At 45.8% G+C, this 272,842-nt stretch overlaps 4 protein-coding genes and 1 long non-coding RNA gene across 5 annotated transcripts; all 5 read left to right on the top strand.

Moving 5' to 3' along the window:
- Positions 1–5,112: 5,112 nt before the first annotated feature.
- LOC140218568 (beta-mannosidase-like) lies at positions 5,113–52,696 on the top strand. The gene is made up of 18 exons (XM_072288358.1): positions 5,113–5,221; positions 6,443–6,589; positions 8,093–8,241; positions 8,794–8,996; positions 14,799–14,869; positions 15,748–15,956; positions 18,597–18,744; positions 21,296–21,298; positions 24,684–24,820; positions 26,012–26,188; positions 30,407–30,489; positions 32,250–32,751; positions 35,289–35,605; positions 42,567–42,615; positions 46,229–46,376; positions 49,620–49,828; positions 50,116–50,307; positions 52,360–52,696. Exons 1-18 carry the CDS (start codon positions 5,113–5,115, stop codon positions 52,663–52,665), a joined length of 3,159 nt encoding a protein of 1,052 aa, XP_072144459.1. The 3' UTR covers positions 52,666–52,696.
- A 4,166-nt stretch (positions 52,697–56,862) lies between these two features.
- LOC140218567 (beta-mannosidase-like) lies at positions 56,863–72,529 on the top strand. Its single transcript, XM_072288357.1, has 8 exons — positions 56,863–56,983; positions 61,987–62,133; positions 64,628–64,776; positions 65,438–65,643; positions 66,761–66,831; positions 69,465–69,661; positions 70,378–70,537; positions 71,621–72,529. Exons 1-8 carry the CDS (start codon positions 56,863–56,865, stop codon positions 72,028–72,030), a joined length of 1,461 nt encoding a protein of 486 aa, XP_072144458.1. The 3' UTR covers positions 72,031–72,529.
- A 9,396-nt stretch (positions 72,530–81,925) lies between these two features.
- Positions 81,926–126,154, top strand: LOC126532082 (beta-mannosidase-like). The gene is made up of 9 exons (XM_050179773.3): positions 81,926–82,003; positions 92,230–92,408; positions 93,591–93,767; positions 103,448–103,545; positions 107,486–107,630; positions 108,408–108,465; positions 114,322–114,550; positions 119,694–119,885; positions 125,464–126,154. Exons 2-9 carry the CDS (start codon positions 92,309–92,311, stop codon positions 125,965–125,967), a joined length of 1,503 nt encoding a protein of 500 aa, XP_050035730.3. The 5' UTR covers positions 81,926–82,003; positions 92,230–92,308; the 3' UTR covers positions 125,968–126,154.
- Positions 126,155–139,208: 13,054 nt separating this feature from the next.
- On the top strand, positions 139,209–267,014 carry LOC126531163 (uncharacterized). The gene is made up of 7 exons (XM_050178585.3): positions 139,209–139,363; positions 237,030–237,151; positions 242,647–242,869; positions 246,877–247,203; positions 253,197–253,341; positions 255,479–255,624; positions 261,055–267,014. The coding sequence occupies exons 1-7, from the start codon at positions 139,309–139,311 to the stop codon at positions 261,276–261,278; spliced, it is 1,242 nt and encodes a 413-aa protein (XP_050034542.1). The 5' UTR covers positions 139,209–139,308; the 3' UTR covers positions 261,279–267,014.
- On the top strand, positions 174,728–181,245 carry LOC129385070 (uncharacterized). Its single transcript, XR_008612614.2, has 3 exons — positions 174,728–175,628; positions 176,684–176,764; positions 179,093–181,245. It is a non-coding gene; the product is annotated as an uncharacterized lncRNA (long non-coding RNA).
- Positions 267,015–272,842: the final 5,828 nt, after the last annotated feature.

Below are 272,842 nucleotides of genomic sequence, written 5' to 3'. Positions count from 1 at the left end.
ACGCAGCATTCTCGACAGGAAAGTAGCGAGCGCCGAGTTTTCAAGAAAGGAAACGCAAGCAAGGCAGATGACGATTATCGTTGTGGGACAAATATACACCCCAAAGGGTGCAACCGTTTGAAGAGATTAAGTTAAGTTCAAGTTTTAAGTTGCAACCGTTTTAAGAATTTTAATTCTACTTCTCTCTCGTAAGCTCATGCAGTTCTTTTGCCGACCTACCGCAAAACTACACGTGTGTTGTTACGCATAGATCAATGACTACATATCGGTACTTTAGTGAGTGAGTGAGTGAGTGAATAAACTTTATTGTAGGTCCGGCGAGGACGCGAACTCGTCGCGCACCCGGCTAGTCCCACGTCGGGACCGGCAGGTCTAGCCCACCGGCAGGTCTAGCGGGGCTACGCAAAAGCGAGTTCCACTCCTCCTTGATGAACTTGGGGTATGCCGACCCGCACTCCCAGAGCATGTGAGGTAGAGTGGAGGTCTGGCCGCAGGACGGGCAGGCGTCGTCGCGATACACGTCGGGGTAAGCCTCGTGGAGAGCGGACAGACGCGGATATGTGCTGGTCTGTAGGGGCCTAAGCGAAACGGCTTGCGCCCTATTCAACTTGGGGTGAGGAGGTGGAAAGACCCTTCTGGACATGTAGAAATATTTAATAATCTCGTTGTGAGTAGCGGGAGCGTCCCTGTGGCCGTAGAGAGGAGGGGAGTCGGTGCTCCTTATAGAGGAAGCGCGGTCGGTGAGGTCACGCGCAGCCTCGTGGGCAGACTCATTGAGGTTCGGGGGAGCACCCTCGACCGATCCTACGTGAGCGGGAAACCAGTGAATTGAATGGTTTGTGAGAGCATGTGGACTCGAGCCGCTAAGAAGACGAACAGCTTCCTTGGCGATGCAACCCTTCTGAAAAGCCCTAACTGCCATTTTGGAATCACTATAGATTTCGGACCCATGACCGTCTACCAGGGCGAGGGCGATGGCGACTTGCTCGGCGACTCCGGGGTCTGAAGTGCGAATCGAGGCGCTATTGGCAATGTTTCCGCTCGAGTCGACCACAACGACGGCAAAGGTCTTCCCGTCACTGTACTCCGCGGCGTCGACGAAGCTTGCGCTAATGTCGTGTCGCTTGATCTGTTTGAGGATGGCTGCTGCTCTGGCCTTGCGTCTGCCCTCGTTGTGGACGGGATGGACGTTTCGAGGCACAGGGGCCACTACGAACTTGTCTCGAATGCACCTAGGGATCGGGGTACTGACCATCGAGAATTCCGCAGGGTGGTAACCCAGCTCTTCGAGGATGCGTTTACCTGCCGCTGTGGTGGCCAGGCGACTGAGTTGCGCGCGTTCTTGGGCTTCGGCAATCTCCTCGGCGGTGTTATGTACCCCCAGCTTCAAGAGATCCTCGGTATGGGTCCTGATGGGTAGCCCGAGAGCCCTCTTGACTATTTTGCGGATAAGAACGTTGAGCTTGTCTCGCTACGCTCTGAGCCAGTTGTGCACAGAAATCGTGTACGTGAGGTGGCAGAGTACGAAGGCATTGATCAGCCTGAGAAGATTGTTTCCTTCATGCCTCGATGCCGGTTTGCGATTCTGCGAACGAGGCGGAAAGCGTTGTCTCACGCCGCCCGAGCAACGTCCACAAACACTACTGCAGTACGGAAAACTTCGCGCAACTGCAGCAGCGTCATTAATTGCAACACCGTTGGAGATCGTGCGTTTTACTTGCACCTATCGCATTTTTGTAAACATCTCCTTAATCTTTTTTTTTCGTACCTCAAAACTTCTCTATCTACTTTGCCATGTTTTGATGCAACAACAACAAAAACAACCTTGTACCGCTGCCTATGTCTGTAACATATCTGGTGGCATTCATCTATTTCCTTACATTCTTTTTCGGCCAATACTCTAAACGTCTCTTCTTTATCTCGACTGCTGACTGGTTAATGTTTCCGTCCACTTTAAATACAAGCGGTTCTGGAAGGTGTACGTTACCTACGGGTCTCACTGGGTGAATCCTTTCGCATTCCATTAGGATATGCCAAGTAATCTCCGGATTTTTGCTGCAGCCTACAGATACCTCATATTTTGGCGTATATTTGCTCCAGTATGTTTTTGTCCTTAGGAAACCAGCTGGAGCCTCAAATAGCAAGGCAATGCCATTTGTATTGTCGTAGTACTTATTTTTCCTTCTAATATCTTTCTTCCTATTCTTGTAAATCTCCATGATCGTTTTTGTTTCCATTCTTTGCATACAATCCACTGTTTATGTCTCTCTCTCTTTATAATGACTCTTGGTTGCGTATTTGCACTTTGAATTACCGTGTACTTGGTTGCCAGCCTTCTTCACCTCTTCCTCCATTCTGTGGCCACGCTTTTCAGGTACAGATACTTGTCGTCAGCCCTTTGCCTCCCCGTCCCTTTTCCCCATTGTAGAGTAGCGTGCCAGAGCAATAGCTCAGGCCGACTTCTCTGCCTTTCTGTAAATAAATTTCTCTCTCTCTCTTAGATACTTGTGCACTTTAGCCGCCCATTATTTTGATCCATGTTCCCGAGTCTTTCTTCAAAACTAATTTTGCTCAGCGCTTCTCTCAAAAGAGGCTTCTTCAAAAGAGGCCCAACCCATGCCTCCCTGCACTGTCTCATTTGTGGTTTTACCGTGGACTACCAAAGCCAACCGGCCTACCGATCTTTGTTCAACTTCCAACCCCGACAAGATATCCGATTTGAAGCACAGCGCGACATTTGCGAACGTTCGGGCTGGCACCATTACTCCTTTCCGGATTCCATGCACCACCTCATACTTATTGCGACCTCAAAGTACCTCTATATTTCACTATTGCTGCATTCCGCTTCCCCTTTATTTTCAGATTATCTTGGTGGGTGCTTGAGTTAGTCTTTTCTTCATTTATGTACACGTCGAAGTATTTGTATTGCTTGGCTATGGATATGACTTATTGCTCAAGTGACGCCACGTAATAACGTTACAAATAATAATTCCCGATCTCTGTGTGCTAAATTTAAGGCATAACTTTGTCGGTACGTTGCCCCAGATATACCCAAGTGCCTGTCAATCTCTTGCGTTGTCCGCTAGCAGCACTGTGGCGTCCGCATACAACAGTCCATCGACCTTCTGTTGCACCATTTGTCCATTATGCGTGCAGGAGAAATAAAACCCTAATTAATTGTTTTCCAGAAGTCTTTCTACGCCCTTAACATAAATCGTGAACAACAATGGAGACAGAGAAAATCCTTACTTCCATCCTTAGTGAATTTCTACCGCTTCATTACATATTCGGCCTTCCCATACAATGTGTACTCGGTTGTCTGTATAGATGCGGAAAGCGCAACGCTGTCATCGAAAATGCGCCGCGTAGCAAGAAGAAAGGAAGAGAAGGGAAATATCATGCAGACACCACGTGCTGCGGTAATGGAAGTTATGCGAAGCTTTCTTAATTAATTAAATTAAATTATGGGGTTTTACCTGGCAAAACCACTTTCTGATTATGAGGCACGCCGTAGTATGGGACTCCAAAAATTTCGAGCACCTGGAGTTCTTTAACGTGCACTTAATCTAAGTACACGGGTGCTTTCGCATTTCGCCCCACACTAATGCCCGGTTATTACGCGCGTCACTCGCTGCCGCAGGAGGATGGATGGATGAATGAATGGAATGGAATCGATGGATGGATGGATGGATGGATGGATGGATGGATGGATGGATGGATGGATGGATGGATGGATGGATGGATGGATGGATGGACACCATGTGCTGTGTTGAAACATTCCTTGGTGAACCGAACGTTTAATTTAACCATGGATAATAATGTATCTATCAGCCTTCGGCGGAAAACAGGATACCTGATCACTGAAGACGAATGGCCACTTCAAAGCTACTTCTCTCTTAAGATGTTCGAAAAACCGGAGTGATTATAACTTTGTTGCTTCTTCTTTCAAACGCATATTATCAAAAGCAATAAAAGAAGATTATTATATTAAACATTTCAATTACCTTTTCGAATCTAGAAGCAAAAAGGCACTTCTAAATTTTGTTAGCCATCGTCACTGTTGTCGTTTTGCTCTCGACATGCATACGCTGGCCTCAGACACATAATAGTTTGCCCTACAGACGCATAATAATCCGTCCGGTAACGCGCTTTTCAAAACCACAGACGCTGGCGGGCATCGAGCTATCTGCAAAATGGTTCGCATAACATCGGTTCCCACAGTGCGTGAGATCTGCATGATCTCTTTATTATGTGTCTAGTGCATCAGGGGGTTTCGCAGGAGAAGTATAAAACCCTATAAAACAATTAATTCTAGGGCTAGTTGGTCTTGCGTTGCTGATCTGGAAATTAGCGTAACAAAACGACAACGCACGCAGGACGGGAAGACTGCTTAACAACTGTTTAATAGCGGGGCAGGAATCGCATATACTAGATAGGATAGAACAATAGCGGGAATGGTTTCACATATATATCACCTTTGTCACGCATGCGCACAAATAAAAATACAGAATCGTCGCAGGAAGAACACGTGTAGATAAAAGAAGTAAAAAAAAAAAACTTGCAATTTGCAGGCGTTACCGCCTGCTCAGAATAGTACATGTATGCGCAAAAAAGTGAGCAAGGAAGATAACAAGGGCGTTGTATATGGTGGTCCACGTTAGTGCGTATGGTTGTGAGGCTTGTTTCTCAGAGACTACCATTCTGGACAGGAACGGCAAAGCTTCTTCTAGACTTGCATTGGAAGCCTTCTTTATCAAAAAGAACAGAGATCGTTGTTTGAGTGAGCCGTCCAACGCACTTGTTAACTCCGAGTTTGACTTCTTGCGCAACCGCCTTTGATCTACGCCCGTTCTTCCTGCGATATTTCTGTATTTTAGTGCGCGCACGCGTGACAAGGTCATATGCACGTGGAACCTTTCCAGCTATTAGAAAGTTGTGAGTATAGCGCTTGTCTTTGTCTTTTCTTCCTATGTGCGGTGGCCTTTCCTTTGTTTCTTTTTTTGTTGCGCAAATTTTTCTGATCAGCAAAGTATAAAACAAGTGTAAACCTGATTAAAAGAGGGCAATGGAAGCAGCTAATTCGAGCACGAACGAAGACGACAAAGAAGAGGAATGGCGTGCCTTGTTAAGATTGCCTGCCTCCTTATCACTGCTAATAACGCGCTGGGATTCGAACGATTTTCGCTGAATGGGCGGTGGACCGTCAGCAGCAGCAATGGATGTAAGTGTGTCAATATTTTTTATGCGTTCGAATTTAGCTTGCTCTGCGTGTGAATGTAACAGACCACCCTACCCGTCCGTCCTTCCGGCTGCAGAACTTTCATTGCCCATATAAAGAAGGCAGAGTTGTCGTTCTTATTAAATTCTGGGATTTCCGTGCTAAAACCGTCGTATATAGTGGGGGACCCTTGATTCATTTCGACCACCTGGGTCTCTTTAACGTGCACCCATTGGACGGTGCACTGGCGTTTCTGCACTTCTTCCCGTTCGAAATGCGACCGCCGTGGCCGAGGTTTAATCCCGCGCCCCATCGCAACGCCAAGGTCACTGAACCACCATGGTGGGTGGAGTTGCCTTTCTTTGTTGTTTGTGGAGAAGTCCTCGAGAAGAAGGGACGACAGCTTTACTGTTCGAGGCGAAAATAGAGCTCTGTGGTAGAACTAGTAATCGGTATTCATTCATTCATTCATTCATTCATTCATTCATTCATTCATTCATTCATTCATTCATTCATTCATTCATTCATTCATTCATTCATTAAATTTGCCATACAGGTCCCAAACAAGCATTGGGTAAGGGTGGGAGGTTAGAAAGATAGCAACAATGAAGGCATAAAAAGGAACGACCAACATAAAATTACAGGAAGTGCAAAATCATTCACATAAACAAAGAAACAAATCATATTATAAGAATTTCTAGCGAAAATAGAAAAGAAACACTGGAAAAGGAAGCAAGTGGACAGAAAGACGCTGGTGTCTCTGTCCACTTTCTTCTTTCCTGTGTAAGAGCGTTACACCAGTCCAGTGTAAGTGAGTTTAACCGAGTTTTGTGGACGGAAGCGGAACATCCACCCACCATGGCTCTTAGTGGCGCTGTTTAACACTCCTAGAGCTATATCTACTAAACATAAATACCAAAATTAGTGCAAGAATTGATAGCCGTCTCCGTATTACAATTGGTAGGTCAATGCACGCGTAATGCGGAGGTTGTGGGTTTGGCTCCCACCGTCGACATGTAATCTTTATTTCCACTTTCATTTCCCTTTTCTTCGTTATTTTCTACATTCCGATTTCAACCACAGCTAACTTCGCCGACGCTTTCCTTGGCTTCATTGTCTGTTGACTCTATTTGGTGATGATTAACAAATCAGAGCCCCTCGGTTCCTCTTCTGCTGTCAGGTATGAAATATTATTTGAAGCCGCACGTCTGTTTCAATGTGCAGCAATCACCGTACCGAGCACCGTGCCTGGCGGGATATACACGGATCTCATGATGGCGGGCATAATAAGCGAACCGTATTACGGCGACAACGATCTCGAGTACGAATGGGTTGGTCAAGAGAACTGGACATTCTACAGAAACTTTGAAAGTATGGTTCTCCAAACCTTCTCCCGCTTTCACTACGTTTTCACACACACACACACACACACGCACACACACACACGCACACACACACACACACACGCACACACACACACACACACACACACACACACACACACACACACACACACACACACACACACACACACACACACACACACACACACACGCACACGCACACGCACACGCACGCACACGCCTGAAACAAATGACATCCACTTATCGTGGTCGTGTTTGATTTTCTTATTCTGAAAGTTCAATGCTGATACTTTAATAAATCGTGAAATAGGAATAATATATAAATTTAACTGTACAAGTAAATTATATGCTTCTGCCTTAGCAAAGACTAGCACTCCTACACCTGCGTGGGAGAAGGCTTGATAAACCAAGAGAGGCACAAGAACAAAAGACTGGTTGGGACACTGTTTTGAAGTCATCGAACTTTCCCGCCTTGATGTCACAGACGTAATATATATATATATATATATATATATATATATATATATATATATATATATATATATATCTAGCAGCAATATCTATCTAGCAAGGGAGAGAGAGAGACAGATTGGAATACGCGACGCCATCTCGATGTGTTGGAGCAAAACAGAAAAAAAAGGAACTTTGGTCTTATTAATTTTCTCTAAAGATAGACAATTTTTTTCTGCCGAACGAATTAATGTGTAATTTTGAGACACTACTTTGCGCATATGACATGATATTGTGTTATGCTCTTCAATCTCCTTCTAACACACGTGTAATTGCGGCAGATGTGTTAATAAACTGAAGTACAGTAGTTAGCTGGTCAAGTCGGTACATCTGCATCATTACTTACAGCGCCAACAAATCAAACCCGGAAAAAGAAGAGAGCCGTAACACGAGCGTAACACGAAACTGAGCCTCCGTACGAGAAAAACGCGCTGCGTTGGAACAAAGTGCCGCCTCTAGTCTGGCGCAAATAACCATTCGGAGAAAAAGAAAATGACGGAAAATGAGGCAGACCGTGCTTGTCGAAACTTCGAAGTAGTTTCCAGTAAAGCTATAGACCAGTGAACTTCTGTTTTCATTTTATTTTCTGAAATTGCATACTGAGGCGAATTGTGTCACTTCCGCTGTGAGATAAAATGACGAACAAATTCTCGTTGAGTGCTCAATCTGTAGGTTTAATATTTCAGCACCTTGGAGTGCAAATAAATTACTCTCCATAATTTTGCAACATGTTAAAAAAATTTTACAGAACAAAAACTCTATAGAGCATTCTAGAATCATGACTGAACGCAAGTAAACTCTAACTTAAATCATTGGAAATGATTGACGTTAGTAGAATATTCACTGAAGAATCACCGCAGAATGATCACCGGAAAGGATCACTGATATTTAGAATTGTACACTTAAAGCTACTTCATAGTTGCACCTTCTCGCTAAACCACTTGTAAGATGCGCCGTTAACTCTTTTCTATTTTCTTGTTTTACGTTGCTGTGTTCACAGTTCCCATGCACCTTTTCGGTTACCACGCTATCACACTCGTCGCTCACGGCATCGACACTGCCTGCGAGGTGACACTGAACGGCATTGACGTACTCAGAACGAGCAACATGTTCGTCCGCTACGAAGTCGGCGTGAAAATCGCGCTTAGGGTAAGCCTGTGCGATATCTTCATTAGTAGAGCGAGGAAAAGCGTGTTTGTCTTGCTCATACGGAGCAGCGCACTCCTAACGCGCTCTTGTACAAAGTTTCAATCTTGAATGGTTCCAAGGCTTTCACCAACGCGCTGTTCATGGTATTCACGATTCTATAGGCGAATACCACTGGCTCGTATTATATGTCGGGCATCTTGGAATATAATGATGTTTACCTTACATGAAGACGATACTTTATTTGTTTCCCGAATAATTTATTGCGTGTATTAATCGATGACGGCAGATTTGACTGAAGCGAAGGTTACATATTTCCCTGTTGCATCGAAGTTTCTTGAATATTATAACGCCAGATTGGCCGCCGATGACGGATCAAATGCAGACCGTGTTCCTTCGTGTACTCAAGCTGAGCTAAAAACACACTTGCATCCATCGGTCCTTTTCGTGCGCGACCCGTTGAGCACCGTGAGACTGAATATCGTGCAGAACTGACCCACACAAAATCACGTGCGCCATCAAAGCATCCCGCTTTTGTCATGCCCACCAATGCAGAGAAACAACACCATCGTGGTGAGCTGCGAGTCGCCGGTGCTGTACGCCCTTCGCAAGCACATGGAGCGAAATACGTCACGCCCCGTGTGGCCGACGTGTCCCCCACCGGAGCAGAGGGGGCAGTGTCACGTGAACATGATCCGCAAGATGCCGTGCTCGTTCGGCTGGGACTGGGGGCCTTCGTTCCCCTCCACCGGAATCTGGTCAGTGTGCGCAGCATAGTATATAGTGATGCAGGATTGATCAATGATACACTCATTTAGCAAGAGAATAAGTCGAATCTTGAACAGTGTCGCCCTATTTTCGGTTTATCGCATTCGAGGCGAACTAAAGTTGCCATATAACGACGTCGCAAAATGCAACGGTGCTCGAAACAAATTGAAGCGCTCATTTCCGGTGTAGTGTTGCCGCAGGAAGTACACGACGACGAAAGAATACGGGGTGTACGCAGTGTTGTGTCATACTGCGTGCCTGCATCGAAGCAATGGGTACTCCCCCCCCCCTTGTTTTAAGTGGTTGCCCTTGGTGACAACCTTCAAAGTTCCAGGAAACTGCCGAACCCTTTCAGTTGGTCGAACCCTTTCGGTTTCGGGGTCACAGAGCATTACGACAAATCCCCTGGCAGCCTTCAGAATTCCACAGGACTGCTGACCATTGCCGGGGAGACCGGTTTTATGCAGCTTGGACTTCGAGAAAAGCGACGAGGTTGACGTCAGCACCGGTCCTCCTCGTCCTGCCGACGATGGGACGCCCAAAGGGATTTAAGGTGGAGCCGGTCCATTGTTAGAGAAAGAGTCACCACCAGTCGCCCCGCCGGTCTGGTGCGCTGCTCTTCGTCTCCGCTATTGTAGGCTACCTGCTGTATGTAAATATTGTATAAAGCTTTTCGTCTCCTCTTTGTCGGCTTCAAGAGTCCGTCTCTCGTCGTCGACCCCGAGTCACAATAACAGGCACCGTGCACACCGGCTCTTCTTCCGTCGTCGTTTATTTTCTGCGGCAACGTTACGTCGGAAGTGAACCCAGGCCAACGAGCTCAGCGTTAAGTCTTTCTGAAGTTTAAGTCTTCCAGAGCAGCAGACCGACATCTCAATAACTGAGTCTTTGTTTTTTTGTGAGGGCAAAGCCCTCACGCCAGACTTAATGGAAAAGTGGCACACTTACGCAAAACGTCGGGCCGAGACAAGCGAACAATTAAGATGTGTGCGTAGACGACGACGCACATAGCGCCTCTGACAGCGGTGGCACCAACCCTGTGTACAGCGAACAACGCGTACGACCAGGCGTCAAACAACTGATGCGGAAATGCAGCGCGCGAAGCCACTGCTACTACACAGTAGGAACAGCGCCCTGACAGAGACGCCTGCCGTGTCAGTATATACGCTGTATCGCGACGAACGTTGGCAATGGAGTTACTGGCGTCGCACCTCGGTGGTGTGGCGCACGAGATGAAACAGACAGAAAGCCTGTAAACATTTTGGCAGCGCTAGATTTGGCTTCACATTTACTGTTCTTTCCACCCGGACCAGTGAGCGCACCACGGTGCGGTAAGCAGACGACGTCTCAGCAGGAATGTTAATGTGTGAGCGCAGGACGCCAATGGCAGCTGTATAGGAACCAGAGCACCGCTCTGACTATACGGCAGGGCTGATTAAGAGGATCGCGAGGGTGATTAATTTTGTTGCACAGCGGGAAACAGGATGGAGCACTAGCTAGCCCAGTGTCATATCTTGCGTGCGGGTGACTTGGCTTCGACGTTCTTTGCAGCTAAAAACGCAACCCTTCATGTGCGGGCTACCTGCATGCGCGTCCATACCGTATAGTAGCACGAAGGTGGCGGCGCGAGCGCCCCTTCGGTGTCCTATAATTGCTATCGCAACAAAATGGCTCTTGTAAATAGTTCTCACAGAAAGAAAAAAACTATTAGGTGCAAAAGCAGCAGAATCTTAAAACGCGCACGCTCGAACTCGTGCACGAAAAATTCAAGGTGGAAAATGCACTGGCATACCCAACCCATCTAGGCCCACTACGAAACAATTATCGTGCATAAATTTAAGGCTCGTGAAGAACACTGCGAATGCTGTTCAGGCGTAAGCCTTCTATGCGTGCTGCGGGGGCCATAAAGAAATTGTCAATGTGGTGCAATGAATATAAAAGCGGCAAAATGACGCAATTAGAATAATATAACCGTATCGAGAGCGATGAAATACTGCAATCGCAGAAAGGCGGTAACAGCCGAACCGTGTCAAGAGCGTTTTGTAGAACAATTTTATTCTTTGGCGAGTACAAAGCTTGTTTTTAAACAACAATTGAAGCAACAAAAAGTAAGAAAGCTTTTACAGAAAGAAACCACGCAAAAAAAAAACTAATTCGGAATATTTTTTATTTTGTTTGCTAAATAATCAACAGCCAGCTTTTATTTTTCCTTTAATTTTTTTTCTTCGACTTGTCACTTGAGCTTTGCTCAGACTGTAGAGCGCCCGTATGTGTTCGAACGACCGACCTATGGGCGTGACGGGCTGCTCAGGTGGCGTTGTGGAAACGCCGGCCAACAGAGCCCTCCATGCATGTCGCGCTTGTAAATATATATAGGTTTCAGGTGGACTACGTACAAAACGCGACGGCCATTAACGCAACGCGCCGCGGTATATCTGCTCGCCTGAGCTGCGCTGCGGTGGAGATTTCGTACGAGTCTCGTGCATGGGAGACCTTGCAGCACGCCTTCTGTCGAGAAGGACGCACAGTGCTGCGCCGAGTGCGTGCACTGAGCACGAGAAGTCGTATCGGCGCAGTTTCGCTGCGCAGCCACTTTCGAGTATCATCATCATCATCATCATCATCATCATCATCATCATCATCATCATCCTGGTTACGCCCACTGCAGGACAAAGGCCTCTCCCATACTTCTCCAACCACCCCGCTCATGTACTAATTGTGGCCATGTCGTCCCTGCAAACTTCTTAATCTCATCTGCCCACCTAACTTTCTGCCGCCTCCTGCTACGCTTCCCTTCCCTTGGAATCCAGTCCGTAACCCTTAAAGACCATCGGTTATCTTCCCTCCTCACTACATGTCCTGCCCATGCCCATTTCTTTTTCTTGATTTCAACTAAGATGTCATTAACTCGCGTTTGTTCCCTCACCCAATCTGCTCTTTTCTTATCCCTTAACGCTACACCAATCATTCTTCTTTCCATAGCTCGTTGCGTCGTCCTCAATCTAAGTAGAACCCTTTTCGTAAGCCTCCAGGTTTCTGCCCCGTAGGTGAGTACTGGTAAGACACAGCTATTATACACTTTTCTTTTGATGGATAATGGCAATCTGCTGTTCATGATCTGAGAATGCCTGTCAAATGCACCCCAGCCCATTCTTATTCTTCTGATTATTTCCGTCTCATGATCCGGATCCGCCGTCCGTACCTGCCCTAAGTAGATGTATTCCCTTACCACTTCCACTCCCTCGCTACCTATTGTAAATTGCTGTTCTCTTCCGCAATTTACAATAGGTAGCGAGGGATTGGAAGTGGTAAGAGTATGTTAAGCTTTGTAAATTCCTGTGCGTGGCAGTTACTTAGAAAACACACGCCATCACTCGTGATTTCAGAGAATAGACAGCATTTCACAGCGAAGCTGTATACCTCTACCGTCCAAAGAAATTTTCGTGTCGTTGGCATGGTATAAGCAAAAACGTGGGCCGATCCCGGGGATAGTGCAATGCCGGGCCGACCTGCGGCGGAGGTGCAGTTCGCCATTAAGGGGCCCACAAACACAGCTTCGCTGGTCATCCTTCTTCACAGAGTGGAAGGGCACTGAGTTTTTTTTTTATCCAGCTTGCTGCATGGTTAAGCGAAGCCCAGGGCATACTCTCTACGAGGTGAGAACAGCTAGCGCATATTTTAAGCAAACGACGGTGCCTCTTCCGGTAGTAAGCACCAAAATAAGGTAACAAGTGTAGCCTGGACACACAAAAGAATCGAGCGAGACCGGCTTTACAGCCAGATGACGGCGGAACTCAATGCGGAGAGCGCCCGTTAGAGCCACCATATATAGCGCCCATGCTGGCCATATATAGTCGCCGGGTCCGTCCGCCTTCGGCACTGCTTGGTGGAGCGATGTGGACGCGTTTTCCGCGAGCTGTGTTACAGCTGGTAGCGCATGAAGTCGTGTGTGCGTTTCAAGCACTCTTTGAGCACGAAAAATTATGCACCTAACTCAGTACAACGCACAAAACGCGCGAGACGCGTGCTAATTCTGTGGCGCGGCGTCCTACCCGTAATTTACCCAGCCAACTTATGTGTTTGCCACCAGGTTGCGCCGCAGTGCGCGCAAAACTAGATAAGCCAGACACGTTTAGAGAATTGGCGAAAAAAAAACAAAACAGGGGGGAAATTCATGCGACCTGATCCGTTAGATGCATTGGTAGCGATACAAGGTAGATAGAGAAGTTTTGAAGAAAAAGAAAAAAAAAAGGTTGACGAGGGGTATACAAAAATGATAGAAATAAAACATGTACAGTACACGTGATTAACTCAAGCAGGCTAGGTGACCTTGTGTCACCGTCCCGTGTCAAAGGGGATGTCAATAAGTCATCATCATCATCATCATCATCATCATCAATTCCAGACCGCTAGCCCCATAGAGTAATCAGTGAACGGGCCCTTGCCCTGCCCGGGCTCGCTAAATATTGCTTTACCCGGCCGGCTGGCCCGTGCTTCCGGGCCCAACCAGGGCCCTTGCAGTGCTATAATCTGGGTTGTCACACCTGTTGTAGACCTTGCTTCTCGCATCGCGCCTTCCCCTACCGACTAGCTTTTCCCATTTGCCATTCCTTGTATTAGGCCAAAGAGCAATAACATAAATGAAAAATTCATTTAAGAAGTAAATTTTTTGAGGCGACTTGACCAAAGGCGTTGGATGTATCCCTGAGAAAGCTGGAATGAGCGGTCACTTACCCACGATGCAGAGGTGGTAACTGGTCGGTTATCACCAAAAGCAGTCATACTTGTCTTCATTCTACCACTCACCCGCGTCCCATGCCACTGGGCCTTGCTCTCCTTCGTCTGGTCCTGAGTGGTAGCATTGTTGCCTGCACATATTTAAGAGGAGGTAACAACTTGCCTCTCTTTTTTTCTTCTTTCTTTTTTTTTACTGTGCGCGCCACCGCCGCAGAGCTACGGTACGTCACTCTACCAAGTGCAAAACGCTAGCAAGCCGAGAACGATCAGCCTCGTTCGAAACTTATGACCTTACTTATAGCTAAGGTTCTAATCTGGACCTTGTCAATTTCCGCCATATTGTCGAATTTGCCATCTTGCCAGTTCTGATTGGCTCGAAGGGCTGCTACGGCCTCTCTGATTGGCACAGATGGCGGGATTCGGTAGCGTAAAGAAAAACATCTTCAGGCTTGCTTGATAAAGCTTGCGTGGAATAAGAAGGCTTGTTGCACGTTCCACTCTTTATCTCGTGAGCTGCTACATGCCATAAGCGAGTTTTGTTTTAAAAGCCTGTGAAACATTCTGGAAGCCTGCAGGCACAAATAAGTAACAGAGCACGTAACCATGGTGTTGTCGGTTAAGCTTTTTTCTAGCAAGCTAAGTGTCCGAAGTAGACGTCCTGCTCTGGCTGAGTTTTATTTCCTCCTTTACGCTCTCATTATAGCATGCGTACTGGGCTAGAAAAATAACGCCCAAAGTTAAGCTTAACTAGAAAAAAATCTGTGATGCATCTTTGACAAAAGCACATATGAATTAAACACTGAAAGTCGATTTCATATACATACTAATTTTAATGCTCTTCGACGAAATGTTTTCTATTCCTGCAATGAAAGTACCATGATAGCATTTGCTGAAGGACTGGCCTTGTCCTTTTGCAATGCGAATTTCATCGTGTTTGTGAGGAGCACATAAGAGGTTATGCTTGTTCTTGATCGCGGGACATGCAAAAGTTTTAGGCATGTAGTCGATATTAACTTTTCATCTGGTTATTGAAGATTTATCCGTTGCTTTGGCAGGAAGCCGATTGAACTACAGGCCTACAACGGAGCTGCTATTCGAGATGTTACTGTGACGACGACACTACAATGTGAGTTTGAACCGTGGATCATGTCGGAATATAGAGTAACATGACAAAATTCACGCACCGCATGCAGGATAACGGGAATTCACACGTCACGTGATAACTACTGGCGGAAGCAAGAAGCATTATTCCTTAAACCCTGATGTCCGAATACAGACGTGCTTTTCAATGGCAGGAAGCAGATTAAGAAAGAGAACACGCTGTGGACATTTCTTATGTTTTATAATTTTCGCTGAGCTCATCACTCGTGAAAGTATTGCTAAAAATTTAAGGCTACTGTTGACCGCGACCAAAATTAACACGTGGCGCTCGCGTCATTGTCGTTACGCGATAATTATGAGGGGAGCTTAAGTACGCTTCCGAGTTAAAGAAGCGATAACGTTTTTCATACATTTGTCGGTAACACCTATACACGCGTCTTTTTACGACCTCAAGGAGCTTGCACACCGAGGTCCGTATTCACGAAAAGATCTTACGCTAGAGTATTGTTCGTAACGTAAAATGCGAGCCATAATATAATAATTATGGGGTTTTACGTGCCAAAACCACTTTCTGATTATGAGGCACGCCGTAGTGGAGGACTCCGGAAATTTCGACCACCTGGGGTTCTTTAACGTGCACCTAAATCTAAGTACACGGGTGTTTTTCGCATTTCGCCCCCATCGAAATGCGGCCGCCGTGGCCGGGATTCGATCCCGCGACCTCGTGCTCAGCAGCCCAACACCATAGCCACTGAGCAACCACGGCGGGTAAAATGCGAGCCAATCCTTATGCTGGACATATTATCATCCAATGGTAAACAGCACTTACGAACTAAAATGGTTGCGAATTGGGCCCCGATATTTTTACCGCTGTTAACCGCTGCTTATTGGTTGACTACGCAGGGACGAATGACGGAGTGGACAGATGGGCCATCGAAGTCGGCGTGTTCTTCACGCTGTTTCGACATGCACCAAAAAAGGGCACCATATTGATTAGCCTGGATGACATCTTGTTGCTCAGTTCAGAGGTGAACTTCATGAATCTGAAAAAGCGCAACATACTATTTGCAGATTACAGTGGAAGGGCGAAAATCGCCGTGGACATCCCAGACGTGAGTTCCTTTCGCACATTAACTGCTTTTACCATTAGTACAGCGTGCTAAATTGGAATGCATTAGCGTGAAGCAGCCATGTTTTTGCGGTGAAGTACGCAACAATATTCGGCGGCAGCATTTTGCTATAGTTTAGAATAAGCATTAAAAAAAATAGTGACGTTTCGTGAACGCGGGTTACGCGCGATCTTATGGGTGTCAATCCTATGTAATTGCAATGGCAATGATATAGACAGTCCAGGCGCATTTCCGCCGTCGTTGTCGCCGCGATGTTCCTTATAAAATCTAAGGGCGATAACATCGTCCTCGCGCGTCGCATGCTGTGTGTGCGAGTGAAAGTGCGCGACGGTGAGCCGAATCGCACACAAGGAAGGAAAGCGGGAAGGCAGCGCGGGAGGGAGGGGGGGGGGGGGGAGCTTGTACTCTGGCAGCAGCTGCGTAGTTTGCATGCGCAGCGGCGCGTGCCTTATCTTGAAAGCGATCTGCAGATGGCTCATACCTTTGTGCGTGCTGTGTTCTCACCGCTCGGTATGCGTTGAAGCGAGAGACCGCGCGAAGGTCGCTTCGCCCGCTGCTGCTGGCGCGCTCCTTCTAGCCAGCACTTGTTCAGCTCGAGCCCGGCGCTTGGCGACGACTTCGGGGTTCACCGACTCGCGGTCGCCCTGCCGCCGCTTGTGTTGCTGCTCCGTCCTTCTCGCACGGCGCTCGGCAACTCGATCACGAGACGAACCCGGTACCTCCATAGCGCGCGCACAACCTGTAGCAACTGCCATAAGAGGTCAACCCAGCGCACCTCGCCTACCCTCCTCCTCTGCAAAGCTTCGCCTCTTTTCTCAGCGTCATCGGCGAGGTGATTACCAACGATGCCACAATGTCCCGGCAGCCACTGAAATATGACGTGCCCAGGCTGGCTCACCGACACTCCTTATACCTTTATCCAGAGTCGACGCTGCAAGAGAGCTTCGCAGTCTCGCTCGTACAATCACGTTAGGTTGCTGGCATACACCTCAGAACTCTAAGTGTCGTTTACACAGCCTCGACCCATCACTGAAACTTACATTACCAGCGAACCTTCCACGACGTGACGCAACACTGCTGTGTCGGCTGTGGGTAGGAGTAGCATTCACCAACTCCTACAGCTATCGAATTGGAATGGCGGATTCACCAATGTGCGCGAAGTGCAAGTGTGAAGAGACCATCAGTCACCTTCTGTGCCACTGTTCTCGCTTCGATAATCAACGCGAGACTCTCCAGTGTGCCTTAAATAGACTGGATGACAGGCCATTTACGGAAGCGAAGATCTTGGGGGCCTGGCCTCATAGTTCATTGGCCCAGAAAGCAGTTCGAGCGCTTTTTCGCTACCTGAGGGAAACAGATTTGAGTGCCAGACTGTAGACATCCTATACCTAAGTTCTCTCTCTCCCTCTTTCACTCCCCATTCCCCTCCCCACGTGTAGGGTAGCAAACTGGACTCAGTCTAGTTAACCTCCCTGCCTTTCTGTCTTCCCTTCTCTCTCTCTCTCTCTCTTCGCCTCTTTTCTCCTTCCCTGCTTCGCTCAACGCCACCTAGACTTTCTTCTAGGGGGCGTTGGTTTGCCGCGCACTACCCCTCGATGGCCCTCGGTGCGCCTAGGCATTTATGCTTGCGCGTAAAACTGAAAAAAAAAATTCAGTTTGCGCAGAGCAGTTCGCTTTCATGGTCGCAATAGCAGCTTCTTCGGATGTTTGGGTTGTGATTATGCGAGGTTGCACACATCTCCCTTCTTTTTTGTTGTTGTTGTTTCACTGTCGTCGAGCTCAGACACTATATTAGGGACAACATAAAGACCAGTGTTTGGCGGGTGCCCGCGTACGACCACACGACAGAAGCGGCGTCACATATAGAAGTGTTTGCGGAAAAATTGGAGTGTCGCCATGATGGGTGTTTGCTGAATATCATCAGCCAACGCAGGGCAGCATAGGGTTGTTTTGGATGCATGAAAATGGTTGTATAGATTCGTTCAGTGCCGCACGTCCATGTTAACTTAGAGAAAATTGTACATATTTTGTAACAAGCCGATGAAACCGAATGTAATCAAATCCTCTGTTGACTTTTTTGTTTTCGGCGGAGGAAGGGTCAGGGGGAGCGAAAAAAAATAATAAGCCGAATACTGATAGCGTACAGAAAGGGGATCGATACTGGGAACCGGAGCGCAAAGTGGTATTTTGTGATCTGTTACTCTGCAAATGATCTAACGCACGATAACATCCAAAAAGGCTGAAGACATGGGCGCAGACGTTTATTGAAAAGGAAAAAACCTTGTACCATGAAATCAGTTTTGTTCAGTCACTTAGTAAATATAAGCTACATTTCTTGAAACAGATTTCTTTTGTCTCTTGAATTTCGTCCTCCTTAATGATGCTAATATACTTACGGGCAAGCTATACACACTACAGCTGCCGTGCTTGTCTCTTGTAGTCACTCCCATGAATAGTTGAAACGTATAAAATTGTGCGTTGAATCAGACCTGCTGTGTCCTGTTAACGTACATGCATGTGCGCATGATGTTAATGAAAGCACCTTTAAATCGACATAGTGGTTGCGATTCCTAACAACGTTTTTGATATACTGAGCAACTAAATTGTGATCTGCTTCTATAGACTATAGCAATAGAGCGCTGGTGGCCGACCGGCTACGGAAGTCAGAAGCTGTACCAGCTCAACGTGACCATGTCTGTCAGCGGCGAGCTGTGCGACAAGGTCATCAAATTTGGATTTCGCACCGTCGAACTCAAGGAAGATGCTATCGGTAAGTCACCTCTAAGATATTTCAAACATGTAATCAGAGCAAAGACGTGTTTTATTGCTTTCTGTGGCCCACTGTGACAAATGGGCGCTTTTCCCGCGTTTTCCTTGTGCCGAAAGATACGGCTTTGGCCCCGGTTCATTAATTGTCCTTTTGTTTTTCAAGTATTCAAGACATCGTCCATATAGTTTTGTCGTACTGCAATTTGTCGACAGTGCTAAAGAGGGCTAGATCTTCAGTAATGCACATATAAAGGAAATATAAGTCAATTTGTTCACATTTCTAATTCTATCTTAATTTCAATCGGGAATATAACGACCATGCGACGTGAGGACCGTGCTCGAACGTGCTGGATTGCCAGAATCAACACAAGTCTATTTGCTGAATGCTTCAACTAGGGCACTTTCTCAACCGCGAAGAAATGCGTAGACGACTAAAACATGAATCACCTTCCCGGCCCTACATTTTAATTTTCGTCCATTTGATATCCTTGAACTAGGTTTCTTAACCCTTTATTGGGAAGTGCTGTCTGCAGGCCACATCCCCAAAATTTATTATTTCTTGCCGAGTTTCGGTATAGAGTACAAAATATCTGGCTAAATGTATTCAGCCAACGCTGAAATACAGGCAGCAAGCGTCATTTGTTGGTTTAGAGCAGGAACGCAGGGCGGGGAAGAAGCTTCGCACGTGACCGGCTTTCTTTTGAAAGTATACGCTCAGAGGAAACATACCGGTGCGGTATCTCCGGCTACAGTGGTGTCAAGCACGTGGTGTAAAGCATATAAAATATGCGCCTATGGTCCACATAGGACGAAATCTGCCTGTACAAATTTCAAACGGATCCATGGATAGCTTGTGGTGAAGCGCACTTTCAGTTTCCTGCAGAGCATTATTTCTTTTCGTTGATCATGCTTATTGTCAATGTGTTTTGTACATATTTAGATAAAAAAATAAACATTTGTTTGGGGGGTAGTTGTATGTGCCGTTATTAATTGTGTAAGGGCGGTCTTAATAATACTACTACATCGTGTTATATCTCTTGTAGCATATATATATATATTATATATATATATATATATATATATATATATTGTCGCACCACTGCGCGACTGAGGGAGAGAAAGAAGTAGAGTGCGCGCGGTCTCGTTTCACCCTGCAAATAAATATCTTTCGTAACATCATTGGTGGGCGTGCGGGACAAATCTTGGACTATCCTGGACTACCAAGCTCTACCAACTGTCCCACGGAGTAGACGCTTGGACGGTTTACGACCACAAGCAGCGGACATGGCCGATTCCGGAGAAGGCAATGGCAACCTCATCTGCGGCGAACCAGACAGCAATCACGCAGGTCAGGCTGGCTACTGGACACCGCTGCGAAAGCCACCCACCTTTTCGGGGAAGGCGAACGAAGACGTCGACGACTGGCTTAAACATTACAACAGAGCGATTAATAAAGGGAAAAATCAGACATCCACCCGTTCGTAGCAATTGCTACAAAAAAAAAAAAAAAAAAACCATACGGGTTTTTCGAAAAAAAAAAAGGCCTCAGAGTTGAACAAAAATGCATCCTGGCCCGAGACTCGAACCTGCTCTACCGTCTGAGCCGCTCTACCGTCTGAGCTAACCTGACGGCTAGCAGATGGCAGGGCGAAGTCGAATTTGTCGACAACACGAAGCAAAGGCAAGTGTTCGACGTAGTAGTTCTGCGGCAGTCCGCAAGGTGGAGAGAAGTAACTAATAAAGGGAAAATCAGGGTGGATGTCTGATTTTCCGTTTATTAATTACTTCTCTCCACCTTGCGGGTTTCCGCAGAACTACTACGTACAAGAGAGTGAGTCGCCACAACCACTGGAGCACTACGAAGTAGCTCGATAACGTGTTTTTTTTTTTTTTTTCTCGCTGGAACCACGCTCCTCTGGTTTGAAAACCAAGAGAACGTTCTGACAAACTGGAATAATTTTGTAGAAGAATTCACCAAGTGGTTCGGGGACCCGATCTCTAAGAAAAAGAAAGCTGTGCAGACGCTTTCCCGACGAGCTCAATTACCTGGCAAAACTTGTACAACGTACATAGAGGCTGTTCTGAAATTATGCGGAATCGTGAACGCCACGAAGACAAAGTAGGACATCTGCTTAAAGGAATTCACGAAGATGTTTATAATTTTCTTATAACGAAGGAAGATCTTAATACTCCGTCTGATCTGAAGAAACACTGCCGGGCGTTTGAAGCGCTGAAAATGAGAAGGATTGGACCAAAGTCATCGCAGAGCAGGTCGAAGAAATGTTGCAGATAGGAGAGATCCAGGAATCATGTAGCCCCTGAGCTGTTCCTGTGATCCTAGTCAAGAAGAAAGACAACTCATAGAGATTCTGTGTGAACTATATATATATCGCCGCCTAAACACCGTCACAAAAAAACAAAAAAAACACGTGTACCACCTACCACGAATAGACGACGCCGTCGACTGCCTCCACTCCACGTCGTATTTATCTTCTGTGGATTTACGGTCAGGACATTGGCAAATTGCCATGCAGCTCTCAGACAAGGAGAAGACAGTCTTCGTGACACCTGATGGTCTCTTTGAGTTCAACGTTATGCCCTTTGGCTTATGCAACGCTCCAGAGACATTCGAGCGATTTATGGATACCGTGCTCCACGGACTCAAATGGGAAATTTGCATGTGCTATTTAGACGACTTCATTATCTACGGTCGGACATTTCACGAGCACAATCAGCGCCTGTCGGTCGTTCTTGACTGTATCCAGCAAGCTGGCCTTATTTTGAACTCGGAAGAAATGTCATTTCGGTGAGCGTCAAGCCCTCGTACTAGGCTTTCTGGTCGACCAAGACGGCATACGACTGGACCCTGAAAAGATAGCAGTGGTTTGCGACTCCCAACAGCCACACACGATGAAAGATCTGCGAAGCTTTTCGGACCTTTGCTCATATTTCCGGCGCTTTATCAAGAATTTCGCACAGCTTGTCTCTCCCCTCACGTCTCTGCTTCACAAAGACACCTCATACTTGTGGACTGCTGACTGCGAGTCGGCGTCCCAACAGCTGAAATTTTGTTGACTTCTGGACCTGTTCTGCGGCATTTTGACCCGGAGGCGTCAACTGAGCTGCATACTGACGCCTGCGGTGTAGGTGTTGGCGCTGTGCTTGTTCAGCTCCGCGGTGGCCGTCAGCATGTCATTGCCTACGCTAGTCGGACACTTACAAAAGCGGAGAACAACTAGACCATTACTGAACTCGAGTGTTTATCAGTCGTCTTCGCCATTCAGAAGTTCCGTCCGTATCTACACGGCCACCCATTCACGATGGTGACTGACCATCATTCACTCCGTTGGCTTGTTGGGCTGCGTGACCCGTCTGGCCGGTTGGCCCGCTGAGATTTGCGCCTTCAAGAGTACAGCTTTTCCGTTAACTACAAGAGCGGACGCTGTCACACGGATGCTGATTGCCTATCCCGTCTCCCTTCGCCGCACACTAAAGCTGACGATGATGACTTCGATCACTGCCTAGTTTCCATCTCTTCCGACTTTCCAGACCTGAGTACTTTCGAGAGTGAGCTACGTTGCGACCCTACCTTGAAATCCTTTCGGGCAACTGAACGTGAGCCAGCAGGAACAACACTGCTTACTTTTCGTAATGGTTTACTGTACAAAAAAAATTGATTCGGCTGATGGTCCTCTATTGCTTCTAGTTGTGCCCGAAAAAACTGCGCCCTGCTCTCCTTCGTTCCAAGCATGACGATATTACGTCCGAGCACCTTGTGGCTTTACACGCACACCACACCGACTTCGACAGGGATTTTTCTGGCCCAATCTCTGGAAAACAACGAAACAGTATGTCGCCAGCTGTACTGTTTGCCAGAGCCACAAGCAAACGACGACGCCTCCAGCAGGCTATTCGCAACCAGTTAGGCCACCGACGTTGTACCTTTGAAAAAAGTCGGCATCGACTTGCTCGGCCCGCTCCCAAAGACGTCAGATAGCTACCGCTGGATTTTAGTATGCGTATAGATTACCTTACTCGCTACATCTGCCCTTCCATCTGCCACTGCAGCAGATGTCTCTTCATTTTTGTTGTATCACGTCATACTCTGTCACGGCGCTCCCCGGGTTGTCATCAGTGGCTGTGGACGGCAATTCACCGCCGATGTCGTTGAAGAACTTTTACGGCTTTGTGGTTCTGCATATGGTCATTCCACTACTTACCACCCGCAAACCAATGGCCTCACGGAGCGGACGAATCGAACCCTTACCAACATGTTATAAATGTATGTCGCTGCTGACCATAAAAATTGGGACGGCGACTTACCTTTTGTAACGTACGCGTACAACCGTGCCAAGCACGAAGTTTTATGAAACATTGTTCCAGCGCACAATTGAACACGGATGAGAAGAGAAAGACAACACGAACGCCGGTTTCAACTGAATTTTATTCATGGAAAACAGGCCTTTATGTACACAGGGGGAGGGGAGGGGGGCTGCAAGTGCGCAGGACTACCCAAAAATATTTCCTGGGTCCAGGCAACAGTCATCAGAAGTGTCAAACCAAAAGAAGCAAGAAATAAAAGCAAGAAGTGAAAAAAAGGTGAAAAAACCTTTCCCTCTCTTTTCTGCCCCTCTTTTTTTACATCACTCAGTACAAACTAGCTCATCTCCCGCCCTACCTAGCTGATTGGACACACCCGTTTGCGCTGAGACAATCAAGTTCTTTTTTCCCGAGTACAACAGAACGAGCACTGACACATTAAGCGTTTTCATTCGAGATACAAAATGCTTCAAAAATTTCCCGGTTTTTCTGATTACTATATTTGCGCAACACACGTGTTCGTGCGAAAAACGCCTTGCATGCTGGCTTGTGCGAGCAACGGCGAATGTGGTCGGCTAAATGACCAGCGCCACTTGAACCTTGTGTGTGTGTGTATGTGTGTGTGTGTGTGTGCGTGTGCGTGTGCGTGTGCGTGTGTGTGTGCGTGTGCGTGTGCGTGTGCGTGTGCGTGTGCGTGTGCGTGTGCGTGTGCGTGTGCGTGTACGTGTGTGTGTGCGTGTGCGTGTGCGTGTGCGTGTGTGTGTGTGTGTGTGTGTGTGTGTGTGTGTGTGTGTGTGTGTGTGTGTGTGTGTGTGTGTGTGTGTGTGTGTGTGTGTGTGTGTGTGTGTGTGTGTGTGTGTGTGTGTGTGTGTGTGTGTGTGTGTGTGTGTGTGTGTGTGTGTGTGTGTGTGTGTGTGTGTGTGTGTGTGTGTGTGTGTGTGTGTGTGTGTGTGTGTGTGTGTGTGTGTGTGTGTGTGTGTGTGTGTGTGTGTGTGTGTGTGTGCGCGTGCGTGCGTGCGTGCGTGCGTGCGTGGCGATCACTTTTAAGTATTACAGAACTTTTACAAATCTACTTCACACATGGACTTATTTCTTTTTTCATTTTATACACCCTAATGTTAACGCGCTACAGGATGTCAACATTTCGAGTCAGATCATTGATTCATAACACCTAATCTATCTATCTATCACCCGCCGTGGTTGCTCAGTGGCTATGGTGTAGGGCTGCTGAGCACGAGGTCGCGGGATCGAATCCCGGCCACGGCGGCCGCATTTTGATGGGGGCGAAATGCGAAAACACCCGTGTACTTAGATTTAGGTGCACGTTAAAGAACCCCAGGTAGTCGAAATTACCGGAGTCCCCCGCTACGGCGTGCCTCATAATCAGAAAGTGGTTTTGGCACGTAAAACCCCATAATTTTTTTTTTATCTATCTATCTATCTATCTATCTATCTATCTATCTATCTATCTATCTATCTATCTATCTATCTATCTATCTATCTATCTATCTATCTATCTATCTATCTATCTATCTATCTATCTATCTATCTATCTATCTATCTATCTATCTATCTATCTATCTATCTAATCTTTTTCTAATGCATGCTTCCATGCTGAAGACGATAGCGGCGCGGAGTTCTACTTTATTATCAACGGTGTGCCAATATTCGCCAAAGGGAGCAACTGGATTCCAGCGGACATCTTTCTGGAAAGGGTTAGGGAAGAGTACGTCAGAGAGCTGCTGCAATCCGCCAAGGTGCGTTCATCCTGCACAGATGCTCACAGAACTCCTTACAGCATCCTCACTCCCGTGTCCATGTTGAATAAAAAAAACTTAGCAGTTCTTGAAAAGCTTGAGGAGTTTAATGGAAAAGTACCTCACACAGCGCAACAGAAAGGTGGAAAAAATGAAGAAATTATCTTGATTTGAAAATTACATTATGAGCAGTCTTCTGTGAAGTTAATAACCGGTATTTACATGCAATTTATCCACTTTTGAATTTTCTCAGATAAGAAAGAAAGAAGCCTGTTGTACATATGCTGTTTCAAAAAGAGCGCTTGAAAAGGCGGAATTTACTTGTTTGACCTACCTCTGTGTGAAATGTAAAAATTTCTAAATTTTAACCTAGTTACCAAAGTACGTCCAACGATTACGATATTCTCTAATGCAAAATTTGAGCGCATCTGCGTAAGTGTGTTCATTTCGCGATATATTGAGGCGAATAATTCGAGACCAAAATCCCCACACCGACTGGCAGTGGGCCAGTGCCGTCAGCGCCTTCGCAGAGGGAGGGGCTGTACGGGAACGCTGGCATGATGTGTGCCATCGGAGCCACCTACATGTGGAATACGACGACGACGTACGCGCGAGCAGTGGCACGAGAGCGTTCGCGCGGTTACGCCAAGGGACGACGACGCTCAATTTAGGAACGGGCGCCAAAGAGCTGTGCTCTACAATAGAGGTACCTACCACTGGCGATTGAATACTGTACACATTAGTTTAAGTAAAACGGGCGTATGGTACAAGCTACAGCATAAGTGCACAAGTGTTTTTGATGCGCAAAACTAGTAGAGGCACTTTTTGCTTTGGGCACAGTCAGCCGTCGCAGTTTAAGTAGGAAACGAGCGCTAAACTATTGTCCAATATGTTTGTCCACGTGTTCCTTTTTACGTCTTCGAACTTATATTGTTGTCTTTCTCATTCCTTGACTCACTGTTCTTCTGACAGTGCAACTAAATTTTTTTAATCTACGTAAGAGATATAAAAGAATTACAATCTTTTATCTAATGACATTTTCCGAGACTACTACAACGACAAAGCTCTTGTCACAACTTGAATATTCGGCTTTGTGTCGGTAATTGGCTTTGTGTGACATTCATGCATAGCTGTTCAGAGACGCAAGGAAATGACGTAGTAAAAGAAAAGGGCGTCTGTGCATGTGCGCAGGATGCCAACATGAACATGATTCGTGTGTGGGGCGGCGGCATTTACGAGAGAGACTACTTCTATTCCCTGGCGGATGAACTTGGGATTCTGGTCTGGCAGGACCTGATGTTCTCTGTCAGCCTCTATCCTGCAGATAAAGCCTTTCTTCGCAGTGTTGCCTTTGAAGTGAAGCAACAGGTAAGTGCGCCTTCAGAACGACTTTGAAGGGTTTGCTGCTTTAAAACCTGTTACGGATATTGTGGACTTTAGAAATTTGTCGGACTTCAGAAATTAGTCGCCTGCTACATCGCAAACAACATACGAAATCTCGAAAATTGCAAGTTCAGTAGACGCGCTTTGGTCAAGTGCCGCCTTAGTATTGAGAACACGGAAGACCATGAAAGCCAGTACTTCAGAGTGGTTCCTCGTAATGGTTGTATATTGTTGAAATAAGGTTTGAATGATCTCTTAGAAACACGAATTAAATGCGCCTCACGATAAAGCCAAGCGGACTTCGTTTCACGGTTAGGGGCGCCGCGCAGCTTGACTGAAGCGACCCACTTCTTTGTCACGTGCTTGTGCTACCTTCTAACGCTAGATGGCGCTCATAGCGGCGCACTAGCGGTCACTGTAAATAATATGAGAGGATTCAAGGACGCGTGTTCGAGAACGCCAGGATGTGAAAGAAACAAAGGAAGGGATAGGCTGCCGCTGGCAAGACTATGACATGCAGTGGCCGCGGTCACGTCTTGTAGAATATGAGGCGCCGGGTGAGCCCGATGTCATCAAGAAAAAGCGCCAAGCTTTCGCATGCAGTTGTATGGCATTTGGCTGTGTTGCTTGTGGAAAGAGAGCGGCCATTCGAATCACATCCGACTGAATAAATTGGTAATATTTTCATAGCCGTGGCTCCCTCCCAGGATAGCTAATATTTCACTGGCTTGGCCTTTGCGCCTTATCATCACCATCCTCACCATCATCATCACAGGCATGATCCTTCTGCACTCGTTGAAACGAGAATCGTAAAGGTAACATTGTCGACAGCTAGGCCTTCGACGCCATCAAAACAGGCTAAAATTATTTAAAGAGGAATCGGCATAGCTTGGCAACTCAATTGTCAAATTCTCGATTGATATAATGCTTATTGACGCCGCACAAAAATAAAAAATGACGAAAAATGTGCGATTGTAGCAGAAAACGGCATGTGTTTCGTTGCTTGAAACACTTTACCATTTATCTTTGCAAAACGTAACCACTCGTAAGTTTAAGAAAAATACGGCCGAAATTCCCTTCAGGGAAATTGTCGTGGTGCGCTAATTATAGTGGCGAAACATTATATGTGGCTCCTTATTTGTGCGTTTTCGAGCTAAACTTTCTTGCTTCTCTTATTCCGTTAGATTGTTGTAGCGCTGCCTATCCCTGTCTTTTGTGGCGCATGACGTAGTAGCAACGCTCTCCTTCTTTGGTCGAAGCATGTTTGCAGACCGAGAGAAGCTGCAGGAGAGTGGCAAGCGGCGCTCGGTGTCCGATAATTGCGCCAATGAGTGTATGCCTCCACGCCGAGTTGGGCGCGAATTGCGCGGTAGCTGCGCCTCTAGCGCGTGAAGGGGGCGAAGAGTCGGACTTCGTTGCGCGTGATGTGGCCTTCGTGCCCAGAGGACGCAGGACTCCCGAATTATTGTATGGTCACGTGACCCACCTTAAATAGACACTTACTGCGTAGATAATAGAGGTTGGCTATTTTCAAAGTCCCAAGTTTGCTTATCACTTCGCACTCGATCAGAAAAACCATGAAATTGAGCCTTCTCTAAAATTTCATTAGATAAGTGCTGAATATGTCCTCATAATTTTCGCATAACGGAGACAATAGTAGGTCTAGTCTAGATTGTAGCATTATTTAACGCAAGCAGGCAATTGATTTTTCAAGGTGAAACAAAAATCGAAAATGACCTTGCGTGATCTTGCTGAGAGCTGTCTGTATAATGCTTCGCATAAATAAGCAATTTTGTTTTAATCTAACCAAGTTCTTTACGTGCATTTCATTTACCAGGGCAATACCTTACATGGAACGATATGTCGTATATACTAAAGTATATACTATATATACTAAAGCGGACTTAAAACGAAAACAGTACATCTGGGTGAAATCAGATATTTCTTTTCTAACTCTCTTTGTTTGCTTGTCTTAAAGGCGGTTATACAACCTTCAGTTGGAGGTTGGCATTTGCTTTCTGATTTACTATCACCGCATGATCACGACATGCTGACATATGAGTGCCTGATGGCGCAGGATATATGACAGAGGGTACAGGTTTCAGCAGAAAAAAAGATATTGAGACGCAGAAGAGACGTTACAAAGCCTAATTTTACTTAATATTCTTGTTTTTTTAGAGCACAGCTCTTAGGCGCCCGTACCTGCGTTGAGCTTCGACGTGCCTAGTCCTCCCTCGGCGTAACCGAGTGAACAAGCACAGCGAACGATGAAAGAGCGAAGGGGGGAGTGCAGCGGGGGATAAAAGACCGCGAAGAAAGCGCGAGGAGGTAAGCGGAGGAGAAGAGTATGGCGAAAGGGTGAGGAGAAAAGCAGAGTGCCGCACGAGACCACCAGATGGCGCTGTAGTATTAGAGCACACCTCTAAGGCGCCCATTGGTTTGGGCGTCGCGGTGCCTCGGCGTCCCTCGGCCTCGGCGTAACCGAGCCAACGAGCACAACGAAGGATGAAAGAGTGACCTTGGAGTGCAGCGGGGGATATCGGGGTAAATACGGCGATAGCGAAGAGAGTGCGAGGAGGAAAGCGGGGGGGGGAAGCCACCTTGAAGCACCAACAGGTGGCCCTCACGTCCGCGCATCCGGGAAGCTCACAGTAAAATGTATTATGAAGAACGACAGGAATATGGAAGGAAGTAAATGGGCTGGGAGACTGTTGAGGCATTTTTACAGAAAAAAACATTGATTCACGGTGGAGGAAAAGAACTAGGAAGCTTACCAGCAAATATGCGGCCTGTAGGGTGGGCAACACCGCAACAAAGAACGTCAAGTGGAAAGTCAGAGAGGCTGAAATAATCTCCTGGGTGGCGGCAATGGAAAATAAACCTGCCATGAGGAACTGCTTAAGAGGAAGAAACGAAATCAGGAAAGAAACAATTTATGATAACTCAAAGGGGAGCTCATTAATTTTCGAAGCGAGATCAGGATGCCTTAAAACACACACCTATAAAGCGAGATACAAGAAGGAAGAAGAAGCATGTGCTCACTGCGGCAAAGCTAGGGAAACTATGGAGCATGTTTTATTAGAAAGGGAAGATATCTGCCCAGTGGTTGATTTAGGCACCACTGGTCTCCTCGAAGCCCTTGGGTTCAGCGAGAGCAGGGGGAAAGTGAACATGTCCGCAATAAAGATTAGTAAGAGGCGATCGGAAGATTGATGGAAGAAAAGTAGGGAAACAGCAAGAAACGGAGACGTACAAAAACAAAGTTCACAATAGGGGATAAAAAAATTTGGTTATGGGAATTCATCGTGGTTTCTTTTTCTTTTCCTTTTTAAACCTAGGTAGGGCATTAGGCAGTACAATAGCAAGAGCTTGGTGGCGCAACCCACCGCCCCGTTCCGAAGGGGACACTCATAACATCCATCCATCCGTAATGCATCCGCGGCAGCGGCGGCGCCAGCCGAGCGGGGGAAAAAAATAGAAGCACCAGAAGGCTCGCTTTCGCGCATAGCTTTCGCCGCATGCTTTTCTCGGTAAAGAATACGGTTGCATAAGCTGATGTTGCCGGGAAGCGGCAACTGTATGGCCGGTATATATAGCGCCGCTCGTCGCGGCAATGCCAGTCGGTGTGGTGATCAGTGCGACGCCTCAATATGTCGCAAACTGAAAACACGTATAGAGCTGCGCTCAGATTTCGAATTAGGGAGTATCGTAATCGTCAGTGCATTTTTTTTTTTTTTTTGCTAACGAGAAGTTGTCTAGCCGCAGTGATTATCTCCCACAACATGTGATACCGCAGGAAGCGTGCTTTAGGGGTTTAAAGACTTCGCTGCCAGGATTTAATTTTCAGCCGCTTTTCCTGCGTGTAGCAGGCCTGCGTTTGCGGTAAAAATGGCAGTTTATTCAGCTTGGATTTGCAACTTGCCAGTTGTGTTTTGGGAAACAGAAATATAGCTTGAAGGCACCGGGCTTTTCTTGGTTTGCGCCTGCCGCCTGACTAGGAATGAATAAAAAGTTGTTTTTGTGCTCTTGCGAGAGCCTGCAGAACAACACGGACAATAAACGTCAGGACGCGCTTTTTTTTTTTTTTTTGCTGTTGCAAAGACGTGCAACGCGTGTTTATCGACTTTATGTTTCTTTGTAGCATTTATTAGTAATATCGGGCGACGTATAATCGGCAATAAACAAAGTTGTCCATCTACGTAGGTTCGTCGTCTTCAGCACCATCCGTCTCTGATCGTATGGGCTGGCAGCAACGAGAGTGAAAATGATTTCGTCAGTGAGGTATGGTGAGTGATACCGAAACCACTTGACTCCGTCGCGTGTCGACTAAGCAGGGGTGCTATTCTGGACATTTACAAATACGGCCGTATTGTCCAATTTGCCATCTTGTCAGCTCTGATTGACTTAGAGAGCTGCTACGTTCCCTTTGAATGGCTCAAAATGCCGCCATTACAAAATTTGGCAATATGGAGGAAGTTTACAATGTCCAGAAATTCCAAGGTGCCGCTATGCGTGCATTTTTTTTTCATAAATTAGAAAGCTGCCGTTGTTGTAGCCTCTGATGATGTGGAGAGTGCATTAATTTTGAATTATAATACGAACGCAGCAAGGGAACAGTGCGAAACATTGCAAAAGGTTCATAATGTACAACCGGTATTATTCCAAAAAATGATGGCCTCGAGTACAAATGCCAACAGCGCCCCAGAGCTATACAAATGCTATGAACATGAATCATGAAAAAAAAATTAATGACTACAAACGATGGCGAAAATGTGGTTGAACGCCTGCCTCTCTGCCGTAATCGCATATGGCCGCTCATTACCGTGTTGTGCGTCGCACCACATACATTATGGAAAATCTCCGCAATGGCGGCTCAGCGCAACGTCAGGCAACGTCAAATTGGCGTTTACAAAACAGCCCTTCCTGTGACGTTACTCGTGTGATATCTCTTCAGCCAATGAACGAGCTGGCATGGTGACTATTTCGGAACATTACCACGCATTCGTAAAATTGCAAATACATTGGAGGGTTTCTGCTAAAATCACAAAGTAGCTGTCAAGGTCCAGAAAAAGAAAGTTTCTTTCAAGAAAGCCTACCGCTTCCTTCATGTTCCGTCATCTTGATGAAAGCGAAGAGACGCGTTTTGCAAAGCTTCTGCTTCCAGGCACAAACTAAAACAAAGGATGTGACCTTTCGACGGTTAATCAGATCGCCAACATGAAGTATAATGGAGGCCGTGCAGCCGCCATGTGTGCCGAGAATAGAGCCCCCGCCGTCGAACACGCAAGAGAATTTATCAAAGGGCTATGATCGACGTTGTGGCCGAAAACATCAAAATATTCACGTGTGGCACCACGCGACTGCAGCGCTCACGATGGCAGCATTTATTTTCGCTGATACATTTGTGAGTGCTGTTCATTCGAGCGTACAATGCTAAAATTCAGGCGGAACTCATCTACGATGACTATCCAAGTATGCGAATAGCCATTGCATGAAACGCACCATGGCACGAAGCGTGTACTGCAGCACGGTTCCTCTCTCACGTTTCTCTCTCTACACGCTGCGCCATCAAGCGGCGCGCCCGCAAAGTCCGGGCGTGGCCTCTGAAATGCGTGGCGCGTCGGTGTGCGTGAACACTGAGTATTAATCTCTTCCTCATAGCAAGTATTAGTGGCGTCGCGCGCTAGAGTGTCGGGCTGCTGTGCTTGAAGAACCAGTGTGACGCCCAGCACAGGAAAAATTTTAAAGGACATTAAACCACACAGCCTTCGGGATCGAACCTCATTTTTAGACACCATTATTTTCGGGAACGGCTCGCGAAAACGCTTACAGAGGTTAGATATGCTCAAAGAAAAGTGGTCTGACAATGTTATCAGCATTGAAAGGGGATAACTTGAGAGCAGATACGTTCTCTGCTTTTGAAATGACTTAAGGCGTTCCGATGCTGCGGAATCGGAATGAAGTCTGCGAATGTTTAGCAAACCAGACGTGTTGCCGTTCTGGGACTCGCCAAGATGATGACTCCTGCATTTAGGTACCGCTGAATTTCCAACGAGTGCTTTCTTATTTTTTTTTTACTTTTGCTTCTTTCCTTGTCCTTTAACAGGGGAGCTATGATCTCCTTATTGGACGACTATCGGAAACTGTTCGTGTACACCGTTAAGGCAGTTATCGACCGAGAGGAAAGGTCCCGTCCGTTCCTCTCTTCGTCTCCAAGCAACGGCAGGGACGGCACCCCTTTCTTGCTGAACATTTCAGACCCGGGACAGTTGCACCCGAACGTAAAAGACATTTGGGCGCAAGGCTCGCCGAACAGCGAAACACGTGGCGATGGTGAGCGGGGGATATTACGGTATTTGTTCTTCGCCCTTCTTCTGTCGTGGCCCTCCTTATTATCGCGTGTTGCATGTTGCGCCTGCAAGCACCGTACACACGCACTTCCTCGTTCATGTGTGTGTGTGTCCGCATGTGAGTGTATTTCCGCGTGTTTGCAATTTTATCTCGACCAAAAGTTTGTTATTATGCTACCCCGCCCTAAAAGGGGCCTCTGATCCGGCACTACCAACAGTTTTTTTGTTACACTGTGAACTCAGATATAACAAACCCGGACAAAGCGAATTATTCTCTATATCGAACACGTAAACTTGCTGACCGATGCTCAGTTAAAATAACCCCTTCATGCCGAACTTGGCCTCGGATATAAGGAACTCGGCGCGTCCACTGCCAGCGCCATAAAGCCGATTGCACGCCGGGAACGGGAGTTAATTTTATTGCCTTTATTATCATGCTTAGGAACATCAGTTTCGGTTTATTATTCGCTGACGCGTCAGAAATTACTGCATAATGCGCGTAGTTTTGTTTTCAATATATGGGTTCCTTCCTTTATTTCTTCGCTGATGATAACGGGCCCGCATGTAAATTAACGCGTCAGAAAAGATCGCTTTAGTTTGTTATAGGCGAGTTTAAGTGCATCGAGCTGTTTGATATATCAAAATATGTTTTGGCACATAAGTCTGTTCCTTATAACCGAGTTCGAGCGTTCACTCCAAGCTGTGAAACACCGTCCATGGAGTGTTATACCTTGTTAAAGAAAATAAAGGAAGAAAGGAAATGCATGCAAGGTCGACGCGATTATATTATGGGGAGAAGGTAAGCTTCAAAGGTGCGAGCTTTTTATTCGAGTGTGCACTTAAATAGTCTTGATTCGCAAACTGCTTTTCCTACAACACCATGTTCTCAGACACAGTTTTCGCTTAGAACAGCAGTGCACTCGCTTTTATTTATATTACATAGTTTATTGTTTTGGGTTCGTCCTTTCCTCTCCTAGCTTTCGCACTGATCTTTCAGATAACGACGACGACGATCATGGCAGTGATGATTTCTACTGGCGCCCCTTTCCGAATGGGGCGGCGACATATAGTCACCTAGCCTGTTTGAGCCAATCAAGTTTTACTACGTGTATTGAATCCTAGCGTACTGCCCATCTCTCCTTCATTTTGAGTCTTTTTTGCTTATGGTCTGTATGATCTGTGTTGCACTGTGTGTGAGGTTGCTGTGTTCGAATTTCATTTCGACATTTTCTTTGCTTGTACAGTACCCCTTCTTATTTTCTATGTACTACTCCTACTTTCACTGCCAAAAAGCTGCTGGCAGTATTTTCAAATAAAAATAAATAAAATAAATAAAATAAATAAAATAAATAAAATAAATAAATAAATAAATAAATAAATAAATAAATAAATAAATAAATAAATAAATGAAAGTCCGGCACCTCTAAACCCCAGAAGAAATACTGTCAAGCTTCAGGGCATCCTAAATATTTTAATTTGCTATCGCTTTTCCGTATCCAGTTTCTGCTTCGTTTGTACTGTGTTCTGACGTCACGACGCAGTACGTAGTCACGTGGGAGCAGTTTTTTGCGACGCTTTGGCGCTGCGACTCGCACGGTCGTGCGCTATGCTGCTACATAGATACAACGAGTAGCAGCACATTAGGCGAGCGAGCGAGCCGGATCGAGTCTCAAAACGTCGCAATGTCCTAGCTGCTTCCACGTTACCTCATAAGTCACGTCATACGTCATGACGCCATAACACATTATCCACTTTAGAGACGAATCCGATACCGGCTGTAGCGAAGTTCTTATATTAAGTTATTTTAGGCGCTCTGAGGCTTGTTACTCGTTCTAGGGCTTAATGACCTTCAATTAACGAAGAGAAAACAAAGAATAGTCGTAAATACATTAGAGTAACCCTCTAAAGCCTCAATCATTACATTTAACGACCCCAGATCTATCAATATCATCCCTACCATTTTTTTTTGCCAAGCGTAACCTGCGTCGCCTAATAAAATGCGCCTGATAACTAAAGCCTCCGTTTTGAGGCTTTCTGCAAAGAAATATTGGCTGATGCTAGCTTCTCTGCTCTAACCACAAAGATTGCAACTGACAGCGTGAGGTCGAAATTAACGATAAGCAACCGCTGTTCCACTTGACGTTTTCACAGGGTGCGGATAGACTGAATACACTAAGTGGCACGAGCGTTTCCTCACGGACGATTAGGTTCATGTGGCCCTTCTCCACTTTCTCCACGATGTGGATCTACCCGCTTGGAGTTACTTAACGTAGTGTGTTTCGGGGTAAATATTTGTGAAGAAAGAAGCTAAAAGTTATAACAGTGGTGTTTTAAATCCTGACAAGATACCCCTGCAGCATAACCATAAGCCAACATTCCACTCAAATGAAGGCATTGTGCTACTTATGTGGTATAATGTCTTGATTATAAACAGCATCAAGATACCGATATAGCTTTTATGCTTAAGTTACCATGCAGCATATGCGCTGCAAGCGCGGAATAAAATCAATTTTTCGTTTGACTGGAAAGAGCAGAGTAATATAGACAAATTGGTTGGAAAGGTATTACACTGTCCTTGCATTTCGCTCGCGCGTTTGGTCGCACAAGGATTTGCCGATGTGCTTAGTACATTGGTTCTTATACTTTGAAGTAGTGAGCAGAGTGAGAGAGAGAGAGAGAGAGAGAGTGAGTGAGTGAGTGAGTGAGTGAGTGAGTGAGTGAGTGAGTGCTAAAAGTTGCGTCCTGTACGTGCCCTTGCTGTTTCTTTTCATTACAAGTTCTCTTTCTCTCTCTCTCTTTCCGGTAAAGTGCACTTCTACGAATACTGGCAAAATGGCTGGGATCCGTCGGTGTACCCCATTCCCCGATTCGTGAGCGAGTTTGGTCTGCCGTCATACCCGTCTGCTGAGACCATGCAGAGAGTGTCGCCGGACTCGACGCTCGTATTCCCATTCTCGCCGTTCATCAACGCTAGACAGCGTCACAACGGAGGTACTACCGCCTTTTCTTACAGCAATGTTTCAAAGCGCTGCGGTCTACGAAACGAATTAATGCTATAGATAGGTTACAGGCGCCTTGCTAAAATGCTATCAAAAGAAAGCAGGCTTAGACAACGTAACGCCAATGTCGATTGTGTGCACTTAGTGCACGCAATGCTTGCCTAGGCTGAAAAAAAAAAAAAAGAATAGCCAACTGACCCTGAAAGTGGAAGTGGATTAATGTAGGCAATTATTTACTTCCCCAAGAGCGAAGCACTAAGCTGCACAGGAAGCACACAAGGGTTTCTAAGGAGAAAACGCAGATCACAAGCGCTTTGGGGATCAGTGTACGCGGAGCTTTTGTGAGGCTGTTAACTTGGTATGTACCACGAATGGCATAGTATGACAAGGTTGTATGACGAACATATATGATAGGTCTTGACATGAATATCATGACATGCGTGTCACGTAGGTCATGAAACAGCCGCCTAAGTCTTGGTGCTCTCACGGTCGTTTCGTTAACTATGTACCACAAATGGCATAGTATGACAAGGTTGTATGAGGAACATAAATGATGGGTCATGACATGAATATCATGACACGCGTATCATGTAGTTCATGGAACAGCCGCCTACGTCTTGGTGCTCTCATGGTCATTTCGTTAACTTGGTATGTACAACAAATGGCATAGTATGACAAGAGTGTATGACCATAAATAATAGGTCATGTTATGAATATCATGACATGCGTGTCATGTAGGTCATGGAACAGCCGCCTACGTCTTGGTGCTCTCATGGTCGTTTCGTTAACTTGGCAGGCTGTCCGCACACTGTTTCGCATAACATCGAGGCCCACAGGGCGTCGGATCTGCCAGCGTTTTTAATTGTTATGCGAAGCGCCTAACGCTATGCGACGCGCCTAAGGCGCCAAGCGGCGGGAAATTTGTAAGGGTGTTTTATTTTGCATTTTTAAGCATGTGTCCGTAATCAGGGCGTCGGATTTCTATATACATAATATATATATATATATATATATATATATATATATATATATATATTGTAGCGAAGAAGACTGGCGCGCCCTATGGACGCGCCAGTCGCCAAGAGGGGCTCGCGCTCTCGGTGTCTGACGCTCGACTGAAACGGTCTCGTTTCTGAGTGCTCAATAAACCGCGTGACCTAGTATTCTTCGCTACAATACGCTACAATAGTGGCACAATTTTGACGAGTTGTGTGAGCGCGGTGTGTTGACGTCAGTATGCATCTGCGCAGCCGACACTGGTTAGATAGGTAATTACAATATGTATGAATAGGTTCAGAAAGCTTCACCTAAATTTTTTTTAAAGATCCCACGCACTGTGGAAATCGATGTTATGCGAAGCACATTGCAGGTACCTGGCTATCCAGCCTTCTTTGGCGTTCCGCAAACCGTCACCAAGTGAACCAACGTGCTTATGTAATTCGAGTAGTTGTGCGTGTGGGTCGTCAGCGAGCGTGTGTGTGACGACAGGAGCATGACGACAACCACGTCGAAGACGTTCATATGGCGGCAAAGGCATGATAACTACACTGGCCATTCGACGCGAGCTTACGACATAACGATTATTCGGTTCTAAATGGGTAGTCGATGAGCGTAAGCGAGAGAAACATGGATTGGGACGTGATCAACAACTAGGTGTAGTGCAATCGTGCGTGCGTATATGACGGCGTCCTGTGGTGTTTGTTATAACGGTGATGACATTTGTATACTCTAGCTAAGAAATGTTAAAACATCTTTTATTTGGACGTTTATGAAGTTGGCAGTGCGTCACACAGTTTCTACGTAGCGTAAGCTGCTACAAAAAAAAAAAAAAAGAAAAAACGGTGGGAAAAGTAGGCCCGGTCCAGGAGATAGTGTAGTCTGACACGGCGCCGCAAAGCGCGATCTGTCGAGAGGACAGAAGGCGAGAAAGTGACACCTGGCTTACGCGCAGAGGGCTTCAAAGAGCTGGCTGGCTTTGGATCGCGAGGAGTACGCATACGATCGGGGCCTAATGGTTCGATAATTAAAAAGAAATGTCCTAATGATTAGAGCATCGGGCTGCCGTGATCGCCGGCAGAGGTTCAATTCCAGCATCGGTCACGCATTATTATTTATTTATTAGAGGGAGGCGAGACGGGGAACCTACTTATCGCAACGTGCCAACAATGAAGCAAAGAACGTTTTCCATTAAAAGGCGTCAGTTTTGAAAATGTCTGACCCGATCCGGGGATCGAACGCGGGAGCACCGCCTGGGCGAATATAGTCGCTTTGACTACCCGCCACAGTGTCTCATCTCGTTCTGCTGCTTAGCAGGATATTTCGTTTCGATTCCCGAATGCGGCGGCTGTATTCATATAAAAACAGAATAAAAAAATCACTCGTGTACCGTGCTTTAGGTGCACGTTAAGGCCGACCAAATATTGTTTTCGATTACTCGCCGTATAGCACGGTGACAACCTAAAAACTAGCCGGAAACACATACGACGCACAGCACCAAACCAGCCGTCACTTTGGAGGTATATGTCTAACTGCTATCCACTTCGCAGGTGCAGAATGACGACAAAATATCGCGCTCTCACAACTTATTGAAATCATGCCACAAGATATATGTATACATGTATACGTAGACATTACATGTCCGATGGGTGATTTCGCTGTCTCTGTGGTGTGTTTCCGTGCAGTTTCAAAGTTGTCTCTATGCGTAACAGCGCGTGATCAAAAACAATTAACAACCAAGTGGGCCCAATTGCAGCCCTATAAATGGCTTACCCTGACGTCATCTTAGGCGCCATGTTGGTGAACCAGGACGGTGAGAATCTGCGTCCGTTGACATTCCTCGCGGCTCTCAACAACGGCAGTTGGACAGGGACCTCTCCTATGAGCTTTCCTTTCTCCGTGCACGGAAGCAGGTTACTCGCGGCAGTGAATTTGATACATTGACGCCACCCTAAAAGCCATATTGGAGAGCCATCATGGCGAGAGGCTGCGTCCGAGGCGTCACGTGCGCACAATCTATACTAGCTATCTATTTTGAACATTATAGACCTTTTCATCGGGCGAGGAGGAAAGGCCGCGCGGCGAGCGTTTACCCCTCTCTGGCTTGCTCGATCCGGTATGGCGCTGCTCGGAAGTATTGCTGCCGCGCGCTGCGGAACGATTTCGAGTCGTTTTAGCTAGCACTTTGTGAAATTTACGCAATGCCCGTTCGTACAAGGTCGCAGGGAACCAATCTGTAGCCTTTCGGTGCATCGGTAACTACAGTACGCGGAAATATCTCTTGGGGGCGCAAGCTTGGGACGCGTATTATCAGCCGCAGTGTGTACATATGTTGTGAACTATTTTAGGTACTTCGGTTTTAATTAAAGAGAAACGGCATCTTTGTATTGCCAGCATGAAATGGTAGATCTGGTCACTATGTGATCGCTTTGCGTAGGGACTAAAATATAAGAGCGCACGCTCGTGTATACGGCCAACCTAAGGCAACCACGAAGCATCTAAGCGGCAGGCGCTATCAAATATTTGTGATACACCGATATCGTTCTCACGCATTTCAAGTCTAATAGTCTTGAAATCACTATATGTCTGCGCTAGCCTTCTGCATGAAGCCGATGGCGCTGCTCAATATAGCGATCACTGCGGTTGGGGAACCAGCATGGTACACTCTAAGAAGAGATTACACCCTTTGGCGTGCCCCTTCTGCCACACAACGATAATCGTCATCTGCCTTGATGCGTTTCCTTTCGTTATCGCTGCGAGCCCGGAACTTTCCGGTAACGAACGGCACGCGCGTTATCAGAAGGGGCACTCCAAAGGGTGTAAACTGTTCTATGCTGATAACGCGCGTGCCGTTCGTTACCGGAAAGTTCCGGGCTCGCAGCGATAACGAAAGGAAACGCATCAAGGCAGATGACGATTATCGTTGTGTGGCAGAAGGGACACGCCAAAGGGTGTAATCTCTTCTTAGAGTGTACATATATAAGCTATATATCTGCTTCGGCATTGCCTTTTTTTGCGCTGTAAAGCCGTAATATCCGAGAGGGATTGCATAAAAAGAATGCGATGGCTTTTTGAGGGCAAAATTTCCATAATACGGGTGAGTGCGTTGTAGAGAACGGGACGAACACAACCGAAAAAAAAAAAAAAACATCGGTTATCATATTCCTGAAAAGAGAGAGAGAGAGAGAGAGAGAGAGATATAGGGGGAGGGAGGGAGGGAGGGAGAAAAGGGACTATCGCCGCAATACGACCTCGCATAGGTCACGCCGCACATCGTTTATAGATCTATAAACGTTGATGCCACATGTTTGGACAATGCGCTATATAGAACAAAGATATCTGTAATCCAGCATTTACCACTGCTTAGGACGCTCGCGTAGTTCGTAAAAGGTCGCTTTCCTGGACAAGTATAATTCACACTGTAAGATATGCTGTTATTACTAACTAAAACTATTTCATTCCATTCATGGGTGGAAACTTCGTCTACCGAACCCGAATGAAGTAGTCACCCAATGTAATCTGGAGCTAACACTTTGAACGCTTGTCAGAGTATAACAGCACAATTTCTATCGTAGCAGAACGGTACCCACGCTGTTACAATCGTCGCGTATGTTTCATTGCTCCTAAATCGCAGCTTAGAACTAACGGAGAATACTGCAATGAGATCCCATTAGTGAATGGAATTTTCAGAAATACACCATCGATACCCTAGTGTGACTGTAGGCTCAAACACGTGCGCACACATCACGCTGCGTACTCCGTCCGTCTCAACGCCAGCAGAAACTCCCGCCATGACGACTTAAACCATTTCAGCACATCTCACAGAACCGTTTTCCACATAGAAGACGCCACGTTATGCTAAAGAGACCGCACGAGCACGAAAAATGACGGAGCGCAAGACGGTGCGCTCGGTGCGTCAGCATTCCGACTGCCCATAGATGGCGCCACTGCGTAGCAACATGGGCAGAGAATAATGGCGTTTTGGGAGAACTTCAGAATGGCTTCAGAATAGGTGGGCGTTTGGGTTATAACTCATTTGTTATTACTCAGTGTATTAAAAGATCAAGAGCAGAAAGGAGACCGTTATATGTGGCCTTTTTAGACATTACGGGAGCCTATGACAACTTATACCGCAACATTCTGTGGGGTATTCTTGAAAGGGAAGGCTTATAAGCGACGATTGTCTACAGCTTTTGAGAGAGATTTACCTAGGAAATACCGTTTGCGTTGAATGGAAAGGGATGAGGAGCGAGGAGAAAGTTGGTATGAACAAGGAACGGAGGCAGGGGTGCCCTTTATCCCCGCTGCTGTTTATGATGTACGTGGTGAGGATGGAGAGGGCGCTAGAGGAAAGTAATATCTTATTTAATCTCTAATACAAACTGGCGGATACAGTAGTAGAGCAGAAACTTTCAGGTTTATTTTATGCGGACGACATTATGTTACTAGCTAAAAAACCAAATTGATTTGCAACGTCTGGCTAATATCAGTGGACAGGAAAGCGAGAATTTAGGTTTGAAATTTATCGTTAGAAAATCAGGTGTTATGGTATTCAGTGAAAACAGTGAACAGAGAGCGGCAATACAGGGTCAAGAAATACCTTGCATAAAAGAATATAAATACCTTTGTATATGGGTAAACGAAGACAATAAATATATGGAAACACAAGAAAAACACAATAAGAGTAAAGGGGGAAGAGAAATGCGGCCATAATAAAACATAGAGCGCTATGGAGATACAATGGGTATGAGGTGCCCCGGGGTATGTGGAAAGGTGTAAGGGTTCCAGGACTTACATTTGGAAATGAGGTTGTTTGCTTGAAATCAGGGGTATAATCAGGACTCGATGGCGACCAAAGGTCAGCGGGACGCCGCGCATTGGGCGCTCACGGGAAGACTACAAGTGAAGCTGTGCAGGGTGATAAGGGCTGGCCTGGTTTTGAAGTGAGGGAAGCTCGAAGTAAAATTGAGTATGAAGAACGACTGAGGAATATGGAAGAAAGTATATGACCTGGGAGAGTGTTGAGGTATCTGTACAGGAAAAACATTGATTCACGGTGGAGGAAAAGAACTAGGAAGCTTACCAGCAAGTATGCGGCCTGTAGGGTGGGCAACACAGCAACAAAGAAGGTCAAGCGGAAGATCAGGGAGGCTGAGATAATCTCATGGGCGGCGGCAATGGAAAAGAAACCTGCCATGAGAAGCTTCTTAATAAGAAAATGCGAAATCAGGAAAGAAACCATTTATGATAGCTCAAAGGGAAGCTCATTACTTTTCGAAGCGAGATCAGGATGCCTTAGAACACGCATCTATAAAGCGAGATATAAGAAGGAAGATGAAGCATGTGCTTGCTGGCCGTAAAGCTAGAGAAATGATGGAGCATGTTTGATTAGAATGTGGAAATATCTGCCCAGCGGTCGATTTAGGAATCACTGGCCTCCTTGAAGCCCTTGGGTTCAGTGAGAGCAGGGGGAAAGTTAACATGTCCGCAATAGAGATTAGTAACAGGCGATCGAACGATTGGTGGAAGAAAAGTAGGGAAACGACAAACAATGGAGGCGTACAAAAACAAAGTTCGCAATAGGGGTTGAGAAACTTTTGTTACAAGAATTCATCGTGTTTTTTTCCTTTTCGTTTCTAACATAGGTAGGACATTAGCCAATAAAATAACAAGAGCTTGGTGGCGCAACCCACCACTCCGTTCCAAAGGAAACGCTCATAACATACATACATACATACATACATACATACATACATACATACATACATACATACATACATACATACATACATACATACATACATACATACATACATACATACATACATACATGCACCCATTCATTCATTCATTCATTCATTCATTCATTCATTCATTCATTCATTCATTCATTATTTCTAGGTGTGTGGAAAAGTAAAGCGTTTACAACGTCCTGTTGCGTTTCTGCTGTTCTACAGGTTATGAAGAATTAATTCTAGCGCTTCAGATCCATTTTGACATATTCATACGCGATTTAAGTATGAACGGCACAGAAGAGGGATACATCATGGTGTCATATTTGAGCCAAGTAAGTGTTTTCATGCATTCCTATATGGCTGAAATCACTAGAAGCTTGTGAAGCAGTTTACTAGACAGATATTGGTAATTTAAATACCGAGAAGCAACGAGCAGAAAAGCCCTCCTCAGCAGGAATGACTTTCTATTATTTGCGACAGCTAAAGTATAGTTATGAGATATTGCTTTGAAAAGAATAATTGTTTTACTTCCTGCAAGTTCCTGCTAGTTTAAGTGTTAGGAGACTTCTGCTGAGAACTGGTGATAGTTTTCAAGGGTACCTAGAAGTAGACTTAGAAAATGTCGATGTATAAATAAATACTTTAAGCATTCGCACTGGATGCCACCAGCAGTAGAATGTTCTAACACACGGCAAAAGCCTTCAATACCTTAATCCTGCTCATCAACTGCGATTGCAGTCCTCCATGTCTTCGTTCTCCTCTTTGTCATATTCTTTATCTGCTCATCGAGGATTACTACAAACAGTACCAACGGAAACAGGTGCAATTTGTCGCATGAGAACTTCGAAAAATAAATGAAATGTAACCAAGAACAAGCAAATCAGTGCATTCACGTGACAGTGTCTATGACCGTTAGGGTAAATTGTCATCCGGAGGCACATTGATATGTTGCCGTTTAGAGCGAGAATTAATCCAGGGACAAGTATTTTGCTTCAAAATAAGCAGTAGTGAACCTGATTTATTGTTTCAACTGCTAAACCAGTAGTCAAGCTTAAGCTATTGTTTCCAGCATGTTCCACAACACACGCACTTAAGGTAAGCATGTGCAACATTCGCTGTCACTTTTCTGTCAGACTTTCTCAACGATAACCTCCGTAAGCTTTCGTATCCACGTTCTATGAAAACGATTCGCAATGTCGTCTTCGTTGCTTACTGAATGTCATCCTTGACCTGTTCTCTTCTTATATATATATATATATATATATATATATATATATATATATATATATATATATATATATATAAGAACAGAAATATCAGAACAGAAATCGCATGTATGCTGTTAGCGTTTATCTAAACTTGCGGTACCATATTTTGCTCGTCTTTTTTTGAGTACTTAGCCGAGATAAATTAATTAACTTTTTAAATATAGCTTGAAACGTTCAGGCGGCAATAGGAAAGTTGTCGAGCTCCACAAACATTGCCCAACCCAGGTACTTCCAACGAGATAGACTCAGCGTGGCCGTTTTTATTCGGGAAAAACGAAAGCCCGCTGAGTTTAAAAAATATCACGTGACAACGCGCTCTGTCCGCCCGAATGCGCCGCGATTACAGCGCTCTCATGAGTGATTTGTAAAAACATCACCAGCGTCGCGCCTTCCCTTCGCTTACGAGAAAGGGCTTCAACCTTTGCTCGGCTCTGACATTACCGGCAGCGGCTGGCGACGGCGCTCCGAAAAAGCGCTTCGTCAGCAGCCGCCAGCGCCTGTCGCCGAAGAACGCGCCGTCATCAGCCGTTTATTCCAATATGACGAGGAGAGCTCCAGCGTTCAAATCGATGCGGAATAGAAAAAATACACACAAAACATGCATCGTACATCTGGAACCTGTGCGATAGAGAGCATCATTTGTTACAACGCCTCTTCCAAGCTGTGCCAGCGGCTAGATGTATGTGAGCGCGACTGTCTATTACTGTCATGCCACGCAACCGTTTCGAAGAATTTGTTTGCAGCGCCTAAAGCACGTCGTACTTAAGCGAGCAGAAGGCGAACATGGTTTTAGCCTTGGGAGCGGCACGGTGCGACGAGAGGAAAGCTGCCATGCATACCGAAATTGGCAATGTAGGGGAAGACATAGCGCGAACACAATTATGAGGAGTTGCTTGAAGCTGACAGAAACAGGTAGCTTCCAGAAGACGCGGCACAGAAAGGACACCCTCAGTGAAGAGGCTGAAGGAGACATTTTGGCTTTCATGACTGCAAACCCTCATTCCAGCGTGCGTGATGCGAGCGGGGAGGTCGGCATTTCAAAGCCTTCAGTGTCAAGAGTTCTTAGGAAGGCTGAAATGTATCCGTATCACCTCCAACTGCGTCAAAAGCTGCAAGAAAGAGACTCAATGGCGGCTTGATTTCTCAAATTGGATCCTTGTGAACAGTGACGAAATACCGGATTTTGTTGACAAAGTGCTCTGGACAGATGAGGCAACCTCCTACAGAAATTCTCAACATCCATAATGCGCATTATACTGGAGCGATACGAACCCGCATTGGGTGGCGCAGACCAGACACTAGTAACAATGGTCATTCAGTGTGTGGTGCGGTATATTTGACGGAAGGATAATTGGCCCCATATTTTGTGATCACATGCTCACTGCTCAGCGGTACGTGACCGACATCTTGGAAGGCCCAGTCGAAGATTTTCGCTGCGATCTTCCTCTTGCGTTTTTAAAGCGAACTTGGTACCAGCATGACGGTGCACCAGCTCACAGCAGCAGTCTTGCCCGAGCCTGGCTTGACGAAGCCTTCAAGCGTCAGTGTCAGTGGGTCGGGCGGCATGGACCAGTGGCATGGCCTGCAAGGTTACCGGACTTGACACCTCTTGACTTCTTCTTGTGGGGACACGTGAAAGACCCAGTGTACCGCAAACCTACAACTACACCAGAAGCGCTAAAGGCAGAGATTGCTGAGGCCTGCGGCGAGATACCACCTTGCGTCATCATAAAAGCTACATCGGACGTGCTGAAAAGGTGCCAAAACTGCATTATGGCAGAGGGCGACTTGTTTGAACACATTCTTTAGACAGACATCACAGCGAATAAATCTCTGCAACCGTTATCCACGAAAAGAGCTATCTGTGTGAAACTTTTGTACGACGTGGAAGAGGTACGTAAGTAATATGAAATTACAAATTCTCTGCCGACAAGAAATGGAGAGGAAGCTAAAGAGCAACCTTCCGTGTCAATTTACAATTTTTTTCTTTTGTGACAACCAGCGTAATTCACACGACGTTATCAAGCTTGTTATAATGCGTGTTTGCTGGTTGGGGTCTTGCTCCCAAATTTGAACTCATGAGCATATAATTTTTCCTCCGCATGCATTCTGCTGGCCTGAGAATGCAATTATCGCCGCAGAAACGGGAGCCACGCTGTATTTCAGCTGCCGCCCGAACCCACCGGCGTTTATCTCGGAACCAAACACAACGCGAAGCTCTGTCGTGGGAAGCACAAAAGGCGCGAAGCGAGCGATGTTTTTTTACAAATCACTCATGAGAGCGCTGTAATCGTGGCGCACTCAGGCGCACAGAGCGCGCTGTCACGTGGTACTTCTTAAACTCCGCGTGCTTTCGTTTTTCCTGAATAAAAAAATAAAAACGGCCACGCTTAGTCTATCTCGTTGGAAGTACCTGGGTTGGGCAACGTTTGTGGAGCTCGACAACTTTCCTATTGCCGCCTGAACGTTTCAAGCTATATTTCAAAAGTTAATTAACTTATCTCGGCTAAGTACTTAAAGAAGACGACCAAGAAGTGGGGCTGTAAATTTCGATAAACGCTAACGACATACACGCGATTTCTGTTCTGAAGAACGCATAGGTTTTTTTCAACATCCAGATCCAAGTTAGCTGGGACACGTGTATATAATATATATATACATATATGCACGTGTGCAGATTGTGCAAGCCGAAGGCGTCCGCACCGGTTGCGAGTCGTTCCGACGTTGGCGCAGCTACCTCGACAAGGACGGCCGCGGCCACACCATGGGCGTTCTCTTCTGGCAGCTCAACGATATCTGGCAGGCCCCGTCCTGGTCTTCCATCGGTCAGTAATGCCGCCAACCAGGCGTAGGCGCTCTTCCACAGGATATGAGAATCAGGCAGCGCCGAGGGTTATGCTAAACCTATAGAAAGAAATTCATGTGCCGCCTAACTCTCATATCCAGTAATCCCCAACGAAACATCTGGGATTCTATAATAAAACCAGTATGGTCCCATAACCAATGATCCCATATTAAACATATGAATCGTACGTAAAAGTCCGTATGTCCACATACCCAAATAAACCCATATGAAACATATGGGACAGAACATAAAATCGTGTGTGTTCAAATATTCAGTAATACTATTTGAAACATATCGAATCTTATACCAGGTGTTTCTGTTAGCTGCACCAAATTAAAAACAAAGGATGTCCGCTGCTTATAGCACAATTCTAACCATTGAGGTAACTTACACGATGTGGCGGCCATTACTTCTACGAGAAATCGAAGTGCTTATGAATAATTACTATAATTACATCAGTTACTTCTTTAGTTAATTACTTGATGGCAGATATCTGAAATATTAGAAAGCTTTCAATATTTGCACACCCATAGCTTTGAAACATGCGTTAGTCGAAGCCTGGGGAAGAAGCGCAAAAACAAAAGAAGTAGTAAGAGCGTTGACGGCGGAACACGTAAACTTCTTGCGAGGTTTTAGGTTCTTTACTGAGCGTACGCCACTAATTTTTTCATCACTGGTCTACATTATTTTTTTGCTTTGTAGATGAGACAAGATTGTGTTTGCGTGTTAAAGGGACGTTGGCTCGTCTACTTCAGCGCTTTCAGCCTTTAAACAGCCGACACATATCGAATGCTTCTTGCGTGGTGCTTCTTGCGTGGTCTTATCACCTTGGCAAATGAGCGAAGATATTGAAAATCCAAAATGAACGAAAGGAAGCATTAAAGGGGCCACGAAACACTTCCTTTTATCATAGTTAAGAAATGCACGTGAAGTTAAAATAGGTTCCTTCGTAAATACTTTTGCCCCAAAAGATACTTCAGTGCGTTCAGCGGACGTGGAATTATAGGCAATCAAACATCCAGTTCACGGTGCTTCGAATCCTTCATCGACGCCTTGCGCTGCGGAAGCTACGGCGGAGCGAGGCGTGCCCTCAACGCTCCGCATACTGAACGCCACCGGGGCGCCCAGTTCAAATTTGGCTTTGGATGTTCACGTAGACGCGACTGCTACCGACTTTGGCGCCTATCACGCGCCAAACGAAGTAGTCCTCAGCAAGCCGCAAGTGCGGCTAGTCGAAATTAGCTAATACTAGTCGACATTAGCGAGACCCGTCGGCTACGACACCAATAAGCAGGGTGGCCAAAGTTCAATTCCTACGCTGGCGGCTGCGTGCGGCCGAGCGCAATCAGACGATAATCGGCTTCTTCCACAAGCCCGTAATTATTATCGAAATTCTAAAGCAGATTTTCGCTTACTTCAGGCTGATTATTAAACTGCGTCAATAAGTATGCACGGTGGCCGGTAGGAAGAAGCGTATACTGATCCAAACACGCTTTTTTTTTTTATTGATGTGAATTATTGGCCAATAGCAGCCACGTATGGGAACCTGGTATATTAAGAAATAGAGCGTCCAGGAACGAGTGAAGAGCAGGCTTCCGTTGAGATGAGAGCGTTTGAGAGAAAGGGTGACTTCGCGCTCCGCGCGCGACTGCAAAACTTGGCTGAGATGTTCGCAGCGGCGTAGGCTACCCGCGCACTATGGTTTTTCACCGAGCCCGAAGGATGGCTCAGGACCCCTTTAAAGAGACGAGAAATACGCGTGGTTAGGATATTATGTTTCAATTTTGCTGACATAGTTGGTGAAACATTAATAGGCCAAAATTAAGCGCGGTGGCGACACTATAGAACAAATCGATAATGTTAGGACTAATGCGCAGTGTGGTCCATTGATAGAACGCGCATTTCGTATTGAGGGGCCAATTACAGCTTAATTATTGCATGAACACGTGCAGATGATTTTTATAGTGCGTACTTGTCGGCCTGATATGTCCAATAAGCCATTTTGTTCTTGCTCACTGTAAAAGAGAAGTTTTTAAGAGAAGTTATTTACACTGGCTCTATTAGCACCGAGGTGTCGCTTTTAAGAGTTAACTGTTCTATACAGGGCTTGAGTGTCCTTATGAAGCAAGGAATAAGCTAGCAGGGAGTGTCACGAGGTAAAATTGATGTCCCCCCAGAAGAGCCGGCGCAACGTACTCAACGCACGCTCTTGCAAAAAGACAACGCGGGAGCGGCAGCAGCATGCGGCGGCTGCAACTCGCACACTGCGACGAGGACAATAAGCCTGTGCGTTAGAAAATTTGCACAGGGTTGTTGCCAAACTACCTGAACAAGTGCGCATTGACTAAAAGCTGCCGTGTACTAAGGGCACTGGGTCGAGTCCACCCAGCGCAGGGTCACGTGCTGGGCCTACTTTTTGAGAAAAAAAAATGAAGGGGACGTCTTCAGGGAGAGTTGGCTTGCCGAGTTGGCCGCGGTACATAACACAGACGCTTAGTTTATCGAAGCCAAGCTTTCTTTGCTGCGAACACTCCCTGACTTTACTGACCGTAGCTGCTTTGTTGAATGCTGCTGCCGTGTTTTTTATTTTTATTTTTTGCCCAGTAGCTCGCACGCCGAACACACACTACCATCATTACTACTGTCATAGGTGTCCAGGCGGCTTGCGTTGCTTTCTGCGAAATTATTCAGTGACAAAACAAAAGGTACCTAAATGTACGCACAACAAATATAGGCATGCAATCAAGAACACGATTTTTGTTTTTATTAAAGCAAACATTTCTATGCTTTCTATGCCTGCTTTCCAATGTTTCGGTGTCTGGCACATCTGCTTGGTTGGTCTCTCGCCAAGTAACGTGTAGTTTACTGTTGCACCATCTCAAGGATCCGCCCCAGCTTAGTCGGCGCGCCAACCATGGATACAGAGTAACAGCAAAGGGGGGCCGATCCACGAGACGGTATAATGCGTGGTCACGTGGGTCACGTGGTGGAGGGTCTCCGCCACTGGCCGTCTTCACTGGCAGGCAGGTATAATCACTATGGTGCAAACCACTGTGCAGAATATAATCGGTTGCAAGGTATTTATTTAGCCACCTCACGAAAGCTTCGTTTCTCCGATTTCAACATGTGGGTTGTATCCGCATAATGTTGTTCTTTCGCTGTGGTCCCCCCCCCCCCCCCCCCCTTGTTGCCTAACTGCGCCATTTATTTCGCACGTTTTCAGAGTACGGTGGTCGCTGGAAAATGCTGCACTACTTCGCCAAGAAGTTCTTCAGTCCTGTGATCGTGTCCCCGTTTATAGATGGAAGTGATCTTCGCGTATTCGTCGTCAACGACAGACTTCTTCCGTTGCAAGATGTTTCGCTCAGAATTATTGTGCAACAGTGGACGTCGTTCATTCCTTCCCATTTGATGCGATTTAGGCTCACAGTGGTAAGCAAGGCTCTTAACGCACAAACGAAGTAATGTACGGTGTAGTTTACCGCTCGAGTGAATGCGCCGCTACGCCTTGCACTTTTTTGCTTAACGGATGCTGTGTTGGGTTAAGCTTTCATCATAAATGCGGGCTGCGGTGAATCGGCCTTATTAACACATTTTCTAGACGGTTGTATCGATTTAGCGGCATACGAGTTCCGAGCCTTTAAGTCGAGAGGGGACAACGCTCAAATGATGTATAGCGCAGAATAGAGCGCTAATCAATGTTACTGTCTACGTTGCAGCCCGCTGCCAGCTCTTTGGACGCAGTCGAGATAGAATTGGAGTACCTGTGGAATACTAGTTGGTGCTCAAACGTCGAATGCTTCTTGTGGTTCACGCTCGAAGACCCTTCAACCAAGTCTCCGCTCGCGCCAGAGGCCTACGTGCTGCCCGTCCAACCTGGCGACGCACTACTGAGACAGGCGACGATAACGGTAATGCTTCCTACAGCATTTAATTAGTAGGGGGCCGTTACAAGCGTATATGAAACTGATTTGCCTTCTGATTAGACGGTAGGATCACTTATAGTAATCGATGGAGCTTCTCTGTGATGGACTTAAATGTTTAATAGCAATCTGTGAGGGCGGCAAGTAGCGGTGGAAGGCGAATAAAAATGGACACGAGACCGGTTACTTCAAGAAACGTATCAGGCAGCAAGAGCAGAAGTCTGGATACGGTGTGTGACCTCTAGTGGTGTCGTAGGACGTACCGTAACCACATTTCACAAGGTTGGCTACAGAAGTGTGTTTGAAAAGCTTGCTGCAGAGGAGAGAGTAAGATCACGCTTACATCTGTAATCGCTGCACAGCCACACCATGACGGACATGTTTAAATAAAAATAACCGGACACATATGACAGCGCACGCTCGCGGCCTGCATCATTAAGCGTGAAACGCGCTGCGTTTTTATCGCATATTTATTGTGAATAAGAGTACCCATACGTAATCGAAAGCTTCACTAAATGTTCTGCTATGTTTGGACGGTTCTTGTTTTTGTGTTCTTCGGCAGCAGAGCGCCTCTTTCTGAAACAGGCCACGTGCCGGGAACTTGGTATCTTAACACCACGCTTAAGTGCTCCCCTGCGCCTCCATTCTGGCGCTGTTATTCGACTTGTTCCAAGCCCGCTCTGTCTCCCTCGCAAAGCAAATACCCAAGTATTGTTTAAGGGTACGTGTAACTGAAAACACCCAAAGCCTAAGAGTCCAGGGAGACAGGAGATGTATTTATTTAACAAGAATGCCAGCGAAACTACCGAAGAAATGCCAAGAAAGAATATCTCTTCCTGTCTATAATGCTACTTCACTAAACTAAAATTTCACGATATAGCTCTTGCTGTTTTTTACTGCGGCTACAGAAGAGGCAACCAGCACGCTTAAGCTTGTAATGAACGAATCTGCGATTATCAATGTTTTGTAAGATATTCGTGATATTAATCAAGGCATGTGTCTTTGTCTCCGCTGTGCAATAGCTAATTCCAAGATAAACGGTGTCACAGTGAATGTGCACGCACTAAGCAGAGCAGATTCGAGATTTGGTAATAGTAAATGGGTGTTGTTGCTTCTAGGCTTTTGTTTGTTTGATCGGTTTTCACGTCCAAGAGCAGCATCTGGATTGTCCGTAGAGGAGAGTTCCATTCCATTCATTGCATGTCGCTCTATTCAAAGTGTGGCTTTCTCAATCGGGACTTGCACCCTCCACCAAGTGCTCACCAGCGCAGTGACAAAGCCACTGAGCGATGGAATCCATCGATTCTGCATCTGGAGAGAGAGGAGCCATTGACACCAGAAAGCGATTAAAGAAGCGACGCTTTCCCGGCTGCTTCCCTCCGATTTGCTCCTGCTGGCCCCCGTCTTTCCAAGCAGATGGGAGCCCAGTACCCACTACCAACTATCGCATTAGCCCCCAGACTTCTACCTACTATGCCACCACCCACTAGTCTCGACTCTAGGTCACGCTACGGCTTCATAGATGATGTCACAATGCTGTCGAAACGTTCGGTTTATTGCGGTGGGGTGCAACCTCAGCCAGACTTCCTCGCCCTGCGCTCCGTTGAGTACGCAATCGGTGCAGTGATCCCTCGCTACGGTGGCAGCGCGAAATAACATACTGCCATACAGTAGAAGCGGAACATTTGTCATCTCCCTTCTTCTGCGTACCAGTGTGTTTATCTTGCGGGACCAAAAATGAACGCATACCAACTCGCTCAGTATTCTGCGTAGTCGAAGGGGACGCCGTGCAGAGTGCGCGTGTAAAAATTCCTAGTTGGTTGAAATTATTCCGGAGTCCCCTCTTGCGGCGTGCCTCATAATGATATCGTGATTTTGGCGCGTGAGATTCACTTTTCTTTGTCGGAGTGATAGACCAACAGTTGGTCTAACTGCTACAGCCAGTGTATAAATTATCTTCTTTCCATTATTTTACTTATTTTGTCGCAGCTCCTCATTTGCACAAGCACACCCTCTCTTCTGTATACGCTTCTTCTTCAGGTGTCGTCCGTAACGGGACCATTTTCTTCCTACCTGGAGCCAAGTGTCTACACTTATAACGTGGAGCTTCTTACGGACAACGTGGCGCTCTTCGTGTGGCTCGACTCGCAGGCTCTGAGCGGTCGCTTCTCCGACAACGGCTTTCTCCTCAAAGATCCCGCCAAGGTGGTCCAGTTTAGGACATCCGACAGCGTGACACCCGAGCAGCTTCAAGGAGCCATAGTTATCTACAGCGTCTCGGATTGCACGGTTAAGCCAGAATGCCCTCGGGGCGTCCCCAGAAACGGGACGCTCGCCGACCCGTGACATACTGCGTTCGGCAACGAGCGCGAAAGAATTGCGCGAAAGGCGGGAAGGAAAACGTGTATGCTTAGATGGTGCACATTTTAAAAAATAACCTTCTTTTGAAGTAATTTACGCGACTTCTATTACTTCGAGGCGCAAGTAGTGGTGATTTTCGTTCATGTTAGTTGAGAAAAAAAATCGATCGCGTGAATAACGAGTCCGTTTCTTTGCTCAGTTTGCTTGCCTCTGCGTAATTGGCAGATGTCGTCGTCGTCGGCGTCGTCGTCGTTGTTGTTGTTGCTGTTGTTGTTGTTGTTGTTGTTGTTGTTGTAGCCTGTCACACGTGTGGCTCCTACCCACGATGGGGGATTGGCCAAGAAACAGATGTCTCTCTCAAGTCGGTGGGGGGGGGGGGGGGTATTCCAAGTGTACAGTGTCGTCGTCGTTGTCGTCGTCGTCGTCTACTGTTAAGGCCAACGCAGTAGCTGTAAACGAAGCGCAAATTTCCCCCTTTGGCAATCGTGGAAGCGCCTGGCTTTGCAGCAGACGACTTCTGTTTGGCGGTGCCGGAATCTTTCTACCTCTTTGTAGAATGTTCACGTATAGTTTTAGCCGGCGCCCGTAGCTCGAGTACCAGCAAACTGAGAGACACACAAGGGTTGCCAACATTTCCCATTTCATCAAAATAAATCACTTAGTGTAGAGCCACACATTTTAACAGTAGACCAAACTAAGTGTACGTCTGAATTAAAAGCGCTGCACTGCTTTATTTCAGCTCGTTATTGCGTATACAACGGTCCCATAAGCACCACGTAGGACTTAATGACACGTGAATGTCTTGTAATTATGGAAACGGTGCAAACTTACTAGGAAATGGACTTCCCGTCACACGGGCATATATGGAGCAGATGTAATAAAACGTGAAGTCGAGAACGAAAACAACTAAAGAAATGGTACAAGATAGAGAGATAGAAGGCAGTGCGTATTTATTTATTGCCCCGTCTTCTTGCGTTGTTTTGGATCGTAACATTACGTATCAACTAGCCAAATGGCAAATTCTACCAAAGTAAAACAGGCTGTGTATGTATAATTTCAATTTTCAGCGGTATCGTATAGGTTGCGATTTCTTGCTTGCCAAGTTAATTTCTCATAATACAACGACATGCCATTCAGTGTCGTCATGAACCGCATGCTCGTTCACGTCAACCTGGACACACCCAGACTTCGAAGCTTCGAAGTCTAGCAATATGCTACCAGCATAATCTGGCGTACTCCCTCCAAAGGAAACTATCAGAGTGATGCCGGGCGAAGTCTGAGGGTTAGTAGCCCAACCCCCGCCACCTCTGGACCCCATCAAGGACCATAATAAAGTTTTATCTCTCTCTCTCTGCCAAGCGAATGAGATTGCGGCTTCATAAGGATGCTCGCGCCCTAGCCCACCCGAAGGAGAGGCGTAAACAGTCACGTCACTAATGGATTTCTGCTAAGGGCGTGACAGCTGCGCTTTTCGGCAGTTTGGTTCGGTTTATGGATGAAATTAATTGAAATTCATTGCGCTGCAGAAATCAGCAGGATCAGGCTACCTAACTCTGAGAAAGCATTCTTACAAGAGTAAAGGTTCCAAGCATGTCTATTCATTCGTCGTAGCTCGTGAAAATAGCACACAAATGATGGTGTCACATAATTTATTTATTTACTGAGTACCTCAAGTGCTATGTTGAAGGGGCATTACGTGAGAGGTGGGATTGAATTATACATAATTTTGGATGATGTTTTTTAAGTCAGCGGCATTAGCGAGTAGCGCGACGTCAGGTGCAGTTACAGTGATTTGCATTGTTGCAGTCATTTACATTAGCTGTTAGTGTTATAACACGAAACTGTTGGTAATTATAGCGCAATTTATTGGTCATTGCGGAATATCGCAGGAACTACTGAAAGGATGGATAAGTATCCATGCTGAGGTAATTGAAGTACATAGTTACCCTGTCCAAGTCCACAGGCTTTAATGCTAGTAGAATCATGTCACATGCCTGAGGAGTTTCAAACGATTCCTAAATATGCATGTTTCACAATTGATATAAATTGTTGTACCCCAGTACTTTTCGACGTTTAGCTGTTCCTGATGCTTTCTTCAAGTCTTAACTTCCCTTTCTCGCACTCCTAGTGATAACTTCGCGCTTGACCACTTTGTTCAGCGGCAGTTCTAATCGTGTTTTAAGAGACATAACAAAAGGTATCCTTGCGGTGTACCACTGTGGGACCTCTTCCTGTATATTTGTTACCCTTCGGCTGTACCATATTTGAAATCAAGAAACCGAAAGAAACTAAAATTGAAAGGTAAATGAACCTGCTATAGTGAAAGCCGGCTCGAGTCGTTATCTTGCACACAGACTCCCCGAGCGAAAGCGGGCTCCTCGTTCTCCTGCACGCCTTCGCAAGCTGCTGGCTATATTTATCACGCTAGCCACATCGTAATGTTGAAACGCCCGTGTACCGTGCGTTTGGCGCACGTTAAAGAACCCAAGGTGGTCAAAATTAATTAGGAACCCCCCACTACGGCGTGCCTCAAACCACATTGTGGTTTCGGCACGTAAAAACCCGCAATACATATATTTTTTGAAGCGGGGGGGGAGCGACTACTACATCCATTATTCTAAAGGTTGTCAGTTTGCAAATGTAGGCTAGCTTCGTTCAGTTTAATGCATTACTTATAGGAGTCCCTGGCAAATAGATTAATTAATCGACGTAATAAAAATATAAAAATCAATAATTTATTTTTAGAGTAACTTTCTTGCAGCTCTAACACGACGACCGAGCCTTTGTGGTATACGGAATAATAATTATTGGTTCCTGCCAGACGCACACAAATACTGGACAAAAGTAATAAGATACACTTTACCAAACAATTTCAAGACACTCCATGATTATAATAGCATCGTACACTAGGCAACCATGTTCTTTAATAATCCTTTTTTTTTGTTATTATGAGAAACACACGGAAAAAGCATCCCTTGATGTGTGTAATTTTCTTAAGCTCTAATTTTTACGCTAAACCTCATACAGAAATATTTTCAGGCAGTATATGACGTTTTCACGTACTATATGTTGTTCTTTTTAACTCAGAGATGTACGAAAAGTTGTATTTTTGTAAACAATTCTCGTTAAAAGGAAGCTTTAGCAGAAGGCCCATTGCAGTCTTCAAATACATGTAAAATTGAGAAATGCCTTTTTTTATACAACTGCTGTACCGATTTCAGTGAAGTTTATTGCACTCGAGGAGAGGAAGTCGACTTCTACCAATTGTAGCCAACAGAACCTTTATTTTGTAGCTGGAAATTTTTTTACCAGCATTGCCGAAAGCCGGCAAGATAAAAGAAAGAATATAAAAGACCAAAGTTTACAAACGCGTAACTCTGCACCAAAGACAGATGTCGCAGTTATGTAAACTGCATCTGTAAAAGCATCTCGATGCGATACAGTAGAATATTGGAGAAAATGTGAAATTTGAATGCCCATCCCTATTGCAGAATATCCCTATTGCAGAACGCCGGGCAAAAATATGTGCCTTTAATAAAGAGCTCCTTTCTCTTTCTCTCTGAAATAGTTACTACGCTTACGAGGGTTTTGCAAAATTTCTTGTCTGTTTTCACACAATGTAATTGTACTGTTAAAGTATGTATCTGCAGGTTGCGCAAGAAGGGAGAGGTCGAACTCGTTGCAGAGGTTTTACCCTGCAAGCAGCCAAACTGGGGCCCGCACGTGATGACTGGCGATGCGCCTGCCTGACGGGCGGTTCTCCTTCGTTACAAATGTATATATTTTTTTCACTTAACGCTTTCTAAATTCGCGGTATTCCACGCCAGTTATGATGCAAATGAACAATCTCAAACCCTACGTCAATATAGTAGCGTTGCTGAAGCGCATACGGACGAGTTGGGCCGAGCTATGTTCTACCCTTGGTTTCTGCTGATTGGAGAGAAGCAAATTATTTTATCTCAATTTTATTTTGTAGTATTCTCCTCATTTCTGCATTTATTTACTTTTCTACCACCCACGTTTCGATACGTTAGGTTTTATTTTGGTTTCGATCTTCATCGAAAGATTGTAAAACCGCCTTGCCTCCTGGGCAATTCCCCGTGGTGGGTATGAGTCATTGTTTGGAAACAAGAACAACAAGAAGAAGAACAAGAAGAAGAACAAGAAGAAGGCTGTCCGGTCATGGGACCCCGGCGTCCAGCGCTGATTCTGGGTCTCGCCGCGTTCCTGGCCGCGTGCGCCAGGGCCCTGGGCGTGGTGCTGCCGCTCAACGGGGACTGGAGGGTGTACAATCGAAATAAATGTACGTACACGTCGGTGAAGACAGTAAGCGGAGGCTTTTCTCGCCTACGCGGGTCACCCCTGCACGCGCACACCCTCGCTTTACTGTGCTCTCTGAGCAGCTGTTCAGGTCGAGCGAAACTCATTCACTGTTGCAACGCAACGAAGAGCACAAGCCATGAGTGGCACAAACATGCGCTACATCGATGCACAAACACATGCACATGGTAAAATATCGTGTCGGTAACTTCGAGTGATGATTGAACGCGCAGTGCTACGATGTTCAATTGAATGCTAAATCCATCTTGCAGTTCCGAAGGGAACTACTGAGCATTCTAACTTTTGCACTGTTGATTCGTTTTTTTTCACAGTAAACTACGGATGCTGAATAAATGCGAAGTTTTTTTATTGATCTTACCGGCGATATATAACGAACACAGAGAGCAGACGCAGACACGTCCTACGTTTAATGTGGCGGCCAACTAGCCCGTTTGACAGCGTTATATGCGAAGTGGGGAGACGCTTCGACAATGCAGCCAGCATCAACTCAGTGTCATAAGAACGCCCTTGTTCGTATTCTTCCCTATTTTTAGAGCGCAGCTCTTTCGCTTTCGTTGCGGCAAGCGTCGGCGGCGGTGCAACCCAGCGAAAGAGCTAAGCGAAAGGTGAAAGAGCGAACGCTGAGTGGGATATGAAAGACGCAAGCCGCGAACGGCAGAGACCAATAAGAGCGGTCCCTTCAGTGACGTGCGTGCTGGTAGCTGGTGTCACGCGGACCCGTCCAAGCGCCCGATGCGTACTCAGAACTGGTCTCAGCCGGACCGCTCGTTTCGTGCTATCGTCTGCTCGCGTTAGCTCTCGCTCGCGCTTGTTGGGTTTGCTTGGTTTGGCCTCGTTCGTGTTTGTTTCGATTGTCATGGTTTCCGATTGTTTCGTAATCTCATTGTATTCTGTAGTACTTTCTGGAAGCCTCGCGACGCCAGCGATTACATTGGAACCTTCGACGAGTCATGTATAAAAGGCGACGCGCTTGACCCGCAGATCAGATTTTTGACGATCGCCAACTCTGCTACCTGTCTCTATCAAATGCTGTGCCTCAATATATCGCGAAATGAAAACACGTGTAGAGCTGCGCTCAAATTTCCCATTAGGGAGTATCGTAATTGTCGGTGAATTTTTTTAAACTACTGCACAATATGTGTTCGCCCAGCAGCCTCAAAAGCGATTACGTGACTCTATACTGCGGCGTGCCTGCAGAAAGTGTTTATGTACTCAGTGCGGTAGCAGCTGCCGATAAGACCCCCATGGTAGCTCAGTGGCTATGGGGCTGCGCTGCTGAGCTTGAGATTCTGGGTTCATTTACGTCGGTGGCGGCCGCATTTCGAAGGATGTGAAGGCCAAACACGCTTGAGCACTTATATCAAATAAAAGATTTTGAACAATTCTCGGTATGCCGTCAAGAGAGAAAAGGAGGAGGTGTTATAATATACGTTAGAAACAATTGGCTATGCGAAAGACTGACCATAACTATCAAAGAAGCAGAGATGCTGCTGTTATCAGTCGAATGTGCACGTACATCATTCATAATCTGCGCTATCTACAGGCCACCAGACAGAAATATAGGCATATTTTGGGGGGAATTGCAGCATCTCTTAATGACACTAGAGAAAAAAGATAACATAATTCTAGTAGGTGATCTCAACATAGATACTTCTTCTACTACTAAAAATTATGTCAGCGACTATTTGACTCTCATTTCAAGTTACGGCTTGGAAAATAACATCACAGGAATTACACGAGAAGAATTCTTAGGGAACAAACTTACGACGTCATGTATTGACCACATACTAACGCGTGTTTCTAGCATGCAACCTGTAACAAGTATTGTAAAAGAAAAAGTTGCTGACCATTATTTCATTGCTCTCACAATATTTAGTGAAGATTTAACGAATTCACGTGCGGAAACTAAACAGGAATTTCACATCTTCGATAACCAGAAGATTGATAGAATAATTAAGGAATATCATTGGGACTCCTTATTAACACTAAATCACTTACAAGCTTACGAGAAGCTAACTGGCATATTTAAATCAATTTATGATAAAAGCCGAAAGATAATTACTACGAAAAAAAGGAAAATCGAGAAACCATGGATTACTAATGAAATTAAAGAGTTAAGTTACATCAAAGAAAAGCTGTGGCGCCGAAGTAGGGCTAATCAATCAGACGTGCAGTTAAGAGAAGAATTTAGGCAAACAAGAAATAAGCTAACAGCTTCACTAAGGCTAGCAAGGAATAAATACTATAGTAATAAGCTGAACGAGTGTAAATCTAATTTGAGAAAATCGTGGAACATAGCAAACTCCCTAACAGGCAGACAAACGAAACGCAACATAGACGAAACCATAAGAAACAATTTCCCCAGAAGACAAATGGATGAAATAGCAAATGAATTTAATAACTGCTTTGCTAATACTGTTCAGAAACTTAAGGAAAATTCCCCTAGGGGTACAGGTGACATACCAATCAAATCAAACGTCAACTCTGCATACTTGAGTGAGGTAACTGCTCTAGATATTTGGGGTGCAATAAGGTCATTTTCCATTACTAGAATGCCAGGATATGATGGGATTAGATTTCGTGAGATATTTTTTAACTTTGCTTGTTTGAAGAGTGTGCTGCTATATATTTACTCTGAAGTTTTTAGGACGGGTCAGATTCCCAACGCAATGAAAATAGCTATGATTAGGCCAATTTACAAAAACGGCAAAAGACAACAGTGCGAAAACTACAGACCTATAGCAATCTTGCCGACATTGTCGTGTGTTCTAGAAAAGCTTATGCACAAGAACATGGTTTCCTTTTGCGAAAAGTTTCATCTGTTGTCTAATTCACAGTATGGGTTTCGTTGCAAGAAAAGCACAATCGCACTACTAGAGGACTTTGCAGACGTAATTAACAGTGAAATAGATAAAAATAAGATAGTAATTGGTCTTTTTTTAGATCTGAAGAAAGCTTTCGACACGCTAGATCACGATATACTCCTTGATAAATTAGCTCAAATAGGATTCCGCGGGCCTTTCATAGAGGTTTTTAAAGACTACTTCAAAAATCGTTATCAGGTCGTTCGAATTCAAAATATAGACAGCGAGTTAATACACATAAAGCATGGAGTCCCACAAGGATCCGTACTAGGCCCGCTACTGTTTAATTTGTATGTGAACGATTTAGCCCATCTAGCGCTAAACTCAAAGATATACCAATTTGCGGATGATACTGCTTTAATATTACCCCATGACAATGTTAATGAATGCGTTACTTTGATACAGGACGATATATACAAGATAATGGCATGGTTTGAGAACAACTGCATATTTGTGAACAAAGCAAAAACGCAGTTAATCTGCTTTCACAGCCCGCACAAAAGAGTGCAGCTAACTGCACATCTATACCTGCATCGTGAATACTGCATTGGATGTTCTTGCCAAAGTATGCAGTATGCCACGAAAATAAAGTACCTTGGTGTTATTTTCGATGAATATTTCTCATTTGTCCATCACATACAATATGTAGCTAAAAGACTCCGAGCAGTATGTGCAGTCATGTACAAAATCAGATCAGTATGTGACGTTCGGTTAAGAAAACTCACATATAAAGCTCTAGGGGAAACCATATTACGATATGGCATTACGATCTACGGACTTGCTTCGCCATATAGGCTAAACGTGTTAAATAGAATAATACAAAAAATAACGAATAATATAGCATACGGAACAAACAGCAATTCCACCGGCCACAGTGAGCTGATGGCAGAGCATAGTATATTTGATGTTAAACAACTTTTTCTCTCCGTGATACTTACGAAGCATTATTTTGATGAATCATTTAAAATAAAAAAACGTCAAAACCCGCGATCTGCGCAAGACTGAAACATTCGTTCGGGCTAAAGCATTCACGAACTACGGCAAAAGAACCCGATCGTTTTATATACCGTTCTACTTCAATAAAACACAAGTCCCCAACGTATCATCATTCAGGAAAATAAAAGATTTTGTGCGTCACACGGTTCTGACAAGTGACTGGGAATAGCAGAAGTAAAATATGTCGCAGGAATTTTCTGATGAACTTTCGCTAGCAATTGTATAAGACAGACTAGAGTATTGTGTTCTTTCTATGTGTATTTTGTTCTTTTTTTTTACTTTCCAATAGTGTTTGACGATTGCTACTTTTCCAACACATTGACTTCTATATATGATGAAATATAGGGATGTGCTGTACATTTATTTTGCTGCTGTAATCCCGTAACAATATGTATTTGCTTAAACTATGGCTCGTGCAGTAACAAATACAAGAAATTAGACGAGCGATGAAGGAACAGGGTGAGGGCATGGAAGTGAGAAGGGTTCGAAAATGTGTCCTTGTGTTGTGCCTTGTTGAAGGCAAATACACGGTGGTCCGCATAAAAGCATCAGTGCTTTCGCGGACTACAGGTTACTATGTGTGGTGCATACAAGAAATTTAATTTGCTATTGTACATTTATTTTCTCCCTTCCTATTGTTCCTCTGTTCTTAGAGCACAAGACTGTGCGATTGGGCCAGAGCACTGCCCAGTCCCGCTCAAAAGCGTCATTGCTTTGGCGGGCTGAGAAAATATTTGACTGTATGTTTTATGTCCTAATAAAGAAAGAAAGAAAAAAAAAATTTACATGCGCGTTAAAGTAAGCCCCCCCCCCCCCCCCTCCCAGGTGTTCAAAATTATTCGAAGTCCCCCTCTACGGCGTGCCTCATAATCAGCTTGTGGGTCTTGCACGCAAAACTTCAGAAGTTATTACTAAACTATCGATAAGATAGGTATAGGTATATGGTGGCATAGGGTGGGCATGTCTTTGCGATAGACGAAGGCGTAGCACCAACCATGTGAAAAGTTCCGTAAGAAACGTCCTCAGGAATCACGGTCCAGTCACATATCTTTGTCGGAGTGGCGGACCTCACTCATGGTGACGTGTATCGTGCCCCATCTCGCAGCGTACCATTTCTCCGGCGTGGTTCCTGGCAACGTGTATACAGACCTGATGCGCGCCAAGCTCATCGACAACGCCTACTACCGCGACAACGACGAGCGCTTCGCCTGGGTCGGCCACGACAACTGGACCTACACGAGGGACTTCCAGTGTACGTATTACGATTCTCTTCTGCGGTTATGGTGATATGCAGCGTTCACGAGCATCAAAGAACCGAGTTACTGTTACTCTAATGCGGCGCAGCAAAGAAACAGAGCTCTATATAGTTATGTACCAGGATGAGGAGTGATCAACCTGAGAAATTACGCGTGTTTGCTTGTAGAAAATCAGTTCTACAAGCCACTTATTTCGTCGCTGAGCAAAGCAAGCATGCACAACTTATCTTACCGCACCAATATTTCACGTGGCGATCAGCGCGAAATAACTAAATGCTGTGTGTACATCGATAGCACACAATGGAAAAAGAAAGCAAAGTACAGGAGACAGGACCAATGGCCGAGATCATGAGCTTCTAGGTAACACGTGCCGTTATTGCTGACACCTTCGCTGCCTTCCTGCTGCTTGATCTTGAAGGCTATGCTATGAAACTTATAATTCGCGGCATTGTGGCTTGGTAGGTCCTGTCTTCTCATTCAGTTGGCAGTTTAAGCAGTTTAAGCCATGTATCTATTTTGCAACACGGCGAAGCGCAGTGCCTTTACATTACATACGCTTTTGTACAAGCTAAAGAAAAGATAATAGAACAGGCCGACTTATAGTAACCCCCTCTCTTCTTTCTTATTTAGTGGCGCAGCAAAATGTAACGCGGCCTAGGAGTGACATTTGGCAATTGCTGATTCTGAGCGAATTATTTAGAAAAAGTAGCTAAGCGAGATAAGTTGACAGACGTACATGATCTCTGTATAATCAATAGACCGCTTCCGAATAAAAAACGTCAGAAAGTACAGTAGGCACTCATTAAACGAACTTAAAGGGGAAAAACGTGTGTTTGTTTTAGTATAATCTAAAAAATTAAAATTCGCTATTCTAGGTCCACGAATTATTAATTCAAAGCGCACATGTAAAAAAATACGTTATTGCACTAGATGATTCAAAGCATTGGTGCTTGTACTTTCAGTCGAGCCACTCATTAACTTTTATTTGTTGCCGCGTTGCACACCTGTTGTCTGTCTCAAAACTGGCACTTGATCTAATTTGATAAAAAGTACCTCATTGTCCTTAGGTTGAAACAATGTGCCAAAGTATTCGAGGTATTATCAGGTGCACCGTGTGAGCCCCACTTGTCCTTGTTGCTCCCCGGCATTGCTCTCAATATTCTTATCAGACTGCAATAGCACGCTAGGACCTTTGGTGATTTGGCTTAACCTATTAGATGGCTCGTATTCAGCAGATTTTTGTTTCTCTTGCTTGTTATCTATGGGAAACCAACCAAACACCATTGGTTGGCATATCCGAAGATTCGACGTAACCGGATTTGTTTTGACGGGATGCAACTGCGTCTCATCGCCCGATCGACGATAGCTGCCTCATCACAGTAATGTATGCAAGCGTGTGGAAATGTTTCGGTTCCTTGGGTTAGTTTATTCTCCCTAGCTGTTCAACATAAACCATCTGATATTGCAAGTGGTGAAAGGGGCTATTACATAACGGGCCTTTTTATTTGGGGTCAGTAACCACAGGCTGATATCTGTCACCCCACAATGAAATAGGAAAAGATGGAAGTAAAATTTTTCTGTGGCACCCTCTTTCGAACGTGAGTACTTGGCGTAAGTTAGTTACATGATCCATTCGGTCACGGAGCTGCAGGGCTTTGCATAGCAAAGATTTTGTCCACTTACGTTTAATGTTCTGTAAACTGACGGTAATGGACGTCCCACACATTCTAAAGAATGTGCGATGGTGTTATCCCTGGAGAAACGAAGACCGCGTTGCATAGAACGATCACCGATACGCCTGCCACGAATAAATGTGGAAAGGTTATCAAATCGGACAACGGCCTTAGCGGCGGCAAGCAAGCATGACGCAAGCCTGTTGTACAAAAAGATTAGGCAAGAAAGAAAAACATTGTTCCATACATACTTTCCGTCACTGTGACGCTGGCGCCGAAAGCAGCACGCATGGGTATACAGTATGCACGACAATGAATACTTCTCCCACGCGCTTTGTATGGGCCACGGGGCCGGCGTAACTCGTTCCTAAATGGTTTTGCGTAATCGGAAAGCATTCTTGATGAGTTACAGTGGGGGACCTCAAAGCAAACGTGAACGAATGAAGAAGTAGAAACGGGAAAGGAAACCCGGGGTGGCTGGACATCACATTCGGACGCTGTGCGCAAAGCTATTGCGAAAACAGTATTCATCATGAATACAAGATCCTTAACAATGCATAGTGTGTTGGTATCATGTGAAATAGCAGCGACAGACTGATTGCTTAGCTGTGTCCTAGACGATTCGGCGTAATCGGAAAGGGAATGCCGCTTTGGAGATCGCACTACATCCCTGATGAAAGTTAATAGTCTCCTCCTCAGTCGACAAAACAGTATAAAGGCAGCCCCATGGCCTTTTTTTTGTTCCAAGAAGTTCAATGTCGCTGTTATCGGTGTCGCGATACCGCCAGTTATTCTGTCTACTGTTGCCACGTTTCAGTGAAAGAGGAGCACACGCAGCACCGCCGGATTTTGCTCGTTGCTCACGGCATTGACACCGTGGCCACTGTCTACGTGAACGATGTGCCCGTGGGTGATACAGACAACATGTTTGTGCGCTACGTGTTCGACATCAAACAGCATATCAAGGTATGAGGGTGCTCAAATAATTGAAACGCGCGTTGACAGCGACGCCATGACAGGGTAGAAGTGAGGGCAGGCGCCAACTCGCATATAACTTAATTCTACAATCACAGGAAAGTGAAGCTACACGAGCACTACGCGCAGTAGCAGCAGGAGCCGCGAAGGGAAGCTGAGAGAGGGAGAAAGAGGGGGAAAGAAGCGAAATTACCGACCAGTACATTTCTCATCGCTTGTGTGTCTTCATTTAATCGCAAGAAAAATGAGATGTTCTGGTCGACTTTTGTTTAGGTGAATCAATCCTTAACTGCTCACTTGCAAATCGCCTCAAGCTGTACTCCACCGTTAGAGCGGGAGGCTGACAAAAGGAGATGCCGAAGCGTATTTGTTCTAAAGAGAAAGCGGTGGAATGAGGAACGATAGATAGATAGATAGATAGATAGATAGATAGATAGATAGATAGATAGATAGATAGATAGATAGATAGATAGATAGATAGATAGATAGATAGATAGATAGATAGATAGATAGATAGATAGATAGATAGATAGATAGATAGATAGATAGATATTCTTCGAGCAAGCAGTGCTTCAGTGGGCTGGAGCAACAGCGATTTCATTAGCGGTTAAAAGTCACGCCGTGCGTCTTGCGGTGCGGTTTGCCTGCCCAGGTGGGTTACAACAACGTGAGCGTGGAGTTCACCTCAGCCGTGGCGCACGCGCGCGAACATGCGCGCATGTTCAGCAAGGGCCATCAAGTCCCACCCGAGTGCCCGCCCCTGCGCCAGCGCGGCGAATGCAGCGTAAACCAAGTGCGCAAGGCGCAGGCTTCCTTCAGCTGGGAGATGGCACCGGCGTTCCCCACGCAAGGGATCTGGTGAGCGTACCATCTGATTGTCGGCACCTGCGACTGGTTATACCGAATTTGCCGTGGAACAGTCATTGCTGCAAAACAAGCGCCAAGAACAATCAATCAATCAATCAATCAATCAATCAATCAATCAATCAATCAATCAATCAATCAATCAATCAATCAATCAATCAATCAATCAATCAATCAATCAATCAATCAATCAATCAATCAATCAATCAATCAATCAATCATATTGAGTTTAACGTTACAATTCACTTCTTCCTTCTTCACACAGGCCTAAGGTATACCGATATCAAGAAAGGGTCCCACATACGATATACATTAAAGCGAAATCGGCGTCCGCTTTGTAATGTAGGACTAAAAGGTCAGCGTCGTCTATAGCCATGCTGCGACGCTGTTACGATGACTGCCTGTTCTGCACTAATGTGAAGCTATACGGTGCACCTAAAAAAATTAAATTATGGAGTTTTACGTGCCAAAACCACTTTCTGATTATGAGGCACGCCGTAGTGGAGGACTCCGGAAAATTTCGACCATCTGGGGTTCGTTAACGTGCGCCTAAATCTAAGTACACGGGTGTTTTCGCATTTCGCCCCCATCGAAATGGGGCCGCCGTGGCCGGGATTCGATCCCGCGACGTCGTGCTCAGCAGCCCAACACCATAGCCACTGAGCAACCACGGCGGGTAACGGTGCACCTCGAACACCCGCAACAACTTCCATACCCGGCGCGTTTCGATAACCAATATGACCTTGTTTTGCTGAGTAAGAAGTCGTATGTTCGATCTCCGTCCGACGGCTTCATTTAGGTCGAGTACAAAAGCCCGTGTGCTCGAATTTTTGGGGCAGGTAAGAAATATATATATATATATATATATATATATATATATATATATATATACCTGCACTGCAATTTATTTTAAATCTGCCCAGCGCGGCGTGCCCGGTTAATGGCGTAGTTTGAGACGTTAAAATAACACGCCAGGCGTGTAAATAGCGCACAGTATGATAGAAGCTATGCTGACAGGACATCTCCAATGCTATCATAAACTAGGATTTAGTGCAACGTATACCTTAATGAACGGCTCCGCTTTCTTTTTGTGTCTGTGCGTTTTATTCAGGAAAGACATCGGCATCGAGATGTACGACGGTCTCGTCATACGTGACATGGTGGTCAGAACTCGACGGCTTGGTGAGTTTTTCAAGGTCACCAGCAAATTTTGTTATAGTAGGATACAACTTAAAAAAAATAAGAATAAACAGCAGTGGGCAACCAAGGCACACGGACCGCGCGAGGTTCTTACTCCGCCAACCAATCGCAGAAGCAAAAAAAAAAAAAACAAGAAAAAAAGAAAATCGTCGTCATGCGACCATTTCAAAATGGCGTCATGCTTGATACCTCCGGAGCGTCTGCTGTTCTTGAATAGTCTTTTCATTGGCGGAAGCGATGAGGTGTGCAACAGACATGAACAAAGTGTATCGAGTATGAGCATTTCACTCTTCAAAATTCCGCGATATAGTTCATTTCACTGCTGACTTCGTTTTACTCATGAAACTTCACTGCCAACTGAAGCGAAGCTTGACAATAACTAGCTGCAGCGAAGCAAGCGTTTTATTTCAGTTCAATAAAGAATTAGGCTTTCGCCATTTCACTATAATAGGCGAGGGAAAACGTATAAAATTACGCGCTAATAATTTTATTTTTGTGGTTACCGTCTTATTTGGGTAACAGGAAAAGCTTGAAGTACGATTTATTCGCAGCCTCGCGGAGGAACAGTGGCTGGCAGTTATGAGGGCGTGGGCGGGGCTTCACTGCCGACTTGACTTGTATCCGACTATAATCTGATTTGCCTGTGCTCTGCTAGAGTCATGCTCTTGCTTTACAGTCCTTTTTGTTTGAGTACATTCCGGTCTTATAGCGCCACTGTACACACGTATCTAGTCAACAAAGGGTACTTGGGCTAGTTTGATATGAGTACTCATGTTGTTTTAACAATTGATAACTATTTATGTAATAAAATCAGCATATTGCATGCCGTTTTAGTTAACACAAAATATTCATGAGGTGCAACGTTTGTCACCAGACGCGTCCTCAATATGCCCTACCTGTCTTAGAAAAGATTCTATCCGAAGACAATTTCTGCGGCATTCCTTGCATACTACAGCATGGAAACAACAGTCACTTTAGCATTGTAAGAAAACTTCACGATGATGTTGGCCAGTATATGGAATTACTTAAACAGCTTTCGATGGTGGTTGCGGTTTCTCCGTGTATTCTTGATGTGTAAGTGACAATTCTAATTTTCCGTATATAACGTAATGAATAATCGTCGGCTGTTATGAGAGCAATAAAGAATTATTGTTTGGACCATCAAAAATAATTTACCCATGGTCAGTCCTGCTGTCCAACTCAAACACAGAGAGCGCCATGCGTACTTTATATATGAAGTGGTGGTTTAATAAATTTCTGAGATGTAAGCGGAATAATGAGACATTTATGTAGTTAACTGCCATAAGTAAACGTAGCGAATTGTACAGCCAACTCAAATAGGCATCGGGACGTTATGGGAGCCCCATTGTGCATTTTCAACAAAACCGGGCCAAACCGCCCAAAAATACACTTTCTACACTTGATGCCTAAAGTGGTTAAGCGATTGCCGCGCTAGATATTAGGCGCGAAAGTGACATATTCATCACGAAACAACATTATTTTTAGTTTATTCCTCGGTGAGAAGGCTTAATCGTACAACTTGAAAACGTTTATAATGCTGTATTGTTGACTACAGAGTAACAAGGATGTAGTAACCAATGCTTTTCAGTGCTGTGTTTGACGTCTACGCTGCGCTAAAACTCATATTTATTGATGAAAACACTCACCCGCCTGTCTTTGCGTCGTCGCCGTTCATGGCCGTAGCGCAAGCTTTCATCGCCAAAGGAATGGTGCGGAGAAAAGAGGAGATAAGCGCTTTTACTTGAACTAAAGGAAAGTGTGCTGACATCGCGCTGGGGGATCAACGTTATGAGAAGCATGCATCTTGCAAGAAATTAGCTATCTCGCATTGTTTGGGGTATTACCAAAGTATTACCCAATGGCGCAACGTTTCCGTGTAAGACAAGCAACTGTACGTGTGATCTGATTATGTTGTGTGAAGACTAAGGCAGGTACGATTGTATTGGCGGCATTGACCGACGGTGGCATGGCGACTAACTTATTGTATGCTCCTGTAAAGAAACGTTACAACCCGTTCCATTACGACATGAGCGGATCCAGAAAGTGGCAGAATGTCCCATTGGGTCTCAATGTGCTGGCTGCCACAAGTTGAAGATTGGGGTAGGATCTTTTTGTGAGCGACTTGTTAATGCATGCGACGTTACGCAAGCGAAATACCGTTGGCAATCATTCGCGCAGTCAATCCCTGCGCCGGTGGCGTAATGGAAACTTGCTCGCGCGCGTGCTCTCGATTTTCCAAGCAAATTGGGTTGCTGTGTGACGTCTGAGAGCGCTGGTTGGCACGAGGGAAGTGTCCATGCATCTTTGGCCTAATGGGTAGCTCATCGGGCCATTGCGCAGGGCGTCTCTGGTTCGAATGCGCCGTCGGACACGTGTTTTTTTTTATTTTCCTTCCATCTTCTATGTAAGAGGCCCGAAATGAAGCGAGGCAGAGACCTACCTAAAAGTTTGAGGGAAGCGAAGGAATGTATTTTGCTGCAGGGTTCCCACAAAGCAGCAACGTTCTCGTTGATGGGCACCCGTTAGACAGAATGGTGGCTAAGCGGCACGGAATGAACGGCTTCCTTTACCGCGCTGACGCCGTGCATTCGCAGGCTCGCAAAACAAAGGCGAAAGGCCGGGCAGGTGGTCGCTGGACGTGGGCCTGTTCCTCGAAGTCGCGTTCAGCGGAAAGACGCGGCTGCTGCTCAGTTTGGTGCTCGACGAACGCCTGACCGTGAAGAAGAACATATCGGTGTCCGCGAACAACCAGCTGGGCGCGCACTACCGGTTCCGGCTACGGATACCCGAGGCAAGTCTCTCGTGCGCCCGCCGATGCGCCACGGTGTCTCATGGAGCTGAGAGAGGAGGTTAAGTGAGATAGAGATTCTTGATTTGGGAGGAAAAACATGGGGTAAAGTGCAGCGCAGTAACTGTCTCTCAGATGAGGACACCTCAACCGCGCTGCACAAGAGGGAGAGAGAACGTTGAAGCCGATTCGCATGCACCGCGCGGCGATTCAAGTGAAAGAAACGTACGAAATATGACAAATGCCTCCGTATTGTGACACAAACTTGAGGGAACGAAAGCTTTTAGCATGTTTTGTTTGTTGCTTGCGATGGAAAGTTCATATTTGCGTCATTTCTGCGATCGCCATTTTTTGTTAAAGGAAACGTACCCTCTTTTGTACGACACAACATTTTGTTAGAGTTTGCATCTGGGCGCCAGGAAGAATAAGCACGAAGTGTTTAGCTGCAACTCAAGCTTATACGGAACCACTAACGACTGGCGCCACCTGCATCGACTCATCATGAAGGAGGTTACGTGTGAACCAAACTTCAAGACCAACATTTACCACGCCAAATATTAGCCTTATATTTTGTTTTTCTGCGTATTTTTCTGCATTTCCCATAATTTCTCCAGTGGGTATGGGCCTTGAAAGTATGCACAATGAATGAATGAATGAATGAATGAATGAATGAATGAATGTCTGCCTTCACGTGCTCCTTGAACACTGAATGCTTGTAGAGCCTGGCCATCGAGCCCTGGTGGCCCAACGGATACGGAGAACACCGGTTGTACACCCTGTCCATCTCCCTGTCTCTGGGCAGTGACACAGCCCTCATCACCAGGAGCATCGGTTTTCGTACAGTGGACTTGATACAGGAGCCGCTCGTGAATAGCACGGGTGAGTGGTTGGCGATCCGCGACGGGTGAACCATGACGAGCCATTTCCGACGCATATCTCTGTGTGGCGTCATTTCATTAGGTGCTATAACGATGACTATGATGTTCGTTACCGGTAAGCCGGAGTCAGTTGCTGTGGCGAGTGGGCAAAGAGCGACAAAAACGAAAAAAAAAAAAAATAACGAGGCATGACGAAAAAGACGGGACGACGCGCTAAGCAATGTTTTATTCACCAACTGGCCCAAGTACTAGTCCACCCCAAGCAACGAGCGCAAGTGCACACCGTTCTGGAACTGCAGTGAGATTCACTCGGCAATGAGACGGAGCGGCGCCTGCAGGCGTTTCTGGTACAGTGGCTATTTCGGTGCTCCGCAAGCCTGGTTAAACGACAGGTGGCAGGAATCGCTGAGTGTGCAGTTTATGATAATAGACTCTGATGTATTCTTGTTTGGGAATAAGTGCAAAAATTTTCAATTATAATACTTGCTTTTGTTTCACATTTCTTCTTACGCTGCTCCCCCCCCCCCCCCCAAAGAAAAAAGAGAAAAAATATTGAGAGGAGGAATACGCACCCTATCTTCGAAGGAGTGTTGGCACTCGCTCAGCCACTAGTGAAGTACCAATCTAATTAACTGGGTGGGGCGAGTCAGAATAAATATAAAAGTACTTGGTGCAATTTGGGGGGTGGGGGGGGGGCGGTCGTATGCCCGGGATATTACTCTCGTATGCAGTGGCATTTGCCTCGTGCATTTTCAGTTTCGTCGAAGCCGTAGAAATCACACTAATATAAAGCATGCCCAGCTAATGTTCAATGAAGAAACACCCGACAGCTTGTTAGTCTGCTTCCGTTATACCGAGTTACGTCTGTGTATTTTGGTCCTTGGAATGAAAACAATGTTATCGTTTCCCGCACTTCTCTTTCGAACGTTTTCACGATTACTTCATGTTTATTTGGGCGAAAGAATGCACATATATATATATATATATATATATAAATATACGCACCAATTTTACGTTACCTGCCCGCTGAAAGGTTACGCAAAGAAGGCTCAAGTACCTATAGCATGTGCGCCCGCGCCCGCAGGCGCCACGTTCTTCCTTCGCGTCAACGGGCTGCCGCTGTTCGCCAAGGGCAGCGCGTGGCTGCCGGCCGACGCGTTCCCGGACCGCGTGACCAGCGAGCGGCTCGAGGCGCTGCTGGACTCCGCCGCCGCGGCGCACATGAACCTCCTGCGCGTCTGGGGCGGCGGCCTGTACGAGTCCGACATGTTCTACGACATGGCCGACCGCAAGGGGCTCATGATCTGGCAGGACTTCGCCTTCGCCAGCGCCCTCTACCCTGCCACGCCGGCGTTCCTCGACTCGGTGGCGCTGGAGGCGCGCCAGCAGGTGAGCGCTCGTCTGACACCTCGTGGAGCCGTGGGCTCCCAGACCACTTGCTCCGTGTCCCAGACTCAGCCGTGTCCCGCCCCAAGAAGGACGCCGAGACCGTAGGCAGCCGACGTTTAATCGTCCTCCTATACGAAGCCAGGCCAGCCAGGGCTGGATGATGCAACGATTCTATTTCAAACAACCTTATTCCTTTCCGAATTTTTGTCAATCGTCTGAGCCCTGCTCCGCTCCCGTTATTAGCGGGATTCGCCGGTTGTAGACTGTTTGTTATACAAAAGGAAAAGAATCGAGTGAAATGAACTTTTACATTATACCGACCCAGTGTTCCGACCACGGACATATTCCGCATGGTGGCGTTTTGACATGGTCAGAGACGAAGTAGCAGCCTTGTCATTTATGAAAAAGAAAGTTACAGAAACGAATGCGGTAAATTGAATGCAAAGGATAGAAAGAAAGCCGACCGAGTTTTACAACGACGGCAAGTAAAAAAACCAGGGCAGAAAATGTTTACGAAAACACAAAGGCCTTGCTTTTTGAGGCCCGAGTGTTCGGTCTAAGGACAAAAACACAAACTAGCTAGTGTTCGTAATCGAAACTGGCGTGTGTTTGTTGTAAAAAAAAAAAAAAAAAAAAACTGACTCGCCATCCCGACGTTGTGAAAGTGGATGGTCAGCGAAGCTGCTAGAAAGTCCCTCAAATGCCGTCGATGGGGATATGAAATGTTTTATTGTTCTGCCTAGTCTTAGCACGACGCCGTTGTTGAGCATTAGGATTTTGCACTCTTCGACGCTCATCGCATTCACGCTGCTCTTCGGGAATCTTAACTTTGCCTAGTCTACCCATAACGGTATTGCAATGAACTCAATGAGTTGCTGGGCATGTCTCCCTTTTATATATGAAGTTACATGACGTCGCTCACTGATTCGTATGCTACTGTTGCCCCTTTCCCACCGGAGCAGCTTATGCAACCGTAATCTTTACCGGGAAATACACACGGGAAGAAGGAACGTGCCTCGCATTGTTCACAGGTGCCTTATCATCCATCCTGCGCTTTTGACGGTTGTTTTGTGATTTTCTTTATTTAAATGGATACTGAGCTTTGTGTTGTATCCTGATTCCAAAGGAGATATGTACTTTTTTTGGGTTCAATTGTTTTTTTGTTGACGGACACGAAAAATTCCGACCAACTAGAGGCTCACAGCTTCCCTGTAAAAAAAAAAGGAGAAAAGAAAGGCAGCGATGACTGAGCACATTGTAGTGGAATACGCAGATATTCCCCCAGCCAAAACCCTAGCGAATGTCCGCCTTCCGGAAGCGCTCTCGTCCATATCTGGTGGAAACGTTAACTGGTCAGCGGTGGAGATAAACAAGAGACGTCAAAAAAGAAAGCAGCGAAGAGATGGGGCCGAGGTCATTGCAGGCATATATAGGTAAATTTACGAGATAAAGTAGATATAGGCAAAATGCTATACTCCAGTATAGCAAAACTTATTAGGTCACGCAGGCTATACTGCCTATTTGTCGCCAGCCCGTTTCGAAGAGGACGCCATTAGAAATGATCATCTATCTGATTACCTACCACTCTTATTCATCGACTGGGTGACCTTATATTTCCTGTAAGTATCTACCCAACTCCCTGTACATGAATTATGCGCCCCTTCATGACCAGCGCGTGCGCAGTTACCTGATGACTGTTCATATTTTTCGAGATTCAGTTACAAGTTCTATCGTCGTCACCTCAGTGTCACTTCCTTGTGTACCCTGCCAAGCTGCTACTTGGCTTAGTATTGTTGTAATCGTACCGCTGGTACGAGTTGTTGGGGTCTCGGTGCTGACGCCCGTTATTGCCAATGGGTCGCAAGCCCCAAGGGTAGCGTTGGCCTGGCGGCCTGGGGCACTGGAAGCATCCGAAGGTCCCGGCAACGCATGAGAAGACTGGTAACAGAACAACTTGTTTATTCTAACATAGCAAAAGAGCGGCCGGTCAGGTCGACCGAAGTGGAGAGACGGGAGAGCACGTAACTCAACAGTACAAATCGGAGCCTCTCTCCTGGCGTCCGGGGGCAGCTGCTCTTATACTCTCGGCGTCGCGGTCCAAAAGGGAAGGTCACGGGATGAAGGTCACGGGATGGCGCAGCAGGAGCCCACGACGGCGCGAGCGGTTGAGCCGAGAGACCTGCTGAACCGAGTGTAGTGACGCATCGCCAACCGCCCACACGACGGCGCGAACTGTTGAGCCGAGAGACCTCCAGGCTCCTCATTCGGGGAACTCCGCTCCCCGGCTGCCGCGCTTTGACAAGCGAGGGCACACACACACACACGCACACACGAAGACACGTGGCACTGAAACACGCCTGGACACGCTTGGCGGGTAGGCGTCGCGGCGGCGTCGGACGGGCCAAAATGTCCGCCGCTTTGAACAAAGCCCCGGCGTCCGTTGCATCCGCGCCGGCATTACCGCGCGTTGTAGGCGAAACGTAACAGACCGCCCCGCCGGGGGAAGGAGATCCCGATGGTCAGGGGACTGCATCCGCTGTCCGGAGGGATGTCGCTCGATGATGCTCATAACCGAAGTTGGGCGTCCTTGGGCGTTTCTTGAGCGCAGCGCACAGAGAAGGCCTCGTTCTCACGTTCAGGTGCACACAGGACACTGCAAAGTGACTTCGGGAGAGTTGACATTTTTGTTCTCGTTTCCGGCAAGCGTTAGAACCACGCCAAAAGTCAACCGCTCAGTCAGCAAGCACGGCACAACCCTCACTAAGCCCTGCCAGGCTCTTCCCCCTTTTACACTGCTGCCTAGTTCCTTACAGTAGTTTAGCAGCACTCAGAACGCGTCCACAAATCGGAAAAATTGCACTAAAAAGCACATCATCACTTTGAAACACTACACAAAAGCAATAGGTTAAAAATCCTGCCTCAGGAAGAAAAACATCAGTAACAAGTAATTTTGAGGCTGATTCCCACGTTAGGGGCTTCGACTTAAGCCATCGGCGTTACCGTTGAGACTCCCCTTTTTGTAACGCACCTCAAAGGAATATTGTTGCAAAGCGAGGCTCCAGCGCAGGAGGCGGCCATTTTTGGGAGAGATGGTCTGCAGCCATTGGAGAGGGCAGTGATCCGTCTCAATGATAAACCTCGAGCCAGCTAGGTAACATGACAATTTCTGAACGGCCCACACGATACACGCACACTCTTTCTCGGTGGCGCTATACGCCTGCTCACGACTGGTCAGCTTACGACTAGCATACAGGACGGGGTGTTCTACTTCTCCATTTTCCCGTTGGCACAGTACAACGCCCATGCCTCGCTCACTAGCATCACACTGAACAACGAACCCTTTTGTGTAGTCGGGTGATCGTAGCACAGGCTGGCTTGTTAGGGCGCTCTTTAGGGCGCTAAAAGCTCTTTCCTTCGTCTCATCCCAGACGACTGTTTGCGGCTCTGTCTTTCTTAGAGCATCCGTCAAGGGAGCCGCGATATCAGAGTACCTGGGGATGTACCTCTGATAGTAGCCGGCGACACCTAAGAACGACCGAATATCGGTCTTCGTACGCGGTTGCGGGAAGTCTCGCACAGCGGCTACCTTTATTTCAGAGGGGCGGCGACGACCCCGACCAATCACGTGTCCGAGGTAGACAACCTCGGCCTGTGCTAACTGGCACTTGGGAGCCTTGACTGTCAAGCCCGCATCGCGCAGGCGGGTTAGCACTGCCCGCAAGTGCGCCATATGCTCAGGCCAGGATGCGGAGAATATCGCTACGTCGTCTAGATACGGTAAAGCGAATTCTTGCTGTCCCCGCAACACTTTATCCATGAGGCTTGAAAAGCAGTATGGCGCGTTCTTCAAACCAAAACTCAAAACTTTAGGACGGAATGTCCCCATTGGTGAAATGAACGCCGCATACCTACTAGCCTCTTCTGTAAGTGGAACCTGCCAATAACCCCTGACAAGATCTAGGGTGGAAATAAACTGAGCGCTACTCACTCTCTCAAGGCGCTCCTCGATGTTAGGGATCGGATAACTTTGATCCTTAGTGATGGAATTAAGCCTGCGGTAGTCGACGCAAGGACGAGGTTCCTTGCCCGGTACCTCAACTAAAATCAAAGGGGAGGTATAATCACTCTCACCCGCTTCAATAACACCGAGCTGTAGCATTTTCTTTACCTCAGCCTCCATAATATCGCTCTGGCGGGGTGACACCCGGTACGCCTTGGATCGTACTGGCTCTGGGGAGGTAAGTTCTATGTCATGAGTAAGGACAGAAGTCCTACCAGGCCTCTCAGAGAACAGACCTTGAAACTCGTGTAAGAGCTGGTGTAGTTCGGTTTTCTGCTCAGGCGACAGCGATGCTTTACTTATTAAGTCACTAATGACTTGATCGGTGTCTTTCCTGTTCGTCACTGAGCCTAGTCCCGGAAGCTCGACCGGAAGCTCTTCTAACTTTCCCGCATCGGGAATTTCCTCTCCAGTATCTGGTGCCTTTAACGCTACAGGCTCAATTTTATCCCGTTCGGGCGTGCTCTGAATACCAGCTTGCTGCGCCTCTGACCCTTTCTCATCGTTCAACAACGTCGGTCCCGCAACTACCGCCTTTGCAGCGAGCTCCTGAACCTTCGATCTGGTTAAGGCCTGAACGCTAGCCTCACCAAACAAAAGCCCCTTCTCGCGCAGGAGGTGATCGGACCTGTTCGAAAATAGGTACGGGTACTGGGGGGGCAGCATAGATGACACTGCGGCCTCCGTCTCAAGTGCTCCGAAAGGTCCTTCAATAAGCACTTTTGCTACCGGCAGACACACGCTATGAGCTTCCACTGCTTGCTTGATCCATGCGCACTCGCCCGTGAACATATCGGGTTCTACGTAAGAGGGGTGAACTACATCCATTGTAGCTGCGGAATCGCGAAGCACTCGGCACTCTTTCCCGTTCACGAGGAGGTCTCGCATGTAAGGCTCGAGAAGCTTCATGTTCTCGTCAGTGCTGCATATAGACAAAAACACGACTTTTGTTTTTGTTTCTGGACACTGCGCCGAAAAGTGACCCGGCTTCTGGCACGTATAACAAACGCGCGCTTGCCTCGTCTCGAACCGCTTTCTGCGTTCGGCTTCGGTTGCCGCCGTCTCCGTACGTTCGGTCGGACTGCTTTCACTCGCATCCGCACTACGTGTATCCCCCTTTGCCCTCATGGGTGTGAACTTCGGCCTCTCAAACTTGGAGCCAAATTCACGCTTTTGACCGTCCTTAGCTCCGCGAGCCCGACGCGTCACAAACTCCTCGGCTAACTCAGCGGCTCTAGCCACCGTACTAACGTCTGGCCTATCCAAGACCCAGTACCGCACGTTCTCAGGTAACCGACTATAAAACTGTTCTAGCCCGAAACACTGCAGAACTTTCTCGTGGTCACCAAACGCTTTCTCTTCTTTGAGCCACTCCTGCATGTTTGACATAAGCCTGTACGCAAACTCTGTATATGACTCACTTTTGCCTTTCTCATTTTCCCGAAACTTCCGACGGAACGCCTCCGCTGTCAGCCGGTACTTTTTTAGCAGACTCGATTTCACTTTGTCGAAATCCTCTGCCTCCTCTCTCTCCAAGCGAGCGACTACGTCGGCCGCCTCGCCGGGTAGCAAAGTGAGCAAGCGCTGTGGCCACGTTTCCCGAGAGAACCCCTGCTTCTCGCACGTTCGCTCAAAGTTAACCAGGAACAAACCAATGTCCTCTCCAAGCTTAAACGGCCGCATCAGGTCAGTCATTTTGAACAATACTCGTTCTCCTGCACCGTGTGCCTGACTTCCATTACGAGCGCGTTCCATCTCTAACTCGAGACGCTTCATTTCCAAAGCGTGTTGACGGTCGCGCTCTTCTTTTTCTTTCTCTTTTTGTTCTTTAAGTTCGCGCTCATCTTTCTCTTTCTGTTCTTTACGTTCGCGCTCATCTTTCTCTTTCTGTTCTTTAAGTTCGCGCTCCTGTTTCTCTTTTTGCTCCTCCCTCTCCTCAATGGTCTCAAGGCATTCCGACAGCTCGTCATCCTCAGCTTCTAACTCAAGAATAGCCCTTAGCAGTTCTGGTTTTCTGAGTTTGTCTGAGACATCCAGACCCAACTCTCTCGCAAGCTCCAGCAATTTCGGTTTGCGCAACGACTTCAAATCCATGGCTGCTCTGAATGCTGCTTTCTCTACTGCCTACTATTGTCTTGCCGCAAACTAACCCGGCAGCAACGACAACCACAATTACCAGCTCTGTTTCTAACACTAACAAAAGCCTGGCAAAACTCAGAAGAAGAAAGTCCCGCACTCACCAAACCTCGCAGCCAAGACTTCAGCGCAGTCGTTCCGCTGCAGGCAACCAGTCATCACACAGGGCTCGTTGCGCTGCTCCCGGATGGTCGTTGTGCTGCTCAGCATACAGTCAACCGCATCTCTTCGCTGCTGGCCTCCGTTGTCGCGATCTCACCGCTGGCAACCAGATGTTGGAATCGTACCGCTGGTACGAGTTGTTGGGGTCTCGGTGCTGACGCCCGTTATTGCCAATGGGTCGCAAGCCCCAAGGGTAGCGTTGGCCTGGCGGCCTGGGGCACTGGAAGCATCCGAAGGTCCCGGCAACGCATGAGAAGACTGGTAACAGAACAACTTGTTTATTCTAACATAGCAAAAGAGCGGCCGGTCAGGTCGACCGAAGTGGAGAGACGGGAGAGCACGTAGCTCAACAGTACAAATCGGAGCCTCTCTCCTGGCGTCCGGGGGCAGCTGCTCTTATACTCTCGGCGTCGCGGTCCAAAAGGGAAGGTCACGGGATGAAGGTCACGGTATGGCGCAGCAGGAGCCCACGACGGCGCGAGCGGTTGAGCCGAGAGACCTGCTGAACCGAGTGTAGTGACGCATCGCCAACCGCCCACACGACGGCGCGAACTGTTGAGCCGAGAGACCTCCAGGCTCCTCATTCGGGGAACTCCGCTCCCCGGCTACCGCGCTTTGACAAGCGAGGGCACACACACACACACGCACACACGAAGACACGTGGCACTGAAACACGCCTGGACACGCTTGGCGGGTAGGCGTCGCGGCGGCGTCGGACGGGCCAAAATGTCCGCCGCTTTGAACAAAGCCCCGGCGTCCGTTGCATCCGCGCCGGCATTACCGCGCGTTGTAGGCGAAACGTAACAGTATTTGCAATAGAAGTCATCCAGATGTAGCGTGGGGACGGTGTCAGTCGACTCCATCTTCCCCGACTTCGTGGGAGAAATGCGCAACGCGATCAGCTGATTTACTTTATTTCTATGGCGTCGCCTCACTGTAGGCTGCAGTGACCTCCTCGCACACAACTACGCCGCGTTTTGAGTTGCTGAGAATAGCCGGCGCCAACAAGCCACGAGAGTAACGTCCTCAGTATAGCACTCTTGCGACGAACTTTTGAGGATAAGGAAGTTGATGCTCGCTGAGGTTACTACAACGTTTTTCTTTCTTACTACGAAGTCCAACTTCTTCGGGCATGAAAACACGCTCGCTGAGTTATAGGGAGTATTCACAAGGCGTCGCGTACGCCATTTCGCAGCCCTATTCGGAGCTTCCACTGTGCTGCTGGAGAGAAGCGGATGTAAATAACGCCTAGCTTTTCGGGGGCCGTGATGACTGTGCTACAAAATGGCGACGCTGATAACTTCAGTGCATACGTCACATAGAAAGGTATTTTAGGCATTATTTCCAAACTTACCGCTTGCCTTTTAGTGTTCAACCTCTGATAGGCGTACAATAAAAGCCAGAGTTGGGATCACTAAACTACCCGATTTCATTTTTATTTCTTGCTGTCGATGATGTTCATTCAAAGGACATGAACGGGACCAATCGGGTGACATAAAAGAAGGGCGGAAAAGCGATAAGCCCTCGCGGAAGCGGGCGGGATGATAAGCTGACGGTCGAAACGCGGCTGTGGCCTTCCCAGATTTCCGGAAGTAACCGTCGCCAAATTTGATGGACAGCTTCCGTTCTTTTAGTCGTCGCTGGCAAGGCGTGAAACGCTGACTAAGTAAACAACACTTGCGCCCGAAATGGAAGGACGACAGGTCCCGAGGGAAAAAAGAACAACAACTAAGTCACGAGTTTTATGGATGAGTGAATCTATAGTGCGTGAAAGGAGAACTGCTAAAAGTCCACGGCAGTCAACTCCGAAGGCTGGAGGCTGTACTAGCTATTTGGCTTGGAGGTCGTTTTTTTTTTTTCTTTTTCTTTTTTCTTTCGCGTCTAGTCTTGATGTGGTATTCCCAGCAAAAAATGTTTGCCAGAGTCTAGAAGTGGGAAGTAAGAATAAAACGTTTTTTCCCCCGCCACGCGGTACCCCTCCTGCCGCTGCCGATGCCGGCGTATCGACACAGAAAACTTTGAGGAAGAATTGATAGCCTACAAGCCGCCGACTGACATGGTTGAAACAAAAGGCACTTGTCGTGTGCAAACAGCGTGCTCTATGGTGACATGAACGGCACTGTAATCTTTGTGTTTTACCTATCGTGGTTCGTAGTAATCTGCATCGTAACCCGTGGCCTATGCCGCGTTCTCGGCAAAATTCACGTGAGCTTTAACACGGTTCCTCTAACGAGATTTGTCTCAGCTTACAGGATCCTAGGCTATTTCAAGCCACCTTTACGCATACCTTACACTAACGTTGCAAAATTTACGATAATACGTCATATTTACGATAGCTTAGTGATGACAGGATGGGCTCATGGCACTCGTTCATAGTTTTCTCAGCATAGGGCTCCTTTCTTTATGCTACTAAGTGCCACAGTTGTAGTGGCAGAGTACCCTTTACAGGAAAACAATGATAGCCACTTGTTCAAATCTTTGGCCACGTTCAGATGATACCGTATACTGACGTGATGCTTTGACGCGGAAAAAGAATTTTACAATTAAGGTGCTAATTTCAGTCGTAGGTGTAAAAAATACTATTGTAATGGAGCTTTTTTGCATGTTTCGTTGTATAAGGCAGCCCGTTTTCTTTTTTTTTTTTCGAGATGTGGCCAATGTAATATAGTGGTGAGAATGCCCTGACAGTGACTCCAATAATAATGAAGGCAGATTGGCTGTACGATTGCGTTATCAATTCGATCACTGCGTGTTTACTTTGTGCCAGTCTAACCGTTCAACAAGGATGGTATCATTTGACTTCATGCTTTCTCTCAATGTTTTGCAAATGACATCTCGAACATGCTAATTTTTGAAATAGGAAACCCGCTCATTCTCGGGCATTAGATTCTACTTAACGCACTAAAACCGGGAAGTAAAAAACCGCTGCTGGTCAGCGTGCGTGATTCTAGAGAAACCACTAGCACAACTGTTAACGGCGAAACCATATAGGCAGAAGGGAACACAGTCATGGACATAGTGTGACACGTTCAAGAAGTTCGCCGATTGGTGTGTTCTACATCGAAGGTACTCTCGTGTGGCATTACGACATTGAGCACAAAATATAATGGCTTTGTGCAATCAGCAATGATACAATCAGCATTGGAACTGCAAGTGGAATTGTTTTTGATGTACTTATTTTGGAATATTTTTGCGTAAATATGTGTACACTTGAAGTGTTCGAACATAACTTGTTACCTTGAAGCGTGATTTGCAAGCTGATACTAGACTAAATCATTTGGTCGAAAACGTTCTCTTTAGGATGAGAATAGTGAAATGATTGTTCCGTTTTTTATCACTCTAAAGCGTCCAGTAAAAAAGAAAGAAACAAGGAAATCTTCGAGGCTCAAGGAATAACCATATATTTATTCGCCCTTCATTTGTAACCTAAAATGTTGAGGTATCTGCTATACCTGGGCGTCGGTAAAGACGCTTAGTGAACTCATTTACATACTTATAATAGGCAACATATTTGACGCTGCATGTACAAAAGCATGCAGAGAGGTATCGTTCTTTCTTACGAGTGTTACTGGTCAAGCTTGCTTCCTACCTCCACTATCAGTGCAGCAAACTTAAAAGGCGGTGGCGTTTGCAGGTGCGGCGTCTGAGTCACCACGCCAGTCTAGTTCTCTGGTGCGGAAACAGCGAAAACGAACTCGGCTTGGCTTACAACTGGTGGAAGTGAGTGGCAGATTGTTATCCGCTTTGTCCGAAGCCGAGCTTCCCCGCGTACCAAAGGCGTCGCTTCCATGGACCGGAATATGATGATGCCATGTCTTGTGTTAACCCTCAAATAGGGCGAACTGCGAGGAATAAATTAGGGTATCCTGATGTTCCTAGAGTAGCAGGGATATCGTAAAGGGCTGTTCAGTACGTAAGATAAAGACATGCGCTCTGTGTACGAATAACACCGAAGTGGTACCGAAAAAAAAAAGGTAACAGCGTGTATCGCCTTATAGGAAAGAGGGACGAACATTTATATACGAAAAACTGTGCCCTGATTTGCACTATAAGGTGAGGGTTGACAATGAATATGATGTCGACTAGATGGTGTAGGAGAGTGGTTCCATGAAGAAGTATTGCGAAGGTTGGCAACCCAGACATCAAAATGCCAGGAACGTTGCGGCTTATTGGCTTTGGGTGTGACTAGGTGTGGGTAATTGTGAGTACGAAGCGGCACATCATGTGCATTTGGAGCTTGTTGCATTTCACGTGATGTAATGTCAATTGACAAATATTCAACTTTGTGCCTGCGCCACGAGAGCTAGAGTAATGTGAAATTCGTTCTATTTATGCTAGTTGAATGCACATAATCTTTTTTTTTTTTTTTGGGGGGGGGGGGGGGGGGTACTGCAAGGTTCTTTGAAGAATCGATGCGTACTCAGTCTTGAGCAAGCCGGCGACTGGATGGAAATGGTAGCGCCCGAGTAAAGTCGTTGTCTTGACGTCTACCAGGAACAGCTGACGCTTCTGGTTTGTATGAGTGCATAGATTATGGCTGGATACAACAACGACATAATTATCCGATAGCGGCAAGAAGACACATTCCAATGCGCAGTTTGCTTCAACTTTCAATAATACTATATTCCTAATTGTTCGGTACCCGTTATTCTGTGAGAAGGCCAGTGTTGCAAAGCTTTCCCAAACTATGAGCTAAGCTCAATGTATTTTTTATTACATTTCTATTATCTTTATATACTCAGATTTGTATTTTTCTCTTCGTGTTTTCAAATGGATGCAGCAAGACGGAAGTCCGAGTTTGATACTTAAACGATAAGAGGTGCATGGAGCTCTTCTCTGCTAAATTGTAACAGCGCTGACGTTAGATAACTTCATTTTATATGTTCTCCCCCCCTCCCTCACCCCCTCTTCATGTGTGATTGTTCGCTCAATCATGGCGCAGGCTATTACACATTGTGTTTTCAAAGCAACTTTCGCTGATTTCGTTACGTTATGATCGTGCTGGATTGCTCTAGTTTATTCTAGCGTATAGTTTGCTTCATGCTGTCCCATTACGAAACCACGACATTCCGTTTCACTTTTGTATGTTTATTCAAGGAAATACGGCAGGCTCAACGCACCTGTTGGAATCAACGTTAAACGAAACTTTGTTGGAAAGTATGAATTGAATGCTATGCAAGAAGACACGTGACACGCGTGCAACTTTATTTCCAACCACGAGTAAGGAACTGTTCACCTACGTGACCGCGGCATGCAGTCTCCTGAATGAGCCTAGTTTTGACTACACCATCTCCTTGGTCGGCCAAGTTTACTTTTACGCTGTCCACGTGATCGGCACACTTTACTTAGCGAGAAGTTGACCGAGCAGACGCACGAAATCCCGCCGAAGAGAACCACTTTAACCAAATAATTATAGGCTTGAAGGTAGATATTTGTTTCAATTCGAATATTTATGTACTGCTTGTTGTTTCATTGGAAACTAGACCGGGCACCGGCAAATCAGCAGGGACAGTATAGACGACTACATCGTCTGATTCGTCGACATCGATACCGTTGGGAGACTACCCTGTGAGAAAGGCTCACTCGCTCACATCCTTCGCACTCGCCACATGTCTCGGCGAAGCAGCCATGGCTTTAGGTTGGAGACGCCGTCCCCAACCAACGACTACGAAAAGTGGCTGAAGGCGCAACTGTGCTGTCGCTCGAAATCGCGCCTAGTGCTTCTTTTATTCTCAGGAAACGACTCACAAGTATGATCCCGACGCTGACGAGACCAGGATGCGCATGCACAAGGGGGCGGATCTCTCGAAAGCACGAACTTCCTGTGAACGCAGTCATCCGGTCGGTGTATTACCTTGCGCGCAGTTCGAGACCTGCGACCTTCGTCTCGAAATTTAGTTTGATCGCTCGCTTTCCACTGTGTAGTGGGAGTGAGAGGGACCGAAGTGGTTCGCGCACGTTTACTGCTTTCCTGTCAAATATCAGTGTCAAACAGTACCGCGCAAACTTGTTCGTTGCCAAGACGCCAAATACGATCCCGACAGTGTCTAGAACCCGTCGCCGTCGAGCCTCGCATCACGTAGCTTTAAATTTATTTATGATAGTAGAGAGGAGTTCAAAGTCTTTTTTTTGTCTTACTATGAACAGTATGTAAATAAATATGAGAAAGATAGATAGATAGATAGATAGAGAGAGAGAGAGAGAGAGAGAGAGAGAGAGGGAACGTCACCATCGGGTGGTAAGGTTGAGGGCCTCACTTTCGCAAGGCCGACTGCATGGCTCCCTAAAGAGCGCACATTTCGCCGTCCACTCCTTTTGACAGCTCGGCTAACTCGTCCAAAGCAGTTCGAGTCGCACTGCGTCGCGGCCGCTATTTCAGCGGCTATGGCAGACACTGGGGCTAATGCTGCGCCAACAACGCCCGGGAGGGTTTCGTTTTCGTTCCTTCTTTTTTTTTTTTTTAAAAAAAACGTAGACGCCTGCGAACTCCATTGGATGACGTGTGCAGTGCCCAACGCTCCCGCTTTCCCGTCTCTCCTTTCCCAGTGGCATCGCTTTCGCCGAACGACATATTTGCTCGTTCTCAACAAACCTACTTTATTTGCAACCGTCTTCGTATAGCGGTAAAATCTTCTCGGGGGAACTTAGTTTAGGTGTCATATTGCCTTTACTTAGTGCGGAGGCGGATAGTATTGTGGCGTAAGACTGCTTTAGTTGAAGGGTTTACAGCTAAGCTGTTAAGGGGAGTATCGCAGCCGTTTTCGAGCGACGGCAGACGCGTGCTGGTGCGCTCGATATCAGTCAGCAACAAATCCAACAAAATTTTTTTGTCTGAAACGTAATTATCGACGATTACAAAATAAAGGTTGCCTTGCGTACACCACACAAATAGACAACACCTTCGATGCTTGGTATATTTAGCAAAAAAATTTTTCTCACGTCCTGTTTTACCAGCGTCACGTTGGAGGTCTGGTAGGCATTTGTGCGGATGCCAATGGTAAAGAGCCGCCGGCAACGCAGCCTGTGTGGAAGCTTCGGAGCTCCCCGTGTGGGAGTTCATGGTCACACATGACCAGTTTATCGGTGTTGAATAATCACCAAGAAAAGAACTTATGCAGCTTCGCTGTATCTGATGTATCAGTTGCTCAGACTGGCATGCACCTCCGAAATAGTTTTTTTTTCTGTCCTTACCAATAGCAATCGGTATCAGTTCGGTTTGCTACACATCTGGTATTAAATCAGCATTCCGAATAAATAGCGCTAGCTACAGGGTAATAGGAACACGGGCACAGGCGCTGCAGCAACTTCGCATTTTTATTACAGGTCTGGCATACCTCCAATAGAGCACACGACTGGGAGAAAAGGATATGTTGGAAGCACCGAAAAAAAGTAATACAGGGAAAACTAACAATAGCGGGTCCTGTGAAGGGACCAATTAATTGTAAATTACACTTTTATTAAGTGAGCGTCAGTCAGCTGTGAAAAAAGTACACACCCTTATCGCGGGGTAATTTGGTCTACTAGTGCTGTAGTCTAGAGGAAGGAAATGGTGCTTTCGGCGGTCCACTCATTCTTACTTCAATCGAAAGCGCATGAATGCGAAACCATTACCGCTAGATCTACACTGTTACTGTGCCATCAGCTGTGGGATATGCAACTGGTTTAACGCTAAAGCACTCTATTCGGTTCATGCTGCAATACGTGGAACGGAGGAAGGGAAGATCGACCGGTGCAGTAGTTGGCTGCGAAATTAGTGAATGTCATATTGTGGAAATAAATATGTCTGTGTGACTAAGGTCACGGGCTGCTGGTGCAGAAGGACTGGCTGTGTTGCCGGCCTTTCACGATGCACTTCTTTCCTCGAGGATAAAAAAATATACACTCATCCTAATTAACAAAAACTTAGAGCGCTAAAAACGCGAAAGACGTAGAAAAAGAAACACCCGCGCTCACTCACAACTGATGTTTAATGCACGTATGGAAAAATACATATATAGAAAATGGACTCTTCGCGCATGTCAAGATGAGGTATATATACAGTACGCATATAAAAAACGTCTGAATATCGATTAATAAAAGTAAATTCTTTATCCTGTAGTAATAATAATGGTTGGCTTACACACAGCGTGTAAGCCAACCATCCTTATTCCTACATGATAAGGAATGCAGTTGTCTGTCTATCACTGTAAAAGATTTAGGACCTACTGGCATATTGTTTCATAATATAACTAGTAGAGGTAACTGTGACGCTAGTGTCTATGGGAGCTGCAGCCAGCGTGGGAATTATGGGAAGTAGGTGGATTAGCCTGAGCTTTGTCCTTTTGGCTTCAAATGGCTTCATGACTTTGTAAACTCGTCTTTTTCAACAACGTAAGGCGTAATAAATAATTAAAGAAACAGTATTATAATTGTCCGACAGCGGGATTCGAACGCACAACCTCTAACACAGAAGTCCGATATTGAAACCATTAGTCTCGACTTCTGATCACGAGTATCTTCGCAGAAACCAGTGCGCTCAGGCTGTCGCACGAGCGCGTGTAATTCGGGCGCCATGATCATGATCATGAGAAGAAAATAATTCTGGGGTTTTACGTGCCAAAACAACGATCAGGCACGCCGTAGTGGGGGACTCGAGATTAATTTCGACCACCTGCAGTTCTTTAATGTTCAGCCAATGCACGGTATGTGGGCGCTTTTGTAATTCGCCCCCATCGAAATGCGGCCACCCCGGCCGCGATTTGATTCTATGCCCTTGGGCTTAGCAGCGTAGATCATAAGAAGAAGAACATGATGTCGAGGATGGTTCTGTATCCCTATGGTACCATACACTCCAACTCTATCATCACTCCCGTCAGCAATACCCCTTTCACAAAACTCTATCAATAGGGTTGACGCTGTCTTCTGGCGGCAGCTTCAGGCCAACACCTATTGATATCTAAGTCTATCGTGCTACTCAGCCTACCCTCTACCACTACAAATGTGCCCGTTGCGGCAAATATGCGTCACTGCACCACTCCACATGGGAATTTTCTCACACATTCAACGTCTCCCTAACCCCGAAACCCCAACTCCACCTCTAAACACTGGGAGCCCGTGGTGCCCGGCTCAGACCCCGCGTGACCAGTAACAACTGGTGTGACGGGCCCGATAGGCAGCCATTTTGTAGGAGTCCTGGACTAGGGGTCCTGGACTATCGCCACCCCATGTGGTTTGTTGTTTAGACTGCGCTGCCTTCAGAATCGGCCCACACTTTTAGGCTGCACTAACTCCGGGATCGACCCATAATTTTTGTTCAGTAATGTCACGCTTCCGATTTCGCTTATACGGGGGCGCACAATCTGAACGAGCACACGTGTATTTCATTTCGCCATTTTTGTGCGAATTACGTATCGTTACTGCTTGTACATAGCTATACGCTAACATGGTGCGACTTCTTTTTTTTTCGCACCAAGCTTTATTATGACAACTGTTTCGTTGTTGTAGGTGTGGTAGAAGACCTCAAACGGTCTAATTTGATTTGGCGAAAGTGGCCAGGTGCCTGGATCTCACGAATCACAAATCAATCTGGAATCTTCGAGAAGACCGTGTCTTCAAAAGCTGTAATATAGGTTGCAAGTTTTCCATGCTGATGAGTATCCTGCCAGGTACATTATGAAAGAGCAGAAGCAGATAGCAATTGCGATCGTTATTGTTATCGCGTATTCCTCTCTCAAAACGGACGTATGTGTACATTTCAGCGCACACAAATATTTTGAAGACATCCTGGCCGCTCGGGAAGGAAGTGGGGTGGAGGGAGGGGGCGGGTTATTGGACTGTCGCAGAGCAACAACTTGTCAATTGGCGGGGTCGCCTTGAAGGCCCAGGAAATAATCAAGAGTTTAGGTGTGGATATTCCCACCAGATATATGCACGACCGGTAGCTCGATCCCTTTGCCAAGAGACATGGTTTGGTTTTACGATCCGTCGTTAAAGGTTGGGGGTGGGCGCAGCAACCATTTACTCTGAGTTACCCAGAACAAAAGAAATGCGGTTTTGGTATTTTAACTTTCTTCATCATCATCATCATCATAAGCCTGATTACGCCCACTGCAGGGCAAAGGTCTCTCCCATACTTCTCCAACTACCCCGGTGATGTACTAATTGTGGCCATGTTGACCCTCCAAACTTCCTAATCTCATCTGCCCACCTAACTTTCTGTCGCCCCCTGCTACGCTTCCCTTACCTCGGAATCCAGTCCGTAACCCTTAATGACCATCGGTTATCTTCCCTCCTCATTACATGTCCTGCCCATGCCCATTTCTTTTTCTTGATTTCAACTAAGATGTCATTAACGCGCGTTTGTTCCCTCACCCAATCTGCTCTTTTCTTATCCCTTAACGTTACACCTATCATTCTTCTTTCCATAGCTCGTTGTGTCGTCCTCAATTTAAGTAGAACCCTTTTCGTAAGCCTCCAGGTTTCTGCCCCGTACGTGAGTACTGGTAAGACACAGCTGTTATACACTTTTCTCTTGAGGGATAATGGCAACCTGCTGTTCATGATCTGCGAATGCCTGCCAAACGCACCCCAGCCCATTCTTATTCTTCTGATTATTTCACTCTCATGATCCGGATCAGCAGTCACTACCTGTCCTAAGTAGATGTATTCTCTTACCACTTCCAGTGCCTCGCTACCTATCGTAAACTGCTGTTCCCTTCCGAGACTGTTAAACATTACTTTAGTTTTCTGCAGATTAATTTTTAGTCCCACCCTTCTGCTCTGCCTCTCCAGATCAGTGAGCATGCATTGCAGTTGGTCCCCTGAGTTACTAAACAAGGCAATATCATCAGCGAAGCGCAAGTTACTAAGGTATTCTCCATTTACTCTTATCCCCAATTCTTCCCAATCCAGGTCTCTGAATACCTCCTGTAAACACGCTGTGAATAGCATTGGAGAGATCGTATCTCCCTGCCTGACGCCTTTCTTTATTGGGATTTTGTTGCTTTCTTTATGGAGGACTACAGTGGCTGTGGACCCGCTATAGATATCTTTCAGTATTTTTGAATACGGTTCGTCTACACCTTGATTCTGCAATGCCTCCATGACTGCTGAGGTTTCGACTGAATCAAACGCTTTCTCGTAATCAATGAAAGCTATATATAATGGTTGGTTATATTCCGCACATTTCTCTATCACCTGATTGATAGTGTGAATATGATCTATTGTTGAGTAGCCTTTACGGAATCCTGCCTGGTCCTTTGGTTGAAGGAAGTCTAAGGTGTTCCGCATTCTATTTGCAATTACCTTAGTAAATACTTTGTAGGCAACGGACAGTAAGCTGATCGGTCTATAATTTTTCAAGTCTTTGGCGTCGCCTTTCTTATGGATTAGGATTATGTTAGCGTTCTTCCAAGATTCCGGTACGCTTGAGGTCTTGAGGCATTGTGTATACAGGGTGGCCAGTTTTTCTAGAACAATCTGCCCACCATCCTTCAACAGATCTGCTGTTACCTGATCCTCCCCAGCTGCCTTCCCCCTTTGCATAGCTCCCAAGGCTTTCTTTACTTCTTCCGGCGTTACTTGTGGGATATCGAATTCCTCTAGACTATTCTCTCTTCCATTATCATCGTGGGTGCCACACGTATTGTATAAATCTCTATAGAACTCCTCAGCCACTTGAACTATCTCATCCATATTAGTAATGATATTGCCGGCTTTGTCTCTTAACGCATACATCTGATTCTTGCCAATTTCTAGTTTCTTCTTCACTGCTTTTAGGCTTCCTCCGTTCCTTAGAGCATGTTCAATTCTATCCATATTATACTTCCTTATGTCAGCTGTCTTACGCTTGTTGATTAACTTCGAAAGTTCTGCCAGTTCTATTCTAGCTGTAGGGTTAGAGGCTTTCTTACATTGGCGTTTCTTGATCAGATCTTTCGTCTCCTGCGATAGCTTACTGGTATCCTGTCTAACGGAGTTACCACCGACTTCTATTGCACACTCCTTAATGATGCCCACAAGATTGTCGTGCATTGCTTCAACACTAAGGTCCTCTTCGTGACTTAAAGCCGAATACCTGTTCTGTAGCTTGATCTGGAATTCCTCTATTTTCCCTCTTACCGCTAACTCATTGATCGGCTTGTTATGTACCAGTTTCTTCCGTTCCCTCCTCAGGTCTAGGCTAATTCGAGTTCTTACCATCCTGTGGTCACTGCAGTGCACCTTACCGAGCACGTCCACATCTTGTATGATGCCAGGGTTAGCGCAGAGTACGAGGTCTATTTCATTTCTAGTCTCGCCGTTCGGGCTCCTCCATGTCCACTTTCGGCTATTCCGCTTGCGGAAGAAGGTGTTCATTATCCGCATATTATTCTGTTCCGCAAACTCTACTAATAACTCTCCCCTGCTATTCCTAGTGCCTATGCCATATTCCCCCACTGCCTTGTCTCCAGCCTGCTTCTTGCCTACCTTGGCATTGAAATCGCCCATCAGTATAGCGTATTTTGTTTTCACTCTACCCATCGCCGATTCCACGTCTTCATAGAAGCTTTCGACTTCCTGGTCATCATGACTGGATGTAGGGGCGTAGACCTGTACAACCTTCATTTTGTACTTCTTATTAAGTTTCACAACAAGACTCGTTAATGCTATAGAGTTCCTGTATGTTACCAGCTATACTCTTATTAATCAGGAATCCGACTCCTAGTTCTCGTCTCTCCGCTAAGCCCCGGTAGCACAGGACGTGCCCGCTTCTTAACACTGTATATGCTTCTTTTGGCCTCCTAACTTCACTGAGCCCTATTATATCCCATTTACTGCCCTCTAATTCTTCCAATAGCACTGCTAGACTCGCCTCACTAGATAATGTTCTAGCGTTAAACGTTGCCAGGTTCATATTCCAATGGCGGCCTGTCCGGAGCCAGGGATTCTTAGCACCCTCTGCAGCGTCGCAGGTCTGACCGCCGCCGTGGTCAGTTGCTTCGCAGCTGCTGGGGACTGAGGGCCGGGGTTTGATTGTTGTGTTCATATAGGAGGTTGTGGCCAAGTACTGCACCAGGGTGGCCAATCCTGCTCTGTTGAGGGAGTGCGTTACCGGTTCTGGTCACCGGGATCAGGCCACACTCCAGGCCTGTTTATGCAATTTTATCAACACGCGGATTTTTTTTTTAATCCGATGGAAAATTGCGCGGTACCGGGATTCGAACCACGGACCTCTTGCACGCGAGGCGGGTGTTCTACCTCTACGCCACCGCTGCTCCTTATTATAAAACAATTTCAGCCAGTTCTTCGCAGTAGCAGTAATGTATATATTAGGATGCGGCATGCGTTGTCGGAATTATACTGTCAAACGAAGCTTAAAATAAGCGAAACGAATTTGGTGTCGTCCCTTCGGGTTCGGCTTTACTGGAGTCTGTTGCATTAACATTCTAGCAACTGTTCGGTGTATGTCAAATTTCCTGACGATGTATATTAAACACGAGAGCTGCGCAATACATGACCGAATGTAGGGAGCAGGCTAGGAAAGGGCCAGTAATTTTTTCGTTAGGCTATGGCAGCGTCGTGACTACATCTGTAAACATTTTGTCACACAACGCTCCGTTTTCATCAAGACCACACGTTTCCACCACTGAAATGTTTCTCTCAAACCACGGCTTTCTTACCTAATATTTCTCTCATCGCCGCAACGATGTCATATCTTTTGTGTTAACAAATACACGTCCACATTCGACAGATGAGTATTTCTCGTTGGATTAGGTGGGGACACATAGCCATGAAAAGAGGGAAGCTCGCCTTGTCTGTCCATTCAGCGTGTGTATATTTTCGCGCCCCTCTTCCTAATAGTTATTCGACACATGCTAATGTAGATACACTTAGGCTGTTATCACGAAGAGAGGTAGGTGCTAGTTGCAAGCTCCTTATGCTTTCTCTCTCTCTCTCTCCCCTCCCCTATTGGCTGTATGATACAGGCTTCTCACGACGGAACACCGTGAGGACTACGTCAAGTTGTACGTGGAAACCCTGCAAAAGATTGTGTACGAGGAGGACATGTCACGGCCCTTCGTGGGCTCGACCCCTTCCAACGGTTTGCTCTCGGAACTCAGCGGTGGCATTCACGACAACCCGAACGACGTGCTCTATGGCGACGGTACAAACACTTGGTTTACAGGGACACCAAATACAAAAATTAAATCTGCTTAAATTGATAAGCTAGTGTTTCAAGAGCTAATTTGTGGTAATGAAGGCCAAGCTCTCACTTTTTTTTTTAATTTCGGGCCGGATGCCCTGTACCGGCACGTCAGCGTGGCGACAAGGACGTCAATGCATTTCTTCGCGCTTGGGGCGTTGTCGAACACAAAATGTTACTAAAATTTACCAAGTTCAGTCGTTGGTTCGTTAGCGTTGGCAATGTAGTTCATTTTTACCGATAAAAAAATTTATTGGGAATTAGCACTTTCAGAATCAATGACGTCACGGCAAGTCGGGGCGGGAACGTCGAGGCGGCGTACCTTTTAGCAGCCGAGTTCTTGAGGTTGAGCAATATATTTTTTGACTATCTGATGCAGTGGTGTAGCCAGAAATGTTTTTTTTTCTTGGGGGGTGAGGGGGGGAGCGCACGCACTTTGCTGGGGATACGGAGGGTGAAGAGGGGGAGCGAGTATGAGCAGGCAGCATACTAACACCTTTTTTTCTTTTATTGGGTGGGGGGACATGCCCGCTGCGCCACCTCCCTGGCTACGCCACTGACTTGCTGGTGCCAACGCGGATCGGGCCAAACTAACAATGCCCTTCCGATATTTGTGTATGTTGCATTCGTTATCGAAAAAAGAAATAGACAAGAACAACTAAAACTGCTGGTTTACTTATATTTTGAAACTATCTCGAGTTATTTGCAACGTTATGTCGCGCTTAGAAGAACTAAAGCGCACTAAAGCGGTTGTAAGGCTGGCATGATGCTGGGATGAGAATTGCAGCGAAAAACAACAATATGGCGTATTGCTAACGTTTCTACTTTCAAAAAGCCTTGGCTGTTAGACACCTCGTATAGCTATGGCATCTTATTTCCACTCGTCGCTAAAAAAGCCCCGCTTAATTAACTGCCCAAAGGAAGATAACCAGCGCCTTTCAGTCACGACCACTGCACACTGTGCAGTTCAATCTTTTTGAAATTTATGTCCCTACCCTTTCTCTCTTTCTTTTTGTTCAATAACGTTTATCTGGTTTTTAACGAGTTGTGTATTATATGTATCGGCTCACTTGATACCTATGTTCCTTTCTCTCTCTCTCTCTCTCTCTCTCTCTCTCTCATTTGCGCATGGTTGATTGACAGTGCACTACTTCGACTACTACTCGCCGCCCTGGAGCCTGGATTCCGTGCCGACGCCACGATTCTGTTCAAGCTTCGGGCTTGTCTCGTTCCCATCGATGGAGACGCTGGCCACCGCCCTTGAACCCGGAGACCTGGTGCTGCCTTTCCCGCAAACGCTAGAGAACAGGATGCACTTAGGTTAGTAGTGACAAGTAGTAGTGACAAGTGCTTTGGACAGACGGCATTCGTTTGCTATAGCATTCAGATTCTGGCAGTGCATTCTGAACGTCGAGGGAATCGATGTCTCAGTGATAAACGTGGACTATTAGAGACACCGCATAGCATAGAAGGCTCCGAATTATTTTGAACACTCGAGGCTCTTCAACGTAAACAAATGTGGTTTGAGTACACAAGCAAGAAAAATAACGGAAAGCGAGCAGCTCAACGTTCAGTCAAGTAATAGTCACATATAAGACCAATGAATGATGTGACTTGTGATGCCGCCTCTGCTCCGGACCCACACCTGCTGGCAACAGCTCACGTGGACCTGACAGTGCGCATAGGGCGCCACCTGCAATTCCGCCAGTGCGCAGCTGCGACGTCAACGTCATTACGTCTGGAAAGGATAAGACCATGCATCGAACAGTATCTCTCCAGTGGGCATGGAGGCACGATGAGCGAAAGAACCAAAGGCTTACACACCTCTTTTTTCGTCCTGCAGGTTAGTTGCCTTTCTAAATTACCTTGTCGTAGCTTCAGATCAGATGATCCATTCGCTATCGTGCTTCCGTGCCCTGAAGCCGTCCTATTGCCTTTTTGCTCCTTGCTGCTTCTTCTTTGTGGGGATGTTGAAAGCAACCCCGGCCCCGATAATCTTGCAGAAGTTCTGAAAACGATGAAGGACTTGAATGAGCGTACAAAGAGAATTGAATCAGCGCAAAAAACAATATTGGAAACAGTAGCTGAAGTAAAGCAACAGCAGCAGTCTGTTTCAGAAGCGATGTCCGAAATAAAGGACAGACTAGCGAAAGTTGAAACCCAAACTTCTGTTTTCGAGCAGTGCCAAAAAGATATGAAAGAGTTGCATGCCACGGTAGAGAGCCTCAAGAAAAACACGAGTGCGTTTCACTCACGTCTTGATGACGCAGAAGATCGATCTCGAAGAAATAATCTGATCTTTTATGGAATCCCGGACACCGCAGACGAAACTTCATCAGAATCAGAAAATAAGATACTAAACCTGCTGACTAATACATTGAAGGTTAACATAACGGGTTCTGACATATGCCGGGCGCACAGAATTGGTCGCTTTGATTCAGCGAAAACTCGACCATTAATAACTAAATTTGAAATCTATAACACCAGGGAGCTCGTCTCTTCAAAGCGAGGTTTGTTAAAGAACACGGACACAGCAATGAGTGAAGATTTCTGCCAAGCAACTCGTAACATAAGGAAAAAATTATTAGAATATGGCAAATCGAAAAGCACGTTTTTCAAACTACGATATAAGAAACTAATGTTGGATGGGAAATGCTACGCATATGACGAAGCCAGTGAAAGTATTTATGAAATGCGCAGAACGCATACACCTGGCACAACTCTTCGTTCTGGCCGTAAGTTACAGCCAAGTTAGGGCCATCCGAGGGGAGGTGCCTTAAAAGATTGCGGGTGTTCAGTTCTTTTTACTAACATTCGTAGTTTTTTTCCTAAGAAAGACGAATTATGTGCTGTTATTAACGACTGTAATGCTGACATCATTGTACTCACAGAAACATGGTTAAATAGCAAAATAAAAAACCCCGAACTGTTTGAGTGCGAGAACCAATACGTTGTTTACCGAAGTGACCGAACAGGTAGAATTGGTGGTGGCGTTCTGCTCGCCGTTAAAGAATGTATTAATTGATTTTTTGTGACCATTGATAGCGATTTAGAGCTAATTTGGCGCTGTATAACTATTAGTTTTAAAAAACTTATACTAGGTGTTTGCTACCGATCCCCATCAAGCGACTCATCCTTTTGCGATGACTTATATGATTGTTTAAATAAGATTACCATGCGTTTCCCCGGAACTGAAATTATACTCTTAGGCGATTTTAATTTTCCTAACATTGTCTGGTCACATGTCAATCCCTTTTCTAATCCTTCGTCGGCCGAGGCCAATCGGTTCATCTCCATTTGCTCTGACTTCGGCTTATCGCAGATCGTCAGTCTTCCAACACGTGTAGCACAAAACACATCTTCACTCCTGGACCTCATTCTAACGTCATCGCTCGATAACTTTTTGCGGTGACACACATGCCCGGACTGAGCGATCGTGACATCTTGCATTTTACACTTGCAACAACACAACAAAAAACATACCGACAGAGGAAAAAATTCCGAGGTTATAAAAAAGCTAACTATCAAGCCATCAACAGAGAACTATGCATATTTCTAGACACTTTCCTACCACTTCATCTGCAACGCTCCGTGGAAACTAACTGGTCTATATTCAAAAATAAAATAAGTGAGCTTATCACCAAACACGTACCCCTTCGATCCGTCTCATCATCATCAGCCTGGTTACGCCCACTGCAGGGCAAAGGCCTCTCCCATACTTCTCCAACAACCCCGGTCATGTACTAATTGTGGCCATGCCTTCCCTGCAAACTTCTTAATCTCATCCGCCCACCTAACTTTCTGCCGCCCCCTGCTACGCTTCCCTTCCCTTGGGATCCAGTCCGTAACCCTTAATGACCATCGGTTATCTTCCCTCCTCATTACATGTCCTGCCCATGCCCATTTCTTTTTCTTGATTTCAACTAAGATGTCATTAACTCGCGTTTGTTCCCTCACCCAATCTGCTCTTTTCTTATCCCTTAACGTTACACCTATCATTCTTCTTTCCATAGCTCGTTGCGTAGTCCTAAATTTAAGTAGAACCCTTTTCGTAAGCCTCCAGGTTTCTGCCCCGTAGGTGAGTATTGGTAAGACACAGCTATTATATACTTTCCTCTTGAGGGATAATGGCAACCTGCTGTTCATGATCTGAGAATGCCTGCCAAACGCACCCCAGCCCATTCTTATTCTTCTGATTATTTCCGTCTCATGATCCGGATCCGCCGTCACTACCTGCCCTAAGTCGATGTTTTCCCTTACGACTTCCAGTGCCTCACTGCCTATCGTAAATTGCTGTTCTCTTCCGAGACTGTTAAACATTACTTTAGTTTTCTGCAGATTAATTTTTAGACCCACTCTTCTGCTTTGCCTCTCCAGGTCAGTGAGCATGCATTGCAATTGGTCCCCTGAGTTACTAAGCAAGGCAATATCATCAGCGAATCGCAAGTTACTAAGGTATTCTCCATTAACTTTTATCCCCAATTCTTCCCAATCCAGGTCTCTGAATACCTCCTGTAAACACGCTGTGAATAACATTGAAGAGATCGTATCTCCCTGCCTGACGCCTTTCTTTATTGGGATTTTGTTGCTTGCTTTATGGAGGACTACGGTGGCTGCGGAGCCGCTATAGATATCTTGCAGTATTTTTACATACGGCTCGTCTACACCCTGATTCCGTAATGCCTCCATGACTGCCGAGGTTTCGACAGAATCAAACGCTTTCTCGTAATCAATGAAAGCTATATAGAAGGGTTGGTTATATTCCGCACATTTCTCTATCACCTGATTGATAGTGTGAATATGATCTATTGTTGAGTAGCCTTTACGAAATCCTGCCTTGTCCTTTGCTTGATAGAAGTCTAAGGTGTTCCTGATTCTATTTGCGATTACCTTAGTAAATAGTTTGTAGGCAACGGACAGTAAGCTGATCGGTCTATAATTTTTCAAGTCTTTGGCGTCCCCTTTCTTATGGATTAGGATTATGTTAGCGTTCTTCCAAGATTCCGGTATGCTCGAGGTCATGAGGCATTGCGTATACAGGGTGGCCAGTTTTTCTAGAACAATCTGTCCACCATCCTTCAACAAATCTGCTGTTACCTGATCCTCCCCAGCTGCCTTCCCCCTTTGCATATCTCCCAAGGCTTTCTTTACTTCTTCCGGCGTTACCTTTGGGATTTCGAATTCCTCTAGACTATTTTCTCTTCCATTATCATCGTGGGTGCCACTAGTACTGTATAAATCTCTATAGAACTCCTCAGCCACTTGAACTATCTCATCCATATTAGTAATGATATTGCCGGCTTTGTCTCTTAACGCATACATCTGATTCTTGCCAATTTCTAGTTTCTTCTTCACTGTTTTTAGGCTTCCTCCGTTCCTGAGAGCATGTTCAATTCTATCCATATTATACTTCCTTATGTCAGCTGTCTTACGCTTGTTGATTAACTTCGAAAGTTCTGCCAGTTCTATTCTAGCTGTAGGTTTAGAAGCTTTCATACATTGCCGTTTCTTGATCAGATCTTTCGTCTCCTGCGATAGTTTGCTGGTATCCTGCCTAACGGAGTTACCACCGACTTTCATTGCACACTCCTTAATGATGCCCACAAGATTGTCGTTCATTGCTTCAACACTAAGGGCCTCTTCCTGAGTTGAAGCCGAATACCTGTTCTGTAGCTTGATCTGGAATTCCTCTATTTTCCCTCTTACCGCTAACTCATTAATCGGCTTCTTATGTACCAGTTTCTTCCGTTCACTCCTCAGGTCTAGGCTAATTCGAGGCACGATGAAGGTGTTCCGTCTATGCTAACAATAAAGCACCATGGTACAGCACATATCTGAATCGGTTATCGAACAGGAAAAAACGTTTATTCCGTACAGCGAAACATTCCTCAAAACAGACACATTGGCTAGCATATAAACACGCAGCAATTTCATATATTAAAGCCTTAAGGTCAGCCAAATTCTCATTCCTTAATTGTACACTTCCAAATTTATTGAAGACTAATCCAAAGCGCTTCTGGGAAGCCATACGAGGAAATAACTATAAAACTGGAATATCATTGCTAACAACTTCTGGGGACCCAGTACCTGACCTACTGTGTTCTACTGTGCTTAACAATACCTTCACTCAGTCATTCTCATCACCTCAGACCCCTGATCTGATGCCCGAGATAAAATCAACTAACTACCATTTCATGGATCCCATCGTTTTCGACTCAACTGGTAACAAAGCCATAGTACAAAAATTAAAACCTAAAGCATCATGTGGGGTAGATGAAATTAACACTATATTCTTACAAAACACAGCGGAATACTGTTCAATCCTACTAGAATGCATTTACTCACAATCTTACAACTCTGGCACCTTACCGTATGATTGAAAAATTGGCAAAGTAATCCCCATTCACAAAACTGGACCAACCCATGATCCACAGAACTATAGACCTATTTCACTTACATCTGTACCATGCAAAGTTATGGAGCACATAACATACACACATCTGGTTAATTTTCTTGAAGATAGCAACTTCTTCACAGTTATGCAGCATGGATTCCGTAAAAACTTCTCCTGTGACACTCAGCTTATCCTCTTCACTAATGCCCTACATGCCAATTTAGATTCTGGTTTTTTAACAGACTGTATATTTCTCGACTTCTCTAAAGCGTTTGACAAAGGGAACCATGCATTGCTTCTTCATAAATTAGGCGTTCTAAACATAGACCCCTCCGTAATTAATTGGATTCGCGCGTTTCTGACATCACGTGTTCAATTTGTAATCACTAATGACGCTAACTCACCTTTAGCCCCAGTTGACTCCGGCGTCCCGCAAGGGTCTGTGCTCGGTCCTTTATTATTCCTAATTTATATTAATGACTTGCCCACTCACGTTTCCTCGAACATTTGTCTATTTGCGGATGACTGCGTCTTGTATCGTAAAATAACTAATTCTTCAGATATTCTACTAATTCAGGAGGATCTCAATAACATAAATGAGTGGTGTCGTACGTGGCGCATGGAATTAAACATTAGAAAGTGTAAGACTATGAGGATTTCTTGTACTAACGTGATCTGCCCCACCTATACGCTAAATAATATCCCACTAGAATGTGTAACGTCATATCGATACTTGGGGGTTCACATTGCCAGCAATCTATCCTGGAAAACTCATATTGATCACATAACATCTAAGGCCACTCGTACACTGGGATACTTTCGTCGGAATATTTCTCAAGCACCATCATCGCTAAAACTCTTATTGCACACAACTTACATTCGTCCACAACTAGAGTACGCATCATCAGTATGGGACCCTAGTCATGACACCCTCATACAGTCTCTAGAGGCAATACAGAATCGATCAGCCCGTTTCATTCTCACCAACTACCAAAGAACTGCGAGTGTCACTAACATGAAAGCTCTCCTTCACCTCCCGCTGTTATCAACCCGTAGAAAACTATCTCGCATATGTCTTTTCCATAAAATCTACTACCACAACACATATTTACGTTCTATCTTTGTTCAACCACCGCCATACATTTCATCTCGCATAGACCACCGCCAAAAGGTAAACATTCCGCACTGCAACACCGTCGGCTTTTCATATTCATTTCTTCCCCAAACGAGCAAAGATTGGAATAACTTACCCGCATTACTTACAAGCATAACTGACACCAATATCTTTAAAACCACACTTCAAAGCTTTATGTTATAAATTAATGTTGCGTTTGCTTGTTCTGTATAATAACTGCTTTTATGCCATAATTTTACATTATGGCTTGTATTTTTAAATCGTAGGTTCCTTCCTTTCTTTTTTTTGTTACGCCATGTATTTTTGCCACGCTTACAAGTTTCTATTTACCATTCTTATTTTGTATACGATGTATTTTGCCATGTTGTTTGCCTTCCTTCCTTATTTTGTAATTTGCCTCTGTATTTACTTTGCCCCTCCCCTCTGCAATCTACAACCGTACCTTGAGGGTATGATAAATAAATAAATAAAAAATAAATAATAAATAAATAAATAAATAAATAAATAAATAAATAAATAAATAAATAAATAAATAAATAATGTCTAAGCACACGAGAGGATTTGTTTTACGGTTCTGTACGAAGTCGGGTCCCGCTGCTGGTAATTAATCTTGCGACCTACAAGGACGTGATAGATGATCAACTCTGCGCCAGGTAACTAAACACGGTAATTTTATCGCTAGACTTACCTCTACCAGTAATGTAAGCCGTTCTTTTGTGGTAATGTATACACGGCGGGCAGCTGATATAAAGGCAATGCATTTTCACGAGTTAATTTAGATATAAGCTGTATAGGGAGAAAAGAACGTAGCGATAACAATAAGGTGGGTTGACAGTAGAATGTTGTTCGGTTATATTTAGAATATGTGGCTTAGGAAGTAAAACCAAGTAGCTATAGCAAGATTAAGACAATTTACAAACAGTGCACCGATGTCGATGGAAAATAGCTCTTGAGAAGGGCTAGATGAGGGTTGCATGGGTTGACAAGGGCTAAATTGCGCAATGAACTGAGAGGAGAGAGGGCCTTTCCACTCTTCTCGCATCTTTATGAATTCATTCTTCTACCATAATTTATTTCAAGAAGGAAATTACCCATGAAAGGCAGTCTTGGTGCTCTATACTTAAAGGAAACCTGACTGCACTCTTACGGTTTACGCTGTTTACTTAATAAGTATGCATAAGCAGGCACAATGGTGCGCCCACCCTGAACTGGTTAATGAAGCTTTTTACCGTTTGTTCAAGAAATGTGGAGGAAAATCTAGCCAGATCTTAAGAATATCAATGTTCAAGTTACAACACTAATGAGGACTTTATATAAAGATATAAATGTGAAACAGACGAAACATAACACAGCCAGCTTTCAGGCTCCTGTTTGGGGGAGTATGCAGTGTCACTCCACATGTCTTGCGTTTCAGTTAACCTCACTTGTGTTGTATTTTCTATCGTTGTCAACGAACCTGCTGTTTCGGACACTTCCAGAATTTGTAGGCGTAGTTTCGCCGGCCTATTGCTAGAGTACACGCCGCTTTCCTGGTCCCAGGAAAAAAGCGAAACACAAATGTAGAAGCTCGAGCGCAAATGCCTCGAATCTCGAATACTGAGAGAAATCTTCCAGAAAAATAGCCCCCCTCGCCCGCGTTCTCCGGCGTCCCCTTACCGACGCTTTATAGAGCCGGTCCCCCTTGGTTCGATAGCACTCAACGTGTTTGGTGTCACCCACGCGCCTCGAGTGTTTGCGTAGCACTTTGGAAGGCGAGCTTCGCGTGCACATTGATGGCCGGCGTTGAATGGCCTTGCCTCGGGAGTTTCACTCGTTTCAGTAGGGGCGTGTGTATTTGTAATGAATCTGGATGCCGTGGAAAGAAGTATGCGCGCATTCTGTGAGTGTCTCTCCACAGTTCTACTCGTCGATCGCTAAACTTAGTTATGAGGCGGCGCAGTCCTTAAACCGAGGACACTACATGGAATGAACGTCGCGGGAATGCACGCGCACGTTCACTGTTATTGCACCATGTACGGCGCACCACTAGCGGGGACAAGACGAGCGCTGACCGGGAACGAATACACGACTCGCACGACGAAGCGTGTGCCGCACATATTCGTAAGCGCAACAAACGTAGACCATCAAGCCTAATTCATCGCTCTGTTACATGTGCACGTACGGATTGATGGCTGTCTTGGGGCAAGGGATGGCTACGAGCTTTAGAAATAGCCGACGGTTTCGCTTTCCGAAGGATCGGAGTAACGACACTGCGCGTGGACATGAACTCAACTTGGCTTCCCTCGTATAAGCGAAGTGCTATAGATGTTATGGCTTTGTGGTAGGCTATATCTAAAGCTCCGAAGCAATGAGTTCAAATTTTCAGCACAAATCGCGCTTGTATGCAACAAGACGCCCTCATAGTACGGTAGGAGACCGCGAAGGTAATTGTAATTTTACATCATCTTCGAAGACAGTACATCTTTGGCCGTCTTGCAGTCTATTTGGCGCAGATTTTTAATTTGTTTCAGCATCCTGCCACAGCTTCTCTCAGAAGTGAATTTTCATTCAAATTGTAGGAGTTTTACGCACTTATTTCTTGTCATCGTATACGGCACGGCTATTTACACCGAGAGTAAATTTTTTTGAACTTGAACAGCCAGTTCGTGTCGCGAACGCTTTATGCGTTGATCGCGCTGTAAATCCGTAAACAGACCTTCGGAGTCACCTTGTGTAATTTGTATTTGACGGTAGCTCAGCAGCTGTCGGTTATGTGTGAAGTGCTGTGTTCGTGTCCCAGCCGCAGCTGCAGCAGGCTGGCGGGGACGCAGAATGTGAAAGCAACCGTGTAATTCACCGACACGTGGGAATTTTGTTAGTTGAAGTTTGTCCGGGGTTTTCAGCAAAGACATTACGGTGGGCTTAAATTGTCGGTTAGCGTTTTATAATTCACTGTACTTCCCTGAAATACACGACACGATTAATTTATCTATACATGCGCACAATGCGAACTGTTCTTTTCGTATCCTGTTTGTGTGCGTGTTTAGATGTCCTTATTTCACTGACAGCTCGAATGATCCTCGGCGGTTGCCTCGTGGTCCCAGGTGTGACTTTCTGGCGTAAAAATAATTTAACAGTAATCCACAGGTTTCCTCGTCGTTCGTAAAAATTGGCAGCCTACTCGAGCCACGCGTAGCGAAGGTTGTTTTTGATGCAGAGTTCGTTGTCCAGTTCTTTACTTGTGAGCGAAAAGTGCGAATACCTAACGGATTGATGCTACGTTACGTGAAGCTTCCTAAAACTTTTCTTGCAGCATAGCGAATATGTGCCTGCCCCTGTTTTTAAGATTCACATTGAAGAGGGTAAGGTTGCAATTTAAGCAGTCGTTTCTTTTAGTACGTATTCGTGAGTTTATTGAGTGCTTACCTTTATTTATTGTTGATAGTGACTACTGTCTCACCTTTTCTGTTTCTTCTGCATTGCACACCAAAGCCAATGCCAGGTTGGAAACGTACATGTCAGCTGTCGTCACACTTCCCAAGAAGGACGGCACCGATCAGGCCCTGAGGATCCTCATCTTGTTGTCGCAGGTACGCATAGCGCAAAAGTAATCGCGCGACTTATTACGGCGCCTCATATATACTGTATAACACACAGGCGTACGGGTCACGTGGCATGACGTCATGTACACGCGTAAAGTTTGAGGCTGGAGATGCGTGCTTTTCTCGAAAGGCATTGTTTTCAGCTATCGAGTTCGCATTCACTGACGTCTTGTCACATGCAGCGCATGTCTATTACTTATCTAGGACGTGCTCCTTATACCCCTTTAAAGCGGGCAGTCGAAATTCCGTACGGGTTAATCGTATTAGAGCGCGAATCGGATGAGTCGGCGACAATAAATAATTCGCTGAGTTAGGCAGATGAGGACAAAGTTAAACTAAGGGACAAATCACATGAGTTGACTACGAACTGGACGTTTAATGCTAACATCCCTTTCTCCTGTTAACACTCCCTTCTCGTGGATGAACCGCTGTTACGGGCAGTCTCGCAAAGGCCAACACCGCAGGTCGTGCCATATTTGGTCTCCTTTATCACGAACTGGTCTTGTAAAATGCCGCTTTTGTTTATGCTCGCACATTGAGAAGGAGTAATATAGTGTGAGAGTTATTTGAGTGTCATTGTTAAGCATACCATTAACTTCTTTTATATCACAAAGAACGGAGTGTTGAACATTGAACTTCTAATAAAGCACACTAATGTTTCTTAGCTCAAGAAAAACCGTTTTAATTTTGTTCTCTTGATCTGCTTCCCCCGCCCTATTTTTCTGTATCTGTGATAATATGAATTGGAATACTGAAACTATAGCTACATGGATATGTACTAGTGAAAACAAAATTATCAAACTAACTCTACAATTGATGAATTGGTTATCTTTACCACGAACCGCCTAACTGGTTTTTCGTACGCGAGTATTGCGCCTACCTGGCGCAGTAGTGGACAAGCAAGGTGTTTAATAATCGACCGAAAGCTTTCAGTCTAGGTCAGTGCTACTCAATCTTGCTGGTTTGAGAGAACAAGCCTCCCCCGATGCCTCTGGCCACCTATCTGTTGCGATTATGTGGTTCTGTGTCCAATAGTACGGGTCAGCGAGGCGCTTAATGTGGCGGTAACGAAAACAGAGCATTTTCACTACCGAGGCTCCCCGCTAAGGCAGTGATGAAAGATTGCAATCACTGCGATCGAATGCAGCCATGATCTTGCTATAGTGCTTCTATTTCTTAAACGTTTATAACGTGCAGTATCTTAAAATTCTTGGTCATTTTTTAAATTATTCTGCCATTCCCTTTTGTGGTGTTGGCATTTTTGTAAAATATTATAGCCTAAGAAGGGAGTAAAACATATGTCGCAGCTTTCTAAAAGTCGAGATTTGGTTTAGTCTGAAGGATAACGCTTGTGCTATAATATGCGAGGTTATCGCACACGGTTAAAAATACTGTAGAATTAGTTTTTTTCTTTCAATAAATGTGCCCAGTGGCTGCAGTTTCGTTACCGTTAAAACATTTGTGCTACCTCACGTACCAGTACGCTTAGAGATACAGACTTCGTTTTTTTCCCTTTCTTGTCCAGCAAACGAGTGACGATAAGTTGCCGGGCATTGTTTAGTAGCCGTCTGAACAGTGGCAAATACACTACCAGCCTTTCAAACCAATAACGACGCTAGCTGGTCTCTTCAGACCTACAATTTGGATATGCGCTACCCTGAGCAGAGCTGTTATGGACGATCGAATTCTTGCCTCCTTGGCTTGTGCAACACCAGCCCCGGACGAGATTCACGCAGAAGAATGTCCAGACATATCGCTATTTTCAATATATATGATATTCACGTGTTTTTTTTTCTGACAGAGGCTTTCCATATAAGTTTAAGGGGACGCAATCTAACGAAACACTGATGTGTCCAGCTTGGTGAACCGCCAACCTGGCAACCGAACGATAGCCTGCTATTTCACCGCGCATCGAGCGAAGGCTTTCTCATTTAACCGCCCGTTTTGTACCGCTTGCGTTCTTGCTTTTAACGCAGGTAGACTCGTGAATCATTTAACTTGTAGTGACGGCGGTCCCAGCAACCATCAGCACGTGTATGGACGCACATTCGCTCGATGAGAGTGTAGAGGTACATAGTGCTGCAGCAGCGACAGGGCGATCGTCGCTCAAGCAACACTTGCTGGTAGTACTGCACAGTAGAACGCCTGTAATCAAAGAAAAAAAAAAGAGAGTGAGTCGCGCGTAGGTAAAACCAAAGGAAGAGTAAAAGAAAGAAAGAAAGAAAGAATCACACGGTTAACGGCAACTCAGGTGGAATCACGCACGACAAGACGAGGAAATGAGAAACAAAAACCCAGCGACGAGGCCAAAATGTAGCATGCACGAACGGACATTAAGTCAATTTATACACAGCACTGCCGTCACACAGGACAGGGCGGGGCTGTCGGTGCACTAGTGGCCACCAAACACACATCACGTCAATTTCTCATTCTTTCTTTTTTTTTCACTGTCGCCCTACTTCTTACATTTTACTGGTTTGCTTGCGTATACAAAATGCGGCACAGGCACGGAGTCTGTGTGCATTCGTATGCGCGTACCCGAAAGAAAGAAATAGTCGTGCGCACGGCGGCTAACTCAACAGCCACACGGGAGGCCAAAGTTCAAGGTGTAGCACCCCTTCTGAACATCAGGTTTGATTAACAGAACACGTGGCAAAGCAGTGTTGTTCTGATTAATTTTCAGCGCATGACGTATGCTCAGCAAATGGCTCAGCGCGTCGCCCCTGTCTTTGTCGCTTCGAGCCTCGCAGCCTGACGATTATTCCGTTTTTCTCTTTCTCGTTTTTTTATGTCTTCTTTCGCACCTCTCGTGGCACACTTTTGTACTTTTTTGAACACTTTTGAGCTGTTCTGAACAATGGGAGGGAGTTTCGCATAAAATATTGGTTGGCTTGTTCTGTGTCCACCTTCTTCTTTGTGTGTCCACTTACTGCGTGACACCTACGGTTTTCTGGATGTTCTACATCCACCGCCACTGACGCAAGTGGCGCCGCCTAATACTCGAGGCGAGTAAGAGGCGATTGGAGGATTGGTGGAATAAAAGTAGGGAAACGACAAAAAAAAAAAAAAGAAAAAACGGAGACGTACAAAAGCACAGTTCGCAATAGGGGATCAGAAACTTTGGTTGTGTGAGTCCATAGTGTATTTTTTTTAATTGTTTAACCTAGGTAGGACGTGAGGCAGCATAATAGCAAGAGTTTGGTGGCGCAACCCACCGCCCCGTTCCAAAGGGGACGCTCATAACATCTATTCATCCATCCAGGGCGAGCGGAGAGACTGGGGTCACCTCATGCTGATATTGTGGTTCTACTACCATCATTGATAAAGTTGTCTTCTTTCCACTTTCGGTTTACTTTTGTCCTTTATTAGTAGGACGAAGCTTATCGCGAATTTAGACCTCATGTACAATTATTAATGCTGTTGAATAATAAAGAAGCAGTTAATTCCTCATTATCTTGCATTCATTGTCTGTTGACTTCATGTGGTTATCACTAAACATCTAGCACCATGGTTCCATTCAGTCTTGTGACAACGCCTTCGTTTGGATTTATGGAAGAGGAAAGGGAAAGGCCAGATGAGCCTGGAATGTCCTTGTAATTGTAACCATGATTTGGGGTGAAGACGACGACGACGACGACGACGACGACGACAACAACAACAACAACAACAACAACAACAACAACAACGACAACAACAACATGGTCAAATTAGAGTGACAGGGAGAAAATGTATCTGTATTAGTTGAAGTACAGTACCGTCCTCTCAGTCCTAACTTGTGTACATAGAGACGGTGAGTTATGGGGTAGAGGCAGCTGGGGTAAAGAATAGTGTCACTCTGGGAAGATTACGGCTGTGAAAAACTAAACCAAAATTGCTTTCACAACTGCCTGTACTAGTAAAGTGTGACTGGAGCCTGCCGTACGCGCAGATCTACCAGGCGATGGGCGTCAAGACGCAGGCCGAGCACTACCGTCGGCAGCGGCTCGCGGTTCGCCGCTCGCAGGGTCTGACCATGGGCGCCATCTACTGGCATCTGAACGACGTCTGGCAGGCACCCTCCTGGTCCTCCATCGGTGCGTGCCACTGTAGCGTTCATAACGGACGCGTTTTTGCGGGCTCGTGCATGATAGTTCGGCAGCCGCGGCATTCTGCAGCCGATCTCGAGTTCGTGGGTTCGAATAGCGGCCAAAGTGACCTCGAAACAATGGGGATGGATTGGAATGACGATCGCGCAGTCACATGCCGGTGCACGTCAGGGCGCCGCTGGTGTAGTGGCAGTCGACCGTAGGTTCACGTGTGCGCATGAAGGATTAAAAAAAAAAAGAAGCCCAAATGGTGTAGGAGAGATTCTGGAGGAAGAACAAAGTGGCAAGAAATAATGAGCCTCCGGGCCTAGTTGGACGTACGCTGCTCGTGGTCTCTTCTTTCACGAAACGCCTGTCGCGTAGAAGCCGTCCGCTATTGGTCATCGTCGCGGCACTGTTCTCATAAAGCACGGCTTTCTATTCTCAATGGCGGATGGCCTATAATACCAGCCAACCCTTGTGAACGTGAGCTATGGTGTTTAGATTGTACAATGGCAGGAGTGATTTTGATGGCGCGCGCTACGCACGCTGCTTCCCGTTTGGTACACTTCACAAGCTCAAGTTTTGACATAATGGAAAGACATTTCGTCGTTGGTTGAGGCTCATGCACTTCCATTTTCTTTCTTGTGTAGGGCTTATGGACATCACATAGGAATATTTGCTGTCGGTTGATTCTCATAAAAGCGCGGAGAATTTAGAATTTCAGAATTTAGAATTTTAATTCTGCTATTAGCTGTCTTAAAGCACCCAAACTATTCATTACAGTCGATCTCTCCATCAATGTTCATGACATGTATTTTTATGTCAGCCACCCCAGTATATTGTGAGTGCTTCGATCAGTCAAATAATAAAAAAATGGAATCATATGCTTCCAGAACGCTGTGAGATTCGCCTTAGGCATAATTTAGAGACTTCCGGCCTACACGAAACGAATTGCCATATGCTTTAACGAGGAAATCTATATGGTATAAAATATTAAGGCATGTGCGGGCGCCCGCATTGGGCCATATTTGAGCGATCCATTCTTTGACCTAATTCGACGTTCGAACGCACACTGAATGACGCTTTAGTTCTCGCAATATTCCGCGACGTCTGAAATTTTCTCGTCCTGTGTACCACGGCAGATGAGCTCGAGCTGAATAATTGCGGGCGAAAAAAGTGCCCGCATCTTCACGAGAAGCGTATCCACATTTGACCTTTACTTACAAAATCTTGAAAAGGGCGTTACACAGCGACGTTTTTCGACAAATCCCCGTCATTTAAATAGAAGCGTGCATGCTGCAAACACGAAATTTCTTTGCTAAATCGCTTCCCGTTATTCGACTCTGATCATTCAAAGGATGTCAAATGAGGGCTTGCCGGCCACGTTGCTGAAATTTGCCGCGAAAGAGTCTCGAGAAGATATAATCGAATAAACTTTATGAACAAGACGAAAAGGCTATACGATATGCTGGCCTACTCGTCGCATTCGCCGAACCCTCGCTGGGGATGGCGAGACTCCGTGATAATGAAAACCACAAAACAATCACATATGAAGAGAACAGTATATATGCGTTTAACGTTTGTAACAGTTCTGTGTTGTGAGGCAAACGTTAGGGGAGGTCCACGGGTTAGTGTCGATCGAAGCACAAGTGCTTTGAACTTTGAATCTGGTCGAGTTGGTTTTGACGCGTTGTTGAATTGCAGTGTGTGCAAAAGACGCATGACGTGACCAGAGAACTTGTGCCTTCGTACAAAAGATAAAAACACAAGGCACAGCTTGATTCCCTTGCTTGTGCTATGCGCCTTTTGCACGTGTTGCAATTCAGCCTTAAAAGCACATGAGCATTTGCTACATACAAGGATATTGAACTGTATGATAATATATACGAAAGCCAGAAAAGGCCGCTGAGGCGCCCTCTATGCTAGTCTTAGCGCAAGAGGCCTACACAGGGGAGGCTGGTCAAAGCATATAGAGAAAATGGTTTGGATATAGTGCTTTCTGCCCTCTCAGTTCTGTCAGCGCTGAAGTATCGGCTTTTGTAGGGTCGTAGAAGGATAGCCACCTCTTCATCACCCTCGGAATCTGTCAGTGCTTAATAAAAAGGTTGAAGAACGTAGCCAATGTAAAAGGTAAGAAAAGTTGTTTTGCTTAGCACCAAACAAAATCTGTTAATCAGAGGCAACCACCGCTAAGGCGTGGATTTGCACGTCACATACCTATTGCACGTGCTCACTTCTCGACAGACTGCTTACACGTATAGTGCATGCGTACTGGCGTAGACGCACTTTGGTATACGTATACCTGATCACGTTTACGCATAATTACCATATTACGCATGTAAGATAGATTGCTTAAGATAACGCACGTTTGAAATTATTAGCCTAAAGAGCGGTTGGTTTTCATCTGCGTGCATGTGTTTGGCCATACTGTGTACGCGCATACGCGTTTAATAAAGCCCCAATTGCTAATCCGTGAGGTGTGTTTGCCGGATTCATCCTACATTGAGGAACCAAATGGCTCAGACACAAACCGTTCGCAAAAGAAAGCGGCCTTGACCTGACATCTCAGAGTAACCTACTTTCTTGTCTGTCCTAAGTTCTGACCGCAAGTTAGGTCTGTTATTGCACGCATAATTGAGCTGCAACGAACAACGCATCGCAATAGGTGAACTGCTGCCGTTGTTGTCTTGCCATGACATCGCAACAGCGAAGAAATGAGGTGTGCATGCTTTAAAACAATCCGCCCAGCACCTGCATGCACATTGGCGTTCGCTATGTACCGTCTAACGTGACGGTGCCCCAGAGTACAATCGATCGCGGGTAAGCGACTCGTCTATACCAGATTGCCTCGCATCGACCGACGACGACTCGAAAACAGACGCGCAAGGTGAGTGCGGCACGTCAAGGCTATGCACTACGTATACGTCGCGTCGCGTCCACACGCACAGCGGTGCCCCGTGAGAAAGGGATGAGCTCGAGATAAATATCAATTCCACGAGCGGGGCGAAAGGAAAAAAACAACGCAATTTTCTCGCTGCGACGCATATTGATTCGTGAATAGAGGTCACGGAAGGGAAGCTTCACCGCCACCCACCGGGTAGTCCTTCGCGCGCAGTTGGCGCGTATGTTATGCCGTACTTCTTTGTTTTACGAAAAATCCTGTTGGTTCGCAATATCGCGCAAACAATTCCTTTGCTCCGCCGCGTCGGTTCGCCATTCACTCGTGGGGATGAGAATGCCTTCGCTTTCTGCTATTCGAATATGCAAACGGGGAGGGAGGGCGCGAGATTGCCGAGTCCATACGACCGAGTCTACATGAACACATCTTTCGAGCACGTTGCGTTCATGCAAACGGGGACAACGTGCCGGAGAAAACGCATAGCTTTTATGCTTCAACCGGGAACACACTGAGGGGCAGATGTCGCCTTAGCGAATTGATGTGAATGCTTGCGCATCGCATTAACGCAATGCGCTAGGAAATGCGACGCAATTCTGGTACACGATATTAACGGGCCTCGTGAAGGGTGAATCAGATACACGGTGTAGCTAGTGACTTGTGGGCGCATAAATGTCACGCGCTATCGCGGCTTACTAAACTATGCGCCCAGCGCACAAACCGGGCCACACGCAAACACTATGTTGTTTCCGCATACATACCTGTCGCGAACCTTTGCACGGAATATTTATGATCAGTCAAGAAAAGCCAATGCCGAGGATTACCCTCGACCTTCCGCCCTCGGTATATTGGAAAGCAAGATGTTTTCGTAGAATAGAAAGAAAAAGTCTTCGTACGCAATAAAAACTGCAAGCAATCGCGACACCATAGATCCTACGAAAGGAAATGCCTATCAAGTTATTTTAAGCAAAAAAGCACCCCCTTAGGACCCCAATGGAGCGTTGAATTTGTTTGTTAGTTTTGTCTGCTCATCGACGAACAATTAGGGGTGTCTCAAGAAGATAGGTGAGTGTTAATTTTATACATATACCGAGCGTTTCAGCGAACACTATCAAAATTTTTTTGTAAGTTGCCTGTGGGAGATAGCACAATTCTGGTCCCTGAGCTGGTCTGCTCGAACAGGCGGACATCATTTGCATAAAAAAATTTGAAATACATAATCGACTAATAAACAAAAATCACTCATTAAGATTTTTAACTAGTTACCTTATGGCACATGATGCAATTTACAAACTCTAGCCGGGGAGCTCGCAAGCTAGATATACTAGGAACGAATTCTCAAGATGACACCAGTTTCGAAATATTTATTCCCGAACTTTGCGGAGAAATGCACTGGTGTTCCCGTTACTTTTGTGCTTCAATGTAGAAAGCGACGCTTCGTTAAGGAAGTAAGTGGAACAACGGTACATTTTAACCGCAAGTTTGATGGCGCATATCTCGTAAATGGTGTCATCCACAAAATTTTTTTCGAGTGGATATGCCTTGCAGCCTCACTCGCTATAATTTGTAAATTGCAATATGTGTTATAGCGTAATTAGTTAGAAACCTAATTAGTAATTTTTGTTGATTATTAGATTATGTATTCCGATTTCTTTTTTGTGCCAGTAAGATCCGCCTCTTTGAGTAGACCACCAGCTCATGGAGTATAATTGCGCTATCTGCCACAAATAATTTTTAAAGAAATATGGAAGTGTTCGCTGAAACAACCTAATCTGAGCTTCTGCCAAAGAAAAATCAAGTTTGAGCGAACAAGCAAGCACGCACGCACGCAAGCAAACGAGCGACAGTGAAGCACACGAACAAACAAACAAATTGCGTGAGCGAGCGAGCAGGCAGGTAGGCATGCTTTCAAGCAAAGCACAGCACACCATAGGAATGCGCGGCACAGCACCACACAGCAAATCACCGACTTTGTACAGTGCGTGTGTGTCAAATGCAGGACGCGTGGTCTGTTAATTCTTAAGCGTTTTGCGATCAACGGTCGTGTTACGAAAGCAAAGTATTGCGACACAAGGAATTTAGGTTCCTTTCTTCCTTTCCTGCCATCTGAGGTGCCGGCGCATTGTGAAAGTGCTGCCGTGTGTTTTTGCTTTTGTTCAGATAACGCGGCTATCTTGCGTACGACTGGTTAAATGAAGGCGGCGTGGTTTTATGACCCGTGTAACCTTTTTACGATGCCCTGACATCGCTTCCGATAAATGTGTCTCAAAAAAATTGCTCTAGTGCACGCAAGCGCTCGTGTTGCAAAACAAAATGAAAACAGAAGAAAGAAAGAACAAAAAAAGGGGGATTCACCTATGCAGTGTCCGAAGGTTTTCTCAAATGCTAAGTTCCTATTTTTTTTTTTCATGGCGGTTGAAATGTGCGGGGAGTCCCTGCGGCGATCCGGAACTTTGTGTTCGACGTGTTCTTTGGAATGTGTGTGTTTTCTATACAATAACGTGAAATTTAAGAGCGCTCGATTGCGTAATGCAATTTATGACGGGAACGTTCGCGTGCGTCTTTGAACAAGCGTCAAGAATCGGGCTTTCGCGAACTCCCACGTGGTGGAGCTTTCAGAATTTGCAATTAGGATGTTCGCTCGCCACCATGTCTTTCATCCCGGGCCGCCCAGCCGAAGCAAATATTACTTTTTTTTTGTTTTGTTAATGATACTAGACACGTGGTGCCGAGATACTAACTTATTCTCGGCAAAATGAAAAGCAACCGTAAGAATTCTCGTTCCGAGCATAGTGTTCCACTTGCACGGGACTTGATGGAAGCCTTTTATATGCAGAAAACCCGAATTGTGGGCGTCAGTGAGACATCAGTTACATCCCTTTTTTTTTAATTCTAGCGACAACGATGGCAGTTTGTTTGAATACGGGGTGGTGCAGAGACTAGGGATTATTAAGCGGCCTATGCGGTGTCGAGAACAGAATGCATAATGTATATTAATGGACAGTATAGCTTACTATACTTGGCTTCAAAAGTGTTGTGGAATTAGTGCCAGGCTATACGTCAAAGGCAAGTTCGCTTACTGCGAGTCGCGATATTAACACTGGCCATGAGATATACATCCAAATAAAGCGTTGCACATTATATTGTCGTTATTTTTTCACTGCATACAACGCACAAAGGACAGCACGAAAGCATAGGGGACGACAGGCAGCGCTGTACGGTGGGCTCTGCCACACCAACAGTCCAAGTATGCAACCTCGCTGGCGTTTCACGCACTAAACTGTCTTAAATTGAATCGAATTGAATTTAATGCAACTTTCACGTGGATGTGTTGTTACAAAAGTAAAGGCGAAGACAAAGTTGTGAATCCAGCACAAAACCTCGAACGTGAAAGCAGCAGTTCAAGACAGCTCGAATTGAACTGAATTCTGGGTTTTTACGAGTCAAAACCACGATTTCACTATGAGGCACGCCGTAGTGGGTGACTTTGCAATAATTTCGACCTCCAAGGAATCTTTAACGTGTCTCCAGATTCAAGGCAGACGGGCGTTTTTGCATTTCACTCCCATCGAAGTGCGGCCGCCGCGACTGGGATTTGATCCCGCGACCTCGTGCTTAGCAGCGCTATACGCCATACCCACTAAGCCACCACGGCGGGTACAAGACAGCTCACTGTACGTAGTTAAAGTAGGTAAAACAGCCACTGTCCAAGGCTGGTAAGCACCCAATCAGCCGAGGAAGGTGTGAAGAGCCGACTCAGAGAATCTGCGTGATTTCTTGTCGCTCGACCAACCTTAACAGTCCTTTGCTTGCCGGTGCAGACTACACGGGCGAGTGGAAAATGCTGCACTACTTCGCGAAACGCTTCTATGCACCGTTGCTCGTGTCGCCGTACGAAGAAGCCGGGCGCTTGGTCGTCTACGTGCTGGACGACTTGTACCACGACGAGCCCTACGACCTGCTTTTGGAAGTCAAGCTCTACCACTACGCCTCCCTGCAGCCCAAGACGTCGATCGCGCACAACTTCACGGTGCGGACACTGTGCGAGCAATTGCAAGTTTGATCTACTGCCTGATTTTTCGGGTTTGCGTTCCACCTATTACCCTGCGGTAATCAATTACATTAACGCATGTTGTAGTTGCGGAATTGGAAGCCAAGTGACGCAAAATTTTGGACCACGTAAGAGGCCTCGTTTCAGATAGCGTAGATATAAAACGACCTCCGTACGAAATTTTACGTTTAAAATGCGAGCGGGTGAATCAGGAGAAGCTTGCGAAAATAGAAGTTTTTTATAACTAAACCGAAAAAAAAAGCGCCATTACCGCTGGGCGGAGCTGGCCTGGCAGGACCGAGAACGCGGCTCCACAGCATGACCTCCGAGATTGCAGGAGGTCCGCGGCTGCGCGCAGGGTGCTGGAAAAAAAAAGAAAAGAAAAAAAAAAACCGGAGGCGACGTGCTGGAGATTTACATCATACCCGCTAGCCACAAGGGTGCACACTGCACACCTCGTCTGATTCGATGCTGTTTAAAGGCTGCTAATGAAAAGAAAGATCCAACGGCGAGCCCGCAGCTTTGTCAAGATTGCTTCCACGGTACAGACTACTCATTTACAATCAATTTAGCCATCAAAATGATGCAGTTGGTCTTTAAAGGCGGTGCGTGATCAGGGCATATTCATGTGTAGTCGGCTAATGTAAGTTTCCGGGACGTGGGTACCACGCAAAATGTGAATTTCTACTTTCTTTAGGCATAGTGCATCTAATTTAACGAGTTATTTTGTACGTCACAATAAATTACTAGAGAGTGCAAATTTGAATTCCGAGCTATATGCAGATGTCAAGGTTTTGTGGGAACTCAGTTTTTTTCGCAAATCCCGTGCCCTGTAATCTTTTTCGGCAGGCTGTACTTGACGCGGAATCCCTAGACTAGCAACACATTTTGCACACCCGTCTGTATAGTGAACGCACAAGCAGATTGACTTCCTGGAGGTAATTTTGCTTCAAAAGCGTTCCTAGCGAAATGCGGGGCAAAAAAGAACTTTTATATATGCCAATGCATGTCGTGCCGCATATTAAGAGTAAATATATGCCGAAACTGGTCCGTTGACTTCAGCTAAGAATTTATAACCCGTGTGCTATAGCCATCATCATCATATTTATTTATTTTATGTCTTCTTGTGTACGAAGGCCTCTCCAAGCTATCGTCATTTACCCTTGTCATGCGCAATCAAATTCCAAATTACATCCGCGCATTTCCTAATTTCATCACACTACTTAACTCTGTGCCGTCCTCGATTGCGCTTCTTTCTCTTGGCGCCTATTATGCCCTAAAATACTAACTTAAAAAAAAAAGATAACAGGAAAAATTTTGTAACCACTTACTTTTATAGTTGCGGTTTGTCGTGCGGTTCGCCCACCTATTCAAGCTCTCTAGCTAAGAAGTAGAAATCGTAGCGTCTACGAAAGCCATATTTAAATTTTGTTTGTATTATGAAAGAAAATAGGGGCTTCATTTACTGCTTAGTGCGAGACACGTGACAATGATAGGCGTACTACGACCCTAGCATCAACTTCGCGATGCCGCGGCCAGGTTTGCTGGCTTCCTATCTAGCGGGATCTCTGCGCCGACATGCATTATCACTAATTGATTGATTGACAGATTGATTGATTGGTGGAGTGAGTGAGTGAGTGAGTGAATGAGTGAGTGAGTGAGTGAGTGAGTGAATGAGTGAGTGAGTGAGTGAGTGAGTGAGTGAGTGAGTGAGTGAGTGAGTGAGTGAGTGATTTGGTTCATTGGCTTCTAGCAGCATCTGGGATAAGAGAACCACCGCAGTTGAGGGTGCTCGGAACGCGTCACCTATACTCAGCAGTCAGCAGCGCCGGGTCTATGGACTATTTTTGCCTGTGCCGTGTAGCAATTGTATACTTGTGACACCAAAAAACATGAGGTCGCACGAATCTCCTGGCTCACGATGTCGTCGAGGAATCCGCTTTGCACTGTCTCTATGTATAAGAGATTTTCTATTGTTGTGTGCTGATTCTAAGCAATACGTTGCATGCCGCTGACACTTACACTGCTCGAGATAGTGAAACGCGATGTTCCCAGGGCATGGCCGGCGCTACGCTCTTCGAAGCAATGCTTGCTTTCGGGCTTGACAGTGAGATAGAAGTGCTGAACAGAAAGAGCGAAAGAGAGAAAGAAAGAAAGAAAGAAAGAAAGAAAGAAAGAGAGAGAAAAATGAAGAAGTAAATAAGTTCACTGGTGGCTCACGGTGTCCATTAGCCGAGTAGTTGTTATGCTTAAATGCGCGAGAGTGTTGCAAACTTGTCTTTTTTTTCCTATCTTTTTTGCTCTACACTACCAAACTTACGAAAAAAAATCTCGAGTTACGTTACGCGCTCCAATATGCTGGTGAACCACTATCCTGATATTGCCACTTTCGTTTCCACAAGACAATGCGAGTGTTTCTCACCTGGCTATTGTAAAACTCGAGCAAATGTGTTTATTTTGTTTGCTTGGCTTGTTTACGCATAGTCAGGTGCACTGCATAAATATTTAATAATAAAAAGGAAGGATAACTCGAAGTGCCTCGTTTTAGTCGAGGTTGGAGCAGCTACTCTCATCGGTGCTAGCAATATCGTTTTAACTGGTTTGCTGCTAAAAATAGCTTAGAAACACGCACAAAAAGATAATAACGGCTTCTTCCAGCATTCCACGACCAGCCGACCATGAACGTACTGACAAAATTTGCATACAACCGGCGAGGTTTCATAAGTAACTGGGTGCTGTGATTTTTGCGAAAAGAGGTTATCTAGCGGAAGCCTGCTTTGTTCGTACGTGACCACATGGTTGACACGCGAATATATTTGCTCGGTTACACGTAATTTCACTCTACAGTTAGAAATTTGTCTACTAGATAGTTACGCAGCTGCAACTTACCCAGAAAACACTTTGAAATTACGTTTCTGTCTTGGACAAAAAGGAGAAAAAAATAAAATTTTTTACACCTGTGACAACGACGAAAGTGGGGTGCCCGTATACAAAGGTGCTTACGTGAGTGAAAGGGTGGAAGGGGGGGGGGGTGTAGGGTTGTCATCTTCGCGTCACCAGAAGGCCCTTGTGTCAGCCGAACTTACGAAATAATGAAATAACAATAAAGGAGGCTTTAGAAACATAAAGAAACAAGATCTACCAAGCACATGAAAACTGCACACAAATTCGAACAGTGGTGCACTATGCAGTAGACGATGTTATAAAAGCAGAAAGAGAGCGCCACCTGTTCCACTTTCGCTACGGACGCTGTTTGATCACGCAGTTTCTGCCGCGCCGACATTTTTTGGTCCGCGTAATGATACGAAATATGGGATATGAGAAAACCACAAACAGTCTCTTTTTTACTTTCTTTCTTTCTTTCTTTCTTTCTTTCTTTCTTTCTTTCTTTCTTTCTTTCTTTCTTTTTTTCTTTCTTTCTTTCTTTGTTGTGGTGATACCAAGCAGAAGGAAAATTAATGACTTGCCACTATGGCGCGAAAGATCCTGCACAGAAGCGTATTTTCCAAAATGAAGCTTGCGATCGCACCTTCTCCAGCTGCAATTTTATTTTTCTTCTTCAGATTGAGCGGGACACGGTTACTGTGGGGCTTACACACTCGGAGATCTACTAGAGCGTGCTACCACAGCAATTTGCTGGACCCCGAGTGAATTTCGCGAGCAAATCGCACGCGTCGCTTCTTTTTTGACACTTTATAATTTATATATACATGTTCCATAAGCTCCCATTAATGCGGTGTGCTGTGCTACAAGAACATATTTTAGATACTTACCATACTTTGAAAGTTTGGCAGCATGAGGTATCCCCTTCATTGAAAATCTCGGTTTAGGTATGTCGGGTAGTGTGCACTGTGTAACAAAAAAAAAAAAAAGAGTGCTATAAAGAAAGCGGACTTAGCCACAAAGTGCAAAAAAGGAGTCACATGCAGGATTGTTGTTGTACGTATACCTCGTTGCCTTGAGTCACAAGTTATGACAGTCAGTCGTAAAGTTTTTAATTTCGATACATTTTTGTTTCTATAAAAACAGCGAAACGACAAAAAAATATTACGCTTGGCCCGAATATTTACTCAACTTCTGCCCATTCGTGAAAGTTACGTAAAAAAAAATGCCGGTATTGAACCGCCATAATTATTTGCTCTTTCACGAAATGAAATACTCCTCACAAGTCAGTGAGTAATGAGATAAAGTTCGAGTGAGAGCATGAAGCAGAAAGTTCCCGTCCAACATGGCAACGTCTCTCTTGATATGACAGTGTCCCCTGTACGGTGATATTTTCAGCACTAGAGTGGCACACGATATATCTTTTCGTTAGCAAAGAAACGGCACTTGAATCAGCTCTATACTTTCGCGCTCCTTCCCTTGTCATTACCCGGAACAAGCAAACGATAAGTTAGGCCTCCGCACGTAGACACCATTATTGAAGACATTGTAGGAGAAGACTGATACTTACTGGTCTCGTTTTGCAACTATTGGTACCCGCTTCGCGTCTCGCTCCCAAATAACGAAGTGACAAGAAGGAAGGCATGAGCTCTTTGCCCTTAAGGGTGACTTCAGCGGAGGACTCGAGAGTTACAAGGCGTAACATAAGGACAAACTGAAAAAGTGTGAAGCAATATTTTTTTGACACACCAGAAATTGCAAACTTTAGTGAAACACTTGAAGAATAACGTCTGGTTCGCCGGCACGTCCTCTGTGATTTAATTTCGTCGTCATCGGTAACCAAGTTAAGCGAAGCATTGCTGGCAGTGTTGTCAACACTGTTTTGCAATGGTATATGAGGCCTATCTGCACCTCTACGTCAGAAAGAGCGAAAACAAAATGAGTGTTGGTCTACCTTCCATATTTTTTTCTCATTATTTTTCGACACATCGGCACTTCACGTCTGCTGCACCTCACTAATATGCGAGTGGGGCCCGTACGGCGTTCCTCCACTTTAATTACAGACCGCAACTGTTGGCACCGTGCGGGTTAGAGGGCGTGATTTCGCTGAACTGCGATATTACTTTCGCGCGCCCTTCGCAGCTAACGGCCGCGTGAGTTACGTAAGCACTTCCTGCCTTAACGCAGTGTTTTTCTTTGCGTGTTTTTTGTTTTACACGCGCTGCCCCGGTTCACGCAGGTGTCTAACTACGCCCACGCTGCATACGTGGCCAACGTGTCCAGGCTGCTGGCTTCGGGTTCGTGCCACCGCAACAACAGTTTCTTCGCTTTCCGCCTGCTGAACGCGACTGACAACGCGACACTGTCCACGAACTTTCTGCTCCTGCAGGTGCCTCGCTTTGCAAAGGACATCGCGTCCGTCACGCTACGAGTGAGTGAGCTTAACACTCCGCATAACCCGCCGACGAACTGCTGATCGTGACGTCACGAACGTGGTTTGGCATTGCCATTGATTTTGATATACGTAAAAAACATTTCTGGGGAACTGTGCGAAAGCGCATTTCATCCGAAAAAAGACAAGCTTGCAAAAGCGGTAAAGTAAAGCACTTGTGCCGTAGACTTTAGATCATTATTTCGGAACTCCATTTGCGCTTTTAGTTATGTTTTTGCACATAAATGATTGATTATTACGGGACAAAATGAAGGCCAGACGTTTTCTATTTGCATTTCGTGTCCAAGCTGCGGAACGGACGATGCTAGTTTAACGGCACCAATTTCACGATACGCCTAGACCTAAATTTCGTGGAGTCATTGAGAACCGGTTTTTTTTGTTAACTCAAGAAATTTGTTACATCGAAAGCCCTTAAAACACTCGTGCGGATAACAAAGCTTATTCAAGAGTTCAAAAAAAGTATGCCTGCGTACTCATCGCACTTATTGTAGATAGCGAGCCCGTTGAGCACGTGGTTAGTTACGTCGTGCCAGGTCGATGGCGTGCGTCACCTAAACTGAAACCATGCGTACCCGTGTTTTGCTTCACATTTTACTCGTATTTGTTGCCAAAAATTCATTAAATTCGGTGGGACGTCGAGGATACTTCGTTGTTTTGAGGTTTTCAACGCATTATGCTCCATGAATGCGTGTCTGGTAATCGAAAGCCTCTTGTTAAATCGGAACATTTCTAAAATCGTGTTTCCGTTGTCGAAGTTTAACTGTATGTTTTATTGATTCCTCCCCTCCCCCTCTTTTCCTCATCCTCCTCCTCCTCCTGGAAGAAGCCACAAGAGTTGTCCGATTGAGTCTCTATGGAAGGTAATCGAGTGTAGGTGGAATGTAGAATAGAATGGAATGCAGTCCTGTTTCATAGGTAAGAGAGAGATAATATTTAATGGCAGAAAGGTCGAAAGATCGGCTTGAGTAAGGTGCCTCTAGCCTGATATTCCACGCTGGTGAAGGGGTTTAGGGAAACAACAGAGATAGGATGTGCAAAGGAAGGAGGATGGTGCTATGGTAACAATCTAAACGGTGCCTAGCAGGCGCGTCTGAAACATGCAATGCCACGAGGAGCTACTTGCGGCTGTCTAAAGGTGACGCCGCTACCCGTCTTCGATCGTTTTCTTTAAATTATCATTAAGCTTTACACGTATCTTAAGTACCGTACTCAATATACTGAATGTCAAATAATATTGCTATTATTTTGGTATTTCACAAGTACTTCTGCAAAACAACATGCCGTACAGTGACCTAAATACGTTTTGTTGGCATTTTATATTCCAACTTAAGATACTTTTTCAAGTTACCTCAACTGGAGTTGACTGGTTGCAGTTGCAGCAATGCATTGTCTCTTCAAGGACTTAACGTGTACTGGCAGTTTTTGAGCCCTTGTCGTGACGGCCACCATCACGACATAAAACCCTAGCTCCCGAACAACGCCGTGCCGGGTTTCGCAAAATCGGCACGTAAAATGCATGCGCCCAACCATTTTACCACTGAAAGCCAGCGAGGGCCGCCCGCCAAGAGAAATAAGAAAATGACTTCTTTTAAAGCAACGCATTCTTTGTCCACCACGGTTTGGCGTGTCGTCATCGTGTGTTTCGCAGAGTAAGGTGTGCCTATTATGGCGACAGCGTATCAACAGGGCCGATCACGGAGAATGGCTAATCAAAGGCTGCGACTTAGTACATCGGAACTCATACCAGCGCAAGATTTGCGTAGTTCCAAGCATTTGAATGTGGTCTGTAAATCCTGGAGGTTAGGAAATCAAAGCCGTGGGTGGGCCGATCCTCACAATCCATTAAACGCCCAGGTTTACCTAGCTTCTTCGTCTCCTCCTCCATGTTTGGCGTTGGGCTCTCGCCCAGTAGACGTAGCGAGGAATCTGTCGCGCAGCTGAGGCGCGGATAGCAAAGGCACGAAGAATAGCTTTGATGCAAGGATGGAGAAGTTCGGAAAGCTGGAACATGAATAGTGACACTGTGTGATGCGTCACAAGCAGCGTCCGCATAATTCAACGCGACCGTAAATAACATTTATCAACCAGTTGCATTATTCTGCAAGTCTGTGCCTTGCAAGTCCATTGTCCAATCAAAAGCTATCAGACTACGTTTGTTCATCTAAATGCGGTATGCATATATATATATATCATCATCATCATCATCAGCCTCGTTACGCCCACTGCAGGGCAAAGGCCTCTCCCATACTTCTCCAACAACCCCGGTCATGTACTAATTGCGGCCATGCCGTCCCTGCAAACTTCTTAATCTCATCCGCCCACCTAACTTTCTGCCGCCCCCTGCTACGCTTCCCTTCCCTTGGGATCCAGTCCGTAACCCTTAATGACCATCGGTTATCTTCCCTCCTCATTACATGTCCTGCCCATGCCCATTTCTTTTTCTTGATTTCAACTAAGATGTCATTAACTCGCGTTTGTTCCCTCACCCAATCTGCTCTTTTCTTATCCCTTAACGTTACACCTATCATTCTTCTTTCCATAGCTCGTTGCGTCGTCCTCAATTTGAGTAGAACCCTTTTCGTAAGCCTCCAGGTTTCTGCCCCGTAGGTGAGTACTGGTAAGACACAGCTATTATACACTTTTCTCTTGAGGGATAATGGCAACCTGCTGTTCATGATCTGAGAATGCCTGCCAAACGCACCCCAGCCCATTCTTATTCTTCTGATTATTTCCGTCTCATGATCCGGATCCGCCGTCACTACCTGCCCTAAGTAGATGTATTCCCTTACGACTTCCAGTGCCTCGCTGCCTATTGTAAATTGCTGTTCTCTTCCGAGACTGTTAAACATATATATATATATATATATATATATATATATATATATATATATATATATATATATATATATATATATATATATATATATATATATATTGTTACGGGGATATTGCGAGTATAGAATGACTATATTTACAATATATATACAGGATGAGTCAGAGTAGTTAAGATGGCTGACATGCAGCCAGCCAGTCTCCAATCTTTTTCTTCCTCTCTCTTTTTTCATCCTTCCATAACAAGACCTCCGGGTGGCGAAGCGCCGTCGCGGCGCACGGTAGGCGAAGAACTGCGAGCGAAGTATGGCTTCAGCCGCGAAACGTGCACGACGTCAACAGGTGTCTGACTTGAGGATGCATCAAAGTGTAGCGGCGAAATCTCGTAGTTTACGTCGTTAACTTGGCGTAAGACTGCATAAGGCCCTGTGTAGCGAGAGAGAAGCTTCTGGGAGAGGCCAACCCGACGACATGGAGACCAGAGGGGAGCACCCAAGCACCTGGCGCGAACTTAACATCGCGATGGCACCGGTCATAACGCTCTTTTTGTATATACTGCGAGGCTAATAAACGAAATCGAGCGACTTGACGCGCCATGTGAGCGCGATCGATGACTTTACGAGCGTACTCAGTTGCAACACGTGGCACAGAAGGGAGGATTGTGTCAAACGGCAGTGTAAGGTCACACCATACAAGAGATAAAAGGGTGAATATCCCGGAGTGTCATGTCGGGACGAGTTATACGCGAACGTCACGTAAGCCAGCGTGTCGTCCCAGTCGCGGTGATATATATATATATATATATATATATATATATATATATATATATATATATATATATATATATATATATATATATATATATATATATGTGTGTAACCCCTCTCTTCCCCGACCCCGTGACCGGCTTCCCAATCTTCCCACATATGCACTTTTTTCCCCACTTCAACACTCCTGATGCTAAAGCATTAAAAAATGAGACGATGAAGACAGTGGTCACTTCGAGTGCTCTTGTTCTGATAGAAGTCTAATTTAAGGCGAGCATGTAACGATCCTCAAGAAGCCCTCCGCAGCTATTTCGCGCGACGCATTTCATTTGGTGCGTGGACTCGTCTCTCCATATAGTGCACGGCATCGGTGACAAGACAATGTAATAGCTTCTGAATGAGTAGGCGTCAAGCATGTCGAGCAACTGCAGACGTAAACTTCGCTTAGCGAAATGCTTTTCGTTGTAGCGTGAGTATTTGCTTATCGTAGGAGCGGCGTGCACTGAATAGCTTGTCGGCCTCCCGCAGGACGGATCCGCAGCTCGGCTAAACGAGAGACGAAAAACAAACCGTCCGCTATTTCACTCTACAGCTTGCATCCAGTCTTGTTCTGGGTGGTTTTGTTTATCTCTTTAGTGGCCTCCTCATGTTAGCCTCGCTTACCTGTAACAACGTCAACTTGATAGCGAGTCAGCGTGCGCTTATCTTCTCGAGGCGCAATTTGTTTGACTTATTTACGAACCATACTTTCTGACGCTGTCGCAGTCCTTAGCAAAAAGCAGACCACGTGTGGGAACTCTGGTAGCCTTGTGTCTGGCAGATCGATGCTAAATTCAATGCTGACCTCCGTATTCGGCCAAGGTTGCCAGCTTTTGGTGTCAGCATGCGAAGACACGCCACTGAGTCGTCAACGCGTCAACGCTGCCGCTTCGACGCGACAGTAGAAGTGGGGAAACAAAAAAGAGAAACGTTTCATTGTTTTCATTGATTAAATGTGCACTGTGTCGGGGCGTGCTGCCATGCACCTATTGTTGAAGTATATAATCAAACGGGGAAAGAAGTTATGACAGACGAATAATGGCGCATGCGAATTGTTAGCGTCGGGAGCATTCTAGGCAATCAATGTTGCGTTTAAAAGTTAATGCATGTTTTACCTTCCCAACAGAGAGAAAGCATAAAAAATTCAGGAAGAGTCCAGTTTGTCTTTAGTGTCAAGGAGTTCGTACACGCTGCACCCACTAACCTGCTACGTAACCTTCTGCATGAGATATGTGTATTCTGCATTCTACTGCCACTGTGTACTTGTATGAATCCAAAAGAACTGTGATCGTGCGGAATCGCACTCCTCCCCCCCCCCCCCCCCCATATCAAAAACTACTGCTAGACTTTACCAAAATCTGCTTCTTCTCCTTCTTTTTCTTCTTCTTATTATTACTTCGATGTTGCGATCCATATGAAAGGTTAACTGCACATTAAGGGTGCCTTTTCATAATGTGTAGTTGTACACCAAACGCGTAACAGCCGTTGACAACTTTGGCTTCAACTGATTCGGAACAGCACTGAGGACTTGATTTCCGGGATGGGAATGCCGTAGAACATACATGGTGCATCTCGGGCTCCACTCGATGTTTAATGACACTTCAAGTTTAATTTTCTTTAGAAAAATAATTATGTACACGTGCAATCAAATTTTATGGTGTGCTCGAAGGTATGTCAGCTGTATTGAGAACTACTTGAACGTCCCTCTTGGACTTCATTAGATCAGCAAATCTTTTTTCATTCATTTAATCATTCTTATTCACCCCCATCCCATACCCCTGTATGCCCTGAGACAGCCCGAGGCATTTACCCTCGCATTAAAAAAAAAAAAAAAAAAAAAAAACTACTTGGACGTCATGTAACTTGCTTATTTTATCAGGCTGTCGCTAAAGAAAAACGCGCATGCGACCCTTTTGCAGGTTACTAACATCACGGCCGACGATTCTGCACAGCATGAATCACCACTGGTTAACGATCCCGGGAATTCGATGCGGAAAAGCAGCGCGCCGACAGCCGGCGACACCTTACAGAACATGTCGTCGGCCGGACAGAAAGTCACAGACAGCACTGGGTCAAACGAACACAACCTTCCGTCGAGCGTCGAATCCTTGGAAGGTGTCGTCCACACATCAATTCGAGAACAACCAGAGAGGGAGGCTACAAACACGACAGAAGCGAAGGCTAACGTTCACAAGGTCGACCTGTCCACGGACGGCGTCGCGCTGTTCGTTTGGCTCTCGGCCGGCAAAATTAGAGGTCGCTTCTCGGACAACGGCTTCGTCATGACCGAACGCCAGCTCAGCGTCACTTTCACGAGTGACCTGTCGGTGACCTCAGAGCAGCTTCGCTCTAACCTCACGGTCACTTGCCTGAACTGCCTGTGGAAGCACCACTACTCGCCAATGGTTGAGGCGCGAGCGTAGGAACACTGGTTCTCGGTGGGGATCAAGAGGATAGCTTGCAAGGTTCAAGTCGGAGGTATCCGCAGGTTCACAGTAAAAGACACCACCGTCCCTGTTTCTCCCGCGTTTCTTTTTCTTTTCTAATGTTGGACACGTTACCTTGGTCATGTATGTACTGAGGAAAGAGAATAACTGTGTTCCGAATATAGTCTGCGTATTATTGAGAGCGCGGGCAGACAAGAAATTTGGCGAGATGGGAATGAGAGTACGCATGGCTAAGTGCATCGTTGGAGTGTCCTTTTGTGAATCCTTGGTATACTGACTTTAGCATTCGCAAATGAGCTTCGGCTTGAAGTTCCTCTCTCTGCCTGCACCGAATGACTGCACCGAACTACTTCGTTGAGTGAAGCGCAGCCGCTCGCCTGAAGTAATGAACGCGCTTGAATAACGTTTTCCCAATTTTTCTGCAATAAGGAGCTGTTTGAGAAGCGCTACACCAGTCCACTGACCTTAACGAAACAGGAGAAGTATGATCCATAGCAAAAGGTCGTGGGCTAGCTAGGACTTATCGCCATATTAAGGTTCTGCTGTCGATGGATGATTTCGGATTATAGAGGCCTCCAAATCTACAAAGCCCTCTGTCTGCACAGATAAGACCATCGCTGGAATGTTCTGTGTCGGCACATAGCAGCATTTCCGAGATGACGGCGTAAACTTTGGTCCTGTATTTTTACGGCATGTGATGCGTGATTACAAATCGTTCAGGATTTTCTGAATACCGTCATTGAATATATCTGCTTCTTTGAGTGGATGAGCGATGCTGCGCGTCGCTAAACATAGTTGAGAGGGGGCGCTTGTACAAGTGAGGATGTGTGTCAACGGCATCGTATTCATGGAGCAATCCAGCATGGCATGATTCGCGCCTGAATGGTGCCACCTGTGCGTGTACGTAAGTGAGGCTGGCGCACGCTTCATGTCCATGTGGTCCTTGTGGGCCTCAATCCAGGCGGGAGTTATATCATGCGTTCTTTTTTTTACTCCTTGAAGGCATGCATCGTGTGATCGGATCGATGTTAAATGTTAAACATATGTGAGTAATCTTTTGTACCCACTTGTCTGGCCTTTGTGTAGCCCCCACACTATTCACGCAGTACATTCCTTGTTAATTATACAATGCACTTCAGTGTTTTCAGATCCACGTGACTCTTCGAAGTAATCTGTATTTGAACAGGGAGTTCAAAGATGCATTTCAGGTCTCAGTCATCGTACGGCTTCATAGTGAAGTATTGAACACCTACCAATGTTTCACAATCGTATCGATTTGCGAAAATATTCGAGCAATAGCTGGTTCCGCGGTACAATCTCGTTGCTATTTCTGATAACGATATGGGAGTCCCACATAGAAGGGTAATTTTTCTCGAAGGTTTCATTTTATACAAAGGAAACCGACTGTATAACATTTCATGCCTGTCATGCCTTATACTTAGATTGTTGCATTGTTTCATGACCATTACTTGCCATTGTGTTACTATGCTGTGTACAATGCGTCAGAAGAAGTACCCGCGGAAACTGCCGTAAAAAAACAAAGAAAAAGACAAAGTGCTGTTGTCATGTCTTTCTGCTTTCTGACGACTATGCGGCTAACTCAAAGCAATTCTTTTTAACGGCGCGGAGAGCAGCAACCGCACAAAGAACACGACACACACAAGCTCTTTTTGCACCATGAAAAAAAAATATATAGAAAATCGTACCAACTTGCCCAGCAACAAGTTTCTTTAACACATAGTAATGCCATGTGAATGGAAGCGGGGTCCAACTTGCATGTGATGATGATGATTCATGACGATTCATGATGTCTAATGGCATGGCCTTTGAAACAGGGTGGCGACAAATAGTCATCTAACCTGTTTGATCTAAACATGTTTTACTACATTTATCACAGTGTAGCGTTATGGCATATCCTACCTTAATCTTTTATTTATTTATTAATATCGCTATTTCTATCTTGTACAGTTATCTATCCCTATAACGTCTCCGGTTCTGCCATTGTTCTGATTGTTCCTTTTCTCACCAATACTCTAAACGTCTCTTGCTTATCTCGATCGCTGACTAGTAAATCAGCTTTGAATATTGGCGCTTCTGAAAGTGAATATCTGGGTATTCCGTCACAAAATTCTGAGTCGTCTCTGAGCTTTTGCTGCAGCGGACTGATGTTGGAGACTGATGTTGGACCCTTCCTGTTGGATGGGTGGATGGCGTGGGATTCTCGCCAGTGCTCTTGGGACAAAGGAACGACAACACAGTAGGGCGAACAATCACAAGGGCATTTATTGCACCTTTCATAGATCAATGCCTGCTAGCCGAGTTGCTAACCACAAAACATGCCGATGGGCGCGCGACAAATCGCGGAAGTCCGACTCACCGCGACCGGATAGCGAGCAAATTTGTTCGCCCCATTCTGGGCACCAACGCCTGGTCGTTCGCGCGTACGGTCACGCGAAAGGTGGCGCGTTCGAACGAGGCCTCTCGAGACGGTCTCGCAGAAGCATGGATCGGCGCACGCGCCCTACTGTGTCCGCGCCGCTTGCTGATCCCAAGTAAAAGAGGAAGAGCTTTCTCCTTTCCGCGCCCAAGTAACCCTGCTGTTAGGTGGCGTTAGCAGAGCCACACTCGCGCCATCTCTCGTGATGCACTTCAACCACACCGACTGCCACGGGCATCAAGCCACGCGGCAAAGGTGGATTACAGGAGACGGGAGCTATGCGGGAAAACAACATATCAAGGGACGCGTGAGAGTTACGCATCCCCACAGTGGATACAACTTTCTTGTACGTCCGGCAAGGTTTAACGCGACCCAGGCTCAGTTCTCCCATGGGGGAAGGCCAAGGCCCGGCCTCAACGCCACTTCACGGGCTTGCTGGACTGCCCACGTCTGGATTCCGAGGTCTGAGCTGTGCAGAGCGGGGGCCTACCTCGACGACAGGGTCTCCGGAGCAACTGCCATCCTTCCTATAACTACATTGCACTTCCACAGCATGTGTTTGAGTGTTGCTGGTCCTTCCTGGCACAATTTGCACGTGTCGTCCGGATGCTTATCTTTTCAGACGTTTCAGACGGAATGGATTAGGGTAAGGTGTTCGTCTGGAGCTGTCTCCAGGCGACGGCCTGCCTCCTGTTCAATTAGCGACTCGGCGGTGGGTGCATCCTTCTGGCGTTTAGATATCCACTGGATATGTCATTGTATCTGGTGAGCCTGTCCCGTTCTGCGCGTGGAGTGTTCGCTATCGTGCGAGAGGCGTTGCCCTGTTCGGCGCGGCGGGTCATGTCTCGTGCCGTGCGGTGCGCCGTCTCCTTTAGGTTCGGGAGCGCGTCGCCTTCCGTGGTGACGTGCGCGGGCAACATATGATCCTCGAGCTCGCGGTTTTGGATCTGCCCGCTTTGACCAGAATGGACACGGCTTCCTTGGAAATTCTAGCTTTGGCGTAATTCTTTACTGTCGTTTGCGAGTCGCTTAGTACGACTTCGCATTCCTGTTATGTGAGGGCCAGCGCGATCGCTAGTTCCTCCGCTATTTCCGAGTGTTTGGTGTACACAATGCATGAGATTCTGATTTTGGAGTTTGTGTCTATGACTACGGCGGTATTTTTGGCCATTCGGATATTCGGCTGCGTCGACAAAGCGCGCGTTTCTCTTCCTGTCGAATGAACGGAGCAGAGCCTCGGCTCTTGCCTTTCTTGTGCCTCGGTTGTAATCGCGGTGCACGTTTCTTGGGATGTTTGCACCATAACGGTACTCTGATTTTGTTGGGGATTTGCACTTTCTGGCCGTGCTGGTTGTGGTACGTTGTGCCAAGCTTGTTCATAATGTGCCTTCCCATCGTGGTGGTCGACAGGCGTTCTAGCTGCGAGATGCGTTGTTCTTCGGCTATTTCTTCCAGGGTGTCGTGTATGCCCAGCTGGGCCAGGAGCTCGGTGTTCGTCGATTCCGGGAAGCCCAGAGCTATCTTGTACGTTCTGCTTATGAGCGTGTTGATCTTGTTCTTTTCCCCGACGTACCAGTTTTGGTAGGCGGCTACGTAGGCGTTGTGGCTGACAACGGAGTTGATTAGTCGAATCACGTTTTGTTCCTTCATGCCCGCGTGTCTTCATGCCTTCATGCCTTCATGCCCGCGCCACGAGACTTTATGAGTCTCATGGCGCTGGTGACTTTGCCTTCGATCTTCCTCATGGTTTCGCCGTTAGCTCCGTTGGCCTCAATGTTCATTTCGAGGATTTTGATCTTCTTTACTTTGGGGATCGCATTTCCGTCTTGGGTGTACAGGCCGATTTCCTCGTACTCCCGGTGTTCCGTGAAGCTCTTTGGTGGCATGCCTCTGCGCGTGGGCCAATAAAGGAATAGCTTGGACTTGCTCGGGCAGCATTTGAGGCCTGTTCCTTGGAGATACTCTTCGACTTTGTGAATGACCGTTTGTAGTGCGTTGTCAATTTGGCCGTCACTGCCGCGGTCCACCTAAATCGTTATATCGTCTGCGTACGTAGCGTGGTGGATTCCTTCGATTTCCCGTAGATAGCTGGGGAGGCACAGCATGACTAAGTTCAAAAGGAGTGGAGATATAACTGAGCCCTGGGGGATACCTGCGCTTCCCTGGGTCCGTTCTTCGGACTCGAGGTCGCCAACCGTCAGGGTGGCTTTGCGATCGTTCAGAAAGTCCCTCACGTAGTTGTAGGCCCTTTTCCCCAGGTTCAGATTAGACACTTGTTTCAGCATCGACTCGTGAGCGACGTTGTCGAATGTTTTCTCCAGGTGTAGCTCTAGGATGGCTCTGTGTTTCTTGTCTTGTCGTCAAGGATCGAGTTCTTCAGTCGTAACATGACGTCCTGCGTGGACAGGCGGGATCGGAAGCCTATCATCGGGGGGGGGGGGGGGGGGGGGTAGGCTTCCGTCTCTTCGAAGTGGCTGTTGATACGGTTCAGGAAGACGTGTGCCATGACTTTAACCACGCACGACGTGAGAGAGATTGGGCGTACGTTCTCCAAGCTCAACGGCTTTTCGGGCTTGGGTATGAGGATAGCTTTGGACCTCTTCCACTGCTCCAGCACTTGTTCATATAGTCCGTCCTGTTGCGAGTATTTCATCTGGAATGTTTCTTCCCTCAGGCAGCCAGCTTGCGCCTCAAATAGCAAGGCACTGGAATTTGTGTTATCGTACTTTTCTTTTTAATGTCTTGCTTGCCGTGTTTGCAAAGCTCCATCGCCACCCACACCCCCTTTTTTTCCATTGCACCCAACTTACCACCACTTTCTTTCGCTTTATTTATAGTGAATCTGCCAGAGATGATCTCTGGCTTCACTATATCCACATCTGCTTGGCTGCACAGAATTAAGGGCGCACCATTAGACGGGGTACAGCGCAAGGAAGGCGCAAAGAAGTCGGTGATAGTTAGCAGCGAGCAAACCAGCCTTCTCACGGTCATTGCTTCCTGCCTTGATTCGCGTGCATTTAAGCGGACACGTTCCCACCTTTCACAAAGCACCGTCGGCTCTAGCAGATTGCACGATACTTTCCGGGCGAAGCTGCAGCGCAGCGCAATCCCTTTACCGTTTACCTCGACCGACGGAGCACGAAGCCAGATAAGAGGGTCAGGTCACAACGGGTCTCGCGGGCCAAGTGTCTCGATAAAGCCATTGGCAACATTCATCTTTCTATTGCTTTCTAATCGCGAACGGTGTCACGTATCAAAAACACAAACATAAGTATGGCCTGGTGCTGCGATCCTGCGTAGCAGCTAATAAACTTCGTCCAAGGAATGTCGAAGACGGAATAGAGCGTTAAAGGTGCTGCGGGGGAGACACTTCGCAGGTCCTTATTTCCGTTAGTTTTCCGGTTTGCCTCGTAAAGTGAAAAAAAAAGAAAAGAAAATAAAGAAAAGTTGAAGGTTGCCAAAACTTGTCTCTTGGCGTTGTTGACAGTCTTTTTGTGCAGGTCTGCTGCTAAACCACGACGTCACCTGGGTGACAAAAAAAAAAAAAGAACTACGGTGGATCAAAGTCGAGCGAAGAGTCACTTCGCTGCTATAGTTTGTAGAAGAGTATCTGGCTTCATTATTAGCTGGCAGATACCTTTCGTTGGAACAAGTCATTTTGTCAAAACGTTGTAATAGGACTCGGGCTGGCGCTTTCTCTCGTTTTTGCATGACTTCTTTAATACACGTCATCTTCCCAATAAATACCTTTTGACCTACCACGAACATAATCTCCGTTGTGAGTTTCGTTCCATACAACTCCAAGGGGACTAGTGCTAGTCAAAAAGAAAAAAAAGAAAGAAAGCAAGTTGACTCATAGCAATCTAACTAGTCAAACTGGAGTTTCCGTGTGACATGAATCGTGTTTAGGACAACCAGTCGTGTTGAGACTGCATGGTTCAGCCATAGGAAGTGGGCGCGCGCCTTACTTCGTACGTCACTCGCACGGCTACATTGAAGCCGGAAAGTGAACTAAGCAACGAGGCGTGTGAATGCGGTGCAGCCGCCCTAAAAAAAAGAAAAAAAAATCGGCTTTCGAGGCCACGTTTACTTGCGACATGAGATTCGCGGCAATCCATTCCGGAAAAAAAATGCAGGATATCGTGGAAAGAACGCAACTGTGCAATTTTACCACGCACTCGCAGGTGGCTGCTCAATCATTGAACGAACTGAGTGATGCACACATAATGGACCAAGCACAGAGAACCTTCACAAGCGCAAGGGACGAGATATGAAGCTGAGTGGAGCTATGCCGCCATACGCTAGTCGTAAATTATAGGCAATCATAGGTCATACTGTATAGGGGTGTGCGTCCCTATCCGTTAATACGAATATTTCTCGAATAGTTTACGAATGTTACAAATCGCCAACCGTGCGCCACCCGTGCGAAAAGCGCTAACGAAAGAGGCCGCTGAGTTCGGTCGAGAAGCTTGCTAGAAATAACTGTGGAATGAAAAACTCGTCGCTTGCAACTTTTTTCGCATGCCTTGATGTTTGTGAGGAGACGTAGGAATATATATATCAAAAGCCCACGTTGGCTTCACCACCCGCTGCATTGGATCCAGCATGCTCATTCCCGCGTGGGTATCCCTATAGGATTTCGAGCGGAGAAGATAGCCTTTTGTCAGAATCAGGGCAACAGCAGCGAATCAAAATCAGGTATCCCGCCCTGACACCCCTCTTCCGATTCCCTTGCGGTAGAGGACGAATAGTCCAGATCTGAAGAATCCTTGAAAAAAGAGACATAACATAAAATTTGTTTCCAAACAGATAGAAGCCAAACCTGGCATATCACAGCATACTCAATTGGAAGAAAGAGTAAAATTGCCTTCGTTGCATACTGGCGCCGGCTTTAATAGCAATTTATCAACCTATCCGACATCCCATTAGCCGTTTAAACACGACCTGCATTTGGTCTTTATCATCGGCGCGCTGCTCCCATCTTAGAAACTGTAATTAAGGCGGATTTCTCCCCATCGACGTAAGTGTGCGAGTACGCGATTAAGCTAAAAGCGGCAACCGCAAGCAATGCATTTTCGGCCTATTCGACGGCCATATCGGCTGCGCATCTACTTCGTGCCACGTCGTAACTACGATGTAATTGGTCCTAAATTCTGTTAAATCTGATTGTTGCTCAATGCACAAACCTCTTAGAACGTATCTGAGCCGTGCTTACAATACAGGCGCCCTCTTGTGTAAAATGAGTGAAGGTACGCCTGACTCAGAAAAGATGCATAGACTAATACGATTCATATGGGGCCTGCCGGTAAAGTATTACCAGAACTTAGCGTTCAACTGTCATTTAATGCTTTTTGTTACAAGAGCAAGCCGACATCTCCGTTAAGATGGAGGAGTGCGACGCTTCCCCAGGAAGCTTTGTCTGATGGGAGTCATAGTGGTCGCGAAGTAGGGCCTCGCAAGCTTGTTGTAGGGTGAGTGGGTGCTTAGCTGCCACGTTGCAGCCACGCGTGATGAATACATACACGTAGGGTAACAAAGACACGAACAAACGCCTGCACAAGTACGGCTTATCAAATTTTAACGGAGTCTGTCGGGTATACCCAAAAAGAGTTATTTTTGTTCATGGTGCGCGAAAGAATTGCTCCATAGGACGATAAAATAAACTGTTGCTATCTGTTCCTAAGCAACATAATATTTCTGAAATTTATAGCGCTATAAGTGTACCAAATAGCCGCAAGAATTAAAAAAAAATTAAATTATGGGGTTTTACGTGCCAAAACCACTTTCTGATTATGAGGCACGCCGTAGTGGGGGACTCCGGAAATTTCGACCACCTGGGGTTCTTTAACGTGCACCTAAATCTAAGTAGACGGGTGTTTTCGCATTTCGCCCCCATCGAAATGCGGCCGCCATGGCCGGGATTCGATCCCGCGACCTCGTGCTCAGCAGCCCAACACCATAGCCACTGAGCAACCACGGCGGGTAGCCGCAAGAATGGGTAGTCGTTAAGGATAGAGTCCCATAAACAGCAACCCTGTACTTTTATATACGCGATCATGTATTTGCGCGTGACTTTTGTAGAACCGGAAATATTCCTCTGCTGGAAGAATAGAACCACAGAAAGTTGATTTAGTTGATAGGGATTCATCGTGGACAATAGAAAAACGTTTATTTTTATGCTACTAAATGAGTTTTTTTTAAACTCAAATCTTTCTTTGACGACCTTCCTGAGGTTTAGTGCGTCGTCCTGTATCTCGCACAGCACACTGTGCAGATCCCGGCGTTGATGTAATCAAAACCCGGTCTGTTTCGGAGACTTTAATCAAACATAGCGACATGGTAAACCTATGCGATATGCGAAACCGAAGCGCGATATGAGTTCTGTTTAAAGGTTTAAATATTGTTTGTAATGCGCGCCAGGCTTGAAGACAATGCAGTCAAAGGCGTGGGTGGACTGCTCCCGAGGACACTACGGAATTATAATCGTTCAAGGGTAAAATGTGACCTAGCTCTGCCTCTCTTCTCAGGGTTTGGCGTCAACCTCTAGCCAAAGTCATATAGTGGGGTAATCTTTCTTATAGCTGAGGCGCAGAGAGGGAAGGTTCGTAGAACAGCTGAGAAATTGGCGCGGAAAAATTAGGACAGGAGACATTTGTGCAGTGACTCTGGCTTATACGTCGCAGATGGTGTTCCTATAGTTTGATGGTCCGCCGCCGCGTCGCTAGTGCTTGCGTCATGAATTCATAACGAAAGAACGGATATAAAAGATAGAGAGCTAGACAGAGAGAGTTAAGTTCGGTGTCCTCGCTTACAATTTGGGATCGAAGAAAGAAAAAGAAAGGTTTGAAAGCACACTCCCGCGAGAACGATAGAAAAATCGGTATGGCTGTTAACGATGAAAAAAAAGAAAGGAACGACACGAAAGTTGGAATTAAGCGTTGAGAAGCATTCATCCAAACTATGTTCTGATTCCGAACTTGACACAATTTTAAAAAATTTTCTTTCTCTGGAACATAAGGCACTTGTCGACGCCCGCTGTTCGTTCGCGCTTTTCTTCCGTTTTCGATTAAATTTTTCTGGTACGTTCCCCCGGTGACTTGGTTAAAAAACTTTTATCTTGCGCAGACGTTTAGAACATCTAGGCAGCAGCGGTGAAGACGCCGTATTCTCCAGGGAGTGCCGCTGGCAAAGGAGACTCATTATAATTTCTTTTTTTTTTTCCTAAGAAAGGAGCAAGACTCTTGGGGCACATTTGATGATGCGAAAGATGAAAAAATAAAAAGATAAAAACACGTGAAGACTACAACTTCCTCATTCTTTTTTATTTTCCCAGCTGCTCCCAAAAGCCTGACCGTACCGGCGGAACATACGCTGTGGCTGAGCGTAACGCCCTGACAACACGGACGATAGCGTTCGGCTCAGATCGTAAAGACTGGCTTAGCATCGGTGTGGCATTAAGACATAACGTTTTCTGGTGCTTCTTACTTTGTTGCAAGCGTCTCTGCAAGTAACTTCCTCCTCTAGAGCCCCTCCCCCCGCCCCTTTTTGCTTTCTTTACTTTTGTTTGTTTTGTTTACTGAGCCTATCTTGAGTTCCCCATGTGAGGGACTTTTCGTTTAGACTCCATCTGTAGACTAGTTTACGATTGGTGCGTGCAGTTCTGTGTTGTAGTTAATATAATTTGGTATTGGAAAAAAGAACGTAAGTTTACACTGATGTCTAAAATTACTTAACTGATGCAATTCGTATATCTTTCAAGTTATGTATGTCTTGCAAGTCACTTCTTTCTTTCTATCTTTGTCAATTTTCTTTGTATGAGTCCATTGGCTTGCTATGGTGCGTGTGATTCACTTTTTCTTCTGAAATATTGTTTTACATTTTAAGAGGCTGTATGTTAGGGAAACGCACTTAGCATATTATGTATAGCTATTCTTGAACTGCACGAGTACACGGCAAGAATTCTTGCCTTCATCAACGAAAGGTTGTTCGGTTGTTAGTAATATCCTTTGTTCTGTAATATTTTTTAAATATGGACAACACGATGAAGTCAACAGAGCGTGACTCTGAGGTCACGTTACTTTCTTTTTCTTTGCAATGTAAAAATCCCTAATTTAGTGAGCACGTGTTCGACGCTAACGCTTATGTATAAAGGATGAATCCTTCCCCCGCTCCTCACTTGGTCACTCATTTACCTCAGACACTCACTCATTTATTCATCCGTTAGAAACTGCAATAGCTATATGTTTACCTTCTTGACTCATATTTTCTTTCTTACTGGTGCCAAATGAATTACTGAAGTATGGGAGTTCAAAATAACGCAAGGGCGCCGTGAAAAGAAAAAGAAGGAAACGGGGAGGGTTTGATGATCAAGATTTTACAACCTAAATAGAAAAGTTCACCAGGTGGACGAGTACCAACAATCTCGCAGCAACTGCGAGTTCGCCACTAGTGGGGAGAGGCCGTCACTAAAGAAACCACTGTGAGTATAAATGGGAGTGGGTGGGCAGAAGGTGGAGTACTTCGAGGTTATGATCGTAAGGTATGTAATACGTGTAAATAAATGCGACTAGAATGCAGGAGAAAATGCATTCTTTTGAAACTCGGACCTACGAGTTTCGTAATAAAAGGGATGTCTCTTATAGAGAGAGAGACGTCTTTATAGACGTCGAGCGAATTCACGCACCTTTCTCCCCTCAGCGAGGCAGTTGACATCTCTCTCTCTCTTCGAGTCCATGAAATCAAGCCTAAAATGCGTCGTTCATATCGCGATGCATCTTCAACGACAAAACTTAATCTCTTTCTGAGACTGCTGATACGCTTGGTACTCGGAGACATCGGGCATTAAACGCTTTGTTCTGCATAAAGATACAAGATAAACGAATATCTTTGCCACTTGTTTTCTTCTCATAGATTAACGGGATTATCATAGGTGTTTTTGAATGTTTTGAAGTGTTGTGTGGCTTCTTGCTGCAATAGCAATCTTCCACATAACACATACAGTGTCTATACCACGACTAAAACATTTCGAAAGTCACAGCAGCGATTGTTGCCATTGGTAGAAAAAAAGTCGCTGTTTCGCCCGAAAAGCGAAGCATCGAGTGCGATAGCAAATTAGTGGACAGCTATACAAGTAAGCATAGTAGTTTTATCGGTCGTATAAACTTGTAAACATAGGCATACTAACTAAATTAACAAGCGGGGTGTCACGCGCGCACAAGCAAACATGAACCCATCTCACTCGATGACCGCGCACACTCGTTGTCAAAGCGCTGGCGTGAGTAAACGTGGCGGTAGCAGTGAACGAAGTGACTTTCGTGCTGCCTATCGCTTCAGCGCAAAACGAGCGCCGAGAACACACGGCACGCACGAAGCTAAGTGCCGTCGACGCACCTAGACTCTTCCCCCAACGCAGATCGCTCTCAAGGTACGGCCGCGCTACCGCGCGCTATCGCTCGCAGCCACCACATGTGCAGTTGGTAGAACACTGACCCCCTCCCTCCCCTCCCCTCAATGCCTCGCAACGTTCGGTGCCTCGCGCGAGCGAGCTTCAGCCGCGATCGTCTTTCTCTCTTAATTAACCCAAGTTTGTACTGCACACTGTATTACAAACTGAAATAAAGCTTTGATTGATTGATTGATTGATTGATTGATTGATTGATTGATTGATTGATTGATTGATTGATCGATCGATCGATCGATCGATCGATAGATCGATCGTCGGCTTCCCTCGCGCGCCTTCACTCGCACATACAGCCTAGGGCGCGTGGTGCTGGTGCTATCGCCATATGGTGCTATGCTGGTGCTATCTGGTGCTATATGCTGGTGCTATCGCCATATTATATGGAACCTCACGGCGACGGCGACGCTGACGGCGGAAATGAGCTTGGAGTGCCCATATAATTGCGATAGCAATAAAAAGAGAAGGAGATGACGCACTTGCCTGTCCTGCGCTCACCCCGGAAGTTCCGATAAATCCTGTTTAACGCAGTAAATAACCCAGCGAGTAAAAGTAAGCAAACATCGCCGGCAGTATTTATAATAGCACCTGTCTGGTCGTTTTAGAGCGCCCTGGCACTGCTACAAAAGTCGTTAAGTATAAATTTAAATTTTTTATGAATAGAATAGGCGGCTATAGTACGGACAATCAGGCCTTATCGTCGTCACTAGAGCGTGTTTACAGTCGCACTGTAAACAGTCGCACGACATTCGCGGTGCTACCGGAGTGCTCTGAAACGACCACTCGAATATACCATAAGTGTTTTTTGCCCGGCGTGGCGTCGCAGTGACCGTGGTATCTTGCTGTCGTGCACGAGGTCGCAGGTTCGATTCCCGGCCGAGGCGGCCGCATTTCCGAGGGGGGCCTTGCGCAAAAATTCTTCTTTAGTTAGATTTAGGTGCGCGATAAAGAAACCCAGGTGGTGAAAATTATTACGGAGTTTCACGCTCCAGCATCTCGCATAGTTCCAGTGCATCTTTGGGGTGTTAAACGCCGTGAATCAAAATAATGTGTTTGACGGCAAAACCAGATCACCCGCGCCGACTCGGAAAGGGAGGGAGAGAGAGAGAGAGAAATGGTAGAAAGCGGGTTGCGCTTCGATGCCACGCCACTCGTCCGTCGCATTCCGTCGCGAGTCGGGACACCGAGGTTTTTTTCCTCCTCCGTGCCGAACCGGGGCTCGTGTACGCGCTACGCCTGCGTTCCGTGGAGCGCGCTGCGATCGCGCCAACGAGTCAAGCCCAGGGCCTCTCGCACGGCGCGCGTGCTTCGAGGGGGGCGCACACCGCCGGCTCGACCAGAGCCAAGTGGCGGCGCCCGCGGCGGTGGGCGCGAGCGCGGCGAGCGTCTTCGCTGCCCGGTCAGCGCCGCCGTCGACGCGTGCATGGATGGATGCGTACCCGTGCTGCTGGCGCTGTGGGCCTACGCCACGCTGTCCGGTGAGCCGCTATGCATACCTTTCGCTGGAATCTCTCGCTTTCTCTCGTCTCGCCAACAGACACGCTCTAGCGCGTATCTAGCTTTTTCTTTTATTCGAAGCAGTCGAGCGTGTCTCGCTTTCGCAGGACGCTAAGCACGTGTTCGTGTATATGGCCAGCATGACGCGTTTTTGCGCTTCCTCCCTTTCCCTTGAGTACGTGTGACACCGGCGTGTCCAAGGCCTCAGCACGACTTTACGGGGCTAGTGCAATTTACAAAGCTGGCTGCGCCGAGATTGCAATCGGAATGCCAGGTTGTCATGTGTGAGAAGTGCCCTGCTTTGTTTGTTCCTCTTCGATTCTCGAGGTACGCTGATCATCTGCGTGGGGGCAGGATTCGTGACTTCTTCGGTTCAAATTCGTTAGGACCTTATTGTCACTGGTCAGCGCTTACGTCGTGATGCCGTTAGATGCCACGTTTGGGCCGCAGAGTCCGCGCTTTTACGATCTGTTCCCGCGTAAGACACCGGTGCTTATTTTGAGAAATCGCAGCACAACGCGTGACCGAAAGCGGACGTGGCGATCGCGTGGTATCGCAAACACAACAAAAGCCTGCCAGTCAGCCTCGTGCGATTGTTGAAGGCCATTAAATAACCGTGTCATCGAGGCCTGCCGATTTGGCACGTCCAATTGTTCGCTTCTCTTGGAATCTCAGGGGGGCACGCGCTCCCCTCCTGTCTGGTCTATAGGACTGAATGGATTCAGCTTTCGGCAGCACGGTCACGTACTGTGGGTGAACGCGTCAGTGCTATCTGGTACCACGAGACCACCGCAACAGGTTTAGATGACTTCACGAGTTTCCTTTTTCATATCCGAAGCCGCGTTGCACTTGGCCCGCGTTTTGAACTGGTCCTGTTAAAAGGTAACGTAATTAATATATTGTTTCGTTCTCCGGTCTCCGTAGCATTATTACTCGGTCGACGCCTATCTAATAAAGCAATAAAAACAAGTCAAACATTATCTGTCAGGACTTCTTTAATTTTCTTTTGGAACGATAAATAGTTTCATCCACGCTTCCGTGCAAGCGTAGTCCAAACAATAGTCCAAACAATCCTAGTGCCAGCCATACCGCTTTGGCGTTTTCAGATGTTGCCCACGACGAGGGGAAAAGGGCCGAAGAGTCCGCCTGACATAAAAGAGGCGGTCAGAGAGAGCTCGTGGCTAAAAATAGTGCCGGCGTACTCTGGCTGCAGCAACGTCATCTACGAAGGCCGACGCTCTCACTACTAATCATGCTTTGGCAAAAAAAAAAATGGATCGTGATAAGCGCTGCCCGCTTTCCCCCATTGTCGTGTTCTGGCTCTCGGTATTCCCGCGCGTCGTGACGGCTCAAAGCGCGGAGTCCTTTTGCCATCTCTTGGGTCCTAGCGCCGCGTGAAAGTGCGCGTGCTCGCTATTCAAGCACCAGGTTATTCACCGAGGGTCCTATGGAATGAGAATTCGTGTCATGTCGAGTCGCTGTTGGCGCCACCGAAGAGGCCGCAGTAAAAGGCGCACATTCCGTGACGGAGAGCCTAGCTACCTCCCGTCATGTATCTGTCACTGACGGCAGCTTCTTTAGTCGCTATGGAAGAGTTCGAGCTCGAACCTTGCAAGGGATCGCTGAGCCAGTGTTTATGAATATTGTCACGTGGTAGTGACGATGAAGAAGGCAGGAAAACTTTGATTAACGAAACTAGCGTTTTATTGGGCGAACTTGTGCCCTCAAAAGCAGGCTACACTCAAAGAACGATAGCGGCGAATACACTCGGCGATCGTCGAAAATCTGATCAGCGGGTCAAGCGCGTCGGCTTTTATACAGCAGTCGTTCAATGTTCCAGACTGATCGCTGGGAACCGGGTGTCTTCCACAAAGTTCTACGCCATTCGCGTCACGCGATGAAATCAGATAACACAAGGTTCGGCGAAAACAGACAGCGGATAGAAGCATCGATAACATTCCAGAAACTTCCGAAACATGCAGGCGCGTTCCGCGCTGTGCGATAACATTTGTTAGGCGGCGAAACGTGGTCGCCCGATAAAGATAGGCAAGTGCACGTGTCAATATCATATATATAGGGGCAATGCCTATGCACAGATCCTCCACCTTAACTGACGTCTTCAGCAGACGCCGAAACGGGGTTCCATGAACGCAAAAACGGGAACCCGCGCCAATTTACAGCCTGAAATGTTGACGTTGGAGAACTGTCGCAGAAATTCAGGTATTCAGATGAATTCATACCGTGCTATCCTAAAGTAAGAAAAACAACAAAGAAACCACTGACTATAAATTCTTAGAACGTTCGCAGGTTCAACCGGAACCTGTCATGAATTATGACGGCAACATCTTTTGCAACGTGATAGATAATCTCTACTTATAATTCATTTACCATGTTGATAGGGCTTAACGTCGCAAGCAACATTGAGACTATGGGAGATGCCGTATAGTGAAGCGCTCCTAATAAAAAAAAATTCAGGAGATCATCACTTGACGTCAACGACGGCTCTCGAACTTGCAGCTTTGCGGGCAGGAATTAAATTGAACAATCAGGAAACGCCCAAGAAATGGTCCACCTTCGGCGATTGCAAGGCCGCCCTCCAGAGTTTGCTCTCTGCATTACGCCGTGGACCCCACGAACAACTTGTCGCAGACACGCGAGAAATTTACTATCGGATAGTTAAGAAAGGGCATGACATCGTAATTCAGTGGTTGCCAATCATTGTGAGATCCTTAGAAACGAACAAGCAGCCGTAGCCGCTCAATTCTCAGATATCAGTGCCGACTGTGTCGCTATCCCGATGTCAAGAACAGACGCAGCGGGAAAGCTCCGTGCGCTTGCTCACGAGCTTACATTGGCCCAATAGCATTCGGCGGACTTTAAAAACTTGCGCCTTTGTTCGCTGGATCATGATCTGAAGCTCATGAGTTACCACGACGGGAGATTACTCTCATTTGTCGCCTATGGCTTGGAGTAGCTGTTACCAAAGCGTACTCCTACCTTCGTGATGAGGTTCTTTCAATTAATTAATCCTGGCTGAGGCACTGCCTAAGCCATGACGTGACGAAGTCGTTCATTATCACACTGCAAGTCATTCAAATAACATACAGCAAAAAGAGGAACAGAAACTCTGCAGACGAATAAAACAAACACACACACATAAAAAGAATGAAGTCCCCAGGGAAAGTGTCAAAGTCAGAAAGGGCCTACAGTTTCATGGTCTGCAGGGGAGTTGCGAGATGAACACGAGGTGGCGACGGAGGCAGCCCTCGGAGTATAGAAGCGGTGCTAAAGACCGGCACTGTTGAAGAAAAATCCCGGTCACCCTCAGGCGAAAACCCGGCATCCAGTGATACAGCATAAGTTCGGTTGTGACAGTGAGAACAAGGGCAAGTGGCCTTGGCACGGTAGAGGTCTCGACGACGGATATCAAGTCAAATGGCTTCACCTCTGCTCTCGGTGCAGGAACTTCATTTTCCCGACGTCGCTCGGCATCTTCGTGCGTGCGATCATGAGAATGCGGTGACACGCCCCTGTAAGATCACCCTGGTCCAGTAGAAGACATGAAGCATGGGCCTGACGCCCGACGGCTTAACTCCTGCACCAGGAGCTTGTGATGATGATGATGATGAATCCTCAACAAATGGCACAAACCCACTGTGGGGGATAGGCCACGAACCGGGTGGTAATATGATTCAATAGATAAAATAAATTGGATAATAAATAACACAGGAAAAAAAATAATCCAAGATGCACAATAAAATGTGAATACATGAAATAAAGTATTGATCAATACTGTAGTAAGCCTTGCGGTGATAAGAATGGTTAAAAAAAAAAAAAGAAAGAAAGGTGGATGCACTTAAACTTGAGTAAGGTAAATTATGGATAATAATAGTAAAATTTAAAGTGTAAATTTGTGCCTTTACTTTTTGAATTTTCCAAACTAAAGTAAAGAGCAATCAGTTCTTGAAACTAATAACTGTTAACAAGGCATTCTTTTTGTGCCACATAGAAAATCATAAATGGCTAGGCATACGTTCCTGTGGCTATAGCCCAATACTGTTGCTCCAAGAGAGAGAATAGTAGTGCTGTTTAAAGGCAATCCTAAATTTTGAAGAGGGATTTCTAGACATAGTTTTCGTTGAACAGAAAATCGCCGACAAGATAATAAAAAATGATCTATAGATTCCGGTTCATTGCAGAGGTAGCATAGAGGTGATACCGCCAGACCACACCTGTGCAAGTAAAAGTTAAGTGTTGGAATACGGCAACGCAGCCTAGTAAAGGAAACTTCGAATTTACGGTTAGGACACCAATTCCGGTTCCAAGAATAATTTAGGTGCAAAAAATCTGTACATTTTGCCAATGACAGGGCTTTTTTGTCTTCGCGTTATTCCACGTCTCCCCCGACTTCTTCTTCCTCTCTCTCTGCTCGCTTTTCGTTGTTGTCCGAATTATTTCTTCAGCGCGCTCGTGCGACCGCTGCAGCGTCTCATTGTCGCCTTCGTATGGCTGACCCACCTCGATCACGGCACTCGGGCACTCGACACATCAAAACCTTATCGGAATGGCCACAAGTCTAGACTGTAGAGTTTTTGGGTGCAAAGAGACGATAGCACACCTCCTGTGAGATTGTCATCGTTTCAAAGCACAAAGAAAAGCCCTGAGCACCACTCCCGACAAGATTGACAACTGTCCCTTTACAGATGCCAGAATTCTTGCACCCTGCATGGTCCCAGCCGACGTCGACACGAGCTGCTTTAAAAGCGCTAGTGTACTTTTTCAAAGAAACGGGACTCATTGAAAAACTATAGAATGTGTGAACTGATGTTTTCCTTCTTTTTATTTTCTTGTTGTGTTATCTTTTCTTCCCTTACTCCATCCCCCTGTGTGATCTTTGGTATGGTGTTTTCTACAGTGTGTTTGAAGTCTATATACTCACTGATAGTACGCGCAGAAGCTTACGATCTAAAAAACAAGGTGTACTGTAGATATCGCCTACGCTAGTACCCTCATCCACCGCAGCCCGTCAAGCCCTAATTTCTGATAGCTTATAGCGAAGGCGCGTGCTGGCCAAAGCCTTACGCGTGCTTTCTCTCTCGCAGAAATCTCGTTGGTTCAGCCAAGCAGCCACAGTGCACCCAGCAGTCAGTGCGAACCGTAGGATGTATACGGTGCAAAGTTCAAGCACCAAACACCCTTGCCTAACACTAAACACCCGGTGACCCAAGTTGTCTGCTAGCTTTTGGCACAAAGTGTGGGCTGGCTGCTATCTTGCTGAGCAGACGATATGGTCCTCTGGGTATGTTGCTTAAGAGACAACTTGGGAACCTTTTTAAAGAACGATGTAAACCCACATTAAATCTAAAGACCCCCTGCAATTAAGGCCTACATCGGCGACTTCAATAGATCTGCTTGCTTACTTCTTGTTTACATTTCGGCCTATGTTAATGTATAGTGGGTACTGAAGACAGTGGAATACCAGTGTCAAACTGACGGCGTAACGAATACCATGTAGCCACCACACACTGAAGTCAATGGCTTGAAAAACGGGTGATGGCGATGCAGTGACGAGACGCTGACTCTTTGCGAAGACCGGTGGAGGTGGGCATAACAAAATTCCCATGTTGTCAATTCTGACCAATATACCCAATGGCACAAGCCTAATTGGAAATGGTTAATGGCTCAGGCTGTTTGTTCGACCGCATGCCCCGCCGTGTTCGATTGTCGGCCTCTTTTGTTTTCTTTATCTTTTTGACGTTTCTTGGTGTGTTCCACATTTCACGTTGCCAACAGTCCACAGTTGTCACTGTGGAAGCATGTCACGAATGCCTGTACTCGATAAACACATATACGCCCAATGGCCTAGTGAACATCACCTCACCCATGGCCTTGTGTCTACACTCTCGGCCAGAATGGATTCATTGATTGATTCAGGAGGTTTAACGTACAAGAAGCAACTCTGGGGCTATTAGATACGCCATAGTTTAGGACTCCCGAATAAATTTTATCCACTGGATTTCGTTAACGTGTCCCCGAATTTAAGCACACTCGAGCGTTTCTTTTTTTCCATTTCGACCCCATCGGAAGGCTGCCGCCGTAGCCGGGACACTTAATCTGGTTACGCTAACCTCTCTGCCTTTCACCTCTTGTTTTCCTTTCTTCTTTCCTTCATCTCCAGCATCTGGGATTCTTTGAGACTTACACAAACCAGGGTACACTGTAACGTTACTGCATCCAGCCCCCGCCGAAATGTGGCCGGGAGTCAAACTCGCGACCTCATGCATAGAAGCGAAACGCAGTACCTACTGAGCTACCATGCTGGGTTTCAAGCTGTAACAAAAGCAGAGGGAGCGAAAAAAATAAAAGAAATAAATAAAAAGAAATGTATGTAAATTCATGATGAGGATTTCGTTCGAAAACTGCTTTGCCAAACCTCAACTGATACTTTTCTTCTTTATTTTCGTTGAATTACATATAATTCAGGCACAGTTGTAATACAAACCGTATCAGCTTTGCGCAAAATATGGCTGCACTTCCGTTTAAACGTGAAATATTTACTACTAAAGTACTCAAACTAAAGAACATAGATTGTTTTGCTACGAGTTTTCTCCACTTGCCAGCCACTTCGGTTGATTCATTGATTGATTCAAGGGGTTTAACGTACAAAAAGCAACTCTGGGGCTACTATACACGCCATAGTTTAGGACTCCCGAATAAATTTCATCCCCTGGATTTCGTTAACGTGTCCCCGAATTTAAGCACACAAGAACTTTCTTTTTCTCCTTCATTTCGGTCCCATCGGAAGGCTGCCGCTGTAGCCGGGACTCAAGTTGGCAACCTAATGCTCCTCGGCAGAGCGAAGGCACTTGTGACTCACTTAAGTAACAGGGTGTCCACCTGAAGAATCACGCCTTTTGAGTCGCTGATGCTCACTGGCCATATTTTGGTAATGTTGACTTTCAGCCCACGTAGGACCCGTGTTGTGTTTGCCGGTGTTGATGTCTTGTTGCAGAGGCTTACTGGTCGGAGCTGATTCGTCAGTGTTGAGGGCGCATGACTGTGATATGCCACCAGGCTGATAATTATTTTCGACGTTTATGCCATAGCAACACTGACAAAGTTGCAGAAGATGACAGTGGTCTAGGAAGGAAGTGTAAATGCCCGTGTTCTTGACTTCAGTGCTTAAGCGATTTCTGTTAATTTGTTAGTAAAACGTAGATTCACATTGTATAGCTTCAACTGCACTTGGACAAACTCGCAACCCCGAGGGTTTACACGAAACGAAACCCATTAAACATACGACGAGGCGATTGAAGATATGCCATGCTAGGCACTTTCTTTGACGTTAACGCGGATAAATGGGCGGATTTACTTGACGCTCATGGCCAGAAAGACGGAATAGGAATCGTAGGCTAACGTTTATGTGAAAAGCGGAGAAAAAAATTCATAACACTTTTTGGAATAGCTCGAACTGAACGAAAATTACTTTTTTAAAGGTCGTGTAATATGATCCTTTGCTGCTGCTCTAGTTTCTTATGTGAAATGCCTCGAAGCTCCATTTTGCTCTTTAAGTCATTCGAACATGTGAGAATTTATTACATTTTTGAAACCGACAGAAACTACAAAGCAATCTAGAATGTGAAAGACAAGAATATACAACGTATCGTGGTTGCGTACAGACGCAACCAATGTAGCCAATGTAGCAACGCCTCTTCTCGGTGTCACAAGGGACCCTTACCTAGCTAAGGTGTCGGTAACTCTTGTCTCTGTCTTTTTTTTTTTGCGGGTTTCACCACGTTTGTCACTTTCAAATATTAATAAATGTAAAGATTGCCGTGCTCATAATGCAGTATTACGTTTGAGCAGCAGCATTATGATCATAATGCTCATAATGTTAAGGTAAGGGACCCTTACCTAGCTAGGGTGTCGTTAACTCTTGTCTCTGTCTTCCTTTTTTTTTTTTTTTTGCTGGTTTCACTACGTTTGCCACTTTCAAATAATAATGAATGTAAAGATTGCCATGCTCATAAAGCAGTATTACGTTTGAGCATCAGATATTTTGAATTGGGACGTACTTCCAGCTAGCTGCTTTGCTAGCTCTTTTTAGATAAACGCCGTTTTGCAGCACATACATTGGAATCTTGGTGCTGCTTGACGAAGTCTGTTTACTGGCCCTCTTCCACGTCAACCCTAATTCTTAGCTGAAGTGTGTGAGATAACAAAAAACTTACGTATATTGATTACGCACTAACAAATAAAAACGGTTGCTGAATCCCCTGTAGGGCCTCAGATGAGTCATAAAAAATTGCCAACCGTGCTGTACAATATACTATCGTGTTTAGGTGAGTAATAGTCCTGAATTAAGCAACATACGCAAGTAGCGTAAACGGCAAACATATACTGTGTAATACGAGTACTGTGTCCTTCACAACGTTCATATTTATTTGTATGCTGTCCAGAGTAGCGAGTGATTTATGTGCACAGCCAATTAACTCAGTGCTGGCTCAGAAATGTACAAAAAAAGAAAGATGGAGGCTTGCCGCGAGAAAAAAGGGAGAACAGGGATTAAGGGATTGTAAATTTGTGTTATGTGTAAATCTGTTTGTATTAATAACTTGCAAGCGCACCAAAAGTGTGAAACGTTTCGTGCAGTAATGTATAACCCACCGCGACGGTGTATAGTGGATTTGGCATTGCCCTTCTAAGCACGAGGTCATGGGATCAAGTGCCGGCCGCGGCTACCGCGCACTAGGATCAAAAACGCCCATGTACCGTGCAGAGGCACGTGAAAGCACTCCGGGTGGTCAAAATTAATCCGGAGTCTCCCACTACGGCATGCCTCATAATCATATCGGGATTTTGGCATGTAAAACACAGTAATCTTCTGTCAAGCCCTATAAATCAAGAAAATTAACCTCGTTGCACTTGAAGTATTAATGCGGCTGATAACTGCTAAAATGACGAAACTGAGAAAGCCACGCAACTACGTTCAAGAAATATTTCTTGAGGATACAGAAATGACTGACATACGAGCCTTTGAGCGCTTTGGCAAACTTATCTCGCAAGTATACAAGACATAAGAAAAACGATGTGCTCGGTGAAATAATAGATAGATAGATAGATAGATAGATAGATAGATAGATAGATAGATAGATAGATAGATAGATAGATAGATAGATAGATAGATAGATAGATAGATAGATAGATAGATAGATAGATAGATAGATAGATAGATAAATAGATAGATAGATAGATAGATAGATAGATAGATAGATAGATAGATAGATAGATAGATAGATAGATAGATAGATAGATAGATAGATAGTGAGAGAGAGAGAAATATTTGTATCCTGTTGCTTTTAGGTCCTGTAGTATTGCAATCGCTTCTCGCAGCTGGACAAAAATTTCTCGTTGCGTAATCTGCGCTGACAATCCGTCTTTCTTTGCATGTGTGTGCGTGGTTTAAATTAAATTCGGCGTCATTACGGGCTAAAACAGGATCTGTCAACATGACGCCAACCGCAGGGAAAGACTTCGGCTTAATTTTGACCGCCTGGGGTTCTTTCATCATCAGCCTGGTTACGCCCACTGCAGGGCAAAGGCCTCTCCCACACTTCTCTAACTACCCCGGTCATGTACTAATTGTGTCCATGTTGTCCCTGAAAGCTTCTTAATCTCATCCGCCCACCTAACTTTCTGCCGCCCCCTGCTACGCTTCTCTTCCCTTGGAATCCAGTCCGTAACCCTTAATGACCATCGGTTATCTTCCCTCCTCATTAAATGGCCCGCCCATGCCCATTTCTTTTTTTAACGCGCCCCTATGCGCAGTGCACGAACGCTTTCGCATTCCTCCTCGTGGAAATACGGCCTCCGCGGCAGGTATTAAAGCCGCCACCTCGAGATCACCAACGCAACAATATAGCCACTGAACTACCGCGGCTTGCCTGTGTGAGTGCGTATGTGTGTGCGTCCGTGTGTGTGTCTGCAAGCGCGTGTGCGTGTTTGTGCATGTGTTGCTGAAGCGCGCAACCGTCAAAGAGAAAGAGAGAAGGAAAGACAAGGTTAACTCTTAAACCTCGAAAGTGACGGCGCGCCTCATAAAGACGTGACGTGGCAGACAACGGCTTAGGGATCTGCAGCCGCAGCTCTGGATAAGCCACAACTACGATGTGCGCGAACAATGTCTACACGCCTGACCTACATGTTAGCACGCGTTCTAGTTTTATTTCAGGAAAATGCAGTTCGCCCGAACGCTACTCACTCTCGCTTACGCGCGTAAAAGCTGCCCTAAGCATAGAAACATTAAAGAAAGAAAGAAAAGCAGCGTAAAGAACTGAAACATGCACTGGCACTGACAAGGCCGAGAGGAAACCTTCGGCAGCAATAAACAGCGAAATAGTTGGCACCTTGGCCGGATACTCACACACTGTAGACAGCGAGGAATGAAGGACTGAAACGCCTAAGAAAACACGGGCCAGTGCAGTCGACCATACACGACAGAAAACAGGAGTAACGAAAAGAGGCAAGAGAAACGATGTGGCAGGGAAAGCAAAACACAAGGTCGAGAATGACGTTTTCCTGTCGCCTCGTTTCCCTCAAGAGTAACGCCTTACTGCGCGAACTTACAGGTTCACTGTTGGAGCTCTTCCTTTTTTTGTGTGTGTGCGTTTGCTTTAGATGTGTGTGGGAGAACCGGAAGCACGTTTAAGCGAAGGAAAAGGAATATTGCAAAAATCTACGCTTTGCGCAGGCGTTGTCGTTTTTCAAGGAGGTTAACGTGCCTGAAGAAAAAAAAAAAAGAAAGGAAAGGAACGTTGGGTTGGAGTGGGCATGTGAGGACGCCCCCACTTTCCCAGTGGTGAGCTCGCCGCCACTCGCGTCGTGCGAGTGCTGGGTGCGCTCAGCGATGAAGTCGCAATCTCCTGAGGCCATTTGTCGACCGTTCGCGACCACCTGCCGGTGCCAGAAAAGCGCGGGGTCCCTCGCGTTGTTCGGCGCGAGTCTCACTCATGCGTCACTATGTACACGCACTGCTGGTCTCTGGTGTTTCAGGAAGTCTACGGTCGGTTGCCCCGCTGAAAACCGTCGCCTCCTTGTTCGACTTTCTTAGCTTAGCTGTACACTTTTCTTGCTAAAGCTGCCCTACTGGCGGAGACGCAGTGAAAGTACGCAGAAGTCGCACGATTTTGTTAAGTGGGGCCTAACCAGCGGCTTGTCGGGATTTTTGAACTCAGCTCCGAGGCGTTTATAAGGCAGTGTCTCCAGAACGATGTCTAAACGGTGCAGTTGTTAAAACATATGACTCTTTTCGAAACAATAGTTAGAATGTATGCGACGAATTTTATTGCCGTATCAAATGGATGCGTGAGGCGCCAATTATTATCGTTATTAACAATATCACAGCGAAATATTACTTAACTTAAGCTTGACGTTTACTGCCCGACCCGCTCAGAGCAGCAGCTTACATTATACCGGCCCCGGTATATAGCAATCACAGCTTCATCGGTATACATTTCACTGTGAGTGTTGTGATATATCTAAACCGCAGGTATCCCACAAGACTTTCGCGTGTAGTTGCACGGTCGTGGTAGTTGTGTGTACATACGCTGGCTTTCGCCGCGCTTTGAGAAGCTCGGTTCCTGGGGACGATGTGGCGGAGGGTTTCGCAACGCTATGTCTAATTAGCACTCGACCCGCAGTTCCGAGCGGTACGGCCAGTTTTTCGCTGCCCGTTGCAGTTCAGGTTCCATGTGACCCAACATGTTTACTAAAATTAAGCCTGGCAATTGGAAGTTTAACGACGTCGTTCCGTAGCATTGCGATGTCTCTAACATAACCGCCACTTTGTCTGACCAGCTATTGACAACGTATCGCTTTCAACATGCATCGCGCGGTGTACTATAGTTTTGCTCCGGATTCGAGTCTTCATATGCCTCCCTCTCGTACTCCGTACACACGAAACCCTATACATCATCGTCAACCCCGGGCACCCATATTTCACGTCTTCTTTAATTTACGGTTCTTTGCAGGCAATTCAAGAGGCACCTAGGCAGTGGAGGGGATTCCTACACAAATAGATGTAAATAATAGCAGTGTACAAGAATGAAATATAAATACGAATAGAACTGAAGTAATGGAAAGTTCGCATGAGCACACCGTACTAAATTAAGAAAGAACGACCAGGCACGATCAATTACTTTGGTATCCAATTATTTTATATAATATGTGGAATTACAAAATGCATAGGTCGTCGGGCACATGCTTTCTCTCTCTCTCTTTTTTATTCTAAAGCATCAAATGACCCACTGAGCGATAAAACCAGCGTCTGTAGCAGCGAAACGGCACCTAAATGCCCGTTGGCTGTGGTACCACGTCACGTGCGCGCCTCGACAGAGCAGAGCGGGCGAAAGAGTACGCCTGCTGCCGCGCTGGAGCGCCACGTGTTGCATGAGGGGAGAGGGACGCCACGGCACCCTCGCTCTCTACCTGCCGTGGTTGCTTAGTGGCTTTGATGTTTCGCTGCACCCGTGTACTTAGATTGAAGTGCACGATAAAAAACCCCTATAGGGCCAAAACCCCAGGTGGTCAAACGGCTATTTTTAAATATTACTTAAAGCCTTCGTAGAAACACCTGGTATATTCGGTATCCAGGATACATACATGTCAGTACAGATGGTTCCAGTTCGACACATTCCTCAACTTCAGCATTTGTTGTAACAGGACTCAATATACAAGGATCATTTAGGGGTGCCTATAACGTAAATCTATTCCAGACTTTTCTATTTCATTTCTCCAATCAGCCCTCGCGATTGGTCAAAAACTTTTTTTGCACCAGCCCCACTTCCCCTGTCTGTCACGCGACGTCATGAAAACCGCGATAGCTCCCCATCTGAGATGACATGTACACACTGATTATACATGAATAAACCGAACAAAAGAAAGATAGTTATTTCTCATTCGTCGCCTTTTCGTCATTAGACCACGGCTATTGGTCAAAAGTTTTCAGGCTACATCCACTTCACCTGCCTGTCACACGACGTCACAAAACCACGAAAACTCACCCCGGCAAAGTAACGTGTACGCGTAAAGATGTATTAAAATGCGGAACAAAACTGATTTTTTTTTTTGAACAGACGCAGGCTGTCCCGTTCCGAAAGGAATAAAAAATGGCTGCCGCCAATCGCTCAGGCAATGGATACTCGCACTTGCCGGAGAGCATGCGTATATTTGCGTATAATAAAGCTTTCTGCGTGGACGTGTAACGTTTTCGAGCCCTTTCGGCACGTTTATGACCTCGCTGCCAACTCTTCCTTGCTGAGAATCCGTTTTAGCGGCATTCTTAACCTTCCGTTGCACGCCTCCGCGAATTTTGACCAGCCACCGCAACCCCAGTAAGGGAAAGCGGACCAATCGCAGACAGCGGTACCACCCTCTTTATCCGGTTACTTATTTTCAGTGCGGTGGCTCGGCCCCATCGAAACCCTCTCCACTTGAGCGTGCTCCTTGCCTCCTGACAGCCAATTACAAACAAAAAACCGGTCAATCTAGGCCATGTTATTCGTTTCGAAAGCAAAGAAAAGCAAGAAAAGCGTTTGGTTGGGCTGCTGCGGCAACGCTGCGGGTAATCACCCGATGCTTACGTTGGCGGTTACGCAAATTTGACACCAGGAGATTGGAACAAAAATACATTGGAATAGTTTTACGTTATGGGGCCCTAGGTTACCTCGTGCAACATTGTCAACAAGGGCTATAGTATTCGCTATCTTATGTGGGATAACATTTATAACTGCCGTAAGAGAGGCGCAAGAGTGGGCAGATTTCAGCGAATTTCAGATGGCACTCACGTCGCTTTGCAGCACGAAAATGAAACCATATAACAGTATTATAATTTATGAGTCCCTCAAAGAGCTCTAAAAGGCAAACCAAGCGCAGCACGAGACAGTATTTCAGTGGATACCGCGACATTTTTAATATCCTAAGCAACATAGCAGCCGATGCAGCAGCACGACAAGCATATTACAAAGATAGCAAGATTTCTCTCCCATTCGCCGGATGGGGAGTGCGCTGCATTTTAACAGCAACATTCCTCAAAATATGTCGAACGGCTTCGTACCTTTGCACGCTGATCATCTTCAAGAAAGAATTGAAACCATTACTCCATGGACGCTTTCTTTTTTTTTTATTGCCTGACTTTGACAAAGCGCAGCAATACACAAAACAAAAAAAATACAGGATACAATGACCACGTGGTATTGACATAATCAGCCTGGCAGGGGGCTGGCTTCGTCACATTAAAATTCATTTAGAGCCATCAAAGGCTCCACCTTCGACAGCCACTCGGGAGCATCGCCAGCGGCCTTCAAAATCTCAGCAAACTGATGCTGAGTTTCACGGAAATAAATTCGCGCAGGTCGTGGGTTGGGATCGCAGTAGTATCCTGCCATTGTGGAAAATCGCCAGGACCAGTTGGGTTAAGCACGGCGTTTTACTCCATGGACGCACGGACAAGCGGAACCAATGCAATGAGCAGCGATTACGCGTACGTGTTCGCAGAGTGTTACTGCCTTCTGCATTAAAGAGGTGTAGATTGCTCCTAAATTTAGGCCAATGAAGGAAGACAAAGCGTAATAAACGAAGCCACAAAAACTTCTTGTTGTTCAAGCACGAAGATTAGACAAATCAATGTACTGACCCTCATTCTCATGGTGGCTGAACGAACGCCGCGCCAGAATTCCCTGTAGTAGTTACCGTAGGAGAAAGTATGCAGACAGGGTCCGAAGGCAAGGCTAGGGAACGGCGTGTATCTGTTCTTTCCTGACTTAAGTTAGCGTCCTCTTGCTACGTATACTAGCGATTAAGATTAACCGTAATGTGCCACAAAGGATGCTGGGGCAAGCTCCGTCCCCAGAGTGCGCCAGGGGCAGGTTGTCGGCCAGCGTAACTACGACAGATGTTCATTTACGTAGACGTGCGTGACGGCTGCACGTTCGTGGCCGGTCTCCGAATGGCCAACGTGTACTTGACAATGACGCACATTAACAGGAAAAGAAAGAAAGAAAGAACGTGATCGATCGATACCGTCAATTAAGCGTGTACCGTAGCGGTTGCATTCATCGACATTATTTTTTTGTTGTGCATTTTAGCCTCCATTTCACGCAACAAATCAGTCGTACGTGTGCAGGTGGAAACTAGCTAAACCGCCATGCGAACCGTTATGTTCAGAGTAAGAATTATGTGGAACTCACTTAACCGGGCCACGCATTTTGCATAAGACGCTGTTAGATGCACACTGAGAAGGAATGCTAACTAAATTTATACTAGGATGGTATTCTCTAAAAAAAAAAACATAAATTTAAACGATTTTAGAAGCCTAGTTTAATTTGTTTGGCAGCAAATTGTTTAGTATTAGGGAAGAAAATAAAAACAAAGGTTTCATTTATATTTTGTATTTCACGTAAGCCCCGACACACGTAAGTCACACATAAGCGCCGATACGACAGTGTAAGAATTTCAATGTATTTTGTTGTATTTTTACTGTTTATTTTTGTCTTTGCGCAGAAAAAGTTTGAGAAACTTGACAACGGAATGTTCGGTTCCATTCGAGTGTAATGCAGGCCTTTTATCAAGAAACAGTCAACTAGAAGCAATGCTGTCAAAATTCATGGCGTCACGCCGAGATGCTGCGGATACACTTTAAGGGCTGGGCCGTCACCACCTGCTTTATTCATTAATTACTTTATTAATTTACTTATTGTGGATTATCAAGCCTATAGTCACACGGTTAAAGCGGTCATTTCGCTAATATATTTATGGCGCTGTAGGTTAATAATTGGATCATAATTTTTGAAGAAATTCACGCACTTTTCGGTATGATGTCCGGTCCTAACCTCTTTCTGGGCTTTGTAGTAGTCACCGCGTCTGTGCCACAGGGTGTCTGTTACAGTGGACGTTCGCATGAACGTTCACATTCATCAGAAGATGGGTTCTGCCGCGACTTCTATGTTCAATTTACGAACAGAGCAGCTGGTTCCGTAATCAGCAGCCTCGTATATTGTCGCTCATGGTGCTGAAATAAACGGTGTTGGTTAAGCTAAGACTATTCTTGTCCAGTTAATAAAACCGCGCCGGTGATATATTCGCCGCCGGCCAACGGTCAAAAATCCGCTAATGACGAAGGAATTGCGCTAGGTAATGGTTAAAGTGTGTATTTTGCTAACAGAGTCTGTAATAACGACCGAGTAAGGCTTGTTAAAGATTCCCGGAATCGGGAGAAGCTTAGCCATCTCTCTAACGAGAGATGATAGACTATTATTGGACATCGACCGCATCCGAACGCCGTTCCAAAGCGGACTTCGGTGGCTTCCGCTAAGATATCTCATTGGTCTAGGAGAGTCGTAGAGCACCAATCATGTACCATGAATCATCGTTACATTTGCTTCTAGAACACTGTTCTACGAGTAAGCTTTAGGGAATCCGGTGTATTTCCTCAGCGCTTCATTTACGAAATATTTCTTGCCATTCGCTATGACTAATACTACGCTTCCCTTTTAGCGTTTAATCGTCTTTATTTTCCACTTTTTCCTTGAAAGGGGCATGGGGAGGGGGGGGGGGGTGTTAGCACGACGTGGCTGTCATTTACCTGTCGGGATCTGCAATCCAGCTTACGTCGGCACTGATAATTGTAGACCATATGTTTTGCAGATGAAGCAGGCATTCTGCATTTAGGTTAAACACACAGGTGCTGAAAGTTTCGAGTATCGTCATTAATATGACAGCTATATCAAGCGTTGCGCGGTCCTTTTTTTCATCCCATGATGTCGAGACCTTGCCGCGCTGGCTGTGACTGGTTACGTGTGATGCCCTACGATCACGTTTGTTGTTCATCGTGTTGTTTCGTGCGCTCAAGCTGGATGTGAAAATTTATGTCTAGAGCGTGCGAGCGCTGTGCTACAAAGCGAAGACAAATGTCAATAACAGAGCAACTGCTAGGTTCCATATGTTGTCAGGGTGTCCTTCCTGCTTGCGCTGGTCACAAGCATTTATTGAAACCAGCCGGCAACTCGCAGATATCGATTTCTCTGTATCGCAGCGCGCCGACTCACCGCTGTCGACAGAATCATGTACGACCGTGTGTGCGACTATTTCTTGCGGATCTGATTATTGTTTTGGCAACTACCTGACCGACCTAGTTACAATAGCTCTAAGCTTTGTGTTACAAGCTCGCTGTTAGTAATGGGCCATAACAACATATGATGCATTCCGTTGTGCGCTACCTCGGTATATCTCTGAGTGCACACTTTTTTTTTTACTGTATAACTGTTATGGCCACTGAGAATAGTCGGACGATTGTGTCATAGCCCCTGTAATGTCGTCATCAGGTTATCACAGGGTTCTAAACTACAAAACTACGTAGCTAATGAACAGCAGTCGAGGAAGGGGTGTCGCTGGAGTGAACATTTTGACTTGGGGACTCATTTTCCTCAAGCCACCTTCGTCAATCCCCTCAACAAAATTTTGTCTCCGGAGACATCCCTTGTTTGACCATGATGATGACTTCAAGTTTCCATATTCATGTGTGTCTTGTCATTATGTGGCAGCTTTCACTGTAGCTGGACTACAAATTGGCACAAATCTTTTTCCTTTTCCTTTGAAGCTAAAATTTTCTAAAGAATTGACGTTTTAGTTAAATATATGAGCAAAGAAACGTTGCATATTATTTTTTTTGTTGGAACTGTACTTTTAACATTAGCCCGTAATCAGTTGGGGTGTGCTCTCTAATAATCTTATTGTGCTCGTTCGCACTTTAGATGCTCTCTTAATTTCCCACTGGTGTTTCGCCCAACGTGACCTTGTTATTGCTGCGGATTATTTCTCATTGTACTCAGCTACATATATATTGAGCTTTTGTGGTAGTCCAATCAGTCGCGGATGGGCGTAACTATGAATTCTTCGCACAGCGCTAATAATTTCACTTCTCGGAAGCTGCACTCTGTTATCCCCTCAACTACGTGTTGAAGAGCTGCTTTCAGTTAATGCTTTATTTCTTTGTTTGGCCCATTTAACAGAGGAATTGAAGTTTGGATCAAACTTTACGAAGCGGAGCCAAAATGATTTTCCGGGGCTTTTAACGCCGAAGAAGCAACAAGCTTCGCGGCTATAATATTTGAGCATATCTTTAAGCACGCTTGGACTGTCTCGCGTTACAGCTTATGCCTCGACCGCGGCATTGGCGCCTACTCAATGCTTCTAGTCTTTCTGGGTACCTCGTGCCAAAAATGGTCACTGCAGTGGCATGCTGTTGTGATACGCTGCATGTTAGATCAATAAGTGGCTGGCTGGCCAGGTTGTACTTTTGATCTTTCTTGTCTTTAGTTTTACTTGCAATAACAAGCTGTAGTTAATGCACTGGTTCGCGAAACCTCTTATCTGCCCCCCCCCACCCCTTTTTTGTTTTTGTTTATGGTACGAATGAGATGTTCTGGCGTCTAATTGGCGCCTGCTACTCATTTTCAGATAGACATATGGGAGAAATATAAAAAAAATGAATTAATGTAAACGCATTAAAAATAAAGTCAACTCCAAATCACAATTACACGAAGTCCAGACACATAAGTACACTTATGCCACACTAAAACTGAAAGTCAACCCAAACACAGCAACGCAAAGTTCAATGTTCATACATATATATCTGAGATTTACGCTCAGATGGAGTTTAGTTCAAGTTAGGCTTAATGACTACACTGTTTCGTGTCAATCTTGACTGAAGCCTCTTGTGTTTAATATGTCCATATAATCACGCAAAAAGTACCCAAAAGTATCACTCATGAAAGGCCGATCATGCTGATAACGTAGACGTAGCGATGCCAGGTTTACTGGCAAAACGCGGAAAGGAAACGAATTGGAATGGAATCGCTACGTTATCCCTGCCTTGAACTTGCAATCACGGTTGATTTCAGTCGCGGCTTTATGCGACGAGCCTTGTATTTTTGTTTCATTTATGGCCAACTATATTATATTACTGTCGCCCCCCTCCCTCCCTCCTTTTTCCCTTCTGATACTGCGTACCAATGACTGTCGTCTACGCTGCTGTAGCACAGTGCAGATACGCGTTTCCCCGAAGCCCAGGTCGCCATCGACACAGGAGGGCGAGACAGGCGTAAATGCGATAAACGATGCGAGTCTTGCCTATAGTAGCAGAATGGGCGGCTGCAAGATGTCGTTAAGTGCAGGCGACGTGGAAACCACCATCTGAGATCCCCTGTTACCGATGGGGGACATATCCTCTTTAACCCCTTTCTCTGTTTTTCCTTTTTCTTCGTTTTATTACGCTGGTTAAGACGTGCGTAACGCCTTGCCGCTGCCCAAACTTCCCCATAGTTCTCGTAAAGAAACAGCAGAAAAAACAGCTAAGAAGCCAGCGCCACGTGATCGACGAGCCATCATTGTTGGTGACCGCTATACAGTGGTTACGCGAAGCGAGCGACGTGATAGCCTGATCCCCTGTCAGGGAAAGTCCAGGATTTTCGGCCTATACTTATACTGCGGTTTCTTCTAAGGAAGCAAGATGGGGCTCGAAGTTGTCCACCTCGAATGCTGCTGCTTAAGCTCTACAGCTTAGATTTGTTTTGTGTGATCGCTTTCTTTACTTTTTGACAGATCAGCCTCGTTTTGCTACAGTGTTACAGTGTATACGGATGCTCATCCATCATTCGTTTCTTGTATACGTCTTTGTTTCTAACTAGGGACGTTCCAGCAGCAAAATTTTCGAATATAACAAAATACGAACATTTCAGAAAAATGACATCTGATTGTCGAATAAAATATAGAATATTTTTTTTTAATTTTTAATCAGCGTAATGTGAATATAACAGGGAGTCCATGCGGTAACAAAATCAGAGTTTGTGAACATTATTCAATACATGTATGTTACACTGCTTGCAATTGAAAGTACTAACAGTTCAGGAGCTTGTCAATGAGGTACTACTGCTTTCAGTTATCTACTTGCTTTCAGTCACACTAATGAAATAACGGAATAGCATGTCACCAGAAAACCTATGATGTTCTGTTCGTTGACGGAAAGAAGTGTGATATTGCAGCATCGCGTATTGTTTAAAAAAAATGCAGATATACTGAGGCTGGCTAAAAACTAAACAAAGGCCACAAATTTGTATGTGGGCCATCTAAAAGCCACCAATGTTTGCTAAATTATTAGAAATGACTGAACAGAAATTATGTTTCCAGTGCGCTCACTCAGAAGCTGGTGCCTTAGCGCAGCACACTCCTGCAGCACATTTATTCGGGACAGTCCTAATTTGCATTGATCTTTCTCGCTTGAGACTCCGGTAAGGGTTGTTATCCCCAGGTATGCGAAAACAACAACAACAAATGTTCGACAACTTCGAATTACGAGTTCTCCAATCGAACACGAACGGAATTGCAAACACTATACGATCTATATTAAAAATTTCGAATATCCACACATCTCTATTGTTCGCGTATTTATTTCGTAACTGCGTACCTTTCATGTCTAAGGTACCGTGCGTCAACATTTTCTGTCTGTCCTTTTTTGTTTTTGTTTTTGCTTGCTGGGCATGACAATGCATTGCCGCGTCTGCTGCAAACGTTCATCAGCCATATCGCAGTAATATTATTGATTCGAAGGAAATACTTCCACAAAACGTTTTACAGCGGAGCCTGCACTTACTCGTTACATAAACACCCCGCTATTGGTATTTTTTTTTAAGCGAAAGCTCCTCCGTTCTCTCCACCAGCCCAGCAGCACTCTGATTATAGCCGCGCCCATTAATATAGAAAGAATAACTCAAGCGGCTCTGAAATCTTTGCGTGACTGCTGTATGATTTCTACCGGCCTTGCAGTAAGAGGAACTGACAGCCTAATGAAATTTCTGTTTATTAACTCCACTAAATGTTAAGCGCACAGAAAAAGAAAGAAGAAAAAAGAAAAGAAGCCCAGAGCTGCAATAGTACGGAAAGTGGTAACTTAAGCGAAGCAGCTCCGCCGGACGTTCCAGACGAGGAAAAATAAGTGTAAAACAAATCATGATCAGTGCGTGCCACTGGTAGTCACGTTTATTCCTATATAAGCCTAGAAATTATGCGTTAGGGAAAAAGGAACAGAAAAAAAAATGATCCATCCAAATTATACGTATATAAATCGTATTATAAGAAGCCAACGGGAGAAGACGCCAAGGACCACACAGGGGAGATTACTTTTACTTAATAATTGAAATAAAGAAATAATGAAATAATGGAAATGAAAGTGTATGAAAAAACAGCTGTCCGCAGGTGAGTGTCATTCTTTTGTGTGTGTCGGCCAACGCCAACCCTCACAAACCGCGCTGGCTAATAGTCCCAGGGTCAGTTTTTGTAGTTAAGCATAGATACCCCATGAAGAGGATGGGAAAACGGCGCCGCGGTAGCTCAGCTGGTAAGAGCATCGCGCACGTAATGCGAAGACGTGGGCTCGTATCCCATCTGCGGCCTGTTGTCTTTTCATTCACTTTCATTTATATTCATTTTTATCATTTATTTAATTCAGTTAGTAAGTACAAGTAATTTCCCCTATGCTGTCCTTGGTGTCTTTGCTTGCTGGCTACTCATGACACCATTAACAAAAATCGGGCCACTCGGTTCCTATATTTCACTGGCGTTTCGGTTGGTAGACCAGCCTTTGTAAAACAACGGGATTACAACGGGCAACGGGATTAAACAGGCCCATTGAACGGGACGAAAATAGTTGACGTAAGTGATTTGGAAAGAAGTGCCAAATAACTTCGCGTCTTTGTTGTTTCAGTGTGCCTTAACCTACTTGCTTATGTCGCACACTGCAAAAGTACGGCGAGGCGGTCTAGTCTGATATGGACATGTCTTGAGTGCCAATGTCCGGTGTACAACAGAAAGATAAAAGGGGATTCTGCAGCAGCTGAATAATTTGGTGCTTCTAATGCGTTCGGCCGTTTGGGTCTCACGTAAGCTAGGACAAAGTGTTTGCGAATCGTTCTCCTATAGCGCGCGAAGTAGAGGCAAGAAGCCTTCACAGAGATGTCCTCAAGTGAATCGCGGGGGAAACACGTCACGTTTCGGATAACTCGAAGTGGGTGGACAGATAAGTGCGCGACTTCTCTTCGGCTGCGGTGTAAGGCTAAACGGATCATAGACTGTAGGGGTAACCCGAAAGAGTTACACGAAGAACTAAGGGCGAACTTTTTTTGTCTATGGAATGGCTAACGACAATTTATGCCGCTCTGTTGGCAACATCTTAAGAAGAACTTGTGGTGCATCTGCGATGACACAGGAGTGCACAAAAAATACCGCAGTTGTATAAAAGAACTCCGTAGGACTGATTTGCACTGCCTTGTTCTTAAATATGTTGTAAGCGAAGACACCACTACATGGTTTGCCAATACAGAAAAGTGGTGTGATACACCAGGAGCACAAAATAAGAAAGCTATACCAATGAGACTAGCGGTCATTTGAAAGCAAGAAAAACCTTTGGGAACTGAAATGTTTCATGCTTCAGTTTTTTCTGCAAACCTTTATGCTCCTAGCAGCCTTCCAAGAACTGGTTCATTAAATTTTGTTCATACTCCCTCTTCTATCGCTTTTCGTTGCCTGAGTTACTATCTTAGCTTTATGCTTAGCTTATCTGTCTTAAGGAATCAATACTTTCCCACCTAAGATTATTTCTGATAACAATATAGGGCGGAACAAACATCAAATCTACCAAAACTTGTCTCCTAGCTGTCACGCTAGCCACGTTCAGATCATGCGCTGCTCAGATCTCTTTCTGTATTGTTCTAAAAGCTCATAGTGCTACCGATGCCGTTTTTCTTGTCGGTAGAGTCGTTCCGAAGTTGAAAGTTGCACTCGTCTCAAAAATAAGAGAATGCCTTAAGGGATTTCAGCATATCTTGGAGGTATTCTGCAGGAGTCCACCTAGTAGACTGTCCATTTTGGCCGCTGCTGATTGGCTAGGGCAGCTCGTCTCCTCCTCGCTCGTACAGCTGCATCCAATCAGCAGCGGGCGAAATGCACCGTCCCTTAGGTGGGCCCCCCCCCCCCCCCCCCCCCCTGTACCCTCTTACTTGGTATTCGATATACGCCCTCGTTTAAACGATATCAGGCCGAGAAAGTGAGAATGAAATGATGTAGGTAACCACCGGTGCTTTTTTTAACACCCGGTGACGTTTAAGCGGACTTCAGCTGGAAATACTGCTTTTAGAAATGGTTAACCAAGAGTAGCCCGTTTCCGTAGGCAGCCAGTTGTAAAGTCGGAAACGCGAGCGTCAATGATCGTGCCTTGCGTACATGAATCAAAGAAAATATCCAGGATATTTCTACGAAATATATTAGAAATACTTTTTGCAACAAAAGCCTTTACAGAAGGCACCTATGAAAGGATTACTTGCCCCTAAATGGAAAGAATAAGTTCGGTTATAGTTTCCGAGCGTTGTCAGCACTTGACAGCCATTTTACGGTGATAAATTCTTGAACACTTCATCTTACTGAATAACAGGCATGTAGATACGAACACAAGGAACGAAAAAAAAAAAAACAAATCATGGGTCCCTATACCAACTTGCTCGACTTTCGTTAGGTATATGCTTTATTACTGTGTTTTTGATTGTAGGCCATAGATTAAAGTTTGTGCGCTTTCGTCTTGTTCACGAAAAAGAAAAAGAAACTGAAGTACAAACTGTGTTGCATTTCAATTCCACCGTGAGCGCCTCCCATTTCTTTTTCACCACTTACAGTTCTTGAGGCATGCATGTGCGTTCCTTGAGATTGCATTTTGTTTCGTGACTGGTTTATCCTTTGTTCCTGTTTTTACTCGCGAACTGGTGTCAGAAACTTACAGTCCTCTCGTAATTTTATTTGCTGGTGGCTCGCCGCCATTTCTTTACAAAGCAATTCTTCCTGCGAGAGCTTTCCAGCGCAGCAGCCTCAATGCATGCCCCTTGCAGCCTCAAACCGGTCGAGCGTGCGGTTAGACAACTTCAAAACTATAGTTAACGTTTTAATTTCTAACACAGTTTGCTTCGCTTGCTTATGCTAACCAATAATGAACTTACAATGCCGAGACCAATCACTCAGCTTCGTAAATATAGAAACAAACATGGTTTGCCTTGAGGCTTCTCTGACCCCATTTGAGTGCCAGACTATATAGACATCCTACGCCTAACTTAGTGCATGTGAAAGTGCGGTATAGACTTATGTTTTCTCTCTCTCTCTCTTTCACTCCCCGTTCCCCTCCCCACGTGTAGGGTAGCAAACTGGACTCAGTTTGGTTAACTTCCCTGCCTTTCCTTCTTCCCTTCTCTCTCTCTCAGACCCCACATGGCATATATACGCGTCTCGCCCCATTCAGGTCAGAATACGAGTCCACATGCAACGAAGCTGACTTAAATAACTTAACGCATCATTACATAACCGACATACGCGGTTACAAATCCAAGAAAAATTGTTTTTGTTGAGTTCGTGTAAACAGCAACATGTAGAAGTGTTATAGATGTAGAAGTATCGAAGCCGTAATGTAGAAGTAAAGCAAGTAAAATTAAGGTATTGCTTTTCATATGACCTTGTAAACAGCATTCAGCATCGCGTTGCAGTTTATGTGCAGCATTATCTTTCTTTTGCCCAAAGTGGAAATGCAAAAGTAGCGATTGATATATCGGCAATGGCAGGGCTGTAATTGGAAAGCAATTATCCATACGGTAACGCTGCCAGAGAATGGGGGCTACAGCTCACGATCACTTAATTATACTTTATGTTGCACTGTCGTTAAATTACAAGCCTCTTGGCAGCTTACAGGAACATTAAAAAGGAAGGTTACAGGTTTAACTTAACACGCGCTGATTATAATTAAAGGACACTTCATAGAAAACTGCTCATAGAGGTACGGTGGAGAGAACCGACCGTAACACTGGTATTGTGAAACTGAAATGAGGCGGGGGTGCTGGCATACCACCTGACGAGCGGTTAATAGCCACTGACGCAATTTGCCGAAACCACGAATAGCGGTACAGCTGAGCTCAGCAAGGAAGCGCAATGAAGGGCTGAGCATCAAATATTTTTACTGGCTGCCATTGACGACAGGAGAATGGTGGAGTGCACGCGGTTATACCCGATAATAGCCCATCCGAACGGTGGGGCCTCTTGGGCGATGTTGTGCGGAGCTTGTTTTTAAATCGAACGCTATTGGCGGGTTGTTTTCCTTGAACGGGCTCTGCCAACAAACACACTAGCGCGAAATCTCACGGTCAGCACAGCCCTATTTTAAGCGGGAATACGTGCTCTACCCAAGTTTTGTTATCGAGGAGCTGCCAATGCCCGAGGATGCCGCACTGCGTTGAAGCATAAATCGAACTTTCATGCGCATAGAGAGAGATACTCATTTGCATGAAGAAAACATGTCACTAATATGAGTAGGTTGTTTTAATGCTGTTGACTGAGCGTTATGAGAGGTTAGGTTCAAATTGTGCTTAAGAGGCTTCGTTCCTTCCTGCAAGTGCATTACCGCGAGAATCGTTATAAACTAAACACTCGATGTAATGTATTCATCCTTAAGTGAAAGGAGTAAGAAACTGAACAGATATCGCAGTTGGTTGTACTGATTTCGTACAAGTATATAATCGAATTTAGTTTAGCACGTGTTACGTGCCAGAGCCGCACTAATTCTATGGACGCCGTAGTGAAGAGCTTCTGTTTAATTTCGACCACCTGGAGTCTGGCAACCTAGGACATGATCGAAATTCAGCCCCAGTAGAATTGGACCTCAGACCTCGTGCGCCAGAAACTCATCTGAAGCGCACGTGTCGTAAACTTTTTTCGTTACGCCCCACTTCTGTCGCGCAGTGAGTAGACGGTTTTGGCCTTGTATTCCCTTTTTAATTTCCACAGCCTTCAAGTATACTTCCTACAGGATTGCGAACCCCTTAGTTGATTTTGAGTCGACGACGCTCGGATACGGCTGCCTTTATCTAAGTTTCGTGCTCCTGCCTCTGAAACTGTTTAAAACGGGGCTCGGAATCATTTCTGAAGTGCAGCGCGCTGGTTCGCAAAGAGGAACTGTGCAGCGTAAGCATATTTGAAGAAAATGCATGTCGCAAGCCAGTGCATCGCAAGCTGTGGGAAAGGAAGAAGCTACGCGCTATAGTTTACACCAAAGTACGTAGTATAGGCAACAGGGTTCGTATATACAAAACAAAAATACAAAGAAATGGACTCGCCATGCCGGCCCTGCGAAAGGGGATGTCCAGCGAAGCTGTTCAAACGACCACGACAACTGCTGAGGAGAGTATGCAATCCTTTATTGCTCATTTCCTCCTCCGGTGCATTATTAAGCCAAGGGAGAATGTGGACCTGCATGCGGGCTTCGCCTGTGCTTGAATTCCACGGCAATACGACCAGGCGAAGCAGGCCGCCACTTGCCGTATTGCCTTTTCTTTTCCCTTTGCCGCTCCTCGTATTCACGCCGCTCCTCATATTCACGCCGCTCCTCGGGAGTCCTAACTATGCGTTGAACTACCCATAGCGGTGTTGCGACAACAATGGAATCAGTTGCTGGGCTGGTTCCTTTATATATGAAAGGCCATAATGAAGTCACTCCCCACGTCACACGCTGCCGTCGCCGTGAGAGTTTGCGCAAGAGTAATCTTTACCGGAAAACTTATGCGGGGAACGCGGTGTGCTTCGCATTGTTAGCAGGAGCGCTTTATCATGAATCATGTGGTTTGAGTGCTTGTTTTGTGCTTGTCCTTAATCGAAAAGAATGCTGTCCTGTATGTTTGCATGCGTGATACCAAAGAATGTATATATGCACTTCTCGCTTCAATTGCGGGAGGTCCTTCTCTCCGTGAGAACGACGCCGCGGGAAATGCTGACCAACTAGAGGCTAGCAGCCTCGCTGTAAATGTTCGTGAGCTAAAAGTGTTCGTAAAAATAGGTGCTATAGCCGATCGTAATGTAGGACATACTCACAGTCAAGACAACCAGCCAAAAGCAAAGAAAACTTACGAACTCAATTTTTTTTAATTGGGTTCTAGATCCCGCTACAGATGACGTTAATAAGGCTTGTAGAATAGCTAGTCGGTGTTCCACATACAAATAAGTTGCGCTACCCAGTTTGCAGGCAAATTAGAGGGAATGGCAACATTGTATTTCGTATTGTTCACGAGTAATCTGTGTAAATCATCTAGTTTGCCCTGTAGATGACTGCAATTTATAGAACTTCAAAGGCCTTGCCTTGGCTATATGTCTCTATCGTCCTTTAGTCGTTCCTGGCACATAATTTTGAGCTCAAGGTGTACCTGAATGTTGAAACCCCAATCAAAAAGAATATTTGAAGAACACTGGACAAATTTGCCGAAAATGTTTACGCGCTGCTCATGCTACTTCTGAAGTGCGGGTCAGGGGGTGTTTGTGCGTACCAGAACATGACTCGAGAAATGTCTTTTAGGCAGCTGCCCGGCAGGGTAGCGTAGCCGAGATCCAAGGAACGATGAGTGAATTCAAAAACAATATGGCTGAATCAGTGCGCGTTAGACATTGCGCGTTTCGACAGCTGAACATATCACCACGCGCGCAAGGAAAAGAATGCGGGTTCTGACAGTTTTTCGGCACAGCGAAATTTGCTCCCGGAGATGCATAAAAAAACTTCGCCGCCCGGCCACCCGGAAACGTTTCCCTGTTCAGAAGCGGAGGGCATCGCACTTTTTTGTGTACCTAGGGGAGCCGTCTTTCAACGGGAGCTGCTCCACGGAATGCCGCGAGCTGAACGCATCTCGTTCCGTTCAGCCTCTCTTGTTTAGATGAAAAGTCCGCAGAGACACAGCTTGCTGCGGGAGGGAAGAATGTGCGGGACTGGAATTTCTCGACATGCGTCCTTCTGGCTTTGTTTTCGATAAGCGAGGGTGGTCGAGCCAAACATACAATGAAATGACAGAGCACACGCTTCTAGGTTGGACACGGAACTCGGGAAGGCTTTACCAGAAACGAAGCGAACGAATGTTTTCTGTTTGTCCGCTAAAACAGCCAAGAGAGGGAAACGCATCACAGTTTGGAGACAAGGGGCGCTATAACGTAAAAGCTGTTCCAAACTTTTCTATTCCAATTCTGATATCAGCCTTCCACGATTGGTCAAAAACTTTTTTCGACCACGCCCAATTCACCTGTCTGTCACGCGACGTCACGAAAACCGCAATACCTCCCCATCTGATATGATGTGTACACACTGATTATGCATGATTTGACAGAAAAAAGAAAAACAGTTATTTCTGATTCGACCCCATTTCGTCATTAGCCCTCGGCTATTGGTAAAAAGTTTTCGGGCTGCACCCACTTCACCTGCCTGTCATGCGACGTCATAAAACCGCACAAAGTCACCGCGTCAAAGTGACGTGTACGCGATAAAGGTGCATTAATATGCCGAACAAAACTGAATTTTCTTCGGAATAGCCGCAGGCTGCCCCGTTCCCAAAGGAATAAAAGATGGCTGCCGCCGATCGCTGAGACGCTGGCTACTCGCACCTGCCGGAGAGCATGGGTGTATTTGCGTATAACAAAACTTCTTGCGTGGCCGTGTAACGTGTTCGAACCCTTTCGGCACGTTTACCACCTCATTCTGCCAACTCTTCTTTGCTGAGGGTCAGTTTTAGCGTCATTCTTAAGCTTCCGTTGCATGCCGCCACGATTTTCGACCAGCCACCACAAGCTAAGTAAGGGAAAGCCGACTAATCGCAGACGCCGGCACCACCCTCTTCATCCGGTTATCGATTTTCAGTGCACTGGCTCTGCCCCAGTGAATCCCTCTCCATTTGAGCGTTCTCCTCGCCTCTTGTCAGCCAATTAGATACGACAAGCCGCTCAATGTAGGCAATGTTATTGGTCTTTCAAGCAAACAAAAGTGACCTCCTATGAACGAGCAGAGCGTTTGATTGGTCTGTTCAGACAACCCTCCGAGTGACCGCCCGGTGCTTGCGTTGGTGGTTACGCAAATTTGACGTCTGGAGATTGGAATAGAAACATATTGGAATAGTTTTACGTTATAGTGCCCAAGAACGGATACAGTAGCTATACATTGAGACTAACTCTGCTTGGATGAATCACATCATGTGATTAAAGGTTTCGGAACCCTCGTTTAGCTTTCCACAGGTTCAAATATATTCATTTAGGCTGAACATTCTATAAGAGAGCGATATTAATAAAATCTGTTCTGTTTACCCTTAAACTGAGTTTACTGCAGTTCAAAGGAGCAAGTGATCCTTTTCTTTACTGTGTATATTCTACTCATGCGCCGGAGTTGTGAAATACTTTACGGCAGCTGTTTCATCTTGTTCTAACGCCTTCAGGATTTCAGTCTCTAATGATTGTGCCTCTTGGTAAACATGTGAACCGCAGCGTTGCCTTTTCTCTTAGATTGCTATCTGTAGGATGCGCATAATGTGGAACGGCAAACAGGCACTGATGGAAGCTGTCTAATCTTAGCAAAGTGTGAATAAACATTATTTCGGAGACCAAGCTGTCCGTGCCGGAAGGCGGGCGACCACCCTATTTTCCAGGTAGCCGTGGCCCTGTGGTGATAGCCTAAACCAGTTCACCAGCCGTAGCTGGTCCTGAGGATTTGGGCTTGTCAGCTGGGCCTCCCACTTTTCTTCTTTTAAGGCTCGGATGGGCGCTTCCATAGGTTACTTGTTGCATTTGGTAAGGGGTGTTTGGCGCATTGCAGAATTGGCAGTATCTTGTATATGTTGAGGGGTACATCACGTGCCCTAGAGTGCCGTGGAGGTAACTGCCCATCTGAAGTCGGCGAAGTATTATGGCTTTTTTTTGTAAAGCTTGCAGTGTACTGGCGGGTATTCCCGCTTGTGCTTTTATAATGTGCCAGAATATTGTAATACCTGCTTCGTGTCCTTTCGTCTTGGTCTGGCGATAGACGATGTCCAAATGCGCGACGCACATGTTTTGGGGCGGCGGCGTCGAAAAAAAGAACTATGTATATATATATATATATATATATATATATATATATATATAGTCTGCTCTGCTGACGTTACCATTTCTCATCAAGGTGTACTTAACATGCTCCTCCGGTTACAAGTAAAATCATCTGTTGGTTCAGACTGCATTCCCAACACCTTCCTTCGAAGTTATGTGGAACATTTAAGCAAATTCCTTGTAGTAATCTTTCAGGCCTATCTACATTCCACGGTACTTGCGCTCGATCCGAAAGTAGCACGTGTTTTGCTTATATTAAAAAAGGTGACCCAAGCTCAGACTTCAATTACCGACCGATTTCCATATTATCCTCTTCTTGTAATTTAATTGAACGCATTGTTGCTGACTACATTAATGATTTCTTAAACGAGCGCAACGTTTTATCTCCTTTCCAACACGGCTTCAGGAAGCGGCTCTCGAGAGTCACCCAATTAAGCACATTCACTCGTTCCTTCTGTCCTTGACAAGGCTGGCCAAGTAGATGCGATATTTTTCGATTTTCAAAAAGCATTTGATGTAGTTCCCCATGACAAATTATTTGTAAATAATTTAAGTAATTTAAGTAGCGTTATTTGCGTCGAAAACAGTGCGTAGTGACTGATGGGCAGCCGTCCGATTCTCGTAGTAACCTCTGGCGTGCCTCAAGGCAGCGTGCTTGGCCCACTACTATTTCTTATTTATTGTAACAACATAGGTGATGTAATACAAGCCCCTCTCAATATTCGTCTGTTCGCAGACGACTGTATCATTTTTAACGATATTAATACAGTTAATGATCAACCATCTCTTCATTTAGCCTTAAACAACATCTTGAGCGGAGCAACAAGTGGGGAATGAAACAACTCAGATAAATCTGTGCTTCTACGTATAACAAACAAAAAACTACCCATGAAGTTTTCTTATTCTTTTCGCCAAGTCCCCTTGGCCGAAGTGAGCGAGTACAAGTATCTTGGAATTACAGTTACAAACAACCTAAATTGGAATAGCCACATTGCTGCTACCACATCTTCTGCTTTCAGAAAGCTATGTCTATTTCGCCATAAGCTTAAACATGCATCCCATGAAGTAAAATCATTAGCATACACCACTTTTATTCGACCCAAATTGGAATATTCGTGCGTTATTTGGGACCCGTTTACCAAAATCAACCTTAACGCCTTTGAAAGGATACAGAAAAGAGCCATAGATCTTACTTTTTCCAAATACGGCCGAGAAGAGTCTATAACTGAATTACTGCGGAGAAATGGTTTTCACACCCTACAAACGAGACGAAAAATATTAATCCTAAAGTTCCTTTACTTTTTTATAAACCTGTAAATTTTCTTTAGATCCTAGTCCCTATAGATAACTCTTTCTGCACCCAGGGGAACCTGGCATTCCCACCCCCTCGCTCTCTCCCCTTACGTTGCCAGGACAGACCTCTTTAAATTTTCTTTCTTTCCTCGAACTATATATAGAAGAATGGAACATCATCCCTTTCCATCATCTGAACTCCCCTGAATCAATTCAGACCCATATTATGAGTATTTCCTAAGTAACATTGCTGTTTGGTGCTATATTGTTTCATTTATTAAGTTTTATGTTTTGCAATTCTGCCTTTTGTACGCGTACTTTTTATTTGTTAGCTTGCCCCTCCTGTTTGGGCCACACGGCCTGCAGTATGATGTAAGTATATATATATATATATATATATATATATATATATATATATAGTCACAATCATTTGAAAACCACACGGCGGCCGCATTTCGATGGAGGCGAAATGCGAAAACACCCGTGTACTAAGATTTAGGTGGACGGTATAGAACCCCAGGTGCGCCAAATTTGCGGAGTCCCCCACTACGGCGTGCCTCATAATTAGATCGTTGTTCTGGAAAGTAAAACCGCATAATTTATTTTTTTAACAATCATTCGAAATCGAGAGATGATCACCACCAAGAAAAGCGTAGGGTAAATTAGGTTTAATTGAAGTATACACTCTAAAAACTAGGAAGGGTATCGCAGGAGTGAAACTGCCGGTTCACTCTTCAAAGCGTCGTTTTACTCTCGCAAAATGTCGAGGAGAGTGAAATGCATTGTTCACTCTGTCACCAAGGAGAGAGTGAAATGCGCTTTTCACTCTCCCCTTCCGAGAGAGGGAGTGAAAAGACTCTTGCGACAATAGAAAAGAGAGACTCTTGCGGCAATAGAAAACAAAACGTAGCGTAATCTTCTGCTTCAACCTTAGGTGGCTGGCCCCGAACATGGCAATGTATCATTCATGCACGCTGAGCAAAGAACACATCGTTTTGCTTCTAAGAGAACAGGCCGCCGCAGTTCAAAGGAACGCGTAGCGAGCGCTCTACTTTTTCGCTCGGAGTGGCTCCACCGCGCGCGCGCGCGCTCAAGATCGCGGAACAACACAGCCCTGGAGAAAGGTGACCCGTCCAGCGAGCAAAGGCCAGCCGAGGGAGATCGTGTGTCGGCCATCTCGCGTCGCCACGAAAACACGACAGTCGTTCGTCATGCCTTGGATATAACAACAAATCCTCCACGGTAAGTGAATTCTAACTGAGGTGCACATTCTCCGTATATGTCATGCTATCGCCAGGAAGTCGTCGCTGCGCTTAGCCGACGCGATTGACAAAGGACTAGGCGTACGCGCTGTCTCTCGATGTCAATCGAAAAAGCCAGTCGTCGCGATAACTGCATGTGATTTTATCACTTTGCCGTTGTCTGTAAGAGCTTTAAAAATCGCAAACGCTGCCAGAACTATGGTATGTTCAATAAGACGCCAGGCGAGAGGACGCTTAAAATGGTTAGTTCACCAGCCTGTGATTCCGAGCCTATGCGGAGCGTGATTAGCGTGCGTTTTGTGTGTTTGAATTTATTCAGTTTGGCAGTCTACTGTGTACGGAACGCTGTTGAACTAAGGAATCACATAACAGAAGGCGTCATTTTGCTGGCAGCATGCTTTTTTTTTATAAATAAACCGCGCGCTTGACGGTGTCTCGCGCAGAGGGAATCTGCGACCACTGAAGTTACGTGCAGCACCAGTGCTAGTTAGAAACTTGGCCGCAGGCATTCAGCTGCATGCTGCAAGAGGTCAGTTGGGCGCGTTATCTTGAACTTACTGAAAACGCATGAGGAATCCATGTTTTATGCTGAAAAAAGTATAAACACCATATAAGCGATCTTGCGCGCGGCAGCTACAAGCGACGCGACGGAGATGGCTGTCGCGTTCGCTCGTCGCCTACAAGTCGTACTCCGTGCGAGCGACGATTTTGAGCGACGCCTCCCCGGTGTTGCCGGCATGAGGGTTGCAGTCACGCGTGACGCGTGCTTTAGTAATTTACGTTGATGTATTTTACTATAAAAAGTAGCATAAAATATTTCCGGAGGTCTTGCAGTACGTTCTTATCCTTGCACGTATAAAAATTAAATCATTTGCTCGTTCCGCGCGACAATCGGTAGTATTTGAGCGATGTATGTACATCCAGTTCCGGCTTCGCGCTATTGGCTAGTCGCTCATAGCACTTCTGGGCGACGAGCGACGATTTCTAGATTTCCAGAACCGAGTCATCTGTTCAAGCGACGGCCCGTTTTGTCGCTCGAAGCCGTCGCTCGTCGCCGTCGCGCACTAAATCGCTCTCACAGTGTTTATCCCTAAGACTGAACTGTTTTTGCTCATGTTGAAATGGTGTGATTATTGGTCTGGTTTTGTCTCCTGTTGCGGTTTTCGTGCACTGTGCGAAACTGAAAGGATGCTTATGGTCTACGAACTCGGTGAATTGTCGAGCAGCTAGTTACGCATCGGCATCGAATATAACGGCTGCTGTGTGGAATTACAATTGCAGGGGCGCTTTGCATACGCTTATTGTTTTGGACATGCCTGTGCATTTGCTAATATGAGTTGGCGTGTCAGAGTTATGTCATATGAACAGCTAAATCAGCCTTCCTCTGGGGGTTACAAGCGTAATGTGTGCATTTTGCTATAGCATGGCAGATCAAGATGTGTTTATCGCTTAAATATTTTTAGTAGAGAAATAAAATATCAAAAGAAAATGTTGCTTTAATTCCGTGTTACCAGTCTGTCGTACACAGAACAATAGGTTGGTGTAATAAACTAATAACTGCGGTTTAACTGCAACTTTTACATGCCTACAAGAATCTAAAATGCTAGATTTCAAACTGCAACAGTAGTCAGGTCTGTCAAAAATGAACTCCACTGCGCACTTCATGCATGAAAATAAGTTCATGCCTTTTAGTAAGCTTAGATGCAGGCCGCAGTGAACTTGTTAGTATTGAAATGTGGGTAAGCTTGCCATAACAAGCCTTGTTGCCCTTTTTTATAGGCACATCCGTATATCCATTGAGCATAAGGACAATATTTTCATCCCTACTGAGCATCATGTTTGCAGCTATAATCCTCAAATTATGGCTTCAGCAGTGGCACAACCAGGGATGGTGCGGGGGGGGGGGGGGGGAGGCACACTGGGCACGTGCTTAGGATGTGTCACAAGTGGTGTTTGCGATACACCAGACTCATGACAGACCTATGACGTCTGAAAATGACCAATATTCTATTCATTAGCAGGAGTATTCTAACATTCATGAAAAACAAGGATGAACTGTGGTTTATTTGTTTTTTTGCTTAAATCTAAAAATTGAAGTTAGTTTAGCAGTTGACTGTTGCATTCATTTGGATGTTTTGCATGCACTTCACTAGGAAGACTGAGAGCTAAGACTTTTTTATTGCCATGGCCTTGACTGTCTTGATGTTGTTTTGCACCATGCCCTTGTATTGACTTTTGCATACGATATTTTTCAGGCACCCGCTTTATATAACGCAAGAAGGCAGCTGCAAGGACACGAGGATGTGAAAGAGCCAGTGCAGCGCGACTTCACGTAGTGCAGAGGAGCCAATGCCAAAAAATCAAAATACATTGGCATGTTATTTGGACAACAAAACTAGTATGTGGGTATATTGGGTGTACCATTTGACCAAATGTCAACAAAATCAAGATACAGTATGTTACACGAAGATGAAAATTCTCACGTCATCTAACATCTTAACATGGTATATTTATGTAATGTCTCTGATTGGAAAGTCAAATCAAGTATGCTCTCTGGAGACAAACACATTGCAGCAAGTGTCATTGAAAAGTTAAAAATGTGTTTTAAGAAAGCTGATTAGTTCTGAGAAGTGACTGCTTTTTGTCTTGCCTCTCAACAGATATATCCATGTGATAAAAAAATAGTGGTACAATGAAATTGCATATTTGCTTAGCGACATGATACATACTTGCAATGAGCACGGTGCCTGTGTTTACTATAAAAAGCAACAGCCCACCCGCCGTGGTTGCTCAGTGGCTATGGTGTTGGGCTGCTGAGCACGAGGTCGCGGGATCGAATCCCGGCCACGGCGGCCGCATTTCGATGGGGGCGAAATGCGAAAACACCCGTGCACTTAGATTTAGGTGCACGTTAAAGAACCCCAGGTGGTCAAAATTTCCGGAGTCCTCCACTACGGCGTGCCTCATAATCAGAAAGTGGTTTTGGCACGTAAAACCCCATAATTTAAAAGCAACAGCCCATGCTTGGTTAGGTTAGGCCAACTACAACATGCAGGCATGGGTGATTGGCGCTTTTTTTATTTCTGTGTCGTGAGGTTTATTGACGTGCGTATAGGTGCAGTGGCACGCAGTATGGCTAGTACAAAAAAAAGGGGGGGGGGGGCAGATATATGTAGCTCACTGTACACGACACAGGGCAAAGGAAATCCGTGTTCAGTAACTATGTTAAATGCCATGTACGTAAATTTTACAACGCTACTCGTTCGAAGCGCGCACAGGTGCATATTGAAGAAAAGTTTCCAGGGTAGATAATTTAGTTCGTAATTTACACTAATTTTGCTCTAACCACGAGACATAATAATTTGAATATACTGCACGGAAAAAACCTAGAGCGAATTAAATTGTGTGTCAGCTTCGTGTGTATACTTATAGTCTTTCCTATGCATTAGGTTTTTTGCGTAATGCATTAGTAGTTGACAGCCTATCTTATGATGTGTACTCTGTTTACATTACAGTTGTTTATTAGTTTACTCATTTGTTTTGCGACTGATGAAATGCCGGCATATATATATTTTCCACATTTCACATAACCCTGTATGTTTTGCAGGGACAACCCAGGACGTGCATTTCTCAGCACCCAGTCAACTGCCAAAAGTGACTCAAACACAGGCCACCAGTAAGTGGACAACCGTTGCAATTTGACATTATGCAGTTGGCGGCTGCCTTGTACGGAGGCTTTTTTTTTTAATGAGATGGTGATGTCATTCTAATGTACATTTTGACCACAAAGGTGCGATCATGTCTCACAGAGGCATATATGGTTGCTATTCTCTGCGAGGGACGTGTTCTCGTGTTCGTGAAGCATTTGTGTTTGGCAGTATTGTCGCCCAATGAGTTGGATATAAACACTAACTCGCCACTGCCGGCAAGTAGTTGCGAGAAACGCATTATGACGCTGTAAAGTTATTTCATTAATTCGAAGGAAAGTTTCGCAGCAGGCAAAAAGGTTGCTATTCCAGGTAAACATGTCTTTTTCTCGCAGGTTATTTAGCCAAACTGTGGATGCATGAAATTCGTGACTTATGAATAGATTTTAATTTATTCTTTAGTAATGCTTCTAAAAGAGACTAGAAATAGCATGTGACTACCTCTGCAATCAGCAGACCATACATTTACAGTCATAAGTGGCAGTTCCATGCAGTCTGGCACTTTATATAATCTTTCCTTTCAGCAACATTGGAACTGGTGGCTGCGTTTTCAGAAGGAGAAGTGCACTTGACACTGTATATGAATGTGTGAATTCGGTTTTCTTTGTATGTGTCGGCTCACTGACAAACAGTGCAAAAATCTGTTGTACCATGAGCCTGACGACGCCTTCTGGTGCTAGAAATGCGGCACTTCGTATTTTATAGTACTGCATGACATTTAAATCAAAGCTACCACATAAAATGATCAAGAAAACTAACCGCTGTTATAGCTGTTTTCCTCAAAGAACGCTTGTCCTTTATGGGCTGTGTTAATCTGAGCTCTCCACCAATGTTTCAGTAGTATTATCCCTTAGTGAGTGAGAGATTGGGGGCAATTAATCGTGTTAGTGTTTAAGTGGTGTCCTAATTATGTGCATTTGTTCCAACAAAGTTGTCTAGATTACTTTATTGTGTAGTGTAAAGCTTATGAAACCATCAGCAGCTACTGAGTTGCTAACGCGCATATGGATTTGTCACTATACAGGTGGAACTCGGCTGTACCACTGCAGTGCTGCGGAAATTGCCTTCACCAGCGGCTTTGCAACAGCTGTTTCGCAGCATGTCGGTATGTGTTAATTTATAATTATGTTGGGATGGGCTAGTATTATGGACCACTGCTACTCTGTATTGTGACAGATCCATATGATAAGGGATGTAATGGGCACAGCGAAAACCTTTGAATTTTTTACTATGGTACATAAACAGGCTCTCCTTTTCGTCACTGGAGCAGGAGAGAAGGGCATGCAGGCACTCCTGAATGTACATATATTTCAAAACATGAGAGAGACATACGCACACACACACATACACACACACACACACAATTAAACTAAAGGCAGGGACGTTCCATCTTTCATATTGAATTGAATTGTGCAGCGCAAAAATACAACACAGACCACAGAGAAGCACACATGTTAACAGGTTTGATACACACGTTAGTTCAACAGATTTGATACTTCAAGTGTGCTATTTTACACAAGGGGGAAGGGAAAGGGGAGAAAATCTGAAAAAAAAGTGGAGTGGAAAAAAAGGAATCGTGCCAAAAAGCATGAGAAGCATCGCGCAGCCAGGATCACCAGCAGGACATCTAAAAAGCACTCTGATAAAATTACATACAGGACAACCTTACGTATAGTTTGTTTCAATCAACTCAGATCACATGCAGCCATTACTGCAATCAAGTTGTTTCCTTATGTCATATGAGGGAATGATGTGGGCCCAAAAAACTGTTTAGAGCTGAAGGATTATGTTCCATTCTAGCCTCATTGCCTGCTTTTTTATCATATTGTTATCAGCTGCTTATGTTAGGGACAAAAAGTAAGAGTACGAACTGTTTCCCAATTCGCCATTCCACACAACATGTATTTGTGACTATATGTACATGCAGATGATCCATAGTTGAAAAATATTCAGTACAGTAGAATCTCATTACAAGATGCACTTGGTTGTAAGAGACATCTGAAAATGGTTTGGTTGGTTTTCCAATGTTTGCCACGTTAACAATACTGTATACAAGAGACACCTTTGTTACTAAGGGTGACTTTTTAAGTATTCACTACTTCGAAGGGACACAACCCAGACACATTCACTTTGTGCACCTTGTGTGCTCCGAAGGGCGTAAAGATCACGCAATCCTTACACAAGTCAATCACACATGTCTCTTTTAGCATGGACCAGAAAAGGAGGGTAACGAGGACAGTGCAGGGCAGAAAGTGTCGGCAGTTGAAGCTGACGAGCGTCTAAGAGCACCTCAAAGGTACAGCGAGCAACAAGGCTTGCAAAGTGAAGTGTTTAAATTCCAGAAGTTGGGAAGGAAGCTAACACAATCTACAGTCACTAAAAAGCTGTGAATGTCTTCTATAAAGGGCCCCTAAACCACCGAGGTTGAAATTTAGTTGCGGTGTTGCAGTTCTACACAATAAGGCAATGAACAGGTAGCCACGAGAATTTTTCGAAACGGTGCAGTAATAGTGGAGCTACGTGTGTTTGATTATCGAAAAGTAGTCCCCACTCATTTTACTCTTTCATCTGGTACACGCCATATGGACAGTCTCGTCTTTTCCTTGCCTAGTACACCTCCAAATGTTACGGGACAGGCCGACACCAACGAGCTCTGTTGCTGCCGCGCTGGCCCGTCGTCCTGCGAGGGGTGGCGCTAATACAACGGAACTGTATGGTGACTCGTATTGAAGAGCCTCATAGGGAGACCCTTCTGTTGGCGTTTCTGTTCTTTGCCCCCATTGGCTGCCCACAATGGCATCGCGCGCAACGCGACGAGGAAGAAGGAGTGTGTGTATTTGCTTGCAGGCCTTGCCGGCAGTCGTACACTTTCGTTCGACCAATCGACAGCACCGGAAACTGGTGACATCATCAGAGACAGCCTGGTGACGTCAGGACAAACTGGGGGGTGCAGGATAGGTCCAGAGAGGCGCACGGGGTCATTTTCTTCATATTGTGGTGCTCCGGCAGTGCTACGCACTCTGGCATTTGGCTTCGTCGTTCGTGACGGCATTCTGATTTTGATACGCGTGTTTACTTGAAATGTTCAAAAAATGTCGAGAAGTGGTTTAGGGGCCCTTTAAGCCACCCTGAGCATTTATTCATTCAGATATATCAAAACATACTTTAGTGATGATGCATAATAAAGTGATCTAGTCGGGCTCCTCAGTGTCTCAAAATTTTTGGTTTCGAGAGACATGTTTCCCGTGCCTCTTGAATATCTTCTGATGAGGCTTTACTGTAATATACACAAACAATTGTGTAACTCCTCCTGCAAGTATTATTCATTAAGCCCGGTCACTTATGTGCAAAGCTTGTGGTTAAGTCTTGATGTCCGTACTTTTTAGAGCTATATCTATTAATTCATGCTGTTCTTATTGGTTCTTCGATGCAGGAGACAATGCCTACGAAATTATTGGCCCTGATCATGAGAGCCCTCAAGGGGCAAACAACATCTCTGTTGCAGAAGTGAGCCCGATACCACTTGGAAGTTACCATGACAGATGACACGGCAGCAATAGATACAGAGACTGCCATGTCTACTGCAGCTGCAACAGTGTACGAGGCAAGCAGCAGCGCGTCAGCATCAGCAGCAGTGTCAGAAGGAACCACACCAGGCCTGGTAGAGCAACATGTGTGCTATCACTGACTTTTTTTGTAGTGGATACAACTCATTTGCTCAACATACAAAAGCTTTTCACCACGACAGTGAGCCAGTGTTATTGTGCAGCAAGTGCAAGACTAAGTTAGGTGTTACAACACAGTACAAGCATCACCTTAATATATGCAAATGCAAACATATTACAGTTGTTGCCTCCCCAGCCAGCCCACATAGTGACAACAATGTTGAACACATGGTGGGACACACCTCTCCCCCATTACAAGATAGTAGAGACTGTCAGTGTTGTTGCTAGATTGACTGGTCTTTGTAGGCAACTAGAAGGACAACACAGGTGTCATAAGATCGTTGTTGATGTTGTTGAAGAGGTAAAAAAGAAGTTTGATGCAGCTGAAGTGCCAACTGATATTGAGCAAATCAGAAGCAACCACCTGAGAAAGCAACACTATCGAAATTTGGGTATCTATGTGCCGCCAACTCTGGTAAGAATGGCATAGGACAGAAGTGTGATGAAAATCACACAGACACTGCTGTTGCATCACTGGCCACAGTGAGCAGCGACTTGTAGGGCAAGAGAGTCAACTGAAACTAACATTATGATATAGTGTCATGCTCCCATGTGACCACTTTTCAAGTTATTTTGCAAGATACAGCTCAACCTCCAGAAACGAGACTGCAACTTGTCTGTAAAAAAGCTTTCACAAAAAATTATTCATAACACTATTAACATAGCAGTATCTTTTTTTTGTGTCGGTTCGAGGTTTCCGGCTGTCCATTAATGCAAAAATTGAGGAAAAAAAGAACATGTGTCGTACTTACACCTTTTTAACAAGTACGAGGGGGACAGAACTTTTCTAGTCATGCATCTTCATCATACTATCAAGTTTTTAAATGCCTTTTATAATTATTATTACCAGTTATATCTGAGTGCATTTTTTGCATGTAGCAGGTGTAAAATCAGGTCAGTTGGATCAGATGCCTTATCTGCAAGCGAGCCCTATATTCAAGAAATTTGAATTAAAATAGTTACGTTAGAGACGCAGTCTTTCAGCACTTTATTGCCTGTGGTTTAAGCATTGCTCAATACTTTTGTGGGTGGCGATTTCAACCGGCACAGCACTGCGCTTTGCCACAGTCACATTTGTCTTCAAAGCGGTGTTTACCATTTGTGTTGATCTGTTTGTGTATGCATAGAGCAAGTTTTTAATTTATATTTTTCTGCATTCTTGTGCTTGCACCAAGCTTGTATAAGGCAGTTACAAAATGTGGGTCACTATAACGAACTGTTCTGTTGAGCTTACACTTGCAAATAATCGTGTTCAGATGGCCGCACTTCTATGCGGGTGCACCGCTAGCTTTGTGTATGTTCTCATGTTTGTATAAAGCTTATATAAGCTAGTTAGAAAATGTATGTCACTAAGCATTGTGATATTCTTTAAAAGAACTGCTTGGTTGGTTTTACACTTGTGAATAAGTATTGAGGCGGTGGTATTCCCATGTATGCCCACTGCTAGCTTTCTGTGTCCTCACGTGTTTGTATTAAGTTTCTACAAGGGAGTTACAGCATGTACGTCACTAAGCGCTGTGATATTTTTTAAAGAACTGCTTTGTTGGTTTTACGCCTGTGAGTAATAGTACTCGGGTGGCACTAGTCATGTGTAGGTACACAGGGACCATTTGTATACATTATGCTCATGTAAAGCAGTTACAAAGTGTATGTCACTAATTACTGTGATATTTGTTGAATTGCTGTGATAGTTTTACACATGTGAATAATAGTGGTCAGGACACAGTACTTGCGGTGTATAGTTGAATTTATACACTGCCAAGACATGGGCTGTATACGTACCAAAGAAATGTATGTCATTATATTGTTGTGATTATTACTGTTTGGATTTTATTAAACTGTAATAAAATTGTTTCTTGTATCTATTGAGGTATGGCAATTTGTCATGCAACCAAACTGAGGACCTGAACTTGTGCATACAAATAAACAGCTAATTTAAGAGTATACTGCTCATATTCTGCTAAACCAGTTTAACAAATCTTGTACTACAATGCTGGAAAAATGACAGAGCTGACTCGGATGTACAGAAAAAGTTCTGCACTGGCTGAAGGACTGCCCCACACTGGAGTTCGTAATGTTGCGTTTATTGGAGTAGAACAGAAAGTGCACTTCTATTAAAAATGCGACAGTCGGTGCAGAAACATAAGGCAGACGAGCGGATGTGGCACATTTTTTTCAGGGCCCTCCATGCCTACTACTGCATTTCTAGCCTTCCTGTGCTCTGCGTATAAGCCCCTGTTCAGCCAAGGTTTTTACTCCATGACAGTTGTTCTACTGGGTTCGTAGCAATATTGAAGAAAAAAATTCAATGGTTTTCAAGGACTTTCGAGGCCCCGACACAGTAACTTCAAGGACCTCGTGCAATGTGTGTAGTAGTTTGGACAGGCAATAACTTGTTCAAGAACACCGTTAACTTTAATGCAAACGAAAGAAAACAAAACAAATCGCATTTCAGTGATTTCAAACATTTGAAAGACTGCTAATTTGCCTTTCACCGCCCACCACTAAACGCACACAAGGAAGCATTTCAAGAAAGCGCTCAAAGTTTTTCTGCAATAGCACAATTAACTACTTGGACCTGCAACATTTGCAGTTTTTGAATACTGTTTGGTTTGACAGTGTATGTGATGTCATCTGTTGCCTCAGCTTTTTTCACCATCAAATAAGCAATAGTCATTTCTAATTTCTTTTTATTGTGTCTGTCGCTCTCAATTTACTCTTCACGGCTTCTCTTCGAATGCCTCAACTGTTGAGCTTCCTGCTTCTGCTCCTCCAAGCACATTTGTCGCCGGTTCCATGTGCATAAAACTGGTATCTGCAGCTCCTTTGTAATTTCAACTTTAAGGATGTCGCTTTCCTTCTATTACCTCTAGAGACAATTTTCTGTGACATGCGAAAGAGTGTCACAGAAGGGAAAAAAAGCGCTTGGCAATGTCTGCTAAGTCTAGCCAAGTGTAAAAGTTTAAGGACTTTCCAGTACTTCTAAAAATTCAAGGGTTTTCAATGCCTTGAAAATGGCATTTTAGAAATAAAGGATTTTCAAGGATCGCTACAAACCCTGGATTCTAGCACCTAAATAATTTTACAAGCTTATTTTGGCATGGAGTTAGGAAATTCATGCTTTCTAGCTAACGCTGCACTATATCTGTACAGTGAAGCCACGAGAGCGCAACTATTTTGGAGTAAAGAAAAATACTGAAAGCTTTTAATACCACTCTTCTTTTTTTCTATGGAGCTTCGTATCGCCTAGTTAAGTTTACGAATGTGCCTGGTTTTGGCGGGCGTTTCTTCGACATTTTCTGGAAGAAGCAGATGTCTAGCCCCCGTATTCAGAAATGTATCTTAATACAAAGCTCATGCTTGACTTGATATAAACGACGCCTGGTGCGAACGTCCCCCAAGACGCTCACTGCCTTTCTTTTGGTGCGTTCACGACTTGCGTCGTTTAGATCAAGTCAAGCATGGGCTTCAAGTTATGATGCATTTCTGCATATGGGGGTAAGCGTGCACAATTCCGGGCAACGCGCTGTGCCATTGACACTGAGAGAAAACGGGGAAAACAGAGTTAACCACTTATGCTCCTAAACTTTCGCGTACCTGTGGTGTGCGTGTATCGTGGAAGAAGAAACAGCGCAAACACAAGGACGAAAAAAAGCATCAACCACACCAGCGCTTCGTGGTGTGGCATGTTTTTGCGTCGTCCTTGTGTTGCGCTGTTTCTTCTAAAATGCTCAACCAACTAGCCGGCAAGTCCATCCTGTGCATATATAAATTGAACACACGCATGAGTGTAGATGGTCTTCGAAGCTTTTAGAACGAGCACTGCCACAGGATACGAGCAGTGCACGCGTAACAAGTGGACACATTAGTCATTTAAACATGCGTGCCAATGCATTTGACGCGGCTATCGGCATAAGCAGTCTCCAAATGCTGGAATGCACGCGCTTCAAAACGCTAACGATCCGCTGCTAATGCTGGACAACAGCTCTCAGCGGACTGAACCAAACTCTAAACTAATGCACTTGAAAAGAACGCCTACACGGCAGCGTGAGGCACGTCGAAATGCCTGGTACTGGCGTCGCAGTTGCTCACCAGTATACGCGCGAATTAAATTCACATACGTGGATGGTTGGCGCAATACTTTGTATCCGCGTATTTTGGAGAACATGGACTGGAGAAGCACTCGATCATGAGCTGAACGGCACATTTGTTATTTTCCTGCGGTGACGACAAGCCGTGAATAGTTCTCACGTTGTCGTCTACGTTGTCTTCCTTCGTTAGTCGTAGCAAGGAATGGAAATGATGCAAACGCACACGTATTCCAGTACACAACAGCACAGCACACTGCAGAGAAACCCCACCCACCACAGCCGATTCATCAAATACGTTTGGTATATATATAAGCTCTAAAGGAACACGACTGGGCGTGGCGGCGCTGTGGTGTAATGGTTATGATGTGTGTTTTGAATTGTACAAATGCGAGTGTACGCGGGTTCGAATGCACGTGATGTATAGAGCATTGTGATTCTTGATAAGTATGTGATTTCCTTGACAATTGTATTCTAATTAGATTGTGTGACTCCTGATTGTGAAATTTGCGGAGATATTTACAGATGAAGTGTTAATTCGCTTTTTTTTCTCCTCAGTGGCGTTCGTGACGCATACGCATAGGCCACTTCAGAGCAGTCACGCCTCACGGTAGGCAGCAAATAGCCAGGAAAAAAATGACTTTAAAATCCTGCATAACTTTGCTCACGCCTATTCTGAAGGCCGCTTGGAATCGGGCCAGTGTCTCTGAGGAGCCGCCTAGGGAACAGTATATCAGCGGCCCTAATTTGATCTGATTTCCTGCCTGCATGCGTGACCAGGACTTGGCTAAGAGGGTATTGGGAAGAGTACTAGCACTCTGTTCTGAAGGAGTACAAGCACTCTGTTTGGGGGAGTAGAAGTACTCGGTCTGGCGGTGCACTATTAACCCTGCGGGGAGAGTATCAGCACTCTGCGGAAGAGTACTAGCACTCCCTGTGGGAAGAGTATTATCACTCTGCGGAAGAGTACTAGCAATCCCTTGCGGTGGAGTAACAAAACTCTGTCAGGAGGAGTTGACCTACTCTCTCTCAAAGAGGGTCGATCTACTCTCGAAAAGAGAGTGAAATATGGGACAAGCAGCTACTCCCTCAAAGAGAGTGCCCGGCACTCCCTTAGTTTTTAGAGTGTAGAAATGATAAAGGGACATAACAGTGGGCGAACAAACAACGTGCCGCAGGTGGGATCCGCCCACACGCCTTCGCATTACACGTGCAATGATTTAGGCAGGTGTGCTAGATCTAACCGTGAAAGAAATCGTGCCTCTTGGTTCGCCTTCGTCTCGCTCATTATATATATATATATATATATATATATATATATATATATATATGCTTATACGTATATGAACAAATGACTGATTACCTTAACCGAGAAAGTGTAAGAGTGGGCTTGAAGATTAATATACAGAAGACAAATATAATGTTTAATATTGTGGCAAGGAAACAATAATTCAGGATCGCAAGTCAGCCTCTACAGTTTGTATAGGGGTAGGTTTATCTAGGTCGATTACTCACAGGTGATCCTGGCCACGAGAAGGAAGCGTACGAAAGAATAAAAATGCGCCGGATCGCATGCGGCAGGCATTGCCGAATAATGAACGGGACCTTACCGCTATCGTTGAAAAGAAAAGTGTACAATCATTGGATTCTGCCGGTACTAACATATGGGGCAGAAGCTTGGAGATTAAAAAGAAGCCCGAGAACAAGTTAAGGACCGCGGAATTCGAGCAATGGAACGAAAAATGTTAGACGTAACTTCGAAACACAGGAAGAGAGCGGTGCAGATCAGAGAGTAAACGTGGTAGCCAATTTTCTACTGACATTAAGAGGAACAGATGGAGCTGGGTATAGGCCAGGTAATGTGTAGGGCAAATAATAGGCGGTCCAATAGAGTTACAGAATGGGTGCCAAGAGAAGGGAACCGCAATAGATGACGGCAGAAAATTAGAAAATTTGCAAGTACAACTTGGGATTATCACACACACACACACACACACACACACACACACGCACACGCACACACGCACACACACACACACACACACACACACACACACACACACACATATATATATAGCAGTCCTTCTTAAGCCCAGTCATCCGCTATTTCCCAAAGCTGAGGCCATTATACAAGTCCGGTTTTTGGGAGGACGGTTAACAGGACAGCGCGCTTTACTCAGCGAGACTTGCAGGATAACCTCTGGGCGAACATTAAATCTGGCTCGCACCCCGGACGCCTGCGCTAATTGTTCGCGAGCCACAGTCGACGCGCGCTGTGTTTACCTCGCGTGCCTGTCCTACTGGAGCACCCGCTCTCGTTTGAACCCCCTTTAATTTGTTCACAGAGTCGGCGAACTCTGCTTGCCTAACCTTAATCAGCGTCAACCGGAATACGCTCTTTATGTATAGTTAACGTTGCAGTGGGCTCGGGGTCGCAGGAGTGGTGGCAGTTCTGTGGTTGCGAGTGGAGTCGGGCATACGAGAAGAGGCGGCGGTCGAGCTGTAGCCTTGCACCCAGCTATAACGATCAGCGCAGTCATAAAGATGTTTATATGCGTGATGACGTGACGGAAGCTGCGGCATTTAAGCGTTAGTTTCTGTGAACACACGTCTGCTCTCTTTAATCCAGCGATATATAAGCACAATCTGCTATGATCGCTGGGTACATGATAACATATGCCACAAAACGCTGCTTCAATTCACACGAAACACTGGCCTTACAAAACACGTATAATACTGACCATACATTATGCCTTATGCCAAGTCTACATTATGTCATAAGGAATACGACTTAAATGCTTAGAATAATCTTAAACGCGCATAGCATAAAAATGTAATAAAAATATGCATACCGTCCAAATGCGATCACTTTCAAGTTGAAATGCTATTTTAGTGTGACTCTAGGCGTGAGGCTGTTAAAAGTGTCGCGCAGGGCAAGAAGTTCACGTATTATATGTTGCGAAGTTGACTACAACTTGATTTTCTTTGGCCTCCGTGCAAATCGCTGTGTGGAGGCGCTGTGCTCTTCGGCGATGGCCTGATTTGGCGTATGTAGAGAACCATGAATGCCTACATGGTTCTGCTGTGAAATTAACAAAGCAGGAGCACTGCTATTCTACGCAGCAACAGGCCCATGCTAAATACCAGCGATTTAGTTGGTCGGGGAACTTTCTGCAACAAGTATATACCAAAAAGGGAGAGCCGTTACCTGTACGGGAAACCGGCAACTCGACTAAAAGCTTTTTCTGATGTCTGAAGTCGACAGTGTCACTGTCGCATATGCTGCAGGATGGGTAGCGCAAATAGGGACACAGACAAGGCAACAGCACAGAACGCCGTTTTATGTATTCCTAAGAGACGCTGCGTCCGTTTTCTTGTTTTTTTTTATTCCTGCGCCGTGCAGAACGAAAATGAGTTGGAGGTAACAGTGTTGAAAAACTGTTTTAGGAAGTTGGCTAACAACTCATTCACTTGTAGGCATAAATGGTGACCTGCAAAGTCTGTAGTACTTGTTAAGAGAGAGAAAATAATGCATAGAAAGGCAGGGAGGTTAACCAGAGGTAGTTCCGGTTGGCTACCCTGCGCAGGGGGAAGGGTTGAGGGGGATAAAAAGAGAAACAGAGTGGAAGGGGGAGATAGAAAGAAAGGGAGACAAGCACGAACAAAACGCGTACACTACAGAGTGGTAGGGGGCGGCATTCTTAGAGTCTGTCGTGAAGCCCCGTGGACCGCAAGAACCTTAATAGCGCGAGTAAGGCCTTCAACGCGGATGTTCTTTCGGAGCATTGGCCTAAAGCTTTCAGTTCTGAAAGTGGACGATTGTCCAACTGGTCCAGTACTCTGCACATCACTTCTCTCTCAGCACTGTACCGCGGGCAGACACAGATAATGTGTGCTAGCGTCTCGTCGATGTTACATGAGTCGCACGTGGGGCTGTTGGCCATTCCTATGAGGAAAGCATATGAGTTTGTAAAGGCAACGCCTAGCCACAGACGGTAGAGCATGGTCTGTTCACGTCGTGGTAATCCAGGCGGGAGGTGCATCCGTATGTCCGGAGACAACGAACGCAACCGACACATGGTGAAAACATTCGAGTCCCACAGGGGCAAGGTACACTCACGGGACATCAATCGCAGCTCAGCCGCAGCGTCTTTTCGCGAAAGCGGAATGAAGACTCGTTGACCACTTTCATGTGCAGGTCGGGCGGCTTCGTCGGCGTGGTCATTTCCGCTGATGTTACAATGTCCTGGAAGCCACTAAAAGATTATGTTGTGTCCCTTGTCATGGCTTTAATGATATATGTGCCGAATTTCTGAGGCCAGTTGTTCATTGGGTCCGTGGCGCATTGGGCTTCGTATGCACTGAAGGGCTGCCTTGGAGTCACTAAAGACTGTCCATTGTTGCAGTGGCTTCTGCTTAATGAAATCAAGAGCAGCACGGAGCGCCGCGAGTTCTGCACCCGTCGATGTGGTCACACATGAAGTTCTTAATTTGATTTCCTCAGATTGTGCCGGGATGATGACTGCAGCAGCAGAGCTGTTGAGTTTTACTGAACCATCTATGTATACATGTTGCCGGAATCTGTGCACTTTGTGAATGTGCTCCAAAGTTGCTTGTTTTAAAGCTTGCAATGACGCTCCAGCTTTCTTTCTGATTCCTGGAATTGTCAGTTGCACTTGCGGCCGGTGCAGACACCACAATGGATCTGACAATCGTGTAGCGGGCGTAAATTCTGATGGCAAGTAGGACTGATGTCTTACAATAGTTTTAGCAAAAGTTGAAAGTGGCCTTTTTGCTGGCAAGCAAGCAAGATGGTGTGAGGGAATCCGAGTCAGGTGTCGGATGTGCGCTCTCAGGACATCTGTATCAATGTAGACTGTCAAAGGAGCGTCTCTGGCTATGGCCACTGTCGCAATCGATGACGTAGTTTTGGGAAGACCGAGACAAGTCCTGAGTGCTTGGGCTTGCACGCTCTGGAGTTTGCGAATATTCATAGTGCAAGTATTTCCTAGTACAGGTAAGCTGTACCGTAAGAAGCCCAAAAACAGTGCTTTATATAGTTGCAACATTGACGGTACTGTTGCACCCCAGGACTTCCCGCCGAGAAACGCAAGAAGGTCCACAATGGCGGCCAAACGCTTTGTCATGTACGAGATGTGAGGGCTCGAAGACAAGTCTCTATCAGTGATAACGCCAAGAAATTGGTGCGTTCGTCTATATCGTATAATTTGGTCATTAATCCGCAAAGCATACGGGGCCATCGCTTTGCGAGTAAAAGCAACGAGTGCACATTTCTCAGCGGAATTAATTCGTCTATTACGTGTCCAGACTCCCACACACGTTGTTACATTTGCTGACTGTGAGAATGCAGAAGGAGGTGTGTTACGTTCGTCGAGTGATTGACATCTGCGGCGCCTTATACGGACCGCGTGCACCACTTATATGCAACTCCGTAAACCTGCTTTCCAACTTGAACTCTCGATTTGTGAGCGGGTATATGCAGTACCTATGTAGATAGGTACTAAATAGATGGGCGTTACAGTATTTTTTATGCTTTCATGCATAAAAAAATTGCTTTGCTAAAACAAGGTAAAAGGAACAATGGCAAATTTTTACTCTAAGTGTGACGACGCTGATGACAAATTTGGCACAATAGCTTCAAAATTCGTTCCACGTTAGTCTATGCGCTTCGAGAAATCACTGGCTCGAATTGGTAAATTACAATATCCGCCTACAATAAGGAGTTAAAAGTGAACTCGTGCAGCTTTGTTAATTAGTTAATTATGCATTTTGGATTCTTGTGCAAATACACAATGTCTGCCTCTTCGAGTAATGCAGCTGAAGGAGTAGATTTGGGCTGTATGCCGCATGCAATGTCTAGAATTGCTCATTCTAAAAAAAAAGAAATAAAGAAAGAAAAGCGACAGGTATGTGGCGCTACTGCTGGCAGAATCTTGAAAGTGAATCGTAACAATTTGTTTGCACTGCTTTACTCGCGCATTTTTTTTTTTTTTTTCGATACCAATGCATCGGGCGGACAGCAACGGTGGATCTGAAACACACGTAGCGCACGTTAACAGAAAACAAATGTAAACGTTGCCGGGTAGAAAAGGATTCCTTTATCTTCGTGCGAAACGAAATCCAGTTAGTCTACCGTACGAGCCAAACGCACCGCCGAGCAAGCAAGCGTTCGCTCTCTTGCACAACGACGCGCGCGGTCGGAAATACTTTACTCCGCTCAGGTGAGTTTCGTGCGCCCTTCGCGTTGGCCCCAGTGTTTATGTCTGCCCGGCGTTTCTTTCTTTCTTTCTTTTTTTGAGATATAGCGCAACTTGCTGCGCGCACGAACTGATCGCTCGCAGCAAAAGTTCCGATACGGCCGGCCGGTCCGGGAAGCGAAATAAACGGCCACGGCCAAACGCCCGCACGAGGCGCGGCGCGTGGTCGTTCTATCGGCGAGTGACCGCTGGCCCGCATGGAGTTTGAGATACTTCCGTGCATCGCGCTGCAAACAGGGGACGGCGTGCAGGCGATGGTTAGGATGGCTTTGTCTTTCTCAGGTACTTTTTACTTCATTACATAACCCTGCACATTATTTAGTACCGAAATGAAGGTGCCGTGTACAGCGCTAGAGGCGCTCCATGAAAAGCCGGCCACTGTCAACAGAACAAAATATGTCAGAACAGTGGTTACAACGAACCTATTGGGTGAGGGCAGCTACAGCGATAGTTTCCGTCCTATACACGATCCACGAGCCCGTGAGATCAACTGCGATAGTGACATGAGCCGCCTCAAAATTTTGTGCGCCAATTTCCGTTTCCTGCTCGTTGTTCGCCATCCCTGTCTCTTTAAATCTACTTTCCTTCGTGCAGCGTGGAAAAGCAGACTTTAGTCGTTCCGGTTAGCTTCACTGCTATTTTCTCTGTTTCTCTTTCTCTTTCACTCTTGCACTACAGTGCCTTTCTCCGCAGTGTCTCTTATACTAGGGTGGTATTCATTTCAGTGTGGTTAGATTAGCGACCATGTTGCTAGAATGATATAGAGCAAACCATAATATCTCTGCGTCAAAAAAACGACAAGTGGCAGTAATGTCGGGTTGACCAGAAACAGTAAGGCAGATTATGTAGCATTAGATAAATGAGTAGGGCCTGTATTCGCGAAGAGCTCTTATGCTGGATTTGTTCGTACCCGCCGTGGTGGCGTAATGGCATTGGCGTATTCGCTTCGGCGTTGCGCTGCTAAGCCCGAGAGCGCGGGGTCAAATCCCGGCCCTTGGTGGCCGCATTTCGATATGGGGGAGGACTGCAATAACGCCCGTGTTCTGTTCACTTGGTTGACGTTAAATAACCTCAGATGGTGAAAATTAATCTGGAGTCCACCACGTCAACCATGCACGAACGCGATCATTCTTGTGAATGTTTCTTTCCTTACTGGTCGCAACGTCGCCTGCTCAGGCGCGGGTTCCGGAGCAGGGACCTAATGCGCGAAGCCTTTCGATCCTAAACCTTGTTTGTTATTGGCCGACCGACTTTGCAAATAATATTGTGTCCAGCGTCGTGATTGGCTGGAATTCGCTCTTATGAACAAGTATAGATTAAGGTCCTTTTATGGGAATTCGTGTCCTTGACTATTTGATTCCGCTCCAATGGCGAAATATTGTGCAACCAAGTTTTTATATTTTATGTGATCAGCTTCTATAACTGTGAGTGAGTGAGTGAGTGAAAACTTTTATTGAGTCTTTTAAGAGTTTCGCGGTTACGAGGTCTCCGTCGTCTTCATCTTCTTGGCGCTGCCGACTTGAGACTTCTCTTCAGCAAGGGTGGGCCACTATTCCAAGGCTCCACTGAGTCGTGCTGCATCGTTCGCGTGCTGCACTAGGGCCCTTTCGGCCGTGAGCTCGCTGCTGGTGAGCCGACTCTCCCAATGCTCCGCACTCGGGTGAACTGTGAACAAATTTTCAAGCATGCTGGCATTTTCGCTAATCCGGTGAACTTATTATTTCATGCACTCGTGCTAAAAAAAAAAAAACGAAGAAAACAAAACTGATACAAAATAATCAAAACGTGGACCGAATTTAGAAAGCTTCGCACTCTGCGATTTGTGATTGACCGGTCTGCTTCGCTAATAACATATCTAACATCAAGATTCGCTAGAATTTGCATTTAGGGATAATGACAGCGTAAGAGCTACCAGCGTAATGCGGGCCCCACGTTTCTCTAGGCAACAATTTATTTTTTAGTGCCAAAGCACGCTTTTCACAATCAATGCATCCGCTGGCCACGCAGTTATGCTGGTGTACTACGCTCGCACTCGCACCCGGGGTCAGCAGAGCCTTGTTCGAAACATGACGTCTCCCTATACTGGGGCAAAATAGCAGGCCAAAAATAACAGACCCCTTGCTCGCCGCACATATTTTCGCCTCTGTTCACATTCACATCCACCGGCACTCAATGGTGCAGACTTGAATACTTGTCTTAGCTGTGAGTACGTAAACACATACATGTCTTCGCGTACTCACCGACATTCACCTACGTTTGGGTTCATGTCGGCAAACTTTGACTTCGTTCATTCATCTTGCAAGGACAACCGGTAAAAAAGAACAAAAAAGATACAGTGACGTTTCATTTCGTGAACGCGTGGTGACGCGCGAGCGTATGGGGGCTATAGTTCACACGCAGCTATTTGCCCTCGGTGTGCCTAGACGCCTACACTGTCCGCATCGCAGATCGTATTGAAGGCAGGGCTCGCGGGACCGCGCCATACGCAGCAGCCGTCGGAGTAGAACACCCCCCCCCCCCGCCCCCCATGGTCCCACAGGGGGAAGACGGCTGGCTTTCCCCCCGCTTTCCTCTCTTGCGCACGCGAGATTGAGGCGCCATCGTCAGCTCACCATCGCAAGCTGTCACTCGCACATACAGCGTACGGCGCGCGAGGGCGATGTTATCACTTGACGAACCCGGTACGTATGTATCGCAAATAAAACCTCTAGCAACTGCCAGAGGAGCTCAACCCAGCGCGCCTCCGCCTATCATCCTCCTCCCCGACGCTTCTCCTCGTTTCTCCTTACTGCCTTCACTGAACGTCACCTGGACTTTCCTTTAGGTGGCGATGCTTTGTTGCGTGTTCAACGCGCTCCTTCGTACTTTCCTCGGCGCGCGATTCTCTTCACCCCCAGGCGCCTTCCTCCTCCCCTTCCTTGGCGGCTTCGAACAAAAATACGTCTATTGCATTAGCTGGTCAAATACGCTTGCGCGTAACGAACCCGTGCCATGCAATGTGAGCACCCACCCAGCCAACAACCACGGTCATGAAAGTCCAGGAGAGTTCTCAAGGACAGCTTTGCTTTGGAAACAATGGCGAGCATCTCAGCGCGGAACATACGCATGATTCTGTCATAAGTTCATCCGAAGTGTTACTTCACCCGATAAGTTGAAGACAATTACTTCTCAAGATGCTTTGACGTACGGTGACTGCCGTTGTCGACCTCAAACAAAGACCGGGCACACTCGGCTTGACGGCACAGCTAGACCCTCTGTCCCTACGCTGGCCCGCTGCTCGCAGATTGCGCAGCCCTGCGCAGATCTTTTCAAACGGTACGAGTGGGTACGCAATAAAGAAAGGCTGAAAGGAAGGGCGGAAGAAAGCCGCCTCAGTTTTTTCCGAGCGAACTGGCTGCATGAGAACTCGGGATGGAAACGGCCCCACGGCGGCGTTTATTTTCACGCGGTGTTTCCCTGCGAGCGGCGGTGCAGGCCGTTCTTTCGGACGTTTTCGGCCCGCATGGAAAACGTTCGGCTTGGATGGAGAACACGTGCTCCGTGATGCATGCGACAGCTCACGCTGGGTGCCTCCAGGAGGAAGGAGATTGCACCCCCTTGGAGTGAAGCCGCCGACTCGATCGCGAAGGCTTACGGCCTCGTTGTAGGAGTATAAAGGCGCGTGGAGGCCATTCACAAGATGGGAACGCTGTGTCCTGGTAACTGTTGCGCAACCAAACTGGATATCTGTCTTCCGGTTAACCTCCCTGCCTTTCCCATCTCTTTTATATATCTCTCTTTCATGGGCAGTACCATAAAGATTCCTACAAAAATGACTACAAAGAACTCTGAGCGAGAGGAATAAGGATAATCGAAGGACTTGATTTTATTTTATTGTTGGAACCATACGAACAAAACAAACAATGAGTCCACAGAACGCATAGGGGAAATGAACTGTTATGCTTAAATGAAAAGCAGAAATAATAAGGAGAACGGAAATGAAAGTGGACAGTCGAGACAACATTCAGCAAGTGGGAGTCGAACTCACGTCTTCCTCGTAATTACGAGTGCTGTGCTTTAGCGATTAAGCTACCACAGCGGCAATCCACCCGTCCACTTTATCCAGTGTTTGCGTGACTATTAACGCGATTTCTGTAAGACCACACGCGTCAGCGAACTCGCCGCAATTTCTTTCTTTCCTTTCCTCCTCTCTCTCCCGGTCATCTTTGCTTTCCCCTTTCCCATTCCCCCGGTGTAGGGTAGCCAACCGGACGTTATTCTGGTTAACCTCCCTGCCTTCTACTTTTCTCGTTCCTCCTCCAGCGTATCTCTATACAATATACGTCCTGGGTGTGTTTGCTAGCGCCGCTCAAGGTCATGTTGGCGGATGAGTCGAGACTCAGGCGTTACGATCGTTCCCCCGAGAATAGTGATTAGTACAGGTATTTATGTAATCTTCGTGCTATGTGTGGCTTCAAACATTCTTGTCAGATTACTTATTTTGCTTTATGTTTCTAGATTTCCGAGCACTCATAGTTTACTAAAGAAAACAGGCCAATATCTGCCCACATGCGCAATCATTGCGATATGTTGCATTTATATTCCAACACTTCGTTGGAAATGACGAGTTTACAAACTCACGAAGCCGTTTAAAGCCAAACTAACGATATTTAGTCAAATTCATGTAATGTATGTTATTATCATGCTGCCCAAATTGACCGCCATACTTATAGCTCCCGTAGACACTAGAGCCTTCAGTAATATTTGTAAGAAACTATGACTCCCTCGATATGATTACGTCATTAATTTTAGGTCGAAGTTCTACGCGCCGAAGAAATCCTGCCACGTCACGTGCAGTACAGTTGTCCGGCACGTGCGTGTGTGTTATCTTTCAACGGGAGAGTGGTGCATTCTTGAATCGCGTTGGGTCCAACGAGAGCATTTCTACGTTTTACGTGTACCTGAATCATGATATTGGTGCTTGAATTTTGAAATCATCCACACATCTGATGTCCTATCTGAAAAATCCCAGCCTATACTTCTAAAGCAGGTGCCACGTCGGCATCGGGTTTGTTATTTTAGATTAAATCGTGGGCTCCCACGTTCCAAAAATTGCACATCAGGGTCACAAGGGATGTCGTAGCACGGGGCTCCGGATTAATTTTTACCACCTGATAATCTTTGACGAGCACCTAAATCTAAGCTATATACGGGCGTCCCTGCGCTTCCGCCATGGTCGGGAATCGAACCCTAAACATCTTGTCCGGCAGCAGAACACCGTAGCCATTGATCCCCCGCAGCGGGTGCTTTTATGTTGTTTCTGGTATAGAAGAGATAAAAAAGAAAGGAGACATTGGATCGTGAGTATGTCGCCTGCTGCTGCTTGTTTCATAAGTAGGAATTGTACACGTATATACTCGGATCCACATGCGCCCAGAGTTCGCGTAGAAGGACGACTTTGTGGCAATTCATGAAGACACAACAGTAATTAATGCAACATAACAGTCAAAGAAACACAACGAGCGCCTCTCACTAGAGGCCTCCGAGTTTTTTAAAGCGAAGCTTTCTTGCCTACTTTCCCGCTTTGCTCCGGCTATCTGCTGCTCTGTCGGTTGGTATCTCGGCGGATATATTTGTGAATATATATATATATATATATATATATATATATATATATATATATATATATATATATATATATATATATATATTATGTATAGTAATGCCAGTAAGCCGTACCTGTGCACCAGCGTAAAAAAACATATTCCTACACAAAACTTGAGCATATAATGTTGGCTCACATAGGGGGTAACTCTAAAGCCCACCGAACTCTAAATGGAATGCGGCATTATATTGACACGAGTACTTGGATTCTTTGATTTACGTAGATTTTTTTTTATTTAGCCATTCACTACGTGCCACTGAGTATGTGCATATATTCTTGGTCAGTCCTTCAGAATGGGCACGTGCCACTGTGGTGAAACAGGCAAAGGACCCTGAAACGCCAGGTAGGTATGTCTCGTGCTTCCCTGTGCATACCTTCGTCATCGCCACTCTTCCTTAGACAAGCATCACACATCGCATTCGCCCTCGTGCCATCTCGGTGTATACACGTCTCACACCCTGCATACGCCGGATTTTGGCGTTTGCATTTAGGCATCCCTTGTGAGTTGCGTAGTGAATAAACCCCCCCAAAAAATACGCGAGGCGAGCATTCTTAGCCTTGGGGTGGATAAACATAAATATTGCACGAGATTACACGTCGCACAGGATGAAAGCGAACAGAATTGCACGCGTCGCCGTTAGCTGCTTAGCACTTAACCAACCACTTGACTAAAGCTTCGCTTCAGATATATTTCCCCACATGTGCGTTGCATCACTAAAATTTCCATTACCCCTATTCTTTTCCATATACTGGCACAAGTCATAATTAGTTCTCAGTTGCATAACAAAAGAATGTCTTTATGTCAGCCCCAAACTTTCCTGCAATAAGACGTGGAGGTCTTTTCGCAAGCGCACACAATGGTGAGGAGCGCCCTTTTATGGCGTCTTTTGACACCACACTGTGCCTGGAGGTAATGAGGCGGGTGCTCATTGAATACAGGGCGCCAAAAATTTTAACGTAATCACGGCTTTTAACGCCTGCGCAGAAACAGTGTTGAAATAGTCGCAAGCTACGTTTCTTGAGTACACTTATACTTGCAGCCGCACCATTTCAAGTGCAGTCGAAACCCATTCGTGAGCGGTGACGTCACTCATTTCTTTGTGCTAGCTGATGAATTTGGCAATGTGTTTCATTTGCTCCGCACGGTTCAGAGGAAAACATTGGCATTTAGTTGGGCTCTAAACTACAAGGTAAGTCGATTGTTGCACCCATAATATAAACCTGGGTTGTCAGGAATGCCCTAGAGGGGAGTGAAGAGGGAATACCACCCGCCCGCACGTTTAATGTACACTGATGTCTCATCCTATGACAGCATTTAGCATTCCGCGCCATGGAAACACGGCTACAAAATTGAACTGGAATACCTCATGCTTAGCAGTTGGAAACAGTAGACGCCTCGACGTGTTTTCTTTCTTTCTTTCTTTCTTTCTTTCTTTCTTTCTTTCTTTGTATTGTGTGAGATCCCTCTGTGTGGTGCACCTTTATCGCGAAGAGAAAACAGCTGAGAAAAAAAAATATCCGGATTGACGACTTTCAACCTGACCCGGCTGGCGCTCCTAACAGCAGTAACGGGATCGTAAGAGACAGAGACAGAGAGACACACACACACAAACAGAGAGAGAGAGAGAGAGAAAAATGAAGAGTCAACTGGGAAATCGAAAATAAATGTAACTGTCGAAACCCGCTTTTTTAAGGCCGTTGAATGAGACTTGCTCAGATTACGACGTCGGGCCTACAGTATATACCAAGAAAAGAGATCAAGAGAGCGGACGTGGGGAGAACGAAAGTTGAAGGTTGAACACAGAGTGGGAACCACGAAACGTGATTGGAACGGGGCTACACGGTAACCGTGCAGGCAAATCTTCGCATGCCTATGTAGTAGTTTGAGACCGTCGTTCCGCACCGTCTTTGTAAGGCTTAACCGAAACGAACGTGCGCGGCCCACCACACCCGTCATGCGTGTGTATAGTGCATACACGTCGACGCCTTGGCATATCTGTCGCTCACGCTACAGTGAGACCGAGTCGATCGAAGACGAGCGGGAAAGATCACGCAGGATTTACAGTGAAAAAATGAGCGCAACGAATTAGAAGTCTGGGTCGCGCGCCGTTACGAACTTCTTCCGTCCTCTGGTCTCTTATTTTTGTTAGGTCAATGTCTTTCCCTTCAGCTTTCTCTCTCTCTCTCCCTCTCGCTTCCCTTAAGGGCATGAGGCGGGTCGTTAGAGAGGTTGGCTGGCGAAACTTCGTTAGCGCGAGACGTCGGCGAAGCCCGTGGGTAATGTTTGAGTTTTGTTCAGTGATTTCAGGGTTGTTTTTTGATACCTTCTCGCGCTTATTGCGCTGTTGCGCAGGCAGAAATTCCCAGTTACTCCACCTCTGTTGTAATACCGAATCTGCAGGACTCAAAGCTTCACTGTTCAAACACGAGAGTAAACATCGATGTGTGCAAGTGCTTCGAACGCTTCGACGTAGTGTCTTCATTAACACAACAACCGTAATTGGGTATACTGCCTAATGCGCTGAAAGTTACCGAGTTGCTTGGGTTCAGCCTGCTATACTCGCTTGAGCGGCACGCAGTAATCGTTACTCTGCCTTGGTGAAAAAAATAAATAAATTGTGGGGTTTTACGTGCCAAAACCACGCTCTGATTATGAAGCACGCCGTAGTGGGGGGACTCCGAAAATTTGGACCCCCTGGGGTTCTTTAACTTGCACCTAAATCTAAGTACACCGGTGTTCTCGCATTTCGCCCCCATTGAAATGCAGCCGCCGTGGCCGGGTTTCGTTCCGGCAACCTCGTGGCCCTGCCTTGGTGAAAAGTGTCTAACTTACCTCATATGTCAAGCTATGCATGCAAATTGTGTTCGTGAATTGTGTTAAAGCTCTTGACCACAATTCAGTCGCTGCTTAAGGTAGTTCTGCACGCTGCCATTTCGTCATGTTTAATCACTTATAAGAAGCTCTTCTTGCATTTATATTGATTAATGCCTTTTTTTATCGTATAGTTGTAGTTTTATTCGACGTCTCAGCATTGTAATATCTCAGAGATTTTTACCCCAACGAAATGAAACACAAGTGGCGAGATAAATTTAGAAAACGTAAACCCATGCAAGCGACAACTGTGTGTCTTTTGTAGTTCTTGCCGCACACGCCTTGTGTCCTTCTTTGTTTGCGTTGAGTGACGCTTACGCTGAATTTGGCAGTATGTTCCTTGAAAAACCTACCGACAAAAGCGATGAGATAACTACAGCAAGTCTACATTGAAAAAAGTTTCATTTTAAATGTCAGCAGTCGTGGACGATAAAACATTCAGGATGATAGTCGCACTCCGTGATGTGCAAAGCCTTTAGGGACTTTTTCTGTGTGGTCGTTTAGGCTGTAGTGCCACAACTCGGTCGAGAACTTGAGATCGATAAAGATCCGGTGGTGTCAAAGGCCCTTGACTCTACTGTCACTGCAGGCTGTCCTTGTTGCGCAGCCGGGATAAAAAGGCGTTATGTTGCATACTTTTAGAGCCGGTATGACATGTACCAAAACAAGCGTGCCAGCACGAACGCAATCGCTTCATTCGAAACAAAATGGGGCAAAGTTTATTCAAAAGAAGCACTGATCCCTCAGGCCGGCGGGTTGAATGCTAACGCCCCTTGTACAAAGCCTCCTGCGTAAAATACGCGCTTAGCATGCAAAGTCTGCTGGGGTGCTTTCCGAACACGTACTTGTCTCGGGCTCGCATGAAATAAGCAATTCTCGAACGGCAGTAGCAGCGCAGAAAAAAACCCATTTGAAAGTCTTAAATTGGCTCTGCCTCCGTATATACGCGGCAACAAAACACGCGGATATTGTATCCGGAAGCACGGAAATTAGGGCAGTGTTTAAATGTCATGGAAGTATGCTTTTATAATCCCGAGATTTGGTGTCACAACTGCGCGGAGAGCTAACGTTGAATTGGCGTGATATACATTCTATGCATACGCCTTTCTTATAAGCTACGCAGACCAGTGTAGAGGCGATGGGCCGATAGGTTGCGAAACAGCCCGAAGAAACAATTCGATTTTCCCAGTTTCCCGAAGAGTGTGTGGATCTTTCTTTAGCTCATCAGCGTGAACGTACGCCTTCTAGAATTCCCATTCGTGAAACATTCATCGTTTCTTTTCACATTCGTTTTTAAGTCGCAGACAAAACACTGATAAAACTGGTTGTGTAGTTGTGCGTGCTGTTCGTAGTTTGCTATTTGTTGGGGTTAGGTTGTGTATGCGGAAAAGTGGAGTTTAATATGGTATAGTGGGCGATTTGACACATGGAATCAGGTAGGCACACGTTCAGTAGCCTGTGCATATGGAGATGTATATATGACGCCGCTTGCTGTGTTAGTGGACCGGGCAGCTGACAGTGTTTTATTCTATTTTATTTTAACAAATACCCCTAAAGACTCTCAGAGAGGGTATTACATAAGGGGTGGGGCTTATACAAGACAGGAGTATTACAACAATTAGTAAACATACCATAGTGAAAAATCTTAACGCTATCTTAAACATTGTAGATTAATCAATAATAAAAATAAGAAAGTTTATAAAGGAAGGTATAATACTACAAGTGTAACACAACATACCTAAAAAGAAATGATACATGTGCACTGAATTCAAGTTACAATACATTGAATATTAGTACAGAGCATGTATATTACCAAGAATCACAAAACGGAATATTCAGAAGAATAGTCAGAAACAGTAAATTATCGCTAAAGAGGATCAAAATGAATTTCGGTGAATACCTATAGTAAAAAGATTAAGAAAGAAAACATAACTGTCAGTCCGCATGTTCAGTGTGCAGTAGCTCCTGACACTTGCATATCTTATGTTCAGTAGCGATGTGCGATGTCAGATTATTCCGTTCCGCTATGGTGCGTGATATGAGTGAGCTTGCAAAACGAAAGGAGTGGCATGTCGGGCGCTTAACTTTGCACGGGTGATCGAGGTGTGGAAAGAAATGGCCGCAGGAGACTGAAAGAAATCGTCGTGAAAAATTGAATGTCGATAAAACTTGTGAAAGAGTGAAAGACGTGCAATATTGCCACGATGTGATAAACTTTATAACTGAGCTCGACTTCTCAGTGACGTGATGCAGATATTCATGTAAGTTTCTGCACATAAAGGCAACGCCCGATACCGCCTCCGCAACTTTATTTTTCACATGAATGTTGCGCTCCTTTTAATTCGTTGTTTGTGGTTTCAGTCGACATGTATACATGGTACGCCATGGGGAAGGTATTTGTATTTGATCAGCGATTAATTGGCTTCCCATCCAACGATCTAGTTTGTTTCCCTCTTGTTTTTTTACGTCGCGAGTGTGTAATGAACTTCCGCTTGTAGTACGCACTATAAGTGTTAACGCATGCCGTGGTATGGACATGTAAAATGTTAAAGCGTAGCGATACATGAAATAAATTTTCTTCGAAACTGCTTTATATTAGCCCTGCAGACCATGTGCGCTTCGCAGACTCATTAAAATCGAAGAGGTACATCGCTGCAATGCATCGAGTGCAGCGGGCAACAATGCTGTTCGTGGTTTAGTGAAGCGGCAAGTGACGTGCTCGCATCGGGGCCAGCGCTTAATGCACTATTCACGCAGGGCATGCAGGCATGCCTCTCTCCGAAGCTCTGCTTAAAAATGTTATCGTCAAAATCAAACAGCACGATGCTAACGTACTAACTGTGCCAACTCGCCATTTTGAACCACTAACGCAATCAATCCTGCAGAGAAACTTTCACAAACCACGAACGCATACCGGCGTTCTTGTCGTTTCTCTTTTCCTCCTAATGCGCAGCTCTAGCAGTACTTGCGAAGCATGCCCGATAGCGCGATTCCTCTCTCGGCCACACTGCAATGGATCATCAGAAGAGTGTTTATAGCGAGTTGCAGAGAAGGAACGATACCCACTCGTTAGCCGCCTCGGCGTAGCGTGCGCATTGCGCCTCGCAACATTAAACCTGCCGAACCGAGTCTCCCCGGAGCGGAATAAAACTAGCCTGGACGACGCCCGCGCGCGTTCGGTAGTATCCTCATGTAGCGGCACTGTTTATGTGCTCTGCCTATAGCCTCTGCTGTTAAATACTCTGTCTATAACGGTCACGAGGTAACCACCGCTCCCTCTAGTGTATGCAGCCTTCTCCGTTACCGCGGGAAGCCTCCTCAAACGAGAAACAAGCAGAGTGTATATTACGGAGTCTCCCTGGCGTGAACGTCGGTGCATATCCGCCGACGGTGGAGGCGGTGCGGTGCAACTTCGCCTCTTTCGGCTATACTTAGGACCCTTAAATTACAGACTGCTGGTGGGCCGGCGTTTCACACCAATGCCGATGCTTCAAAGCTATATATGAAGAGCAGCGTTCGCGGTGCATTAGATGGCTTTTCCGAGCCAGTGGCCGTGTCCCGGCGGTAGATTCTGTCTTACATTATAGCCCCTGCTTATGTATACGCGCGTTGGAGGCTTGGGCACTCGATTTTGTTTTGTTTTTCTATTTACTCGAGGGAGTGTGTGGAAGATGAAGCTGCGGTAACTGGCAGGCAGGTTACTGGCAGTGGCGAAATCTCGCGTTCCCATTAGCGCGATTCATTAACGACGTGTAATCTGAGTTGACCTAGGGATAACTTACGGGCTCTATCGCGCACGGAGGTGGCGACGCGTGGTTCGTTGTGCAAGCACGGAACCGGGCACTGGTGACATCCCGGCGACAGACACGCCTGTGGCCACGTTGTAATTAACTTCGTCTCCCTGTCCGTAATGCTCTCGGTCGTTACCCTGTTGGGCGACGAAGGTTCGTTAATCTGTTTGACATCGATGTTACTTCGCTCTAACATGCGGCTGGGTATCAGGGTAAGATAAGCATGAGTGTAGGTATGTTTTCCTGCTCTACGCAAGAATTCGTCCCTCTTTATTATTATACATCTGTGAAACATGCGTGCTCGCTTGCGTGCTTACTCGCTTGCACGCGCGCACGTGTGTGTGCGTGTGCGTGCGTGTGTGTGCGTGCGTGTGCGTGTGTGCGCATGCGTGCGCGCGTGCGTACGCGCGCGTGTGTGTGTGTGTGTGTGTGTGTGTGTGTGCATGCGCGCGCGTGTGTGTGTGTGTGGGTGGGTGTGTGCGCGCGCGCCCGCACATATCTTTCCACATTTCCCGCGTTCACCATGCCTAGGCACCCACTCCTCCTGGTTAGTCAGTGTTATTCTATCGCAAGTCGAACGCATTCCTCTAAAAAGGCGAAAAGGTGACGTAATAGTTCTCACTGAAGGCACTCCAGTCCTTCCGGGTACAACAGTTCCTCTGCTGCATGGCACGCACGATAAACAACCCAGACAAGGTGTAGCACACAACAAGACTTCGCATTCTCACAGTAACGGCCACGTTGTCGACAAAAGTGGAAGCCAAACTCATCAGTTACAGCATAGCATTTTATGCTATACCTGATGTTTTATTTCATGTTCATACGCTTACCACGCTGTTCCTCTCGTACGTGTTTTTGTTGAGTGTTCTCTTTCAATATATCTACTTCTTGGACTAGTTGTGACAACTGGAAGCTGATTTCCTCCGTTCCCGCATTGAGAGATGGTTTTCTTGTGGTGAAAATTCGCACAGACGTGAAGCCAGATGGCGTGTAGAAAAACAGATTGTTGTTGGAGCGATGTCATTGCTTCAACGCAAAGACTTTCGCACAGCAAAATAAGGAGAGCGAACAGCTCCGAGAACGCAGACGAAATAATAAATAAATAAATAAATAAATAAATAAATAAGTACATAGCAAGAAAGAAAGGAAGAAAGGAAGAAAGAAAGGAAGGAAGGAAGGTAGGAAGAAAGAAAGAAAGAAAGAAAGAAAGAAAGAAGAAAGGAAGAAAGCGACAGCTTGTGGGGTAGAGCAGCAGACAGGAAACTCATCTACAAAAGCTGCGTGCCGCGGAAAACAGTTGAACCGGTCTGCGGACTATGGCAGGTCCTGTGAGAAATGAATCATGTTCGCTTGGTTGTCGCGGTTATATGACATCTGCATTTACGCGCATTTTTGGGTCGTTTTGTATTAATCCTTCATTTCTTCAAACACATTATCGCCTTCGCCGTCATCATAATCAGCGCGATCATCCTTGTCAAATGGAAGTCTACCGCGAGACAGCGGCCTCTCCACCGTCTCATCACACTGTCTCACGTCGCCAACAACTGAGTTTACTTTTGCTATAGCCACCTTTTCCTAAAGCCACAAAATAACACATAATTGTTTCACGAGTCCCATTACCTGCTCGACACCGCACTCAACGACAGTTATAGCCAAACGGAAAACATGGAGCAAAACACTGACGGCGTGCTGTGCATGGGGCCTCTTATGTTTATAGCGTCGCGAAGGCGTCCGTGTTCCCGATGCCACTAGCGGTCAAAGCCATTGTCACTCCTTCGCATCGGCCGGATATCTACGGGTATATAGTGTCTAAAACTAAACAGGCGATGTTCTTCATTAAGTATACATTGAAGCGATCAACTTGGCCCTTGGACGCAGCCGGTCCGCGGCGCTGGTCGTCTATTCCGAAGCCCGCGCCCGTCGATTAGGGTAATTGATTGGCGGGTCGTGTCGGGGAGAGGCCAGCGGTGTCGGGCGCTACTTGAAAGGTGCACCTGCGCTTTGATGAAGCTCCCGGCGGTTGATGCCCGCTCCGCGTACCCTTCTCTGCGCGGTCAGGAATTTCCAGCGCTTTCGACACCTGCTACGAAATTCTTCTCCGTGTTTGATATCTTCTTATCTTCTATTTTCTTCTCTCGTTGCGTTGCTGTTCTGTGTTTGATAGAGCGGAGGACAGTGCCCGAGGTCAGACACCAAAGGGGCGTGTCTTTGGACGCATGTGATCTATACGTAAGTTAAGCTATAGCCAGCCTTGAAGATGTGTCGTGTGGGTTCACTGTGAAATATATTGGTGTCCCAAGACTGCGTCGATAACACAACGTTCAAGCTTCGTGGCTTAAAAAAGAAATGAAAACAAGAAACAATGAATTGCGAGAGAGTGCTTTATTTTCACCTCAAGGCCATAAGTTTTTTGTTTGCTGCATTCGCCTCTTTCTAGTGGCACGCGATCAGAAAGCCAGTTTGCGAGGCAAACTTTTCCCGTATACGCAACTGTGGCTTAGGGTACTCGCACCCATGAACCAGTCACCGATAATTGAGAATGGGGCTGTCGGACAGCCATGCAATCTTCAGCGCTTTTGAGGGATTGCTGCATATTGTTGGAAGCAGTGTGTAGCATAGTGTGCGCTATATTTCACCGGCATAGTTATTTTTTGTAGGTGTGTTCGAATATTGAAATTTTCAAGTCAAGTCCAATACAATTATTCGAGAAAATCAACATTTGAATATAAAATTTAGTGCCGCAAGTGTTCTTATTTTTGAAGAAAATGAAATAGAAAGCTTGCGTGCTATCTGCTTCGTAAGCGAAGGGCTTATGTAATTTATTTGATACGTGAAACGTTCACAACTGTTCTGTTTGTTCACTCAGGAGTTTATAAACGAGAAACAAGTGACATTTGATAATATATGTCGCACTATAAAAATAACACTAATAATACAAAGGAACAGCGCCTCGCCATATGGTCGTAGTGGACTTCGTCGTGGCTCTTAGTGTAATACGTAGTTACCGCCCCGCTTTGCTTTAAAGGAATGCGAACATGGGGAGAGTGGTTAAATAATAAACTGCCTTGCTTTAATCCCGACAAATTATTCGGCTGTATTAAGGCGAAGCATGTTAAGTTTAACGGTTGAAAGCTATTGAACCAACGTTGTTTTCCCTGTGTGTTTGCTCAGGAAATGATGCCTTTGTGCAACAATCGCGGTTCTCGAACTCCACAATTATTCGGAACAGTCGCCATTTGAATCGATTTTTTACCAGTGAAGACTCCAATAAACATTGTCTCTTGTAGCCTAACATAAACAATCACTCGACATTTTCGAATAGATAGCGAATAGTCGAGTCGAGCGTGAACCAAACTGCACAGACTACTCGTTTCGTATTCCAAGTATTCACACACCCCTATAATTTTGCAATATCTGCTCTTCCCTGTTTTGCTCCGACTTCGTTATTTTCACCCCTTTCATCTCTAGGGCCCACGTTGTGGAGATAAATACTGGTAACTGTTATTAGGCGGCTCTTTCCTATTCGTCCTTTTTCTGAGTGTTCATTTATGTTTGCATACCAGATAGCAATGATAACACGTAAAAAAAGAAAACTCACCCACACATTTTCGCTTCATGATAGGGGTTGCCTATCTCTGCATTCATCATTGGTTTCTTGTCCGTATAGATTACGGTGATGAAGTTCTCGTCCTGGATGTAGTAATGTAACAGCACGAGATTTGGAAAGGAAAAAAAAACCATTCGTTATCAGCTGAAGCTGCCGCCTTTGGATGCTGGAAATCCTGCTTTCCTTCGTATTTTGCTTCTACGGACGTCTTTGCTTTTCTTTCCTGTCGGTCCTTTTTTTTTTCTTTTTATGCGCTAGCAGCAGCATAACTTTGATTACCTCGCCAGAATGATTTAGTAGCAATGCTTTAGCTGGTTATCATAAGCAAGCAAGTTGCTAATATAGATAGAGCTAATTTTGTCACTCATTAAAGTTAGTTACTAACCTTTGTGACATTGCTTTCAAGAAACGTATTGCAATTGCGCTAATAAAGCTGGTCGACGCTAAGGTTATCTACACTTAAGCAGTAATCCTGACATGAGCACCACATTCGATATGCCCCTACTTATACTTGTTGAGCAATTCATCCGCGTCCCAGCGAATGTGTTACCGAAATTCATCCATTCGCGTTTATGGGACCAAGCTAAGCGATACGACTATGCGTCTTGTGGCAGAGATTGGAAGTGAAACAGAGTGTGCAGGCTTGTGCATATATGTTTGTGCCCAAATAAAAGAAAAGAGGGGGGAAAAGGAGAAAAAAACGCTCGACAGCAGTACAATCTATTTCCTTTCTTGGCTGCCGTCGCGGTTTGTTTGTGCGTTATTTGCGCATCAACTCGTGTGCTCCTCACTTACTTCTATTCCGACTTCATATACATAAAAAGCGTGCGCAGCTTGCACTAGTGGTGCAAGGCTGGAGTCAACAGCGGAGCTTGTGATCACCTAGCTTTTACGTCACTTGCCTGAGTTGTTTGTAGGTTTTGCGAGCTTGTGCTAGGTTTCGCTAAGTTGTTGGTAGGCTTGGCTAAGTTGTTTCAAGGTTTGGCGAGGTTATGCTAGGTTTTGCTAAGTTGCTGTCTCGGCGGGCTTGACGCTGGACGTTTTCGAGCAGTCGCAGGCTTGGATCGCTTTCACGGCGACGTCGAGCGTTCAGGCGCCGACTCTCGCGTTCCCTGGACTGAAACTCGGGGTCCTCGACTTCGCGTCGCCTCTTCACAGGCGCAGCTGCGGCGGCGACGCATCGCTTCTCGCTTGGCAGTACGGGGCTCTTCCTGGTAAGCCGTTTCTTTTTTGGGCGTCCAGACTTTCTTGGTCTATTCCCATGGCAGCAGAATGTACACACGGAGTAGAGGAGGCGAGAGGTGTGTCGTCGCGCCGGCTGTTCCGAGTAAAGTTCCGAGCTTTTACTCGCCTGTGACACCACGACTCCGCCCTACGCGCGTGGGCTGCGAGGAGGCTACGTTGCTCGGTGCTCTCGCAAGTAGTTACTAGGCAACTCGAGGCGGCGCACAGCTGGGCTAAGGTTTCTGGTAACGCTCCACGGCGGAACTAAAAGCTTACTTAAACAGCTCCGCTGTTAAAAAGGAGAAGCTCTGCAACATTCCGGGAATTGTCTTTGAACGGCTGCTAAAGACAGAAGAGGCGGTGTGTGTCGCGAACAACGAACGTAAATGCCACTTTGTAACTGAGTTCGAGCCCAAGTCTTTCTCAAGCTCGTGCGACGTAAACGAGCGCTGAAATAGCTCGTTGTGCGGTCGTCGGAAACCCGACCCGGATTTAACCGACCGTGAAACTGGAACACCACAGTCAGACAAAAGTGCGGTTCCCATCCGTTCTTTCTGCATTAAAGACGTTCCTCCTAATGCTGGACTCGTACCCACCGCGCTTCTTTACGACCTGCGGCCACATTAAAGTCGTTTTAAGCGATTTGGCCCCTTTCGTTACACACTCGCTGGTGCGAAAGGACGTGACTCGTGCACGATGAGAAGCCTTAAGATAAAGATAAAGATAGAAAGGAAAGGAAAGCAAGAATGCTTTAACGCGAGTGAAGCTGGCACACAAGACGTGACAACCAGAACCACAAGTGTTGGATGACGTTGTCGGTCGTCGCTTTCGCGAGGACAAGTTAATGCTGCCCTCAGCCATCAGAGGGAGCCGACGTATAACGGTTTCGTCGGCACGTGAGCGGTGTATTCCCGAGAAGACGTGTAATTTCACGTTGGAACCGAAACGCGAGTACCCGGCAGATGAGCAGGCTTGCGGTACAAATGCTCTCTGAATACGTTGTTAGAGCCCTGTAACTAAACCGGTCGCCCGCAGCTGGCACGTCGGGAGCAATCTTTTTTTCACGAGGTCGTGCAACGTCCCGCGGAGCTGCGTGTTATGTTGTTACTTTCAGTGACCCACTATGTGCTTTTTTAAGTGTTCGTGAACGACAAAGAGAGATAAGAAAAAAAGCTTAATAATAAGAAGGGCAGCGAGGTTACCTAGATATACTTTGCTTTAACCAGTTATTCTGTCAAGGGGGAAGGGGAATGAAAGAAGAATATGGTGGATGATGATGAGGAGAGGGAGAAGGGGTTCCGAAGTTCTCAGAATGAGATTACCCAAAGACCGTATGTGAGTTAAAGCGGAAGCCATTACTTCCGCTTCCGCTTTGCAGATCGCAGCCTAAAGAAGAGCAAGTACCCTTGAAATTGCGTATGCAGATTAAGTTCATTTTCAAATCTATGTTCCTTAAAGTTACAGCAGTTCCTTTAAGTCTCAAGTTCGTTTTAAATCTTCGCCGCTGTTACAGGTCACAGCAGCGTTCTGTGCTCACTGACTTGCAGCAAGTTGCGCAATAACTTCTCTGTCACCTAAGGGTGCAGTAGGCGAACTTTCCTCTGGTTGTTCTTTGAATGCAAATGGATTTTAAGTCTATTTGGGCGCCATGCGAAGTAACTAATGGCATCAAACGCTGCCTCCTCATCTGAACCACTGTATGCACTCCGTCTGTATACAACCCGTTCTCTGTATTTTCCACAGTAAATTCTATGCCAACTTGCAATACACTTATCAGGAATGCGGCCGCCGTGGCGGCGCTTTCCTATATATATATATATATATATATATATTGCGGCCTCACACTTCGCAGATGCGCGCATGTACAAGCGCTTTGTATGCGCAGACATACTACTTGTGGTGTATAATCTATGCTGTCCACAACGTGACGTCTTCTGGGAAGTTGCATAAATCCCGTGCGTGTCTTTTGTTCATTATTTATTTTTCTGAACTAATACCGTGCGAGTTCCCACGCTTTTCATAATCTGTTAACCTGCCGCCTATCATCGATGACAGAGTTTATTTTTGTCTCTCGTGTTTCCTTTTCTTTTCACTTTGCATTGCGGTGATTCACCAGTTGATAGGTCTTCCCTCGCGTTTGTATGCTCACTCCATAATACAAATATCTTCATGTAATATCATTCCGCCTGTGTGTAATTCCGCTTGTATTTACTTTGCATTTTAATCGAATTTTTGTATTGACTGTTTCGACGTCGCGCGCTGTTGCTTTGTACCAGTAGTGCTTTTCTTACGTTGATATTCTTGGCTTGTTGCTTTGAATAACGTTTGTTTTTAGTTTATGTAACCGTATACTCTCCCCTCACCCAACGCATTTGCAAAGGGCTGTAAGGTATTCCTAAATAAAAATTTAAAGAATTAGATAATAGCTAATCCATGGGACTCCCATTCCTTCTGGTAATGGGCGCTGTTCTTTTAAAGGCAACATTCGCTGCTGGGCACATGTGTGCACTTTAGTGTTACAGTATCACTTGCTCTACTCTCGGAAACTTTTGCCTCCGTGTCACGTTGCGAATTCGCCTGGCGTTACGGTTTTGACTGAATAGCCCCCCCATGCAGGGGGAGGGGGGGTTACTCTGGAACACTGCTTCCAGTTCCTGTTCTTTCCACTGGGTAGCCCACTGTAAACCTAAATCCTCGAGACACCTCGGTTCACAGAAAAATCATGTGCTCAATGCAACACGCATTAACTTAAACGTGACGGCAACGTATCAATATTCATGTAAACGGGGATATTTCGCTACGAACACGCATGGCTTCAGTGCAGTAGAGGGCGATATACTGAGACCAGATGTTGCCTTTCTGAATTCATGTCACTGTTGGCACATAGGTATTATAATGATGCGGAACGGTGATGCGCTTTGCTGTCGCATTCATAAAACTGTATGCCGGGGCACGCTTTTGTCGTATGGCATGCGTAGCCGTCCCCCCCCCCCCCCCCCCCCCTTCCCCCTCAGCCACTCGCTGAGTCTTCTATGCACGAATTGCGCTCATCGCGGCGCGTCCGCATAAAGCGCGTTTAATGCCGTTGCAGATGTAAGCGCCTTTAGTAAACCACGTGCTGCTGAGCCACTGAGAGAATCAACTAAAATCTTCGCACAGACATTTCTTAAAACGCTTCAATTACGTGAGCACGTATGTGTTCTTCGTTTCGCATGGTTACTTTTCGCACGCACAGAACGGGAAAAAAACGAGTGCGCGAGGTTAAGAAAGGATAAGACAAGTGCTTCTTCTCGTTCGCACCTCATTAGACTTCCTTAAAAGTATAAGTACACCGCATCAGCTCGCCGAGAAAAGTGGCAATCTCCAAGCGTTTTACAGTGACGCTGTCATTTCTTCGGTGCTCCGAACGCCCTGTGTAGACGTTGGCCTTGTTCAAATCGTTCGTGAGTGCCGCCGCACGCAGCCGACAATCGTCGTCAAGTGGAGACAAACAGAAGATGAAGCATTAGAAGCAGAGACTATTACCATTGCTAAAGAGCGTTACCCTCGTTTTTTTTAACAGCCGTGATGAAAAAATCGATGGGACGATTTGGAAGTGCCGTGCGCTTTGTGTTCGAGCGTCCGCTCGGGCGCAAACACGCGCGTTGACACGCACACGCACACACGCACACACGCACACGCACACACGCACACGCACACACACGCACGCACGCACACACACACACGCACACACACACAAATGTGGGCGCGCGCGAGCTTGCGTATGTGCGCGCAAATACAAACACGCACACACGATGACTGACGCATTCAAAAAAGTATGCGTGGCAGGTCTCTTTTGCTTCTAACCACAGAAAGAGTCTAGCCTAGCGCAAATGGTGCGTGCATGGCACTCGATCTCAGCAGAATATAATGAGCGCACTGTCCTTTTTTTTGCCGGACCAGTCTGTAAGATGACCGGGGACGTGGTATTAGCACTGCTTTTCAAGCGCGAGCATCACAGCTATACGGCTAGTGTTTGAGTTTCAGTGGCATATGGCACGTTCTGTATAGCTTGCTAAACTGTGCGTGTGCGCGTGCGTGTGTGCGGGTGCGCGCGTGCGCGCGCGTATGTGGTACTCGATAACTATCAAATGCTGTACGTTTACAACGCATATGTCGATACTGCTAGAAAGTAAACCTTACTTTCTTCACTCTGGTTGCATTTCATTGGTATGTAAGAAGTGAATATAATTTCTGATGTATCTCAGCGCTGCTTTCTCGATAAGCCGAATGCAATATTGCTTTGACTGTCACGAAATATACCATCAATATTACTTTACTCTAAAATTGAAATGACAATAAAAGAATGAGATGTAGTACCCTCGAATGGTGACGGCTATTTCTTAATTGACGTAATAACATAATAGTAAAACATCGTGAGATGAGAAGATTTCGATAAAGTATGTGGCTTGGATAATTGCTACTAATGCTAAAATCTAGCCGACAGGTGTGCTTCACTTGTATAAGGATGGTATAACGTAAGCAGCTGTCGGACTTTGAATATAGGATTATCTCTGTAAAAAAGTAGCAGGCTTGTCTGACCTTACAAACTCACAACCCAATTTCCAGCGAAGCTGCTTCTTCTTTTAGGAGTTGCAATAAGAATTTTAGTGGCCTCTAATAAAGTTATGTGCTTCAAAATGTTGTATGCATATGATCGGTCCGCTTGAAACTTTGCCCGCATATAACGTTTTCGAGCACTTCTCAAGGAATGTTTACAAAGGCGGTAATTCATCCCCACAAATTTTACTTCGCCAGAACCTTAACTATACGCCATTTGTACTGGCCATTTGGTCAAATATGAACAAGGTGTCTTCTTCCGTTCACCAAGGACATCGAAAAAAAAAATCAGCTAACAACCCCTTATGCAGCATAAAAACATGAAAAAGAACGATGGCTCAGTAATTGTTTGCCACGCTTCTTATAGATTAAGGCCAACTGCAAAAAAATTTCGGACCGCGTAAAAGGCCTGCTTTGCGATTAACGTAGAGGGAAAGGGACCCCCGCGCAAAATTTGACGTTTGAAATACGACCGCGAGCATCACGGCAAACTTGCAAAAATAGCCGTTTTTTTTCTTTCATACTGATACTGAAAAAAAAAAAAACACATACACACACACACACAGCCGTTACCGCTCTCTGGAAATGATGCGTGACCTAAGGCGCGGTGTCGGCAGGAGCTCCACAAGCTCGGAGGCCACACTGCTGTATAGCGCAGATACCGCCGCCGTTGCGGAACCCTCTCCCCTTGTGAGGCGCCCAGACCACCGCGTGCTCCGATTGGCCTCTGTGGTTCCCAAGGCGTGGCTGCGCGAGCCAGCCTATGTCAGCGGTACGCTTAGAAATCTCGGACGTATAGCGAGCTGGGACTAACGTCATAGTGACACCCCCAGGTGCACGCATCATCAGCTTAGTTGGTGTTCAAACGCTGCTACTTTGCCAAGATTGGTTCAGTGGTATGCGTATACTACTGTTTTATAACAAACTTAACCAAAGTGAAATTTCGTTCAGTTGGCCTTTAAGCAAAAGTTAAGCCATACATTACACCTAATATTCCCCCTATTCTTACCTAACTTAGCATTGGTGTTTTGCACAGCTGTTTTTAGGACTCTGGGAAACATTGCGGATAACGGCAGTATCACACTTTGGAACGCTTCAATATGTAACTTTCTACAAAGCCTAAAATTAAATTACGGGTTTTTACGTGCCAAAACCATGATATGATTATCGGGCAAGTCGTAGTGGGGGGCTCCGGAAATTTGGACCACCTGGGGTTATTTAACGCGCACCTGAATCTAAGTGCACGGGTGTTTCCGCCTTTCGCCCCCATCGGAATGCGGCCGCCGTGGCCGGGATTCGATCCCGCGACCTCGTGCTACCCCCATCGAAATGCGGCCGCCGTGGCCGGGATTCGATACCGCGACGTCGTGCTTAGCAGCCCAATACCGTAGCCACTAAGCAACTACGGCGGGTATTTTCTACAAAGGCTGTAATTGACCTACACAGATGAGACATTTATCGCTCGTCACTCACAATATTCTTCCTACTTGGAGGAAATATAAACAACATTTCTCAGATTTTTCAGTGAGGAGACAGAGGAAGCTAACTACACACCTCGTACAACGTATAATAATTGGAAGACGAGAATTCAGTAATTATTTTTAAAACACATAATTAACTTACACACTGCAAATTTTCCGTACATGTCAGCTGTTGAGTGGCCCCCATTAAATCTAAATAGAAAACCTTTGCCTATTTTGATGCTTCCAAAAAAAGGGTTAACTATTTAAGCGTTTCATACAACGCTTAGTTGGCTAAAAATCAGGCTTTAGCAATATGAGTTAATCTTTAATTTACAAACACACTTCGAAATCTGCTTGCATATTCTTCCTAAGTTTTCCCAGATTTATTTAAGATACGAACTTCGTAACTGATCCAGTCATTTCATAGAACTGGGAATACTGGCATGTAACGTTTTTTAGTGCTTTCGCTGTAAAACTAAAGCTGATATCTCTTTTGTTACAAAGTGCAAACTGCATACTCTCAAATGAGTCAATTGGTATTGTTTCAATGCCGCCTCTTTTGCGGAGCGGTAACTAGCAGGAATAGTGAAAGGACCCCTGTTTTCGGTTCGTTTAGCACATCAAAAAAAAAAAAAAAAAAAAAGAGGGAGGAAGGAAGAACGAACAGTGGTGTAAGCGACCGTTCAATGAGGGCTCACACTGGCTTTGTAATGAGAGTCGATTTAAGTGCTCAGGATAGAGACTCACAAAATGGCTGTGGAGTTTGAACTTCAACATTGCAAGTTCCGTCCGGAATAAGCTCAATTTTAATGATTTCTCGTTAGGAGCTTTCAAGGAGAAGATTACCTTTTGGAAGGGCTCAGATGAAACTTCGCCGCTCGTTTCTGCGTCCTAAACAGCCGGCGCTTTGTGCATCCACTCGTACAATCTCCGAAAGGTTTCCTAATTGCAATGGAACACGAAGAAATAAAAATAAAAGGAGCCAGGAAGACAGTGACGCCGAATAATTCAAGGAACTTCTGAAGAAAAAAAAAGAAAGGGGCAGTGCTGGTCACCGGGCGAGAAAGACTAACTCGAGTCCACCCGTGTGCACACAGGTATACGCGCAAGGCAACGACTTTAATGGAACTGTCAGGCCGTTATGATGTGTCGTGACAGCTTTGCCCGCTTTATCTACTCTTCCGCAGCCGTAGCGAGAGGGTTGAGATCTGGCGGGTCAGCAGGCGTTCAGTGGAAGCGAAAGCCAAGAGGCGTGACCTGCGGGACAGGCTAGGAATAACACAAGAGACACTCCGACGGGGACGCTTTCGGAAGCCGATTCAAGGCGGCAGCAAAGCAAAGGTAACAGTCGCGACGGGTGAGGACATGCAGCGCGAATGGTGGTGACAGGAAAAAAAAATTGAAAGAGATGGCGTCGATGAAAGTTGAAGAAGCCTGCACGTTGGTTTCTGCTGGCGCGGGATGTCTGGGTTGACGTGAACGAAGGGTTAGGGAGACGACAGCCGCCGCCGAAATAGCTCGATAGGTGTGCAGCACGTCACGAGATGACAGAACGACGCTGACAAAAGAAAGTTCAACAGATACATTCCGTTAATAATGCAGCATCGTGTGTTTCTGGGAGTACTTCATCCTCGTCACCACCTTAATCGGCTGAATAAACAGGTATAGGGGCCGGCAGTATTACCAGTCACTGTGTAAAAACTTAAAAAAGTTCTCACACCTACGCAGACATTTAGCAAACGACATCATGAACAGCGAAGACCCTCGGCTCCCCTCGCATCTCTTACACCTTGTCTCAGCTTCTTCGCGACTACTAAGATTGACATGGACATGGATGCTTAATACATGGACTTATCTGATCACCGGGCCTGTGGCTTTAGACGTTCTTGTAACTTCATTTACTACACTTTACCTGTCTTCGTAGGCCTAAAGTTCGAAGGGACCCTATTTTTTCTAAGCACAGAAGCAATAAGACTCGGTTCACATGCATAATCATTGCGCATTGTTGCATATACAACGCATTATTTTGTCGAAAAGGATAAGTTTGGAAAGTCACAAATCTGTTTGAAGATAGAAGAACAATGTTTAAGAAAATCCAGATATTAACCATAATTACAACGCTGGCTCGCCGCAGTTCCTTCTAGTAACTTTTGTAGGCTAAGTCGGTGGATTGTTACGTCGTCATTAGCGCGACCGTCTTCCGTGTGGTATGCACGGAAGCTACCCGCTTTAATGTGTGCCGGTGTGATACATCAGGTGATAACGAAGAAAACGCATTTGCGGTGTAAGCAGCATTAACGGCGTATTTGCTGTGGAAGTATCAGCCGTAGGTGTGATCAATTTTACTTCTTTTTTTTTCAGCCGTAGCTGTCTCGACCATGTGTTCAAGACGCGCGTGGGCTGCGGCAGGGACGATGTATTGTTCAATGATTGCATAATCGATAGGCATCACGCGTTTCGTGCTCTGGCATAAACAATTCTGCAGTCAAGGAGCGGAAGATCGTTGCTTCGCCGGAAATACTGAAACAGAACATTGCTGGCACAATCGTAGGAAAGAAAAGATGCATTCAAGACTACCCGCCGTGGTTGCTCAGTGGCTATGGTGTTAGGCTGCTGCGCACGAGGTCGCGGGATCGAATCCCGGCCATGGCGGCCACATTTCGATGGGGGCGAAATGCGAAAACATCCGTGTACTTAGATTTAGGTGCACGTTAAAGAACCCCAGGTGGTCGAAATTTCCGGAGTCCTCCACTACGGCGTGCCTCATAATCAGGAAGTGGTTTTGGCACGTAAAACCCCATAATTTTAATGCATTCAAGACGACGCACGGAAACGTGGATGTTCAAGAGAACGAGAGTATTTTGTTGAGCAGTCACCGGGAAACTGCGGGGGCTGACGGTCGGATAATTAGTGAGAAGCGCTTATGCCAACACGGGAAGTTGGCTGTGTATAAGTCTTCTTAATAGTTCACGTAGAAATAGAAATGGAGCGTTAGAAATTTGCTGGAGGTATTGCGACCTGCGTCGCTCCTAAGAATATCTTGCCCATTTATCCATGCGAATGGCACACTCCATACTCATGGCAAAATGCTCACAAAGAAAAGGAACAGTGATTGTTACACAGGATGGTTTATGCTATACACGCTCGTTCAAAGTACCAAACATTTCATTTCTCTCAGTGAACGTGCGCTTAATTGTTCTTATAATGTTAGTAGCAGTTGTGGATTAGATATTTTTGCCCTTGTATACTGATTTGGGCATTAACATGCATTATATTACATTGCAGGCCAATGCTCTTTTTGTGTAATTTCAAAAGACACTTGTTTCAGGCTTGCACCGTACAGGAAAAAAAAATTACGAGTGACATTTCTTTAATAATGCACAGCCTGATATGCATACAAAATGGTGCTTCGTTAAACCCAAGACGCTCATGTCATCCCCGATATATTTTCGGTGCCGAAGCAGATTGAGTAATAGCGGAGAAAACACGCCCATTACCCTCGACAATACCAGCCGTATCGGTGCGTGACGAGATTAAATCGTAGTCCTAGCATAAAATTGTATTAAGCGGGAAACGCGTAGTCTCCGCTTTACGTCACGCGGTAATCGTGCCAGTGAGAAAGGATGTATTTCAGGAACGTGCCTAGTGTACCTAGTTACGCCGGAGCTGCAGTTATGCAGTGTCACTTTTCAAAGCATGTGCGAAATTGCCGCATTTACGACCTGGCGAAAATTTCAGTGATCGTAACGGGATTCAGCGAAATATGGTAAGTGCGCTTCTCTCTGGTCTGGTTCTTTTATTCTTTTTTTTTTCTGTGCCTCGTACTTTGACACTGCTGGATGAAATACACCGTCAGTGCGTTTACTCACGTAATATTACCCTCGCTTAATTTACAGGCGGTGGTTTCCCTCTTCCGTGTGTGTGATTGGGCACTACGTTCGTTTCGCCGTGTTCCACCTTAGCCATCAAGCAATATTAGTTCGCGCAAATCGCGCTCTTTGTATATACTGCTCGCCGGAAACGCAGCAATTATGCGCGAGGAGACAGCTCTAGAAAACGCGCCGGTAACCGCGTTTACGGTCCTTTCAGGTGGGTGGTCGCGCAGTCACGGGAGACGTGCATAAGTAAGCACCAGCGGGACCAAAACTCGGGTCGTGCAGCGTGGAGAACGACTATAGTTTTATGTACTGCGCACATTGAACGTGTGACGTATAAGTGCGCCTGCCTGCTATACCGCGTGGTGTCGTAAAGGCGCAGTATGCCCCTAGTGCTACATTGATACTTTGCTGGGCTTGCTTTATACAGCGATGAAGTTACAGCGGAGTGTCTCGCGTGAGACGACTGCGTTACACTGCACTGCTTGGAAGACCTGGTCGTACGCTTTGGCTTTGTTTGGCGAGGCGCACGCACGCTCTGCAAATAATTCTGAAGAACACGTAAAACAATACGTAGGACAAGAGTGCTCTCGTAAGTTCGCGCGCAAACTCGCTCGGTACACACAAGTGCAATCTAATTATGTGTTGCGCACGGAGTGCTCGTATACGTGGGAGAAAACACAGCGGTGGCCGCCTGTGATTAAAAAAAGGAAGAAGGAAAACAGGTAAAGAATGGGCAGTGATGTCCTCAAGGGAGCAGCACTGCCATGACTTTACCAACGGAGCACAACTGGTTCCAAACCGTAGAGAAGGAAGCTTACTCGGGGGAGGAAAAAACATCCTGCGGGGAAAACAGATTCGGTGTGGTGAGAACAATTGAAAAAAAAAAAAAAAGAAGCAGATACGAGAACGCGAGCACTGGAGCTGTTCAATTCATTAAGTATCCGTACAACTGGCGTAATAAATGGTTCAGGCACCTTTGCGAAGACATCTTCGCTTTGTTTCTCAATGCCGACATCTTCTGCGTGCGAGAACGCCGTTAACGTTCAGTCGGTTCTCATCCGCTAAGACGAATTGATCTTGAACAACATATTCTCTCTCTTGGCAGTCGATTATCGGCATTTGCTTTTGGTGGGTTATGAATGCGAAGGTCTATCTTGCTTTATCGTCTACCGTCTCAAGCGCTAAGGACCATAGCTTCGCAACAGCGATCGCTACCAAGGCCCTCTGGGAAGGCCACTCAGACGGCCATTAAATGGACACTAAAAGCTAAAACAATTTAAACTGACAGCGTATTATTTCAAGACGTTATCTTTTTGCTGATTTCGCGATAATAGGTTAACTATTTGAAAGAAAAATTAAGGCGAAGCTTCCAGTCATTTTAATTTTGTCGCCGACAACCCGGCGCTGCCACGTGAATGTGACGTCACAGATTTCAATCTACTTTTCTTTTTTTTTATTTGAGTCGTTTTGCTTCTGTAAAAGATATAGAAACTTGCTAAGTTTAGGCTCTCGCTCCTTCGGAATACAGTGTAGTCAGTGTTGAACGATAAAAAGATTAACTATAGGCACGAGGAGGTGCCGTGAAAATCCATGATGTCAAGACGAGATGGTGCGGGAACATTAAGGCGGCATCGCCACCCGTGTTTTCCGGCTCATTTGGCCTACTGCCGCAATAACTGTGTCGTTTTTTTTTCGGCTTTGTGGAAGCACAGTTTACTAATACGACTCAAATTATTTTTTTCTCTTAATTGCTCCTTTAAGGAGTGCCCTAGAGGTTACTGTAGGCTGCATATGGCTTCACTCCCTTTCTTTCATCGATCACAGTCTCGCCTGGCGCAGAACACCGGGCCCGCAGCTAGGCTACTTTTTCCAGATACGATTATAAACTTCGTCTCTCCTGCGTATAACTGAATGACGCGCTATGCAGCATAACGATAACGGCGAGCACCTGCAGTTCCAGGTGCTGGACCTGACTCGCTTCGCGACGTTATGCAAACCTAATCGCAATCGATGAAGTTAGCAGCCCAATGTGTGGAACACATCGATGCGTGCTATATATCTACTTCATCTGTGCGCTGGTCTGGGCCGTGGCATAAGCTAGCCTGGTAACTGCGTCCAAGCAACGGTAGGTTCTGAATTGTTCATTGCTTGCCGGCCTATTTCCTCAAGGATGGGCGAAGCGCTGCAACTTTGCGTGCGATGTCGTGATGGCAATGCCGGCATCATTGGGCAGCCACTGAATATATTGCATTAGCAAAGTAGCGGAACATACAGTGCATAACAAAGTATCGAGACATATCGAGCGGAATGAACTATTCCCATATAATATGGTTGGTTTCAGGCCCTTGCTTTCAACGCAGGATGTCATGCTCCTGCTCAAAACACAGATAATTGACTGTCAAAGCAAAGATGTAAAACGGGTCCTCGCACTGGACCTATACAAGGCCTTCGATACAAAAGCACATGACTTCAGGAGATATCCTTCAGGAGATATCGGCCTTGAACTTAGGAGTTAAATTCTTCTCCTTCGTTGCATCCTTTCTAGAGAGCAGGACGGCGGCCATAAAGCTGAGGCAATCAGTCTCGGAATCTTTCACACTCGGAAACGGGGGTACTCCCCAAGGGGCAGTTCTCTCACCCATTCTGTTTCATATAGCTATGCGCAAGTTGTCGCAAAGCCTTGCAGCAATTTTTTACGTAGGTCGTGCATTATATGATGACGATATCAGAATCTGGTGTCCTGGAGGATCGGCGGCAACGGTCGAACAAGCTCTACAGGAGGCTCTGGATGTTAGAGTTTTTCTTGGAAGGTGCGGGACTGGCACTCTCGCCTGAAAAGTCGGAACTCCTGCTGTACAGACAGGCTAGACGAGGTGCTAGGGGACTCATCCCACTCGATCAGGTGCCTATTAGCGTTCGTACCAGAGATAAGCACACCATCCCGAGAGTAGACTCTATCAAAATACTAGGGCTTTCAATAGACTCAAAAGGCTGCAACGCTAAGACTATAGCCCATCTCTCCACGAAAACTGAGAACATATTAGATTAATTATGAGAGTGTCCAACAAGAAAGGCGGTATAGGCGAGGATATACTCCTTAGGGCTCACCACGCTTTCCTCATGAGCCATGTCATTTACATAGTCGCGGCCCTCAGTTGGACCAAAACGGAAATAGATAAATTAGACAAGCTTATGCGCAAAAGTGTCAAAAGGGTGATCGGCGTGCCAATCACGGCTAGCCCAGAGAAACTCATGACGTTGGGAGTACACAACTTTGGAGTTAATAGAAGCACAAAGATCAGCACAATTTATTAGATTATGAAACTCCAAAGCAGGCAGAAGGCTGCTGGATGCGGCAGGCCTCTGTCCTAGCTCACATCAGGGACATACCATGCAACTTGACATTCAAACAAGGCACTCCTTTATTGTAGAACCGTTTCCAAGAAATTTCCACCCCCAACACAATAAAGGTCGAAGGTTGGCGAGGGCTAGAAATTCTTAAAGAACATATCCGGAACGCAGACTTTTGTTGATGCGGCGCGACACGCCAGTGCCAACAAGTTTTCCAACAAGACTGGATGAAGGCCATCACAGACCCGAAACAAGACGTCCAGCTCCTGGCTGTCCAGAGGGCCCGTGAACGAGCAGAGAGGCATGGCCTCTCTGTTCCGACATGGGACTAGCCAACGGCTGGGTTGTTCTGGTATATCGTGCATGCAACATCACAAATAGCAGTGCCATTATTGTCGACTAAACGAAGCGTGATGTCATAGTTAGGATGGATGACGTGCTAAAACTTGCATGGGTTGTCAGTGAATACAGCTGGTAACGTGTCTTGCTGGAAGTTAGTGTTGGCTTGTTTGAAGGCAGATACATAGTTTCGTTATTTGCTCCCTCATATTTATTCCTTCGAACGGTGGATGACGAGTTCTTTTCAAGGCGATAGATTGCGATGCGCTTCCCCGCTCGGTGCCTTCTGTGGCGATATCGGCGACATCGAACATTTCATTTGGCTATGCCCGCAGTTTGACACAGAAAGAAAAGCGATGGTCGGCAGCGTGAAAAAGAATGGTCTTTCGCACAAGACCTTTGAAGACGACGTTTTACCCAGAGGGCCCGCGGCAACCGGGAAGCGAATGCAAAGACTACGTCTCGCTTTCACGCGAGACACGGGGCTCTTCGACAGCTGGTGGCACACATAGTGACACTCACAGGAGGCCCGGGAGGAACAATTGCCGGCTACGTATGCCACGCTAACCTCGCCTGCTGCAACATCGCCACCATTTTTGATTAGATAATCTTCTTATGTGGCTGTTATGCCATTGCCTACCAGAACGTCATAAAATGTTGCGCAGTGGGATATGCTTATCTGTTAGTTCATTAACATTGCTCAAACAGGTTCCAATTAGTTTCAACGCTTCTGTTATCAAAGCCACCCATGAAACTCAGAATAATGGGTATGCTTGGTGTTAATTTTGTCAAAATTAGCTGTTATAAAATTCCTGATGCGCTTGGACAGCTTTGTCTTCCTGATGAGAATGCGAAGATAAAATAAAAGAGCCAAATGGTCACTTAATCCACTTAAGTAAGATAAGCCGGAAACAAGATCAGCTCGAGTAGTAAGAATTCAGTCAAGTATATTCGCAGTGACATTAGTCACGCGAGTAGGCTGAAGTGCAAGTCGCGAAAAAAGAAAAAAAAAAAGACAGAAGTGAATTAATTCCTGACTTTGTTGTTCGTCGTTGACAAAGCAGGTGGGCCAGGCGACCATATTACACAAGGAAAATAAAATCAGCTACCAACACTGTCGGTGACGAGGGATACCGTGTTGGAATGGAACTGAGTACATCGCGTAATTTCTAAACAAAGCTAGAAGGCTTATTGGGAGGACGATGACAAACGCCGAGTGTTATTTTCTGGCGCCCGAATACAACGCATGCCCAGACAGTTTCTAAGTCAGTCTTAACGGTAACTCGAAATGATTCGAAAGTATTAGATATGTCGAGTAGAACGCCTCGCCCTTAACGTTCAGTGCCAACACGACGGTAGATTGCGAAACAGGACGAGTCATGAAATATCTCATCGTTGCGTACAGCAGTGCTAAGCCAGGTTTCTGTTAGAGGGATGATATTAGTGCTAGTAGTATCTGCAGGGGAGTGTAATGATTCGCGCTCATTAATAATGCACCTAGCGTTAGTCAGTCAAATGGACGCATTGCGAGGAAATGCAGTCTACCACGTCCCCTCCCAAGACTCTATTAATGAGGCGGAGTTTGTAGCTGTAGCAGTGCTTGTGTTTGTGGGCGACAATGCTTCGTGAGAGTCGTCGCCATTAGCAGGCTGCTCGAAAACTTTCGCACTCTTCATATCGGCGTCATACACGTAGCATGCCTTGTTAGCGAAAAGCTCATTATATCGTAACCCAAATTGCAGGGAACTGAGGCAGACTTCTAGCACAGGCTAGCAACTTCTTTTCTTGAGAGGCGCGCACTGGGCGAGAAATCTTCAGACACAGATATGTTGCTATAGGCCTTATTTTTGATCGAGAAGACAGTATTTTTCTTTAGCTTTTATTTCAGGAACACTTAATATTTATTGGACTACACCAAAGGGCGACGAAGGCGCTTACACGATGCGTACGTTCGATGACCTCACCTGGAATTTCATTACCAAGAGCAGGTGAACAAAGGCTGCTAAGACGTTTTGCTCGGTTTCATCGCAAGGTTCTCGGCAATCAGGAATATTATACACGATTATGTTGGCGTGCTTTCAGGCTGTTCCGTGTCGGGCTGTTTTGCGGGCTAGTGTTTGGGAATGGAAAACTGTTGACTGTAGCCTTAAGCGATTCAATTTCTTTCCGCAGACGGCCAGAAAGTGTCGTGTTACCGGAAGCGGATGATGAGAGTTCAAGGGGAAAAAGACGTGATTCGAAAGCAGTAAACCTATAGTCTACAGATAGTTTCAGATCGGTGATATCTCTAGTTTTTCTCTAGATATCTCGAACTATCTAGCAGTTGGGCAAGCATGTTAGCGACAGAGCGAACGTTATCGGTGGTATCTATGTAAGAGGGGCAGACGATGCTCCATACAGAACGGGGCCCAGTATTGAACTCAGTATCCCAGCTTAATAAAAGGCGGGTGATGCGATGCATTAGTTGAACTGTCATTTACGTGAATGACAAATCGCCGCTCTGTGGACAAGGGAACAACAGCAAAAAGCTGTCACTTGAGGGAAAGCAGTAGGCATCGTCAAAGTACCATGCCCGCACAAACAACAGGCAAGATTTCAGCATCGTAGCCACGCCGCTAGCTGTCTTCCTGCACACTGAAGAAATGCGATAGCTGCATGGCTTGGTTATCCGCTGCTGGTGGTGACGTCACGAAAGGCGGGAATTCAGTGATTGTGGAGGCCAGGGTGACTTTCGCCTGGATTATCCAACTTTATTCGAGCTCGAACGAGACTGGACAAGGCGTAGCAATCTACCGGAAGGCAGACAGGGAAACCTGCGAACACGCAGCTACAGTCAGGCTCCTGTCAAGAAGCCATGAAGTGTCGAGGTCGTCCAGAGGGCATCCTTGGCGTCGAATGCAATCAGGCGATGAAGTGAAGAGACGCCATGGTTAACGGCGAGCTGCACAAAAAAACAGGCAAGATTTCAGCATTGTAACCGCGCCACTGTCTCCCTGCACAAATTACGGTAACTTTAGTTGGAAGTTTCAAATAAATGAATATATATGGTCTAACGCCCCATAGCAACACAGCGGCCATGAGAGACGCTGTAGTAAAGAACTGCGAATCAGTTTCGACCACCTTCTGTTCTTTAACGTGCATCTAAAACCCACACTTTAGCATATAACAAAACAAAGCAACGTACGATACGAACAACCTTTATTAGCTCGCAAGGACAGTCGGTTCCCAGAGTTACCACCTGAGCTTGGGACGAAGTGCGATTTTTTATGCATGCTTTTACGTAACCCTCTCTGCGTTGTGCAGCCACGTTACCTTCATAGTGTATCATCACATCGTAGTCAAAAGACACGACGCTTCCAATATTGCCTCATTTTCTTTAGCTGAAGTTTTGCGGTGTTGCTGCTCTTCTTGAAACACCTGAAAAAAAAATATGCAGCAACCGGGTTTTATTGTAGACGCAGCAGCGTGAACGGGAAATATCTCGCTCTGGAAATCTTATTCTGTTAAAGCTCAAACAAATGCATGCAGCAAGGTTTACTGGCGCTTCTATTACAGTGAAGCTATATTTGCATTTATTAGTACGTTGCACGAGCGCCCGCAACACATTCGGTGCCCCGTGTAACGTCGTAATAACTCTAGCAACGATGATCTTCTTTAACCAAGATGTGTGTGATGTCAGTCCCACAGGAAAAATATACAAGTTCAAAATTCGCATAACTTCTCTTTTGTGAGTGTCGTGCGCAGTTTGCTATCACCACGGAGGTCTACTTGTTATTGTTGCCGCGCATACCGCAGTACTTAACACTACCTCCCAGACACATGATAGACCGATAGCTTAGCTCGCATGCTTGTCACAGGCCATACAGTTTTCGCTTTCTTTATAAAATGTTTGTAAATGCACGAATGCATCAGTTTGGTTGAGTGCACAATTGTCTTCGGCGCTTGAACTCCTTATCATATCGTACTACGGCACGAGATGCAGCCCATCATGGCCATCATGGAATAAACAAAGTACAGCATCGCGTGGCGAGGTTAATATAGGGCTTGTTATTCAAGTATGTGGAAGTGACACCGCACGCTGTTCGAGTACCATCGGAATTCGTGTCCCCGAATGGGAAGCGAGAAAGAGAGAGAGCGATTATAGCCGAGCGAGTTAATTCGAATGAAATAATGAAAACAATCGCACTTGTGGGCATGTGCGTGTTTGTGTGTTTTTCTGGCGTTTATGTACACGTTTGCGTTGTACGCTGTGTGTTTTCTTTTCTATACCAAAGGCATACACTGTAATCTTCAGTTAGACGAACTTTTTTGAGCCGTACATATATGTGACAGACGTACCTAACAACATGCGAAAAAAAGAAACGCTGACAAATCGCTTCGAGCTGCAAGATTCGCAGAAGCTCTATTTGTTTTAGCTGTTATACAAGCTTCGCTTCTCGCTCATTATTCATCTCGTCCAGCCCTCGTCGCTTCTAAGACTTAGCGAGATAAAATATCCATCGTAAAAAGACTGGGAGGAAACCCGCATTTTTATTTCCACGGTAACGGCTTCAGCGGCATCCGGCCAATCCTTTAGAAAAATGGCCGGGCATGTCCGGCGCAGAGCTTTTTGATGTTCTCCCAGCGGCGTTGCGGTAAAGGTTACAATCTCGCCAGAACTGTTTAGTTTGTTATTTTCTTCCTAGCACGCTTGGGACGCGCTTCCTTCATTTATTATTTCGCCAGGCTTTTTATATATTGAGGAAATGGCGGAAGCTTGCAATCAGCAGAGGCCGTTGTCCAAGCATTTCGGGATCCGAAAGGATCGCAGCATGATTTCCAGTGGTTAGTCCGTATACAGAGCATAGCCTTCTGACGAAAGTTCATATTTCTCACATTGCTACGAGAGTCTGAATTGATGGACTCATCATGCGCACGCATGACATGGAGCGAGATGCTGGGGTGGTTCAGTTGCTGGCCAAGTCTGTCCGGCTAACCAAGAGTGCATAACAATGTCATAATCACCACCTGACGAGAACATTTGTGGTTTATCATGGCAGGCATAACTACGTCTTGCACGACTCAATGATGTGAGCCTGTGCTCGTCACTCGGTTTTAAAACATAGTTTGCAGAGTGTGAAGTTAGGCTGAGTACAGCTGTTGAATGCAACACACGAGAAGCCAAACAAAATCCACAATGCTCTTGCCGTAAAAAGAGCCTCAATCCCGGTTAAATTGCTGGTCTTTTATGTCATTATAATGCATTAAACTAAAAAAAAGTCGGCATAATTGACTGTCGATGGTAAGGCCCTTAGCATTCAATCAATATAGCGATACGACGTACTGCCACCGTCGAAACAAGTTAGGAATGAAGGCTGTTTCGTATGGGGGGGGGGGGGGGGGGGTGAAAGTGGAGCGAGAAAAAAAAAAAAATCGGCGCAGTCACAAGCGTTGAAATGCGATTTTTAGAGGGTTCGTTTCACACGACGGCGATTTAAATGTTGCGGCTGTTGCGACGCCCAGGGTTGAGGGTTGCTTGCTGCCAGGCTGTGTGGGATACGCTGCATAATTTTTCCAATGTGATGAAAAACAAATAAACGTGTGCATTATTATATTAGCAACTTGACTTTAATATGATCAAAAAGTACGCATGTTTTGTAGTTTAAGAACTGTTTTGGAAGGCGTAACAGCGGTTCCATGAAGTTCAGTGCGGGGAGACTGGGCGGACGTTCACAGCTGTTGCTGATCGTTCAGCGCTGCGACTTGTCTAATGTGCCTTCTGTGTAGGTATCATTCTGCCTGCGCTACAACAAATTAGAAGGCGATTTATGAACAAGCCCATTTAGCTACCCATTTCGCATACGCAGTGTCCTGTATTCGGCTGTAGCGAAGTCGTCGTGTCAGCGTACTGAAACTCTCGGGCTACCCGTGCTCAGCGTCAGCTACTGAAAAAATGATGCCTGTATGTTGCTCGTAGTTATGCATAATTGATGCCTGCTCCTAGCCATATTCTGGCACCAAACGCAGCAGCAAGCAATAACCCGAAAGCCCACTCAGCCCCCGAAGGAAGCCGTAAATGATCTTTGTGGGATCACTGAACGTAGAATGAATTTGCGTCGTCAACTTTAATATTTGCGCTAGCTTGGGTCATACACCGCAGCGCGTGTGCTGTAATTATGCATTGAAGTCGTCTCTGAATATTTCGAAAGGCGTAAAAGCCAACGTCACAATCTTTTGGGGAGCAACAGTCACTTGTGTGCGTGGCATCATACCATTTTAACAAACATGGGCGTCGTCTACTTTCTTGTCCGGCGTCTCGCGCTGTTAGTACACTGCGAATATTGTCACGTGGTCGTGACGTCAAAGAACACGGTAGCAATACTGCGAAAGACAAAACTAGCTTTTATTGGGCGAACCTGTGCCCACAAAACAGGCTACACTTAAAGCACAACGAGAGCGGCGAACACAGTCGGCGATCGTCGAAAATCTGATCAGCGGGTCAAGCGCGTCGGCTTTTATAGATCAGTCGTCGAATGTTCCAGATTAACCGTTGGGACCCGCGTGTCTTCCACAAAGTTCTACGCTATCCTCGTCGCGCATACATGCAATCAGAATACACAAGTTGCGGTGAATAACATTCCAGAAACTTCTTTTACATGCAGGTGCGTCCTGCACTGTGCGATAACATTTGTTAGGCGGCGAAACGTGGTCGCCCGATAAAGATAAGTACACGTGTCAATATGTACCAAGATGCTTAAATCAGTATGCTGCAGTACTTAGTGCAGTGGCGTGGCACCACGGCAGACATGAAATACGTTGTTAGGGCAATATTTGTTTGTTTAATAACAAAATAGAGCACTAAAATTTTATTGCAATAGCAATTATATGAACACTCCAGGTGCATTTCTGCCGTCGCCGTGAAGTTCCGTATAAAGTCCAAGGGAGATAAAATCGTCGCCGCACGCCGTATGCTGTATGTGCGAGTGAAAGCGTGCGAAAGTAAGCCGGCGATCGCGCCTCAATTTCACGCCAGGCCACTGTATCTTAAAAGCCATCTGCGACGGAGACTGAGTCCGCCTTGCACTATCTTTTCGCGGCTTTTGATGCGAGAGGCAACACGACGGTCAATCGGGTCGCTGCTGCGTCCGTGCTTCCGCACTACAGCGTTTTTCTTGCGAGTTACTGCGGACATCGAAGGAGATATGTTCATGTTTGATTGTGTGCGCGTGACATCATGCTTGCTACTTCAGTTAGTATGCCTATGTTTACAAGTTTATGTGGCCGATATAACTACTATCCTTGCTTCGTATAACTGTTCACTAATTTGCTATCGCAATCAGTACTTCGCCCTTCGGGCGAAACTGCGGCTTTTTTTTTGTATTTGTAGGGGCAAGCGTGGAAGGGGGGGGGGGGGCATAAAGTAGGAAGCTATCGGAATTATCGGCCGATCTCGGTGACATGCGTATGCTGCAGCACTATATATTAAAGTGAGGGTTGAAAACACCAGATTTCGAAAAAAAACTGTGCAAGTGGAGCAAATGTCGTGTTTCCGTCATTGTAAATTTGTGCAAGCATCCTAACCTGTTGAGCTAGTCATGCACTTAACTTTTATTATGCCAATGTTAGAGTATAATAATAGGAGCAATATTAAACTCGATTAAGCGACTAAATTAAAGTATGGGGAAATCCTCAAGGTACAATGTAATCTGATATTACTGAACGAATTGTATTAACAGAATATTGCGCCTGCTTGAATTGTCTGCATTAACCCAATGCTTAAAACAAGGGAGACTGATTCTTTTTCTTGCTTTTGAACAACTGCTTGAATGTCAAGAGCATACTATACATGTTCTTCTGAGGGAAAGTGTTGAGCATTGACAATTTTTCTAAGATTTTATATGTGCTTTCTTCATGAACAGCAATTGAATAAAACTCTCTACCTTTGCAAAATTCAGAATCCAGACATTGTCAATTTTCTGAGGAGACCACATTAAAGCTTTAATATATAGAAAATAATAGTGGGCACACACAACTGAACACATTTGTCTAGAGTGGTTGAATGGCCAGCTGAGGACTGCGCGAGCATTCGTAGCTGCTGTCTCGCGGTAACTGCTAGATTCCTCGTGTTTCTCCTATAGTCCATGAACCGGCAAGCGGCAAGATCACGGGTGCTCTAATGACAGTGTCAGCCTGTGCTTTCTTTTTGCCTAAGATGGCGACAACTCGGCCGAAGTGCGATTCCGGCTGTGTATGTATTTTGCATTCGTGTGCATCTGATTACGCGCATGTGTTTGTACCCTGTTCTGACTGCTGTACTTGCCGAGTGTATGCGTTTTTTTATATATTGCATTAGTCATCGATTCAACTTTTTGTTGAAATGTACAAAATGTGGCCACACGGTAATGGCCGAGATAGACAGCAATAGCGGCAAAAAATATGATGCAGATCCAATGCACTGGGAGCTGACAGGAGGCGAAGCTTTTATGCAACGGTCAATTAAATTCCATAATTCTCACGGCAATGTGTACAATGGTCCTTATTTTCGTCATATGCAATGTTTGCTTATGTATCGCACAGGTCACAACTTTAATGTCATGTAATGTACACATAGGTCGGTGATCTGAAAGAAAATTCAGATACGCAAATGTCATGCTGTCTTTGTATGACTTGCGACTTGCGTGATACTTTCATTATAGAGAGAATAATTTTATAGAGAGAATGTAAATTTTGTACATTTCAACAAAAAGTTGAATCGATGACTAATGCAATATATAAAAAAATGCATTGAACAGTAGCACCTACCCAGTGCATTCGTGGCGCAGTTCGGTAAAGCCCTGGCCTGAACGACGTCCGTTGGAAAGCAGCACATACCCAGTTCATTCGAGGCGCAGCCTGCTAAGTCGTCGGGACCCGCCGTGGTTGCTCAGTGGCTATGGTGTTGGGCTGCTGAGCACGAGGTCGTGGGCTCGAATCCCGACCACGGTGGCCGCACTTCGATGGGGACGAAATGTGAAAACACCCCTGTACTTAGATTTAGGTGCACGCTAAAGAACCCCATGTGGTCAAAATTTCCGGAGTCCCCTACTACGGCGCGCCTCATAATCAAAAAGTGGTTTTGGCACGTAAAACCCCATCATTTTTTTTTAAGTCGTCGGGTTGCTCTCCTTGAGGAACCCGTGTGACGTGAGTTCAATTCCGCGCAGCATCGAATAAATTTAAAGGATTCTTTTTTTTGTCATTGTATAGCGGCACGCGCTTACTGCAACCTACCTAGTTACCTAAGTTTGCATTAAATAGGCTCATTGAAGACCAGCACAGACCGACTAGCACCTACCCAGTGCTCCAAGTGGACGTTTCATTTCGGAGAGTTTCATTGAAGAGCGGTATTTACCCCATCTGCAGCGACCCATGTCGGCGAGGAAGAGATTCGTTGAAGAGGGGCCCATATGTACACATTCCCGCATGCTCAATGACTCAAGTTGGGCCGAAGGTTAGATTCGATCCCTGTTCCCTCAGTACAGAAGCGCGATGCTCTAACCATTCGACCATGGACAACAAGGTGACACAGGTGCGCGTGAGGGCTGCCATCCATGCTTGTCTTTAAAGGACTCCTGCAGCACCGGTTAAAGACTACAAATTGTAACCGCATTTGAGTGGCGGTCTGGACAGAAGTTTGTTGCTGATCGAACTCTCGGTCGAAGGATCTTCGTCTTTGTTACGTTTATCTTCATTATCGCCTCCTGCTTTCAAGTCACCACTATCACCGGGCTCCCGGCTGGTGCTATGCTGTATTAAGCAGACACAAGCAAAGAGAGAGAGAGAGAGAGAGGAGAGATAGAAAAGATTGCGGTAATCAAGACGCAGTAACGCAAACCCGGATGGTTAGTGGGTGCTTACAGGATGGTCACAACGTGCACATCTTCCGCGGATTAAAGAAAGAGGGTATCCTAACATAGTGAAGAACGATAAGGTGCGCGCCTAATCAGCATGCACCCCCATGCTCGGTTTACTCGCGTGTTCTTGAACAGATCGATAAGCCGGCAGCCAGCTTTGTAGTGCGTCTTCTGCCGTACTGTAGTTTTTATTCCTTGTAGTTCTTGTTCTTCTGGTACGTTACCTCTAGTTCCCCTAACATTGCTTGTTTCGGCGATTGCTCAAGGGTTGGCGCCCCGATCACGTTAAGGGCAAACTAACGTCGCGTAGTAAAGGTCAGACTCTTACGCCTCCTTTGCTGGCATAATCTGTGGCAGAAGCTTTCAGCCTTACAAAAATTAGTTCCGCCAGCACAAGAACTGTGTAGAAACTTCTGTTTTACCTTCCCGTAGACTCGAGCTTTTCTGTACGTAAATATCTACAAATTTTGCGTAAGCGAACGTTTTCATAAATAATATATTATATTGAGTCTATTAGTGGTCTGTAAAGTTGCCAGCTGTTTGTTATCAGAACAACTGCAAATGATAGTCTACAAAAATGATGAGTACGTGAGCCCATGTACTATTTGCACGCAGTCCACAGGTTTCATAGAAAAACGGCTACGACCATGCACCGCAATGGCTCGGCGACTATGGTGCTCCGCAACTGAGCACGAGGTTGCAGATTTCGATTCACAGCCGGTGTGAACGTTTCTTGATCGGAGCTAAATGCAAAAACACGTGAAGATAAATGTAGGGGCACGTGAGAGAACCTGAGATGAGCGAAATCATTACCAAGTCCTGCTCTACTGCATTTCTCATAGTCGCAGTGTTACGTTGAGACGTTAAACTCAATCAATCAATCAATCAATCAATCAATCAATCAATCAATCAATCAATCAATCAATCAATCAATCAATCAATCAATCAATCAATCAATCAATCAATCAATCAATCAATCAATCAATCAATCAATCAATCAATCAATCAATCAATCAATCAATCGATGATGGGCGTCTATAGAGTCCCCAAAGGGTTTTGGCAAGGTTAAGCTAAAGCGCTCACAACCAAACCGGGCAAGAAATATGTTGAGCAGCGCTGCGCAGCTCACGTGACTGGGTTGATCTGCCCCGCAGAACAGAAATGTGTAGGGTTCCGTAAACTTCGGCAATGTAACAAGAATAACGCCGTTACTCCACCTTAAGTCTAGTGCAGCGGAGAAAGTTGGAAACTTCTGTGCGACGGATGACAACTCGTCATCGTTTGCTCAGTGGATTAAAGTGTGCACACATTGCGAGCGTGCCTTCGAACAGTTTGTCCTTTTCCCGCCTTAATACAGCACTGTACACGGTGACGTGCGATGGACTACGTCTCTCTATCGCTTTATTTAGATTTCTTGTCTGTAGTATGAAGAAAGAAGACTTGATGCTTTCAGTACGAAAAAATAAAATAAAAAATGTAGTGATGAAATTGAAGAACGACGAACGTGCTCGGAGAACAGGTAGTAGGAAGCAGTTTCTAAAATCACGTGAAATCCAGCGAATGCCTATCGAAAGCTGTTTTTGCATTTCTTTCTTTCTTTCGTCATTCATTCATTCATTCATTCATTCATTCATTCATTCATTCATTCATTCATTCATTCATTCATTCATTTATATATATATTTATTCACTCATTGATTCATTTATTCACTTTCTGCTTTCATAGCGCAAGGTCGCCAACCAAAGATATTCGTTGGTCTTTACCCTTATTTCTGGTCGGTCGGTGGGTCAGCCGCGTTGTTTATTACAGCCAGTGTTAGCCCGGAAGACCGCGCCAGTAGCTGCTCCGCCTGTTCGTCTCTTTCACTGTTCAGGGATCAGTTACCACATGTCTACGAGAATCAAATCTCCTTACGAGCTATTCTACGCCCTTCGGAAAATATTTGTTCCACGCACGCATTTCGAAATCCTCTTCTTTGCAGGTTTTCAAGATTTTAGTTCTATATTGAAGCGCACTCTGTTCCCAGCATTTAACTACATCTGTCACCGTTTTTGCTGTAAACTTTAATCCTGCGCATAGATATGGGGAGGCATGATATGCGAGCATATGTATACGCATAATTCGGAGTATATATGCTCTCGCTGATGTGGTGAATAAACTTATTTTGGCTGCATCTGCGTCCAAATTTGAGGCAAACTTTTTTCGTCTAAAAAAATATTTTTTTTTGCCTCCCAACGATGCTGAAAAAGTTACAATTTTTAACGCTTTCGGATGAACTGAGATGAAGGCGATGGAGTGTCGGTCCCTTATACCGAAAAAGCACGCCGCTGGCAAAGAAGACTGAAAATAGGAACATCTTGTTCATAATATATGCAAAGTAAAGAAGAGGAAGCCAGTTTCACTGATGAAGCCGGCACTGAAACAAACGAAGCTTAGAAGGAGAATACCGCGGGCGATGTATCCAGGAGAAACGACCGCGGCAAGCTGGACACGTTGTTACGGACAAACATTCTTGCGATTTATTCTTCCGGGAAATGCTCGGCGGGAACACAAACACATCGGATCTCATTTGCAACCAGCGGCGTACATCAGCGTCTGCGCGCTAGCATGGAGGCCGCCGGGCTAGCCCTAAGGAATGCGGCGGTCACGGGGATAAGTTAAACAGAGCCGCGTACTCTATAGCCGGGAGTGATGCAGCCGCAAATAGGGAAGCTAGCTTTTCCGCGTTCCGAGCACGCTGACTCCACGTTACATGCTGCGTGCCCGCCTACGTGTGTACGGCTCCCCACACGTCTTCCAAACGAAACTCGCCATTGCCCGCCTCTCGGGCTTCAGCTACCGCAGTCGCATTCCGGCGCCCGCGCAAGTTTCCTTCGCCTCCACTCACTGCCCGACGGGCAGCGCGCAATCAAACATGCATAACCTTGCCTCTTACTGTGCTGCGTGCTGTACTGCGGCCCGGTTTGTCATTCATAGCACCACCTGTGGTGTACGTCTGCGTGCGTGTGTGTGTGTGTGTCAGTCACTTATTCTCGTGCGCTTATCTGTGCGCTCGAGTTTGTATGGATGAACTTGGATGAGACAGACAGAGACAAATAGCAAATGCAAAGGAGAGAGATGTAGTAGGGTCAACCGGACGTGCGTTTGGCATTCCGTTTTACCCCGTAGAGAGGGGCTAATGGGATAGAAAGATAATAGGAGAGGACGCGCGGCATAACTAATGGACGCTTATCGTGGCCTCTGGGTTTCGATATCTACGTTAACTCCGGAATTTCTTTACGAGCAAGCCAAGGATGTTGCCGTGAGGAAGGATTTTTGCTTCCGCAAACTTTATGTAATGCAACCGGTTTAACGCGGTATGAAAAAAAAGAAAGCGCTGTGGGTTTATCAACTGCGGGTCGCGACTTCGATCTGTAGTACTCATACTCTCTGTGTGTACTGGCGTATCGTGGTTCATTCTCTTCTTCTTTTTTCATTATTTTCTCTCTCCTCTCCAAACGGGTAGGCATGGTGTCTTCTTCAGAAGACATTTGATAGCCTGATTGTTTTTCTGTTTGTGTATTATGCCTGGCGTTTACATACGTTTACATGATCAGTAATAATAATAGCACTGTAGTGAACAACTGCTCGGATGGCAGTTACGCTGCAAGAAATGACGGGCAATGCGGGACCTTTAATTTATTCGTAACGTCTTTTGCATATAGGCCACTCAGTATAGCCGGTGACGATCCAGCGACATTTCTTGTGATTCTCGGAGTGGCGAGATTCCAAGCTGAAGGAGGCACCACAGAAGAGGTGGACGTTTTGATGCTGGTGCACGGTTGACAGCTTAGATTTTTTTGTGAAAACAGCCGGAGACGTCATTTTAAAAATTTATTGAGCTCGTAAGCGGGAATCAACCAGATGAATTTATTAGAAAGTGTTACAGTAAACTTTGTTATTGGAGGTCCCTTGTGGTTCATTTCTTCCTGCGTTAATAATAATAATAATAATAATAATAATAATAATAATAATAATAATAATAATAATGTTGTTGATGATGATGATCACTATAGGATCGCCGCGTCTTCGAAACATCAAACTATGCAACGTTGAAGCTTAGCTAAGGAAAGGAGACTAGCAAGAACTACATTCTAGCGGTAGTGGTGACGAGTTGGTTCAAGCTTCACGAAACGCCTCTACATCGTGTCATTCACGCCATTTTTCGTTCCCCCGTCGCCTAAACCTGGTGTCTTGGTTTTCGATGTTCGACGTTTTACATTCTATATTCCGGGATGCGTGTAAGCGCCAGAAAGAGGAAGGGGCCGAGTATGTTTTCCGCTTCAGCGATCATTTTTGCATCAAAAGCTTTGGTAAAAGGAAAACATCTGCTGCAGAAGTACACAAACGCATATAAGCCTATCGGATTGATCCATACATGTCCACAACATGAATGCGGCGGGTTTACCGTGCTGCCTTTCTTCTCCTTTCCACAACTGCGCAGACTCTCGGTTTCCTTGTATGTTCCTTGTTCCCTCCATTCATGTTTTCTTTTCCCGCTATAGCACACGTTGCCTGCGCTGTTGTTGTACGCTTTTGTACGCGACAACCGGAAAAGGCGCTCGCTGCTTTGGTGACGAATGAAAAAGGTTTCGAGGAAACAAAAGCTGAACACCCGCCGTGGTGGCGTGATGATGTGGAACTTTATACACTGTGGCTGCCGCTGTCCGCGGCTATCAGGAGAAACCATCGCAAATTTATACGCATTTCTATTTTTTTGGCATCAGCTTCCCAGTCGTCCGAGTTTTGCAGAAAGACCGCACGAATGGACGAGGATGGCGCGAACGTAATGGACGCTATAGGCGCCTTTGAAAGCTGAGCGGTTTGCGCGCGTTTTCGCTGCTCGTTATTGTTCTGGTCGTGCTCGTTCAAGAGTGATCATCATTCTCGCGGCCGCGCGCCCATTCCCGGGCTTGTGGGACATTGGGTTGAATGGCTTTATGAACATATAAACATATATTCTCTTCCCCACACAGAAATATAATAATAATAATAATAATAATAATAATAATAATAATAATAATAATAATAATAATAATAATAATAATAATAATAATAATGCCTATTTTATGCTCACTGAAAGCACTAACGCATCTGCCAGCGATCTCCAGTTACACCTGTCTCACGCCAGCTTGCTCCATCTTATGCCTGTGAATTTCCTTGCCTCATCTCATTACATACAGCTTCTTGCCGTGCTCGACTGCGCTTGCCTTCTCTTGGCACCATTTGATGCCTGTAAACACTTGGAACTACTATTTGCGGCAGGCTTGTTATATACGTTGCATTTCGTACAACGCGACAGCGGTTATTGCTGGGCAACCGACCGCAGCGTATCTCTTAAATGTCGAGGGCCTGTGTTTTAGTTAGCACGCAATTCATGATCTGCCACACAGCTAGCTACGAACATTAACGTTCTGCAGGATCCTCGTTATCTAAATTAAAAGGCCTCAGTGCTTATCACTGTGTTCCTCGCAGTCATTGCCGGAATCATACTGGGAAGCCTTCTTATAATTAGCTGCGCTACCGAACCATATCTTCACCTAACTTCTTCAATGGCAGGGATTTTAGGAGCGAATTTTTTCAACATGATATCTGTTAAACTATAGCAGAAGGGCAATAAATTTGAAGAAGGGGGAAAAAACGAGAAGCAGACATAGACAAAGCGGCAGGAAGGTGCACCATCTTCCTGTCGTTTTGTCTGTCTCCTTCTTGTTTTCCCCCTTCTTCAAGTTTGCTGGTGTTTTCCTAGTATAACCACGTACCAACTAGCCCAACAAGCCCCTCTTACAATACCTGTGCACCTACGTAGCCACAAAGTCTGTGCCGATAACTATACGGAAGCGCACCAAGTAATTTAGTTTACCGTGTTACAGAACACTTATCACATGTATTCTTTCGCAACCAAGGTGCTCTATTACGCCCTAAGGTAGCTGCGCATGAAACAAAAGGGCACAAGAAACATAATACTGAGGTCACGAGTGGTTTCCTTATAACCTTGTCTTTCGCCCGCCGATGCCTTAGTATGTCGAAAAGACTAGCCCGTGAACTTGCGCTCACTAATTCAGCTTAAGAAAAGTGATAAACGACGCGCATAGATGATTAACACTTTCGTAAGTGTTACCACTCTTCTAATGTGCATTGAGATACGGCAATTAAGCTCCGTAACTATATAAATTCACCATTACATCACGGTTGCGTCAAAATCATATAAACAACTTTGTAAATAGCACCTACGAGAGGACGCGTCATACTGCGTGCGTGTTTTCGGGCTGGTGACTTCACTGCTTTAAAAAATAGAGTTAATGGCACAGTAGATCGTTTTAGTAGAGTAATGAAGAGGTTATAGCTTTTCAAGCGGTGTCCCCTGAGTCCAAAATGAGAGGGAGAATCACGCAACAAAGTTAAGGTGACATTTTGTTAACCGTATCAGGTAACTGGCGCAGTAAATGTTCTAGGGACTGACGCCGCCGCCGAAAACGCTACCGCTGAACATACCGCAGTGAGGACATCAAGATATTGCTGAGGTATAGCTATGTAAACAAAAAGTATTGTCCAATGACTCTGCTCATGCAGCCGTTGTTCACTTTTCATTTTGCGCAGAGGAAGCTGTGCCCCTGACCGAAGGCGAAGCCGAAGCCAAGAAGAAAGCGGACAGCGTCGAGGCGTTGACCACCATCAAGTGCCTGTCGCGGAGGCCAGCCTCTGCCCTAGAGGAAGAGCAGGTAATGTACACGGAAACGTTTGAGTACGGCAGAGCTTTGATGACTTCAGTTAGGTGTTTGTGTCAAATGTAACTCACTCAGTTGTTGAAAATTGGGAGGTGCACAGCATGTGAACGTGCTAATAGAGTGCAAAATCAGCGAGTAACGAAATTAGAGGAAATTGGAGCGCATGTACAAACGGTACGCTTATCAGTGCAGTCCGAAACGGTGCTCCATTGCGCAGGCGTGATAGTGCAAAAAGTTTAATATTTTATTTGTGCGCGGGTACATTAGCAGCACATACGCGATGCCTCATGCACAATTTGTAAACCGGAACGAGCGTCAGTTACGGCATCCAATCAGTGTCTCTGGTATGTGGGAACATTGGGCAGGTTAGAGCTACCTGACTACCTCGTGTAGTAATGAGCTCAAAACTCTTAATGTACATGGATATATGCAAATTTCTTCGAACTTTTTTTATGGTTTCGGCCTGTGAGGTATCGAATCGTGCGCTGATAAGAATTTCACAAGAATGCTGCTCGGGAACGACATGATCGAGCCTTACTTTTTGTGTGAGGCTCAAATGTTGATGTGCTATTTCGTACTCTTACCTAATGTGAGCAACCTCGATGAGCCATGTCATAAAGCTGAACGCAGGTGCATAATACGAGTTGGACGCACATGGTGAGAAAATGTTTAGGACATTGAGTGGTTTCGTTTCACCTGAGTTAAGACGGCGCAGTGGGCAGGTTGTTTATGGCAACGTGAGGTATACGCGTTTTAAACGAAACTATTATGCCTAGACTGAACGAATGCTTTGTTTTTGTGACGAGGAGAATCAATACGCTAAACAAAAAACTCAGCCCGGTAAGCTTAGCTTAGCAAACGCAAGTGACCTTGGCCGTGAAAGCACACACTCCCGAACCGGATGGATCTCTAAAAGCCCAAACACCACGTAGGCCTGCATGTCAGCCCTTAGAATATTCTTACTCACTCACTATATACACTCGTGTATTGACGAGGCGCAACATGCATCTATGATTGTTTGAGTGAGCGTTCACTTCGAATGGGATTGGCACTAGTATCATGCAGCGACTTCTTTTTTACTGCTATAGCACTAGAGACGAACTTCACCTACTTTGGCGGTATCTATCTGAAAGTATGTGCCAATCCCATACTCTCAAAGCGCTAGCTGTCTGAAGGCAAGAATGCGAGATACTGGCCGGACGTCTCAAAGAGCTGCTGGGGAACTAGACAAGCATGCGTGCGATCGTGGCGCAATGGTTAGAGTACTGGGCTGCTGTACTGGATGAGTGAGGTTCGATCTCACCACCGGCCGCACATTTTTTTATAGCGTTATAGGAGGACTTCAGCCACTTTATGGTGGTCTCCACGCGCGCAGCTGTCGATGCGTCTCACGCACCCCATTCTAAGTATGCTGTCGCATACTTAGAGAGCTCGCAATGTTCTGGCCTAGCTTTTTCTTTCTTTTTTCTTTGTCACATTTAATTCGTCTAGCTCTCCTATGTGGCAGCGGTGGCGTAGAGGTAGAACACCCGCCTCGCGTGCAAGAGGTCCGTGGTTCGAATCCCGGTGCCGCGCAATTTTCCACCGGATTAAAAAAAAAAAAAAATCCGCGTGTTGATAAAATTGCATAAACAGGCCTGGAATGTGGCCTGATGCCGGTGACCAGAACCGGTAACACACTCCCTCACCAGAGCAGGATTGGCCACCCTGGTGCAGTACTTGGCCACAACCTCCTATATGAACACAACAATCAAACCCCGGCCCTCAGTCCCCAGCAGCTGCGAAGCAACTGACCACGGCGGCGGTCAGACCTGCGACGCTGCAGAGGGTGCTAAGAATCCCTGGCTCCGGACAGGCCGCCATTGGAATATGAACCTGGCAACGTTTAACGCAAGAACATTATCTAGTGAGGCGAGTCTAGCAGTGCTATTGGAAGAATTAGAGGGCAGTAAATGGGATATAATAGGGCTCAGTGAAGTTAGGAGGCCAAAAGAAGCATATACAGTGTTAAGGAGCGGGCACGTCCTGTGCTACCGGGGCTTAGCGGAGAGACGAGAACTAGGAGTCGGATTCCTGATTAATAAGAATATAGCTGGTAACATACAGGAATTCTATAGCATTAACGAGAGGGTGGCATGTCTTGTTGTGAAACTTAATAAGAGGTACAAAATGAAGGTTGTACAGGTCTACGCCCCTACATCCAGTCATGATGACCAGGAAGTCGAAAGCTTCTACGAAGACGTGGAATCGGCGATGGGTAGAGTGAAAACAAAATACACTATACTGATGGGCGATTTCAATGCCAAGGTAGGCAAGAAGCATGCTGGAGACAAGGCAGTGGGGGAATATGGCATAGGCACTAGGAATAGCAGGGGGGAGGTATTAGTAGAGTTTGCAGAACAGAATAATATGAGGATAATGAATACCTTCTTCCGCAAGCGGAATAACCGAAAGTGGACATGGAGGAGCCCGAACGGCGAGACTAGAAATGAAATAGATTTCATACTCTGCGCTAACCCTGGCATCATACAAGATGTGGACGTGCTCGGTAAGGTGCGCTGCAGTGACCACAGGATGGTAAGAACTCGAATTAGCCTAGACCTGAGGAGGGAACGGAGGAAACTGGTACATAAGAAGCCGATCAATGAGTTAGCGCTAAGAGGGAAAATAGAGGAATTCCAGATCAAGCTACAGAACAGGTATTCGGCTTTAAGCCACGAAGAGGATCTTAGTGTTGAAGCAATGAACGACAATCTTGTGGGCATCATTAAGGAGTGTGCAATAGAAGTCGGTGGTAACTCCGTTAGACAGGATACCAGTAAGCTATCGCAGGAGACGAAAGATCTGATCAAGAAACGCCAATGTATGAAAGCCTCTAACCCTACAGCTAGAATAGAACTGGCAGAACTTTCGAAGTTAATCAACAAGCGTAAGACAGCTGACATAAGGAAGCATAACATGGATAGAATTGAACAAGCTCTCAGGAACGGAGGAAGCCTAAAAGCAGTGAAGAAGAAACTAGGAATTGGCAAGAATCAGATGTATGCGCTAAGAGACAAAGCCGGAAATATCATTACTAATATGGATGAGATAGTTCAAGTGGCTGAGGAGTTCTATAGAGATTTATACAGTACGAGTGGCACCCACGATGATAATGGAAGAGAGAATAATCTAGAGGAATTCGATATCCCAGAAGTAACGCCGGAAGAAGTAAAGAAAGCCTTGGGAGCTATGCAAAGGGGGAAGGCAGCTGGGGAGGATCAGGTAACAGCAGATTTGCTGAAGGATGGTGGGCAGATTGTTCTAGAAAAACTGGCCAGCCTCTATACGCAATGCCTCAAGACCTCGAGCGTACCGGAATCTTGGAAGAACGCTAACATAATCCTAATCCATAAGAAAGGCGACGCCAAAGACTTGAAAAATTATAGACCGATCAGCTTACTGTCCGTTGCCTACAAAGTATTTACTAAGGTAATTGCAAATAGAATCCGGAACACCTTAGACTTCCGTCAACCAAAGGACCAGGCAGGATTCCGTAAAGGCTACTCAACAATAGATCATATTCACACTATCAATCAGGTGATAGAGAAATGTGCGGAATATAACCAACCATTATATATAGCTTTCATTGATTACGAGAAAGCGTTTGATTCAGTCGAAACCTCAGCAGTCATGGAGGCATTGCGGAATCAGGGTGTAGACGAGCCGTATGTAAAAATACTGAAAGATATCTATAGCGGCTCCACAGCCACTGTACTCCTCCATAAAGAAAGCAACAAAATCCCAATAAAGAAAGGCGTCAGGCAGGGAGATACGATCTCTCCAATGCTATTCACAGCGTGTTTACAGGAGGTATTCAGAGACCTGGATTGGGAAGAATTGGGGATAAGAGTAAATGGAGAATACCTTAGTAACTTGCGCTTCGCTGATGATATTGCCTTGCTTAGTAACTCAGGGGACCAACTGCAATGCATGCTCACTGATCTGGAGAGGCAGAGCAGAAGGGTGGGACTAAAAATGAATCTGCAGAAAACTAAAGTAATGTTTAACAGTCTCGGAAGGGAACAGCAGTTTACGATAGGTAGCGAGGCACTGGAAGTGGTAAGAGAATACATCTACTTAGGACAGGTAGTGACTGCTGATCCAGATCATGAGAGTGAAATAATCAGAAGAATAAGAATGGGCTGGGGTGCGTTTGGCAGGCATTCGCAGATCATGAACAGCAGGTTGCCATTATCCCTCAAGAGAAAAGTGTATAACAGCTTTGTCTTACCAGTACTCACGTACGGGGCAGAAACCTGGAGGCTTACGAAAAGGGTTCTACTTAAATTGAGGACGACGCAACGAGCTATGGAAAGAAAAATGATAGGTGTAACGTTAAGGGATAAGAAAAGAGCAGATTGGGTGAGGGAACAAACGCGCGTTAATGACATCTTAGTTGAAATCAAGAAAAAGAAATGGGCATGGGCAGGACATGTAATGAGGAGGGAAGATACTCGAATGGTCATTAAGGGTTACGGACTGGATTCCGAGGGAAGGGAAGCGTAGCAGGGGGCGACAGAAAGTTAGGTGGGCAGATGAGATTAGGAAGTTTGGAGGGTCAACATGGCCACAATTAGTACATGACCGGGGTAGTTGGAGAAGTATGGGAGAGGCCTTTGCCCTGCAGTGGGCGTAATCAGGCTGATGATGATGATGATGATGATGAGCTCTCCTATGTAGGCCTTGCGTTGCCGGACTGCCGCTTTCGCGCGTGATTACACACTCGGCGCGACAGACGATATTAGATTGGCAGGAGCACGATTCTCACAGACAGTCTCTGTTAAATCTACAAATAAATAGGCATCGTACTACATCTATATATACCAGCGTGCGTCAATTGAGCCTTTTGGTCGGGTGGTACACCCGCCGTGGTTGCTTAGTGGCTATGGGTATTGGGCTGCTAAGCACTGGGTCGCGCGATCGAATCCCGGCCACGGCGGCCGCATTTCGATTGGGGCGAAATGCGAAAACAGCTGTGTACTTAGATTTAGGTGCGCATTAAAGAATCCTAGGTGGTCCAAATCTCCGGAGGCCCCCACTTCGGCGTGCCTCATTATCAGAAAGTGGCTTTGGCATGTAAAACCCCATAATTTAATTATTTTTGTTTGGGTAGGGCGGTTCTATCGAGAAGAGATTAAGAAAAGGCACACAGTAGGCCACATAAGCTTACGGGACACAATATATGCCAAAAGAGAAAAAAAAAGTTAATTCTTGTGAAGCATGAAACATATACTGGAATTCAAAGTTCTAGCCCATAGAATTTCTTTCGACCTCATCAATGATGCATTATACTATTACCGTCATGACTTAACAAAGCATAAATTTAGACTTATCGTTCAAACAAGGTCCCGTAATGTTACGTAGTCGACTGCGTACTGATTGGGCGGCTGATGCGATGTTCAGGGTGTCCGCTGTAGGTCCGTTTGTTTTTCTCTTCTTCTGCGCAGATAAACGACAGCCAAGAGCGTGTCAAGTCGCGCGACAAGGCTGGTGGACGAGACGACACCGCTGAAGCCCCTCAGCAGGGCAGCAACAACGTCATGGAGGAACTAGTTTGGAGAGAGTGTGACCTGCAGCTGAGCGATAGTTGCACCCAATCTGCCATGGAGCCTTGCCAATCCCTACAGTCCTGCGAAGAGGCTTCAATCCCTGCCCATTTGACGCCTGAAGGTTAGGCGTTGAGTTGGCCTATCGGATTATTGTCAAGAAAGAGACAGAGTATAATGCAGGGAGGTTAATCAGGGGCGGCGGCTACCCTACACAGGGGTACGGGTATAAATAAAAGAGAACAGACGGACAGGCATGTATTGAGTATTACGCGGTCATGGCACGATCTGAAAAAGACGCGCCGACACTGGATGACAAAAACGCATGGTGTACGCTGTGAAAGCATTCAGTGGGGTTGCGGCTTAATTAACGGCCAGTGCGTCCACCTTGCCGACTCCTATTCCTAACAACTCGCGGCGCGTATATACGTTACGGGGATGGAGCTCTGAGAAATTATGTTCGGTCGCAAATACCGGTTTAGGTGAGTTGGTAACATCAATGCATAATTATGCGCGGGCAGTGAGCTATAAACGAGGAGAAAGGACGCCCATTGGTCTCTGTCTCTTCCATTCGTCCTTTTGACGCGAAAGCGTTAAGAGGAAGCTTTAGCTCGGATGCTCCTATCTAAATACATGTAAAAGGAGAATTGGTTTTTCTCTGCAAACACTGCACCAAATTTTACAAGGTTCGTTGCATTTAAAAGAAAAAACTTAAAATCTAGTGACTGTTTCGAATTTTCGATTTAGATCGTCAATTTTTTATTAAAAATTGGCAAATATCAAAAATTTTTAGCGAACAAAACTATCAAGTTTACAACTCTCTAACTCAGCAAGGAAGATGATATCGCGATTCCGTGAATCAGATATCATAGTGCATCTAAAGCGGACAAAATTGATGTGTTACACATGAATTAAAAGAACATTCAGTAATATGTAGATGCCGCTTTTGCAGAACCCTTGTACAGAACGTAACATATTCACGTAAGATATTAGTTGAGATATCCAATTTGTCCGCTTTGAATGATCTCATGGATTCTGTTTACAGAACCACGATATCTGTTCGTGATGCAGATCTATTAATTTATAAACTTCATGCGTCTATCTTATTCGAACTTTCCATTTTCTGAAAATTTGTTTCACAATCGAAATTCCGCTTCCAACAGTCAGCAGAATTTAACTTTCGCCCTAAAATGCAACAAATTTCATTGAAATTGGTCCAGGGGTTATCTCAGAAAAACGTTCTTGCGTTTTACATGCATTTGAATAAGCCGCGTCAGAGTTGGGCCCGAGCAAGTGATAACGCGCGTTCTTCTAGCTGATAACGCCTGAAGCAGAAGCCTATTCACAATTGCGTCGTAGTTCATTTGAAGTCAGATATGGTGAACCCCAGTTTTAATGTACCAGCGGGAGAAAACTAGCTGCGGTTGGTAGCCCGCGTTTAGCGAAGCTTTCGCTGGGGCGTCCGAAGGTGTCGAGCTGGAACAGCGTACGCGAAGCAGGGGAAATCTCTGTATATAAAGGTGTCTTCAGCAATACGCTGTGCGGCTACATTGCTTGAATGCTAATCGCATTAACGTCGACAGTGATGATGAGGTGGATTGTGTCGGATTTTTTTTTAAAGAAACAGCGTCATCATTTGAGGAGTAGTCAGCAAGCGAGATAGCAGTGCCCACGGAGAGCGCCTGTAATGTCGTAGTGAAGTAACCGCTCAGATCTGCTGCTGTTTTTGCACGAGCAACTGACGTAAACGCATACCTATGACGCAACGCATACAGAACATGAGTAGCACTGATAGCTTTTCTATTTGGTTCGTGACCTCTTTTTGGTACGTTTCATTCGTAACAAGCAGGGCGCACGGTTGGCCGCTTTCCAGTCCTTTACCAGATTGGGTGGCGGACGAGCAGGGGCGCGCATAAAAAACAAAATTTTTACTTTCGTCCGCCGACATGCAAGGGTCCAAGTTCCGGCTCGTATTTCTTCTATTCTCCAAATGGTAGTGCTTCTAATACAGAATTATGTTATTCAGAACCGAAGTCATCAAATATTCATTTGCTTTCTTTCTTTTTTCGTTGTCCTCGTTCCGCATTCGGTTATACTGCCTGATCGGCGACGCAGGGTCCCCAACGTGACACCGTGCCTGTGTCCCTTGTATTGCGCCTCCTTTCGTTTTCCTCTGCGTTGTATTTCTTTCTTTCAAATAATCTTTTGTGGAGAGAAAGAGTGGGTGTTCATTATGCACTTTTTTTTTTTTTTTTGCTGTGAAACTAGACAATTTGAGAGCATGCGCGCAGTTCTAGGTGGCTTCACTGCCGCATGCAGCTACGCCCCATATTCCCGAACAATGCGTATCGAGTGCCTTTAAGTACCCCCCTTGTGACTTCTGGGGGTTGTATCTTCGTCTGCGAGCTTTGTATCAGCAGTCCAGCAACCCCTGCTGCGAACATCTCACTCGTATATAATTGATGAGGCTTATGAAAATGGCGCTCGGGCGTAGCCCTCCCCACTGCGACCTAGTTCCTTTCACGATTTCCTTGCTCGGACTGTAGCTCGAAATCGCGACTCTTCAATGGCAATTTCTTCTTGACTTGGATAGAGAACGCTCGTTGGAGTTCCCGTCTAAGCGACGCTTTTCTTTTTTTTAGTGTTCCGCGCTCAACGCTATACGCCAGCCTTCCTGAATTGGAGCAGCTATATGTCGTAGCTTTGTCCGCAAACAAGCAGTTCACTTCAACGGCACCCATCGTGTTTGCTTAGTGGCTGTGGTGCAGGGCTGCTAAGCACAAGGTCGCGGGATCGAATCCAGGCCACGGCGGCCGCATTTCGGTGGGGGCGAAATGCGGAAACACCCGTGTACTTAGATTTAGGTGCACGTTAATGAACCCCCTGTGGTATAAATTATTATGGAGTCGCCCACTACGGCGTGCCTCATAATCAAATCGTGGTTTTGACGCCTAAACCCCTCTAATTTAATGATTTACATTACTTTAACGACGTTGCTTATGAAGCTGCCTTCAGAAGTTATCTCCTTACGGCGTAGGCTCCGTAGCCTCAGCGGAAACGCTGCATTTCTCGTGGATAATAGCATCACACGGGTCTATTTTCAATATTGATATGTCAGAAAAATAGTTAACGATTTTTTATATGCTTTAAATCCAAGTGGTAACTTTTGTATTCGGTCATTGCTGACGAGGAAAAAAAGCTGCGAGAATGTGTTGAAGGTGGTCAGACGCAATGGAATGTTTTCCGGTAATATGAGAATGTTTAATGAAGGAGCACTAACCTCAGTGCTTTATTTACATCGCCCTGAATGAGCTTCCTGGAGCCCACGGTTGTCTGCGCCTGCGTATATGTATGCAAACATCACCAGTGCTTCGTGCTATTTATGGAATGATTTGATTTGACAATTTGCGAGCGTCTGTGGGTATGAAATGAGGTGTCTGCGTAATCACGATATATATTGAAATATACCAATATCAGTTTATACGAAACAAAATTTTATTTACTCGAAACGCTGAAATTCGAAAGGGTGCGAGGAACAGCTGTTTATATTGCAACGACAAAAATACTTCCTTTATTTCTTTGGTTGTCAACTCACTTAATGCAACATGATCAACATCTCACAGCGGTCGCCACCATCTTCTCTAGAGCAACTTTATTATTGCAATGCACACAACGTCACATTCATCCACTACTGTGTTAACCGCTGTGGCCCCCGATATACGTGCACTGGCGCCACTAGTGTTAGTCTTTGGCGAAGTGCGAATCTTGCACAATAGCTCCAGCTACCAACTACACATTGCTGCATAGACATAAATTTGAGCTCCGGTTGTGGCCACGGGAGAGTTCTTGTTTTTCTTCGCCATATGACGAGGGGGAAGCTGGGGACCAAAAACTGACGTGGCGGTGACATCACGATGACGTCGATACCAGCACATCGGAAAGAGATCGACGGACGGGTGGACAGTCGGATACAGACTGTCCGGTTTCGAGCTTTTAAACGCTGTCGCAGTAATAGGTGGCGCATGCCATGCAATTGGATAAATGTGTCAACGCAAGAGGTGTCTCGCGCTCCGTCCTGGAGATAATGAAGTGTTTATCCCTTTCTCTGTCACAATTGTTTTTCTCGTGCAGTCCCAGAGGTGGTCCCCAACAAGGCACGCACTGTGCCGAGCTACTCCGTGGTGGCCCGCGAGGGCGACGAGCTGCAGCTGTCGTGCGGCTCGGCGGGCGCCGACAGCTGGCTCGCGCCCGGCGGCGCAAGCTCGAGCCGAACGAAGACGGCGGCCGTGGGAGAACCCGGGGGGACACCGGCGACGTTTCGGCCAGTGGCCCCCGCCCTCGGGGGCCGGCTGCTGCGCTTCGGCCGCGTGCGGAGGCAGCACTCGCGTCGGTACACCTGCCGCTTCAAGTCAGCGCGCGGATACCACGTCCTCGTAGACGTCCAGCTCGTCGTCCAGTGTGAGTCTCTCGTTATACGACTTTCATTGAAGGAGAGAAAGAGCGGAAATGATAAATGAAAGTTGAGGAGGAGAACCAGTACGGAGCCCGGTTGGCTACCCTGCGCGGGGGTAATGAAAAAAGGGAGGAAAAGGTTAAGGGAACAAGAGAAAGTAAATAGTTGATGCGCACTCGAGTAACCGAAGTAGTGAAAATTAGCGCTGTGTCATATGTGGTTGCTAAGTCCGGTTGCCTTCAGGAGCCGTAGCATCGCTTTTGTAGCCTTCTGAAAATGTGATGTGCGAAGCCATGGTCACGGGGACACGGCGATGGAATGAAGGAGAATCAAAGTGAAGCGAAAAATTTAACTGTGCGCAGTTATGATGACATATCGAGATCCATAAATGAGACAACTATACCAACACAACGCAGATCAACAAATTAACAGAAACCTGTGTACGCCCCCTCCCTTTCCCCCCAACTCAGCCCCACCCCACTTATTTGAATAAATCTTCAACTCTAGACCGATCGCTCTTCAGGTGATACAATGGCATACGTTACAGAATAGGAGAAGCGCCGCCCTCTGAAGGCTGCAGTAAGTATTGTCGGATTGGTCATTTAGTGCCTTTCAATTCCTTGTTATCCGTTCAACTTTCGCGGCCTTCTGGTGCCGCTGTATCCTGGTGTCCTTTTTTTTTGCGTGAACCGAAGAACTCCAGTAAAGAAACAGCCATTAACTGGAGCCAGGGTCAGGAAAGAGTCCATCAAACGGCTATTCCAAGGGGAACATCTACAGCAAGGAGCTTTTCCTTGCGCGTCAAGGAGCGGTAACTTGCGATGAACTGGCTCCGCGTACACGGCGCCGAACGTGATCGCAATCGTCACTAGGGAATTTCCCCGTGTAGCAGGCACACACAGCGGTCTGCTATAACAGCACTGTTCAGTCCTTTCATTTCGTGTTTCCCACTCGCCGTGTCGCTCCATTCGAGCGCGGCGGAGTCATAGACCTAGCTTGGGCTTCAAAACGGCCCTCGAAGAGCAAGCTTGCTTCCGTCCCATACGACGCGCCGTACATTGGCCGTGCGCCACCAAAAACACCAGCGCTGTCGATTCCGTGACCTTGCAGCCTTCGGGAACACCGGTCGCACTGTGCTTGCTATACCGAAGCAGCGGCAGCGCGTTCCGGAACAGCGACTCGCGCCACCTCGACCCTATTGCGGCAGAGATGGCCCTCGTTGCTTTGCTGTTGCTGTTTCCGCGCGCCGGCTGGATTGTGTCTCATTCCCTGATAGGCTCCCCGAGACTTGACGGCTGGCCGGCTGTGAGCCGCGTCTGTCCTTCCTAACGGCTAGCTTTACTGCCATGCTTTTATTGCAGGCGGCATTGTCTGGAAGTATAGCACGGGTGAAGGCAGAGGAGGAAGGGCGTCTCCCCTCACCTGTGCGAGTCAAAGCGCGGGAAACGCGAACTTGCCTCGCACGCTTAGCCACGCGGCTGTTCGGCATGCACGGGACGTCGTGGGCGCCTTCGGTCGACCGGCCACGGAATGACGATTGCGTCAGGCGCCCCCTTGCGCTCCCCTCTCTTGTTTCCCCATACCCGAGTCCGCGCACGCTCCGGCTAGAGGCCTCTAGGGAGATGCGTCTGTTTCCAGAGGGTGACCGCGTGGCAGTGTCCATAAAGGTTGTGTGGATAGGAGCATCACTTATTTATGTTACCACGCTGGTGGCCGATCAGTCTGCGGCGGGCGTCTTGAAGCCAGAGTAAGCTTCGTCTGACGCGGAATTGGAAGAAAAAAACAAGCGGCATGTTTTAAGGAAGCGAGGAGTAAGAGAATTGGTGGTGGTGGTAACAACTTTATTGACAATCCGGCAAATTCGTGGCCTGGGCCAAGGCCGCCCCCGAGGAGGTCCGGAGATCCTGTCTCCTCGCCGCCTCGCGGGCTTGCTGGATGGCTCACAGTTGATTTCGGAGGTTTGAGATGCGCAACGCGGCCGTCCATCGCGCCGCAGCTTCATCTGGGAAAGCTGCATTTTCTCTGCATATAACCTCACATTCCCAGAGAATGTGTCTAAGAGATGCGTGAGCCCTGCCGCATATTTTGCAGTTATCGTCTGAATAGATGTCTGGATATATTCAGTTCAGTTCAGTTTATTACCTTAAAGGTCTCCTGTAGGTGCATTACATAAGGGGTGGGCTTTTATAAGATAGCAAAAACATCGTGAGAAATAATTATTTAAGAAAATGGTCGGTTACAAGTTCTGTGAACGAAGATGGACAAGTGGTATTAGCGATGTTGGCGGGAAGGCCGTTCCAGTCTGTGGCGGTGCGGAAGAAAAAGTAGGCTGCGAAGGTGGTTGTCCGTGTACGTGGCCGTGCCACTTGAAGTGGATGGCTGATGCGATGAGATATGCGTGCTGCTGCTGTGATGTAAGGCTCTTGATTAAGGGAAGAAAAGAACTTGTGGTACAGGAAAAGACTGGAAATGCGACGTCGACATGAAAGTATTGACAAGCCGGATTCTGATTTCAGAGATGAAACGCTGACGTCGTATGAGTATGAAGTATGAATAAATCTAACAGCACGAATTTGAACTGATTCTAATGCGTCGGTGAGGTATGCTTGATGCGGGTTCCAGATGGCTGACGCGTATTCCAGTTTCGGCTTGACAAGTGACTTATATGCTAGTAATTTTACATCTGATGGGACCTGCCGTAGATTCTGTTTTATAAAACCTAAGGTTTTGTTAGCTGCGGAGATGTATATATCCTCCTGAGATGGACGGGGTTGGAAAAGGTCTTGGTTTGTAACTGCCTCCAGTCTACCGCTTGGGCCCTGTCGAGTTTAGTGTTAGGGGGTCGATAAACACGCCTGGAGTTTTGATAAAATTTTGTAATATCACAGTACCTGGTCATTCTGTTCCTCTGTGCATGCCTACGTTGGATTTCCAACCACAAGAGAGGATCCTTTTACGCGGGCGCGGAATGTGAGACCTCGTACTACGCGGTGGACCTCCTCGTTGAGGTTGGCTACGGGGGTGTCGGGGGACGTGTGAGCCGGGAACTATATAATGTGTCGTTCCTCCGTCTCCTCGGAGGTGACATAGTTCGCGTTGGCTTTGAGTATAGCCTCAGCCTTCGGCGAAATTCTGCCTTGTGCGTAGTTTCTGACCGCCGTCTGCGAGTCACTGAGTACGTATCTGTAACTGGGGTTAACGATGGCTAGGGCTATCGCCACCTCTTCCGCTACCTCGGGGATTTTACCCCGTATACTACACCAACTGACCAATTGTTTGCCGGTATTTAGGAGTGCCATTGCGAAAGCACGTCGATCCTCGTATTCCGCGGCGTCTACGAACAGCGTTTCCTTGTCGCTTCCGAAGGCTTGTAGTATAGCCTCGGCTCTACTCTCTCTTCGACTTTGATTGAATTCGGGATTCATGTTCTTGGGTAGATTAGCCACCTGCAGCTTTTCCCTGATCGCGCTTGGAATGGATGTCTTGTCGCCGTGCTGCATGTGATAACTTATCCCGGGTTTGTCCAGGATCCTCCTGCCCGTTCGTGTCTTCGCTAGTCTCTCGAGTTGCGAGATTTGGTGTGCCTCAATTAACTCTTCGAGCGTGTTGTGGACGCCCAGCTGCAGCAGAAGTTCCCTGCTTGTGCTGTCTGGAAGGCCCAGTGCCGTCTTGTGTGTTCTTCTAATGAGGGTGTTCAGTTTGGCATATCCGGCCGCGTACCAGTTGTCGTAGGCGGCCACGTAGGTGACGTGGCTAATAACGAAGGAGTGTAGGAGTCTGACGACGCTGGCTTCCCGCCTACCCTGGTGTCTGTTGGTGATTCTTCTGATGAGCCTCATCGTGTTCGTGATCTTAGTCACCAAATTCCTGACCATTTCTCCGTTGGTGCCGTTGGATTCTATGATGAGTCCGAGCACCTTAATCTGCTTCACCCTGGGTATTCCTTCTCCGCCTTTGGTGCGTATGCAAATTTCTTCGTATGCAGCATGCTGGATGTAAGCCTTGGGGGGTCTTCCCCTAAGCGTCCGGCGGTAGAGGAGCAGTTCCGATTTTTCTGGCGATCAGATGAGACCGGTTCCGACGAGAATGGGATGCAACATTTTGCGCCAGCTTGGGATGTGTACGACAAGCTTTCTCCTACACAGCTAATAATCTGATCTGAATATAGTGGTAATTTGGGCCGGTTGGAACCGTTCAGTCATGATGGCGGTCAGAACACTACGCAAAACAAGGGACAAAAAACCAATAATTTGTCCTGGTTACATTCTTGTATTTTCCCCCTTTGTTTCCCCCTGATCGCCATCATGACGAATTGTCTGAATATGAGAGAACGGATTATTACAACATATTCACAGTAAGTAGTCGGGGTACAGGCGGGGTTAGCCTGATTTGTACTGTTATATTTTTTTCTAGTGGTCATGCAATCTGCATCATCTACATTGTTTTGTTATACAGGGTGCCCCAGCTAGCTTTAGCCAGATTTTAAAAATATGCGAATGCCACGTAGTTGGACAGAACTAAGGTAATGTTGTTTGCCGTCGCCTGGAGATACTCAGATTTTTTTTTGTCCTACCGAATTGCATAATTAGTCCTAGTTAATGAACATCTCAAATATTAAAACTACATGAAAAGTGTCACTGCGAAAATTGCAGAGCGACATAAACACTCCCGATGCTACTTTGTGTTGCTCAATACGTGCTACATAAAAGTGTTTTTCCGAGCGTGAAAGAAGCCCGCAAATGTACGCAAAGTGCCTTGAGGGGTTAGCTGCGCGGAAATTTTGCATGCATTTGCGGGTTTCTTCAACGCTCTAGAAAAACACTTCTATGTAGCACCTATTGAGCAACAGGAAGCAGTGTCTGAAGTTTATCATGTTGCTCTGCAATTTTCTCATCGACACTTTTCATCTAAAAATAATATTTGAGAAGTTGAATAAATAATTCGGACTAGTTATGTAATTAGGTAGAATGAAAAAAAATAATCTGAGTATCTCCAAGCGACAGCAAACAACATTACCTTAGTTCTGTCCAGCTACATGGCATTCGCATATATTTAAACTCTGGCTAAAGCTAGCTGGGACTCTCTGTATAACAAATCAATGTAAATGACGCTGATTGCATGACCGGTAAAAAAAACAATATAAGAGGACAAATCAGGCTAACCCCGCCTGAATTCCCGCCAGTTACTGTGAATAAGTTGTAACCATGTTTTCTCAGATTCAGACTATTCGTCATGGTGGTGGTCCACGCGCTACGCAAAGCAAAGGGGGAAACGCAAAGAAGGAAAAATTTTGGCTAATGTTAGCTGGACACCCTGTATATTTATCTAACGCGCCTATCAGAGACAGCTCATATTAGTGCCACTGGGCATGCTGCTGTTGTACACTGAAATGAAAACTTCCAATAACGCTCACTACATTATTGGTCCACCAGTGAGGTCATTCATCTACTCCACTTAATTCAGTTTAGGTATGCTACTTCTAAAGTGCTACAGCAACCGTGATGGAAGAGGCAGTCGAGAGCTACGACTCTATTAATATACAGTAATATCTGTATTGCCTTCACACAGAGAAGTTTCTCGCTGGATCCGTAGACAATGCCTTATGATGACAATTAGGTTAATTTAAACCTCCCTGCTTATCGGAACATCCCTTCTCAAAATAGTTTTTGCTACGAAGGAATGTTTATTAGCACTGTTTCATGTGGAGATCCTTGCCAATAAGAAAAGTGGACCCTGGAGTCAGCCACCTTTTATGGGAGCGACATCGTACTCCAGCATTTTGCATTTTTGTTAACATGTTCCCAGAGCGTACCTTAGCGTACCCATGGACCTTAGTCTCTGAGACGGCAAGAAGTGCGCGAATTCCCCACTTCCTTTACGCGCACATACACACATATATGTGCGATAACTTCTCTTTCAAAACGTTTTTAGCACTGTAATAACTTTTCATGTTGAAATATTGTGTGAAAAAGTTTCTTCACTTCACCTGCGATTCTAGATGCCCCATCAGTGGAACCTCTGGAAGTGCTGCGGGACAAGAAAGACTCCCGGTTGGTGTGCGTTGCGGGGGCGGAGCCTTCACCGGAGATCGCGTGGCTGCGAGACGACCAGCCACTTTCCGAGGACATCACACCCTCACTCAGGTGGGCAGCTCGTCGCAACCCAGAAAGCACATGACACTCTAATTGCCGACCAACACCTCAACATTTTTTTTTGCGATAGCAATTATATGGACACTCCAGGCGTGTTTTTACCCTGGCCGTCGGGGTCGCCGTGATGTTCCGCATAAAGTCCAAGGGCGATAACACTATTGCCAATCGCCGTATGCTGTATGTGCGAGTGAAAACGTGCGTGGGGAGCCGATGATTGCGGCTAATCTCGAGCGCGCAAAGGAGGAAAGCGGGGATTATGCGCGCCGTCGTCCGTCGCGCGCAAGCCACCGGGTGGAGGGGAGGGAGGGAGTGGAAGCGCCGTTGTACTCTGGCAGCAACTGTGTATTGCGCGGCCGCGCGCGCCTTATCTTGAAAGAGACCTGCGTTGGGGGAACAGTCCAGGTGCGCCGACGGCTCATACCTCTGTGTGTGCTGCGCTCTCGCTGCTCAGTTTTCGTTGAAGCGATAGACAGGACGAAGGCCCCTTCACTCGCTGCTGCTGCCACGCTTCCTCACGCCAGCGTTTTGACAGCGAGTGTCCGCGGTCATCGAGTGTTATCTGTTCATGTTAGCCTGTGTGTGCTGAGACCATGTTTGTTAATTTACTTAGTGAACGAAGGTTTGCAAGTTTCTACGGCCGATAAAACTACTATCCTTATTTCGTATAACTGTCTACTAATTTGCTATCGGCATCAACGCGTCGCTTTTCCGGAGATACTGCGTCTTTTTTTGCTGGTTTTCGGTAACTTCTTCGTGTATTTGTGCGTGTGTGTTTGCGTGTCTTTGAGTTTGTTAAAGAAAACACAAAAGAAACTGAAGTAGTCGGCGCGGTGAGTTTCTTGGCTGACCCTGCTAATTCTGAAACTGATTTATTCCAGATTTTTTTTATAGTGAATGCAATCCAGCAAATTGCAGGAGCAGGCAAAGAGCCAGGAGTCACTGAAATCTGTAATGAATCAGTCATTTATACGGTTTCAAGTTCTTGGAGGGCCACTATGTGTTAGCTGCTGTCTGTAGCTATAATAAATGACAAGGTTATACAAGAGTTATACAGCGTATGGAGGCAGAAAAAACGTTAGAGATTAACGGCCTGCTCAATTGGGGTATTTGGGGTACACCTTGTTAAACAGCAGAATATGAACAGCGCGACACAGAGGAGGAGCGCGGCGCTCTGTCCTGTACCTCTTTTCTGTGTTATCTGTCGCACTGTTCAGAATTCTACTGTATAACAAAACGTTCTATTCAGCACAAAGTGGAAGAACTATATCATCAGAGGGCCGTTGAAGCTGTACTTCCACTTTGCTGACTGTGTAGGCAGCTCGACTGCTCACTAACTTTACACCTGTGACTTCTAGCAAGTCATGACCTCCGTTATATTAGACGCACTCCCTTCGTGTCTAATAGCTTCAGTTAGCGTAAGGTTCACGGCGGCATCTCGATCGCTTAGTATTTTCAATGACGTCCTCTCAGGTTTATCCCAGTTTTGCCGCTTTCGCTGGCTATCTGTGTAGACACAACCGTCTTTTATAGTTCTTCCCCGCATCCGCTGGGTTCACCACGATAGCCGCGCTTTCGTCATTTCACGACCATTGACGCAAACAACTCTACTTCTGCGCAACGCTGTTTACATTCGAATACTCTACCAGCGGAAGGTTCATTTTTCTAAGCCAATTGGCCGTTATCTACCTTTGAAAAACAGCAAAGGAACACTTTTAGAAATACATGAACTCCATCTCGCGCTACACAAGCGAGTGCATGTATTCACTTTCGGCATGAACGATGTTTTCTTTTTTTTAATTCTCTTTCTGAGCTACTTGCGGAGTCTCTCAGCCATCCGCTAAAAAAATTTACGAAATCTTCTAATATAAGTCTAACGTCGCAAAAACACAAGCGTTATCAAATCATGAAATTGATCTTTAGTGACTGAATTTACACGTACGCCTTGTGCGTTTCTCTGTAGTGGTTAAGTTATAAGTCGTTAAGGCCACCAGTTCTTTTTCCAGTGTTTCCTGCTAAGAACGCACTTTGAAGAAATAAAGCGCGCCAGCGCTGAAAGCTGTGCTTGCATGATTGCTTTACCCTTTAATTCTATTTAAGCCATGATCAAATTTCTATCCCAAATGTACAGGACGGAAAACGCGTCGCAAGGCTGTCTGCGAATATCCAACTTGCACCTTAAAGAAGCCCAGGATGACGCCGAGGTTCCCCACAACTACACCTGCGTAGCAAGCAACACTTTAGGCACGTCCAGCCGCTCGCTCCTGCTCCGAAATGGTGAGTGGCGCTGCGAAATTTCCCCTTGTTCCTTTTACGTGGTCAGTCGCTGTGGTTTTAGTCTTGAGTATTTCGTCCGTTAGCTGTTTGTGTAGCGCGACAAGTTGTAGGTTGAGGTGTGCAATGTTTTACGAGAAACTATAAAAAAAAGGAACTAAACAAGATCTGAGGATTGAAAATTGCTGGAGCTTAATAGAGATAGAGAGCTAAGGAAAGGACGAAGGCAGGCAGGTTGGCCACGTCATAAAATTCGGTTTGCTACCCTACACTGGGGTGAGGGAAATGGGAAGGTGGAAAGATGGACGCAGAGAACACAATCACAGTCGGTCACGATCACCGCACACTATACCATGATACAGTATCACGAAGCAATGCGAACACCAAGTAAACTAAACGACTAAAAAGGACTGATGGACTAAAAAACAGGTAAAAAAAGAACTAAAGCAGTTTTCGTAGGTTTGTTTGAGAACCTTATATGTAGCTATACTGGTAGAAGCCACAAAAGCTGCGAGCCTAAGCTCTAAGAATTGTGAAACGTTCAGTACGATCGAGCAGTCGCAACAGGGTCATTCTGGGAACTTCAAAGTGCTTCCAAAAAATTTTAGGATATTGCTCTGAGAGAATTGCAAGAGCTGCAGGAAGTCAGATGCTGAAAAAAGTAGTCGTTTACTGTTTACTGACGTCAGCAGCCATGCGGAAACATTGTCTAGTTCCAAGTAGTAGTATTACCGTCTTGGCTACTGTGGTGCACTTGGTGCCCAATAAGAACCAACCTGAACGTCATGCAGCCCTAGTTCCTGTCTGTCGTGACACAAGATGTCCTCTAGCTCGTTTGCGAGGTTTCTTGCGACTTCTGCAATTTTTCGCTTTCTAGCTATAATGGACACTTTTGCACTAGTCAACGCGTTTGCGCGCTTTCGGACTGTTGGCGAAGCTTTGCATAGATGTGACCTTGTTTGCTTCGGAAGAGTATGGCACACCAGTCCGTTTAAATTGACCCCTGGATCACCACTACTCATACTGTTTTCTTTATATATTCAATTCATTGTTCCGCTATATTAACAAAAATAATGGGGAGGACGTGGGAGGGGAAACGGTGGAAGCTTTCGTTCGTTTATGCATACTGAGGCATCTTCTTAAATGCCGACTGGGTAGAATAACACACCTGGTGGGAAATAAAAAAAAGTCAGCCCTTCCACTCTGTGAAGGACGAGCAGCGAAGCTGCGGTGTGTTTTACCTCAATCGACGCATCTAGGTATTATTATTATTATTATTATTATTATTATTATTATTATTATTATTATTATTATTATTATTCTAGACAACGAACAGATCATTTGACTGTGGGGTGATTTATTCTGATTCTTTTATGAAATAGTGACGTGTGCAAGTACCGCCGCATGACAGACGGGAATTCCACGACATTTACAACTTCACTGTGAACTGTGACAAGTAAATGAAACTCGGTGTAATGATAGACCACCTTAGCGGCCAATTTCAGTGTGATTTTTTCCGAAATACCTAATTGAGAGCTAAGAGCAGTAGTGAGAAACTGGGGGAGGAGGAGGAGGAGGAGGAGGAGGAGGAGGAGGAGGAGGAGGAGGAGGAGGAGAAATAAACTTTATTTCAGTACAGCAGATTTATGAGACTAAGGCCTCTCCACCTAGATGACGGCCTCAAGCCTTTGGGCCATGGCAGCGTCTCCGGCCTGCTGGATTGCCTTAAGTTGGTCTTCCGGTGCACAGCTGAGCAACGCGGTCTCCCACTGCTCCCTGGTGCCGTGTGTTTTATTCTGTGTGGGTGTCTGAGGACAAGCGCAAACAATATTTTGTAGGTCCACTCGTTCTTGACAGAGTTTACATCTACCCGTGTAAAGGTCCGGGTAGTCGCGGTGGTAGGCCACCGGGTTCGGATATGTATCTGTTTGTAAGAGGCGCCATGCCGTCGCTTGCCGTCTACTTAGCGAGGAGTGTGCCGGGAGGAAATGGGCCCCTCCCACTTTATAGTGTTCGGTGATCTCGTTAAAGCTAGTCATCCGGTATCTCTCCGTTCTCAGTATTTGCATGTCACCTGCTCGACCCGTCAGTTCTCGAGCCAGGTTGCGCGCTGTTTCGTTTCCGGGAAGGGAGGATTGTGCGGGTGCCCATATAATGTAAACGTCTCGATCTTCACGAAAGCTGGTTAACATTCTTAGCGCTTCCGGCGAGATTATTCCTTTGGGATAGTTCTTGACGGCGGTCTTGGAGTCGCTGACTACGATGTCAGCCTCCGTGGAGGCTATTTCCAGTGCTAAGACAGCCTCCTCCGCCACCCTCTTCCCTCTTTTTACAGTGCCAATAACTCTGGAGTTACCGTCTAGACTCGTAGCAACTATCGATATGCTCTATTTGTTTACTCCGCCACGTCCACATAGACCACGTCGCTGGCACTGCAATCTTTTGGAGAGAGCTCTCGCTTTTGCGATTCTTCTATTTTGGCGAAACTTCGGGGGCATGTTTCTTGTGGTTGGCGGTGTTGAGAGATGTTCCCTTATTTTTGGGGGGATGTCTCTGTGCCGTCCGTGCTGTGCTTCGCAGGTTATTCCGATGTCGTTTAAGATGTGTCTGCCCGTCAAACTCTGTGTGAGTCTTTCATATTGCGCTACTCTCTAGGCCTCAACAAGTTCGTCCAGTGTGTTGCGCACGCCGAGCGCCAGCAACTTCTCGTTTGACGTATTTGCCGGAATTCCCAAGGCTTGCTTATAGGCCCTTCTAATAATGCATTCTACCTTGGCTTTCTACGAAGCCTAGAGATTGAGGTAAGGGACTACATATACAATACGACTGATTACGAATGTTTCCATTACTCAGATGGGATTGTGCTCTTTCATGCCATAGTTCCAGTTGGATATCCGCTTTATTAGTCTGATTGTTTGTTCACCCCTATTGTGCAGTAGTCTAATGCTTCATACACTATGGCCGTTTTCGGATATGCACAGTCCCGGTATTTCCAGGCTCTCCGCTTTTGGTATCCTGGTGCCTTCTAATGTGACCACATTGCCCGGCCTTCCCTTAATGCTTTTTAGGCCCCTGCATGTGTGCCTATAGAGCGCAAGCTCTGATTTTCGCGAGGAACATCTCAGTTCCTTGTCTCTGATGTAGTCTTCGACCGTGTTTACTGTTGTTTGGAGGATCTCTTGCACATGCCCATCGCTTCCAGCCGTCACCCAGAGGTTGATGTCGTCCATGTATAGGCTGTCTCCGAGTCCTTCTATTTTTTTCGAGTCTCGTAGGGAGACCAATTATTGCCACGTTGAATAAAAAGGAGGCTAGGGCTGAACCCTGCCTGGTACCCCTATTACCTAGTTTGAGTGCATCCGATGTGGTTTCTCCAATTGTAATCTTTGCCGTACGATCCATCAGGAAGTCTTCGATGTACGCGTATGTTTTACGTCCTACATCCAGCTCTTGGAAATTTTGTAGTATTGCCTTGTGCGTGACAGTGTCAAAGGCTTTTGCTAGATCGAGCCCTAGTATCACCTTGGTATATGGAGTTCTCGCACCCGCATCTATGATCTGATGTTTCAGTTTGAGCACATTATGCTGCGTCGATAACTTGGGTCGAAATCCAACCATGGTATGTGGGCAAAGTCCTCCACCATCCATGTATGTCGTGAGGCGTGTGAGGACCACGAAAAACTGCTGACGAAATTCTTTTCTTGTCGGCGCGACTCGTAGACGGACGGATATCGACCACTGCGAGAGAGTAGCTATATACAGCTTCGCTGTAAAAGAACTGCGCACAGGTACAAAGCTAGGGAGACATAATTTAGAAAAAATAATTTAGTAAAACACGTTGTTGGGTAGTTGGGGCATTGCGTTAAGTATGTTTGTATGTCTCCTGTGTGCGTCTTTCTTTGGCTGGTTTTCTTTCTTAATTTAGAAAACACCGGAAGATGTCGACATAAACGTATGGCAGAATTCCAAGAATGTTGGTTATTTGCTGCTCGCACAGAAATAGAACGTCATAACGGAAACATAGCGTGCAATAGGCCCACTGAAAGCTAGAGAGCTAAAGTACCTTACTTTTCCATTTTATCGATGCTTAACAATGAGCAACAACGGAAATATCTACGTTGAGGAGGATACTTTCTCTTTTTATTGTAGACGAAAAGATGGGAGGACGAATACTCGGACGAAGACCACTATCACGCTTGTTGTAAATTACATTTTGCGTAAAACCATGAAATGCAATTTGGCAACATCCTGTGTTTGCATCGAACGTTGATGAGCGAATAGTTGCCGAGCACTTCATGTGTAATAAACACTGAGCGTTATGTTGTTGCTTCGATTACAAGATGCAGTCTTTGTCGAGACATTACAGTGAGATGAAACGTTTCTCTAGTTCGTTACATTCGACATCAAGCTGTGTCGTACCGTTTTCTTAATAGCTTCGAAACCAAAGAGGACGATTGCCCCAGTGGGCTCGCATGCGCATTGCAAGAGCCTTCGGGACCACGCATTTACCGACCATGGCATCAAAAGAAAGTTTGTATATCTTGTGGCATTTTTTAAGCGCATTGAATAGGTCGAATACACAGACGCGGACTGTACCACTTCTTTTCCAAGTCCATGCCTGGGCTGCGATGAAGGAATTGTTTTCGTGAAATTTGTGTTCTCTAAGCTTTCACCTACCTGCTTATTTAAGGAATCGCAGGTAAAAGCCAAAATGGGCGAATTTCACATTCTCACCACAATAGGCACAATATGGTCGTGAAATGTCGCTAACAAATAGAGCAGTAGATGTCACAAAAGTCACTGCCGCTAATTAATTTTAAGTAATACCTTCACGCACAGCAGTAAGATGCCGACAGAAGTTGCCGAACGATTATATTGGCCAAGCAGACCACTGCGTTATTAACAGGGCAATGGAGCACGAGCCTTCTGTCACGAATAAAATTGCGGCACACTTGCATTTAGCACTGTGGTTCCTGCATGTGCGAGCCAAGTCCTTCTAATTCTAACATCCGCATCCTCTGCAGGACATTGTGTTTCCTGTTCTGTCCATATTTAGTATTGTTTCGCGTCCTATTACACCACAACAGCTGTGAACAAACTGACCACTGATCAAAGCAAACAATAGGCAAGTTGGCGTTTCGGAATATACACAGATCCCTCGCGCAGGGTAGGTCGCAACAAGATACTCTGTATAACCTTTTAGGTTCGTATATTGACTGTAGTCGAGAAATAACTTATTTCTTTGTTCTTTTTTTTTATTTGGTTGGTTATCTGGTAGCACAAGTTGGGGCAACCAATTTATGTTCCAGCTAACCCCCAAACAAACTGGCACAGTAGCAAGCAGTGACGCGTTGCCTAGCGAATCCGTTGATGCGTGTCAGCAGAAAAGCGCGCGTCTGGATACAACGTGACTGTATATTTTTGTGTTCGCAGGTGACAGCTCAGCCTCTTCCAACGCCAGCGTGGTCCGCGACCGGGACCCGTTGGACGGGGTTCCCGTGAAGCGATTCAAGATTACCGGCTTCGTGATTGGCATGCTGCCGCCACTGTTCATCTCCTTCTACATTATCCTCAAACTTGGGTACCGATCTCGGTACGCCGAGGAACGAGCCGAGGAAGCCGGCATGATGGAGGAGCCCTTCTTTATCAGCTACTAGCCCGCCGACCTAGCCGAACGACGACAGGACACTGCCGCCGCATTGAACTTAGCTGCAGTCGTCCGAGACGGACCGGTGCTTTCTCATGAACGTTGGGCTGCTGAGCACGAGGTCGCGGGATCGAATCCCGGCCACGGAGGCCGCATTTCAATGGGCGCGAAATGCGAAAACACCCATGTGCTTAGATTTAGGTGCATGTTAAAGAACCCCAGATGGTCGAAATTTCCGGAGTCCTCCACTACGGCGTGCCTCATAATCAGAAAGTGGTTTTGGCACGTAAGACCCCATAATTTTTTTTCTTATGAACTTTTTTCCTCTCTACTGTCTGGCGGAATGAGCGTTAGGTACTTTTTGTGATCGGGTCCTCAGCTCCTCTCATGGGATCCCGGGGAGGAATCGGCTGGAACGCGGCGCAGCAACACTTAGACAATTAAGAAAAAAATTTCATTGGATGGTCTTGTGACAGCTTGTAGATATGCAATCAGATGTTCAATAGTGCCAGACACGTTTACCCTTTGTACATAATACCATTGCTGAATATATGCTTGAAATTTATCGTGCGTATAAAATAACGGCAACCAATAGAAAACTGCAATGAAGAAACCATAGCTTTGAAATGTGAATGTGCACCTACTGAATACTAGGCGCGCTGTGCCTCTGTCCCCACATGTGAGAGAGAAACAAAATAAGAGCGGGTATTGGTCTGTTTCTTTCTTTCTGATTGGTCGTTGTTCGATACCTAAGCGCGAGCGGAAACCGTTCATATTGAATTAAACACACTCAAGATATCCCCAAGTTGTGCTACGTATGTAGCAATGCCTATTCGCACGCGCGTTCTGGCACGTAATAGGTAAATAATATTCTCTTGGAATGTCTGCGCAACAATTCATTCACTCCTGCAGTTACCGCTCTCTTGAGCTTTTCATTTTCCACCTGAGCATGTTGCAGTCTCCCCACTTTTATTGGTGTACTTGGCTCTTTTCTGTGCAGTTTGTAAAATGCTCATGCTCTGCCCTCTGACGTAGGACGTTAAGAGCATCTAGCCATTACTGCTCACACAGGCTGTAATCTTAGCGCAAACCGCATAGCGCACAGGTATTAATAATTAGCCAAAAAAGTTTTACAGAGAGAGAGAGTGAAGGGGAAAGGCAGGAAGGTTAACTAGAGGGGAAGATCCGGTTTGCTACCCTACGCTGAAGTTTTACAGAAATGCGCAAGGTGTACTTGGGTTCATGAAAGGGGAAGGCAGCATCTATACGAAGGTTCCAAGGTGCTGCAAAAACCACTCATCTGGGTTCTTTGAGAGTTTTGCAGGTGAACATAAGTTATTTCCGGTCTGGGGGAAGAACCTGGCACTACAGCCATGTAGGATTATTCTACGCTGTAGTCTCGTAGCTACTTAGCTGCGAAGTTTTCTATCTACCTATCTTCGTCCATTGTAGTTTTCAGCGTCGTGTTATACTCAAGTCTACGCTTTTTTCCCTTTCTTATTTTCTTAATCCGGTGAACACACCGGTATGAAGCGTGTGGTGGACGTACGACGCGTAGATGGGACTCATCTTTATCTATTTGGTTACGCTGATTATCGAGAAGAAGAGATGTTGTTTTCGCACGTCGTGCGAGGCTTTACTACAGGCAGACGAGGAACGGTACCCTCTCTTCGGTGAGCATGACGTAACACACACTGAAAGTCCAGTGGTAGAGTTCTTCTAGCCTTGCGTGGCGTCAATCAAATTATCGATCAATGCAGTTGTAGTCCAGCTGAACGCTTCCTTAAGGACTGATCAGTGACAATGCACGCGCATTCATGAGGTCCACTTTGTGAGGGTCTGTTCCTTCCCTGCTGTCCGTAATCAACTCCTAACAAAGTCCAGAAACAGCCGTCATGGATGCTTCGCTCCATCGAGCCTTGTTTCGAAGGTAAGCGTAGAAAGATTCGAACATCGCGATTCCCCTCCAGTTGAGTTGCACTTGTTCTCGTGGCAGTTGAGCCATATAGCGAGACTGGAGAAATGACGCTCGCACTTCTCTTTTGGCTCTCATGCCTGCCTGTAGTTGGAGAGACATATATGAGCTGTGCCAGAACATAGCGCAGAGTGTGCTTACAAGTGAATTTTTGCCAGCAGCAGAGAAAGTTATAAAAGGAACACAGTGGTTCATGATAGTCTCCCGCATATGCTCGCAAACATACTCGTGAGTTGTAGGTGCCCGTCATTCGCTTTGTTCAACTTCCAAAATTCTGGGAATTACTAGTGTGCCGAAGTTATTTCGTTTATCAAGAATTTAATTTTATACTGTGGACTAAACTAGGTTGCCTTAGGAGCTCTTCTTGGTGTGACAGAGGTATTGGATAATGATCGCAAGACATACCGAAGTTACCTTCATTTTACTTTGCATTGCGCCAACTTATTTTGTGGATCTCGACGGGTTCATGGGGGTCTTTAACAAATAGATAGATAAACGGTTTTAATAACCTCTCGTTCAGGACATCAAAGAATGATTACACCTGACGACAGGAAATGATTTTAGGAGCTATCCATTTCTCTGCTACCAGACCTCCAAAATGTTGGTTGTGCTCTCCGAACGCGATCACTTGACAACCAGTTTGCGTCGATTTTATCGCCTTCGCCTCTATAACCAGTTTCAGAGAGCATGTCCGGGATCAACGCTGAGGTTCCCTGCTTAGCATTGGCAAACTTCGTGCCACCGCCTGCAACTTAAAACAAGGGTAATAGCTTACGACATATTCAGTCGAAAAGATTGAGCCTTTCACATACCCTAGCACTGTGTCACCTTGTCCTCACTAAACATTTTGATCGCAGGAACGAGGGTTATGAGTTTGCGAGAGGAACTTGACGTCACAAAGAATACCTGCACCTACCGCAGCAACGCATGCTAAGGGAAAAGTGGGTAAGGTAGACTTGTATATATCCCATCACAACTCTGTATATGCAATACCATCCTCACTACTTCACAACTACGGGGACCACCCATAATACACTCAGGAACAATATTAGGAGGGACCTTTCAGCCTATGTATACATTTGCCTTACCTAGAACGCAAGATTATGAAGCGTGCTGTTAAACGAGGTCTGACTTCTTTTCGAGTTTGTAATCTTGCCCTAGATTCCTGTTTAAGGCCTGTATATAGCTGATTGTGCCGGGTCCACGCAGGAAAATATGTATGCGCAGACTTTCTTTTAATTGTGTGGTTGAGTTGAGTTGAGTGGTTGTAGGCTACTGGTGGGATTAGCCTTTTAATTGTGTAGGACACTGCTAGTCCTTTGTATTGCATAAAGAAAGTGTGCTGATGCTGGCAAGCGTGTAGACAGGTCAGCTTGGGCTGGTTCAAACAATGGTGCTTCGGCTGTACTTTACAGGGAACGAGAAAGAGTATTGTACTATCGTAGTCTAGCCCATAGCTTAGAGTAGTAAAGCCTTGCTCACTCGAGTTTTTCGACGCCGCTCGCTACCTGCGCCATACGTTAAACCACTATACCGATGATACTAACATACAAGTCCATCTCCTGCATAGTGCCATAGTTCACCGCGTGGTTGCTTATAGATATCGAAGTGCCCTCTTACGCTGCGCCACTATTTTTCTAGAAATTCAGAACCTCTTCTTTCCATCCTGCGTAATAACGGCGCACGTTTTACCGTTAGAGAGTACATTGTGTCCAAAGCTTTCATATGTGATAAAAAGCTTTCTTCGCATTGAATGAGTCTTGGTAGTTTGTAGCCTTTGGCACTAAAGCTCTTTTGACCACCAAGTACGCAGTACTTTCGGAGATGCCAACCGTTTCATTTGTAATTCCGCTCTTTATAACATGTTCATAGACTTATTCCTAAGCACGTTTCAAGTGTCGTAGATGTAGTAAAAAGGACTTTTAGCCAGCACGTCACAGTGGCGTGCGTGCTACGTATTAACGTCCGCCTGAACAAGCTATAATTTTCCTCGCGAGCAATGTTTACGTTTGAAGCAGCAGTTTCTAGAGATACAGTGTTATGTTTCATGGAAGGTTCGCTATGGGGCATTTTCTTTTTCTTTTAGCCTTTTGTCCATGTTGCCTTTTTAGACCTCTAGCACAGCACATAGGCAGTATTTCGTCGAACTACAACGCAAAGTTAGGGGGTGAGAAGATCACCGCTGGAGAGCCCATACGACGCTGTAGAATGTAGGGAAATGCAGCTCTGTTTGTGCAGTACCAATCTCAAAGGGAACAGCTGATGTTAGACAGGATTTAGGCTAATCTTAGTTAGGGATATGAACAGGAATGTGCCGTGAATAGTATACTGTCGACTGTGCAACGCATGACAACTACCTTTGGTATACTATTCAGAATCGCCTGCATGCGAGTCCTTAAAGACAGTTTCGGTAGAACTATGGTATTATAGTAAAAAAGGCTTGGCAGTTACTTGGTCTTTTGGAGAATGGCAGCGCGTTCAGGCTTGCAGGATATTAATTTACGAATGCTGGAAAACAGCTTGAGCTCCCTTTTGAGTTTTCCATAAATATTATCTAAAGGCTACAGCGCCAAGTTGGTTGGTGCTGATCTGCTGTGCAAAGAGTTTCTAGAATTACACGTTCCCACAGCACCTCTCACGGTTTTCTTGTCATGCTCCAGAGATGGGATAATGTTTCGAAACGCAGTAGACAAAAGTGGTGTGATAACAAGAGCATGCAAGGCTAATGGTTTACTTAAGACGCAATTACTTAATGCGCAATCAGAACATGAGTTGCTTATCAAAAAAAAAAAAAAAAAATAATACGATATCTTGAGTTGAAAAATAGTTCACGTTGCCACGAGGAACGGCTATTTTCGGCCACGCAATGTTTCACTAAAAAAACATTAGACCTTGTGCTTGTGGCGTAGGCGACGTTTCTTGTAAAACGCGTCGTTGAGACGAATTTCAGTCTTGCAACAAAGCATGTAATGACCGATTGCTTTTTTGGAACATTTGTATTTTTGTAATCGTTGCCACAACATTAAAGAATGAGTGAATTTTGTCTTGTTTTTTTTTACTACACTTTTTGGTCTGCTTCGTTCTTGCGCTGCTGTATGCTCCGTTCGGACAGTTCTTCGGGTGCCATTTGAACATTTAGCCTATTCTGATGTGGCTGTGGGCAACTGAGCAGAAAATTGGTCTTTGAGGTATACAAAACCTAAGACCAGATTCACCAGGCCATTCGGACACAATACTGGTTAGTAGGAGCTCGTATTCTTCAATCATCAGAGCAGACGAGATATCAAAATTTCTTGTGCAAGGACAGAGAGGTCTTACGAATCAAAACATCCTTGCGAATCTGGCCCTTGGTTGCTTTAATCATAATGATTATTCCTTCTTGTTAGCACTAGTCAAGATGACACGTGAAGCAGAGGTCTGAATAAGTTGACCAATGTGTTTCTGGTTGAGCTGCTGAAGCGACATCTTTTGAAGTGAACTGAACCGTGCAGTGTGCATGTATAACTTAGCGAGTGAGTTATACAACGCTAACAATTTGTGATCGTTTATGCCGTGACCACACCTTTCTTCACTAAGCACATATATTGTGCACGTGGCTAGATTAAACTGTGTTTTGTCCGTTTTATTGTGTAACAGTGCACTGCATTTTACTGCTTGTTGCCTCCTGCCTTTCCTCAAGTTTGAGGTGCTGTACCTACCTGCGGTCTTTTGACCCACTCACCAGAGGCAATGTATATGTCGAAGAATAAACGACACAAAAAATGACGTTGAGTCGCCGAGTTTCTCTGACGTAATGAGCGAACTTGGGTACGTATTCGCGAAAAACATTCTTATGCTCGAACTTCGCAAGAGCAGTTGGAGCCATTCGTCATGTCGAACAAATTATTACCGAAAACGGCTGTGGAATGTCAAACTGTGCTTACGAACGAAAAACTGCGTTAAATACGGTGCCTGATGTTATACATTGTCCTTTTGTTAATTCCGTCTTTAACGTCAGTAAATAAACTCCGCCGCATGCCAGTTCACTTGGGAGGCGCGACTGAATGCCGTCTCCCCAACTCCCTGATATCCAACTATGTGCTTCGTCTCTTATTCATTTCATTGATTGGTTCCGTCTGCTTGCTTCATTCCGCTTTCTGTATTTAGCCAGTAATGCGTAGAAATAAATTAGTACTTATTAGTAATCACACCGTCCTGTATCGTGTTTTTTTTTTTTTGCTCATTCTGCGTCTGCACGCGCCATGCGCTTTTGCAACGTCACACCAGCTAGCTCAAAGAAACGTATTAAAACACGTTGGCGGGCTAGTTGGTTAGAATCCATGGTAGAGTGTATAAGCGTGACTGGACGAGGACGTAGAAAGAAACACATACACAGACACAGACAAGCGCTGTGTCTGTGTATCTGTTTCTTTCTACGTCCTCGTCCAGTCGCGCTTATACACTCTACCATGTAAACGTATTAGCTGTATTCAAGACTAAGCGCTTGCGGAAAGATTTGAAGTGGTCAACAGTGTGCAGGCGAGCAAGGGAGCCTCAGGTTACGTTGTCCGTCCGATTTTGGCAACAATGCGCTGTGAGGCGAAAGGCTACGCTTCGTGTCAGCCAGTCAGAGACGAGAACTCGCTGGGCGTTTTAGATTAAAGACTTCCATGCGCCGCTGGTTACTACGTGGTATTGTATACGCTCAGTCGGCGTCGCGCACAAAAGCACTGTTAGCGGCGGAAAACCGACGATTCCCTCTCCGTAGTTCGCGCTAATGGATGGTTGTAGCTACCCGCAGTATTTCAGTGCAGCACACGCAGTTGCAGAGACAGTATGCAGCACGGGCTGCCCGTGCTAGCTGCCGAATATTCCTCTACGCCTGCGTACCTGAATCCAGAAGAGTTGCACTGCACACTTCGTGTTTGTGTGTGTTAGCCACGAGAACGCAACCGCGCTTCCTGAAAAAAAAAATGCGGAAACTAAGGTGACGTTGGCAACGCACTAAAAAACCAGAGCAAAGCATGCTACATTTGTTCCAAAGGAGATAAGGGAGGCTCGACTAATGCGCGCGCACGGCACGCGAATCGGACACCCCACCCGAGACCATCTCCAGTGTGTACTTGTCTAGGCCCCGGACGTACCAGAAACGTGCCGTGGTCTGCATGCTCCTCCATCATCATTATGCGCCATCTACCTTCATTTTTTCTCTAGCTGCTCGTTTTTCCATTGCTGCAGAGTGCGAAGGCAGCCGCAAGTTTCTAGGCCTAAACTTTCCGCGTTCGCAGCACTAAACCGGTTAACTCAGCTCATTTTTCAGCGTTACCTCGAGAGGGGAAACTTGTTCGCTCGCGGGCATAGCTCACTTGAGTTCCAGGTTCGCGCAAACAATGCGAAAAAAAAAAAGACAGACACGAAGGTTCCCATTAGCGCTATTGTTGCGATTATACGAAACAAGCAAGTAGGAGTAGCGAGTGATATATGTCTACATATATCTCCACCGAATGAGTTGCACCTTTCCAACATGAGAAGATTTAATATCCAAGCTTACTTTTTCTGATGCGGCGTTTGAAAAAGTATGGTGACCGCTTTCGGTGTAGTAGGTCGAAAATATAATGGGTTACGAAGTCTTGAGCCCTCCTTCGCCTCCATCCCGGAGCTACTCGTTCCTTTGGTACATCATTTAATCAAATTGGCAAATGACTCACTGAAAGTAACCTTCGTATGACTACTAGTGTGAGAATGGCGCTGTGCTTAACGCAGCAAACTTCACTCCAATCTGTTCAGCGTTTCTCTAATGAGAGCATTTTGGCGTTTTACACGAATTGGAACCGGTAAATCTGCAGTGTTTGCCCCGACGTGACGCTTCCTCTTAACTAAACTTTCTGCAGTTTGCTACCCTACACGTGGGAAGGGGAGTGAAAGAGAGACAGAGAAGACATAATTTCATATTATACGCTTCCACTGGACGAGGCACAGCGTTCTCATAGTCTTGCACTCAGGTCTGTTGGTTTGGGGAACTGAAGTAGCGTTTATTGCGCCTTGCTGGCGTAATGAGCGGATGAGGCCAGGCTCCCAGGGCCTTAGCTTCAGTAGAAAGCAGATTACCCAGTTTGCTCAAGGCACTGCGGAGAGCCTGGCGTTGTTCGTTGCAGCTGGAACAGCGTAACAGTGACTTGTTCAGCCTCGATTCGTCTTTGACGAAATTTTTTGCTGCATGACACAACACTGCTTTTTCGGCTGTGGGTCCGTGTAGCCTTTACCATCTGGGCATATGACCACTTCTTTTAGCGTCCGAAAAGAAGTTGCCATTTATTTAGCAACATTTTACACGAAATCACCCACTGCCACAAAGCTTTTTGTTACACCTATGGGTGCCCTTCTCTTCACAAATGTAATACGTAAGGTTGCAGTTGAGTGGAAATTGTTAGTTTGTTTATATATATATATATATATATATATATATATATATATATATGTATATATATATATATATATATATATATATATATATATATATATATATATATATATATATATATATATATATATATATATATATATATATATATATATATATATATATATATATATATATATATATGTATAAATATGTGCTCATTACACGTCCTACCATATTCGTAATTCTAAGTGGCAAAATATTGTGTTTAGTGACTTTTACTTTACATTGCTAAAGATGTCTGGTTTTGTTGTGGTGTTTCATAGTTGTTAGTCCGATGGTTATATATTTACATTCCTTGGTTTTCGGCAATTTTCGCAGCAGTATTTGGGGCCGAAAGGAGAACCTCTCCAACTTATCTTACTACAGTTTGGAAGTTTCCTTCCAAATTTGTCGTAATTTATTCAAATCAGTTCGGAGATTGCCCAATGACAGGATTTCCGCATTTAACGCGATGCGAACCTACAACAGCACAGTTAAGGAACTTCAGGCTCACAATGTTACTCAATCGCAGCTGTACGCGATGTGCTTGAAAGCCCCTCGCACTCGGCGACCGCCGATTACAGCACACCAAAACCAGAAAGGATCAATTGAATCACCAGGAGGCACGCCAATGTTGTATGTACTATTGGCGTGTCGCGAACGAATTCGGCAGCCCTATGGCGCAACTGTGGCCTTTCTGATTTTAAAACGGAAAGGAGGCCGGTTGTTGGATCCGTGAAGACGCACTTCTTTCAGCGATACTGTGGGGCCGCTGCAACATGCCTCTCTTTTTTGACGTCTTTCCTGCTTTTGGCGTTACCCGGAATGATGCAGCAACTTTTTATACCTGATGCTTACTTGTTTCCTCTTTTCTATTTTTTTTTCTGTAATGCCCGACGACTGACTTACTGCGTCCCGTTTCTGGATTTCCGGACGCACAAAATGAACACATCGCAGGTGCCTATCGTCCCGCTGAGAATTTGCATCAGAAAGCTTTACCTTGGGATCCTTGAAGGCGTGTTGCACGCCTCTCCATTTGCCCCAGGATAAAGACAAAGAGACATCTACGCTTTTTGTTTTATTGCACATCCACGAATTTCTCAAATTCTGCTACCTTTTAAGAGCCGAGCCAGCTCTTCTCAGACGACCAGAACAGAACTTCGGCATCAACGATTTCAACGGTATTATTATATCGAGCAAGGGGAAAACATGAGACAAAAAAAAAGAAAGATAGTGCTAGGGATTGACATCCCGGAGACCGTTTCAAGCAAAAACCGTAAGACCGTTTCGAAAGTGGGGTCGTATACGTCTGTCCTCGCGCTGTTTCGCTAAGCAAGACGGATCCCTGCGAGCGTAAGAGGCCCCGACGGAACGTAGAACGTAATGCAACTGAAGGAGCGATGACGAACAAGACAGCCGCAGGTCGAGCCGCCATCCGCGCTCTCAGTGGTTTAATACGCCATGCATTCGGGCCGCGACGTTGATTTTCGGGAATAGCGAAGATGGGCATATGGGAAAGTGGGGAGACCGGGAGGCAGCCAAGGGCACGCACGTGCAATATGTCCCGCATATTTTCTGTTTTTGTTGTTGTATACATCGACGGAGTTGTCGCTGCTCTTTTGTGGGTCGGTCTGCATCATCGCTGACGTATACGGTCCCAGGTGCGTCGTTTTCGACAGCAGCGCCTGAGGCGGGAAGATAGCGCACCAGCCGTCGAGTCGTCGACTTCATTGCCTGCCGATCCCACCTTGCCTTCACTGCTGTGCTTGCTAGGGACACCGCTGTTCTTGCAGCCTTTTCTCTGCTGGCATTCGCGTCCTCTTTTCTGAAGAATAGGGAGGCGTTGTGGCGCTTCCGCTAGCAGCTGCCAGCATGTCCTTCGCTTTCCCGTTCCTCTCCAGTGCATATATCTTTTAACAAATAATAATAATAATAATAATAATAATAATAACCACGATATTCGTGAGGGACATTCCCCATTGATGCGTACGCTTTCTGCTCGGGTCTGAGATTTTGCAACGGCACTTCTTATGTACTGTCCATACCATTATTACTATAGGCAGAATTGCATACACTTGGGGAAAAAGAATAATAGGAACTAGAATAATAGGAATAGGACGAATAGGAATGGGATGAACTGGAATTGCAAGGAGACCGCGGAGCATGATTTTTGCTGTCTGTAGCAAGCGTGGAAGCATCCGCCGCCATGGCCGTGAGTGACTCGCAGTGGCGTTACCAGGTAGGCTCGCTACTCTCAGTGCTAGGCTGTTTAGAAATACATTAATGTGCTAGACAGGTCCCAGCGGTATAGGCATTGCCGTAGTTTAATCGGAATATTCGCGAATATTTCGTTCGCATGCGTCATGGAGATGATGTGGGTTCACTTCCCGACGACGGCAAGTGGTTTTATTTTACGGTTTACTTTCCCTGTTTCTAGTTAATTTTACATATAGATAAGGAAGCCACTTACCCTATCCTGTGCATTTATTGGCATCATTGTATCTTGGCGTCGTATAATAATAGACAGGATGTAGAGAAAAACTACTAGAACAATCTGTAGTGCATTATTGTACTAACTTTAGCAGTTCTGCCAATGGGGCACAATTTTACCAACGTCTACAGTGCAACATATCCGTAGACAGTTGAGAAAAAAGAAGAGGGAAAGAGAAAAAAAAACCAGGAAGGTTAACCAGGTTACACGTGGTTTGTCACCCTAAACTTAGATGGAAGGATGTGGTCGCAAATGGGAAAACGAAACGCACAATGAAAAGCTTAAAAGGGCCGTGAGCGGGAATTTAAATATAAACAACCTAGGGCGTGGTCCAGGCCCACCCCACCTAATCGCAGGGCACTCAATAAAGTTATTTGAATGAACTTGGGCGCAATTATGCTAAGCACTGTAGCCTGCTTTCAATTAGTTTATATTGACTCATATGCCATGGCATATGAGTCATCCGCTGTGGCACGTACACGCTTGAACGGTTCGAAGAAGAGGAGAACGCTCCCCTCAGAAGCCTAATTGTTATTTATAGAAATGATTGATGACACAATGAAGGCTACGTTGTCGTAAACAGAAAAGCTTAGGACCAACCTCACTTATGACCACATGCAACGCGAAGAAGCTCTTAGACACGCTGTCGAGAAATCGCGGTCACGGGCAGACTACTGCGCATTGTTG

This window comes from Dermacentor andersoni, chromosome 5 (genome assembly GCF_023375885.2).
Source record: "Dermacentor andersoni chromosome 5, qqDerAnde1_hic_scaffold, whole genome shotgun sequence".
Taxonomy (NCBI): Eukaryota; Metazoa; Arthropoda; class Arachnida; order Ixodida; family Ixodidae; genus Dermacentor; species Dermacentor andersoni.
The sequence above is the reverse complement of the archived record's forward strand: the minus strand, read 5'-3'. Positions and strand labels throughout refer to the sequence as shown.

Bases quoted from the DNA above. Each gene is read 5' to 3' on its own strand.
- LOC140218568 (XM_072288358.1), top strand. From the start codon at position 5,113: ATGGCGTGCCTTGTTAAGATTGCCTGCCTCCTTATCACTGCTAATAAC. The intron at 32,752-35,288 runs TGATCCGGCACT...GAGTGCTAAAAG, and splicing joins CCCGCCCTAAAAGGGGCCTC to TTGCGTCCTGTACGTGCCCT. The intron at 50,308-52,359 runs GTAATGCTTCCT...CTTCTTCTTCAG, and splicing joins TGAGACAGGCGACGATAACG to GTGTCGTCCGTAACGGGACC.
- LOC140218567 (XM_072288357.1), top strand. From the start codon at position 56,863: ATGGGACCCCGGCGTCCAGCGCTGATTCTGGGTCTCGCCGCGTTCCTG. The intron at 64,777-65,437 runs GTATGAGGGTGC...TTGCCTGCCCAG, and splicing joins ACATCAAACAGCATATCAAG to GTGGGTTACAACAACGTGAG. The intron at 69,662-70,377 runs GCAAGTCTCTCG...GAATGCTTGTAG, and splicing joins TCCGGCTACGGATACCCGAG to AGCCTGGCCATCGAGCCCTG.
- LOC126532082 (XM_050179773.3), top strand. From the start codon at position 92,309: ATGTCACGGCCCTTCGTGGGCTCGACCCCTTCCAACGGTTTGCTCTCG. The intron at 92,409-93,590 runs GTACAAACACTT...GTTGATTGACAG, and splicing joins CGACGTGCTCTATGGCGACG to TGCACTACTTCGACTACTAC. The intron at 93,768-103,447 runs GTTAGTAGTGAC...TGCACACCAAAG, and splicing joins AGAGAACAGGATGCACTTAG to CCAATGCCAGGTTGGAAACG.
- LOC126531163 (XM_050178585.3), top strand. From the start codon at position 139,309: ATGGATGGATGCGTACCCGTGCTGCTGGCGCTGTGGGCCTACGCCACG. The intron at 237,152-242,646 runs GTAATGTACACG...TCTTCTGCGCAG, and splicing joins CTGCCCTAGAGGAAGAGCAG to ATAAACGACAGCCAAGAGCG. The intron at 255,625-261,054 runs GTGAGTGGCGCT...TTGTGTTCGCAG, and splicing joins CTCGCTCCTGCTCCGAAATG to GTGACAGCTCAGCCTCTTCC.